The sequence below is a fragment of the Clytia hemisphaerica genome, unplaced genomic scaffold (genome assembly GCF_902728285.1).
Source record: "Clytia hemisphaerica strain Z4C2 unplaced genomic scaffold, Clytia hemisphaerica genome assembly, whole genome shotgun sequence".
Taxonomy (NCBI): domain Eukaryota; kingdom Metazoa; phylum Cnidaria; class Hydrozoa; order Leptothecata; family Clytiidae; genus Clytia; species Clytia hemisphaerica.
In genome coordinates, this window is record NW_027104248.1 from 875,142 (window position 1) to 1,099,531 (window position 224,390).

Here is a 224,390-nt window from a genome sequence, read left to right on the forward strand (position 1 = left end):
GAGATCTCCGAATGATGCTCATCATTTTGGCTTAAATTGCATTTCGGGATCTTGAAATAAATAGACAAGCTGAGAAGTCTTTTTAAATCCAGTGCAGTTTTTCTTAGATGAAATAACACGGAAACACAAGAGTTAGAAATCAGCAATGTTAGGCCATTCCAACATTGGGAGAGGGGGGTAGACGAACTTAGGTAGGCGGATAATCCGAAGAAGTATTTTCAGGGGAACTAAGGAAATTTTTTTTATTTTTCAAGGGGGCTGAAAAATAATCTAAAACTTCCGGGCGGTAAAAGACTGGTTTTAGTTGGCCCACTCTCACTTTAAGGTATGAAGTAGTAGGGGTTTTCTTGCAAATTTTTCCATTTTCCAGGGTGTCAACATATTTTCAAGAATCATTTTTTGGCTTGAAAAGATTCGTCCGCCCCCCCCCTGTATAGATTTTAAATGGATCATCCCATTGGACTTACAGTTTTGGCGACAGGCATGGATTCACCAGTGATGAGAGATTCGTCAGCCATGGAGAATCCATCCACAATTCGCCCGTCCACTGGTACCTTACTCCCTGGAACAACCTGAAGTGAACGAAGAAAAAACCTGAATTCAATACCTTGGAAAAAGAAAAGATACATGTTTTTAAAAGAACGTCAAAACAATTTGAAGCCTTATCGGATGTTCTTAACTTTTTAGTTGCAAGCCTAAACACGTTCTTACTTTCACCAGTTTTTCTGCTATTTTCTAAGAAATTGAGCGTTTTAGATTCCGTAAAGCCTTAAAATGTTCTTAACTTGTTCTTGATATTTTGGCAGTCGAAGCCTTATGTTCTTATATAGTTTGTTCTTATAAAAAAACGTGCAAAAAAACAAATAGTCGATCTTCTATTTATAAAGATTCTGCACATATTTGTAATTTGTTCGAGCCATACCTGCAAAATATCCCCTCTTTGTACCAAATCAATATCGATAGGAGTTTGGCTAAAAACGAAGAAAAAATATTTAATAAACAATACTTTACTTATGCTTACTTACAACCTTGCTTTATTCAGTAACCCAAGAGAAATTTTTACACAGAGTATAACAAGTTGAGAAAAACAGAATTTCATCACGACTTGATAACAAATACTTTTTATTTATCATAATAAAGTCAATCTGTCCCTTAAACCCTTAGAGCATCTTCCTATTTGTTTACTAGGGGAAGCATCTTGGTTTACTAGGGGAAGAATCTTGGGTGGGGTCTCGAGCCCCCCTTAAAATCTCAAGATTGACAAGCGCTACGACCTTGGAATTTTTGCTAGTAAGGAAAAGTATACATAATTGGAGATGATTTGCTAAATTTTGGTTCGGCCACCTACTAGAGGTTGATATTTTGACACACATTTTTGATACAGACCAGAATGTAAATTTGGTTAAAAGTACATATTAACGGATTAACTCGTTCCAATTTGTTTAAGAAGGCTGGTTTGTCAGATGAAAGAGACTAGTAATAGAAAAAATTTGGACCCATGAGTATTTGGTATTTTTCAGACCGGTTTGTAAAATACATGTCTGTTGGCATTTTAGAAAACGGTGCGTTTTCTTACCTAAAGCGCTCACTTTCGCTCATCTGATTTTCCAGCTAAAGCTGGAATCATGGCTACAGGCTTGTATTATTAAAATCTAACACTGGTCAAGATTCCAAGTCAATGGCATCTTCCAATCCCAGTATCCTAGGGCTGATTTAGGCAAAAAGGGCAATTGTGGACCGGTCTGTAAAATACGAGACCAGCACGTGGCAAAAATTGATCATGTGCCACCAAAACAAATATCACGTGGAATTGCCTCTCATAATTTGAGCAAAAATAATCAAAGTGAGAAAAATTCAGGGAGGTCCTATTTTCAGGTATTTTCAAAAAAAGATTACGTCATCAAGAACCATCAGCAAAACCCTGATGCTCATACGGTTAAACAAGAAAAGGAGAAGAATTGTACATTAAGGGAAAAAATCCGCCAAAAATTAGTTCTCTCAAAAATTAAAAATATAGCCTCCTCACCAAAATAAGCTCACACAAAAATCGAGTTTTTAAAAGAAATTTAAATTTGACTAAAAAACGATGTAATACGTCCAAATTTCTCAATTCATTTTTGCCATTATTGTATCAGGCCGCGTCAGCTTGCAATCATTAGGATAGTGACAAGTTCATGTTTTGTGTTTTAAAAATATATTTCATGAAAAATAAAGAATGAGATTAATAGAAATAGCAAAAAATATACAAATTTAAATTGGGGGAATCATCTGGGTGCTCGTAAAAAGAGGTTTTCAGTTAGTTTGAACCGGTTGGATGCAGCATTGTATTCTGAGATTATTCGAAGTATTCATGATATGCACCATTACAATATCATCCACGGACCCAACAGATGATTGGTTGAAAGTGACGTATTGACTGATTCTACGTCACTTACAACCAATCAGTTGTTGGGTCCGTGATGTAAAGACATTGCAATGGTGCATATCATGGATATCTATTTTGCTGAACCGAACACTTCTCCTTACAAGCACCAAGACGGAGGGTCACATTTAATTGTTGAAGAGTCCGAAAACTCCATCTTTGAGGTCAGTGAAAGCTTGTTGGCAAACAGCGGTTGTTGATTCTAAATATCCTTGGACATCATACATGTCGAGGTATCCTTGGACATCATACATGTTGAGGTAGCTTTGGACATCTTGGATGTGGAAATAGGACACCAAGAGGATGATGGAGATGAGGACGAAGAAGAAATTCCACCACTTGTTGTCTGTGCTCTCATCCGTTGCATCAACCTTCCATTTGAGTTGTGCATCGTTTGTGCTGAAAGAAAAAGAAAGACACATAAAGGTTTTGTTTTTAAATAAGAGTGATACCGTTTGCTTACTCATCAATTTTAATTTACAAGCTTTTAGACATTGAATTGACACGGATGTGGAGCAAGATTGGTCGGAAAGATAAATAAAAAACCTAATAAAACCAATTTTTTGTTTATTCAGCACTTTATAACAATACCGTTCTGATATGAGATATGTGTCTGATATAAAACGGGAGCACTTATGTAAAAATAAAACCTTTAATATAAAATTTACCATATGATGGAAGTCCTGTTGGCTTTAGAGACTGACATATGATAAAATTTTCGCTTCTTCGCTCGCTTACTCTTTAATCTTCACTTAATCTTCACCCAATTTTCAACAAGCCTTCTAAAGAAATCATTCTACTGATTTAAAAACATTAAAACAACATACCTCAAGGGAACTTGTTTCTTTCCATTCTTCATTTTGGATTTTCGTTCCTTCTTTTCCTTCGAAACTTTTTTCTTGAGAACGTTTTTAACGTCTTGTGCTTTCTTTGCGCAAACTTTTTGTGAAGGCGTATCACGGGCGGCTTCAGAATCACCAATAATCTCCTTGTCATCGGCGGTGTTGGGAGCCGCCTTCAGTACTTCTCCTTTCACTTTATGAGCGTCTTTAGTTCGAACGCTGCCATCTTTCTCCGCGCCTTCAGTTGACAAAACCTCGTAAATATTAGATGTGGGAATTGCAACTCCCTCTTTCTTTGTCTTGGATGGCTCTTGTGATGAGCAAGTGACGTCATCATTGGACTTCTTCTTCTTATTTTTCTTCTTCGAGACATTCGTTTGTCCATCTTTTGAAACGAGGCTGGACATCTCATTTTTAACAGAATCTGCATACTTTTGGGTGGATTCTATCTTGGTTTTCAATTTAGAAATCTCTTCGTCCTTACGTTTGACCTGAATGAAAGTATAAACGTATTATTTGTATGTGAAAAATAATGTCTTACGCACTATGGCAAAATTTCCATTTTGACTTGACTAACCAAAGACTCAGGTCAAGGTTTCAAATACATAAAGACTCAACAAAAAGAAAGAAAAATGTCAAAACAATTTAACATACCTCAGCCCGAGACTCGTCGCGTTGTCTTGACAAGGTCTTATTTGTTGACCTCAAACGTTTCACATTCTCATTTTTAGATTCTAATTCGAGTTGTTGTTTTTGCACCGATGCAAGAAGCTTTTTTTCTTGCTTCATCATGGCCGCAATTTCCTCCACTCTCCGACGGATCTCGATTTCGCGCTGTCCAAGCTTCGAAGTCATGGTTTGAAGTTCCTTCTTCTTTTTATTGGAAGTCTGCTCAGCGCTGGAAAATTTTGATGTCAATTTTTGGATTTCATCTTTAAAGCCGTTAGCCATCGAGGCTTCGGAATCCAATTCGTTTTTCAAAAAGACATTTTTCTCTTTCTCGACTTGCAACAATCTTTCCATATCTCCGTATTTGCTTTCCGCGTTAGAAAGTCGTTGCTTGGTCAACTCGTGGTCTTCCGCCTGTTGTGCTAAACGCGAATTCAGCTCCTCTGCGAGATTGATCTTCTCGGCCTCTACTTCCACCAAACGTTTCTTAATCGCCTCGTTTTCACGAACCTCGGTTGACGACTTACGAGCGAGATCTTTCTTCAAGACTTCGACATTATTTTCAATGTCCACCTGCAGTTCTTGTATGTGTCGTTGCGCCACACAGCATTGCTCGTTCAACTTCGCAAGTTCTGCATCTTTGACACTGATCTCAGCTTTGTATTTGAGAGCTGACTCCTCGTTTGCATCTTTGAGAGATTGGATTTCAACCGCACACTCATTGTTTCGTTGATGGAGCTGGGCATACTCTTCAGCGGTCCGTTGAAGGGCGAACTTCAAACTTGTGATCTCGCCCTTGTACGTCGCATGCTCCTCATGAAGTTGCTCGTATTCGATCTTGATACAAACTTTTTCGTTTTCGGGTTCGGATTGAGATCCGTTGTCCGGAACAATTTGGGTGACCTAACAAAAAGAACCGTAGTGTAAAAGTATGTCTAAAAGGACAGCCAGATGTAGTAGAAAAACACTTCGCAGAGCTTAGGCCATTCCATTTTATATCCATACATAGAGGTGGGCGGTCATTTCAATTGGTGTCCCAATAGAATAAATTCCAGAAATAATAAAAGATAATAACAAGGTCCATTATATTCCAAGTGTTCGGAGAAAAGGTTGAAAGTTATCCTAAATCTCCAAAGGGTAAATAATTGATTTTAGTTCGTACACCATCACTTTACTGTATATAGAAAGATTTTTTTCCAATAGAATCTTTTTTTCTAGAGGGATTATGTATGCAAATTTTGCCATTTCTCCAAGAGTTATCGCACATTTTCAAGAGTTTATTTTGACTAAAAAAACTCGTTCACCCCCTGTATGGATATGAAACGGAATGGCCCTTTCGAACGAAAGACTAGATTTAAATATCACGGGGGGATAATCGAATGCCAAAATTGTCAGTGATTTTGATAGATGAATTTGGCTCACTAGCCTTTATACACTCCTGGCTCACAACCCTGCTGAAGCTTTTTCCCACAAGGGGGATAACATTTTCTATCGAAATCCCAATGATGATAAGAATTATATTGTTAGTAGAAAAATCCAGTGAGGATGGTTTTGGGGTGCAAGTGTTACATTGAATTTTGAATGGGGATGAAATCGAAAGTCAATTTCCCAGTGCGCCTAAAATTGGTGGATATTTTTCCCACCGGGGACGAAATTTTTCAGTGGGGCTGGGGCCCTAGTGGGTCTGTGACACAAGGGTGTCTCATAAAGCAAATCTGAGGATAATAATAACATTTCTTAGTACGCGCAGCAAACAAGAGTGATGTCAGTGCGGCAGAAATATGATATTGATATTTATTGTAAGTATCTTACAATACAAATACAAAATATAAAAATATTAAGGTTAGGGATATAGAGGAAAGGTGGAACATCAAGCATGGTTTGTTTGCTGAAAGCCTTGAACTGATGACAAAATATTAAAACTAATGACTGATTGAATGTACAGAGCATGATAAACAGTAAATTAAAGTGTAAAAGGTGCCATCAGCCTTCGTAGACCAGAACTAATGTAGTATGTAATCTCTAGAGGAAGGTATGCACTTTACACCCTACAATGTCCTGAGTATTGAGCTAAAGATATAGTAGAAGTTGATAAAAGATAAACTTGATCCTACTTCAGTTATGAAAAGTTTTAAAACAAGAAGGAATGAAAGGGCCAACAAACATGGTTAGTATGCCCCTTGTGTTAAAAAATATGTATCAGAATTCGATAAAAGATAAACTTGATCCTACTTCAGTTATGAAAAGTTTTAAAACAAGAATGAATGAAAGGACCAACACAAACATGGTTAGTATGCCCCTTGTGTTAAAAAATATGTATTAGAAGTCGATAAAAGATAAACTTGATCCTACTTCAGTTATGAAAAGTTTTAAAACAAGAAGGAATGAAAGGACCAACACAAACATGGTTAGTATGCCCCTTGTGTTAAAAAATATGTATTAGAATTCGATAACAGATCAACTTGATCCTACTTGAATTATGAAACGTTTAAACAAGAATGAATGAAAAGACCAGCACAAACCTGGTTAGTATGCCTTTATTGTGCTAAAAAATATGTATTAGAAGTCGATAACAGATAAACTTGATCCTACTTCAGTTATGAAACGTTTAAACAAGAAGGAATGAAAGGGCCAACACAAACCTGGTTGGTTTCAGTTATAAAAAGTTCAAACAAGAAAGAATAAAAGGAAAAGACATACCTGGTTGGTTTCAGATTCTTCAGAGGTCACCTTTTCAGTTTCCTCGACCAACTGAGCAGAAAGTTGCTTTAGTTTCCGTCGGCGAACTCTAGTTTGACACTTTAAAGCCTTATTCAAGTCACCGTCACTTAAGCTTGATTTGCCATGACTTGCAATGTCAAGTCTTCCCGATTTTTTCGAATCACGATTGAAATCGGGAACTGAGAGGAATTCATCCGTGCGGAGTTGGGAATTTCTGCGATGCAAACGTTCTTTAGATGCAGCATCGGTGACATTGCCACGATCCTCAACATCCTCTCTTGTTGTTGGTGTTTCGTCGTAACACTTCTTTGGGAGACGCGTCTTACTGCTCTTGGTGAGATCGTTTCTCATCATTTGATTTGCTCGCCACTTCATGATGCAACAAACAATGAAATTACCACAAAGAAGATAAACAAATTACTTGCAAAACGATTCCCAATAATTGCCAACAAAATACCAATTGATTTGCCAACAAAGTTGCTATTTACACGATATTTCTAGCCACAAAACCAAAAGCGTGCTGCTCTTTTGAAGATCTAGAAATATCTGAAGTGAAAATCTTTTTGACGTCGAAATATTAATTTAAAAATCTTTTTGACGTCAGAATTATTAATTTAAAACATTTGACGTCATTTTTTAAAATATTATCCTTTTATTAATAAAAAGCGATCCCATCCACCACAAAACAAAGTCGATACTTCGCCATCCATCCGGCTCATTTTCCTGATTTTCGTGCACATATACAGATTTTTTCACGCTACACACAGATCTAGAGAAAGGATACACTTCCTATTCAAACGCGCGTTCCGCATCCTTTAGCTAGATTCGCATAGGGGGGACGTAAATTTGTATATGTTCGAAAAAATTGACTTTGCTCTGAATTGAAGAATATCACTTGTTTAGTCAGCGAAAAGAAGCATTTACCTTGTAAATTTTATAAGTATTCCTTATGAAAAGATCGCCAGGCAAACGGAATTGACAGAACGTTACTTTGATATTTGTGATATTTTCCAACCCCAAAGCTCTAAATGGGCGGCTTAGCCAGAAAATATTTTGGTTGGACCCGACAATCTCCGAAAACGAAGACTGGGGTTCAGGCAGGTTTAGGCCTTCCACTGCAAAATCCTTGACCCGGTCTGGCAAAATTCCGTAATCAAAACCTTCAAGATGTTGAAAATTTTCCCGACCTTCAGAGCGTTAGCGTGTCGAATGAAATATTCTACATCGAGTGCCAGAGGTACCTGTACTGGACGACCATGGCTCATTTCTCGAAAACGTGATGAAAAGATTGAATAAAAACAGTGTGAAAATCAAAAAAAGTGTGATAAAAAAATCGCGTGTTGGAATAGGGATGGGGTAGTTTTGGAGGAGCTTTTTTCGAACTTGATTTCGTATGCTGTTCATCAAGCCTATTCACCAAACATTCTATTGATTCAGATACAAATGACAGCCCTGAATTGAGCGTGTAACAAAAAATTGGTCTTTTTGTGAAAATGAGATTTTTTCGAAGTAAAAAGGATTTTGTAAAAATAGCCAGTGTATTATTTGAGGATTATCATAGATAGAGAAAGCCACGCAAATCATCCCCAAAAAAGACTTTCTTACTTCAGATTAATGTATTGTTAGTAAACAACAATTTTCCATACCTTTCCACAGCCCCAGTGTTTTTGTTCAGTTTAATCAAGATGGCGTCTGCAGGTTGAAGTTGCAACAATTTAGAAAGAGCTTCAGACGTCTTACTTTTAGCCAGGTTTTCAAGCCACCGCCCCAGTGAAATGAACACTAAAAGCATGGGTGGTGTCTCAAAGAATGTCATCGGACTCTTCTGTGGTTGCTGAATAACCGCCAATAATAGCACCACAAACTATGAAAGATGCACAAAGATACATTTATAAAATCTTGAAACTAAAATATTGCTCCCTGTAAAGCAGAGCGTAGTGAACATATGAAGTGTTATAGTCTAGGAATATCAGATAACTTTTGTTACTTTCCCAGTGCCTCACTATTTCATTGGACAGAAAATTCCCGTTAAAAAAAAGCTAACATTGATTAAAAATGATTCACTTAGAAAAATAAATTAAATAAGTGTAGTTACAGTTAGACTAGAGTCTACTTTGCTTTTTGATAATTTTCTATTACACGTCCAGTAAAGTACTTAGTCGTCCCATCCAGTCTATAAAAAGATTTAAAAGATTTAAGCGGATCTTCGGCTGAGTTACAGTCCGCAAGGGGGTCAAAAAATCCCTGAGTCTATATAAAACAAATCTCTTACAACCCCTTTTTGCAACTTTAAGAACATCGCTACGCCCTCCCGCTTCAGAATCATAAAGGTAAATATTAGAAAATAGCTTACAGAGTAGATATAGGCGACAGTGGTTGCCATAACAATCAGGACATCCATGTTTGCGATACCATGTTTCAAAGATTTGTATGCCATGACGTAGAAATAACGTCCTCCAAAAAACTGGAGTATAAAGAAAAACAGCGTTAAAACCGGTAAAGTTCGAAATAATCTTTCAAAGAAAACGATGCCCAAAGCCAAAAATAACTTTCCGTAAAATAGTTCTAGCACCAGAAGATTTCGTTAAAAAATAAAACAGAAATAACTTTCCTTCAAAGTCTAAAAATGCATTTGGGAAATTCCACCATGTTTTATTTATCCCCTGAATAAAGAAATTAACCGAACCAAACCAACCTGCACTGGTGTACACAAGATGAACAGCAAGAAATTTTGTAAGGACAATCCAGGGCTGATGTAGAAACCAGTCTGTTCACCAATTACAGAGTAGGTGAGAACCACGCATAACACTGGAACACCAAAGATCAACGAAACCAAGAACGAGCCACGCCATCTATAAGAGGAAAGGGAAAAGTGTCGATTTTATGCAAATTCAATGTCCTCATTTTTTCGCAGACCTATATTTTTTACAAGTCAAAAACCTTAAAAAACGTCTATTAAACGTCGTTAAGTGTCTATCCAATAAGATAGCTCCATCGGGGAGATGACCGGTCGCGGAAACATCCGTCGGGGAATTGTCTGTCGGGGAAACGTCCGTCGGGGAATTGTCTGTCGGGGAAACGTCCGTCGGGGAATTGTCTGTCGGGGAAACGTCCATCGGGGAATTGTCTGTCGGGGGAAACGTCTGTCGGGGAAATGTCGGTCGGGGAAACGTCCGGTCGGGGAAATGTCCGTCGGGGAAATGTCCGTCGGGGAAACGTCCGGTAATCGTTTATGGTGTTCAGAAGATGTAAAAAGTGAACAATTTTCTTCGTCGTCCAACCATTGTGGATTATATTTTTTCCCCAAAAACTTTGATCTTTCTCGCTTCCAGTGGCTCACTAGGACCCATGCAATATCATGAAAGACTTCATTACACATTTCTACGTTACAAATTTTAATAAATTAAAGAGATCTATTGGCAATAATATAAAATACCTTTGGATAGTTTTGGCGTGTGAGAGTGCTTCCAATTTGTTGTCGTTATATTTGGAAATGCTGGCATTGAATCCCAAGTTGTTGATCTTCTCAATGATATCTCGTGTACCGAGAAGGTCAGGATTGAAGGTGAACTTTCCAGAACTGGTTGTCAAAGCAACTGATGCAGAAATCATACCGGGAAGTTTGAGCAAAGTCGACTCGATGGAACTGACACAACTTGCACATGTCATACCTTCTATCTGAATATTATACGAAAAGAATTTGAACAAAGAATATACTTCTGTGTCACAGACCTACTGGGAGCCTAGGCCCACTGGAAAGTTTGACAAAATTTTCGTCACCGATGGGAAAATACCTTAGAATTTCGGCCCCACTTGGAAATTTACTTTTATTTCATCCACATTCGAAATTCGATGCTTAAAAATTGCACTTCAAAAATATTGCTACTGAATTTTTCAACCTTGGAACAAAGGATTTTCTATCCCCATTGGGATTTCAATAGGAATTTTTATCCCCACTGAAAAAGAATGTTCCACCGGAGCTGTGCGACAGAAACAGTGGAAACAGAGAGGAAGGAACAGATAATTTTTCAGTCATAAGACCAATTTATATAAAACATTTTCTACTACATAAAGCGTTATAATTATGGATGGAAAAAAGTGATACACCAACCTGAAGATCGAGCGTGACGTCACTAGATGCACCATCTTCGATGATAGAGGCTTCAAAACCAAGTTGATTGATGGTGGATACAATAGAGTCAGCATCTGTCAACACCCTCTCGTATCTAATTTCACTCTTCTGTGCCAACAACGCTACAACACATGATCGAACGCCTGAAATAAACACAAATGGAAACTTGATCAAGGTAGGTGTTTGTAATATATCATCATTTTTTTTTTGCTTCTTACGCTATTTTTGTCGAGCGAGGGAAATTCAAAACCAACAAAATTCAAAGTTGGGGCTCATATAGAATTGTCCCCTTCTTGTGAAATAAAGATGTATATATCCCTTGGAAATAGAATGGTAGACAAAATCAAATTATCGTCGTCAGAATTTCCTCTAAATTATAGATTATAATACTGTCCACCATTAATTTTCTCCACAATCAGGGCTAATTATCCAAAAGGAAAAGAGCACCTTCTTTCTTGTTGAGATTTTTCTCGATGTTGGCGACACAAGACGCACATGTCATGCCGTTGATGCTGACGATCAATTTTGTGACGGACTCTTCGTCTTCATGTTGCGATGGAGAAGATTGGATTGCCGGTGTTGTGAGAGAGGACACTGAATGGCTTGATCTTCTAAGATCTGAAATAATAAGCCGTACAAACCATTTAAATGAGAATGAATGAAAGTCTCTTCCATAGAACCGGTCTCGGTAGCTAGGAAACTTATCCTCTAATTCGGTGTAATATTTAAAGGGATATTCAGGTGGTTTGGGATATTTGACTTGTGGAATTGTCCTGAGCTAAACCTCAAAATATTTTTGCTAGTATATATCCCAAAGTCAAGATAATTAAGTTACAAGTTTTTCACTTTTACTAAAAAACAAAAGAATTTCAACGTAAGAACCGTGATTTAGATTGTGATATTTCGACTTTAGAATATAGTTAGACAAAAATATTTGGCAATTTTACTCAAAAGCACAGAGGGTTTCTTCAGACAAAAATTCTCAAACCATCTGATTATCCCTTTAAGAAAAACTCATCAGTGATCATTACATCAAAAACAATGTTAAGAATGTTACATACCGACTGCTTTCAACGAGCATTGAAATCCAAGGTCATTAATAAAGATAATAATGTCATTAACATTTGTTTCCTCTAAAGAATGTTTGATGATCCCTAACTTGGAAGTCAAGCGAACTCGCACTGAAAACACTCCATCCAGTTTCTCCAGCGACTCCTTGATGTAAAATGCTTCTTTTTGAGTTTCCAAAGATTCAATATAAACATGAGTGACACTGCAATTACCAAGATCTTCCGTTACATTAGATGTATCCATATCTACAGTTGTCATTGGCACTTCAAAGCCAGCATCCTCAATCACTCTTATAATGTCTTTTTCATTTGCAATACTCTTGTCGTAAACAAACAATGCATTATGATTCGCTAAACTGACTTCAACTGATGAAACTCCTTTGTAATTCATAAAGAGATTCTCAATTGAGGTGACGCAGCTTTGGCAAGTCATTCCTTCAACATTCACCAACACTTCTGTCAAACCATTTTCACCAGCACCATCGTTAACAAGAAATGCATCAAATCCACATCCTTCCAAACATTGTATAATATTTTCAGAGGTCACCACATCAGGATTAATTTTGAATTTTCCATTATTGTTCTGTAAGGAGATCTCATACTCGATAATGCCAGGTTGTTCAGATAAAGCATTGGAGATGGACTGGACACATGATTGACAGGTCATCCCTTTGATGCTGATGATGAGCGGCTGGTGATTCTGTGTTTCTTCGTTGTTGTTCATATTGCATTATATTTTCTACAAAACCTAAAAAAAAATAAATGGAAAATGAAATATCTCGAATCAATCCAACTACACTTTTTCTAAAAACATCCCCAAAAAAGTCTGCTTATTTTTAAAAGCAAGTCTAGAGTAAGTCTTGCGATTTAGATTTAATCTAATATCAGTTTAACAAGATTATCTATAGCAGATTTTATGTTATTTTATTACAATTTAATTCAATAATAGATATAGGTTAAAGATAAAGTCTAGGTACTGCAAATCCAAATAAAACTCGTTAAAATATCAAAAAACTTGCCAAAACCTACTTTGAATATCTCCTTTACATATTTCAGTATAAAAAGTTATTCTTTTTAAAAACATTCAAATTTCAATTAAAATGTTGTTATAGACAAAAATTCTATAATCATAAAAGACCAACCAACATTCTTAGCAAGTTATTCTGTAGCAGAATTTGATATCACTTTTATGATTTTAATATTAATTCATTCATTGTTTTACATAATAAAGTGTTATGAACGTTATTATAAGAAACAGTTCTTTGAAGTTTGAATATCAACACAAAACACGTGATTATGCTTTGGAAACATATAGAGAGGTTTTTCACCGCAATAACTCCTTCACTAAACTGCAATACCAAAACGTTTTCAAAAATTAACATTACTGAACATTATCAAATTAAAAAAATTAAAGTCGATTTACATCTAATCATGGCCCCCGGCGTGCGCATCGAATTGAGGGGGCCAAAAAAATATGTCACCCACCATGGTTGGGCGACGAGAAAATTTTCGACTTTTTGCCCTTATTTCACCCCTCTAAACGGTATATATAAGATTTTTCAAAGTAAAAAAAAAAATACTTTGCAAAATATTGGGGGGGGGCCATGGCCCCCCTGGCCCCCGGGGTGACAGGGGGCATGCTAATGCTGACGGTTTTACATGTTTTAATTGTGGTTGTATTTAGAATTTCACATTAAAACTGTGTAACATATATTTTCATTTATTTCAAATAGATCTTATTGAAAATGTTAGATCTCATTAATAGAGCTAGAGAAATAAAGATTGATTCAAGTTCAAACACCCAGTATGAAACAATTTAAGCCATTCTTTTTTCGTCAACGTGTTAGCACTTTACAAATTGAAAGAAAAATATTGCAGTATGTTTGAAAATCTCTAGTTGCAAAGCAAAAACGGAAAATTCATCCTTTGAGTTAACCTTCTAAGTATATTGAATTACAAAAGAAAATGTGAAATCAGATTATATCATCAATTATAATTCACATGAGAATTCCCACTGTTAGAAGTTTTTAAAAACAACAAAAGTCTTGATAAACATTAGAGAGATTAATTATCTTTAAACAGAATTTTTGAGTAAATGGCTAAAGAGAGTTTATAAAGGAATTAAATAATAAAAGCTGTTTAAATGATATATCAGACAAATCTTTTCGGGTTTAATTTTTAAGTTCATTTTTTAAAGTGATAATCGCACGATGAGTTGACGCGCCTTCAAAGAGAGCAATTAATCGTTAATCGCACTCTTCAATGACGCGCCAATGTTTACGAAATTGATTTTAATGTTTTTTTCTTACATTTTTTTATTGAACGTTTAAATTGCATTCGAAATTCATTTTTTGAGAAAGAAAATCTCTAAGCAAACAATAGAAAAACATAAAGAGAAGAGAAAAATGAAAAACTTTCAATGTAATTTACTTTCATACCGGGGAAAAAGTAGTGAAACCCGTTGTGTGATTAGCTCGTAATCACATAATAACTCCCACAATTCGAAAATTGCACTCGTGATTACATATACTAATCAAAATCATTGTGAAAATTATAACGTAGTCATGGCGTTAATTAGTTGAATTATACTAAACAATCTGTTTATTTTATGTGTTCTATACCACTAATTAACTTATACGATGTTTAGATACCTACAATTTAAAATATGATTTTACCAAATATTTTTGGAGACTTATTAAATTAAGCAGGACTGTAAATCAAAAATCATCATTATGAGCAAACACGCTGTTTTTTATAAGAATACACTTTATAAGAATGTCCATGATGAAAATGACCAAAAAATTAAGAATACGCTAAGAATATCACCATCATATAGAATTATTTTTGGTACTCAAGCTAAGAATGCCATTTTTAGACCATTTTAAATTATAAATCGTCAATTAGGATCCTAACCTAAGAATGTTGTAAGAATATTTTAGGATGATTCTCCCAAAAAAGTTAAGAATATCCATGATGAAATGGATTTACACCATTCTTATAAAAAAAAGCGTGTATTTTAATAGAAAATTTAGAATTATATATTATCAATAAAATAAAATACCTTGTTTTGCTGTCATTTGTGCGTTTGTTGTAGATTGTCCATGTTTGTGCATATGATGTCTTGTCAGTTCGTCAGTAGTATGTGTGTGTACATTTTGTTGAAAGAAAGAAATTTAAAAAAAGGTAAAGAATTGCTCACAAAAACTTTCCCCGATAGCAGATTTCTTTAAGAGTTTCCATTGACCTTATTTAAAAAGCATTTCAAGCTTGAATAACTGTTACTTAATTCTTATCAATTCGATTTTAACCTATTCCCATCAAAGTTTTCAGCCATTTTTTGATGCAGATTGTTTTTATAAAATTTTTCTCATCGAAAAGTCTTGAAATAGATTAACAAAATTAATGCAATAATTATAAAGTGAATCAAAACTACGGTACACGTGAACATTCAATGTGATTCAAGATTTGTATATATTGAAGTAATTTATGATTTCTTGAGAGGGTTTTTAAACATGTTGCCATGACCAGGAACAATATGATGGCACAAATCCAAAATCACATTTCGATTCCTTGATTGCAATTCCACATTCTCACTGATTTCTTGCCAGACTCCATCATCTTCACTGTTCTCAAATAAATCACCACAAATCCCAACAACACCATGTTCAGAATTCAAACTATCATATACAATCAATGATACATCGTGGTGCATGTGACCAGGAGTTGGTAAAACCTCTAACTTGCCTTCTATCAAGGGATAAGAAAGACCAGATTTGAAATCATGATCTGTTTCATAATGATCACCAGTATTTATATCAAAACCAACAATTTGTTTTGCTTTTGGGAACAAGTTCAAATTACCAATATGATCAGAGTGGCCATGTGTGCCAATAACTACATCAATATCTTCACAATCTACACCAAATTTCAACAACCTTTCGATAATGTCTTTTCTTTCCCAAGCACCACCAGGATCAACAATAATCTTCATTTCATCATTGAGTACAAGTGTACACGTGGCACTTGCATGATATATACCTTTCTCGTCTTCGTTTCCATAGCCTGTCTTCAAGATGTGGATTTGACTCATTTTCTAGTCTTTCCTATAGAATGAAAGGAAAAAGAGCGAAAAAAGAAAGCTTGATAATTCAATTATCAATAAATTTAAAAAACTTAAATTCAAAACAGACAGCAATAAAACATTGAAGAAAAACGAATTTTAAAATAACATTAAAAAGATTTCAGCTTTACAAAAAAGTGCAGCAACTATTTTAAAGGATATCATTTGAGACATCTTCAACCTTTTGGTTGCACATCAGTCTATATAAATGAAAAAGAGCAATTTTCTCATCCTCCTCCCCCAAACGAGCACAAATTTGGAACAATTCTTCATAGTAGATTCTGTTAATTCCCATCTGCTAAAAAAATGAAAAATTTTTTTTTTAAGTACAACATTTTTCACTTCCCCTCATTACAAAACTCTAAAATATCTATTATATATCAAAAACTAAAGAGCACTAGAAAGAAAGCAAAACAAAGAGTTTATTTGAACGCTAGAGAGTTCAGTTTAACAAAAGTTTATCCCATCAGCAGTTTGACGATAATAACAAAAAAATTGACTCCAATCAATGGTATCCTCATGACTGTCCTAACTGATCGTATCAAATTTAATAATTGTTGTTTTGCACTTGGTTGTTCTCCATAAGCAGCCATTTGATCTGTTCCCCACCCAATCTTTGATAAAAATCTCTCTTCATTTAAAACTGCCATTGCATTGACAACCAGAAGGACTGCCTCTAACAAGCTATACAATCCAAATGCCATCTTCTAATTTTTTTCTTTTTGCTGGAAAATAATTCAAAAAAATTGGATGAGGAACTAAAACTCAATTAAAACACTAAAGCTGGATATTGAGTAGTGCATAAACTGAGCATAATGTACTGTTGGTTACAGTTGCCACTTTAACTCCAAGTTAAGAAAGTTACAGGAAATATTGGATAGCCAAATTTTAGTTTTTTAAATTGATAGTCAAATTGTTCATAGATTTTGTCATTTTCAGATAAGCCAAAGCATTCAGAATTGTCGTTGATAAACATGATGTAGGAAAACATGCAATGACAACATTTATAAGACGTTCAGAGTAGATGCAGGAGCCTGTAAATTAGTAGGCACAGATATATTTTGCCATTTAAGGCAACAAACTATGCAATCCCTGAAAAGGATTTGAGGTGTTGGTCGTTTTTTTTCAAACTAATGCAAGCATAATGAGAAGCAAAATAAAGAACCAATTTATTCAATTTGCTCGCTGTCCTCTTTTTTGCTTGCTTTTTAAAACTCAATGAAATGAATTGCCCCTTAAAGCAGACTTGATTTTCAACCTTTCTTGGTTGTACCGTGTCTAGCCAATCACTGGATTTCAACTTGATAATTTCAATATGGGTGGTGTTTGAGTGTAAAAGCCTAAACGTTGAATTCAACTGAAACTTATAGAAAATGGCAATGAACTGCAGTTGGCTGTTGAAGCACTGCTCAATAGCGGTGTAAATATTTGAGAGCGTTAGATCTACTTTTCCTTGAATACTTGTGATGATGAAGTGCCGACAAATTCAACACTGCAATTGCGTCTTTAAGGGTGCCACTTAAAAAAAACCTCTGATCAAAGATGACAGATGTAACTTTGCCTAGGGTTTATAAAGGTCTGTTGCTAATAGGCTTTTTTTAATTTGAAAACTGTCAATTTTTTCACCATTTTGGATCTGATCAGTGTAGCTCTAAAGATCTAAAAGAAAATCTATCAACATGAAAATCAGATTCTTCAATAGGAGTCATTCACAAACATCAATTTGTCAGATTAACAAAATTAATAACTTTACTGTCATCATTTGACAATCAAAGAAAAGACATTCTGTCAAGAACCTTGTAAACTCAAACAACAAAATCAAAATAATCTGCTCATCTGTGCTACCATTTTAAACATTACATTTTTAAAAACAACACGTGTGGCTCGAAGATTGAGCTGAGTTAAAAAAGCCACCCCAGAACATCTGTGAGTACTCACAGGTTACAAAATTTAAAAAAATTGTAAATAATTTTCTCAATACTGTAGCGAAGAGTACATGAAGTGATTATATCTTAACGATAATCATCATCATCAGTGTAGGTGGAACTTCCATATTCCAGGAATACAATTTTACCAACTTTTTAGTGATTTTTGCCTTGCTTACCCAAATACCCTAACCTCTTTGCCTTAAGGAAGATCAAAGTTGGAGTTTGTCAAAAAAAAATGTATTGCCAATTAAAAAGACAACAAAGCATCTTATATAGAAATATTATAATCATTAGAACAATATAAAAGATGGATTTTCTTAATCCAAAAAGAAATATTAACAGAACAACAAAAACCTTTGTTCTTAAAGGCATATTCTGTTTTCATGCCATTAAAAAAATCCACGAAGACGGAGTACACACATCAAACTTTCAAAACACACAAACTGAAAGCAGTAATTATGATGTCACACATTCTTTCCCGTGCTAGAAAATATCAAAACCCCTGTTTTGATATACAAGACCAAGCGCAACATGTTAATAAAAGCTGCTGTAAACCAGGGGGTTCAGATCATGTTTTGATTAGGCGGTTCTATTCCCAGGAGAATAATTTACTGTCAGCCGAATAAGGATTATTTTTGTATCCTTGCTGGAGATTTTTGTATCTTTGCTGGTGATTTTTCAGCTTTGTCTAATGTTATGGTTTTTTGAAGTGCTTGTTCTAAAAGATGAGCAAATAATATTATTATTATTTGATGTATATTTTCGTAATGATAATCGATAATGCACTATGTATAAAAGTTTTCCTTCTATTTATAATACATAAGGTACGCTTTTTAAAAGATATAAAACAAAAAACTATGCGAAATAAAAGCTTCAAATCACCCCTACTTGCCGAAGAATTTTTCTTTCCTCGTAGGGTAGAAAAATTTGTTGCTTTTCAGGATGTTCTGGAAACCGAAGAAATTTCGGATTGTATGACCTAGGACATGATTGTTTTGGTTTGATTTAGATTGAGATAGACCTAAAGATTGTGCAACAGAGATTTGTCAGGCTTGGCAAGGTTGTGTAAGATCTTAGGAAACAACTAAAACTAATTCGTAATATAATATAATGGAAAAAAATAAAAGTTAAAATCAAAGGTGTCGTATTTTGAAAATTGTTTAATCTTGATCGAGGTTGTAGAGTTTCTAATGGGTCAGCTTCAATTGCCAATAAATTTCCTTTCAGAAAATCTATTGCTTCCCAAAGTGTCCCATGTGAGAATTTAAACTCAAGTAAATTTAGATAGAAAATATAGAAACTAAAACATAATTCCAAAAGTTATTGACTATAGACTTAAATTTTCCAAAGACTTAAAGTTCCTAAGTTAAATTCTATTTGAGATATTTTTAATATGACAATAAACGTTATAATATATTAGTAGATATCATATTGTTAAATAGGCTTGTTAAAATTTGTCAAAAGATTTATGGGTCACCTTTACTTGCCAATAAATTTATGAATGCATCAAAAATTTACTGCTTTTCTAGGCATCCCTTAATGGAATTTACGTTAATATCAGGGCTGGAGAATTCAGGAATTTGAATTTAAAAATTATAGAATTTTATAGTGGTGGCAAAAGTTTATAAAATATTTCATCGTTAGATTAAGAATTTGACTAAGAACGATTTCAAAAGTCGGCCGAGAAAAAATGTCTAGAAATATTGGATGTTCCCAAGAGAACAATCTTTTGCATTTCATTAACATTGATTTTTAAGTCCATTTTTTGTTCAATAAGTCTTTAAAAGTTTTCATGGATCGACCCTAAAGCTCCAATGACGATTGGTATGGTGTTGACTTTCCGACCATTCCAAAGTTGTTTTACCTCTATGGACAAGTCTACATATTTCGTAACCTTTTCGTTTCGTTTTTGTGCGATGTTGGAATCAAGTGGTACCGCTATATCTATTAGTTGGATGTCTCGAGATTGTTTATTTAGGTATATGATATCGGGTTTGTTGCGGGTGATGCGTCTATCCGTTTGCACTGGGAAATTCCAGAGGATTTTAACGTCATCATTTTCGAGGATAGGTTCGGGATCATATTGGTACCATTTAGTGGTTGTTGGTTCGATGAATTGGTATTTTTCGGCTATAGGAGGTGAATGCAGCGGTAGACGTTGTCGTGTCGTTGGGTGTATTTGGTAGGTGCGAGGGTAGGGCATCCAGAGATGACGTGGTGGATGGTTTCAGGTTTGGTTTTACAGGCTTTGCAGGTATCGTCATTTGTTGTTTTGTGGATGTGTTTTTTGGTGTTTTTGGTTGTGATGTCGTTTTCTTGAATTGCGCAGATGGTGGATTCTGTTGCTCGTTTGAGTGTGGAAGATCGTAGCCATGAAAGGGATGCGGTTTTGTCGATGTGGGGTTGTTCTAGTGTGTTGAAGAATTGGCCGTGCATAGGTTTGGATTTGACGGTTTGGATTTTTTGATTGGTAGTACGGATGGTTTTGACGCGGGTTTTCAGTTGTTGTTTGTTGAGTTGTTGTGATTGTTCTTCGTCAATGTTGAGTTCTCTGAGGTATGTTTCGGCTTTTTGATGGATGGACTTTGCACCTTTGGATGTTTGTGACGTTGATACTAGCAGAATAAGACGTTCTGTGGAGTTCTTTAGATATCTGCTGTACTGGATGATCTGGTTCTTGTAAAGGTCTGTGATGTTGAGTAGACCTCTGCCTCCTTGTTTTCGACTGATGTATACTCTGTCAACGTCGCTGTTGAGGTGGAGCATATGATATTGACGTAAGGTGTTTCTCATTTCTCGGTCAACCTCTTCCAGTTTGGTAACTGACCAGTCAAGGACTTGGAATCCGTAAGACAATGCCGGTATTGCGTCGTATTTATGGCTTGAATAGTGTTTTTACTATTGAGGGATGATTTTAAGATCTTCTTCACCCATTGAAAGTATTCTGTTCGAAATTTATTTCTCATATTCTTTTTGTCAATTGTGTTCAATTGAAGCATACCAAGATACTTGTACTGTTTCCGGAGATCAAGAGCTTTGATGGTTTCCTTGGTGTGGAGGGTGATGTCATTCCCTTTTGTCAGCTTTCCTCCTCTTATCGACAATGTATTACATTTATCCAAACCGAAACTCATACAAATATCATTGCTGAACATGGATACAATTTCGAGAAGATGACTGACTACAGTACGGTTGTTTCTGGGGCCTATAGCGTAGCCGATCGACGATCTTTTGATGAGCCACGATAGAGGTAACAGGCTTATGACAAAGTTTAACCCAGAAGGACAATCACCTTGGAAGATATCGTTGTGGATGTTGATCGGATCGGAAGATACGGTAGTGTCTTGCGTTGGTATGTTGAGGGTGGTTTTCCATTTGGACATGTTGGTGGTGAAGAAGTTGATGAGTTTTTCAGGAAATTTGTGTATCTGGAGAGATCTTTTTAGCCAGCCATGCGGGACAGAATCAAAAGCTTTGCGATAATCAATCCAGGCTGTCGATAGGTTGTGTTTTGATTTTCTTGCATTCTCCAGGATCATGTTGTCAATTAAGAGTTGCCTGAGATCCCACCCTTTTGTTCTTCGGGAATTAAGTCGAATGTAGTTAGGTGGGTTTTCATACATTTCATGATGATGCTGGTCATAATTATTATTATTAGTTTTCATGAAAAGCAAATTTAATTTTTCTTCTACAAGATTACACTTTAATGTAATGCAAAAAATTATGCATGTAAGTTTTATATTAATACTTTCTTTTTGCATATTTTCAATGCAATCTTACCACGGCAATTTGGCCACCATAATTTTTGCATACAATTCAATATGGTGGATGGAAAGGCAAAAAGGTCTATTATGGTGCCAGAACAGACTGAAAGAGAAGAAGTGGACAGGGGGAATTCTGTGAATGAATCCTCTTGAGTCAAGCTTTGAAGAGAACCACCACATATTTTTCAAATTCAGTATGTGAAAAGAGCAGTGAAAAATACAACTTTTCTATTCTTCCCTTTCTTTTTTTGCAATTTTTTTTTCTTGTTTTCTAATTGTCTTTTTAATCTGCCATGAAGAGTTATAAAACTCCTTATAGAAAGACACATTCTCCTACGAAGAGGCTTCAAAAAAATGACGTTAAAAAGGTTGTTAAAAAGTATGTCATTTTATCTTAACAATTTTGTAAATTATGTCACAACCACTGAGCGCAATTCCATTGGTCGAAATTGACGTAACGAATATAAAAAGTTGAACTTTCTTCAACTTTTTTTTTTGTTTGCGCAAAACTTTTTGATGACGTATATAATCTTTTCTTCAGGCAAAAAAGGTTAAGAAAAAAACTGTCGCCCAATTCGCACGAAAGTGGAGACCAGCCTTAAATGTCTCTAGGTAACTGGTGTGAAGTAATTAGTTATTCAAAAGATCGTTGTGTTCGCCAAAACAACTATTGTTCTAATGATTATGATATTTCTTTATAAGATGCTTTTGATGTCTTTTTAATCTTTGTGTAAACTTGCATATATGTTTTGAATATTTTCCAACTAAATTCAACCACAGCTTTTAAGACCCTCCCGGTACTCCGGAAACGTCCTGAGTTTTCCGGAGCAGCTAAAAAACACTATTTTTCTCTCCGGAAAGTTCCAGAGCTCTTCCGGTGCTTCCAGAGCAATTGATTTTTAACACATTCTAAAAAACCGCTTAAACATGGTTGCAAAAAATATGCAGATGTTTTACTAAAATACCTAACAGTCTTTGAAGATGATGGTTCAGCCATTAATGAAATTGAATTTGTCACATTATATTTGAAAGCATCACTGGTCGAAATATTGAAGAAATTAAAAAATGTGAGGTTTTCGGCTGATTTTTTTAAAATACGCGCATGCGCAGTTAGTTTTCACATGATTAGCGCAGCGAGCGCTATCGTAATTATATCGCCGATATCTTGCTGCGCCGGGCAGAACACCGGAATGTTCCGGAGTTATTCCAGTGCAGATCAATCGCCAAAAATCGTGCTCTGGAACACCGGAAGTGTTCCAGAGAATCTTCCAATGTTCCGAAGCACAAAAAAAACGTCACAAGGTTTTCGGAGCGTCGGGAGAGTCCTTGGCTTTTTTCGCTCCTGTATTTTTGCATACAATTCAAGATGGTGGATGGAAAGTCAAAAAGAAGGTCTATTCAATCTGCCTAGCCAAGGCTCAGGCAAGGGGAATTTGATGTTCTGTTTAATGTTGCGTTGCAAAAAATATTTGATGCAACAAAATTTCATTAATCATTATTCATTATTCCTACCTGGTGTTTCCCATCTCCAATGAAGTTGAATTCCCCAACGTGAAATCGAGCTGCTTTCACTTTCGGAATCAAAATGACATGCACAAAAATTCTAACGTCTAAAACGCGAATTTGTAAAACGCCCTTGTAGCCGCCCACTGCTTAAAAAAATGCCTGCCCCATTCGCGGATGTGATTGGAACCATGTTTTTTACTCGTGGCGCACATTTTGTTATAGCGAAGATGTTATTTTGATTCACTTTGAGTGTTTTGGATAGGAAAAGGAAAAGAAGAAATAATGAGTTTTTAAGAAATAATGAACTTTTTTGTGTGCGGCTCAAGAGCATGCGGGCGGTCGACGGTAAACAGAACATCAAATTCCCCTTGCCTCAGTATACAGTGCTGATGATTCCAAATAAGGATGAATTGCATATGCTGCTCTGCCACCCAATCTACTGATAGAAGATAGTTTGGACAGAAATTCTATGAATTTCTTCACTTGTACGTATGTAAATTCCATAAACCATACTACCGTGAGAGTGGGTAACTTGCATAGCCCTAAAATGAATGACCTGACTGGTCATCAAAACAAACTATATTCAGCTCCGTTTGTAGCTCTACTCTACCATTTTTGTTTTGATTTAACTTTGTATTTTAATGACTAGACGGGTCATTCATTCAGTTAGTCACACTAGGAAATCTAGCTTTCAGAAAAAAAAACATCAGTCATCTACAGGATACATTTCAACAACAAGGATGAGAGTTACCTTAATCAAGTTCGCAAGACAATATTAATTAAAACTTGAAAGTTGGAAACAAAATAAAACGTGCAGCAGCCAAAATCAACCAACCAAAATTTGTCATTCAATTCCCGAGACAGCGCTTCGATTTTTAAGGCCTTGTTTATACGCTAAAGTAAAAACAATTACGGACATGTAAATGGGTCATTGTTTGAGGTCCGGCAAAATTTCCGGGAGATAGCCTATCCGGTAGTGCGCGGATCTAGGTGGGTTCCGCCTCCCCCGTAGATCTTTTTCTTGGTAAGTTGATCTTCAAATTAGTTTTCAAGGTTGGCTTGGCTCAAATTTTTTCATCTATGGCTCAAATTTTAGGCAATTTCTCAAAGTTTTTGAAAATGTTAATTTCATTAAAAAGCGCCGGGTTATTTTTTCATGAATCCCTTTAGAAGTTTTGCGGTGCATTTTTTTGCTTGAGAGTCAAGTAAACGATATAGCGCTTTCGCAGCATTAATCTTTGATACGTATTTTGGCGGGACGCTAGTGTGGCTAACTGTCATTTGTGAGGCCAATCACAAATATCTTTGTTTCGCGTCGCCCGACCGAACTCTCGAAAATTGAGTACAATTGAGTCGGTGAGTCGGTAAATTTGTCGGACTTTTTCTCTCCTTCGTTCAAAAATTTTTTTATTGCCGATTTTTTGCGAGTGATATCTAGCTTATTCGCGGCATTTTGACTTTGTTTATCATTACATGTGTCATTTTCGGTCGGAGGTCACAGTAATCAAAGGTCATAATTTGAAACCACCCATAACACGCGGTTGTTTTGGCTGCAGGCTGGCTGGCAGTTTCCTTCAAGAATACACTCCAAAAATGGATGATTGAGGTCAGAAAACCCGAAAGTTTTTACGACCGACCGACCGACAGACTCACTTTTTAGACCCAACGAGGACGCGAAATGAAGATATTTGTGATTGCCTCCATATGCAAGTTTACCCACTCTCACGGTATATCACTTAAAAAATACCGTCAACTGCTCTAACTTGGGACTATCTGACAAAACATGGGACGGCAATTCGGCCACCATTTCACCGAACCTCCAAAGTCATTTACTAGTCAGGTAACCAGATAGTGTCAATCGAACAACTTCGAACAAAAATTGCAATCGAACCAATCGAACGTAATCGAACGCGATCGAATAATTGTGATTCGATTGTCGAACGTAATTGAATCTCAATCTAACGGCCAATTCCTGGGTAATATTCGATTGTGCTCGATTGCGTTTGAGTAAGGTTAGATTGGTTCGATCGAGTTTGACTAATAGTTGACTATTCATTCATCAATATTACATTCGATTAATATTCGATTTCGTTCGATTACGATAACGTTCAATGAGTTTGATTGCGATTACATTAAATTCTAAGGTAATATTCGATTGCGATTCGATTGCGTTCGACAACGAATTGCAATTATTCGATTGTGTTCAATTGCGTTCAATTGATTCGGCATTCGAATCGTTCGATTGACACCGTCTGGAGGTAAGACAGTTGTTTTGGCAGTGTGGCAGGTGTGTGGCTGGTCAGAAGAAATTAAGGTGAGGGTGGAACGAGGGTAGAATAGGGAGAAAGATAGAAGACAAAAAAATCAGTTAAAACAATGCTGGTGATACCTCAATCTTCCCACTATCCCAGTCATCACAGAAATGCAGGATTCTATCATTAATTAAAACAGTCACAGTCAAACTTCTTGAACCAGGCAACAACCACACAGTCAAGTAGAATCCAGTGCGGACCCCGGCGGACGCGTCAGCTTTTGTTTATTGTTATGATTTCGTGTAACCTATCACGAAAGTCATTTCCCGCGCAAATAAAAATAACCGGATCCGGAAAATAGTTTAAAGCAGAAACCAAGGTGCCACGCCCACAGATATCTGTGGAGACACAAGGGCTAGATTTGCGGCTTTTATCAAAAAGTGAAGCTCATCTTTGGAAGGATTTCCTACCAGAGTCACGTGACTAAAATATGCAATTTCACCGGTTTGAGAGATGTGAAATAGCGTTTGCCGCCTACGTTTTTTGATCTCGCACTCCAAAAACAATTAAAATGCTAGATCCTATCCATCGGCACGAAATTTAAAAAGTCAAATTTTTGCTTCACTTTTTTTTGCTGGAGAAAGCTTAAAGTTGCAAATCTAGCCCTTCGGGCTTAGATATCTGTGGCCACGCCCCTGAAGAACTTAAAGGGGGAGGTGGGAGTGGGTAGTGGTTTACTCTTGACTCTTTCACCCGTTTTTTATGTATCTTATATACCTTGCCCATCATTGTCTGAGAAAAGCAATTTTTTTATTTTTTCGAGGGTAAAAATACGAGTTAGGAGTTTTCTTTCGTGTATTCGACGATTCGATCTAACTCGCCTTTTACGGTCGTGACGTCATCGGATCATAAGGATCCGAATGTCAATCAAATTATTCGATTGTATTATTATTGTTTTGAACAGTTCAGTCACGCCCGACTGATCACAAACTGGAGAAGACAAACAAGCTGGCGGATTCATGCATGATCAGTAGACCATAAGATTTTTAAAAAATGGAAATTTTCAAACATCATCGATCACTGTTTGAAATAGAAAGTGTTGATAAACATGTAGTTTCCACGAACTCGGAAGCAATTAGCTCGTCTACAGATCTTGATATCAGCCAAACTTTGCAGGATGAAGCTGCTGCATTGCAAAGTGAACCCAAAACAATCACAAAGAATGAAGATGGCAACACTCAAAGTTGCAGTCAAAAGTCAGGTATAAACTTTTCAGTCATGTTTAACTTATCATACTAAAAACCTTGCTGTATATCTTACCGTGAGATCGGGTAACTTGCATCAGTGGAGGCTAACATGCATAGCCCTCAAATGAAGGACTCGTCTGGTCATTTAAAAATACAAAGTTAAATCAAAACAAAAATCGTAGAGTAAAGCTGCGAGCGGAGCTGAATATAGTTTATTTTAATGACCAGCCAGGTCACTCATTTTAGGGCTATGCATGTTAGCGTCCACTGATGCAAGTTACCCACTCTCACGGTAGTATACTAAAGACATAATATTGTTATGATGGGGTACCCAGTGTGTCAGCGTGAGTCCAGGCGTAGTTAATCGATATAATCGATAATCTTGAGTAATCGATAAATAATCGATAAGTAATCGAATGGATTAGACAGTCAGGCACATCCTGGCAAATGAACGGGTATTTTTCACTTGCGACCATTGGCAAATGAACGGGGTCGAAAACGAAAGTGACGTAATAGCGCCGAATACCCAGTTTAATTGAACCGGGTTGGAAATATTTTGCTTCATTTCAAAGAACTGCATAGATGAAATTTTTTTTCCATGGGTCAATTTTGTCTTCGAAGATTGAAGAAACTTTTAACGAAAAAATAAAGTTCCCAGTTTTCTTCCTTTTTTCCCTTTTTCAGTTTGAAGTTCATTTTTATTCATTTTCACACTTTTAGCCTGAGACGTCCTATCTCATTTACACTGGGTGACGAATACCCCATGCAAATGCTCACCCCGTTCATTTGCCAGGATGTGCCTGACTGTTAGATATAGATTAACCAATAGAATCGATAGGTAATCAGACCTTCAAAAAATCTTGAGTATCGATCAGCGATCGATTATTTCCAAGTTATCGATTACTTATCGATCACATATCGACTACATACAACCTATTGATTACTTATCAATCATGTATCGATTGTTAACAATCATCAATTACTCATTGTTCATGCATTGATTACTTATCGACTTATCAATTATTTACTTATCTTCGATCACGTATCGTTATCGATTAAATATTATATCGATCGTGACCGACTATTGATTACATTACCGACCCTTTTTATGCCGACCCTAATTCCACCAACGAGCCCAAAAATAACGCTAGTAAGGTCCAGCGTAAAAAGGGCCAAGATAAGGTATTTAATGAAGTAAAGAAAATTTCTGGAATTCGCCAAATCTCATACCAATCGTATTACTTTGAATAAACGCCCGCTTTCGAATTGATAATGCTCCTCCAAAAAGGCAAACCATTCAATAACGCCCCTTCTCTAAATAAAACGGTAACTTTGTTTTTTTTTAACTTTTTTTTGTTCAGCCTTTCAGAGGGTTTGAGAATGCTTCAGCCGGAATTTACCGTATGCTTATAAAAAAAGTGAGTGTAGTTGCTTTTTGTAGGCCCTATGCTACCAGGGGATTGGATTCAATTCAAAAGTACATCCCAATTGAGATCAGCGAAAAATGTTGCTTTTAATTTCGCGAAAATGGCGAAAATTTGAGAAATCGAGAAATTTAATCTCGCGAAAATGGCGAAAGTTAATCCAATTAAAGTACCACTCCCTAAAATCTGAGAAATAATCAATCACGAATCGATAGTTGATCGATTAACTATTTGATCGATGATTAATCAATTTTTGATCGATATGTAATCGATCAAAAGCTGTGATCGATAGCCGATCAATTTTAAATCGATACTTAATTTAATTGAAGTATAATCGATCTATAATCGATAAACAATCGATGACAAAATTGATCGATAAATAATCAAGCTTTGAAAAAATCTTAAGTATCGATTACCTTTCGATTTTATCGGTTAATCGATATCTAATCCGGATCGATTACTTATCGATTATTTATCGATTACTCAAAATTATCGATTATATCGATTAACTACGCCTGGCTTAGTTTATAAAGATTCCTGTTTATTTATATCGACAGTTTATTTTGCTGGGATTTCTTTTTGCTAATAGTCCAGACGGTACTAATCGAACGTTCGATTGTGATCGAAGTAATCAATAATGATCAATAATAATTGAAGGTGATCAGTGACCACTTATCGATTCTATCGGTGATCGAATACTCACTCAACTCCAAATCATGGCATTTTCTTCGACCATTTTGATTTGTTCGATCGTTTTGATTACTGTTCAATTACTTTCAATCACTTTCAATCATATTGAATACTTCCGATCATATTGTGTCGGATATGTTTCCTGTAGCAAAGCGATGGAATCTGAAACCGAGTTTATCTTGTCCAATAAATTTTGAGACTGAGTTTATTTCCTCCAATAAAAAAACACGCAATTTACACGCGAAAACCACTTTTGCTTTCTCTGACCAATCAAAATGCGCGATATGGGTTATTTGAGGAAACCCAGGGCAAGCACACTCAAAAATGGCAGGGAAGTACTGAACAGTTACATCATTATGCCAAAACATTTTGTTCAACCACCTTCACTTCAAGATAGGCCACCATATAATGAACTTCTTTTTATAGGATGAACCATATTCATATGGCTTTCAGCCTTGCACTCCATCGCAAAGGCTTTCAATTTTAATGACTTTTTTGACTAATGACAAGTTAAAAATTTTCAATTTTTTTTATATTTAAGTATTAAAAAGGCATGCATTCAAATTATAAAGGTTTAAATTTTTTCTCTGGGCTATTTATTAAAATATATCAAATAGGCTCTGTGATGGAGTGTACACATGAATATGGTACATCCCTTAAAGGAAGTTCATTCTGTGATGGCCTCTCTTAGAGTGAGGATGGCTGAACAAAATGTTTTGGTCATATCAGGGGGGGGGCACGCAGTTACTACAAGACAGTATGACACTTACTACCGTGGTGGTACTGTATTCAGAAATTATGAAAACAGTTACTACACAATGTAGTAACTGCTTTTTGGGGGTGGTGCCAAACACTAAAACTAGTACTTTTGGTGTAGTAAGTGCTTATATTTAATTCTTTTTAAAGAACTTTCAAAAATTTTCACAAAAAATGAATTTTTTTGTGAAAAAATTCTTTGTTAAAAAAAATATTTTAAAATAAATGGACGAAAAAAAATTTGAAATTTTTCTCAGATCCAACTTTGAAATTATGCTTTCCCTAATTATCATTGAAATGCTCTCAACAGCTGTTAACCAAGCAAATTAAAAGAAAATCTAGCACAAAAATGGCTTTAGGTTGAAAAATAATCGTAATTTAGGGTAATTTCGAGCATGTTTTTGATGATATCACTCAAAAACAGGGGTGGTACCTGGTAATCTTTTCTGAAAACAGTTACTACCAAGGTGTAGTAACTGCAAAGGGTGGTGGTCCTGAAAAAAAAGTGTTGAAAAAGCACTTACTACACATCATGTCTTGTAGTAACTGCGTGCCCCCCTGGGTCATATTGATGTATATAACTGCTGAAGGTGATTCTTATGGCTTCTTTTTGTGGTTTGGTTTTAGGTCAATGTTTTTGGTTTTTCCAAGGTATCTAGATGTAATCAATCAACTGGTTATCGAAGTAATCAATTGGTTATCGAAAGTAATCAATAACAATCAAAGTACTCAAACGATTACCGAGTCTTCGAAGGGTTGTTAAGAAAGTGATCGAAGACTCATCACAATTTTTTTGAAATTTTGATACTTGAAATTTGATTATTAATCGATAAATGGTTGTTCGATTACTTCGATCATAATAATCGAATGTATCGATTAGTACCGTCTGGAATAGTCACTATCGAAGGGAGTACAAAACACTTATTTGATTTATTCTCTTTGATTTAGTGGCTTACTGGTCATGTGGCTTACCCTACCTAGAAATTTTGAAGGCTGAGTTCTCAATAATAGAAACAGTCAGAAATATACTTTCTTTTCAGCATTGCCAGCAAAGGGCTAATTTTTCATTAGATGCACTGATTTGTGGCTTAGAGTTTGTTAAGTGGGCAAAAATGTGGCTTACACAAGGGAAATATAGGTGAAAAGGTGAATTTAGGTGAATATGTAGGTGAAATATCTGGAAATAAAGGTGAAATTTTATGTCTCATATTTTCAGTGTTTTTTCCAAGCACCCAAATGCCCCCGTTAGACGGTGGCATTAAACTCAATTCAAATTGAGTTCATTGATAAATTCTATAATTTTAACCGTTTTAAAGTGCTAGTTAATGGTTAAGACAAAAATAGGCTCAGCTTTCTGTGAACCCCCCACCAGGGCTAGCCCTGGACCCACAGGGGGCTCAAGGCGCCCCCAGCCTCTGATATCGCGGCTTACGCCTTTGTTAAAAACTCAATTTGAAAGTACAAACGGAGGCATTGCTTGGTGCTTCATTAAAGTATAACACCAGTAGGTGTAAAAAATTACAAAAAATTTGTTGTAAAAGTACAATTTTGTGGCTTACAAAGTCACATTAAAAATTATCGAAAAGTAAGCCACAAAAAAACTACATTTTAAAACAGCTAGAAAGTATGTACATTTAACATCTTTTTAAAAATTCAACCTTTCCTCTGTCAAATTAAGAAAGTCCCATTCTAAGATGGCTTATCTAATTTGTGTGGCTTACATTACTAAAAAAGATACGAATTTTGAGTTGAAGCCACATTTTTAGCCCAATTAACAAAGAAAAAAACTTTATTCATAATGTCTTAGTATTTCCCACAACATTGTAAAATTTCAAGACTTATCGATTAAGACTTCATCAGCTATGACAAAAAGTTGTTTTTGGGCATTTTTCAAAATGTCACACTATTTTTGATTGGGATCAGCTATAGAAGACTTACGTCGCATTAGATTCCCAAACTTCTCAAAGGGATTTGAGCCAAGGCCCTCAGTTAGAGATTGTGTTATGCTTTTCTAGATCTCTAGACACAGGTGTCTTAGTCGAGCAAGATAATTCCTATGTGGAAAAGGTTAATTTTCAAATCTTGTATTTTGCTAACATAACATTAAAAAAACAATTGCACAGGAGTAGCCCTCTGCTCTTACTGCTACCTTAATAAGGTAATTAACTTTGGCTAGAACTAATTTTGGTCTGGAGCAAAAATCATAAAATTCATGAATTGAGGAACTTACTTTGGGAAGGGAGAATTTAACTTTTTTGCCCAAAAATGAGTGTTTTCATCGTTTTATCTCTAGGTCATGGAGGTGTCAATCAACTTGGTGGTGCCTTTGTCAACGGAAGACCTTTACCAGAGCGCATTCGGAAGAAGATAGTGGACCTTGCTCATCAAGGAGTTCGCCCTTGTGATATATCGAGACAATTACGCGTTTCTCATGGTTGTGTAAGTAAAATACTCGGACGTTATTACGAGACAGGTTCTATAAGACCTGGAGTTATTGGAGGAAGTAAACCCAAAGTTGCCACACCCTCAGTCGTTCAAAAGATATCAGAATATAAACTGAATAACCCTTCAATGTTTGCATGGGAAATTCGAGAAAAGTTATTGAGTGACCTGATATGTGACAATGAAACTGTTCCCAGTGTAAGCTCTATAAACCGTATAGTTCGAAACAGGCTTGCTTCAGGTAGTCTTTCCAAAGAACCAACAGAAGAGGAGATAGACACATCAACCAACGAAATCATCAAAGAAGAAGAACCCACTAATGAGAATCCTGTTTTTCAAGGTGCAATCCCGATTCCTATCGGAGCTTTACCGGCAAATCTGAACTCGTTGAATAAGTTACCACACACACCATACTCCGTGAATGGGATCCTCGGGATAGCTGTTCAACAACCAAACGGAACTGTCATTATGTGTCCACCTGAATATTTTGCAGCACACCAAGTTCAAGGGGCCACTGACTTGTCACCCACTGAACATACCAATGGAATGGCAATCCAAGTGGTGAACGAAGCTGAAGATTCTCACACTATGGCTGACACACCTAATTTAGCTGCTGCACAATGTGATTTTTTAGTTTAATTTTTCGATTTTTTCTCTTTCGAACCCCTTGAAAACTATCAAAAGGCAGCCTACCTAGATTACTATTGGAGAGCTCCATGGAAGTGTCAACCTCTACGGAATCTGTCTTTCTTTCATTACTTTTGATAGAAACATCCATTTAAAATTAAATTTGGTGACAAGTTTAGCACTTTATTCTGCCAAATGCCAAATATTTTTCTTGATGTTCAAAAATATTAAATATGAAAAAATGGTAAAAGACAAAACTGACGGATTTACCCAACAATATTGTGAGGGCATTGCTGTTAAAAATGGTTGTCTTTTGGTCATGAAGTTTAAAAATCGCACGTAAGGCCATAATTTTGGAAATTATAATGAACATGACATATCGACTCTTTATCTGTTGATCTTAAAGTAGACTGATTTTCTGTCAAATTCTTACATCATGATAGGAATTGTTCAAGAATAACTTCAGGGTTGTGTAAAACTTCTTGATTTTATCAGCCTTAATCTTCAAAATTTTCAGACTTAATACCGATCGGGTCAACGGAGGACAATCAGAACTTGGTGCAAATCAACTACCCTCCATCATTACCTTCTCTCGAAGCAGAAACTGTTGAGAAAGAACATCCCCTACCACAACCTCCGTCTTCACTTGTCGAAGACGTTTCCATTCCTCCAACCAAACTACACATCAATACAACCAGCATTGAGAATAAACTGAAGGAGAACATTGATAACAGTATCTCAGCCTCCAATAAAATCTTGATGAAGACAACACTGAACATCAACACAGACTCTCAAGAAGAGGAACCATTGCGTGTCCACCAATCACCTTCACCCACCACTAAATACATCTACACCAACCCATCACACCAAGAAGAGGAGAACTACGAAGCAAGACATCCACTGCAAATCCAACCAGCTTTCTTTCCCAACAGTCCTCAAACATCCCCGGTCTCTAAGCATTTCCTCGAACACGACCGCAAACCAGGTCGACGTTTAAGGACGTCTTTTTCCACCGAACAAAAACAAGCGTTAGAAGTGGCCTTCAAGAAAACACCGTACCCTGACGCCATCCAACGAGAACAACTGGCCACCAAAAATCAAATTCCGGAAGCCAGAGTACAGGTTGGTTAGGTTTTGTGTTTTTTAAGTGGAGTATCTCAATAAATATAGAAATAGTTTTGAAAATACGTTGAATGATTCGATCTTCTAATCAAAAGGATTGTAATCGAATGAAATTCCAAGCCTTTCAAACAAACAATCTTTCCTTAATCCTACAATAGAATAACAAATAAAATTATCTTCGTTTTTAAGGTTTGGTTTTCGAATAAAAGAGCCAAGCATCGGCGGCTGGACAAAAACTTCGACTTGCTGAAACCATCTAAGAGAAGAAATTCCAAAAGCATCGAATCTCCATTATCTCCACCATATCATCCACACATGACACCAACATACGTTCCTTTATCACAACAACATTCACAAATCTTTCATCCATCTCTTATCCCCATCATACCAGCAGCAGGCCAACAAATCGCTCTCATTTCGCCATCACATCTTTATAACAGTGTCCCTCCATCGTCGAAGGAATCTGTTGAAGAACATTCGAAGAAAACGAACGAGCCAACGCCAGTAGCAACAGCCAATGAACATTCCCCTAAAAATATAACATACATTACTGCACCTACATTGAATTCTGAACAGCCAACAATGATACCGATTGGGGCGGTTCACCACCGCACACACACGGAAGAAGCGATGGAAGAAATGCCGCAAAGTAAGCCACCACACAACCAACAGTTGGTATATTACGTCATCCAACCTGCACTCACTGAGAATCCGCCTCTTTACGGATCTCCTTACCATCGTCTCTGTCCTCCTTCTCCTTCCAACGAATATGAACATGAAAGTCGAACGTTCAAAGATGAGGAGGTTTCTGATGTTGTCCAAATAAGAGAACAAAAAACTTCTTATACTTCTCTTAGAGATCTCGTTGGCACTTAGATATATCACTAACATTGGTGCTTTTTCAATGAATCAGCTAAATTTCATAGAAGTCTAACGTCAGTCTATTCTGAGAGAAATTTCTTAGATTGAAAGTCTTAAATGTTCTTAGATTTTGGGCTTTTTGTTCGTCTTAGACTTTAGTGGGAAATAATTTTATGTCATAGTGTAAAAATGTTTTTCTGTTTAGTTAGCCAGTTTGAAAGTCATTCGAAGTAACATTTTGTTGGTTTTCTGCTCCTCAGGACCTGAACAGACTAATCTTGACACGACTGACGACTCACCATTGACAATAACAAATGCTAACTTACATTCTAACAACCTCACTAACAACACTGAAACTGAAGAATCCAAACATGTTCTTCCTTCCATGAAAGTTTTGACAAGATACAACGATCGTCACCATCCATCACTTTCTCATTCTTTCATCCCACCCGAACAATGGTTGAAAAATTCGGCTGCTATCGCTCTTGGCGGTCGAGCTTCATGGTAAGTAAACACCTTTTTACGAGCGATTCTTGCTTGCATTGAAGTATTCAAACATTTAGAAAAGAAATGAGATCGTACACAATACTTTACAGAAACTAATTCGGGAGGTTAGTTTTAACAACCAGCAAAAGTCCTACTTTAATCGGGTTAAATATTGCGAGATTAAATTTCGCGATCGAAAAAAATCGCAAAATTTTCTGGGTTTAATTTCACAGGTCAGAGTTTTGAAAAATTTCGCGTGGATTTAATTTCGCGAATAAGCCTGAAAACAGATGAAAAATGTTTCGCTTCAAATGGAGACTTTGAACTGGTTTCTCCGCCAAAATTGCGATTTTAAAAATTTTGCAGTAAAAAAAAATTCGCGACATCGCGAAATTTAATCTCGCGAAAGTTAATCCGATTAAAGTAGAAAATTTGACGAGTGATTTTGCCTTTGATGAATATTTGGCTAAATTCCCCAAAATCATTAAAATCAAATCACTTAATAATAAACAACCTCTGTCTGAAGGTGGGAGGGAAATATATGTTTGCGTCGTTTCTAAACCAGAAAAGCGCAAAAGCCTTGAGATATCTAACGTTTCGAAGGTTTTTGTTTTTTGGGGGTGTCAAGAAAGGGGAACAGACGTCTTTCTGCATTTCGAACTTATTGCTTGTACGATCAGAAACATCAGGTGATATGCGATAAATTGATTGGAGTTTTATTTTATTTTTTTCAGGACATCTCCCTTGACACCGTCACCTCCTCCGTTACATGTTGTCTCATCTTCTGGACAATGATGATGATTTTCTGGGAAACTTTGCTGTGCAAATATACCAATGCGGTGAAATCACCATCATTGTGACAATTAACGATTACTAACAACACAAATTAACTACTTTACAATAACATCATTTACATTTACATCTACTTGCTTGTTGGAATCTTTAAGAGTAGTAGGAGGTAACAGGGCACTTTTTAAAGTTCTGAAATGAGTCCACTCAGCAGGTTGTCAATGACGTGTCTAAGGATATTTTTGGCATAATAGGCTTTAGATATTAGATATTCGATTATATTTAGAGATTTTGGGAATTTTTACGATTGTGATCGTGACGAGAGTAAAATAATTTTTGTAGGCCCTGTTGGTACTTGTTCCCAAAGTGTACACAAGCATTTATTATCCGGCTTGGTATTCTGCCTGAAAAGGTACAAAAAGAAAGAGCTAGAGGGCTTTTTAGAAATAAGATCATAAATCTTTTTTGAAAATCAGAGATCCTCGAGCCTCCATAATAGTTAACTCCTTTGCGAACAAAGCTAGAGCATTATTTGTTTTTTGAAACAATGGAGGAGGGACAATTTTTTCTCTCCACCGGTCACTTTAGTCGGTTATCTAGTGTCTATAATAATTCCTTGGTGTATTTTTAGGAATATTTTGGTTCGTTTGTCTTTTGGGACTGGTGGACGGGTTCTTCACCAAAGTTAAGTGCTGAGCGCTGATTATCTTCAAAAGTATATTCAGCATTCCACATTTCAACTCTTGTATTATTAAACCTATGAACTTCTACAAAACCAAACGGTGTGACGTGACGACTGACGACTTTTCGTTATCGTCCCCTGAAATTAGTAGATTTCATGTTCAATGTCCTTTTCATCATACGCAGAGTACAGAATAGAATATTTTTTATTAATTTTTCTAGTTTTTTTTTTGGAATTGTAAAAAATTATCTATATGGATGTTAAAATTTCTTTTAGAGACGAGTTTTTATATATAAATAGTATAATTTCGTTATTTTTGGTATGGACTTTTTATCCATAATTTTTTGGAGCAAATTTTGGGAATATTTAAAATGGAATTAATCAATGAATTTATTCTTTCAATTTTCTTGTGATCTCACGCTAAACTTCCGATATGACTGTAGCAATACACCTCATCGGAAATTCCACCTCCTCGCGTTGTTGCTACGCAACACTTTTTGGGAAGTAAACAAAGCGCGATATTGCTGTTTTCAGGCAAAAAGCCTTACAAAACACCCAAAATATTGATGCCAAAAGGGCCTCCAAATCAACTGAAGAACCACCGAAGTTGTTGTTTTTCTCTTTCTTATAGCTTCTGCTAGCATCTTGAAAGCTTGTTTGTTTTTTTCAAATTCACTGAAATGAGGTGTACTTTTAGGAACATATAAGCAAGCCAGATATAAGCAAATGAGTTCTTGTTTTACGCGGGAACTTTTAGCGCTACTCGCGCTACCATTTATGTTTACCTCCCAATTTCAACGGATCCATTTTAGCGCGATTGTTTTTGTGGAATTTCCGATGAGGTGTATTAACTTATTTAGATGAATCTATTCTTGGTATAAATTCTTCCCTCCCAATATTATTTTCGACTATCCTAGTATTATTCAAATTTTAAAAGACTATTCGAAACCTTAAAATTTATTTTTGCCCTCAACACTAAAATTTTGAGCGTCAATTTTTGTCACTAAATCATTTGAAAAAAGTATTCCCATTGAGATACAATAAATTCAAAATCGGCAAAGCAAATGTGACAAGAATGCAACATTCGCATTTGTAATTTTACCAGGGTCTGAGACAGCCAATTTGTAAATAACCCTAAGTCCTACAGGGAGGTCGGTACTAAAATCTCGGATAGATGAGTACTAAAAGGATTTTCGAAAATTTCTTGCATATATACCACTACCCCATTTTAGAGAAGTGTTGTTTTAGTACCAATGTACTAATTTTTTTTAGGGACGTTTGGACGCAGAAACCACCCAATTTTTTTTTGTTTTTTTGGACAAATTTAGTCATTTCGGGATTATTTTTTCTCAACAGTGCTGATTATTGCAGTTTTTGAATTGAGCAAACATTAAAGACATTTGACCAAAATGCAAAAATAATTGAAGCAATTTTGATTTTGTTTTGAAAAATTGCAAAAATTCTGAAAAAGTCGCTAAATATTCTGTAAAAGATTCCTAAAATTATTAAAATCACTAATTTTAGTACCAATATACTAAAAAATTTTGGTCTGGATACCACCTTTTTGGTATTTTAGTACCCTGTGGTAAAAGAATTTTAAAAGACATCACGATGTCCTAGATTTAGTATCAATCCTCCCCCTGACTCCTATGAAGTCGGAAACTTCCAAAATAAACATTTTTTTCTGATACATTAGTTATGAATTACAGATAGCATTCAAAATCTCTACAATTTCAGTGATGCCTTATGGTAACAATGCGATTACCTTCTTAACTCTCACTTGATAGAATGTGCAATTCCGAATATCAAAATTCCTCTGCAATTTATTGAAAATGTTCCTTAAATAAAATAAGGCAAACCCAATTGGCTAAAAATGTCCGAGATAATGAAATAGTCAGTGGTGAAAGTGAAAAATTGTGTGCGTTGACCTGAACAAAAATTGTTTAGCAATGACCTGTGCAATAACGTGTAAGATCTTATCATTTTTTGAACCGACTAAAAATTCTTTCAATGGATTAAAACATAAAACCAGTCTGACCTCGTTCAATTTATTATGTAATTCTTCCGGACAAAATAATTAGTGAGAGATATTAAGACGATACAACAATCATTTGGGTAGATAAAATAATAAGATACTGTAATAATTCCAAAATATTTCTAAAGTTTATAAAATTTTACATTAAATTTATGATTCAAATATTTATACTAAAGTCCGCACGATTCCTGGTTGATTGAAGCTCAAGGGAAGAGCTAAGAGTAGAAACAAGAGACTCTTTTAGAATGTAAGAAAACTTTTTCGACTTATAAACTTTAGTCATTTTTGTTTAACACGATTCTACAATAAATAATGAAAGTTAGAGGCGTTGAAATTCTTTGACGCAAAATAAAGTTAAAAGTGTCACTCCCAGTGCAAGTAGATCAGGAAATTCATGATACAGGGGTGGTAATGTGATGGAACAGTTTTCAAGATTCACCAAAAGACCTCCTTTACGTGCTTTGTGATACAGGACGTGAACTTTATTGTGGTGGTCGTACAAACGCTGCCAAGTTGGATTGCGATCCGAAATATTCATAAACAAAACACCAGCTGGCGTGACTTCGTGTGATTTCATATCTTGAAAGACTTTAAGTAAACCCCATTCGTAATTTGTGCCACGTATAACGAACACCATCTCGTTGAGATCTCGAAGGATACAGCAATGTTCTGGCGCCCCAACTTGATCGGCAGTGGGGAGGGTTTCTTTGCCAACGGTGTAGGACGAAGCTACCATACGGTCTTCGAAATCCATCACCTCTACGGAGGAGAAATCACCGTGTCTCGATTGTAGAATTCGGCAACGGAAAGCCGGTTTCCCATGCGTGTCCTTCATGATGAGATTCATATAATCGGCAGGGCAGTCGTGAACTTTGGTTGCGTAGGGAACCATTACTAACGGGTTTTTGATGACGTCACAATAGTGATTAGTGGAAGCAAGATGGTGTTTATCTTTACCGAAAGTGTATTTGATGATACCGAGGCTTGGTTTCAAGGTTGCGAAACTGATCCATCCGTTGATCTCCGGTTTCAAAGCACGGTGTGTCTCACTATCCATGGGTAACCTGAAAGTGATTTTGAATTGCTCGCCTTCTTTGTACGCTTGACCATTCGGAAAACTGAACTGTGTAGAATAACAATTCCTTGTTTTGGGATGGATAGCACTTGAGCGGTCTGTTTCGTTCTCGATCAACGCAATCTGCAGGATGCCGTATTTTTCTTCATCAAATTGAAATCGAAAATCTTGATCCTCTTGCGTATTGTTGAAGGTTTTTAATAAAATGTTCCCTTTGCTTTTGATTTCGAAGCTCAGTAGATTGACATCTTGTCGCGACGTTGGAGTTTTTCCATTGATGATCAATCTGTATTGGCGATCGGGGTCAAGTTCTTGCAATTTGACAGCTATTACCGACATGTTGTATACATTGCTTCCCATGTCCACCATCTTCTGGAAACCTACTCGCGCTTGAAGGTCTGTTTGCTCACCACGATACATGGCCCCATAAACGATCTGACTCTGATTCGAATACATCGGTGGTAAAGGAAGACTCCCTCTCCTCTTTCGTCGAAAGGTCAAAGATTTTGATCGCATACTTTTGACAGACTTCACTGATTTGACAGAACCTCTCATCGCCAACGTGTTCATGTTGTGCGTCTCTTTCAAGAACTTCGAATCTCTGCGATAGTCAGACGGAAATAACTGGTGTGTCTTCCACATAAAAGAATTGTGATACGGGTATGCTGTTTTACGAAGGTCACCCGATAATGCACCTTCGATGTAAGTTTGAAGAGCTAATTCAAGGAATTTATCATCTTTGTAATGCGGTAATGACACCTGTCGGCAAAACTCTCGGTATTCTTTGACAGCGTTGATTAAATGACTGCTCAATTCTGATCGGTATGGTTTTGTGTCGCTTGGAATCCGATTGATATCAACGTAGAAGGGTTCGCCGTTCCGGTACATGTTGTTCCAGAGTTGTTCTGCTCGTTCATCACTGTCTCTTTCTTCTTTCGTCACAATCTCATGTCTGATCAACCGGTCTGTAAAAAATGAAAGTAATTCCTTGCTAATATAAGTAACACACCCCTGTGTCACAGACCCACTGGGACCCCAGCCCCACTGGAAAATTTGGCAAAAATTTCGTCCCCGGTGGGAAAATACCCTGAAGTTTCAGTCCCACCAGCAAATTGACTTTCAATTCATCCCCATTCGAAATTCAATGTTTAAAAATTGCACTCAAACCCCATCCCCACTGGACTTTTTAACCTTGGAACAATAGAATTTTATCCCCATTAGTATTTCAATAGGAGTTTTTATCCCCAGTGAGGAAAAAAGTTCCACAGGGGCTGTGAGTCAGTTAACAGTAGTTACAACAATTACAAACAATATTACAGGGTATTATTTTGGGCGAAAAAAAATACTCTGAAATTTGTGTAACGGTAATTATTCATTTTTCAACTGTGTGAAAAAACGGCCCCTGAGACAGGGCTGCGAAGATGCATCACTCAAAGCCAAAGCTCGGAAGAAATAATACTTACTGGCAATTGCAAAACAATCTCTTTCATAAGCCACTGGATTCAACATGTGAACAACCCAAATCAATTCAATATCCAGAGGTGCTATCAGAAACTCATTCTGGAAACTTCTGGCAAATGGGAGCCAGAACTGTTCATATCTGATGATAGATCTTTTAATGTTGTTCGGATGGTAGATACTTGGTGTGAAGTTCAACTGTTGGATGAACTCGTAGTGTTTTTTTGCTTCAGTGACCAGGTCGACTCCTGAGGGCGGTCCTGAACCCACGTTACCCATGACGCTTTATGTTGACACTAAAATAGAACAGGGGAAAGGAAAGTGTGTCATTTTGATTTGACCGTCTTTAAAACTTTCTCATGGATGTTAATGGAAGAAACCAGGACCAATCCTTGTTAAAATAATATCTGTGCTAAATACACCCCCTTCTCACAGAACCACTGGGACCCTTTCCTGCTGGAAAAATTGGCCTAAATATCGTCCCCAGTGGAAAATTTTACCACTGAAAATAATCAGATAAGTCAATCCCCACTGCAAAAAAATGCGCTATTTTTCCATGCCCACTGAATTTTCTGGCTCGAATACAATGAAATTCAAATCCCCAGCAATAAGAAACATGGGAATATCAATCCCCATCGAGTAAAAATGGTCCGTTATTTTATATTAAGGGCTGCCTTTGATGAATTACTCAAAATTCAAACGAACAGTACAAATTATCAGAATTCAAGTCAACATTTCAAAACACAGAACCATATTATGCCACAAACTACATCATCAACCTAACTAAAAAATATTTCATCACAGCACCTACATTTTACTAAAAAGAAAATAGACAGTGCCGTGTATAAAAAAAATGAATAAAAATCTTAGCAAGGCATGCAGCGACAAAAGATATGATACAAAAAGCCTCAGAGGATTATCCTGTTAAGCTGACCAACCCAGTAGAAAAATGTATGAATTCTGATATATCTTTGACCATAGAAAACAAAAATCTGGCTCAACATACACCACACAATCTCATCATCAACACGATGATAATAAACGCCTCCTCTTTCATATTTTGATGTGAAAGTTTTTTTTTTGACAAAAATTCAAGCATCAACACACTATTCCTTTCGCTTTTGTAAATGCTTTAAAAGTATGAATACTGAAAAGAATGCAAGGGTTATTAAGAAAATTAATAGATAAAGAAATTATATTCAGTAGAGAATGATAAGATAGGCACGCAAATAAGATTACATTAATAGCATTACTCATTTGAATAGCTTCTTTTGATTTTAGAATTGATGATTATGATCTCCTTGCTTTTTTCAATAGGGGGTTGAATTAATTTAGAAGCCTGGATTTCATATCCTACCGGAAAACTCGTTAGTCAGATATTCAGCAGACGCGAGGACGGTTGATGCTTTTTATAGACATAAGGAAATAGTTGTACTAAAAAAATTACTATACCTCATATAGGATAAAGATGACGCATTGTGTATAATCCTCGCCACATACCTCTCAGGTGCCTAATAAACGGGGGGATCTAATTGCCGGAAGTGAAAATTGCACCTCTAACTACTCCCTAAATAAGGTGATTATAGACTAAAACAGACTATTTAGAGCAAAATGAGGGACTCTTCCTCGCCACATTAGTCTAGTAAGCTAGACGACTAATTCAGACATAGTAGAAATATAGCAAAAAGTAATGAAGGGAAATGCTAAATCCCTTAGCAATAATCGTATTATGATATAGAACGCCTATACTACTGTATTACACGCATTATAAACGACTCCAATCTATCGCCATACACTCAGGCGCCTAATAAACGGGGGGACCTAATTGCTGGAAGAAGAAATTGAACACCTCTAACTACCCTAAATAAGGTAATCATAGACTAAAACAGACTATTTAGAGCAAAATAAGGGGCTCTTCTTTTGACAGCTTAAAAAATATTTTCGAAGATTGATAAATGGGCGGGGAGATCCGTTTTTGAGGCGCTTAAGACACCCCCTTCTCTACCCACTTGAAAAGTTGGCCAAAATGTCGTCCCCAGTAATAAATTATACTTTAATTTTTGTCCCGACCGAAAATAATCAGATAAGCAAATCCTCACTGTACAATATTGTTCTATTTTTTCCATCCCCACTTGAATTTTCTAGCTCAAAAACAATGGGATTCAAATCCCCAGCCATAGAAATCATGGGAATATCAATCCTTATTGAGTTTTGGTCCATTAATTTTACCCCCACTGGCTGAAAAAACCCTACCGGGTCTGTGAGATGGGATGTCTTAAGAGTGGATATTTTCTTGCCCTTTATCGCTAGTATGTGTTTATTCACATGTGCCGTGCTTTTCTTTGCACGGTAGGATTAAAGCGTTTAAATGAACAAATAGAGACTAATCTTAAAAAAGACACTGTATGTAACTTGAGTGATTCCGAGAATATTCAGACGACAAAAGACATTAAGTAACCTTTGGCTTCAAAAATTGAATCAAAAGATCTTCTCAATTTGGATTGAATGTGCGAACTTTTCACTTTTTCAGTAGCAAGGTAACTTTAGAAATTTCTTTTGAAATATTTATGCTTCTATAGTCCTTTATCAGGGTCCAATATTCTTAACGACTTCACACTTTTTGAAAACCAGATTTTTAGAAGCGACTCGAGAAATGCATTTGCTATATATTCTTTTTCGATATCGCATTGATATGCTAAAACTAAAAGAAACAACCAACACACTATATTTTCTGAACCAAGTTTTAGGCCTATTTCTCTGTACATAAATAAAGGTCTTAGTGGTATATTTTAAAGGGAAAATATGATTTCAAATGACATTTTTTACAAATCTTTATTTTATACATCGTGGATTCTAGCAATAGTTGGGGCAATTTGCAACACTATAGCGCTTTACTACATCACTCTCCGTAGGCGAAAACAGGCGCCCGACAAGAAGTTCAAATTTGATGAAATTATCTTATTGAGCTTATGCATGTCAAATCTGATGAACAGCTTTCTGACATCCGTTGATTGCGCCATTATGGTTATCGATAAAGGAGGGACACTGCCAGTTACGATTTATCAGATCACAGGATACGGCATTGCGTTCGCGTTACTGGTTTCTTTGACCAATGTTATTATCTTTGCTTTCGAAAGACTTGTCTCCTTTCGATACCCTTTCTTTCATAGAGACTTGAGACGTCGATATCTTATCATGTTGCTGTTCTTCTGCTGGTCTTTGTCCGTATTACCTACCATTCAACTGCACCACAGACGAAGTATCTATTTTTTGACATTATGCGGAGTAATGGTGTTTTCGAACATTTTTCTCATCCTTTCCTATCTTTACATCTTTATAGTGATGAAGAAAACCATCAAACACGGATTCGCACCATCCACTCCTAAACAGCGTAAAGGTAGCAACAAATCTGCACCATTTTTTACACGAGAGAGAAGTAAAATGCAAGTGAAAACAACAATTATGTGTTTGAGCATTGTTATCTCTTACTTCTTATGTACTGTTCCACCAGTTATCTGGATGATTGTCCACAAAGGAGCTGGCATCACTCACAGAGATGGTAATACTACTGTAATGTCTATGTACATGCTTCTCTTACTTCGGATGGTTTTTGACCCCCTTGTTTACATTCTACGCAACAAGATTTTCAATTTTTCCATGATTATGATGAGTAGATTGCGATTCATTTTCAAAGAAACTTCTTTTTCATCAAGGCGTGAGAGCATCAAAACCACCAAAGAAAACATTTCACCCTACGTCATCACAATAGATCATGCTGTGTCGCAGTTGTAGCATCGATTCCCTTTTACTTTTACAATAATGTTGAATTCTTAGAAGCCTAACTGGTGAGATCACTTGGATCTATTTGCTTTGAGAAATATTGTACAGTGGAACCTCTAATTAGCGGACACCATCGGGGAAAGGGTTAGTGTCCGCTAATTAGAAGTGTCCGCCTTTTAGAAACTTTTAATTTCGGAGCTCCAATTTTGAAATTAGGCCATCCCGGGGTGTCAAAAATACAAAATTGGGGTCTAAAGTACTTATTTGCAGACACTAGGCCATAGAAGAACAAGAGAAAGGTTATTAAAACGCAACAATTTAGTTTTTAACAAATAAAAGAAAATCAGTGATTTATGATTTCTTTGGCCCACCTAAATTCGTTGAATGGGTATTTTGAGAAATATTGTATTGCTGTTTATAATAGGACCTCAATATCCTTAGAAAGGTGACTCGATAACTGGTACCACGTGTGCCTTTTTATGCATATGCTCTGTACATAATTTATTAGGAAGAATATCAGATTAATGAATATCAATAGAAAAGTAAAATGAATTAGCTCTTTTTATTGTTTTCATCAACTTTGCATTCGGGTGATTGTCTAATATAGTTTTTTTGGTAGGGTTAGAGCATAGTATAAGAAAGCCGCGGCTGAAATGATAACATCTGAATTTCTGTTGTTCTATCTCTGTCGTATTTGATGACTATTTGTTGATCAAGAAATCTTTAATGGTAAATTTTATTGGTTTGTCACTAATACTCACTTCTCAGTGCGTTTTAGACATTAATGATATGCCCTTGATAACACTTTCATAATAAAATCATTGTAAAGAAAAGATTAACAATAAGAAATTTAAACAAGCACAAAATGACTGGGCTGAAAGAACTCAAAAATTAATAAAGTGCCTCGAATGCCTTCACAATAATTCAGTGAAATTATTTTAGAAATCAATGAAAAAGTACATCAAGATAATACTGTGAAAATTCCAAGCCAGCACCTTCAAAATTTATTATTCAAACTGACAGAAAAGTTGTCATCTTGAATTTAGTTCTTATAATTTCCATTTTGGCGAAAAATATTGTTTCCCCAAAATACCCCTAAAATATGTCCAAAATTAGTTCAAGTGTTCTATTGGATACAAATTCAAGAGATATCTAGCAAAAAAAAACTTTTTGTGAAGGAAAATAAGTGCAAAATTTCAAAAACTATCTACCAATAATAAAATGAGCATCTTGATATTCTTATAAAGCTCGGAGACAGAGATGGAACAGCAATTAACTGAAAAGACAATGCGATACACATTCCAGCCGCGGCTTTCTTATACTATGGTTAGAGTTTGCTAAAGAGGATTTGTGGTGAAGCAATTCATCATCAACACCAACCAACAAGAGTCATACGGACTGCAATGAAGTTTTGCGATAGTAACACCCCTGTGTCACAGACCTGCTGGGGCCCCAGCCCCACTGGAAAATTTCGCGAGAACTTCGTCGCCGGTGGGAAATACCCTAGAATTTCAGCTCCACTGGGAAATTGACTTTGATTTCATCCCCATTCAAAATTCAATGTTTAAAAATTGCACTCCAAAACCATCCCCGTTGGATTTTTTAACCTTGGAACAATATAATTTCTATCCCTATTGGGATTTGAATAGGAATTTTTATCCCCACTAAAGAAAAAAAATCCATCGGGGCTGTGAGACAGGGGTGTATATTAACATACACATGCAAGCCTCGGGGGTTGGGTATTTGGGCAAAAAGGGATACAGGAATGTGCCGCTGGTCACGGTACCTTTTTTCACCTCCAAAACACCAAAATAGAAAAATCAGTCCCTCGCAGGGTAACTTTTTGGGGTAATTTGGAAAAAATATGGAAAAGTTTTGAGAAAATTTTGGAATTTCAGTCCTATTTAGGGTCACTTGAAAAAAACGAGCCCCACGTAGGGTTCATTTTTCGAACTTTAGCGGCACACAGTTTTTTTCTAGTCTAGTCCTCAACCCAAAAATTGTATATCAATCATGACAAAAACTTTGAAACCTGTTCTGGTCTGTAAATTTAGATGCAATTAGGGGCTAAATTTTTGGTTATGAGATTTAAATCAGATTTTCACTTTTAATATACGTTTGTGTAAAGTTTTAAAATTGTGCGTCTTTGCGAACTGTTTTGATAGCAGCGGTGTAGTTTTTTTGGCACTTTGAGCCTCAAATTGAAACATTGTTTCTTATTAAAACTTTTCTAAAACACCATAAGTTTCGCACAAAAATGCCCACAAAATGACTAAAATATTATGACATAAAGCTAAAAAATTTTGGACGATGTTCTCATAAAAACAACGCTTGGTCAACGAAAAATTATCCTTTTGACAAACATACACATGTGGTTTAAAAAATTAAAATCGATATTCCATCAATACAACACGGGAATATTTTATACAAATTCTAGAAAAACTTTGAATCAACAGATGGGGATTAAATCAAAAGCACGCCATTCGGGTCCACGCCTTACATAAATAAATAAATAGATGGACTATATTCTGTTATCATTATTATTTTATACAAATTCTAATAGAGAAAGCTTTAAATCTACAGATTGGACTGAAAGACATCTCCTTCTTCAACGAATACATCGTCAGTAGCTAGCTTTCAACGAAGCTAAACTATAATAATATCTATAAACTATAATATTTCGGCATATAAGCAAGTCAGAAAACTATACGTCATAAGTAATACTCATTGAATAATGTCTACATTGAATTTCATTTGTTTTGGTGTGGTTTGGCTGGTATCGAGTACTTGGGGAGATACGAGGGTTTCACCTTGTTTACAAGTCAGGAATATAAACCTTGTTCCGATTATTCCAATCGATGATGTGCGTGTAGGAGGTTATTATGAAAAGATCTTTAACACTGATACTCAATTAGCATATTTGGTCAAGTCTTTGTTGAATAAACCTTGTTTTATATTTTGGGCATTTTCTCCAATACGAAGCCGCTTGATTCGTCTTAATGAAGAAAATTATAGAGTATTTTTCGAGACTGAATTCAACGGGCTCGCACGGACTGATGGTCACGAATTAATGAAGGTCTTGGAAAATATTCCCCATAATAACAGTATACTAACAAACAAATGATTTTCTTTTTGGTTGATGGGTACAGAGGTGATAGTTTAGATGAACATGGTTCTACAGTAATTAAGAAAGCTCAAAATATGCAGGAACGAAAGGAAAGTGATTTCGTGGTATTGTTGTTTGGTTTTATTTTTTATGATTTATTTCTTCCGTGGATGCCAAAAGAAAATGTTATTATGGAATTTGAAAATTTTAATAAATCGTCGATTGATATCGATCCACACTTTCATCAAATTCTGATGGATCTTATGTTGAATCCTCAGTACAACTGGTATGAAAGATATACACGTCATATCAAATTTCAATGCCCATCGTCCACAAATTATCACTTCTACTTCTGGGTAAAGTCTGTGGGTTACTATTACCCAAGCTTCTTGTTTTGGAACAATATTGTTCAGGATGTTTTCCCAAATGCAACGTTTCACAGAATCAGAGAGCTTACTGCAAAAAATGTAATCAGTACCACGGGTGGAAGTCTGATAACAAAAGATAAATTAATGAAGTATATGAAAGAAGAAGAAGACAACGGAGAAATAATTGCCATCCATTTACCATTTTTTTATGAAAAAGTAGATCATACCGATTTCCAACCAATGAAATTCAACGTTGAAAATACCATAAATATAATCATCAAAAGCAGTAATATTGAAGAATCCCCTGTACTTCAAAATGGAAATATTGTGGCACAAGGACACTATTATCGTGACCCCATGTTCATGAAGTTGGTGTTTGAGAAAATTAACTCTATTTTATGCAGAAAAAATTAGTCCCGGTTTTGAGATAGTAAATAAATCAGCTTTGCAAGAAGTTCATTACAAAAATTTTAGAGCAATGTACTTGTACCGTGAAAAGCACAGCTCAAAATCAATATTTACGCTGTGCCGACGAATCGAGATTCTATTCATCGCGCAATCAGCGAAGAAAAAAGTAACCATGACGACCATCCAAGATCTTGGATGAGCGTCATAGTCGATATTTTTATTCCCGTCGTTGAAAACACAACTTACAAAAAGTCATCAATGCTTTGTAAAAAGAGTCAGTGATAGAGAATCATAACATAAAGTCTGTCTATTATTTCGATTCAATTAAAGTGACATTTCCATAATTAAAAGTTTAGTAATTACTGTTATACATTTGGGGATCATGTAAACCACACTTGGAGGTTTCTGGGGAATTCGTAAATAGTAAACTGCATACTGATACAGTCTGCTAGACATTAATATGGTAATATTTGCTCTTCATCTTTGATTTTTTCTACGGTGATTAGATTGACACATGCGCGATAAAATTTCTATTATTTGTCTTCAGAGGTTACTATTTTCTTTGAAAACTTAACCTCTGATACTCAGGGTAATGTACTTGGTTTTACTTTGTTGGAGGGTATGTTGGACCTCCAAAAAAGGATCCTGGCCTGACCTGAGAGAGACTTATCTTTTTGCGAAAAAGTTACCCTTACAGAGACAATTTTCGAATATTTATCTAACCTTAGAGAGATTCTTTTGACATTTTCATTGTTATTGTACCCTTAAAGGACCCAAAACGGGAGAGCTTTTTTATAAGAACGGTGTGTTCACATTTTATCATGGCAGTGGATAATCAACTATACTTTTTGAGAAATATCAGTCCTTGTAATTGGCCACGGCATGTGGCGAATGTCGTAGTCTGAATCGCAGATCTCTATAGATATACTTCTTATCGTATTCTTATCTTTTTGCCAATTTCATCATAAATATTCTTATAAAGTATATTCTTATTAAAATATCTTATTTGTATATACATATGATTTATTTCGTGATTTTTTTTTGTTTTCGTGATTTGATTCCCCGAGAAAGGATGTACTATAGCCATAAAACAATTCGGCTTGCGTGATTGCGTGAATGCGTGAATATCAAATAAAGCTGCGTGAATTGGAAAACTTTGCGTAAACAAAAATTGCGTGAATTTGGAAAAATAATAGTGTAAACCGCGCGGAGGAGGTCCTCTTTAATCTATAAGGGGGCGGGATCGGGGTCAAAAATCCAGAACGTCGAGACCGTCGCTTAATTCGTAGAGGCCGTCGTTCAATTTGTGGAGGTCGTCGTTCGATTCGTAGAGGTCACCGTTCGATTCGTAGATGTCGTCGTTAGAAAATAGAGGTCGTCGTGTAATGTTAATGGAAATTAAATCTGGTCATTAATTTATATCAACTAGGCCAGTAAAGTGTTTAATAACAAAAATTTTATACTTGATTACAGAAAGGGTAAAGTCGAATAGCCGCAGTTCAACCATAGATGTCGTCATCCAACCATAGATGTCGTCGTCCAAACCATAGAGGTCGTCGTTCAGCCATAGAGGTCGTCTTTCAACATAGAGGTCGTTGCCCGGCGGTATTTTTTTATCCCTGGTTTCCCGGTTTCCTGGTCCGGTTATTCCAGAAAAATATGCAATAAAGCTAGACTTTTAAATCACAAACAAAATGGCGACCAAAGTAGATGTCAGGTACCGTGAAAAGCACAGGTCGAAATCATATATCGACGCTGTGCCGATGAATCGAGATTCTATTCAGCGCGCAATCAACGAAGTCAAAAGTAACCATGACGACCATCCAAGATCTTGGATGAAGTTCAAAGTTGATATTTTTATTCCCGTCGTTGAAAATACAACTAAAAAAAAGTCATCAATGCTTTTTAAAAAGAGTCAGCGATAGAGAATCGTAACATAAAGTCTGTCTAGTGATATTTCCATAATTAATAGTTTAGTATTTACTGTTATACATTTGGGGATCATGTAAAAGATTTCTTTCGAAAGAAACTCACAATTACACTTGGAGGTTTCTGGGGAATTCTTAAATAGTAAACTGCATACTGATACAGTCTGTTAGTCATTAATAAGGTAATATTTGCTCTTCATCTTTGATTCGTTATACAGTGATTAAATTGACACATGCGCGATAAAATTTCTATTATTGGTATTCAGAGGTTAATATATTCTTTGAAAACTTCACCTCTGATACTCAGGGTAGATGTCAGGATAAAAAAAACGATAGTCCTTCAAATTCGCGAAATTTTGTTATTTTTTTCAAACTCACTTATCAAAAATGATCAAACCCCCTTTTCTAATAAAGTTTTTTATATAGCAAGGGACTTTAACCACCATGGCTTTCAATCATCAAAAAAATCAAACAAACAAACAAATCAAACAAAACTCTCTACTTTATGAGAAAACCAGGAAAAGAATTTTACTCTATCCTCAAAGAAATATTTCATTAGGTCGAATTCGCGAAATTTCCTTGCCGCGAAAATATGCCAAAAATGCCCCTTTTTAAGGTTGCTTACTTAGTTTATGATAAATTTTAGTGCTAGACTGCTATGCCAAGTTGCTTAATTTTTGGTTATTTTCAGGGCTGATGAAACCTTAGCAACTCGGTTGCTTATAAAACATGTAGCATAAACTTAGTAACAAATGGTGATAAAAATAATAAAAATAGTGTCACATAAATTCATTTTCGAAAACGGTTGGACGACGACCTCTGTGGATGGACGACGACCTCTGTGGTTAAACGACGACCTCTGTGGTTGCACGACGCCCTCTACGGTTGAACGACGACGAGTATGGGTTATGGCAAATTGAACAACGATCTCTATCTAGTATGGTTGTACGACTACCGATATGATATGTGAGAACCGTGAGAAGTTCGTTTAATTTTAAATATTTCAATCTACTCAATTTATTAGTTTTTATTTTACAGACTTAATAATATTAAGGATGACCAGATCCCCAGATAAGTAAGTACAAAATTTGACAATGTTTAAAATCAAGGTTAAAATCACAAAGGCGAAAATCTATTGTTCATGCAAACTTTGTTCCATATTTTAATTTTTTTAAATTTTAAATTATTTACTATATAATAAATATTCGAGTGTCAAGTTGGATTTAATTAGTACTTGTAACTATTTTCCATTACCAACGTAAAATAGAGAACAAATAAATAAATAAAAAATAAATAACGACAACCCCCATACTTCAATGACGACCTCGACCCCGACCTCGACGTTTTCCACGACGATCTCTATGTTTTCAACCACAACCTATATGAAACACACCCGGGGGGGGATTTTTGTAACCCTTATAGAAGAGAGACTTTGAAAGGTGAAAAACCCGACCCTTACCGTCCGCACATACCCAGCACCTATTTTTTCCTAAGTACCCCCCCCCTGGGGAAACACATGACGACCTCTATGAAATTGAACGACGGCCTCGATGCTCTGCTCAGAAGAATTTACCTACTAGTCATAGCTTTAACTAAATGCCCCCAAGGAAAGATCATGTCAAATAAAAAAATAATAAAAAATAATAAAAATAATCACAAAGAATTGATTGATTTAATTATTGTTTGATTGGTTGCTTGATTGTTTTATTGATTGATTGAGGCATTTGCTTGAAAAAAAAATTATATTCCATTAACAAAATACATACTTGAAGAATTCACGCGGCAGATAACTTAATAGAATTTAAGGAAAAGCTGGAAAAGCCTCTCAAAAATATATTAAAAAAATTATGGTATCATTATCTTACTGATTTTCACATATCCTGTTTGATTGCTTTTTCTCCTAGTTTCTTTCTTATAACGATATATGCCATGATTATTATTCACTAAATAGACCTTTTTTGATAATGTCGCAGACATCTTAGATTGTAGGCAAAATATATAGACATAACAGTGAATAATTCCACAAGGTAACCAATCAGAAAAAGCTTGTTTTTTTTTATTGGCTGCTATATTTCAACATTTCTCTGTTGCTACTTTGCCTAATGAACAATAGTCAAGAGGATACTGCGTATAAAATTTATCAAAAAGTTCTGCGCCATCTTAAATTGGGTGAAATAGAAACCAATCCTAGTTAAGGCCCGGGCTCCACTTGCGTACGCTGTGATTGCACTTCTCAAGCAAAATCTTCTATGTTGTTTGTCAAAAGAAAAATAAAGGAATGCCATTGTGCTTCATTCAGACGTACAGTGGAGAAAAGTTAAAATGCCCCTAAATTTCTTCTCAAGTGCATAGTACTTTTTCATGATGCAATCTTTTCTCCAAGCTGAAAGGATTGAATCCATTAAGATGATTGCAGGACAGACAATGAAGAGACGTGCCTTCAGGAAGCTAGACTTTTTGTTTTGAGTTCATAGCTAGCTATATACTTTCACTTTATGGTGTTTCTGTATGACTGCCTGTGTACCTAGTCTAACCACTGTTAAATGTCTTCGGGAAGGTCTCTCCTAACTTGGAAAGCCAGAATTGGAGCTATTTCACCAAACCACTGGGGTGTAAGTTATTTAGACTATCACAACTGCATGAAAAAGTTGAATGTGCGCATGTAAAGTCAGTGTAGCTGGAACCTCGATATTCCAGGATTAGAAAAAGCTATACCTGTTATCTTTTTTCTTTAAAAAATCAACAAGCCATCAACATCGATAAATTACACACATTCCCTCAGAAACTTTTAAAATGATCTGCCATTATGACTTTCTTGAAGCCGTTCCGAAATTAACCAATCGGGTTAGGTATCGGAATTCCTATGGGAGTTCTTTTCCGAGATTTGTAAAATGGCTCAGTCAGCAAAAAAACTGTTCCCGGGGGTTTGAAGAATAAACAGAACTGTTATCATTCGTTTTTTATTTAACCGTATATTCAAATTTGCACTCAAAAATACTTAATAAATAAGTTAATAATATTCAAATATACTATTTGTATCTCTCAGAAAATAAACACTTACAGAACGACATAGTTTATCATTTAGACTACCCCCGTGTTTGGACCATTCTATCGTGGGCGCAAAATCAGGGTGGAAACTAAGTAGTACCCTCAGTGCAAGATTGCCGCCTCATCTTTATTCGCCCGCACGAAAACGAGCTAGTCATTTTTTTCTCGCGCGCTCAAGGGGAAAAGGAAAGTGATCGATATTCTTTGAAGAAAAAACGTCAGAAACAAACCCAAAGACCAAAAGATGTATTTTGTTGTTGAGAATCGATCCTGTGAAGATGAAAAAATTTCTGCTATGCGTTTTTTTCGGAACGCTGAAAAACTCTAAATTTCTATCTTCCTTAAGGTAAAGAGGTTGCGAGATTTGGGCTAGCGAGGCAAAAATTGCTAAAAAACTGGTAAAATCGTAATCCTCAAAAATCGAAGTTCCAGCCTCACTGAAAGTTAAACAAGTAAACAAACTTTTTTCAGGTTTTTGAAATAGATTTACCACACTGAAAAGACAGTAAAAACACTCTAAGTGAGGTAAATTATTTTGAAGACCAAAAGAAAAAGTTTGTTTACATTGATTGACATTCAACATTCATGCGTACACCATTCAACTTTATTGTACTTTGCCGGTATCTTGTTTTACTAAGTTAAGAAGGACTTTCTCGAGTTACGACCATATGATGGTTTTTAAAGCTCAAGAAGCTCTATAATAAACAATATAAGTAGCTATTAAAAAAATAACAGACAAAAATAAATTAGAGTTTGAACAAAAATATCAACTGTACATTTGAAATATCAACTGTACATTTGAAAACTTGAGCAAATTTCTTTAAAAAGATTCCGGAAAAATAATTCAAATCATTGCTGAAGTGAACTTCTGACTAAATTACAGTAGTTAGTATTCAGCTTCAAAGACAAGAAACTAAATTTGACATACCAAACAATTTTTCCAGTCAATGAATCAGCTCATCATTATAACCAGTCTGCCATTTTGTTTGTTTTGATTTGCACAAGTAATATTGTAATTTGTGTTATATCATACACCTGTTATAATTTGCATTTATAACACTCGCTTCAGCTTTTCAGTGTTTAATCAAAACTAATAACATGTAATATGTATACTAGCATATAATAACGTAATATGAAAATATTTATCCAACCGTCCCGGAAAAAAACCGAGCACTTTACGGAAGAGACTAACTACGGGGATGCTTGCGCGACAACAAACAACAAAATTTCGAGATTCCAGTCCAATATCTATGCGTGAAGCTATGAGTGCCTCCTCGTCGCTACGCTCCTGCGGGGGCAATTACCGAAAATTTGTTTTTCACCGCTATCGAGACATAGAGACTAACTGAATAGCGGTTCATCTTCTTGCTGTGATTTCTCTGTCCAGTCGGGTCCACCGAGAGCGTAGTAAACTGCAATATTATGATTTTTTTTAAATACAAAGATCGTTACAATCTTCGTAAACAATGTTATGATTACGCATCGATGTTTATAGCGGATGAACCCGACTAGAGAGAAGGTCAGGAAGCGAGAACATCAGAGAAGGTCAAGAAACGAGAACATCAGAAGACTCCTAGAAGTGCCAAGAATTTTACTTTGAGCTGATGTGGTTGGCAAGATGAGTTCACTCGTCATCCTTTCATCAGTGAGTTATTTTTTAGTTCTCCTTATATTTGGCCACTTTTTCCCTCTTTTTCCAAAACTTTTAGCTTTAATCCAGACGTCCGCGCTCTCGATAGGATCGATCATCGGAACGGCTCGATGACGGATCGATATGTGATCGATGGATTACTTAACGATCCGGATAGGAGATCGATGGAAGATTCAGCCATTAAAAAGTCTTGAGTATCGATCCTTCGTTGATCCATTATCGAGCTAGTATTCAATATCAAGTATAACGACCCTCGACATGGCCCGAGAATTCTCGGGCCAAAACTTTTATTGGAATGCGCATAAAGCCCGAGCATGGCCCGAACATGGCCCAAGTTTTCGGGCCGCGGGCGGGCCACACGCGCCACAACCAGTGTAGCTCTAAAGCTCTAAAACAGCATCTAATAACATGAAAACCAGAATATGATTCTTCAATGGGAATCAAAACTATAAAGTGTACTTACAAACATCAATTTGTTAGATATAAGTCCATATTCATTTGACAACGCAAAACGTCAAATTGACGTTATGAGGGGGTGGGGGGGGTTTCAAAAGTTAGGTTTGACGTTATAAGAAATCAAAGGTATACCTTTTTGTGAAAATCGCGGATATTTGTAACCACCAACCACACTATACTTTATAAGCTTTCGAAAACATATTCGTGTATGAAGTACATGAAAATTTGCTGCTTGCATAATCCCATTGGTTTGCGCTATGATATCATTACATCATATTTTCATTGTTTGCGCGATCGAGCGAACCACATCGCACAAGTGGGCAAAGAAGGTGGTACGCCTAAAGCACGGCACCGACCTAGCGCCAAGTGGAGCTTTTAATTTCTTTTTAAATAAAGGTCATTAGTTAAAAGAACACATACACGCACGGGTACAACCAAGTACAGTCTTTGCGACGGAACGGGTTAACTTTGATGAAAAATGGCTACAACTTTTGGTATACATCAGTACATCGCTTGACGTTATCTGTGGGGGGGTTCAGAGGATAACGTCAATTTGACGTTTTGCGTTGTCAAATGAATATGGACAGGTCCCCTAACAAAATTTATAACGGCACTGTCATCATTGACAATAAAACAAACAATATTCTGTCAAGAGCCTTGTAAACATTCCAACAACTTCCATCGAAATGATCTATCACAGTTCAGTCTACCATTGTAGCGCGGTCCGAGGATTGATCCGAGAACTCTCGCAGAGCGCCCGAGCTCCCGCGCGGCGCGCACCGCGGGGATGAAAAACTTCAATCTGTCAATCATTTTCTCAAGCGAAGAGTACGCGAAGCGATTCTAGCTTTACGATAGTGCCGCAGATCATCAATGGATAGTATTCAATTATCATTACCCTTTATTTTCATTACTAGAACTTTTGCAAAAAAAAGGAAAAATAGAAAAGTTGTATTTTTTACTGCTCTATTCACATACTGAATTTGAAAGAACTTCTATGTGGCATTTTTTTGCAAACTTCAAAAAAATGATTTTTGTCCCGCCTTTGCGGGATTTTGGCCCAAGTGCTTGAGTGCAGCATAGGGTACAAAGTCCAAATATGCGTTTCCCGTAATTTTTGTATGAAGAGTTAGGTCTACACTGACAACTTTTGAAATCATGATTTAAACCCGCGTGTAATTTCAGGACTGCATTTTTTCAATATTTTCTCTAGAAAAACTTGATTTCACTTAAATATTTGCTATTAAACTGGTCCTGGTTTTAAACTTTGAAGCGTGGTCCACGAGGAGTTTGTTAAGTTTATTTAGCAAGATGAACTAGATGAAACGCGACCGAAATAAATTAAAATTAACATTTTCACACATTTTCAACGTCATTTTCACGTTTTAATTTCATTATGACTGGACAAGCTGGATTAATCAATGGAATCTTCTGACACAGGCACAAAGGTATAGGTTGAACAGTTTACGTCTTAAGTCGTAGCCCGAACGTGGCCCGAATGATTCGGGTCAAGTTCGGGCCAAAAGAATTGATAGGGTCTCTCGGCCCGAACATGGCCCGAAGAGGCCCGAGAATTCTCGGGCCATGTTGAGGGTCGTTCGAGTATACCGATTCGTCATCGATCGTTAATCGATTCGTCATCGATCGTTAATCGATTTGTTATCGATCGTAAATCGAGTATGAGTCGATAGGGTCGATAAGATCGATAAAAGGTCGATGATAGATTGATAAATAATCGATAACTAATCATAAGCTTAAAAAAATCTTGAGTATCGATCCTCTATCGATCTTCTATCTAGATCGTTAAGTAATCCATCGATCACATATCGATCCGTCATCAAGCCGTTCCGATGATTGATCCTATCTAGCGCGGACGTCTGGTTTAATAGTTCTATTATTCTTGGAAAACCGTGGTGACCAGCCATTTTTTATAAAAGACGGTGGATAAACCTTTTCGCCTTTCCAAGTGGAAGTTCGCTAGATTTTGTAGAAAGAGACATTAGGGATGAAAGTCTGTACAGTCTAATCGTAAAGCTAGAATCGCTTCGCGTCTCTTCGCTAGAGAAGATGATTGACAGAGTAAAGTTTTTCATCCGCGCGAGAGCTCGCAGGCCTTCTGCGAGAGCGTTCTCGGCTCAATCCTTGGACCGCATTAAAAATGGTAGACTTGCTGTGACAGATCATTTCGATGTAAGTTGTTGGAATCTTTACAAGTTTTTATTGTCAATGATGACAGTGCCTTTATAAAACTTTTACAAATTGGAGCGCTCCCGCAATTTTGTCACGGTGGACTTGACAGCTTTGTCAAAACGTTTCATTTTTTTCAAAATGCTGGTGAACAAGCTTTGACCATTGATTTTAGTCAATTTGAGGGTGCTGATTTGGAATTTAAATGTTACCAATGTTTTTGCTCAGTTTAAAGAGCTCTATCATGTAGTGTAGACCCCTCAAAAATCATTTCCAGGGCTTACAATTTTGCCTAAAAACACAAAAAATCACAAATTACCCAAAAACTGTGGGTTTTTAAGCTTGGTAAACATTCAAAAAGACCTTTTCGCCTTTCCATCCGGCATCTTGAATTGTATGCAAAAATACAGGAACAAAAAGGCTGTGGTTGGATTTGGTTGGAAAATATGCAAAACATAATGCAAGTTTACACAAAGATTAAAAAGACAAAGCATTTTATAAAGAAATATTATAATCATTATCAGAACAATAAAAGATGGAATTTTTTAATCCAAAAAGAAATATTTACGGAACAACAATAAGCCTTTAAGAAATTTGTTCTTAAAGACATAGTATATTCTGTTTTCATGCCATTAAAAAATTCCACGAAGACGGAGTACACACATCAACTTTCAAAACACGCAAACTGAAAGCAGTAATTGTTCCCGCATTGAGTGCGAGTAGGCTTCCACTCTATGCGGGAGTATATGGTTCTCCTCCGTAACGTATTTTATATTTCTCAATGTTTCGTGCGCTTCTATTGTCTTGTTTTATGTATTGTCTTTGTCTTGTCTTGTCCCTTGTGAATTTGTATTGTGACGTCACTTAATTGGATTTTGTAGGCGTTTTAAAATGTTATTTCTCTGAATGTCGTTTATTGAACTGTTGTATGTTGTTGTGAGTGCTGTGAGGGTGAAGTGAAAGAACTTTAGTATTTTAGTAAGTATTTTCTATGTTTGTGTACATGCTTAGTTCTTTGTGGGGCTTGCGTCTTCTGTGTGTTTTCCAGTGCTTCGTTTTCAGTGTGCTTCGTCTAGGTTTTGTTTGGGGGTTTGCGTCTTTTCTGTTTGCCAGCCTTTCGTTTCTTTTGGGTCTAACTTAGGATATTATCAGTTTCTTGTAACTAGTTTATGGCAAGTTTTCTAACTTCTAATTTTGTGCATTTGTTTTAGCCCTGAAATATATGGTCAGAATATACTCATCGGGGTCAGTGATATATTCCTCGCTACTGCGTTAGCAGTAACAGTAATTATGAGGTCACATATTCCTTTCTTTGAAGAAAATATTAAAACCCCTGTTTTGATATACTCTTGGGTGCCTAATAAACATATACATGTATGTTTATTTTTTCGTGTCAAATTTCCCGCCTGTACGCAGCTTATTAGGACCTGTACGTTTATTTATTTTGAAGAATTTTCCCGCCTGTACGTTTATTCCCTCCTGTACGTTTATTTATTTTAACCCAACACTGTATTGCTTGATTCATTACTGGAAATATCTTTTTGTTCAAGTAAGACGTGTAGAAAGGCTGTTAATTACATTCGAACGTATTGTGGGAGATTTCGAATGTTACACGAGTAAATTCGAGCGTTCAATTTGAATTGAAACATTCAAATCAAAACAAAATTTTTCCCTGTACGTTTATTTTATCCTGTACGTTTATTATCTTAGCTCTATTTTCTCGCCTATACGTTTATTTCAGCCTGTATGTTTATTAATTCCAATTTTATTCCCACCCTGTACGTTTATTTTGGTCTGTACGTTTATTAGGCACCCGAGAGTACAAGGTTAAGCCCAACAGGTCAGTAAAAGCCGCTGTAAATCAGGGGGTTCAGTGGTTTGATCATTTGGTGGTTCTATCCCAGGAGAATAATTTACCGTCAGCCGAATAAGGATTATTTTTCTACCTTCGCTATTGATTTTTCAGCTTGAGTTTATGTCTAATGTTATGGTTTTTTGAAGTGCTTGTTACAAGAGATGAGCAAATTTAATTATCTTTAGTTTTCAAGAGAAGCAAATTTAATCTTTCATCTATATACCGTGAAGTTGGATAACTTGCATCAGTGTGGAGGGAAACTTGCATAGCCATCAAATGGCTGACCAATTAAGGGTTCGAACTCTCAAAAATGACACTCTCATTCTTGCCAGTTAACCGCTTTATCCACTCGGCCACTAGAGTTGATGGTCTTAGGTTAACAATAATTAATAATACCATATACTTTTATTTGCCATGACCTGTATAATTTTATTTACCCTGTCAAGGTATTAACTTTTTAAACAAATGATTTTAGATCATTTCAAACATGCAGGAGCCGATCACTCATCAAGATCTTTAGGACTCCAATTCTGTAAGGGGACTGCAACAAACGGGCTGTAAACCCTGCTAGTGCCTATGAAATGAGAATTTCCATCTGGGGGGTTAGGACACTCTGCTCTAATCTCCTTAAAGTCTCAAAAGACTGAAAAGAGAAGCTTTTTCTTGCATACAGTACCCATATACAGCAGACAGAATTCACAGAGCGTACACGCGCGGGCGTTTAAACAAGATCGCGCGGAATGCGGGTCAAAAAAATTCCCGTGAGCAATCTCGTTATTTATCAAAAAGTCTCACATCTCTAATCTACCATTTTTGTTTTGATTCAACTTTGTATTTTAATGACCAGCCAGGTCACACTCATTTGAGGGCTATGCATGTTAACCTCCACTGATGCAAGTTACTCGATCTCACGGTACAACCCGCCCCAAACAAGATTACACTTTAATATAGTGAACCATAAACAATAACAAACTTATCCCATGTGATTGCAGGGATAATCGAAGATAAATGACAAGAGCAGCCTCGCGGGCGTCGCCGTGCGCCTGCAATTATAAAAGTAAAGAAAACAACAAACTTTTGTAATTTGCAGAACAAACAGCCCGGGTTAACAGATAAAGCTATCAAATCATAATGGTAGCCTAGGAGTGCACTTTTTAAAAGCAAAACCAACTTCTTTGACTGGCTAGTTAGAGCTGTAGGTAAGGTGTCCGGAATTAGGCATTGTCCGCAATTGGGCAAGTGGTAAGGCATTAATTTTTTCTGATTTTTAGCATGAAAGTAGGATAATGATCATTGGTAAAAGATGGTTGAAGCAGATTTTCACAAAAAGATTTTTGCGGCTCAAAAAACGAATATCTATCTATAAGAATCGCTATTTATAAGCATAAATCAATGTTCTTAGCCAAATTATTATTTTTATTATTATTTTTTCTAAGCGAAGAAAATGTTTTGAGCAAATGAGACTTTTTTTCTCAAATTCCTTACGAATTTTATCTCATTTTGAGCCCTCAGCTCAGCTTCCCCATTTTTATGGTTGTTCCGCCTGGCCTGTAATTCATTAAAATCTTTTTCAATAGTGTTGATAGTTTCTCACAATAGATGTGCTTTTATTATATTTTTTTGTATTTTGACCAGTTATGTTTTATGTTTTTCATTGTTTCAATCTTCATTGATTAGTTTGATAACTAGGTAGGTCCATAAAAGTATCACTTGTTAACTTTTAATTGTGAAATTTTCAAAATAAAGTGTAAGCAAGCTTTCTCAGAATGTCAATTCTTAAATGAATATAGTAGTCCCTTTAAAATTGTTTAATCAGTTTAAGCTGAGTAGCATCCAATTCCAGAATCAAGAAAACTTTAGTACACACCTTTAATTATTATGCATCAGCGTGTTATTGAAATTTTTAGTTATTCAACTTGACATTATGATTACGAAAATGGTATGGTGATGGATTGATTTCAATGTCCAGACAAAATTTGTACAGTGTTTTTAAACAGGAATATCTCTTTTCACTAATGGTAGAACTTCTTATGAATATGAATATTTGAAATTTTGAAAAGAAAGTTTGAAAATACTGACATAAGCATTTTATTACAAAATTTCTGTAATTTCTGATTTTAATGTCATCAAATATTTTGAAATATTTTTCCTTGAGCATACTTCTTTTGAGATAAGCTATCATTGGTGAAAATTTCATTTAGTTTTGTTGACTAGTCTCTGAGATGTTCAATTTTTTTTTCATCACTTAAAATCAGTTATGATGTAAAAACCAGATGAGTAATTTTTTATGTTGGGAGGGATGGAACTGTTTCCTAAAATTACTGAAAATAAATTAGAGAGCTCTATGATCGATCCTGCAAAAGACTTTTCTTGAAATTGATATTCAAATGTCATAGCTGAAAAAGCTGGTTAATCATATTAGGATAATATTTTAAGGTGCAGCCACAAATTACATTTTCTATTTTTCTTAGGATGAAAATGAAATCAAAGACATCAACGAAAAGTTATCAGAAGATGGTTTTCATGATGACCTTTCTGAAGAACACAAATTACGTTACATTTGGAGGCTGTACAGAAGATCAGAGTGTAGTTTATCATCTTCTGTCGAGGACATCAACAAATTACGCAAACAGCAAGCTGATGATATGGTTCAGGTCATTATTTTTCACTTAACGACTTCATGTAGAAAACTACTTTGAGATTCGTCTAATCAATGAGATCTTTTGAAAGAAGTATTTGGTTTTTATTAGATCATTTCTGCATGAATATAGTACACTCGATTACATGTCACTGATAACAATAAGGAAATATATCAAATCATGTACCTAGAAAATGATACTTTCTAGACTAGCTATATTTTCTTAAAGGTTTGGCCTATTTATTTTCACAAAGTTTTGTTTGATCTTTTTAGGTTGAAGAATATATTTCCCACATCCAGCAATTATCTGACGAACAAAAGAAATTTCTGGCGGATTATGAGAAAGAGAATGACCACCTAAAACATGAAGCAGAATCTATCAAAAAGGTCCTTGAAGAATCTCTTGATCTCTTTGATGAGGAGAATCGTGAAAATTCAACATTGGAGAAAATTGAAAATCTTGTCAATAAACACAAAGTTCTGAATGAGAGCTTCGACCAGTTACGAATCGAGAAAGAAATTCTATCAGAGACACTTTCTGAACATTCTTCTTCTTTCAAAGAAGAAATCAAGTTAGTTGATTATCTTAATAAAGATACAGGAAGTTTTGATGATTTGAGTGACATGTTGAAAACTACTGAACCCCTCGAAAAAATGAAAATCCTGATGAACATTGCACAAAAACAAAATCAAGATTTAAAAAGCATGAACCACGATCGGAGGAAGCTTCAAGAGTATTTGTTGTTACATGATGAACATTTTTATATGGAGCAAATTATCGAAAATCTCAAAGCGAAAGATGAAAAACATCAATCTCTACAGGATGATCTGTTCGCTTTGAAAAAAACTTTAATCGATCCCCACCACAAGTCTTTGAACTTTTCCCTCCATGTTGATTCTGATGATGATGACGGTGATGTAGAAGATTCTGAAATCGAGGAAGAATTCAGCACTCAACATTTCATTGAAATCACTCAACGTTTTCAAATTATGAAACAAGAAATCAACGACCTGAACCAGCAAGTCACTTCCATCAATTCTGTAATAGATTCTGATGATCTTGATTTTCACCAAGGTGCCACTATCGAAGAAAAGATTTTGTTAGTGAAAAAATCGTTGGGCGAGCAATCAGATGTGATTCAGGAAAAAGATGAATCCATGTCTAAACTTGCTGTTATTCTAAACTGCAAGCCCTCTGAAGAAGTGCTGGTTACTTCAATTTCCAAAATGAAAAACACTTTCGAATTACAAGAGATAGAAATAAATAACATCAAACTAATATTTGACATCAAAAACATAGATGATGATCTAGTATCGGCTGTGGTAAGTTGTGTTGAGGTAATGACAGAGAAAATTGAATCCTTGGAAAGAGACCTGAACGCTGTTAAAGAGATGGTTGGTTGTTCATCAAATGTGAATGTTATTAAATCTCTAAAATTGTTGATAGATGGAAGAACGAATCTGAAGCAATTGGTAGAGGACTTTGCGGAGCTAACTGACACCAAATATTTGCAGGGTGAAGAGAGAACCGAAATTGTTTTAGATTCTTTGAATGATATCAAGACCAGATTGAAATATTATATGTCAGAGGAGGAAGAAATAAGAGAATTTGTTCATGCAAACTGTGAGAAAGCTACAGATGATGAAATGTCTTTGCGTGTTTTATTTGACGAGTTTACCAAGTTAAAGAAATCTGAAGAATTGTTGAAGAGGGAATACATATCGCTGGAAGAACGGATAAAAGAATTTTGCGTCGGACTTGTTGGACGTGAGCAAGCTACAGAAGACCACGATATTTGTCGCATTTTGCAAAAATATGAGGAAAATAAGAAAAGTGAAATGTTGGAATTGGTGAATTTGATACACGATTCGGGGTTGGTGGACATTGAAACAAATTATGAAGACATCAAAGAAAACCTGACATTGCTCATACAGTGTTGCAAAGATTCAATTTCTAACAAGAATGAAGAAATCTCAAGTGCAAAACAACTATTGTGCAATAACTTGCAATACAGTGAACTTCTAAAAGATGAGAAACTGGAAGATTCGATACGAGTTTTGATCGATGGTAAGAATCAGGCTCAAACTGTGATTGATGACTTTTTAAGAGAAAACGGATTCGAAAACGAAAGTCAAATACTTCCCTTCGAACGAAAAATTACATTTTTCTCAGATAAAGTAAGAGAAATGAAAAGTGATTTGAGCAAAGCAGAATCTGAAAAATTGAAATTCGAAGAAACAGAAACTCTATTAAAAGCCAAAATTGATGCTATAAAACTCCCTGGTCCATCCCTAAATGAAGACATTTTGTCCAAAATCGAACACGTTCAGGAGCACGTGGTGAATTTAGAATCGGCTGTGGATGATCATCAGTCATTTGTGAAGGAGATCGAAAGTTTGTCTTTCAATTTGATTGGTGATGGGAATGACAATATTGATGACATTAACAACAACATTGATACTCATCAGAGACTCCGATCTTTTTCTAAACGATACCAAAAATTGTGCGAGGAGGCATCAATTCTACACAAAATAGAACAGAGAATGGAGGCTTTATCAGCTATCGTCGATACTTCTAAAAGTACACTCGAAAATTTTGATCGTCTTGCAGAAGAACATGTACACATGCACCAAACCCTGACTGGAAAAAATGAACAATTAATTTCTCTGGAAAATGTGATAAAAGACTGCCATAAGGACTTGCAAGAGGTAGAAGATCAAACCACGTTTGGAATATATGCCTCCGGTGGAGATGATGCGAGCTTTGATGAAATAACTAACCAATTCAAAAAGAACCTTTGCAAGTTATGCAATGATTTACGGACGATAAAGCAATGCTTGTGTGACGGAGACTCGTCACAGCTTCCAACAATACAACAATGTGTACAAATAGCTCAGCGAATCGCTCAGGAGAAGCAACAAGTTTCAAGGACAATAGAAAACTTACAGTCTGCAACAACAACTATTAACGAGGAGCCAGCTTTAACTGACATTGGTAGTTTTGAGGATCTTTCTAATGCTTTCTTGGTTTTACTTAAAGTCTACGCTGAAATTAAATCACGTTTAGAAACTCTTCAGAATGAACACGGAGATTTGGAAACGCAAAACACCTCTATGAAGCAAAGCTTAGAACAACAGAATGGGGAAATTGAAACCTTGTTGTCAAATATTGAACGCTTAGAGATGAGTAAGCAGGAAAACGACCTTGAGATTCAGAAATTACAAAGAGAGAAAGAATCGCTCGAGAGACAGTTAGAAGATCAATCAAAGAGGATTGAAGGTTGTAATGAGGCTTACGAAAGTTTGCTTCTTGAAAATAATCAATGTAAAATTCACAACGAGTCGATATTAACTTTGGAAAACGAAAGAACTCAACTTCTTGAAGAAAACGACCTACAACGACAAGACATTGAACACCTCGAATCTGAACGTACGCGTTTGAGTGAGGAATTAAGACTTTTGAAAAGTGTTCATGGTCAGATTTCAGGAAAGGCAAAAAGTTTGGCGCAAGATCTCAAATCCTTGAAGCAAGAACACAAGGAGCGAGAGGAAAACCTTCGAATCAAAATTGAAGCACTGGAATTGACGCTTGAAGGTTTGTTCATTATTATTATTTTTGGACCTACCCCGGTGGGGTGGAGGTCCTATAAATTAACCTTTGTCCGTCTGTCCGTCCGTCTGTCCGTCCGTCCGTTAGTTACCAGCTTTTCTCGAGATTGGCTCATTAGTTTTTTCTAATTTTTTGCACAATGATGCAAAATGGCAATGCCCAAAATGTGACGGAGCCCGATTTTCGAAAAAAAATTTTTTCCGGCCGAAAATGGCGGAAATATGCCGGAAAAACTGGTTTTTCGGCATTTTCTCGAGATTTCATCATCAGTTTTTTCTGATTTTTTGCTCAAAGATGCGTATTAACAATGCCCAAAACATGACCTAGTCCGATTCTTGAGAAACAATTTTTTCCGGTCGAAAATGCCGAAAATATGCCGGAAATCGCCGTTTTTCTGGATTTTCATTGGACTTTTTCCATATAATTGGTTGTTTTTTTCATTCAAAAATATTATTAATGCCCACCATCAAGCATGTTTCAATTTTCAATAGAATTGATTTTTGAAGCCGGAACTATTTTAAAAGTCGCCTGAACAACCTATTTTCGCCGGAAAAACGCTATTTCTTGAATTTCTCGAGCTGTACTTTATATTTTTTAATGAAATTTTGCACACTGATGCAATATGACAATACCCAAAATGTGACGGAGCCCGATTTTCGAAAAACATTTTTTTTCCTGCCGAAAATGCCGGAAATATGTCGGAAAAATCGGTTTTTTGACATTTCCTCGAATTTTCATTTTTAGTTTTTTCTGATTTTTGCAGAAAGATGCGTATTCGCAATGCTCAAAAGATGGCCGAGTTCGATTTTTGAGAAAAAAAATTTTCCGTTTAAAAAATGCCGGAAATCGCCGTTTTTGCTGATTTTCATTGGATTTTTTCCTTATATTTCTATGTTTTTCACACAAAAACATTATTGATAACAATGCTCACCATCAAGCATGATTCAATTGTCAATAAAACTGATTTTTGCAACCAGAACTTCCTATTTATTTTTTCCCTACAACCCTTCCCTCTCCACCCATCAACAATCAATGATGAATTTATTGCGTTGTGTATTTTCGCTAAACGCTATATTTTCTGACTGATTTTTTTCATTTTTCTTTTCGCATTGCTATCTAACTTTCATTATCAGGTAGGTCCATTCAGCATCTAGCTTGTTTTTTGTGTAAAATGCCAGTAAATATAATACTTCATAAATTGATCAGATCTGAAGGCTTGTGAAACAGGCCCGGCGGAACAACCGTAAAAGTGGGTAGACTGAAGGTTCAAAATGAGATAAAATTTGCTAGGAATTCGAGAAAAAAGTGTAATTTGCTCAAAAGTGGGGAGGCACTTCCGCCGGGTCTGTGAAAGGCTTTTTACTAAATTTTCACTATCGTGTTTTTGTTTTTCAGATGAGAGAGTCGAGTTTGACCAACTGCAAACTGATTACGAGGAGAAAATCTCACTTGAACAACGTAGAAATGAGAAACTTACTGACGAAATGGAAGTATTACGTCATGACCTGACTTCAGTTGAAGAAGATAAAAACATCCTGCAAACACAGGTTGGTTTTTCTGGTCTTACTATTTGTTTCATTGCTCTTTTTAACTTTACATTCCAATCAACCAACAACCAACCTTTAAGCCTTCTTCCCCTATCACTTTCTTTTCCATATCGAACATTATATCAAATGTTTTACCGTCCTCACAGCAAAGACTTCAATTAAGTGTGCTGCAAATGACGTCATCGCACTCACTATATCTGGGCCGTCGTCAACGATATTTCAGCCCGCTGAAGATATTTTAGTAACATTAGTGCGGGTATTGGATACATTTCAATGCCACCCGCCCGCCGTTCAGATGAGATGGAGTTTTTATAAGATACTTTAACAAGAAGCCGAAGCGGCATGAAGGCCCAGCTGACGTGGCAATAACCAAATGTCGTTTGTATTGGGTATATACCTTAAGAGAACCAATGTTTGCGGAATCGTATTTTTGCAATTTTAGGGTTTGAAAGAAAACATCAAATCTTAGAATCCTAATGCACACATTTTCGGCAGAGATTGAAATACAGAACATTCAAAAAAATAAAACCCAGCTGCGCTAGAAGGTCAGTAATGATAAATGATACGCAATATATGTATATAATAGATTTACTTTATGTTTTTGTTACTAGTATGAAAGAAAAAATCGGTTTAAATAAATTCACAAACTTCAAATGTCAAATGTTGACCGTCAAAGTTCAGAAATATCGATTTAAAACGCGTAGCATCGTGAAAAACATTCCAAACTTATTCAAATTTACACTCACATGAGCTGCATTTTATTATCCTTAAATGAGTTACAACATAAGTTTACTACAGCAAAAGTTTACTTGAAAAAATTCTCTGTCAGGTTTGAAAAATCCAACCACCGACCGTTTAGAGCGATAGATCCAAAATTGACCATTTTCACGAGTAGCATCATGAAAAACATTCCAAACTTATTCAAATTTACACATGAGCTGCATTTTAGTATCCTTTAATAACTTACAACATAAGTTTACGTGGAAAAATTCTCTTTCAGGTTTGAAAAATCCAGCCACCGACCGTTTAGAGCGACAAATCCAAAATTGACCATCTTCACGGGCGAGTTCACGGGCGAGTTCACGGGTAGCATCATGAAAAACATTCCAAACTTATTCAAATTTACACATGAGCTGCATTTTAGTATCCTTAAATGAGTTACAGCATAAGTTTACTTGGGAAAATTCTCTGTCAGGTTTGAAAAATCCAGCCACCGACCGTTTAGAGCGATAAATCCAAAATTAACCATTTTCACGGCGTAGCATCATGAAAAACATTTCAAACTTATTCAAATTTACACATGAGATGCATTTTAGTATCCTTTAATGAGTTACAACATAAGTTTACTACAACAGCATAAGTTTACTTGAAAAAATTCTCTGTCAGGTTTGAAAAATCCAACCAACCGTGCATCGACCGTTTAGAAAAATTGACCATTTTCACGGGTAGCATCATGAAAAACATTCCAAACTTATTGAAATTTACACATGAGCTGCATTTTAGTATCCTTTAATAACATACAACATAAGTTTACGTGGAAAAGTTCTCTGTCAGGTTTAAAAAATCCAGCCAACGACCATTTAGAGCGATAAATCCAAAATTGACCATTTTCACGGGTAGCATCATGAAAAACATTCCAAACTTATTCAAATTTACACATGAGCTGCATTTTAGTATCCTTAAATGACTTACAACATAAGTTTACTTGAAAAAAGTCTCTGTCAAGCTTGAAATATAAAACTCCAACATCCAAATGCTCCCACTTGCTCCCTGACCTGACTCCATCCATCTTGAAAACCTTAAAAAATACTTTGTCATAAAGAGAATGAAATTTGACTTTACTACCAATTCAATCCAATACAAGAGTATGTCAAACATCGTGCGGGTAGGCGAGGCAAAAATTCTAAATCGGCCGCTGGTTTAGCCTGGACTACTGGACTTGTTAATTTATTGCGCGCACAGGCTCCGACAAAGCCAAAATCTTTTCGGTCAGTTGCTTTTTAAAGGCCCACTTGCGCTGCGCGGCTGGGCCAATAATTGGTCATTTAAACTAATGAAATTGTTTTATTACTGGTTAACGACCAATCAAATCAAATAAGAGCTTGTAAAAACTCCATCTCGTCACTCCGCCGTTTTGCAACTTTTCTTTCTTACTTCTCGACCGCTAATGAGTACAATAATATCTCCCATTGTTTCAGGTAGAGAGTTTGTTGAAGGAGACTTTATCCCATGATACGAAAATCAAAAATTTAGAAGAAGAACATTCGACCACCCTGGAAAGCATGGTTCATGAATTTCAACAAAGACTGGATAACAAGGAAGAGGAGATCGAGTTCCTTGGTAATGAGATGATGGCGAAGAATGATCAACTGATTGAAGCTCAGGTATCTAATCGCACGATGAGTTATTTTCTCTTCTTTGGCGCGCCTTCAAAGAGAGCAATTAATCGTTAATTGCATCCTGTAGAGAGCAATTAATCGTTAATCACACTGTTCAATGAGGCGCCAATGTTTACAAAATTGATTTTTATGTTTTTCTTACATTTTTTTATCGAACGTTTTAATTCTAATTGCATTCGAAATTCCTTTTGTGAGAAGGAAAATCTTTAAGCAAACAATAAAAGAAAAACATAAAGAGAAGAGAAAAATGTAAAATTTTCAGTGTAATTGAAGGCCAGGTATCTTATTACCCGATCAATGATATTCCCTAAAAAAACCGTAGCGACCATAGTGCAGTGGTATAGCATCCGGCTACTGTGCGCAAGGTTGTGGGTTCAACCCCCAGCCGGGTCCCCCAAAGATTCCTAAAATGGTACTTGATGCCTCTCTGCTCGGGGTTTAGCAATTAAGAGAATGATCAAGAGTAAGTGGAGCAATCCAGGGAGAAAGAGTGGCGCCCTCCCCTACCTTCGGGTAGATAGCTATGGAAAGAGGAGCCTTCTGGTCGCCTCCAACTGCGGTCGCAGACTTACTTACTTACTTAAAAATAACGAAAGAAAAAGCTGGTCTAGTATCTTATTTGAACAACCACTATAGTCTAAATATTCTTCGCTGTTTGAAAACGATAGCCTGTTATTCCGAACCTCGTGTTTTTCTGTTGGTCATTTCCAACTTTGAGATAATTAATAATTCTTCTACTGAAATCTGATTTCCTTTCATGTTGCCTTAGGCTTCGTTGAAAGAATTAAAATCTTTAGAGAAGGACTTCCCGGAGAAGAAAGCCTTGGAAGAAACCAATTTTCGCTTACGTCAACAACTCACGATGAAGGTACAGTCAGGAGTTCAAAAATGTTTGCATGGAAGAAGGGCTTTCAATAATAAACGAATTTTACAATCAACTTTCATACTTTTAAGTTTTATGTCAAAATTGTTTCATTGGCTTTTCCAGAAAAAAAATTACCCCCCCCCCCGGATAGCAGGTCGAACCCCCCGGACAATCATCAGTTGACCCCATGGACAATCAAGATTACCCTCAAACAGAGAAAAATTTCCCTCCGGACAAGGCAAATTTTGTAGATTTTTCACTACCTCTCGGACACTGTATCCTCAACCACCCAAGCACGGACATTTTCTGGAAGACCTCATTGCCACTTTATTTTTTTAGGATGATCAACTGGAGATGTCAAGGGCAGAAAATATCAAGTAATCCATTCATAATTTTTATTAGTGATAATTATCATTGGTAAAATAAAATTAAAATCATTGGTATTCATGATGTAATATTTGCGTGTAAAACAATAGAGAGGAATAATTACGAAAACTTTTGGCAGTGGCGAGTTTTTATTAGATGCTTTAAGACATTATTGAGACCTGGGGTTTAAGGTTTTAATTTTTGTTTCTCCTTTGTTGGCGTTCAAAAATACTTTGCAGGGTTTGTTCTTGGAAAACACCGTGCGCGCAAACTTCTTGCCACTAACAATGGCTGCCAGTTAACGATGTGGTAGCGATTAAGATGATGAATTCCTTCGTTTCCCTTGAAATAATTACTTTTAAAAAACAGCTCCCCTTGCTTTTCAGGTTTCAAAACAAAATTACTGAGCTGAAAGTCCATTTGAAATTCACTCAAGAAAAACTGGAGAAACACAGAACAGCTTTCGACACTTTGAAAAATAAGTTGAAGAAAAGAAGCATGGAGATCAAGATGAGGGAAGATTCGGAAACGAGTTACAGAAATCAGGTTCCTAGAAAATAACTTCCACTGATTTATCTAAGAAACATTTTCCACTCAAAACATTTTTATTCCAACCATAGCTATAAAATTTATCATTTCCCCTGGATTTTATTTTAGGCGAACAAACTTTCGCGAAAGTTTATGCTCGCAAAAAATATTTTTCCTCAAATTCGCGAAATTAAATGTCGGAAATTTCGCGATTTTCCGACCTCGCGAGAGTTTCTGCTCCCGAAAGTTTGTACGTCTAAAGTATTTCGTCTTGGTGAAATGGTTGCGAACATGTAGCACGACTAAAATATTTTAACCTCCACTCCCATGTATATTTAGATCACTCACCTGCAAGAAACGAATGAAATTCAGACGGAGCTGCTTAGTCAACTTAAATGGGAATTGCAAGAACTCAGAGACGAGAATGGCCACGTGAGTTTATTATTTATGAAGCTTATTGGACGATCGGATTTTATGTTCATGGGGGGCCCTTCAAAAATAAAAAGAATCTTAAGAGGAAGCAAAAATTTAAGCAGTTTCTGAAATTTTGGTGAGTAGGTATTTCAAAGTGGCCAATTAAACTGAAACTAGATTAGAAATCCAGGAAAGTTGTTATTCCGCTTCAACTTCTAGAAGTATTTTATTTCATCTCGTGATAGGTCAAGTATCAGTCAGAATCTTTGAAGAGGTTGGCAGATCGTGAATCAGGCCGCACCAAAGATGTTGTTGTAAAAGCTACCAAGGTGAAATCACAAAATAGCGAACTCAAAAATGTAAGTTTTTTATCCTTCCTCTTTACAAGTTTACTGGAAGATGGTACTGTTAATAGCATCAGGTTATTAATATGATTTTTTAAAGATCTACACGTTTTTTATAAGAACAAGCTATATGGGAACACAAGGCTTTGAGGGCCAAAATTTTAAGAACAAGTTAAGAAAATTTAAGGATTTGCGGACTTCAAAACACCCAGTTTCTTAGTAAATTGGACAGGTCAGCTCAGAAAATGGTGAAAATAAAGCTTAAAAAATTATGAACATCCGAAGACTTCAAAAATTTCGGATGTTCTCATAAAAAATCGTGTAGATCAATTTGGAAATTAAAATAATGTTTGAAAAAATACCAAAATACATATAATTTGATTTCAAAACCTAACATGGCCTCTAAATATTAGTGTTGGTGCTTTTCTAGAAAAAAGAAAACTAATTAGTTTGACGTTGTACATACAAGAAAATCAGTCATTATAGCTTACTCCCCACAACCATTTAGTTGCTCGCATTATTTCAATTTTCAGACCTTGAAAGAAGCAATTGAGGAATTACATCAACTATGATCGTTTGGTTACCAGGTCACACAAAATATTTCACTTTTTACTAATGGATAGAGCACTTCTAAAACTCTCTGCTCAATAAAGCACACTTGACATCGACGGGGCCCCCCAGCGGTTTGCGTGAATGCGTGAATGGGCTTTTTTGGTTGCGTGAATGCGTGAAAATCGAAAAAAAATTGCGTGAATGCGTGAATTGAAAAAACTTGCGTGAACGTGAAAATCCAAATTTCTATTGCGTGAATGCGTGAATCTGCCCTGTTTTTTGCGTGGACGCGTGAATTTTTCCTTTTCACAGTTTGTAGAAAACCCCAAGGTGCGCACCTATTCCAAATTCAAGGGATGCCAGGTGAAGGTGTACAAAAAAATCAGCAACTTTCAAATTCTCTATTTTATAAAACGATTCATGATTTAGATGCACTTTCTAGCAATCTAGACACCTTAAATTTCCAGATTTTTTCGCTCGGGCCAAACATTGGTATTGGCCCTCGAATCTTAAATAACTCTAATTTCCCCCCGTGTTTGTTTCAGATAAAACCATGGTTATGCATGATGAATGATCCAGGACCAGGGCCAGGGCCAGGGCCAGAGTCACTGGGGGCAGGAGGCGGCCATGACTTCACCACGATTTTGCAAATAAAAAGAAACTTATTTCAAAGAAATTTTTACCCATGATGTAGACTTTCGATAACCTGATTTTTTGGCAACATTAATCTGAAATGGAGTCGTATTTAAGCACATCAGAGGGTTAAAATAGAAATTTTCTCCTGTCGGCGCAAAACATGGTTGCGCCTCCTTAGTCACGATGTTTTCGGCCCCTCCACGTTAGGAAATTAATTCGCGAGCCCTGATTAAAACCTTTCTTTTTAATTTTTTTTGATCGCGTTGCTCGCAACAAATGTTCATTCTTTTACTTCATTTTACAAGCTATCAAGCGATCGTACCTTGCCTCTAACGAATTTAGACTACATTCTTTTTCAATGGTGTTAAAGAGAGCATTTTTAGCCGAACGCGAGTGACAAAAATGCAAACATTTCCTCTCTACGTAAACCATGGTTGCGTCTCCTTACCCCTGAGCTAAGCATCATGGTGTCATACCCGAGTTTGTTGACCTATTTTTGATAATGTTTAAGCTATTTTTTGTACAAAAATTTGCCTGCGGCGCATATCTTTTCACTTACTATCGCGATACGTTAACTGCAGAAGCTTCACCTTTTCCAAACGATCATGACAAGTTAGAATAATGAAATATTTTGCGTGATGGCATGCGATTAAAGTTGAAAAATTACGTAACGCTTTTTGGGGGCTTCTTATGACGCTACCAAACACGGTGTTTTATAGTCAGGTCTACAGGAAAAAATCACTACTGAGTTAAGTTTTTCTCAAGTGCATGACCAGATCCGGTCGAATAATATCTCGAGTACAGCCTTATCATACTTTTTTTATGCAAATCGAACGTTTTACTCCATAATGGCGGAAATTACGTAAATTACCTCTATTTTTGGCATTTTACCCGATTTGTTCCGAAAATTTCCCCGATTTCCCAAAAAATTGGGTTTGCGTGAATTTCGAGAAAAACTTGCGTGAATGCGTGAATTGCGAAAATTTTTTGCGTGAATGCGTGAAATTTGGGTCCGCTGGGGGGGGCCTCATCGACAAAGTGAACTCCGATATTTCCTGGTGGAAGAATTATTCATAAAATTCAACTTCTTTTTTTTTACTGCAAAATAAGGATTATGCACATATAAATTTAATTTTAAAATGTAAACACACGTAAATAGTGTATATTTATATTGAATTGATTACTTTTATACCTGTATTTTAGAATATTTAAATTTGAATTATTATTTAAACACAACATCACTTTATGGAAGCACTTACGCAGAGCAAAAGACTTTATTTAATTTATCCTCCATTTTGCTGTCGCATTTTCAGCATTTACATAAGAAGACATTGTAAGAAAGATGCGAAGCCAATACCAATTCCATTTTATATCCATACAGGGGGAGGTGGACGAATTTTTCCTGGAGGTAATCTGAAAAAGAATTACCAGATGGTCTTAGGAAAGTTTTTTATATTTTTCCAGGGGTTAAGAGTTATTCTAAAGTTTCCAGGGTGTAACAGACTGATTTTAGTTCGTCCACCCTCACTTTAAGGTATGAAAAAAAACTTTTTCCAAGGGTTTTTTTGCTAATTTTGAAATTATCCACACATTTTAACGAATTATATCTTTTGCTTGAAAAGGTTCGTCCACCCCTTTCCCATGTATGGGTTTTAAATGGAACAGCCCAATGTTAATTGAATAACAAGCTTGCGTTGTTTTGATTATATTCCATCCATTACCAAATGGTGAAAAATAGCGGTCATTGCTGTGTGGTTTAAGGGTTGCGTGACGGTGCCCGACTAAAGAATTGTAGCTTACTCGCGTGTTTTCATCAAGTGATAAAAATAAAAAAGTCAGCGTTCGTGCTCTCGTTTTCGGACTTTATTCAATTGCCATTGAAGTAAATGTCTTACTATAATATTTATATAAAAGCTAAATGAAAAAGGGATGAGTGATTTTTTTTCGGAAAAATAATTTTCATCAGCTCTAAACGTCAGATCTCCCATTAAAATTCATTATTATTTTTCAATCCAATATTTTTGAGATTTTTTTTTGCAGCTTTTTGCTTGAAAGAAAAGGAAGGCTTTTTATCACTGCGAATTACTTTATAAGAGATTTCTTCTGATATAATAAGTATGCTATTTTCTAATCATGAAATATTAAAGTGCTAATTGTTGTGAGGGCTCAAACCATTTTACAAATTGTTATTTTTCAATACCTCGAACTTTCGTTTTGTTGTATATCAAACAGTTGAAACGTTGTTTCTGTTGGGTGAAGTCTAGTTCCCATTCAGATAAACCAAGTATATGACGATTTGAGATTGTGAACATCCAGCATTCTTCAGATTTCATCTCAATCATGATCAAGAATCATTTCCCGAAGCGAAAGAACGGCTCATGTGATGGAGTGACGTCTATTTTACCGACATATTTCCAGCAAGAGTTGGATTTCATCCATCAACAACATGCTGATGAATTAAGTCACGTGACTAAACAACTGGCTGAGGCCGAAGATCGAGAGGCTGATCAGGTTTCTATTATTTCCTGACTTTGTAATTACGAACCTATACAGTTGAGGCTCTCTAATGCGATGCCCTTCTTTCTAATGGATATGCTCTAATTCTAATATTCAATAATACTGAAAGTCACCATCAACAAAACTCTACCATTCGTTACGCTTCCTCGATCAATGGAAATCCAGTCCCCCCTTGAAAATCAAATAAGAGAGCACCGACTGTAATGCTATTTGAAGAAAAAAAGAATATATTTGATATGATTCATTAATTATTTCGTTTTAAATAAACGTCCGACCCTAAAACCGAGGCATTTTCGGCATTATCTGGCAATATAATGTGTATCAATGGTATTCGAATGCTAAATTTGAGGTATTTTGGACATAAAATTCGATAAAAAGCCAAAATTTCAGTTTTGAAGGCTTTTTTGACTCAAAATCCATAAGCAACTTTTTGGCTGAAATCTGGAAAATATTTTGAGCCGAAAATCGGGGTTGTTTATAAAAAAGAATGTGTATTAAATATGTATTATTCTAGTAAGCTCACCTGAAAAATTTGTAGTACCTAAAGAATTTCGTTGAATGTCATCTTAGGTTGATCGGAATTGCACTTTGAAAGCAGAAATGGAGGAGTTGACCAAGAAGGCTTCAGGATTTGAAAAGGTTCTCCTTACTCAAGAAGAAAACATTCAAAATCTCACCAGACAGGTATCTTCAAATACTTGTAAAATACATTCTCTCTCGCGCTCGCTATAATAATGTTGTAAGGTAAGTTGTTTTTATTTGCTTATTGATTCTTTTTTTGTCTGACTATTTTCCAAAAGCAAGATATTCAGGTTACAAGTTTTTGACTTTTGAGAAGAGTTAGACAAAAAGTCTTGGAGGGTTCGCTCAGGACCATGGTAGGAGTGTACATGCTAAAGACCTCAAACCACCTAATTATCCCTTTAAACAAACACCATACCCGCTCATTTTGTTCAGGAAAGCATACTCTTACTTAGGTTTCAAATAAACGCCCCTCCCACCCGCTTGTTAATTTTTCGAAAATTTTCTAACCCCCGGACCTTATTAGGATCCCCCCCGTTCATTAATTTTTAAGAATATTTTCAGCTGTCGAAGAGAAGGCCCCTTATTTTGCATTAGCCATATTTTAGCCTATATTTACCTTATTTTTGGGTTTTCAGAAGTCCAACCACCCCCCCCCCGTTTATTACAATTTGAAAATTTCCACCCTCCCCCCCCCCCCCCCCCCCCGCCGTTTATTTGGAACCTAAGAGTAAATTTTTTTTGAAAACAGGTGCAGGAGCACGAGATGAAGAATATTACTTTGAACAAAACATTGACTGAATCTGAAGCACTCAATAAAGGTGAGTTGCCCAGCCTTCTTTCACATCGCAAAGGTAAAGCCTCAGTATACGCTTTTTTTATTAGAATAGTGAATTTTGGATGAGGGTCAAGCATTCTTAAGAAATTGCCAAAATTGAGGACGTGTAAACGTATTCTTGCTTTTTTAGACTTGACTTTTATACAAACAGGAGAAATTATTTGAGAGTTTAAAACATTTGTGTACACCTTGGTTTGCTAAAATTATATTTCTGCCTCAAAGTTTTAAATTAAGTCTAATAAAAGCCCAGTTTTTTTTTGTTAACCAAATACAAAATGACTGTGATTTTTATCAAAATCACAATAAATCATATCAAAAACCCATCCTACAGGATATTCTTAGGGTATTCTTACGATTTGGCCAATTTTCATCTTTTATTTTTACAGAAGATATTCTTATAAAAAAAGCGTGTATCTGAATGCATCCAGGAGAGGTTAGCTATCCTCAAATCCAACGATAGTAAGGAAACTTTATTATTAGAAAGTTTTAGGGAATTTTCAAAGCAATATTTGTGTAAAATATAATGCACGAGTTTACTTCCAGAAATGACAAGAAAGCTGCAACAATATTCTGACGAAAAGAAGCGACTGACTGAAGAAAAAGAAGTTTTGAGAGCGGAGAAGAGCAATTTGAACAATCGCTTTCTGATGGAAAAAGTATTCATATTCACTTTTGAGATTTCTTACATCATTTTAATATTTGTTATTTCCACCCTGAATTCACTTTCCGTTTGAAAACTGTTGGTTGAAATTGAAATTGAAATTTACTATAGTGGGATAAAATTTCGCGGGGATTAAATTTCGCTGAGTTCGCGGAGTTGGGTTTCATCCGCGAAATTAAGTCCCAATAGAAATTTGGAAAGGCCTTGTCCGCGAAATATTTTTAAAGAAAACGCAAATGTCAAATAAACTACTTTTAGAATGTTTACTGGCATCAAAGAAGCCCTAATAATGAGTGTTTCAACAAAAAACATTCACATTTGGCATTAAAAGGCACAAAGTCGTGAAAATATTGTCTTTCAATAGTGCCGTCCGCGAAATCTTAAAATCTCGTGGATGAGCTCAATGAAATTTAATCCCCACAAAAGTTTATTCCATTAAAATAATTTATAACCTCTTGTTTTTTCCGTTTCAATACAGAGTAAATATGAGTTGTTGAAGGAGAAGCAACAAAAAGACGAAGATGAATTGCAACAGAAAAATAATTCATCAATTAAAGATTTGGCAAAATTGAAAAGAGAAATGGGTTCTGATACATCCACAATGGTTTGTTCCCTTTTTCAAAATAGTGCAAAAAGAGACCCTATGACTACAGTTCTGGACATAACTATTTGTCACTCCCCCCATCTTCAGTGTTGATTTGGAGTAAGTGGAAGTTGCAAATTTCCTCCCTCAAATATTGAAAATGGGGGAAGGGGGGACTCAGCATGGGGAAATGAGTAGTCAGACAGTAGTTCTGTCCACGATTGTAGCACAGCTTTAATTCCCACTTTTATGAAGGTAACACTGTATTACATAAATAGGCATCGTGACTTGAAAGTTAAGAAGGAGGAAGTACAAAATACTCCATAGCTCATTTAAAGAAAATCTCATAAGAGAAATGAGAGAATGCTATAATTCATTTACAGGTCACGAGTACACATCCCAAGACAGGAGCCAATCATTCGCTAGTACCATTCTTCTTAAACAAAGAAGAGGACTTGCTACGACAACAACTGAAGGAGGAGAAAGAGAAGGGAAGACGTTTAGAAGATGAACTGAATCTCATGAGAATATCACAGCATCATTCTGGAAAGGTATTCATCCAACTTTTTGACAAATTACAAATTCTTTCATTTTTTTCTCAAATCTTAAACTGATTTAATTTAAATGGATGCTTATCATTGGAAATGCTGTCGAATCCTTTTAGCATTGAGTTTGAAGTCCCGAAGGGACTAGAGATGAATCTTCAACCTTTCTCAAACAAGAAAAAGTGAAGCCTTAAGTTTGCCCCGCATTTAGAAATTATGTTTGAAGAACACCCGGGTCACTTATTCTGGATGGAAAATAATTGGCTTCATTTCCTATCCTGGAGTTTCGGATCTAGTCCCTTCGGGACCTTGAATCAATGCATTTTAGAATTCTAGCCTGCAAGCACTTATGTCTTTGATTCACGACAGTGAAATGAAACTTTGAATGAAAATTTGTATATATTATATTTTTCCATAGAAATTATTGTCCAGTGGACAATCATTGGAGCAGTTGGAGACGATTCTCCACAAAAAGTCGGCAGAATGCAGCGCCTTATCCATCAAAATAAACACGATGCAACACAAAGTGACGTCACTTCAAGAAGAGGTTATTTCTATTTCTCTTTCATTTTCTTCGAGGTTCTAAGCTACAAAGGCCATAAATGGTTTTCTTATAACTCTTATTGGTATAGGGCGTCTACTAAACTTAGGCGATCCACCTCCGCCCTTCTTCTGAATTCTCATCTACTCTTACTCTAATCCTTCGATGCTAAATGCTAAGAAGACTCCAGAGTTTTTAACGTAAACAACATGTCAAGTAAATCTGACCAGGTCTTTCGCAGGTGTTTTCATAGTTCATAAATTTATTGAGTGATAGAAATCTTCCTTTTTATTATAATTTGAGCCTCTCTTGAGTTGGGCTTGTTTTCGCATATATCAATATTTTCTTGTTATGTTTAGAACACAGCACTTCAGGAGAGAATTTCGACCTATGAACGAGAAACACGAAATATAACGGATGAAATCGAAGCGCGGAAGAGATTGGAAAAAAACAACAGACGTTTAACTGAAGACATCATGACATCAAAAAACGAAGCCAATAGGATGTCGAAAATAAATGATGACAAGTAAGCCTTTCCTTTGATCGAATTTAATTTCGCGAGTCGTTATCTTTTAGATTTGCTTTTCGCAAATCAGAAGTTCGAAAAATTACGCATAGGTTTAATTTCGCAAATCAGCCAAAAATCAGTTGAAAGTGGTCTTTAAGAACCAAAATTACGGTATTTTACGTGTATTTTGATTTTTGAAGATTTCGCGTGGATTTAATGTTACGGAAATGACAATATTTGGGAGAACGCAACATTAATCCGATTAAAGTGTTTTCATTTTCATTCAAACCATCTTTTGAACCAATTTAGTCCCCCGGGGCGTACTTGATTTAAAATTTGTGAACATAAAATCAGGTTCTCTAAAATTTGGACCATTACCCTTATAAATATGTTTCTATTATATGACAAAATAATATTGGGCTTTCAAGTATTATGCCCGGAAAACCTCGTTTTTCTCACTTCTCATACTCTAGGTACTCTAACATTCGAAAATTGATGAAAAACATTGGGAGACGTTTATTCGGGACCTTTTAGAGTACCCTTTGAGTGCACCGTTTCTCCAAACCCTTGGGAAGCCTACAAACCATAATGACATTCTTTTTGTTATTTCAGTGAAAGATTAATTTCCAAACTAAAAGAAGAGATCCAAAAGCTGAAGCAAATCGTCTCTGTGAACAATTCGACTTCGCGCCAACAAGAAAAGCAAATTGACGAGCTGACGAAAGAAAATGCAAAATTGAGGGAAGATTATTCCGATATACACCGCAAGTTAATGAGTTTCGAATACGAGAAATCTGATGCAGCCAAAGTGGACCTTCAAAGAGCAAACACCAATTTGAAATTAGACATCACAAAGATGAAGCGTTATCTCTCTAATACTTTGGATCACGTTTATGAAGATCAGTTGGCGTGCAAACAAAAATACGACCAAATTATGTAAGAATATTTTCACATAGCCACCCAAGTCCGCAATGGACAATCAAATAAGCAGATCTTTTAACCTACACCAATAATGTTTATGTTTATGTTTCTTTTCATTTAAGTTGATGTATAATAGGTAGTACAATGTGTAATTAGTTCGGCTAATCAATATCAAAAGTTGCACCCGAAGCTTTCAATTCTGTCTCCATCCTCAAAATTTTCCTGGTCTCCTGTCGATTAAGCACTTGAAATTAGCAACTGTCAAACGTTCATATTTCAGAGGTGACATGCGATATGAGAAGAAAGATGTAGAAAACACAGCACAAAATCTTCGATCCACTTTAAAAATGATTCGTTTGAAGAACCAACACAATGAACAACTGACTGCAGCAAAACAAAACACGTGCAAGGGTCTACTGCGTCAGATAAGCGACTTAAAATCAAGGTAAAAGTTGTCGGATATTATCAGTTCTTCTAAACACCCCTAGTCTGAACACAGACTAAGGGACAAAATCAGCCTAATACACCCCCTTCTCACAGACCCAGTGGGATTTTTCAGCCATTTGGGGGTAAAAATAACAGACCAAAACTCGATGGGGATTGATGTTCCTATGTTTTTTAATGACTGGAGATTTGAATTCAATTGTTTTCGAGCCAGAAAATTCTGTGGGGGTGGAAAAAATAGCACAATATTTTGCAGTGAGGATTTTCTTTCTGATTATTTTCATTGGGGACAAAAATTGGAGTATAATTTTTCGCTGGGAACGATATTTTGGCCAGTTTCTTTAGTAGGAAGAGGTCCCAGTTGGTCTGTGAGAAGGGGGTGTTCCAATGAACGCTTACTGCTTTCACTCTTGAAACTCCCTCTATCAATGACTTGATCTTGATTTCGCTGAACGGAGAGGGCAGTCAATTGATTTTTACGTTATAAAAATGACATGTCAAGTACAGCAATAAATAACAACTTTTTTTTCACAGAATTTTGTGTTTGGAAGAAGAGATGATAGAAATGAAGCAAGAACTTCGCCAAAAAGATGATAGAATATTCTTCATGGAAAACGAAACGAAAGAATTGCACTCGAATATCGATCGATTAAACTCCAATTTCACGTTCTCTACGCACCGATCAAATGAGGTGATTACCAACTTCCCCTTCCCGGAAGGATTCATTTCCGTTCGGTCTGTGATGGTCTGCAAGTACCACTTACCTATAACAATCGGATATTGCTGCGGTAAAGCCAATTTTTTGCGATTGCGTAATTGTTAAGGGAGCGGTTTGATTGTTATGGGTTAGTACGGTCATGGAATTATTATAGACACTGAAAAACAACGAGCTGAATTTTGCCAATTTCTCATGTACAAGCCTTGTCCGCAGTAATGACATGATTGTTCACCCTCATTCCGCCATTAAATGATTTTTCGTAGCATTTTAATCGCACTTCTCATCAAAATACACTTATCCAATTCCCAAATGAGACTTTAAGTTCTCCTCCGAGATTCAAACTCATCTAGTTAATTACCAATTATGCGTCGTTATGACGTTTTAAATTTCGAGAAGAGATGTATAAGGAATTGAATTTTGACACCAGAAATTTTTAAATTTCAACCTCAAAAAAGCCACCGTGCCACCACGTGCCACAAAAAGATTTTCATACCACAGTGTAGCTATGAGACTCACGTCTAATATATATCAATCTCAGCTCTTCTCGGAGAAATTTTGGAAAGATATTCCCGCAATTCAAAATTTCGTGTTATTATAAGCATTTTGTTTGGTTTTACTCGTCTGATGATGTTTTTCTCACATCAGATTTCATAAATGTATTCTCTTGGTATTCTAGCATTTACTTTCAAACTTTTAACCAGCAAAAGTACGATCAGAAAAAGTTAGAGAACTTTTTAGAATTAAGAGTATTAATCATTTTTCAAAATCAGAGTCCTTCGAGCCGCCATGACAGTTGTCCTTTGCGGACAAAGCCTGTACATCGATTGTTTTCTGAAACAATGGAAATACAATTACAATACTTCGCTCTCAACCGTTTCATTCGATGTTTATCCAAAGTCTCTATAATAAATCCATGGTACGGTAAGACGGAGAAAATTCCCCGCGGCCGTCTTCTTGTTATATCCTTAATGAAATTCTCAAAAACGCGGTTTCTCTAATTAGCGGACAGTTTTTATTGCACGGAATGCTCAAAAACCTGATGTATCGTGCTCGTGGGTCAAATAACTAGAAAGTCATTAAAATAGTCATTAAAATACATAAAAGGAGTTTCATTCAACAAATAAATGCAACAACCATAAGTATTCCATTAATTTGTAAATTGCATAATTACTTTGTTTGATCATTTTTTCTGAAATGTTTGCCGATGAGTCAAAAGTCTCTAACAGGCGGACACTGGGCGCTAATAAGAGGGTTAAATGTATATCTTAATGATTTTGAAATCAAAAGGTATTACAAAACATTATCAAAAAATATTTATTTAAACTTTATAAATTTTGAATTTTAATGTCCATCGAATTTGGTTTATTTACATTTTAGATTTCAACGACATGGAAGCTAAACACGTACGAAGAATCATTTTACGACCCTAACAAGTTTTTCTCCATCAACCCGAAAAGTTTTCGGTTTCTTGGAAAGGCTGATAATTCAGATGAAATAAATTTTACAATTTGATTTTATTCGTTAAATTTTGTATATATTGACAATTTAAAAAATATTATACTACAATAAAAATGAAAAAGCTATTTTACATTAAAATTCTAATGGTGGTGCGAACTGCTTCGCTGTTGCGATGAACTTCGCTGTGAGGAACTTCGTGAACCTGGAAATAACCGACCCAAAAAATATTTCATAAGATACTATAATCGTAGAAATTTTAGCGAGACTAATTTTAGCGTATATTAGCGAGTCAGGAAAATCTTGATTTTTTTGGATTTATTTATTAATTTTAGCGAACACTCGTATCACATTATTGATTGAATTCGTTTTCTAGCATTTCTTTGCACTGAAACCCTTTCTATTGATAAAAATGTATCAAGGCAATACAACCAGAAATTTCGCGCGGATAAATTTTAGCGATCTGGCGATTCGGCGTGTTTTAGCGAGATTTATTTTAGCGAAGATAGGGAAAACTCGCTAAAATTAGTCTCGCTAAAATTTCTATGATTAAAGATATGCGCTCTACAAGCCACCTGACCTATTAAAAGAAATCTTCCCGCTTGCTAAATTGTTTTCATCGCAAATACTATCAGTATCCTTGTATGAGAGTTTGAGAACCAATTTTTGTTCGTTCAATCTTTTGGCCTTTTCGAAAAAATTTTATGCTTTCGAATGTAGAAAACCTATAAAACTTAAGGTTACAGGAAGAAAGAATGCAAGCAATTTAGCCAATAAAGTTACAGTGTCGCGAAAGGCAATAGATATATCATTAATGTCTCGATTTTTCGACCACGTACTTATGCTTGAAGTAAGTTTGAATTTAAAATCTAAGGACAAGACTTTGCGAATCAGCCTCTCTTTCACCAAATTCATTCAACTTGATCAACTCAAAATTTACTAGGGTATTTAATTTTCAGGAAGTGCATGCTCTTATCTCCCGAATAAACGCCCCCCACTAAATGTTATAAGAGAAATAACATCCACCCCCGCTAATTAAATTCGATTAATTCAATATTTCATTACAGTGTAGATAGACCTTACACAGGCTAAAATTTTCCTTTTTGTTAGTATTGGTTCTTATTTTACGTGTTCATTTGTTAAAGTTTCTTTTTTGCTGTTGAAATTGATACCAGTTAAAAAAATTCTGTCTTCAAATTAACCCTCTCTTATTCTACCCCCCCCCTGCTTTAAAAAATTTTCCTACCCCCTCCCCCCGTCTATTCGGGAGACAAGAGTAATTACTAAGAAGTCAAAAAAAAGGGAATAGACTCGCACTTTGAAACGTAATATAAAATATGTCTGGATTTTCACGCAATAAATAACACAAGTATGTACAATTCGAAAAAAACAACAAAACAACACAAGGATGTCTTCGGCTTAACTTCAAAGGGAGCGGTTTGCAGGATCTGGTCGTGTGTAGGTAAAACATGCTGAAAAATTTCGTCATTTCTATATCAGTCAGAATGTTATGAATATAAAATGCTCTACTTTTACTTGTCGAATATTATAAAGGGACAGTATGATGCATCGGTTTTTTAAAAGTACCGGAATATAATTTAGACAAACTTTTGTGAGCAGAAATTTTCACGAGGTCGAAAAATCGCGAAAAATACAACCTTTACTCTCGCTAACTTGAGGAAATTGTAATCTTTGCGAAAATTAACCTTCGTTAAAGAGTTTTTTGAGAGAACTCCGCTAATTGCCTTGTCAAGAAATTTAAAGAAATTAACTTTTGCATCAAATTAATGAGTGAAAATGGATAAAACTTACTCGACGACTTTCGTAATCCTAAAAAGATAAGAAAATTTATTCATTAATCTACAGTATTCAAATTTTACACTTTCTCAGTACTATTACTCTAATTCTAAGAACTTTGAAAGAAGCTGGTGATGAAAAAACCCTATTTTCAACAAAGAATACGAGCTGTAAGAGAAGACAGCAATATGAAGTATAAGTCCAAAGGGCTAGAATCGAATCTCCTTGGTAGGATTTGAAGCCTGCCAAATCCTACCAAAGTTGCGCGGCCTAGCGCGGTCCGCTGAGTTTTTACACAAATGACAGACTAAAACTAAAATTTAGATCTAAATTTCGAAAAAGATATGACTCTAAAGCAAAGGAATCGCTAGATTCAATCCGTCGTCAAAAACACGGCGCATATTTTAAGGCTTCAATTTTTCTTGCCTGAGAAATTTTAAAGATTCGATTCTAGCCCTTCGGGCTTATACTTCTTTGGATGATAGGTGTAGAACTTACCAGAGCCTTGCGTGATGGCAGCCAAGAGGATGTTGGTATCGTTTGCTGACGGCGCTAAGTCTGCTTGCTCCACCGAACTTTCCGTTTCCCAATCGCGACTGTTTTGTATCAAATCCAACATGGAGCCAATCAGATCGTTCAACGCTACTACTTGAGACTGAAATGGTAAGGGAAAACGAGTATAGATAAGTAACTTATTATGTAAGGAAAAGAAAGAAATCTACGAATTTAGCAAATAAAGAAAATAAAAAGGTAAAAAAAAAAAAATCAGAAACTTATTTTCGAGATTCAGTCACGACCTGTCTTGATCCCTTTGAAATAATTGCAAAAACGATCACGATCACGACCCTGAATCTGGTGCGTGAAAAATGAGGAAAAAAAGGCTATTTTTGTGATAATTAAATTTCACGTGGATTAATTTTCGCAATTTTCGCGAATTTGGGCCCTTTTCGCGAAATTTAGTCCTCACTAAAAATTAAAAATCCGAATTTCAGCCAAAAACCCTAGGAAAATGAAAGTAATTACAGTAGGTGAAAAAAAAGCTGATTCGCGTAATCCGCGCGAAATTTTTAGATTCTCAATTTGCAAAAGAAAAGTCCGCGCGAAAATTAATCCAATTAAAATACTTTTTTCAAAACATTGAAAATAGCACTTTCCCATCCATCATAAACGTTGTTTGTGAATTCTTACCCTAGCCATATCAACAGAGATGGAGTTGGATTGTAAAGTGAGTTCTTCCTCTACTTTCTCGACGTCCGGTTCGTATTTCGTTCGCAATGCATCCGGTACTAAAACGGAAAATTACGTTCGTTTCTAATCCATTTTAACGGAGACTCTCCCCTTTGATCCCGGGCGCCCTCAATTTTTAAGAACGTCTGTTCAAATATGACTCAAAGAACTTTCTTTATTAAAATCTGAAAAGCCCCGCACTAGAAATTTTGTCATATTAAAAAGTTAAACCTCAAGATCAAACTTACCCCAGGGGGGGGGGAGGGCACTCCAGGTAAGTGATCTACCGGACCTGCGGCCCTTAAGGGTAGGTTTTTGGACTTTGGAAAGTGCACTGTAAGGGTTGATTTGTGAGCAAGTGGGAAAAAGTGCACTGTAAGGATGTAAAATTTGAGAAAATACCAAATTTTGAGGTAAAATTTGAGAAATTTCCAATTTTTTTGAAAAATTGCACTGTAAGGGTCGATTTTCAGCCAAATTTTTCCTGCACTGTAAGGGTCCGATTTTGGAGACCTGATTTTTGCCGAACGTACGGTCGTTTTCAAAATCGAGTGCCCCCTCCCCCCCGGGACTTACCCACTTCATGAGTCACAACTGGTATGCGATTTTCTGTCATTTCCTGAGAGAAAAAAAAACATATACTTTCATCATTCGTTCAGTAAATGCAAGGCAACAAAACATTTTGGTTCCATGAGGACAAATATTTTTTAGTGTTGTATTATTTGTTCGTGTTACAATCATGGACAAGATATTTGAACCAAAGGGGATTTCCCTGCGAAATTTTAAACACTACAAATGATTTTAAGCGCGTTAAAACTACAGTTGGAAAATAGAGTTTTAACTCTGAGTTTTAACATGAGACTTAAAGACTTAGGCCATTAAGATCTCAGGATCTGTCAGGATTTTAAACCTAAAATTTGCTCCAATAAGGCTTGCAATATAGCCTAGAAACCAACGAACCCCTCCAAAATCGAAATATTCAATGAAAGAAAGTGGAAGTAGTAGGGTAAAATTTGTAAAATCGCTCGAATTTCTTAGTCAAAGCACTTGTTATACATTTTTGGAAAGCTAAGGGGTAGGGGAATCAAAATAACTTGGGTGCCAATTTTTTTTCGGACACTTTGGTGTGATTTTCGGACAAATACGACGGTCTCAGGCAAAAATCATAGGGTGAAAAATTAATGAAAATTTTAGCTTGAGAAAACGGAGACCTGTTGTATATTTTTGGAAAGCTCTCAAAAAATCAAGATTAATGATATATTGCGAGTATAGGCGATTTCAGTACCTAACTCGAGATATTGAGCTTCCGAAAGCGCAAAAACTGGACAAAACAGCTGTTTCTGGCTGAAAAACACAGAAAAATGTACTGTTTTTAAAGGATTAATATCTCGAGTTAGGTAAAGAAATCACCTATACTCGCAATATATCACTAATCTTAATTTTTTGAGAGCTTTTCAAAAATATACAACAGGTCCAGAGATCCCACTGGCATTTTTGAAAAAACATGCATAAAAAAATGCCAAAAAGAGCAGAAAAAAATGCTAAATAATGCTAATTTTAAATGGAAAACATGAAAAACATGCTAAAAAGTAGAGTTATTAATCAACGAAGTCCCCGTGTTTCCCGTACCTAAAACCATTGATGTAGACATGATGAGAAATCGATATATAATCTAATAAATAACACAAACATAAGTAGAAATCATTTCACTTGGAATTTATTAATCAATCAAAGGCTGCAATTCAAAATGTAGCCCACCATGGTTGGACAATAGGAAAAGTTTCTGATTTTCAAGATGCAAAAAAAGTCTCTTTTCAAGGGTGGAAAACTAAATAGAAAACAAGCAACATGCTGAATGGACCTGTACCTAATGATTAACATCAGATGAAAATAAGAAAAAAGTGACAATAATTGTACAAAAATTCAGAATGGAAAAATAAAGCTTGTGTGTTGAATAATGTAAAATGGTAAAAAGGAATTTCCCCAAATACGAAAATCATTTAAACCATTCAGGCCCAAAAAACCTTTTAAGCTGTTTTTGGCCCAAATTTGCTCAAAATAATTTTCCGTAAAAATCTGGCTCCGTCACATTTTGGGCATTGCCATTTTGCATCATTGTGCAAAAAATCAGAAAAAAATAATGAGTCAACTTTGAGAAAAGCTATATTTTCTTATTTGGTTAAAAGGAATTTCCCCAAAATACGAAAATCCGTTTTTTAAGGCGAATAAGAATTTTCCAGGAAAAACCACTTCAGCCATTCTTTAGAGAATCTTGCCCTCCATCTTTGTACAAAAAATCAGAAAATAGTAATGACAGGATTTTGCACAAAGTCCAAAAAACCCTATTTTTAGGCAGTTTTTGGCCCAAATTTGCCCAAATATATTTTTTTTTCGAAAATCGGGCTCTGACACATTTTAGGCATTGCCATTTTGCATCATTGTGCAAAAAAATCAGAAAAAAATAACGAGTCAACGTTGAGAAAAGGTATATTTTCTTATTTGGTTATAGGGAATTTCCCCAAAATACAAAAATCCGTTTTTTAAGGCGAATAAGAATTTTCCAGGAAAAATCACCTCAGCCATTCTTTAGAGAATCTTGCCCTCCATCTTTGTACAAAAAATCAGAAAAAAGTAATGACAGGATTTTGCACAAAGTCTAAAAAACCCTATTTTTAGGTAGTTTTTGGCCCAAATTTGCCCAAATAAATTTGTTCTCAAAAATCGGGCTCCGTCACGTTCTGGGCATTGCCATTTTGCATCATTGTGCAAAAAGTCAGAAAAAACTAATGAGCCAATTCTGAGAAAAGCTGGTAACAGACGGACGGACAGACGAACGAACGAACGGACATGGGTTAATTTATAGAACCTCCAATAAGGTAGGTCCAATAACTGATTGAAATGTAGGAACAATATAAGTAAGAATCAGAAAAATGTACATAAGGCAAATTTTAGCTTAGGGAGCCCTGTTCCTGAAAAAACCAAAGTTGGCCCCAAAGGAGAAATATTTAAAAATCATGTATATCCAGACACTAGAATACAAGCTATAATGCAAGAGACATTTTAAAAATTGGTTCTTTAAAAAAACCCTGTGTTTTGCCGAGGTCATGGACCTGTCTAAACCCTGGAAGAATAATGAGGTGGTTCAGTGACATGTAGTCTTGACAAAACTTCCAAATATTGGCTACTTGTTTTATAAAGTAGAGCTTGAACGGAGAAAAACATAGTGTGCAGAGTAATCTAAACCCCCTATTTTTATTTCATCCCCCTATATGTGTATCCCCCTATTAAAAAAAAAATTCGAGCCCGTGCTATTGACAGCAGCAGTCCACCAGTCATTCAAAACCGAAAACATTGAAATTTGTATAAAAAATTATATGAAAAAAAAGAGTTTAACATGGTGCCGCAGGCAAAGATTTAGCTATCTACACTTGTTTTTTAGTTGTCCCATACCAAATAACTAAATCAATATAAATATGATAGATATTTTGACCAAAAGTTGTTATCCCCCCTATTTTTACTTGACCCCCCCTCTAAAATCTTAAACCCCCTCATTTTTTTCGGGAAATCTCCCACCTCCCTATGAAGCATTGGAAAAGATGGATCCCCTGCCTGACACATCCTTGTTTTAACATTTCTGTCAATGGTATTTATTGAAAACTTAAGATAATATTTAACGTTGCCCACCATGGTTGGGCAAGTCAGAAAATTTTAGAATTTTTGGGGGCTGAAAGTGCTATTTTGAGCTATCTTTAATGAATCTGAATATCAGGACAGAGAAGAGACAATATAAACAAAATTCCCTAATGATTCTCTGAAAAACATGCCAAAATGATCCAAAACATGCTAAAAACCATGAAAAATGCCAAATTTGCAAAAATCATGAAAATCATGAAAAACATGCCGAGTGGGATCTCTGCAGGTCTTAAAATACTTTTGAAGTAAAGATAAACTTACCTCCATCTCAGTGTCACGTTCTTGACTGACCATCAGTGGCAAAATGCAAAGATTCCTCAACACTGGCATTCGATCGTTCTTCAGAAGTTTGTTCAATGTGCTGATTTGACCTACCGATAAAAATAATAACTGTAAAGAATCGCTTCAAATTTGACTGCCGTAAAATAAATTTAAAGATGATTACACCACACCTACATGGATTCTAATTAGATCGAAAATGTTGCTGACAAAAAACTATATACCTTAAAGGAAGAAATTTTGGCGGAAAGAAAACTTGGCTGATTTGGCTGATTTAGCCAATTTAAGTTCCCGCCAAAGTTTATTCTTTCCTCCATCCGCCAAACTAAATTCCTGCCAAATTTATTTTATTTAAAACGCATTCCCCAAATTGGTGCCATTTCAGGCCTTAAAACAGGTTTTTTTGCTTATTTGATAACGATTTTGGCCAAAACTATCCTGCAACCACCAAATTAAATTCCCACCAAAATTTCTTCCTTTAAGGTGTATTGATTACATATAACTCTTATTTTGTGAAAGCAATGATCGCAATAAAGCAAAATTAATGTTTTGTTAAATTGTGATCCCACTCAAAAAATTGTATAATATAAATTTTAATAAAGTAATTGTAGTAAAATACCCGATAACAAGGCGAAATTGTCCAACATCTGAGGCCTACAGAATTTTAATGATAAAAAAATAGTAAAGTCAATTCAACTGTTATTCTATTTCGTTAAGCACGCTTAGCATGGTAGTCACAATGAGCAAAAAAGAAGAAATTTATTGTAATGAAAAAAGACCCTTACCAAGAGAGAGTTTCATGTTCCAATTTAAACATGAAATTTTGGATGGACATCTTGATATCACTGACGCGACCAATCAAATTTTGCAGTGACGTTGCAATGACATTCTCTTCTTTTTCCTAAAATAACAGTGACGTATAGATTGTACTCTTTAAGAAATGTTTTTAAAGAAAATGAACTAAATGACACACGCTTTACAAATTAAAAACGCCTGCAAAGTAGGGATCCAAAGCACCGACTAGATTTTCTGAATCGTTTGGTTTAGTGAGGAGTTATTTGATCAAAATCATTCTTGTTTATCTCAATGGCCAGATTTTCCGTCTACATACCTGTACATTCCAAAAATTTGCAACACTGATATACCTTTTATTATCATTTAGAACTGTTTCAAAAATAATTTGTAACTACTTATAAAACAGATTTTTTTGGAAAATTGTACACACCTGCTGCATATTTTTTTTGGTAAAATGGCTTTTCTTTAATGGTTTTTATTATATGTTATGGATCTCCAAGTGTCCTTCCTTTAAAATATAAAAATCAAACCTGAAATAACAACAATAATAATGATGATAACGACCATGAACCCTTTTTTCCCTCATGCAAGTTACCCAAATTCACGGTAGATGTTGATGCGTCGAAAGTCTCGAAAGCCTTCAATAAAGTTGACCATGAAATTGTCCTACACAAGATAAAGCAACTAGGAATTGATGGAAAAATACTACAATGGCTCAATTCCTTTCTTACAGGAAGAAAGCAGTCAGTGCTCGTAAATGCTATGTAATCAAAATATGTCTTTTCAGGCGCAGTAGTGAAGTGGTCATCGATCCTGACTTCCGCGCTGGAGGTCAGGGTTCGATTCTTACTCGGTGCTGCGATTCACTTGGCAAGTGAATGTACCTTGGCCCGGGTCAACCCATACCATGTGAGGGGAATAGGGTACCATCACTCTGATATAAGAGTATGGGCAGATATGCTGGACATTGAATGTGGTGTGGTGATGGTACTCATATGTTCAGTACCTGCGAGAATGTAAGGTTCTCCCGTACTGTTCGAGTATCATCATCAATACAGTACGGCTCTGATGTGTCGCGAGCGCAGGGTACAATGTCTGGTAAGCGCTGTGATTTCCCTATCTAGGGGCAGGAAACTATCCCGGGATAGGGCCCGGTCCGATGATATCGGAGGGTCAGCTTCTCTTCTCTCTCTCTCTCTCTCTTTTCAGGAGTCCCTCAAGGAAGTGTCCTGGGTCCTTTGATCTTTCTTATACTCATTGGAGATACTGACAAAGATATCTTGAACATCTTTGTGAAGTCCTTTGCTGATGACACCCATGCAACAAAACAAGTCAAGACCATTGAAGATGTTGCCTTACTGTAATCTGACTTAGAGAAAATTTACAAATGGACAGACGACAATAATAAATATGAAACTTTTTTAAAGACATAAAATTTGAACTCTTGAGACAGGGGGGGTTGGTACTAAGTTGTGGGGGCCAGTGCCGGGTGGTGGTCTGATAAGGTAAGTAAAAAACAACTTAGTACATGGTACTAAGTCGTGGTCCTAATTGAAAAAAACATTTTTACAACTTTGTATCAAGGGACTAAATGGTGGTTTCAATACCAAATATGAGGCATCAAGTTAGTATCTGGTACTCAAAATCCTGCAAAATCACAAAAAATGTTCTTTAACTTTCTCTAGACTTATCCAATTTTTAAGAAAATGCAAGAAAATAAATTGAAGAGAATTTTAACCCAATAGTAAACTTCAGTAGCTTCAAATTATTTATAGGCCCAATTGTAGACATCCAGATATTTATTCATCTAAGGAACAAGTGTGTCCAAAATTTCAGCCAGATCCAGGCTGCCCCAAAGTTTTAGCCTCGTTTTGGCGAAAAACTCATCTCCAGGCCCCAAAAATCAAAATTTTTGAAAAATGAAAAAAAAAAAACATAATATATTCACCCAAGGAACATGTGTGCCAAATTTCAGCCAAATACGACAATTTTTTAAGTCTCCAGGCTGCCCCAAAGTGTTAGCCTCGTTTTGGCAAAAAACTCGTCCCCAGGCCCCAAAGATCAAAATTTGTGAAAAATGAAAAAACACCCCAGATATTCACTCAATGAACAAGTGTGCCAAATTTCAGCCAAATCCGACAATTTTTAAAGTCTCCAGGTTGCCCCGAAGTTTTATCTCCTAGCTATTCTTATTTCTCATTTTTTCGAGACTAGTTTATATTTAAAGGAGGTGTACCAGAAAGTACCATTACTAAGAATTAAAGGGTGGTATACCAATTTTGAGGGCGAAAATCAACTTAGTAGAGGGTACTTCATGGTGGTGTGTCATTTCTCAATGGTGATATCAAGATCTTTCCGGGTATTAAGGGGTGGTATACCTATTTAAAGGGGTAGATTCAACTTAGTATCAGGTACTAAGTGGTGGTGGTCTCAGATAAATTTCAAAAAACAAGAAAGTACAACTTTTCGGCACTGGTCCAGTACCACAACTTGGTACCCCCCCTGCTTGAGATATGGTCAAATCATCAAATCATCAAGGACGTGTCAAACAAACTATACATCACCATCAGGCAATACCGCTCTAACTGCTCTAACTTGGGACGATTGGTCGAAACATGGGACGTTTGTTGATATCTGGCCTGTATTTTCACTTACTGTTAGATCTTTTTGACAACAAACTGGTTTTGAAAACTCCACCAAGTTTATCAATCATACTTTCTGTCATAACATGCCACGATAACTTTCGCTGATAGCGCGCCCTTTTTAACTTTTTTGTTTTCATTCAAAATGACTGGACGCTGATTGGAGAATTAAGGAACGACCGCTGCCTAACCCCTATCGCCAAATTGGATTAACAAATAACGAGTGTGTAACTTGCCGTGCGAGTGATGTCAAACGCTCCATCGTTTTGCCACTAATTTGGTCTTTTTCGTTCCAAACACTTACGTGTGTTCCACTCCTGATTTTTTTTCATATTTTGACTTACAGTAAAAGCCTTCTTGGTGCGAAAGAGAAATAACTCAAATCAAATGATTTTGGAGGTTCGGTGAAATGGTGGTCAAATTGCCGTCCCATGTTTTGTCAGATAGTCCCAAGTTAGAGCAGTTGACGGTATCATTGAAAGCAAAAATGTTGTAAAAGATTTGGGAATCCTGATGAGTAAAGATTGCTTGTTTAAAGAACAAGTAATTTCAACCATTCAAAAAGCAAAAAATTTAACTTCATGGATACTGCGAAACTTTTCCTCGCGGTAATTTGAATGTACGACTACACTCTACAAATCGTTGGTGATATCAATTTTAGAATATTGCTCCGTTTTATGGAGTCCAAATACTGTTGGTCTCATTCAGAGACTTGAAGACATTCAAAAATCCTTTCTAAGAAGGATAAAAGGCACCTCAAACAATCATTGGGAGTGTCTCAAGCAATCCAAAATCTATTCCCTTCAAAGGAGAAGGGAACGCTTTCGCATCATCTATGTTTGGAAGATGTTAGAAGGGATATTACCTAACGTGAATAGCAGTATAAGAGCTTAAGAAAATCCCCGGCTCGGTCGGCTGTGCCCGCCAACTGTAGCAACTCCAGAAGATTTTTCAAATTTTAGTTTTTTTATCAAAACCTATCCTATCTTGTAGAGCTTTGAAAAAGAAAGAAAATGAGGGGTCATAGGCCTCCAGAGGATAATTGGTTGTAAAGATATTCAAATTTTAGTGTCGAAAATTTTACTAAAAATGTCAAAAAAAAGGGTTAGGAAAATAGCTTGGAATAATTCGAAAATGTGTCAAAAAAGAAAAAAGAAAAATTTTTCCAGTCATGCTTCTTTAATTTAGCATATCTCTTTTTCTAGTGTAGCTAGAGGGAGCTGGAGGGAGGATTCTTTGATGATGTTAGACTATAATTATATAAAAATACTTGTAAAATATTTAGTATATTTTATCAAAATAATGAAAGATATATCTTTTTTTTTTTAAAGAAGACATTGCATTGTTTTATTTTAGTTTTTGAAGAAAAGTAGCTTGGAAAAGGTTGAAATGAGTCAAAAAAGGAGGTAGGACCCTTTTTCAAGGGGCCTCTGGAAATGGAGGAACAAAAAGTTATAAGTAAAGAATACCGTGAGTGGTCCTAAATCCAATAGCCCTGCCTAAATCCGACAGCCCTGCCTAAATCTGATGGGGTCTTTCAAGGATACAAACTAAAATAAAAACAAATCTTTCGCTGTGACGCAATGAAGATACCAAAGTGTCAAATAAACTAAAGAGATTTGATACACTGATTTTACTAACTTAATCGTGCTTTGATTATGAGCTTTTTTTTGGAATTTTAATTTAATTTATTTTGAAATAAAGAACTCAAAACATTTTATTTTAATCATTTTTTACATTTATATTTTTTTGTTAATTTTTTAGTGTAGGGAGACTCGAAAACATGTATGTTTTGATTACTACAGTTACTTGATATATTAGATAGATAGAACTTTAGGTTTATCTGTCGACCGGCCCGCATGCCCTCGAGCTGCCGCTCAAAAAAGTTTCATAATCTTTTTCAAATTATTTTTTTTCCGATTAAAAATTTTTTTATTTGTGGTTTTTTTTCTTTTTTTCATTTGTGTTGTCTTTCTTTTTTGTGTTTTGCCTTATTATCAATTTTACTACTTTGATTTTGTATTTGATTTTTTGGAATTTTATCTTATTTTATTTTTACTTTAGTTTTTATTAGTTTTTGTTTTTCGAGCTGAGTTTTTATTCATAAAAGTTCATTATTTTGTTTTTTTTTCCAGAACTATTTCCAGTTCCAGTATCTACAATCACTTTTCACATTCACTTTTGGTTTTCAATCGACGATGATTCACAACCTGTCCATGTGGACAGAACAAAGTAGCCCGACTTTCTACTTTCCCGCAGACAAATTGTTGCGCCATGACATAATTTTTTTCCGAAGACCAATCAAAACATTTTTGCCCTGGGTTTCCTCAAGTAACTCATATCGTGCGTTCTGATTGGTCGGAGAAAACGAAAGTGGTTTTCCTTTGTGAATCATGCGTTTTTATTGGGTGAGATAAACTCAGTTCTAGTTTCCGACATGCTTCTAATTCTAAATTCAAGATGGCGGCGCACGAGGGAACATGACTTTGTGAAAATTTAAACACGAAGGAAATATGATTAGATTTAAAGGTTTAGAACTAGATTTAAAACTCTTTATTTTTCTCTTAGTTTGATAATCAAAAGATTCTACAATGTTTTGGGAGTCTAAATATCCAAAGGCTTTTTGTTTTCAATGTGAAAAGAGGATAACGTCAATTTGACGTTATGCGTTGTTGTCAAATGAATATGAACGGGTCCCCTTGCCTTAGAGATCGCACTCTTTAAGAAACTTAAAAACCCTTCAACTGAAAAATTTTGAAATGCCCTTGACACTCACTTAAACTCAATCCCGGGGATGATGAACCCCAAATTGCAAATTCATGGATATACTGGGTGGTGCAGGTGGTGGTGCTAATTCAAAATCAATACACTCTTGACAGTTACGTTACATCAATATGCCAAAAACATTTTGTTCAGCCACCTTCACTTCAAGATAGGCCACCATAGAATGAAATTCCTTTTATAGGATGAACCATATTCATGTGGCTTTCAGTCTTCCACTCTATCACAGCGCCTATTTGAGATATTTTACTAACTAGCCCAGAGAAAAATTTTAAACCTTTATTATTTGAATGCATGCCTTTTTAATACTCAAATATGAAAAAAATTAAAAATTTTAACTTGGTCATTAGTAAAAATTCTATGGTGGCCTATGTTGAAGTGAAGGTGGACGACCCACGGCATGGCCCGAACATGTTCGGGCCTCTTGATTAATACTTTTTAAAAATGGCCCGCGTGTGGCCCGCGCAGTTTCGGACCATATTCGGGCCAGATTTTCGAAAATCTGCTACGATTGCGCGTGTAATTTCAGGACCCCATATTTATATTTTAAATTCCTTATTTTAGCAAACAAATTTAAAAATCTTCATCTTTAGGCTGATGGAAATTAATGATATGTTTACCGTAATGACAATTTTCAGAATTCGATGCAGCCAAGTTTCATTATTCATTATTCATTATTTTCCCATAAACATTTATTTTTACCAGATTTTTCGTTTTTCCTTATAGATACACAATCTCCTCTTGTGTCTCCGGAACTCTCGTGTTTTTATTGATTCTTTTGGTTCCCGTTTGTACGAGCTTAAAGAGATAAATCTTTTTCTTCCCGCTAGAGAATTATATAATTTTATCTCCACAATATGACAAAATTAAATTCACACAGTAAAGACTACTAGAGGGCCGTTCGGGTTGTTAACAATCTAAAAAAACCACAGGCCGTTTGTTTTGACATCAACTTCGAAAATTTTCGTTCTCTGCTCAAGTGGGAGGAAAAATAATGACAACTTTTCGAGAAAATGGCAAATAATGACAACTTGATGCGGCAGGTTTTTGAACACGCGGGCGGCTTACGGTAAACATAACATTAAATTCCAGCGGCCTTATTCAAATATAATTATTGTTCAAATATAAAAGTGATAATCATCTATTTTCCAATTAAGTTAGGAAAATTATTAAAAAATAGGGAGGTCGGGCCTTACGCGTGCGGCAGTAACAAAACATAGATTTTCGAAAAAAAATATTCAAGCTTACATATCTCAAGGAAGGAAACCTCTTTTAACATAAGTATTTTTTCCAAAGTGTAGAGAATTTATTCAGCTTTCTTTTGCAGAAAAAATCAGCACATCATGTCTTCATGTTCCTTCAAAATTTGAAAATGAGTACTCGCGGGTGAGTTTATTCAAACTTCTTGTTCGCGGCACGGCAAAATTTTTTATCCGGGGGTTCTAAAATCCAAAGCGCTAGCCACCCGAAACAGCTATCGACCTGGAATTTTTTGCATCGTTCCCCGCAATAGTTCAGCTTTTGAGACGTACCACGTTCGTTGGTTGGAGCAACGTATATTTTTCAGGAAGTCAAATTATGTACTTAAAAAAAATGCGTTTTTTTCATTGAAAAAATCAATTTTTTTATCGAACGTGAATTTTTTAGAAAGAACAATGTTTTTTTCTTTCCAAATGTGAAAAAAGTAAGAATCAAGCTGTTTCCGGTGGCAAGCGCTAAGGGAAAGATTATGGTGTAATCACCCCCGTTTCAGCTACATCTACGGAAAATAAAACTCGCACCAAACCTCTCGCGCGGAATTTTTCATAAAACACTTTCGCTTTTGGTGCCGTAATGAAGGTACAAAATGGCTGGCGATGCGTGCACAAAAATTCTTGAAAAATTGGACTTCAAAATGTAATATCTTTGGAACTTTAAAGAATTGGAAGGTAAATGACCCCTCATTTTTCTTCTGATGGTTATGGCTTTCCATTAAACTTGGTTTGGTATTCTGCAAGTAAGTTTAAAATTTCCTCTGACCACCCTATTAAAGTGGGGGGCGTACGAGGTTTTGAATTACCGCCATCCCGGCCATTTTTTTTGAAAATTACCGTTATCCCGTCCAAAATTTACGAAAATACCGGTCCCGCTGTTTTTCCCATAAAATTCTAAAGACTAGAAGTCAAAAATTCGGCAAAATGGAATAGAATGTGTATGAGGTAGATCATTATTTTCGTATTTTGTTTCGATTGCAAAAATTTACAGAGATAAACTACCTTTCTAAAGAAAAAAATGTACCGGGTGTCCCATAAAAAAAGTCCGGACGTTTGATTATGTCAAGGTGGAAATGTTTAGAATAGAAAGACTTTTTTATTTCAATGTGGTTCTAAAACTTTGTCATTTTAAAGTTAAAGCACGCTTTTGAAAATGTTAAAAAATGTTCAAAAAATAGCACAGTTCCACGAAAGGAGATTCGAGTTTATCTTGATTGCTCTACCAAACCTAATTTTTTTTTGCTGGATAAAGGTTAAAACTGCAATCTACTTTAGGCGTACAAACTTTCGCGAGCAGAAACTTTCGCGAGGACGAAAAATCGCGAAATTCACGACATTTACTTTCGCGAATTTAACGGAAAATATTTTTCGCGAGCATAAACTTTCGCGAATCAAGACGTAAAATTGAGAATTTTCACATGAAAAAATGGCTTAGAGGGACAATACTTCTTGGATTGGCTTGAAACATTTGTCCTTTGACTTATTAGTCTTTTAGCAGGCTAAAAAGTACCATAAAAGTTACATTTTATTCAAAGTTTTAAGTTTTACAGATTTTCTATTTTGTCAAGAATTTTTTGAAGGGCGAATGGCCCTTCCTAGAATTTTTAAAGACATTTACTTTCGCAAAATGGACCAAAATTTGCGAAAATCGCGAAAGTTTCTGCTCGCGAAAGCTTGTACGCCTAAAGTAGCCCTTCCGGCTATGATAAATCATTGAAAAAACAAGCAAGGGATTCACCCAAGGAACAAGAACAAGCGTGCAAAGTTTCAGCCGAATTCGACCATTTTTGAAGACTCCAGCCTGCCCCAAAGTTTCCATGTGACAGACAGACATTCTAGCTCAACTTTACAAACCCAACGTTCTCCTCCCTGTATTAAAAAGCCTCAAAAATCCTCAAAATAAACCCATTCCTGGTGTAAGATCCTTTTTTTTGGGGGGAGTTTTTCACGTTTTTTTTACCTTTTTGCTGACTCCTGTGACAAGCTTTTTTTGTAGTCCGAAAATTTTATGTACCGTCTATATACGTATGACTTTTACCGAAATACCGTTGTTTTTTATAAGAATTACCTCATCCCGGACGAAAAATCAGGTGTTTTACCGTCACCATGGCTCTTGCAAAATACCGTTTCCCGAATACTTTTTATCGTTTTTACCGCTTCCCGGCCCTAAATTAGGCCTTATCCCGAGTACCGCCAGATCGTACGCCCCCCCCCATTAAAAAGAATGATTTGAATCTTACATAATATGGTCTTCATTTTATTCTTTATCCCGTTCCCTTTTCTCGTGGTCTTCTCCTCTTTTCTGGATCGTTTTTTGTACTGTTATACAACTTTGTGAATCAAACTGGTATTTGGAACTTTGAATTTGTCTAATGAAAATATTTAACAATGGATGATGATAAACCAGGAAAGGTAAATAAAATTAAATTCTACTATTCCTATGATGTTCCTTTAAAGACGTATCAATTGTAAATACATGGCCCGAACATGGTCCGAACAAAATGTTCGGGCCGATTCAATAATACTTTTTTGTTGCCCGAGCATGGTCCAAACAGGCCCAAACATGTTCGGCCCATGCCGTGGGTCGTGAAGGTGGTTGAACAAAATGTTTTTGGCATATTGATGTAACTGCTTGACATGAAAAATATACGCCGAGATGCTTTTTTCCCTCGACAGATTGATCAAACAGAGGCGTGGCACCAAGAATCTTACCTGGGCACTTTGCTCGAACACCTACACAAGTGGCGCAAGTAAGTAAGTATGCTGTTTTATAGAGCTTTAGTTTTTAGAGAGCTAGCCCTGACTGATCGTGATGCATCATGCAAGTTTTACCCAACTTCATGCGTTTGCGGTACTAATTAAAAAAAAAATCAAACCAAAGAATTGATTGGCTGGTTGAGAAACTGCCTCCCAGGGCTTTACAAATAGAAAATCTCACTGACTGACTGGACTGGAAAAATCAAAGATACCTTACTGACCTTACAACAAAATAAAAATCAAAAATACCAAATTTTAAGAACCACGCGACTAGGCTACCATTTTCGTTGTTTTCATTCGAGATTTAAAGCCAACCAAAGCCACGATATCGCTTTTTCGCACAGGCGCGCGGGTTGGGAGTTAGTTATCTGATATTCCGACGGCGTATTGGCGGCCGCCCACGCTAAAGCTCTAAAACTAAAGGTAGGAGCGGGCCAATATCTTGTCAATTTGAAAATTTTCCCGACCTTTAGAGCTTTAGCGTGTCGGAAGGAAATTTCTACATCGGGTGCCAGATTAGGGTTGGGGGGACGAGGCTGTCACTTGCGACTTGGCCGGCGACTTGGCTTGTTTCAAAAAGTCATGATATTTGAGAAAAAAAGGGAAATTCGCTATTTGACTAATTGGCCCAGCCGCGCAGCGCAAGTGGGCCTTTAAAAGCAACATACTGAAAAGATTTTGGCTTTGTCGGGGCCTGTGCGCGCAATAAATTAACAAGTCCAGTAGTCCAGGCTAAACCAGCGGCCGATTTAGAATTTTTGCTTCGCCTACCCGCCGCCGCACGATGTTTGACCTACTCTTATATTGGATTGAATTGGTAGTAAAGTCAAATTCAGCCCCGGCCGGTCACTCGTCCCGCCGGGGAAAAATCTCTGAAAAAATAAAAACAAAAAAAAATGAAAAATTGAAAAAAAATAAATTCGTTTTTCAATTCTCCATTTTTGTTTTTGAAAATCAAAAACAGAAAAATGAAAAATGGAGATTTTTCATTATTTTGTACTTGTGGGTGACATTCTGTCATCATGTTGCGTCACTCAGGTTCGACGGGGGTTTGATAAAGAGTGAAGTTCAGTCTAGTAGGGTGACGTAGTTCATACAGATTATCATATAACATCTTTATTACATCTTACAAGGTTTGAAATGTTGTATATGAGAATAGGGTACTAATAACATTGATAGAACAAGAGCCACAAAGATGGCTTAAATATTTCTTATTTCCTATCACCCGGAATGCTTGATTATTCTTTTCGTTACTTTTTTATACAGTCCAACTTCATTTTGATGGGAATCCAGTCTTTAAAATAAAGTTTTTTTTTGTCTCAAACTCGCTTTATCTGGAATTTATTTTTGATCCCCTGGAAGTTTGAGATAGAGCTTTGGAATCTTTTTGGAAGCTTGAATCTAAAGTTTATTCACGATAAGTGTGCACTAAATTTTGCGATTTACTTGTTATTTCTCAACCAATGCTTTAATCTTAAAAAGTTTGCTATCGTTGAGAAAGTAGGAAGGAGCTTTTTAATCTACTGATAGTTTTTTTCCGTGAAATTTGAAAATACATTATTGAAGAAAAAATGTCGGGGGAAAGTGACGAAATTTTCCCACGACGAAATTTTTCCCCGATATTTTATCACCCGACCAAAACTTTTACCCGATTTTTTTATCCCCGACCAAAACTTTTACCCAATTTTTTGAACCCCAACCAAAATTCAAATCTAAATTTTTTACACATTTATTAACCAAAATTAGTGCTTTAAACGTCGAATTACAAGATCTTTTTTTCGAGCTAGTGATGGAAACCATTTCATTTAGTTAGTTGGGTGAAAGCGACTAAATTGTAAATTTCGTCGGGGAAAAGTGAAGAATTTGAAATTTTGGTCGGGGGAAAGTGACGAAAATGCCTTTAGGTGACGAAATTTTTCCCCGACGAAAAAAAACCCCGACTAAATAAAACTCAACTTTTTATATTATAGATAGGTTGTATAAAGCGTTATTTTTACATCTTTGGAAAGCTTAAAGCTTGGCGATTTGAAAAATAGATACTTTTACTGGGAAATTTTGCAATATTCAACAGAATATAAAGTAAACCACTTTGTCACCCCCGGAATTTTACATTATGTAAGAAATTTCTTTTCAGAAAAATCAGTACTTGTATGTTACACTACTATTTTTTGCTGAAGTAGTTTTAAGCATAATCGTATGACTCAAGACTACCTTATCAGCCCTTTTTACACCGGCCCTTTTTACGCCGACCCTTATTACGTCACAGCTCAATGTTTTTTTATTTTTAGCCCGGTGTCACAGGAAAAAAGTACTCCCCGAAAAAAGTACTCCCCAGTACTTATTTCCCAGAAATAAGTACTCCCCGGTACTTTTTTCCTAGGACAAAGGTACTCCCGGGAGTACATTTCTCCCAGGAAATTTTCATCCCCTCCAGAAAAAAAGTACTCTCCATCGGAGACCCTTTCCTTGAGGGTAAAGTTTTAGCTTTAAAACAAGCCTCTAATTTTGTGTCTCAATTTTTTTTTCTAAAAGAAATCCTGCAAAACTTGTAATCGAAAGAGTCAATATTTTTTACGGGAATACGAATTTTGCTGCCCGAATAATGCAGTTTACGTTTTGCCGGACAAAGAAAACAACGGACTCAGAGTTGTTTATAATAAGGTAAGTTCTTCTAGGAGATATTTGTTTTATTGTTTTTGTCGATATTGAATTCAACAAATAATTCTTGATAGCTTCAAACTATACCCGGACCACTGCCCTACAGGAAAATTGGACTAAAATTTCATCCACTGGGGGGGGGGCATGATTTATATTTATATTTATAATATAATATAAAATATTATTATAATATAAAATTTATATTTATAATAATCGGCTCCAAAGGAGTCTAAGGTGTTTACACCTTTGTTGATTCATTTTTTGTGTTCTTCTCCTGTCAGTCTACCTGGAGTTTGTTGTCATCTTGTACAGGCTGCTGGGGTAATGTCGCCTGACTGTCTTAAATGACAGTCAGCCTGTCCCAAGCCAGGATAAAGACAGAGGGACCCAGAGAGGACTAATTACCCTTTCATTGTAAGGTTGTAACATCATCTCTCTAAGAGGAAAAAGAATTCGGCCACTCTTTGTTGTTTGTAGGTCTGACAGGAGAAAACATTTTATATTTTCATACTATATATTTATATTTGAATTTTAAAGAAAGAAATTGAATAAATGATAAATCTTTTTACATTTTACATTTTTGCCATGTGTTTTGGTCTGAATCGCAGACCTCTATCTAGATCGTATCTAGATATACTTCTTATATAAGATTTGATTCAAGAACATCTCAATACTTTGAAGAAAATAGCAAAAAACAAAAATAAAATGGCGAAAACAAGAACATGTTACGAACAATTTTAGGCTTAAAAATAGTTAAGAAGCAAAAGGGGGGGGGGGGTTCATGGTTGGCGGAGAAGCAAAATCGGCCCTGCTTTCGGATGGAGTTAGAACAACGGAAATTAGGTTCTCTGAAGGAGACAGAAAATTAGACAATTTTAGTGCGGAAAAAAACAGAATTTAGCAAAGAAATTTGGAGAAATTTGAAATTTGAGAAAAAAATTCAAAATTCGCGGAAATTTTGACAAAAATCTTGATTTTCAAAGGAATCGAGAGGAATTTTCGGTGTAGAATTTGCAGTTCATTTTTAGACGGTTTGATGGAAATTGGAGAAAAGATTGATGGCGGAATTGTGGAATCGGGTACCCCCTGAACGCCTCCCCCACCTCCAAAGGCTTCCAAACCTTTGGATGTAACACGCATTAAACAAGGGAGAAGCCAATTATTTAGGCATCTTGGAATAATATTTGGTAATTTCGCATAATCGTGCAGTGGGAATATAATAATCTCATACTAATTCTCGCCTAATTTGTGTTTTTCCCTTCTCAATTATTTTGCACAAAAAATGCACCATTGTTTTTTATATTGCCTTTATCTTTTTGGTTTTAACTATTTTTAAAACTTTATAATTGTCCTGTTAGTTTGTCCTCCCCCCAATAATTTACATCACAAATTATTTTGAAAACAAAGGGGCTTAAAACAAGGTGGTTACTCTTGACAACTGGAATTAATTAATACATCAATTGAGGCCGAGTCAAAAGTTTAGTATAAAAGGAGCAAAAACTTTCCCAGTGAATCATTCACAGAAGAAACAAGAATCAAAGAAACTTGCAACAAACAATCTCCAACCACTAAAACAATGGCTTCTGCAGGCGCACTTCTCTTAAATCAAGAAGTCCCATTCATCATGGAGCTAGACGCTGAAGTTAACGGAATCAGATTTGCAGTTCGTGGCAAGGGAACAGGGGACGCAACAACTGGCATCATCGACACCAAATTCGTATGTACCACTGGTGAATTGCCAGTACCGTGGGCTTCAATCTCAAGCACAATGGCATATGGAGCTTTGTAAGTATCTGATACTTTTAACGGAATAACTAGAAGACTACAACCAAAAGTTCTCAGTTCAAGTCCTCGTTCGATCCATAGATAGCAAACCCTGGTCATTGTAAACCTTGTGAAATCACGATCGCTATGATTCCCCTATCCTGGGTAGATCCATAACATTTGCATAGGGGGACCGTCCTTTCTTTGTAGTTCTATTAGCCTATTTCATAGGATTCGTGTTTTTAGTACATGATACTTTTCTCCATAACTACAGTAATCAACTTAAAAAAAATAGAATGTAACAAATGCTCGAATCCTTTGAAATAGGATATCACCAATCTCTTACTCAAAGTTCTGCCTTCTGTATCATTCTTATCAGTTTCTATATCATTCTTATCAAATTTCTTTCATTTTTAGATGTTTTGCCAAATATCCAGACAGTGTTAAAGATTTTTTCAAATCAACAATGCCAGATGGTTATATCCAAGAAAGGACCATCAACTTCGAAAATGATGGTACATACAAAGTTCGTGGTGTAGTTACTTACGAACATGGTTCTATTTACAATCGCGTCACACTTAAAGGAGAAGGATTAAAAAAAGACGGACTCATCCTTCAAAAACAATACGAATTTTGCTGTCCGAATAGTGCAGTTTACGTTTTGCCGGACAAAGAAAACAACGGACTCCGGGTTGTTTATAATACAGTAAGTTCTTCTTTTTACGAGATATTTTTTTTATTTTTTTTGTCGATATTGAATTCAAACAAATAATTCTTGATAGCTAGAAACTATACCCGGTAGGACCATTGCCCTATCGGAAAATTTGGCTAAAAGTTCATCCACGGGGGAAGACCCCACAACTTCAGTCCCACTTTCAATTTGATTTCATCCCTATTTGAAATTCAATTGAAGAAATTGTACTCCCAAAACCGTCTTCAACTTTTATCCCACCTGTGTGAAAAACGTTTATCGTGGCCATGAGATAGGTGTGTACGTACTTTAATCGTAGAAATTTTAGCGAGACTAATTTTAGCGTTTTAGCGAGTTTTCCCTATTTTCGCTAAAATAAATCTCGCTAAAACACGCCGAATCGAAAGATTGCTTGCTAAAATTTATCCGCTCGAAATTTCTGGTTATATTGCCTTGATACATTTTTATCAATATGAAGGATTTCAGTACAAAGAAATGCTAGAAAACGAATTCAGTCAATAATGTAATACAAGTCTTCGCTAAAATTTATCCATGCGAAATTATTTGAAACCGTGATTCGCTAAAATTGCTACGATTAAAGTATTCCAAAGACAAACGTTTTATAAATTCATTGTATGTAGAGGCTTTTTCTTCCATGTCCTAATGATGTTTTAGAGAATTCCAGCTTGCGCCAGATTTTTTCACTGGTGATCCTCTCCAAATGTTTATGTTTATTTCTGTCTTGCCTATTATTTTGAATCTTTATCTTTGTTCACAGATCTACAAATTGAAAGATGGAGGACATCATTTGGCTGCTCACGAACAAAAGAATACTCCACTCGGAGGAGGAGTTGTCGATATTCCAAATTATCATCATGTTCATGCTGGAAGCATCTTCTCGAAAGATCCCGAAGAAACACGAGACCACATGTGTTTGGTCGAAACTGTCAGAGCTGTAAATCTTGAAACATACAACTAAAGTATTTTATTATTTATTATGCTAATATAAGATTTATTTTGTTTCCTACAAATCTTTTTTATCTAAAAAGGTATAGTATTTGTAATTTTCGGTCTTTGATTTTTAAAGAAAGAAACTGAATAAAAGATAATCTTTTTTACATTTTTACCATGTGCTTTGGTTAATCTGAATCGCAGCAACTACCTGGATATACTTCCTATATAGGATCCGATCTACCAAGTATTAAGCAGCCTCTACAGTATAGCCTATTTTTTGGTCTGAATTGTCAAGTATTGAAATTTTCAATGTCAAGAGATTTAATTCCTACGTAGTGTGGACACCTAAAGAGCTGCTGAAGTCTTTCTTTTTCACTTTGGAACAAGGCCGCAATTATCTTGTTATTCTTAAATGTCTTATAACACAGTGTACGTTTCTTTTTAAGAACAAACAATACAAGAACTTAAGGGCTCTGACCATAGTCGGAAAATTGATTTTAGTATTTGAACATAAAAGTTATGTTTTAGGTTCTTTAACACATTCAACAAAGAATTACCTTTGTGAATTGCTTTTTAATCAAATCTCTTCAGAGTAATTAAGTATTTAATTGCAAAAATGATGTTATGAACTTTAAAAAGACGTTAATAATATGTTGCATCACCTTCTTTTATAAAAAGTGCTAAGTTTTAATGGGTGATTAACCTTTTTGTTTCAAAATTTCTTTACACTATCCGCAAAGAATTGAACTATTTCAAATTTTTGCGGAAAATTTTTGTAAATGCTTCTTTTTTGTCTCGAAATCTTCAAAATAGTGGTTTTTCATCAATTTTTGATCTGGATTTTGCTTAAAAAACAGTCATAACTTTTGACACATCTTTTTAGAAAATTTTCTACCATCTACTGCGAAAAAATTTTCAAAATGTTTTTTCTTCGCCGAAACTAAGCTCTTCAAAGTTGAAATACTCTTCCTCGCAAAAGTCTTCATTTTCTTCTTCATCAAATTTTTTCAATGCAATTTTTGAATTTTCAGATTCAGGAATAGTTTGTCTAACAGAAAATGTATAACATGCCATAGTTTTGTTGGTTACATCAGTCAGAAAACACATTTTAAACGCGGCAATTATGAAAAATTCACTATGGTCAGAGCCCTTAAGGCTTCGAAGGTCAAGGCTTCAAACTCAAAAAGTTAAGATCATCCAAAGGCTTCCAAAACTTTGGATATTCCTGTAAACATGAATGGGTTAATATGGCCTAATTTCTAAGGGGTTTAAAAAATTGTCCACATTTAGTCCTTGAAGAACTTGCAATCTAATTATTACGTTAATTTCATCTGAAGTTTTCTATTTTTTGCCACGGAAAGTCAGGTGACATCTTTTTCAACCAATAAGATTTTATAAAACAAAGGGTAAAACAAACACTATGGTTTAACTCACTAAAAGATTATGTTTACTGAAAACACTTAATTGGCCCAGCCGCGCAGCGCAAGTGGACCTTTAAAAAGCAACTGAACGAAAAGATTTTGGTTTTGTCGGGGCCTGTGCGTGCAATAGATTAACAAGTCCAGTAGTCCAGGCTAAAGCAGCGGCCGATTTAGAATTTTTGCCTCGCCTACCCGCACGATGTTTGACCTACTCTTATATTGGATAGAGTTGGTAGTAAAGTCAAATTTCATTCTCTTTATGGCATAAAGTATTTTTTAAGGTTTTCAAGATGGATGGAGTCAGGTCAGGGAGCATTTGGATGTTGGAGTTTTATATTTCAAGCTTGACTATTTTTCAAGTAAACTTATGTTGTAATTCATTAAATGATATTAAAATGCAGCTCATGTGTAAATTTGAATAAGTTTGGAATATTTTTCATGATGCTACCCGTGAAAAAGGTCAATTTTGGATTTATTACTCTAAACTAAAACGGTCGGTGGTTGGATTTTTCAAACCTGACAGAGAATTTTTTCAAGTAAACTTATGCTGTAACTCATTAAAGGATACTAAAATACAGCTCATGTGTAAATTTGAATAAGTTTGGAATGAGCTGTATTTTAGTATCCTTTAATGAATCACAACATAAGTTTACTTGAAAAAATTCTCTGTCAGGTTTGAAAATTGGCTGAATGAAAAAAAAGAAAAGAAACCAGCTGCGCTGGACCAGCGACATTTGGTTATTGCCACGTCAGCTGGGCCTTCACGCCGCTTCGGCTTCTTGTTTGACGCTAAGTTAACGCTAGACTTAAACCTTAACCTTACTTAAGTCCAAGAATTGTCCAATAGGGCTCAGAATATAGCCTGGAAGTCTATAAACCCCTCCCGAATTGAAATATTCGGATAAATTTATCAATTTGCCCAAAAGCGCCTTTTTCGACCGAACTTTAATTTGCTGAAACGAGGAATTAACCAAAATTTCTCAGCTTATCTGATATAATTTTTCATACGACAGACTAAAGCTAGCTCTGCCGAAGGTCGGAAAAGAGACCGCGTCAAGGATTTTTTAGTAGCGAGCACCTCACCAAAAACCGGGATTTTTCATTCCGTTTCTTAATAATGAGTTCCACTACTTTGACGATTTTTGAAAAAATAGAAGCCTTTCAAAGTGCTTTGATAGCCAGTACCTTCCCACGAACTAAATTTTTTTATTTGTTTAGTGGTCAGTTACACTTTGAAGCGTTCTTCGAAAGTTATTGCACTACGATGGAGGGTGACGTCGATTCCGTGCGGGAAAACACGGAACTCGAAAATAAATTTAGATTTATAAAGCCCGAAGGGCTAGATGGAGTGCTTTTTTAAGCTCTTCCAAGCAAAAAAAGTGAATATAGCAAAAACATATTGTTGCTATTGTGTTCGAAAACCCGCGAAGCTACTAATTGGTCAAGTGTTGAAATTCTATAGAAATGTCACGTGACTTAGGTAAGATTTCCTACCTAACCTCGGCACACTTTTCAGCAAAAGCACAATATCTAGCCCTTCGGGCTTTATAAATCTATGAACTGGAATAGACAATCGAATAGGATTTCTTCAAGGAGAAGCTGTGCGTCGATGGAAAGAACTATAGAAGCAAAAAAGTTTCCAAAATTCTTCAAGCAGCTCCAGTTAATGGTATTATCAAGAATCAACAGGCTTTTAATTTAATAAATAAGGTAGAAATAAATAATATAGAAATGTCACGTGACTTAGGTAAGATTTCCTACCTAACCTCGGCACACTTTTCAGCAAAAGCACAATATCTAGCCCTTCGGGCTTTATAAATCTATGAACTGGAATAGACAATCGAATAGGATTTCTTCAAGGAGAAGCTGTGCGTCGATGGAAAGAACTATAGAAGCAAAAAAGTTTCCAAAATTCTTCAAGCAGCTCCAGTTAATGGTATTATCAAGAATCAACAGGCTTTTAATTTAATTTCAAAAGGTTTTCTTCTTTTTCTACCCACTCATTATTTCATATTGTGAGAGACACTATAATAGAACCTTTTTTAAGATGGTATTGTTTCTATAGGCGTGTCCTAAGATTAGGCAAACTGAAAGCCTATTATATCAAAGGAACCATCAGTCCCCGACCAATCCTTTAGGGATACTTCTGTCGTTTTAACATTTTAATAAAATGGAATTTTTAAGCTCATTCGAAAGGAGAGCCTTACTTGCAACGTGCGAAACAACATATCTTATATGAGCTAAGAAAATAATATCATTGGTATTAGAATATGGTACGGATAATTGCCCGTAGTTGGGGACACGAGAAGTTTTTTCGCGTTGGTGCAATGCAACATGCTCCATCCCACCAACCTGAAATGCTTTCTCGTGTCTCCACCCCATTTTTCTTTTAATATCATTTGTGCTTCTCTCACTTTTGTCCCTGGGACAATGGAGCAAAATTGATTCGAATCAATCAAATGAAGATTGACTTTTCATCTAGCCAGAAAGGACTTTTGACAATCTAACTCTCGCATCAAATACACCGTAACTTGAAGAACACTGGATCCTATAGGTATAGCATCTAGTGAACTTGTGCTTACCCCTCTTTCTGTGAAACTCGTTGTGTATCCAGCAACGAAATTTATTGCACTACCTGACTCTCTAAGGAAAGTTTTTAGCCACTGTTACTGTTGCCAGGTTGCCAGTATTAAATTCTCGAAGGGTTAACACGTGACAGGGTTTAAGGAGGCAAACTTTCCCTTCAGTTACACAAGAGAAGTGGCAACAGAACGAGAAAACATCCTCAAAGATTATGGTCATTCGCTATGACATTGTTTGTTTTTGTCGTCAAAATACTAATGAGATATAAGCAGATTAACAAAGTTATATGAAACACTAGGATCAATATTTCACTGAAATCGGATTTGTGAAGTATCGAATTTTTTGTAAGCATTTATGGGTGAGACAAGTTTGTTAGTTTGAAGAGTACATACTAAAGCAATGTATTGGAAGTCACCCAAATCATAACTTGATTGTAGAATAATAAAAAATACACTCTTTACTAAGACCACAACAGCAACTAAAATATCATTTCATGTTTAAAAAAAATTGCCTTCTGATCATTGAGAATATAGGAAAACCTTTTTATTCTTACATACAAGCTTTTTTAAAGAGCTTACAACCAGACTTTAAATAAAAGCAAGTGGATAAACGGCTTGCGTAAACAGAAGAAGATGCCATAAGTAGCAACAAAAATATTTCAACTACATTCAAATCCCATAACAAAATGAAGCGGTATAATTCAACAAATCATTCTTTACAATTTCTTTTCAATTTGGAGTTAATTATTCAGAATTTTCGGCTTGTTTTTACAAAGATGAAAATAATGGTTGCTCATAATACTTTAATAAGAGCAACCGAAAGACACTGGTTTGATGAAAGATATAAGTGGTATAAGGCTCTGTGTTGTTATTTTGAAAGCGGTATAGAGTTGTTTGATGATCAAAAGTAGTTTGTTGGTAAACACGAGGAGAATTTTTTTATATCACCAAGTAAATCATATACAAAACATTATCAGCAGCAATATTTTTGGCAAAAAAAGAACAAAATGACTTTAGCAACGAATTCAACCAGCAGTTTTTCTGCATTGTTTGCTTCATTGAAATTTGGTATCAAAAGATCATCCAAGATCGAACTTTCGTCAGATTCAATAACAAACGTGGCAGTCGATTCACCATCAACGAAACTTCGACGTCAAGCTTTATCTTTAGATTTCAGCACTGCAGAACACTCAACGATTCTTGACGAGTTGCTTAAAATTCAACAAAATGAAGCCAACACAGACGTAAAGAAACGTCACGCTTTTTCAAAACGAAAAAGTTTCTCCAAAAAGCAATCCTCTATTTATAACGGTACAGAATCTTTACATAACGCCATCTTGAATGGAAATGTTGAGTTAACCAGACAAATTTTACTGCTAGAAAACGTGGACGTTAACGCTTTGTTACCCCCTGGTTGGAACGCATTACATCATGCATGTCGTCTAGGCAACCTTAACATTATCAAACTTTTACTGGAATTCGGAGCAGATGCTTCTATACAGAACGAAGATAGCTTGACGCCATTATTATTAGCGGTAACCAATGGTTACTTTGATGTTGCCGCTTACTTAATTAATGATGGTGGAGTAAGTTGTAAAGAGGTTCGGAATGGATTTCAAGCAGCAATTCCTTACAATAGAAAACCAACAGAACTGACTGTTTTCAACAGTAGATTTCGCAAGGCCAAAAGTTTCGATTTCGATTGTGAAAGATAATTAATCAATCTTGGTGATAGCAACTCTGGCTATCAAGATACTCTTTACTGTAAATAGATATTTATTTCAAAGTTAGTATGAAAAAGAAAAGAAATAATGAGGCCGTATTAAATTCGGAAATTGAAAGACGAGCAATACAGTCGAAGGTCAACACACTCCTTGGTACTTACTTGAAATGGGAGAATTGGGTGTAAAAAACTCGTTGATTAACTTGTGGCAGGATAAAAACGTTTTTGTGTTTTTCTTTCAAATCTAATAAACGAGGGGGGTCTAATTACCGGGGGGTGGGAAATGGACCTCTAAAAACCTAAACTTAGGCTTTTTAGAGTAAAAACAAGGAACTTTTCTTATAGTAGCTGGGATTCTTTTCGATACAATAAGGTCCGGGGAGTCAGAAGAAAATCAAAATATCAACAAGCGGGGGGGCGTCTATTCGGCACCTGAGAGTGATTGATGAATTGACGAGAAAGGGAAGACAAATATCACAAACGGCTGAATCAACATTCTGTCAAACCCAGTGGTTTATTTTCTAATTTTAGATTTCATTCATTGAATGAACACTCAATTTAATGTTATTGCGAGATGTAATATAGTAGGTGACTACCATGGTGAATGGTATTCATGCATTATTCATTCATTAAAATCTTTGAAAATTTCAGTTCTAAAAATTCCTCATTTCAAGGGTACTAAGTAAGAAAGTAGACAAACAAAATGGAGAAAATAAAGTTTTTCTTTATTTTTACAACAATACAGGTGTTTTCACCTTGCAATGGAATTTCTGACGGGCATTTCTCCACTTTCCAAAAAGTTGCCGAGAACAGTAAAATTGTGATACAAAATGGAACAGAGTCTTTCCTCAACGAAACGGTTGATGTCGAATTACAATGTCTGATGAAAAGATTTGACTCTGGTTATCTGGTGGAGGTGACAGAACTATCCGACGAAAGATTTCATTGCAGATTCTTTAAAAGAAACTTCGGGGATGTTGCAGTAGTGTCAAGCGCTGGCAGCTTAGTTTATAATCACGTCCTGCCAGAATTATGTCAAGATCTTGGGAAAGAGAAACCAGATGGAGACTATAGTATCAGGCCATACGATGGAGAAGAAATTGAAGTGCTTTGTGACATGACCCGACATGGTGGAGGGTGGACCACCATTCAAAGAAGATTCGATGGTTCCGTCAACTTTAATAAAGAGTGGGCGGATTACAAAGTAGGCTTTGGAGAGGCAGCTGGGGAATACTGGTTGGGATTGGAACACATTCATCGGATCACCACCAAATATTCAAACATGATGGTTCGAATGGAAGCCACAGCTTTTGATGGTGATCAAGCGTATGTGGTTTTCCAAAATTTCTTTGTAGAAGGAGAAGAAAATTTGTATAAATTGCACGCAGGCACCTTTCTTGAGGGTGATGCTTCAAACAAGATTGATTGGGAGGACCATGATGGCCAATACTTCTCCACAAAAGACAACCCAAACGACCAGAGCATTCATTACAATTGTGCAAATTACATAAAAGGCGGTGGCTGGTTAAACTCATGCGCTAGTTATAATTTCAATGGTCTCTACAAAAACAGCGCCATTGATAATGTAGATTCTATCTTCTGGAAATCATTGAAATATAGAACCAGCCTGAAGAGCGTTAGTATTTCTATTAAACGAAAAGAATGAATCAGATCAGTCTCTGGAGTTAGCTCTCTACCTTGGAAGTCTGACACTGGATGAAATAAATGAAAAAATTGATTTCAAAAATTTACAGGAAATATTTGACTTTGGTAATATTCACAAATCTCAGAAATATCATATTTCTTTGCGCCCATGTCATTGTTTCAAAGGAACAGTTAAAAGCCAACTCATCCGACGCCTTTGTTCTCGGAATTCAGACTTTCTTCTGATGCTGTTGCTCTCTTGAGAGAACGTTCGATCAACTCTGGATATTCTGTTGAAATGGTGAATAATATCCTCCAACAAGCGAGCATATTGGAAAGTAGTAAATCTTTTCTTGCAACATTGGGAATGGAAAGGAGGACTTCTCTATCCAGTACTTAGAGACTATTATCATTCTAGGGAGAAATATACTCTCTCTGAGAGAGGTTATTTGTCCCCCTATTTACTATTCAACAAATGTTTGCGGGGGCTTTTAAATATTAAAAAAAAAATTTTAAAGCTAGATATTTGACTGATTTCTGTATATATATGCACTATATACGACACAATGATATATGTTATATCTATGTTATATATATGTTATTTTATTCATTTTGGAACTAACTAACAGTCACTCTGACACTCCTTTCTCACAGACCCACTGAAAAAATTGGCCAAAATATTGTCACCGGTGGAAAACTCCAATTTTTGTGTCTCCACTGAAAATAATGAAATAAAACAATCCTCACTGCAAAATAACATGCTACATTTTTTCAAAGACTTATAACCAAAACTTGAAAACAAAAGAATTTAAATCCCCGGTTATAAAAAATATGCCCATCGAGTTAATTTTACCCCCACTGGTTGAAAACTTTTTACCGGGTCTGTGAGAAGGGAGTGTACCCTGATGATGATTTATTCGAAACTAGACTATGCTATAGTCTAAGACGAGTTTCATCTAAGAGGAACAAACGTGAAGACGGGAATTTTTTACGGGAGTGGCCGTTGTCTTAGACTATATCAATTCGGTAGAAAAGCGGAAATTTTGGATTTTGGTTAGCGGTGTGATCGGCCGGCCCGGTTCGAACAAATGTAAACAAACAGTCGGGTCTGGCTGGTAATTGCCGCCACCAATTCTTGCTGCTAATACATATGGACCCGACTGGAAAATGATTCCAAAACATAGCGACAGAAAGTTAATCTGTAGGTGTGGAAATTATTTGTGCAATTCTTTAGCATTTTTTGAGTCTAGCCTCCTATTAGTTAGTACCTTATTTTGTAACTTCTTTGCAACAAGGTGTTTTATGTAAATGGTTTGTTTTGAATTTATTTTTAACAAGCAGAACTCAGATTCAAGCAAGTATATATCATATTTTTTTCAAGAAAGGTAAAGCATTTTTCTCTTTTATTTTTATTTTGAAAGACTCATCTTTTCGTAATGCAAACTTGCATCTACCAGGTTTATCTACAGTGTATGTGGTATATGTTTTGTCTAATTGCTCTAGGAAAATTTTATGAAGAGTGTATTTTTCAAATCACAAACAGCTTTTTTACAAATTAATGCATTATTTTTCTTTATAAATTTTTTTTTAATTTTCATAAAAGGCATAATTGTTGGTTTTGATTTTTTGTCTACAGATATAGTTTAGGCAAGCCAATATAATTTGTCGTTTTTTTACAGACCGCAAGCTTTAGGTAAATTTTAGGTTCGGTCGTGGTGTGCCTGGAAAACAAAAAATCAAATTGGTCCCACCTTAAACCAAGTCCAACACAGGAAAATTCAATATAAATCATTGCATGACTTTTTAGTGAATTCACGGTCAAAAGCCGCAATTAATAATTCAAGATGAAAAGGTGAAATTTCACTGTGAATTGTCAAATTGCAGCTTTTCACTGTGAATTCACTAAAAAGTCAAGGTGAATTTTATTAATTTTTTTTCCTGTGCCAAGCTGTCATATACTGATATAATTTCGATAGCTATTAAAAATATGAAAGTTTCAAAATAATCTTGGTAGTTTTAAAGTAGTGAAAAATTATACAAGTAGGTGCTAAAACTTTTTATTTTTAGAAAGGTGTATATAAACCTTTCCAATGATGTTGACACCAACTTGAATTGTGGACAAAAAAGCAACCATTCCTAGCAAGATGGCCATTAAGAAAGACTTTTGTTTATTTATCTTCTTATGAACTGCTATATGTCTGTATGTTAATAGTTGCTATTTTGCCCTTCTGTATTCAATATGGGCATTACTGTATATAAAAGGCATTATTTACAATTATCATATAATTGAATCATATTGAATATTTTAAATTTTGTTTTTTTTATAAAGAAAGTAAAAAAGAAAGTCTTAGACACAATCCATATACCATGCAAAAATTCTCACTCTTTAAAAAAAAAATTGAAAGGAATTTTTCAAGGGCAGATTTGTCATGCCAAAATCAATGTATGAAATTTCTTTCATATTATTTTTTGGTTATCTTTTTTAAAATTTTGAATAAATCAATTTATTTTTACGTGGGATTTTATGGAATTGTCACTTGGATGATTTAAAAGGATATTTGAGTAAAGAAATTTAAAACGTGGTTTTATTTTGACTAGGTATTTTTTGCAAAACATCCGGTTCAGTCAAAAACGCCTTCTCGGCCTCAGGTCTAAAATTGAAAATTTGAACCACAGATTTTTTGGGGAATTTTTCCTTACAAATACATTTCAATCATCGCAGTGACCCTATATTTCAAATCTAAAGTAGTTTTGATCATTGGTTCAGGAATTATGATAAATTTTTAGTTTTTTACAAAATTCAAACAAAATTTGTGTTTTCGCAGGATATGGTTGTAAAATTTTAGATGAAATTTGTAAACTACTGTGAAATCGGGGTAACTTAATACATCAGTGGAGGCTAACATGCATAACCTTTAAATGAGTAACCTGGCTGGTCATTAAAATACAAAATTAAATCAAAATAAAAAATTGTAGAGTAGCAGGTGCGAGCGGAGCTGCGTAGTTCATTTGTTTTGAAATTTTGCTGCTTTGATTGGTCAGTCATTTGATGGCTATGCAAGTTACCAGACTTCACGGTATACAGTATCATAGGAAAAAATCAAAAAAAATTACCTTGACCTTTTAGATGAATTGGCGGTGAAAAACTGTTAATCTTTCAATAATGACATAGTGATTAGCTGAAATTTCACCGTAAATTTATAAAAAGATTGCAGGTTTTCACCTACCGTCAGGAGAAATTTTTATATCTTGCATTCTGTGTATATTCTGATTGGGTAGCCAATATAATTTTGCATTTCTCCAGAAGAATGTGGAAATTTGAAGTAAAAAAAGATTCTTTTCGATACAATTTTTTCTGATGATGTAATGTTAGAAATCTGTCCTAAAAAAATTTTGGTTCAAATTTTACATAGACCTCTGAAGGCTTAGAAAAGCTGTTTTTGAACGAACCAGCTGCTTGCTAAAAATATAGTCAAAAAGAAACTTTTTGTGCAGGTATTTGAAGATGCTTGAGTACTACTCTTGTATCATAGAAGGTGTTGTTGTTCAGATGTTGTGGAAAGTGTTGTTCAGATATCGTGGAGGGTTATTCCTTCAGTCATAATGGAAAGTGTTGATCAGCCACCGTGGAAAATGTTGTTTAGATATCGCAGAAAGTCTTGTTTAGACACGGTGGAAGGTGTCGGTCTGATATCGTGAAAGGTGTTGGTTGAATTTTGTAGAAATGCATTGGTTGAAATATGCTAGATAAACATGGTTTTTAAAATATTGCTGGTATATACCACTTCTTTCACTCAAGTGCCAAGCTGAAAAATTGACTATCAAAAAATATAAAAAGATAAACATCAAACTCAATCAAGCCCAACAAAAAAATAACAGGAAGTAAAACCTGTTAAAATTTAGACTATCTTAGAAAAAACTTTACAGAGATTGAAGATTTTTTGCGCGCACAAAATTAAATCATGTACTTGACAGAACTGGAAAAAGTCAATATTTCAGTCTCAACTGACACTGATTCCTGCTACCATAAAAACACGAAATCCAGTGAATATAAACCTTACCTTTAGATGCTACTTCAGGTGTCAGGGATCAAGTTGAATAAAATTTCCAAAAAATCAAAGTTAGAATTTGTTGGTGGGCCTTGAGGAATAAACAATCCCTTCTAACTAATATTGTCATAGAAGCTAAAGATGAATGCGTTTATGTAAGGTCTTATCTTCAGCCTCCAAATTATCCTACAAGAACATTCTTCTTCACCAGACCCAGAACCATCATGCTCAAAGAAAACAACCATTTTTTGGATAAAGTTCACTTCCTACTTGCATCCTTCCCTTCGATTTTGTGTTGTTTTGATTTTCTCTACCAAGTTCGTCTATAAATCTGCAGGGATTTTCCGCAAAATTCACCGACCCTTCTCCAAGGTCGGTAAGGGCAAAGATAAAATCAAGAAAAGCGCCAAATTGATATCGTCCGTAAACACAGACTCTATCCGCCGCGAAACATATTACGTTTTATAATATACAAATTATGTTATATCATAATAATATATTATACGGCCGATAGCATCGTCTAATTCGAAACATGTTTGAAAAGTAAAGCTTTGAATGCTTGGTCAAGTTCTTCGGCTATGTTTACACCACTGATCTATATTACAAAATTTCTAAATTTCTTTTTCAATTCTCAACACGAGCAGAATCTGGGATTGTCCATGAAGGTAATGGCCGTACCCTACAATCATGGGCGTAATATTTGAGAAAAAAGGGAAATTCCCACGGAATCTTATAGCCACAATCTATTGGAAGCGCTCTAACTTAGGTTGGAAGGGTAGAGTTTTAACGCTAGACTTAAGACTTGAGGATCTGAGGATCCAAAAGTCCAATAATGGTCCATTAAGGCACAAAATATAGCTTGGAAGTCTATAAACCCGTCCCTCCAAAAGCGACTTTCTCGCCCGAACTTTAAATTGCTAAAATCGACGAATTAACCAAAATTCTCAATATATTTTGGACCCAGATTGTAGGAAAATGAAGGCACTTCCATTATACAGCAATTGAAAGGTCAAAAGAAAAAGCATATAAATTTTCATGTGATGTAGATGAAGAAGAAAGCGCATCTTTTGTGGTTAACTAATGATGGTTACCTATATCTAAATCAACTTGCTAATAGCTGACAGAAATGATGTATTGCTGACCTCTAATAATGGCTATTAATGTCCTTTTCGGAAGATTGGTTACCCTTAATCACTATCATTTGCTGAATAGGAAACGAATCGTCTTTCCGTAAAACAACAGAAATCACCCTTACAGGCTTTTCATATACACAGGCTGTTGTTACTTTTCGAATTCTTTAAATTCCTATAATCTGAGAAATCCGGGCAGGCAGGGTGGATGAATATTTGCGATACAGGGACAGTTAATTTATTCCAGGTGTAATTGAAGGGGTGTTTGCGTGAACTCACGGTCAACTGTAGTTTCGCAAAGTTTAGGTTTCAAATATAATATACAACATGCTTCTGTTATTAAAATTTGGTGACCTTTGGTATCTTCCTCTTCTCTCTCTCTTCATCTTTTTGAGGAAGTTTGACTGCATGGCCCCCATAGTCAATATAATATGAGGTGGGAAGATCGATTACCAGTGGCGGCCTGGCAGGGGGTGCAGGGTGTGCAGTGCACCACCCAGAAAGACCTGAGAGGGGCGCCAAAAAAGCTTTTCAAGGGGGCGCCCAAATTTTTTTTGATGTTTGGTTGGGCGATTTGGCACCCTTTGACACGTTTTTAGCGCCTTCTATATAAAGTGTAATGTAAATTTTTTTTCACCTGCGGCGCTTCGTTTTATTTTACGAATTTTTTCAAAAGTACTATCAACATTGAATTGCGGAAAGTCTAAGCAAGAGAAGTGTTGTGTATCCACCAGGGGTTAAAAAGGATGCTCACCCCCAAAATGAGAGATTGGTCGAAACTGCTCGCTGTGGTTTTTGTGGTCAAATGCAGACTAACTGTAATTTTCTCCTTTTTAAAATATCTTTTAAGCTGTTTGACCTTTCTTACACCAAATTTTTTGCCTGCGGCGCCATAATTACAAAGAACCCTTATTCCTGCCAACTTTCGAATTTTTGGGGCCTCTTTCCACCATTGATCTTTAATGGAGAGTAAAGTAAGACCAGGAAATAACAAGGAAATAGATATCAAGTTATCATTACCACCACCTTCGTATAAATAAAAGTTTGTTAACTCAGATATTCCGGGCGTTACTTTCAACCAGTCACTGCTCTTACAGTTTAATATTTCACTTAATGCTGGAGGGCGCAAATAAGGACAAAAATACCAGGGGCGCCAATTTCATTGTTTGCACCACCAAGAAAATTAAGCCAGACCGCTACTGCCGATTACGATTAAAGGCTAAGAGAAGAGGATTTCCCTGAATCTTTCTTTCCTTCTTCCTTCAACCCTTTTAATTTCCCATCATGCCACAACACACGAATGACACAATTGGAAAGGGTGATTAAAACCAAGCAGGTTTAACACTACCCTTTTGATTATTCATGTTAAAGTTCAAGGGACAAATATATTTTTATAAAGAAAAGCTTTCCATCTGTCTCAAAAGCTGGTACCTGAAGGTGACTATTTTTCAGTTTAAACAACACGCCCTCACACGCCCTTCATGGTCAGTAATAAAAATTAAACTGTGACCACAGTGTGCCCGGTAAAAATAGAACATAACAATAAGGTGATAAAAAATCCATATAAGTTATGAGGACTTTTATTCATACTAACTTTGTACCGGTCCGTTTTAATAAAATAAAGCCTTCATTGTCTATCGTTTCCACCTTCTCCCGTTTGGATATTACACGCACTCATAAATTCTAAAAACGGGATTTACGCAAATTTAATGATCTGTAAAAAAAACCAAAATCATAAGATGACAAACCCATCATTTTTCGTAATGACATTAAATGCTATTTTGGAGATATTAATGAAACCCTAATTGAGATGCAATGATGCAATATGCCTTTCTAAGGAACCATTATGAAACCTAAACGAATTGTCGAAACATCAAATATGTAATTCTTCTTCCCCTGTTTCGGTAACGTTCAGTTGAAGTCTTATACACCCCCTTCTCACAGACCAACTGGGAACCCTTCCCACTAGAAAAATTGTCCAAAAGATCGTCTCCGGTGGAAAATTATCTTCCAATTTTTGTCCCCACTGAAAATATTGAAATAAATCAAACATCATTGCAAAATATTTACTATTTTTCCCATCCCCACTAAATTGTCTGACTTGAAAACAAAAGAATTATTCCTAGCAATAAAATTATGGGAATATCAATCCCCATTGAGTTTCGGGTCCGTCATTTTTACCCCCACTGGCTGAAAAAATTCTACCTGGTCTGTGAGAAGGGGGTGTTCTTATGTATACGTACGTGTATTTAGGGTTTTCATTGGAATTATTTATAAAGTGCAAAGCATTTTTTTTCGAGTTTTCTTCATTTATCCGATGGGGCTACCGATAAGTATTGGTATTGAAAAAGAAATACCATTTAAGGTAATATTTCGTTGAAAAGAAAATTCTAAGCGAATCAATATCTAACTATGTTATCTATAAATGTAACAATGTTTAAGTTTCAAAAAAGGAAAGAGAATAAATTATTTGTTCTTCTTTTTCAGTCTTTTAAAACCAATTTTAGAGAAACTGTAACTAGCACAAAATTTCAGATATTACGTCCAAAACATATAAGCAATTTTTCGTAGATAATAGATTTCTACCGATAGACACAGACTTTATTAGGGGGTCCTACCAATTTCAACCACCCATCTTTTGAATTGAGGAAAGAACAAATTTTCAATATTTCCAACCTAACAAAAGTGTGCAATGAATCAGTTTTTACCAGTATTTCCTTTAGCTTAATAAATCATCCTAATGAGCCAGTTAGTGAACTAATTATCTAGCAAAAAGCTTGAACAAAAACTTCTTTTGAAAGTTAGTTCTTGAGGGTTCTCACATCCTTCACTCCCCCACACGCATCATGCGTGTCCTTATTTAGACCAGGATTTCCTTATCTAAAAGTTAAATTCTTTTCAACATTTTCCTGACAAAGCATGAGAATGCATGAATAAAATTCACTTCAACTTCAATATATGTTTCTGATTTCTTGACTCGAATAAGTACCATAAAATTCAAAATCTTTGGTATAACTTTTGTTCTCTGTCATTGTTATCATTTGACTTGAATGTCTGCATTCTTGGAATAGAAACACGTTTCACCATATTCAGAATGTCTCATGAGCATAAAATCTAAGATTTGTCAGGTGTTCTCTTGATCGAGCTATGTTCACCACAATTTATCTTCTTCTATCCACTAAAAAGACGTGCTCACCCATCGACACTTCTGGCATTTTCAACGACGGTAACTTGTGTAACATTGGAAAAAGCGTCGTTTTCGTGCCCTTGAATTTCTCTAAATGACTTTGCTTCTTTTCTCCACTTCTTCTTTAGTTTCTTAGTTTTCCATATGGAGGTTGCCAAGGAGATAATGACCGTGATACTGGTCAAACTGATGATGATGTAACAGATAATCGAAATCTGAGAAATATAAAGTGAAAATATAGAAATTGTTTTTTGGTTCTTAAGCAAGTAAGAGTAGCGGAATTCTCTTTCAAATATTAACTCCTTCGAGACCCAAGTTAAAAATAAGACTTTAAAAAACTTCAACTTCCTTCGTTTATAGTATAAAATTTCATCTCCTTTCTTAAAATCAGGTCCATTTTCATTTCCAGGTTCTTCTGGGCTTCTTTCCGATGAAGGCTGGATATATGGGATTGAAAGTACCCGTCATCTTGTTAAAGGTTTTATTTTTACGTAAGTGTTCCCGTTTCATATCAGACACATATTTCATATCAGGACGGTTTTTCCCTATTGTTATGTTGTGCTGAATAAACAAAAAATTGTTTTTCTTTTACTCTTTCTGACCAATCTTTCTCCAAATCTGTGTCAATTCAATGTGAAAAAGCCTGTAAATTAAAATTGACGAGTAAGCAAACGATATCACTATTATTTAAAAACGAAATCTTTAACTTAGTATTCTACCCTTTGTACTCCATGTCATTGTGACATGGGTGTTCAACATAATGTATCTTATTTTAACCATTGCTTTTTACCAAACATTTGAAATTTTAAGATCGCATAATCATGTATGGAAACAGACAGGTCATTCATGAAAATTATGTGATATTTGTGATGAAACCAGACGTTGTTTCGTGGTTACACGGTCACAAAGTCAATATCAGGTTATAAAGCCTTGAAATTCATTTAAAATGTTGTGTAAATTTTGAACTCAACCCTCTTCGTCGGGGAAGCAAGTCAAGGAAAATTATGTGGAAAGCTATTAAAGATAATTACATGTTGGTTTCCTCACTGTAAAAATAGCTACTGTATTTTGCAATTTATATGACTTTTGTTCATTGTTAAGTTTATTTTTAACCGCCCACGTCAAATTGAGTGAATTTATTAGCTGCTGAAATGACGAGCTTTCAGCAGCACGTTGACAACAGCCCTTAGAAATGATGCATGTTGCTCGCTTTTCCACTTGGTCGAATAAAGCTCTTCAAATTTCCTCAAAAGTTTTGGCAAATGACACTAGAGTTCTTCGGGATTATGAAAATATTAAAAGGTTTAAGAAAAACGATTAATTACATAGGCTTTAGTTTTACATAAGTGTTCACGTTTCATATTAGACACATGTTTCATATCAGGACATTGTCTACCTAGTTTTATATTGTGCTGATGTAAGCGAAAAAAAAATTATTTTCCTCTTTCTGACCTATCTTGCTCCACATGGTATCAAAAAGCTTGTAAATTAAAATTGACGAGTAAACGGTAAACAAGACCAAAATATTTAAAAACAAAACTTTTTTATCTAGGCCAAAGATTACATTTTAAGGCCTGAATGACAAAATGAAGAAGAAAAAATTAAGAAGTTATTTCAGCAGTAGGATCAGATCAGATCGTCTCAAAAAAGCAAATACCTGTTTAACAGAGGAGCCAAGTTTATTTTTCTCATCTTCAAGTTGTAGAGGGTCGATTGTCATGGACGGTGTGACGTCACCAAGGCCAATGGTAGAGATAGTGATGAAACAAAAATAAATGGCTGTCTCAAAATTCCAATCGTTCGAAATCATAATGATTAAAGATGGTAGCAACCAGATGAAGATCAGGAAAATAGAAGTAGCGATACCGACTTGAATAGCGCGAACCATTTGGTAGACCTCTGTTCTCGTCTTGATCTCATCTTCTTCATCTACTCTCTTAAAACTGTTCTTATTTTCGATCCGTTTGATTTTCCGAATCTTCTTGATGGCCGATTCCGTTCGTTTGATCAGGTTTGCAAATAACGTGCACAAAATGGTTACCAAATACCCGGTGAATGGAATCCCAATCAAGGCGTAAATGATACAGAATGAACGCCCACCGCCCGTCATCGGATAACGATCACCGTATCCTAAATAAAAAAAATGGAAGAATTTATCATCGACTAAGATTCCAAAAATTACTGACTTTGGTGATAATTTGATTTCTTTTTTCAATCAAAGTTCTCGAATAAAGATGCTTTATTATCTATTTCAAAGTAAAAACAGTTCCTTTTAGCATATACGTAAAACACTATAAACCCTTTGGGTACAAGGAACGTGTGACAATTTTTTAACAATGTTCACTTACCAATAGTTGTGACAAGAGTTGCAGTAAAAAACAAACTACTTGTAAAGTCCCAACGACTCTCCAATTCCTGTGTCATTTTGTTCAATTTCATGGCGTCAACTTCCAACGCCCCATAGGCCGCTCGTAGAAACTCCCGAATCCTCTGATCATTCAAAGAAATGTTGTATTTCTTATAAACATTGAGGAGTTGCTGTCTTTTCTGGTTACGAAGTCTCTTGTCCCCTTCAGCCTCGATTCGAGTTATAATGATGGCCCCAATCACCAAAAAGATAACATAAATGGAAATGATTATTGGGATCCGACAAAAATCAAAAGCGTTGCAACATTTTTCTTTTTTCTTCATTCTCTAAACTCACTCACTGCTCAATACCTCAAAAAATGTCCAATAACTTCGACTATATCTTGTTTTATTATGAAAAAATTTTAGTGCTTTTTCCTAAAATAATCTTATCTTTACTTAGCTTTCTTGAATAGGAATCGTTGAATACTTGAAAAAATGAAATTAAATGGGAGTAAAATAATAAGTGATTAAAAATTCATGAGGTGTTAAATTATGCATCATGTTGTTACCATGGCATCGAATAAACGTAAAAATGAACACTAGGATGATTCGTAGAAACATACTTTACCAAACAACAAATACTGTGGTTGCCCCATAAAACCAGCCCAATCTTTATTCCATTGTGATTTATAGTACGCACGTCCCCTTGTCAATTTGTTGATTCTATAATTGATAATTAATATTCTTTTTATCAAAGCCACCAAAACTCATATAAAAACCCATGGGTAAAATTGGACCAAAACCATCCCCCATTAAGGAAATACACTACATATTCGTTTCCATTGAAAAACTGCACTCAACTCCAATTTAAGCAAAAAAAGAATAAATTTTTTGTGGTTATTCAACAATTCCTATTTGTATGACCCTAATGGTTAAAAATCTATTAGCAGGTGATTGAGACAGGGGAGGGATCACCATCCCTCCCTATCACAAATAAAGACACCCCTGTTTCACAAACCCGCTAGGGCCCCATCCCCACTGAAAAGATTTGCCAAAAATTTCATCCCCGGTGGGAAAAATACCCTAGAATTTTAGCCCCACTAGGAAATTGACTTTGATTTACCCCTATTCGAAATGCAATGATTAAAAATTTCACTTCAAAAACATTTTCACTGCTTTTTTTAATCTTGGAACAATAGAATTTACATCCCCATTGAGATTTCAATATAAATTTTTATCCACACTATGGATAAAAGGTTCACCAGGGTTGTGAGACAGGGGTGCATAAAGCCTCAAAATATTATTTGAAATTTCCAGAGTGAAATAAATAAAAAGTTCTCAGTCAAATACTATCAGTTGCTTTTGCTATACAATAAATCCCTCAACAAGATAATGTAACTGCCAAAAAGTTTATTATACTTCTAACAATCTTCCTAAGTTGCTTATATCTTCTTCAACAATTATCTGGCACCCAGATTGTGAAATTTTCTTCGACACGCTAAAGCTCTGAAGGTCGGGAAAATTTTAAACATCTGGAAGGTTTAGATTACGGAATTTTACAAGACCGCGTCAAGGATTTTGCAGCGGGGATTGGCGGGTCCAACCGAAATACGCGCAAGGGTAGTTGAACCCGACTAAGGATGCGGCACATCAAAGACCGACTATCATTCCTCTCCGATGGGAAATTGGCCCACTCCTTTAGAGCTTTAGCGTGGGCGGCTGCCAATCCGGCATCGGAATATCAGATAACTTCAACAAGAGAGAACTTGACCAAAAGGAAGCATTTTACACAATTGAAGTTGAGATTAAAATTGTTTGATACTCAAAAGTTTCACGCAATTTTTGGTTATGATCTTCAGTCAATATAATACAAGAAGCCGGAGCGGCCTGAAGGTCCAGCTGACGTGGTAATAACCGAATGTCGTTCGTACCGGGTTCCTTAAGTGACGCAAAAAAATTTCCTTCCTATCCTCCACTCTGAGCTTCTATTCTTTGACACTTTCTTTGTATTGCTAAGTTTTGAAAGTTTTTGATGCATTTTCCGCCAGCGCCTTAACCACTCGACCATCGAGTCACAACTGGATTAAGGAGTTCAAAGTTGCTTATAAAATGGTATTTACTCCAAACTCTACCCGGGGGGCTAAAACCCTAACCAGGGGTTAACTCCCATCCCCAACCCTAGCCCTAACCCTACCTGACCCTACCTGAAACAACCCTTTAATCTAACCGGGAAATTTGACTCTACTACCAATTCAATCCAAAACATAGGTCAAACATCGCGCGGGTAGGCGGGGCAAAAATTCTAGATCGGTGGTTGGTTTAGCCTGGACTTGTTAATTTATTGCGCGCACAGGCCCCGACAAAGACAAAATCTTTTTGATCAGTGGCTTTTTAAAGGTCCATTCTGCTGCGCGCTGGACCAATAAAAAATAGAATTTTTGACTGAAGATTGTAACGAAAAGTTGCGTGAAACTTTGAGTATAAAATAATTCTAATCTCAACTTCAATTTCTTTTGTATACTTCTAACAATAAACTTAATAAAATGATCAACCTAAACATTCTCCTTCAACTTTTGTCCGTTCTCCGAAACACCGGCTGATAAACAACTCAGTCAAACACAACACATTATAAATGTGTTGTATCAAAATAGTATCAAAATGAATAGAAAAGAGCCCATCGCATTTTGCGATTAAATCAAAGTGTAACAACCTCATTATGTGCCCATCACCTCATCCTTAATAAAACAGATATCATTGTAAAAATAGTATTCCGTCTTTTCATTTACGGTAATCAGATGTTTGGAATGGGTTGAGCGGAAAGGGTGTCTTTCATTTATTGGAGAATATTAAGCAAAGGTGAACAAAAGTTTCATGACAAGGTGGATTTCAACGGAAAGAAAATTCAGAAATTTTGGTATCGTCGTTAGAGTATTGCATTGAAGTAGTGAAACTAGATTCACAAACTAATGACACAGTGTTAGAATGCAGTAAAATTTTAGTGTAGAATAATAACTAAAATGCTTCGTCAGTTAAAGCGTTGACGTCATTGTTCATAGTTTCCAGGCGGAAAAATAATCAACTTAATTATTTTAAGCGAGGATATTATATTAACACTAATGGACTGCTTGTTAACCAATATTCACGTAGTTTTTCGATTATTAGGATACTGACGTGACGTGTTTTAAACTTACCTCTGTTTTTCCAAACGTCATTCAGAAACAAAATTGACCCAGAAAAGATAATGGAAGTAGCTCAATAAAAATAGTTGCCTATATATAGTTGTTATATCCTTCATTTAGCAAGAGGTCACCCGTCTGCCCAAAGTCAAAAGAAAGGTGAAAATATTCTGAAGTAATTAAAAACATGTTCATGCTAAAAATGTGGCCATGGCTTAGCTAGCTCTTTAAAGGAAAAGTTCCATTTTACAAACTACAGCGGCACGTCCCCGTCCGCCGTCAAGGTCAGTGCCCCCCTCCGGAACTTGCTTCTGTGAGAAAAATCGGAACAAATCTTGTAATAATGTAATAACAAATTTTGTAATTTTGATCAAGAATCAGTCTCTCACCAGCCATATCTTTACAGAAGAGCTTCTAATTAGCCGTGCACTACTGAGATGATTAGAAATAACATTTGGTTAAGTTCTTTTAATGAGCCTCCAGGTCCAGGACATGGAAAAACACAAAAAAGATACGTAGAAAGGTAGTTTTGTTTGCATTAGCTTTTTTTGCTAACATACTTTGGTATTTCTATTAGGCGAGGCCAATTTAATTTGTTGTTTTACGGGCCAAGCTACCCAAAAAAGAGGGTCAGTAAAAATGAAAGTAAAATTTCACCCATAAAAGCTACTACATCAACTACTAAATTTTGACAAATATGCGAAATAGAAAGTAAAAAGAGACAAAAAGGTGGATATCATAAATAAAATTAAAAATTGAAAATAAAATTTCAAAACCTTGAAAAAATTATCAAAATTTTGAAAGTTTGGGAATCTGTAAATCAATGAAAATAAAAGTGTACCGCCAAAATTTATTTTTATTCTTATTCCGATTTTAGAATTTCAGGGTTGGTCGGCCCCGTAAAACAACTAATCAAATTGGTCTCGTTTTAAGGTGAAATTTCTTAGTACTCTGGAGTATTGATCCCTTTAAAAATTTGAGCTGGGGGATTACTGAAGGTCAGTATTTGGGCATTGACCCTTATTTACCATTATATTTGCATTCGTCTAGTTGTTATTGTTAAGTTGAAAATTACTTAGATAGGGGATTTAAGATTGAAAAAGTGCTGAAGATTTTTCAAACTAGATTTCAGAAAGTAGGCTGTTAAGTATAGCAAAATAATTGTAATAAAATTTGAAATGAATTTCATGATTTATTTTTTAAAGAAAGAGAGGGCTCTAGCTCATTTCTGATCTCAATCGAGAGATTGCAGATTTTGAATTTTAAGAACATTTTATATAACTCTTAATTGATGACTCATAAAGCATCAGCAAAAAAACAAGCGATACTTTTATTCTTTTATGGACCTACCTGGTTATCAAACTAATCAGTGAACATTGAAACAATGAAACACATAAGACATAACTGGTCAAAATACAAAAAAATAAAGAAAATGAAAGCATATCTATTGAGAGAAACTATCAACACTATTGAAAAAGATTTTTGAAAAAGAAATAAAAAAGCTATTAAGCGCTTTTCTTTATAAAAACCACTATCAGAAAAATGCACAGCTTAATAAATAAGGTTTCCAGAAAACTCAAACCGTCGAACTCTACCGTGACATTTTCTTCTGTTAGAAAAAATAATAATAAAAAAACAATTTGGCTAATAACATTGATATATGCTCATAAATAGTGATTCTTATAGATAAAGATTCGTTTTTTCAGCCAAAAAAATAATAAGTGTTTACAGAAAACTCAAATCATTAGCCTCCACCGTGACATTTTCATCGTAAAAAAATTAATAAAAATAATAATAATAATATGGCTAAGAACATTGATGTATTCTTATTAAAAGTGGTTCTTATAGATAAAAATACGATTTTTGAGCCAAAAAAATTTTTTTGCGAAAATCTGCTTGAGCCATCCTTTAACTATGATTGTACCCTACTTTCATGCTAAAAATCAGAAAAAATTAATGATCCAATTTTTCACAAAGTCCAAAAAACCCGTTTTTAAGCCGTTTTTTGGCCCAAATTTGCCTAAAAAATTTTTTTTTAGAAAATCGGGCTCCGTCACATTCGAGTGTTTATGGTCATGCACCTTTGTGCCAAAAATCAGAAAAAACTAATGAGCCAATCTCGAGAAAAGCTGGTAACTAACACACTAACTAACGAACGAACGAACATGGGTTAATTTATAGGACCTCCACCCCACCGGGGTAGGTCCAAAAATTGAAGTCAATCAACTTCTACTAGTATGCCCTCTTAAAAATGTTGTAGGGCGTAAAGTTAAAGCGCGCTTCCTTGCCAAATTTCAACATAATTCTAATTAGAAAATTTTGCGTGGGATATTTGATTTCATTAACTTTTTGTTCTGTTTTTAATGATAGGTAATTAAACATTCCAATTCACAACCATTATAGACCACAAATTACAGGCTTAAAAATGATTAACTCGCAAATCTAAAAGTGACACCTGGTAATAGAAAGATCCAAACAAAAAATTCGAAAGCCAGACCCAAATATTTGAAATGATGATTTGGGAGAATAATAAAAACTAGCCGTCCGAGCGTCGTCCGAGACGATTCTTTAAAATAATAAGTAAGCTCGCTTCGCTCGCTGTCATTATTGAGAAATTAAATGTATTTCTTATTTATGAAAAATAGGTAAATGATTTCTTGTATTTTCTAAGGAAATATTTTCTTGTACATTGAATGGAGAACATTGATCTAAACATTGTCCTGTATTTTCCAAGGAAAATTAGATAAAACGCAATTTTTGTGATTGGCAAAGGAAACAATCTAAAGCAAATTCTTTTATTTTTCAAGGAAAATCGACCAATACATTTCTTGTATTTTCCAAGGAAAAAATTACATGAAACTTTTTTGATATATTTCACAAGCTGATTATTCAAGAAAGGTGAAAAATAGTAGAGTTATTTAGAAAGCAAATAGAAGCGATCTCCCAATTTTTTTTGTTTCAATATATGGCAAAGAAGGGGGCCCCAAAGAAGATCTTGCATTACTAAAATCTACTCCAATCAAGAGAATGCTTGTAAAACTATTCTTATGCTAGGAGTAAGTTCAGCCATCGGGGCTTACCATCGTAGGCGGGCATTCTAAGATTTTTTAAATTAGATATTTAAAAATGGAAAAGAAAAAGAGAATGACGAGTGTTCAAATTTCAAAGCGCTCTGGAAAATGTTCAAAAAAGAAGATAAGAAAACGGGGAAAATTACATGTTTTACAGCTTTCATGTTAAGGCTGAGAATTGATCAGTTGAAAGATCAATACAGAAAAGGCACGGAGAAGAATGGCCGGCTGCTTAACAATCACTAGCAAAAAAGCTTTATACGAGAATGAGAGAGATCCGATTTTAACTGATATTTTAAAAGATATTAAATTACCAGAAAGATTCTTGCATTTAGTATTTCGCTTGTGAATTTTATCCCACTGTGTCTCTTTCGCACCTTTTTGTTTTTAAATTCAAGTCTTTACGACTGGACCCATTATTCTCATTTACCAATATTCGCAATTCGTTGAAATTATTCCAGCCAGCCAAAGAAAATCATAAATTTAAGATTTCTCCCAATTCACTGTCACTGTTCTATCAGTAGACTTCAAGTTCTACTTAGTGCATTTAAGTCCTCGGATTCAAGAGCCTTGTAGCTCAATGGTAAACAAAATGCCCATGAATGGTATGGTTATGATTCTGAGTCTCACCGGATCCGTTAGCTTTCTGGTGGCTGGTCAGAAGACAACATGAGAGTGACTGTATTCACTTCATTGTAATACAAAGAGCAAAAGCCAAAGAAATCATAATAAATTAGAAACTTACTGGTTTAAAGTGCCTATATGTTTTGATTCTTGAACATTAAAGCTTGTTGTCCAATGGAAAAAATAAGTTCGTCGCGAATTTTTTTATTGTTTTTTCAGTGGAAACCCAGCTTAATTGCAGCACTGCAGTAAGCTTCTTTTTTTTTGGACTTGTAAAATGAAAATAGATCTATAATTGTCTCGACTTATAGTACCTTAACAGTGGCTTAGGCACCCATAGTAAACCCTTTTTGAAGATGAACTCGGGTAACTTAATGCATGTCCCAGAATTGCATTAATTTTTCCGCCCCAGTTCCAGTCCCTAAACCATAACAAACTATACATTTTTGGAAGCGTATTTGGATGTAGAATACCGTATTCGGTGTAACTTAAATTCTTTCTCAGTATAATTAGAGATATGTTAAAAAAACCTGATTATGACGTCATGATTGATGACGTCATAAATACAAAAAGTTAAATATCTCGAGAAATATAATTCTCGACTATTTTTCCTTTTCGAAATGAACAGAAAAATAGAAAACAATAAAGTTACTTTTTCATTGGTATTTGCTTGCATTAAACACTCGTGGTAAAAAAAAAATGTTTAACAAAATTAGTAGTAAATTACAAGTTGGATAAGCTCAGATAAAATACAACTGAATTTTTGTGACGAAGCGTGTAGCGTAAAACCCCCAGTGGCTGTTTATTCTGGAGGAAACACTATCTCCGAACCAATGGCATCCGTCACCCCGACCTTCGGAGGTTAAAGGTCTTCTCCCCTTTATGTACAAATATTTTACTAACGAAATTATTCCATCTGCAAGTGTTTGACCGTCAAATGTAAGAGATCATAAATTTAAATTATAATTATTATAATGGGTTTTTACGAGGTATGAGCTTCATAGCTTCAAAATGTTATCAATCTATTTGTAATTTTCGTTTAAGGAATACAAAATTCATCAACTTGATAAAACACATCCACGATTCCATGTTTGATAATAAGTTGTCGGTGGTGAATGTTGATAAGAGCGTCAATCTCCGATGACCGGCGTTTGTTTTGGTAATCGATCGTCTTTTAGTATATTCTATTGTATTCCTTGGTGGTTGATCGTCTGAGCCATTGATTGATCTTCTGTTTGAAGTCCAGGAAGAAGCGCTCGTCCGATTGTTCCAATGTTATTGATCTTTGGTTGTCCTTTCCGTGGCTAGGGTTTCCATTCCGATCTTTAGTTTGTATGTTGAATCGGTGTCTTTTCGATTGGTACGTTCGTCCGGATAAGTGTATGGATTGGTACGTTCGTCCGGATAAGTGCATCGGTTGGTACGTTGGTCCAGATAAGTGCATGAAATAGAAAACGAAATTGTTTGAATTTGCATGAGTTAACTTCTTTGAGTGAATGCAAGAGCGAGGATTTTCTCAATTTTTTGAACAGAATATAAAGGCTGAATAGCGCATGCATCTCATTATTACATAATGACGTGCATGCATAATTAAATGCATTTCCGTGCAAAACTGTCGAGAACCTGTTTTTCCAGCTTTTTTCAATCGCTGGAAACTTCGTATATAAACTTTATGAAATTTGGACCAGTGATATAGTACAATGAGATGTTTCAAAAACTTTTAAAAGTATTTCCCAAAATTAATGACGTCAGCAAAAATTGCAAGAATTCGAATTTTTGCGATAAAATGCTGACATCAGCTAATTTTAAAATTTCTTGAAAAAAATTCTCCTCCTCTTGATGAGTTCTAACATTGGTCCGAATTTCATAAAGTTTTGAGTATTAGTTCTTGAGATATTCAATTTTTAAAAATTATGACGTCATATATAATGACGTCATAATCTTAAAAAAACTCAAATTCTGCTGAGAAAGAATTTAAGTTACATCCAAATACGCTTCCAAAAATGTATAGTTTGTTATGGTTTAGGTACTGGAACTGGGGTGGAAAAATTAATGCAATTCTGGGACATGCATTAAGTTACCCGAGAAACCTCTCTGTTTTAATTTAGATTCTTTAGACAGCAGCTGTCTTTAAAGTTATTTTTTAACTCTGTTAAGATTCATAAAGAGTACTACTAAAATAATTAATTTATTTAAAAACAGCCCCCCCCCTAGCGCCAAATTTATATGCCTCATCACCGATTGTGAAAATTTGTTATCAGGCAAAAAATAGCAAAAAATAGTCAAAATTACGCATCACACCTCAAATTTTTGCCCTGACACGTCACGCTAAAATCCAAAAATTTGGAAATCACTCCAACACGTGAAAAAGGTGTTTTCTTATTTTCATCTTTCCTCACATTTTTTATTGGAAAATAGCCATAAACCACCTTTCTGAGGTTTTGAAATTCAAGGGATAGGGAGATTTTTCTGAAAGATCTTTTTTTCGTCGAAAATGAGGTTCTCAAAGTTTAAAAACAGTTGACTCTCGCTAATGGGCTTTTCCAGAAAAAATTACCCCCACTGTTGAGGATATTGATCATTTTGAAGTATCGAACCCCCTGGATATCCTACTTTATTAGTAAAGACCCCCTAGATATCCACTCTTAGAAATATGCCCACCCCCATCGACATCCTCTCTTATAAAGATGCTTACCACTGGATATCGTATTTTTACTTTACCTGGATATCCACTTTTAAACAAAAATCGTTAACCCCCCGATATCCGATATCCTCAACAGAGAGCATGGACTATTTCTAGAAAAGCCCAATAAGAATTTCTATATTCTAATTTTTCCATAATGTGAGCTGCTTGTCAAATCTCGTCAAGGGCGAACGCTCGCAAAATACTCTCTATAATTCTAATCTGTTTATCATTCCAATCTTTCTGTAATTCGAACAACTTCCCCCTTTGAGTTCGAATTAGAAAGAGTTAACTGTACTCATCTTTCTTAAGTCTTGAGCCTGATTGTACTCACATACCCAGAACCTTTTTTGTCTTTTTACCCCCCCCCCCCGAATCATGTTAAATACCATAATGGTAAAAAGAACATCCCAGGGCTATGTTTTTTCCTTTTTGGACATTAACTTTGGAAAGGTTAAGGCTTGGAAAAAATATGTACACCCCTGTGTCACAGATCCGCTGGGGCCAAGCCCCACTGGAAAATTTGGCAAAAATTCGACCCCACTGGGAAAAACACCCTAAAATTTCAGCCCCACTGGGAAAGTGACTTTGATTTCATCCCCATTCGAAATTCCATGTGTAAAAATTGCACTCTAAAATCATCCCCACTAGATTTTATAATAATCTTGGAACAATAGAATTTTCATCCCCATCATTTCCGGTATTTCAATAGAAATTTTTATCCACTGTGGGAGATTTCACCGGGCTGTGAGACAGGGGTGTATATGCATGCATGTTCCATTCAATCAATTTTTGACGACATTTTTCGTCAAAAAATGGAATTTTGATTGCAAATTTCAATTTTGGTTTTGTTGATTGCCAGAAAATGAATTGAAATTTCCAGATTTTTTAATATATAAACTTCTTGCATTGAAAATTAAAAAATAGCATTTTCAAATGCTAGAAATTGAGTGGTGAATTTCAAAAAAAACAAACATACTCTGGAATTAAAAACCCTTTGTCTTATTTCTGATGTGGCGAAAAAAATAAGCAATGAAAACGTTTTCTTTTTACATCGCTTATTATTTTTTCTCCTTAAGAGCTTAAAAAAACCTGTTAAACTTGATAGGAAAACAAGAGAAGGTTTCAAAATCGATGAGAAAGCTAGCAGAAGGTCATCGCAGGTTGCTACAAAGTGGTAATGACTTGTGAAAGGCGAATTGCATAGTGTTATTGCAGAACCAACTTGAAAATTTCGAAACTGAAATGTCTCCAGCAATGTTCCCGAGAATCCTGGTAAAGAAATCTTTCTGGTGTGCGAAAATTTACGTCCCCTTTTCGCGAATGGCGTAAATGTTTAGGTATCAATTCTGGTGTTTTAGCCAATAAAGTCTTTTGACATAAATGACAGTTGATATTTTGAGCTGATGCAACATTCCACACTTTTTTTTATAAGAATGGTGTTTTTTTTCATTTCATGATGGATGTTTGGGGAATAAAATTGTTGGGGAAAATTATCCTAAAATATTCTTACGGTATATTTTTAGATTAGGGCCAAATTCAGCCTAAATCTTGCTTGTAAAACATACCTCGAGCAAAGATTTGGAATTTTTGCAAAAGCTTTTAGTATTGAGTTGGGGGACAACTGGAAATTTACAGGTAAAATTCACTAAAAATTGGCTTTCTTAGGTTCAGTTGCCAAATTCCATGATGGTGATATTCTTAGCATATTCTTAATTGTTTGGCCAATTTAATTATGAATACACGTTTTTTTCTTTATTAGAGTTTATAAGAACATTTAGGCTGAAATTCGTCGAAAAATTAAGAACATCGTAAGAACATGCCCAGCCTCAGTTTGGAAAAAAAGACAAGAAACTACAATTTTTTCCTCTTTCAAGCAGTTTTAACCAAACTTAGGAATGGATTTTCTAAAATCGGGAGTCAAATATTGTCCAAACTTTACCAACTTTAAGTGCTCTTTATTTTGCATGATGTTGTCGATTTAAAGTAGTCCGAAAAATTAAGAACGCATTTAAGAACATTTTAGGCTGAAAATTGCTAAGAAAATAAGCACATCCAGGCTCAGCCAAATTTTAGGTGTTCTAATAAAAAAAAACGTGTATTCTTATAAAGTATATTCTTATAAAAAAAAGCGTGTATAACGTTATCGAAAAAGCAACATCGCAGCAATTATTTTCGTGTATCTAGCCAGCAATATTTTCCGATGATCAAACCGAGAATTCGGTTGCGGGTTTGGTCAAAATACGTATGGCAGATTATAGTACAAGTAACTCCACACAAGTTTTTATAAGAGCTAGCTCTATAAGAACATAACGCCCCCATTGCAAAAATATTAAAAAAGTTTAAATATCATTTTAAGGCTTTGTGCAGACTTCTAACACGATTTACTAGAAAATGACACGTAAATACACACAACATGGTGAAAATAGTTTATATAGATCTAGGCTTAAAATTCAAAATCTTAGAACCATCCGAAAACTTTTGGATGTTTTTATAAAACAAAATTGCCACAGAAAGTCATGTCAAGTGATCAAATTTTCAAACAATAAGATTTTATTACTTCCAGAAGAAAACAAGCACTACCATAATTCAACTCATTAAAAAATATTAATTTCAATAAATCTTTAGTGCTCGTCAGCCAGGCCTAGTTCAGACATCATGTTGTGCTAAAAAATAGGAGAGGACTAGATTTTCGTTTGAATTTGGATAAGAATCAGGCCTTGCGGAACAACCGTAAAAGTTGGAAGCTCAAGGCTCAAAATGAGATAAAATTCGCTAGGAATTGGAGAAAAAAATCTCATTTTCTCAAAGTTGGAGTCTCCTCGCTTCCGCCGGATCTGGGACTGTGAGTAAAACTGATCATTATATAAAGCAGAAGTTTGACAATGGATTCTAAGTAAACAATATGTCATTATTATACGTGAACAAAAAAGTAAAATCAACACAGTTTGTTTTTTACGATATTTCGTTCCATTTTCAGAACTTCATCAGGTATAATACTGCACAAGCGTTAACACATTTTTAAATGCTACAAAAATCAGTGATGCGTAAAAAAGGCGAGAAATAAAAAATTCTAATGAACAAAGGAAAAAATTCTATAGGGAATAAAACAAAGAAAATGTTAAAAAGATTTAATAAAAATAGGTGCGTAGCGATAATATTTACAACGTTAAAACAGTACAATAAAATTGATGAAAACAACCCCGTGGGGAATAATCGTCGAAAACAATAAAACTAAAAATTTAACAAAAAAGGTTTCGAATTAGCACAGTAAACGCAGTGGAAATTAAAACGGAAAATATGACATTATTATACTATATTAAGCATCAACTAATTGAAAGCTCACTATTTCAGAGTGTATTAAAAACGATTCCTGGCAATTTAATTTTGCTAATTGATACTCTTCTTCCTTAATAAATGAATCGGTTATACATTTAAAACAATTTATAACAAATTACGATTGGCTTTTTGAGAAGAGATGTCATAAATTAATATCAGAGAGAAAGAATGACATGACGATTGGTAAAGTAATTTTTAAAAAAGATTACTAAAGTTAAATGATCCGCCGCTAACGTTTGTAGTGAACTTCTGACAGGATATGTGGAAGGAGAAATATAATCATCCGTGTGAACAAAATATCTTTATTTTTAAAACAGCAACCATGAGAGCGCACGTATCGCTCTATTGTAAGAAAGAAACATATGAGCACCCTTTTTGACCACGCCTTTTTTTAAAGGTTGCGAGTAAGTTTTCATTTTAAGGAAAATGATATGAGAAACGGTCTCTTTTGAACCACTCCATTAAAATATTTCTTGGTTTTCTCAAATTTGTAGATTTTTCTCTTTTTTTGATTTGATTATCGTAATTAAAGTCTTAATTTGAATAATTAGTTTTAGATTGATTAATCAACATTTTCTTCAAAGCACTCGTCTTGATTTTTCTTCTTTACAAAAACGTAAACTTGTTAATTTGTGGGTTAATTAGGTGTACCGGTCATCATTTACACTGGATATAATCAAATACTGTGTTTAGAATACTCTTGGTTACGACCTATCACCCATCTATTTAAAGAGGCGCTTTCCCACCCTTTTATCTCCTTCACTTATCGCCACTGATAATAAAATGCCCACTTGGTCACCGAGACGTAGTGGTAACAGGGGAAACTTACTCTCGGGTATACCTAATAAGCGTCCGTTTTTGAAAGTTCCCTCTTTTTCCCTAAATTCCCACCCAGGACATTTTTATTCCAACCCTCCCACCCCCCCCCGCTTATTAAGTTTTGACAATTTTTTCAGCCACCCCACTTCTTCCAAACATCCCGTTTATCAGGTACCCGAGAGTATTCGAACTTATAAGAATTGAGACGGACGAAAAAAGAGGGTGAAAAACTTGAAAATTTGTCTTAAAGCCATAGCTTAAACCAAATACTTGAACATGAAAAATGGTTAATGTGGTTAAAGTGAGTAAAGGACGGCCGTCCAAGTTCCCATATAAATTAATGATGCTTAAATCACAAAAAATGAAATATGTCACCCCACTCTATTGTTGAAATGTTCTTCAAAAGATTTTAATATCTTTTGTTTATTATTATTTATTACTTTATTAATGGCAAGTGTCATGAATAAATTTTATATCCGGCAGAAAAGCTTCAGGTAAAATATTGTAATTAGCATTTTGTGGCAAATTAATGCTTTCTTCGCATCATTAAATTTAGCCATTAACAAATACCGCTTCATTTTGAACCAATAGGCATGCGCGAACTTATTTCCCAAACAAAAGAAACATTTTCTTGTTCCTTTTGCGCTAAAAATAAAAGTGTAGTTATTTCAAAATATTCTCATTTGACAATTGGCAAGCAGTCTTAAAGTAAGTAAGTGTGCATGTGAAGACAACTTCGATAGGGAAAATAAAATACTCATCTCGGACGCTGAAGTAACACATAGTGGGCGGACACGCCTCGCAAAAGATTATTAGTACAAGCATTGAAGGACAATAAAGAGCAGTACTCAATATGTATTCGACCACGCTGCAGAACACAACTAACGATATGAGTTCAACTGGAAAAGATTATGGATATTCACGACTGTTTCACCACCAGGGATTAACACATACCACGTCTCCCGCCATCTCCACCCAACAACCGCCACAACCCACTTCAAACAGCATTTCCGCCTACCAATATGCTAACTCAACATACGGCGCATCCAGAGAGCGTGTTTACTCAGCTTCAAACTCACTTCACTCGAAATTCCTTGAGCCCTCTCGATCACCTATCCTTCAACGAAGCTCTAGCCTACCGTCGCAGAACAGCCCGTCACCTCCTTACATAGGCTCAACCAACGCCAACAGCAATACCATGCAGTATGGTTCCCACTATGGTAGCTTGAAATCGACATCCTATCCTTCCAATAATCCAAGTTCTTGGTACAACAGCAGCATTAGCAGTGTCAGTGGAGGAGTGGGCACTACCTCCTTATATCATCCACCACAATCTTTAGAAAATCTTCAGGATTGGCAAAACAACGGCTACCCAAGCGGTGAAGGTAAGCTCCTCTTATCCTACCCATCTTATGTTCACTTTGGAGATTGAAATACGCGTTGAAAAGCATAGCAATGGTGCAAGTTTGAATAAGCCTTGGAGAGTTAAATTGGATAGATAATTTTTTGGTGCCTTAGTTGAAAATTTTTTTATGGTCAATTTCACAAGATTTAAAAAAGGGGAATTATACCTTTTCAAGTCAGAAAGTATACAATACAAAAAAAAGGGAGCATCATCAAATTGGGTAAGTAATTTTGAAGAGGGAGATACTGTAAGGAGAAGATAATGAATTATTAAGAGCTGAAGGATTTAATAAAAACCTCAAAAACTTAAAATTAGTTAAATTAGTAAGAATCTGTTATTTCAGCTTATTCCTAATGATGCTCCAGTCTCTTAAAATAACTTAAAACCACAAGCAAAGGGAATGGGTATATTCGACTTTCGAAAATAGAAATTAAACTACAATCATGGACGAAAATTTTGAGGTAAGAGTAGAATATAACCTTCAAGGCCCCATCCCTCCGGTGGCAATGTTGAAGGGCATCGGAAGAGTCGGCGGGAAGGCCGTTTGCACTAAACATTGCCATTGGGGGAAGAGGGGACCATTGTTTTTTCCAGCATTTTCCAATGTTTTTCTCGAACATTTAAGTCCATGAGTGTAGATCAAACAAACTTGTAATTCCTTAAAAAATCATTTCGTGACTTGACACTTGTTTAGAGTGTCAGCGAGAAGCGGTGAAAAGTTTGCTTGGATTTTCATTTGCCCTTGAAATCTCTATTGATAAAAAAAGCTATCTGTTAAAAAACATTTACTGTACAATAGGTAGGATATGGGTTAGGGAATAATTTTCTGAAGAGTGCATTAATCAAACTTAACGAACAACTTTTATTTGAAAATATTTTATTCCACTGAAGAAGCAATTTTAAGAAAATTTCAGAATATAGCTTTATTAACAAAATTGGGGAGTAATTTATTTCAAATGTGTCAAAACGCATTCAAAGTATTAATGAAGTCGTTAGTTGCCATTAACTTAGTTAACGAGCGAAAATTCATTTGCCACATATTATATATCTACATTCTCAAATAGTTTTTCTTCGATTCAAAGCTATATAAAATATCCCTTTTACTAAACTTCAAAACAAAACCTTGCAAAACTTCATCATTTGAATAAACTGAAGTAAGAAAGAATAAACTCCATGGTTTGAAAAATTGAAAATAAGTGAAAATGAAAATGTTCCTAATTGTGAGGCATCATAAAAAACTAATGAGGCTTAAAGTGTAATTGTCCGGTCATTATTTCTGATTATGGAGCAATTAGTAAGCAGATTCATCACCTTTTCCGCTCTAAACCTCATTAAGGACTATAATATCCTACAACGGCCTTCCCATCTCTACGTTATACAGAGGTCAACTTTGATAAAAAAGGAAAAATCATCCTTACCATACAGTGAATGCGCCAACTGGAGTCCATATAATGCGCATGCGTAATTTATCGTTCTTTAAACCGTTAGTGGTTAAACAGCGTAAAGTACAAAGAGTAATGAATATGTAGGCGTGGTACTCGTTGACAAGGTCAGGGTTTTGGATGGTTAAATATGTCGTTCTTAATTGTAGTTTTTTCTCGTTCTTTGTCGTTTTAATTCGTTTCTCGTTTTAGACTTCGTTCTTTCGTGGTCTTATTATAGTGGTCTCCTTTTGGAGCTTACACTCTCTCTTACGGTTGAACACTTATACATTTCTTCACATTTTAATCATCAAACGACGCTTTATTTTTCAGGGTACTTCCCATGGAACTGCTGTTTCACCGACGGAAAACGGAAACGAACTTCGTACACAAGACGACAAATTTACGACCTCGAGAAAGAATTTGCAAAGAATCGGTACATCACTCGGGAACGACGGATTGAAATGTCGCTACAACTGAATCTCACTGAACGTCAAATTAAAACATGGTTTCAAAACCGACGAATGAAAACAAAACGGGAGAAACCGACATCGACAAAAAACGAGAATCATCACGAACAAACTCATCAAACACATCAACCTCATCCAGTCCATCAAACTCATAACGTCCTACTTAGTGATACTACAGACATTAAAGCAGTTTTGAACAATATATAAAGTGAAATAAATCACAAACGTAAGCTGAAATAGAAGGAGGAGTAGAATCTTAGATTCATTGACGAAAAAACTGAAAAAGCAGACATCAATATTTAAAAATCTTAACATTTAATTTAGATTTCGATACATTTGCGTTGACCGCATTTGTATATCACACTTTGTATAAAATATAACAAAAATGTATAGTAAGATTTTTTAAGTTCAGATTCCATATATAAAAAAGTGCCAGGGGCGCTTTTTGGTTGATGCGATGGAAGATTTATATTGATTAAAAAGAAATATATTTAGAATTCTTAATTTGATAACGGTAGAATCTATATAGACTTTGTAAATAGTCATCTATGTGAAATAAAATGAAAATTTCAATGTTGGAAACACTGGTAAAACTTATTGGTCTCGACTGGTTTCGACATACTGAGTGAAAAGCTTTATAACTGACTAAGCTAGGATTCCGTTAGGGGCACTAGCCTGCTCAAACTGTTCTTATCATTGATAATTCTTGTCAATACGTACACGTTTTATTTTTATAAGAATGATTTTTTTCTTTTTTTCATTTATTCTAAAATTCTTAGGAGGCTTTCATGTCGCCCCTCCAAAATACAAAGCCACAGAAAATTTTTTACAGCTTCCACAAATAGTACCTTAAGGGAATACATTTTCGCTTGGATTATCTTTCGCGAAATATAATCTCTAATTTTCAAACTTTCGTCTCTCGCTAAATTTGCGAAATTTAATCCTCGCGAAAATTAAGTTTTTTACGCTCGAGTTATGGAGACTCTACTGTACACACAAAATCTCGTAATCAAACTAACAAAAAATGTGATAATCTGAGAAAATTCGCGAAATTAAATCCTGGCGAAAATTTAAAGTTGAAGTTAGTTGCGAAAATAAGTCCCGCGAAGATAAAATTATGAAAATTAGTTGCAGCGAAAATTAATTCCCTTAAGGTATGTTGAAAACCCCGACAAACTTGAAATTTTACTGTTAATGGCTTTAAATTATCAAAACTAAAATAAAATATTTTCGGCGGTAGTTATGTAGATGAAATGAAAGTTCAATATTTTTCCACAAAAACCCATAAAAAACAAATCAAAAAAATTATTTCAACGACATATTGAATGAACAATATAACTCCGTCAGATCCTCCTATTTCCACAGCGTAGATGAAAAAATCTTGATTTGAAGATTTCACCGTTCATCAAATCATTGGACCAACGGATTAGAATAGGTGGATTAAGAACTCATAGAAAACACTCCTCGTTAGGTTATCAAACTTTTTTACGAGTTTGCTAGCAATTAAAACTTGATAAGTTGTAAAAAAGTTGTAAAAAATCATTACTTTCAACATTTTCATTGGTCATTACGTATCACGTGGTACATTTTAAATAAGAAAATGCACTTTTTTAGCCCTTTCTATCCAATGCAGAAATTAGCCAAATAATTTGAAATTTATTTTCCTAATTCTAAATACAGTCTTCCTTCACCAGTATGCAACCCATTCGTGACCCATCGATAGTTTCTTAGTTATAGACCATACGTTAATTTTCACTTATCTGAAGATTGCCATTGACAAAAGATTAAAAATTTACATTAAAACTGGTCTAGCGTTTGTTGATGCTAAAACTTAAGTGCAGGATTTAAAATATTTGCAAAATCATCAAAATTGATCGAATCATAGGACAAATTCGTTTTCGAAACTGTATAAATTGGAAAATTGTTCTTATAAAAACAATGAAAAAACTAAACGAGGAGTGCGCAGAGTCATTTACAGATTTTTCTTGTAACAATGAGAAGACAATGGATCTCTCTTGGGAGCAACGAGAGAAGTTAATCCACCTATTCTAATCCGTTGATTGGACTAGGCTCGTATATTTTGAAGTTTTTTCAAAACCGTTTAAGCCTAGACTCTTGACGCATCTCTCTTAGTATACGTTTTTTTATTAGAAACCAGTTTATAAGAACATTCAGGCTGAAATTCGGGAAAATATAAGAATATCGTAGGAGCATCACCAGCCTGAAAATTGAAGAAATTAAGTAACCAAATTTGCTCAAAATTATCTTAATTTGTAATACCTTATTGGTATTATATTTCACGTGTTACAAAATTTCGCGGGTACTTAATTTCGCGATTTTTAAGCCAAATTTCGCGAAATTTAATGCCGTTTAAATTTTTCAAAAATACAAAATCGCAAAATTTAATAAATTTCCATTTAACTTTCCATTTGCCTATGGCCTAGATTAGGGGTAGAAACCAATCAAGTAGTCGGACGGCTCAGAAGTAAGCGTGAGTCGGTAGATATAAGTTTGGCATAAATTTATGGCTAATCCTCGAATAGTAAGTTTTGGGGAAAATTTGTCCCGATAAATACAATATTAGTATAAATAAGTGAGGATCGCCTACAACCATAACTGCAGGGAGGGAGGGAGGTAAAAATATTTCATCCTGTCAGCTTTCAGTTAGAGCGTCGACTTGAACAGGGAGATGCGATGGCCATTATAAACATGACGTCACGTGGCTATTAGCAAAGTAGACTCAGTTGGCGGAGGGCGGCCATCCAGCCATTCGAATATTGTATGTGGCGCTTATCAAATAAAAGTTAAACCGCGATTTAACCTGTGTTAAATCCAAATTTAACTTTCCATTTGCCTATGGCCTAGATTAGGGGTAGAAACCAATCAAGTAGTCGGACGGCTGAGAAGTAAGCGTGAGTCGGTAGATATAAGTTTGGCATAAATTTATGGCTAATCCTCGAATAGTAAGTTTTGGGGAAAATTTGTGAAATTTAGTAAACGCGAAAAAAGTTTCCTCGAAAAAAATTCGCGGTTAACACTCGAAATATAATACCAATAAGGTAAGCTTTCGTAGTTGAAGAATTTCTTTTACTTCTCAAATTTAAATTGGAGTAGATTTGTTCATCTTGAGGGCCATTTTTATGGCCCAAGCTAATCCTGTATATTTAAAAGAAGTAATTTCAAAACACCAAAAATAACATTTAGATGCTTAAAATTGCAAAAAATAAGCACATCCAGGTTAAGCTTGAATTAATAAGATAGTTCTAAAAAAAGGAAAGATGAAAGATCATCTGTATGACAATGGAATATGCTTTCTTTGTTGATAATTATGGGCCTAAAATGTTTTTATTGCTGCAATTAAATTTTTACCCCAGTTTCCAGTGAAGTAGGTTTTATTGCGTACAAACCATAAAAAGGGTTGTGTATTTATTTATTGAAGCGAAACATTATCTGGATCTTAAAAAACTTATAGCGAAAATATTTTTCAAAATACGATGGAAAATTTACACCATAGCTATACAATTAATTCGCGAAATTAGAGAATAAGCTAATATAATACAATATAGCAAAAAAAATATTGCTTCTATTTAATGAATAATCGTTAAGCCGCTAAACGACTTCCTTCCTCATAGGATCATTAAGCGGGCGAAAAAAGGAGTGGAAGCAGTCACAGCTTTTTAATTTAAATGACAAAGAAAATTACTAGATTTCGAAATCGCAGATTTTTCTTTCAATTTTTGCTTTTCACGCTCAATCGCGAAATTTAAAGTTGATAATTATTCTCACATATGAGCAGCCGAATCTGAGTGTTTAATGGCTATCAAAATAAGATTAGACGGCCGCCGAAGCTAGCTGTTCAGCTGTTTTATATGATTCTACCATTTTACATAAAACGCAAATTTGAAAGAAGTGCATTTTTGCTGCTGCTAGTGTATTAGGGACTTGGCGAAGCCACCATCCCCATTGGCTAAAAGATCCCCAGAGGAAAAAACCCTAAGATTTTAACCCTGTTGGGAAAATGCTCTATGATTCTATCCCCATTGGAAATTGAATGGAAAATTTTTGTACTCCGAAACCATCAAAATTGGCGTTCTTCAGTTAGAAAGAATAGATTTTCTATCCCGATCTCCATCCAGAGAAAAAGTTTAACACCGGGCACTGATAGGGGTCTTTAAATAAAAACTTTCTAATTCCATACCATATACTTCGATAAAACGTCCTGGGCGTTTATCATTTTTGTTGGATTTTATAAGGGGCGTTATTGAGGGGGCTTTCAAGAGAAGTGAGCGCTTATTAAATAATCTTTAACCAACGTGACCTTTTTTTGCCTTTTCGTTGTTCTTTCAGTTCAAAATATGTCATTTTAGACATGTTAAAATGGGTCAAACTAGTTTAACTCGATTTGATTCTCCCTTACAGCTACTTGTTTCAAATAAACACTCCTTCTAGAGGAAAGGCGTTTATTCGAAGAGGGCGTTTATTTGAGGGGGGCTTATTGAAAATTTTTCCTTAGTGAGTTTAGTAGAGGGGCGGTTTAAAAAAGGGGGCGTTCATTCGAAGTAATACGGTATTTCTAAAAAAATGCTATGTTATTGAAAAGTAAAGTTGATTCCGATATGTACAAAAAATAAAAGTCTAAAAGTACACTTCTCTCCCATGAACCTTGAATATATTGTTCAACAGAAGTTGTTAATGACATTAAAGTCATGACAACATTACAAATTTCTCTTTTCTCGTCTTCAAATTTCGATTTCCTTATAAACATTTCCATTTTCATCCATTTCCTTCAGATCTTTGACGTCTTCCAAAAGATCTTCGCCTTTCGTTTCCGGTAAAAATAACAAGGTGACTGCAGATACGATCGCTAGAGCTGACATTACCAGAAATGGTGAGCTTTGATGCAACACACGAAACCCTTTCACAACCCAAGGCGCGAGAGCAGCTCCTATTCGGCTCGTCACTTGACAAAAACCCAAACCTTCTGCGCGCAATTCTGTAGGATACAACTCGGCAGACCATGTGTAGATGGAGTTGAAGCTAGTCGTAATGAACATCTTCCCAATGAGAGCGAGGACAACTTTACCAAGATTCGATGCCACTAACCCCGATTCAAAGATAGGGATAGCTCCACAAACTAAGCCACCAATCAGCATCGGAATGGTGACTGTCCTTTTACGTCCGAAACGCTCACAAGAAGCGAGCGCCATGCAAATTCCTGGAAGTTCAACCAAGCTGACCAGGATGAAATTGAGATAGAGAGATCCTCCAAGCTGATCAGCCGATAAAGAAAATCCATAGAATATCATTCCACTGACCAACCAAGCATATCCTTGGATGAAAGACTTTTGTAGTAAATTTCCTCTACAGAAAAAAAATAGAGGTTTGGGGCGAGTCACGTGGACCTGAAACAAGTGATCATCCAATGATATATTCTTGTCAAGGCTGGTCCCATTCCAAGCTGCAATTCTTTCCAATGTGTTCAGGGCCTCCCTATATTTTCCATGCAGTCGAAGCCAACGGACCGATTCTGGAACGAATTTGTAGAAAGCGAAAATGAAAACATAAGGTACCGTGCACACTACAAACAACATCTTCCATTGTCGTATGAAGTAGGCCTTGATACCAAGCAAGCAGAATGAGACAGTGAGGAAGATCCAGAGAATGAGGCCGGCTTTCGGTCGATGCTTTCCACCAACCAACTCCGATATGATGATGAACATCTGGAGAGCAGTACCAGGGAGGAAGAGTCCAACAACAAACCGACAGCCGATGAAGATGAAAATGTTCGGTACGAAGGGTGATATAGCACCGATCAGCAGCGTGATGAACAGAGACGGGAAGAGGACTGTTTTGCGACCGTAGTTGTCCGCCAGCCAACCCAATATCATGGAACCTACCGACCAACCCAAAAATAAGATAGATGTCGAGAGATTAACGATCCACTCTGTATCGCAGTAAATATCATATTCAGTAACGATGGAGTAATCTTTGGGTTGAGTGAATTCCCATTCAGATCTTGGGATGCCACAACGGAATTCGTTCTCACTTGAAAAAGTACCATTGAGATTACAAATGGTACTGTTTGCCACGCATCTCCATTCTGGTTGCAGCGCTGCAAAGTACATGATGAGTGTTTGAAAGGTGGCTGGTAAAAGCATGATGCAAAATATACCATCCAATATCCATTGGAATCTACCGAATTCTCCGATTTGTTCAAGAATCTCATCTGTGGAAACTTTCTTCAGCAATTTCGTTTTCTCCATTTTACCTAAAAATGAAACATAACCAATAAAAACAACTAATATTAGGCTCACCATTTAAAAGTCCCTCGAAGAATTATTAAAAAAATCGAGAAAAGCTAAAGCTTGCAATGGAAATAAGCCAAATTCTATACTATAGAAATCATCTTCGTGTTTCTAATACAAGAGCAAGCAAATTGAAATTGTATAACGTACTAAAGCACTGGGCACAACTTTAGGGTGATGGGTACTCTGAATTAGACAACAAGGCTTGATTCTAAACCCAGAGTGATGGATATTCAAGACATAAGGTAAGGCTAAATTTCAAACACGAGTTGCAAACGCTACTTTGACGGACACTCAGGAAAGGATGGGAAGGCCCAATCGTAAAGTGATGGTGTTTCTAGAACAAAAGCAAGAGAATTTATGAAAATACTTACCTTGAATGCGTTTCTCGTTGGGCTATCTTCACCTGCACCAACTAACCAACCGTTTATTGAAAATGCGTTTCTCACCACACTCAATGTTTTAAGGTGAGAACTTTTTGATGCAAACTCCAAATAAATCGATTTCCAAGATATGAGTTGACTTAAATTCTCACATGATGACGTCATCAAAAGCTTGAGTCAGGTGATGTAGAAATACTTTGTAATGAGTTTCGCACATATTTCCCATGCATTACGCAATAAACGTAAACAAATGCTGGATAAAGGTAAAGCAACTTATTGTGACCTGAGCATTTCTTCAGATATTATTGGATAAAATCGTGTGACAAAAATAAACTCAATTAAGGTCATATCTAAATTTAGGTATTGTACAAGAGTTTCAAATTTACATTGAACACGTGAGCCCCTACCGTCACAACTAAGTTCTTTTTATCAAAATAGTATCGCCAATCAAAAAAACTAGGAAAAACCTTGTTAAATCTATCTGTTTCAAAATAACAAATTTGTATGTAATAAATAACAACTTGAACCAAAAGGCCCGGCAGAAGCAGGGAGGGTGGGGAGACGACTTCAGGCTCCTCACTTTTTGCAAAGATATGGCTTTTATTATGTTTTATTTTATTTACGTTTACTATGATATTTTTATGCAATATTCCTATAAATTTGATTCGATTTTAGACAGTCTAGAGGACCTAATTTTCTAGTCCATGGGCGCCATCCGATGGTGCCTCTTTAGAGACTAATATTCAGTCTCTCCACTTTCAAATTCGTCACACCGAGTCCGGCCAAAATTGGAAAATGGCAAACGAGTACGAAAAACATCAATTCTGTTCTACCATTTTCACAGGAGTAATACTTCACCAACAATGAATGGTACAGGCAGGGTGTTTTAATTATAAATTGAGCATGGAGATTGGAATTTTATGTTCGAAGTGTAATTTGAAACATCCCCTTCTCACAGACCTGCAGGAATTTTTTCAGCCAGTGAGGGCAAAAATAACAGATCAAAGACTCGATGGAGATTGATATCCCCATTGTTTCCCCATGGCTGGGGATTTGAATTCCATTGTTTTTCAGCCAGAAAATTCGTTGGGGGGGATAGCACAATATTTTTGCAATGAGGATTTGCTTATCTGATTATTTTCAACGGGGACAAAAAGTAGAGTATAATTTTCCACTGATTGCGATATTTTGCCAATTTTTCCAGTGGGAAGGGATCTCAGTGAGTGGGTCTGTAAGAAGAGCGGTTTTTAACCTGAAGAGGGCAACCAGCTATCTTTTATTTCTAGTATCTTAAAAATTGGTTAATTCGAAAAAAAATAGCTCGCTTACACTACATTTAAAAAAAAGTCGCAATTAAAAGTTTTACAGGACTTTTTTCAAAGGGATTCAATGTTAGGCCCCTTTTCTGTGACGTTCGGCATTTATTTCACTTTCGGCTTTTATTATAAGACTTTGTATCACATTGAAGAAAATTTGGTCGAAATTATTGTCTCGCTCTAAGTTGCTCGAAAGATAAAGAAATGATAATTTGATGGGTACAAACAACGACGACAAACACAAAACGTCATTGCCAGTAAAGATAGGAATTTGATTGGTCAAATCATTCACAATCAACGTTTTCCGTTCGACAACGTGACTATACCGGTTTATTTTATCTTACTTGTAAGCGAGTACGAGACACGGAGACTCGCATTACAAAGCCGGAAAATAAACATTAGGATATCTTTTTGAATCGAACTACAATGTTTATCGATCTTAGAATGAGATACAGATCAAGTTACAAGTGTACCTTCAATAATAAGGCTTACTACACAACACACACTACAATATCGAAACGATTTTCGTACATTGATAAGTAAATTGGAAAAGAAAACACTGCAAAAGAGGTGATAAAGAAGGCGTCTATAAAGTCACTACTTCAAAAATCATTTGGAAAAGGTAAAGAGCTAGTTTAATTCTTTCTCTTTGACATTATTTTGATTATATATATTCTTTTTATTCTTTATAATCTTTAATCAGCTTGAGAAATTAAAGAGGAAAGAAATATTTTAGGAGGCTCAACCTACAAATTCCTTCCTTCCCGTACATTAGCGGTTTTTGTAAAGCTGTATCTCTAACAACCTTCGCGTTACTCGATCAAACCTTCCTCTTTGGAGTTACCCTCTCCCTTGAATTAGACCCATACTCTAAAGTTTTCAAAATAATAGAATCTTAATGAACATCTATTCCAGGTTCATCACCAGAAAGATCATGGAGCTAGAGCAGAAGGAGCAAAAGGACGAATATCACAATGTGGATGGATTTCTTCGGATGGTCGGAGAATTTGGAAAGTTTCAAAAAATTCTGGATGCTATTTTCTGTTTCATTTTCATCCCATCATCATTCCAGAACCTCATCATGTACTTTGCTGCTTTCCAACCAGACTGGAGATGCGTGGCAAACAGCACCATTTGTAACCTCAATGGTACTTTTTCAAGTGAGAACGAATTCCGTTGTGGTATCCCAAGATCTGAATGGGAATTCACTCAACCCAAAGATTACTCCATCGTTACTGAGTATGATATTTACTGCGATACAGATTGGGCTGTCTACATGTCATTCTCTATCTTTTTCATCGGCTGGATATTCGGTAGCGTTGTTCTTGGATGGATATCCGACAATTACGGCCGAAAGAATGTTCTGTTCGTCTCCATTTTTTTCTTCCTGTTGTTTGGGTTAAGTGGAGCATTCATGCCGAATATCGGATGGTTCCTCTTCTCCCGTTTTGTTGTCGGTTTCTTCAAACCTGGCTTACAGTTGGGAATGTTTGTGTTGATGAACGAGATTGTGGGTGAACGATATCGACCAGGAGCTGGTATCGTCTTCTGGTTCTTCTTCACCATTGCGCTTTGCATCATGGGATTGACAGCATATTTCATTCGCAAGTGGAAAACTTTGATGATCATCAGCGCAGCACCTTATTTCGTAGTGCTGTTGTTTTATAAGTTTGTTCCTGAGTCAGTTCGTTGGTTGCGCTTGAAAGGGAGGTTCGATGAAGCGCTGGATATCTTCCAAAAAGTCGCTGATTGGAACGGTAAAACACTCGATCCGAATGCAAAAATCGCTCGTGTTTTAGTTGTGAAGAACCACGCTAGTCCAATCGACCTTTTTAAGACTAAAAAGCTTGCAAAGAAGACTTTATTACAAGGCTTTGCGTGGTTGGTGAACGGGATGGCATATTATGGGATTTCTTTAGCAGCCAATGATTTCGGAGGAGATTTGTATCGTGATTATGTTCTGGTCAGTATCATCGAATTCCCTGCTGCACTTCTTGCTATCTATCTGTGTAATAAAGTCGGTCGTAAGAAAACAACCACTTGTTCGCTCTTTGTTGCTGGTTTCCTTACTCTCATCGTTGGCTTCATTCCTATGAGTAGCGGTGGCAAAATAGCTCGTTTGTCGCTTGGCATGCTGGGAAAAATGTTCATTACCATCAGTTTCGATGCTATTTACACGTGGTCTGTGGAAATTCATTCTACAAATATTCGGACCGAGGGAATGGGATTCTTGCAAATCACAAGTCGCTTAGGAGCTGCAAGTGCACCATGGATTGCCAAAGCCGTGCGCAGTGTTTACGCCCCATTGCCGTTCCTTATCATGGGCGGATTGGGATTACTGGGCGGGATTAGTTGTTTGTTTTTACCGGAGACGAAGGGCGTTCAAACACAGGAGACAGAGGAAGAGACCACTAACATGGAATCCAACCTCAACAAACAACATTAAATTACTAAACCATGGACAGAAAATAGAGAGCAAATTAATCCACTGCTTTTCGTAATTAAATGCAACTGAGATAATCCACTCGAAATACAGCCTCCAGAAGCTGTGAAAGTACATTTTATTTCGACTGAAAAATTCGGAGAGACGTTAAATTTTCATTGAAATTCATGAATGGGCTCTTCCGGAAAATGTCCGTATACATGGGGGGGTGGAGGATATATTGTCCGGGGGTAGAAAAAATTCATCAAAATTTGCCTTGTCCTGGGGGTAATTTTGCTCTGTCCAGGGGGTCGACTGATGCTTGTCCAGGGGGTAAAACCCGTTGTCCGGGGGCCAAAAGTAACTTTGTCCGGAGGGTAAATCACTGAAAATTGTTATATCCTCCAACCCCCCACATTCAAATTTTTTCTGGAAAAGCCCAATGCACGTTTTACAGAACTTTTACAGTAATATTTTGAGCTTTTTAGAATATCTTTACGTATAATATAAGAAACACTCAGTATGAATAAATTATCAATACATTGTATACAAAAAAAATTACAGTTTTCATCAAAAGATTGTTACATTTTAAATGCTTACTGACGAAACTAGATTCAAATTCAATAGAATATCATTGGATTCTTTGTGAGTTTGAGTATGTTTTAAGCTTAACAAAATCAAGCACAAAATTTGTTGTTTTCAAATATGAAATTATCCCACCAGTAAACGTTGGCCTAAATTTAAGTCGAAAGTCATGTTGAAATGATTTTGAAGATGTTACTGACACATCTATTAAATATCATAGACTATGCTCTAATTTCAATTTCTTTTGAAGTTTAAATGTCATCTATGGGCTAAATCGATTGTTAATAATTTTACTAAAAAAGTGCAATTACTTTACAATATAACACTATTTCAATTAATGAAAAAAGGGTGTTAATCTTGAGTATATAGAAGTGTCTTGAAATGCCGGTCTCCTCTAACGTTACTTTACTACAAATAGTTTTTTACATAAAACTGGTAACAACTTCTATTTGCCTCGTAATCTTTTAATTTTTGCATGATCTCATATGTGCTAAGTCATTTTTTATGTTCATGATATTCAGGGTTTCTCCTGTTTTTGAAGTTCCTTCAATAGAGTCTGTCAACTTCTTTCGTGATAAATTTCAACACCTCTGCTACATAGTGAGAAACTTTATACACCAAATCTACCTTTTCCATTATAGAAGGAAAATATTTATTCAATTTTTCAACCTGTATCGATTTAAGTTTATGTGAAGCTGCATTACGAACTTCAAAAAAACCAATAAGAAAATCATACTTGGTGACATCGAGACGGTCTAATAGGAAAAGGGCGATTCCAGGACACCTTTGAGAGAAATCTTTCCACCGGTTTGTGGTGTAGTATTTTTCCAGCTGATCTTTCCTCCCATCTTCATCTTTATTTTGCATTGCAACTGCTCGAGGGTAATTAAAATTGGCTTTACCATCTTGTGAATAAAGTTTTTCTTTAATATACATCACTGAATGGTCCAAGATGATTTTACCCTCGTGAAGAACGCGAAAAATAGAACTATTTGATTGGTCGAATCCAGCTTTTCCCGTTCGGTACTTAAGTAAACTTTCACCAAAATGAATTACCGCTTCCTTTAATTCGTTGAGCTCTGAACCAGGCAATAAAATTTCCATTTCCATTCTTCTCACATAATTTTCCAAATCCCATTTGACAGCGCAATCATGTAATTTTTCAACTTTTTGATACAAGTTTCGCAAATTAACTTGGAGGACGAAATTCCGATCTTCTGAATCTTGCTTGTCTTTGATTCGTGACAATAGAAACTTCCACTTTAAAGAAGCTTCTTTTTCAAGTAAATCACCAGATACTTCATCGCCCAGAAGTAGGATTTGCTTCTCTAGATGAAGGATTGCTGCGTCATAATCCCTACTCTGTTCATAGACCCAAGATTGTTCAATTAAATCATTTTTCTCTTTAAAAATCACTAATAAACGATTTTTTGCATCTTTAAAATAGTTTAACTCTTGGAAATGATCAGTCTCACTTCCTTCGTTTGCTTTTAAAAGTGTTTGCTTCAAATATTGCTTTTCTTTCTCAAGATTTTTGAAATATTTATGAAATTTCGAAAGTTCGAAACAAGTCTCGGTGTCATTTCGCAGATCGTACCATTCTTTAACAAGCCGTTCCTCTGCAATTTTGAACCATTTTTTACACTTCTGCTCGTGAACTTCTGACTCGTTGCCATTCTCTTGTGAACTATAAAATACCACTGCATCAAGATGAACTTTTCCTATCTTGATTACATCAAAGGGTAGGGCATTTTCAGAATCATGGCTTACATTTTCAGAGAAATATTTGATTGCTTTCTGTAAATGATCATTAACTCTTGTAAATTTCCACTTTTCGTAGTACATATTTCCAAGTCTTCGCAATGTGGTAGGTGACTTTGGATTCAATCGGTAGCATTTTTCTAACATATTTAAGGCCCTCTGTTGTTCACCCAAGTTTTTAAACATGATAGCCATTTCTTCCATGAAGTTTATTTTATCTTTATTTTTACATATTTTGAGTTGATCAATAAGAGTGCGGGCTTCCTCATGTGCCTCTTTTTCATACCTTTTACCGGTCAAAAGCCTGGCCAGCTTCAACTTGATCATGTCGTAGGAGGGGTCCATATCCATAGCTTGCCGCAAAAGTATTTCAATCTCCTTTCGTTCTGCTATCGTATCTGTTCTTCCGCGTATACGACGCATTTTCACAAGCGCCAAGCCGAAAACCCATTCTGCTGTCTTGGTGATGGTTAGAGCCTTTTGATAGAAGTTTATAGACTCGGCGTGTGCATGGAAGAAGCTAGCTGTGAAACCCTTCATTGCTAAAACTTCTGCATTATTTTCCAGATTGATATGGTGAGAAAGCTTTCTATACTCTTTAACAAAGCTTGAAGCATCATTATTCTTGAGCTTTTCATTCAGATAAATTAAGTTGCCATAAATGACTGCTAGATATCCAGTGTTCCCATCGCTACATTCATTTAGAGCTTGCTGAAAGCAGTCTTCAGCATTTGTAAGAAGGTCTTCTCCAGCATCCTCGGCTCTCCGATACAGTTCAGAGTAAATAAATCCCAAAAGTGTATAATTTTGAGGAAGGTTTCGGTTTTGGAGAAAAGATTCATTATCAATTGATTTGATACGGTCTCTTAAGTAGAGAGATGCTTTCTTCTCCAGATTGACAAAGTCCCATTTGAAATGGGATTGAAATTCCAAGACGGACATTATTGACCATTTCCTAGAATAAAGGTAGTATAATTTTCATCAAAAATTCAAGATAAATGTTAAAATAATATATAAAGAAGAACAAAAACATCGACAAGAAACAAAAACAAGAAGAGAAAAAAAACATAAATGGAGTTAGAATATTGTAATATTTTTCAAGTTGATGACAAACCAGTTTTGACAATTTTACTGGTACCGTATAGCATATATTAATATATCTCGTTCAGAGTTTCATATTTCTACTAAATGGCTAAACATCTGAAAAAGCTCGAAAAATATATACCATATTGTATTCTGTACTGCGCCATATAGCTACGTATTGGTTCCGCTAATTCAATATTGTCAAACCAAGATCAGTCATTTTTTAGATTTATTTAAAATTTGAATATAATCTGAATACTTACTTTGAAGTGCAACCGACAGCATTCGGTATTTTAAAGCTTCAAGAATTAGGAGAGGTCATCCACTTCTATTCGAGAGAAGACTAATAAAAATTAACAACAGACGTAGCTCAGCTTAATTGTCCTAGTTGTTGTGAAAATTTATAATCTCACAGCAGGCTTAAAATGATCAATTATCTGGTTCAATCAACAGAAACCCAAAGCATGTATAATAAAGCTGCATAGCTTCTGTCTATTGACATTATGTTTGAAACAAGTTTGAAATCAACCCTTAGCTTGCATAAGATAGACTAAAGGAACTTTTATTCATACTCCGTAATGGAACAAGGGCTGAATGACGTCTTAAGTATGAATAAAGCTGTTGCATTGACAACTCTTCTCAAGCCAGATATCTAGAGGTTCGTAGCAACCGATTGGACAATATACTAATACCTTTTAATATCTTTAAATTAGTTTGAAAAATCTTTTTATCATTGACTTATTTAAGATCAAAAGTTTAATTTAAAAAATAAGAGGTTCAGAGGGATTTGATTTTTTTTTATAATACAAATTGATATTTAGGTCTACCTTGTTTTGAAATTTACTTCCAATATGTATCAGTCATTAAAATATCTGAAAACTGATCAAATAAATCTTCTTTAAAAAAAAATGTGCTCCTTCACTAAAAACAGGTAAAAGTGAAACCACAATGAATTTCAAAACAAGGTAGAAACAAAAATTTTGATTTCCCCAAGGCACTCACAGAAAATTATCTGAAGTGTACAATAAACCGTACTAAACAGTCCAAGGAAAGTGGTCTAGCATTAAATAATAGTTAGTCCCTATACAGTCCCAGTTTACACTTTTTCACAGTTTAACCTAACAGATTCTCAGGTAATTGACCAGTTTAAGATTGTCCTCCAAAAGTGACACAAAGTGTGTTGAAGTGAGTTAGAGCAAAAAACATCAAGGTGGATAGATATAAATTACATTTTCAAGGTACTTTTACAGTTTTTAGTGCGGAAAATTAGCTTTAAACAAGTGTTGGTCTAGCTCTAACAGACATTGCATGGTTTCCAATTTCTCTACTATTAGCTACTATTGATGATTTGTAAGTTTCGAATGTTTAATGATAAATCATTTCGGAAGACAAAACCCTTGCAAAGTTACTTTCGAAGCTCAATTGGTTGAAGAAGATTGTGCTAGCGCAATGGGATGTTTTTGATAAAAACAGCAAGTCTTATTCTTTTCAGCAAATATTGCAGAAAACCACAATTCTTTTATCAAATAAAACCCCGAATCAACAGAAAAGTAAATAAATGAAAATTGCTGTTATTGGAAATAATTGACATATTTCCTGTCTTTAAAAAAAAAATGATACAGCGGTCATTAAGTAAGTCATTAAAGGTTCAATCGACCGCATTGAAAGGTTTTGTGATCCAAATTGTCATACCCGCGCTAAGGAAACTAAAGCGCCAGGCTTCAGAGGGCTGAAATATCATTAACCGCCCGGGTATAGGGCAATAACGTCATTTGCAGCCTTTTTATTCGTAGGTTCACGATTAGTTTTGTTTTCAACTGGTTAATTAAGTCATTTGTAAACATTGGAAATGTTTTGTTAACTCCTACTGGCTCTATTTTGGCATCGAAAATCACAAAGGTCAAACAGCTTAAAAGACCTTTTAAAACGGAGAAAGTTAGTCAGTATAAGACCACAAAAACCACAGGGAGAATCAACAAGTTTTGATCATTTTGGCAATCTCTCATTTTGGGGGTGAGCATTTGTAACTAGGGGAAAGTGAGGAATAAATTTGAGTCGAATCGAGTTTGCTAAATAATGTTAAATTTCTCTTCTTGCAACAAAACTTAGATGTTGAATGAAACAACAGCCGCCATCTTGGATTTCCATCAAAACTGACTTTCGTATCCGTCAAACAAACATTTCTAGCGGGCCGTGGAAGAGCACTCTCGTATGCCCAATTCATAAGGGCGGCGACACATTCTCTTAAACCCCTGGTGGATACACAACACTTCTCTTACTTCTGATTCAGTATTGATAGAAGTTTAGAAAAAATTCAAGATAAAGGATGGAAGAGGGTAAAATAAAGCGCCGCAGGCGAAAAAAGTTAACCTTGTACTCATAGAAGGCGCTATAAACGTGCCGAAGGGCGCCAAATTGCCCAATTAAACATCAACAAAATTTTGGCGCCCCCTTGAAAAGCTCTTTTGGCGCCCCTCTCAGATTTTTCTGGGTGGTGCACTGCACCCCCCTGCACCCCCTGCCAGGCCGCCACTGTTGTGTACAAAGTCTGAATATACGTTTCCCATAAATTTTATATGAAGAGTTAAGGCTATACTGTCAAGTGGAAGAGTCTGTTTTTGCCAGCTAACTGGAGGGAAGGTTTTATGACAAATACATTAATTTCATTAACAGACAGTTCTAAAATCTACATCCTAATACGTTTCTTTTGACATATAAATAACCATGCAAAATGCCCCCAGTTTCTGTGCCTAACTTATGGTATGTCCTTTTTTGACATGCCAAAGCATAAGTTAAGTTTCTGAAGTTTACTGATTACACAACGAGTCCAAGAAATACTAAAATCGTTACAAGAACAGATCAAGTTTTTCTTGCCAGGTACTAATAGAACAGATCCAAATTCTTTCAATATAAAGATCTTCTTAGAACAGACAACATTATCCAGGTCACAAAACAGATAAACTATAAAAATAAAATCAAGCAGGTAGATAAAATAACCTTACTGCTTCATTTGATCTACAGTGCCTGTCATTGGTAATTTGTTGCATTTCCTGTCACAGTGTCCGCAGTGTGTTTGCCAGACTTGATAGAGTCACAGAGCCTCGTAGATGGTAGACTGGTAGAGTTTGAAAGAATGACTTTGGGGTATTCGATTTTCTTGCTCCACAACTCTTTTCCAACTTTCCCGCTATTAAAATCTACCATTTTTAAAACATAATCCGGGGGTTAATAAGTCTTATTTTAATAACGTTGATAGAACAAGTAATGTCAAGGATATAAATAATACAAAAATTTTAGTTTGCAGTATGTATACATTAAAAAATTAACAAAAAAGTAATATCTATATATAATTTTGAACAAAACTTAGCATAAAAAAGTCTTTCTTTAACCCCCTGATTAAAATGTTAAAATAAAGAAAATAGCGGGAAAAAGTTGGTAAAAATTCAGCTCGGACTGGACTGATATGGAAACCACAACCAACGAGGCTTGAGTCTTGTTTGGCTTAGGCATTAGGGCCTTAGCCTTAGCTATTCTGAAATGCAGAAATTATCTATTCATTCGGTAGGTACTTTTTATAAAATGTATGATGTGTTTTGCTAGACTTTTTTGTAGAAAAGTATATATACAATTTTTAAAGCCAGTTTTTAGAAAGTTTATTCAATTTCAATTTCAATTTGTTTATCTTTATGATAGTACGAACGTTAAATATATATTAATTTTTTCTTGATATTAAACTGTCTGATTTAAATCTTTGAAATAGATTAAATAAAGCTGAAGGGATGTTATCATTTAAATACTGATGGACAAGTTTACATGATTCCAATTTAAAGAGTTTATCAGCAGTTAGAGGGTTGAATTTATTGTTATCAATGGATGGACATACATGATCAATATATTTAATGCATTTAGAAAGGGTTTCATTAATGATATTTAAACCATTTGTATTAGCAGAGCCCCAGGAAGAAATAAAATAGATTAGGTGTGAATTAACAAGGTTGAAGTATAGAGATATATATAAGGTTCTCTCGTGGAAGGAACCATCCTACCTTTCGTAATATACCTGTATTTTGCTTGATTCTAGTATGTAGCCTTTTCAGATGTTCTTTCCAGTTCAACTTGTGATCAATAACAACACCCAGATATTTTGTTTCGTTAACCTTGTTTAGAGATTGACCTGAAATAGAGACATGAAAGTTAGCTGTTTTGTTTTCACCAAAGATGATATAGTTGGACTTGGAGATATTTAAAGTTAGTTGATTTGCAACAAGCCAGTCAGATACTTTTTTGAGTTCTGTATTTACGAGATTTTGAAGTATTTCAGGATCTGAATGACTCATGAACAGACATGTGTCATCAGCAAACAATGTTTGTGAGAAAGACGAACTTAGTGCTAAATCGTTGACATATATCAAGAACAGGAGGGGGCCTAAACAATCTTAGTTTTAACACTTTCAGTCCCCGGCCGGAGTTAGTTTGTATCACAGCTACTTTCCGGAACTAAAAATTGCATTGCATACCTCAGTCAAGCCTAGATAGCTTTTAAACCATAACTGCTATTTTTCTAAAATTTCCACCCTTTTTTTCTGGACAATGGATCACGTTGTTACTAAAAGTGGTAACACAGGGTAACACATGGTAACAGGGGGTAACACTAGGGTAACAGGGGGTAACACATGGGTAACACATGGGTAACAGGGGGTAACACTAGGGTAACAGGGGTAACACATGGTAACAGTTTGAAAATGGTGGCTCTGAGGGGTCGGAAATTTGAAAAATTGACTTAACCAATGTTGTTGGTGAATACAATGATAGAATGAATGATGCTGGTCAATGCAATGATGGAATCGATGTTGCTAGTGAATGCAATGATGGTGTTACTGGTGAATGCAATGATGGAATCAATGGTGCTGGTGAATGTAATGCTGGAATCAATGGTGCTGGTGAATTCAATGTTGGAATCAATGGTGCAGGTGACTGAAATGATGGAATCGATGTTGCTGGTGAATGCAATGATGGTGTTACTGGTGAATACAATGGTGGAATCAATGGTGCAGGTGACTGAAATGATGGAATCGATGTTACTGGTGAATGCAATGATGGTGTTACTGGTGAATGCAATGATGGAATCAATGGTGCTGGTGAATGTAATGCTGGAATCAATGGTGCTGGTGAATTCAATGTTGGAATCAATGGTGCAGGTGACTGAAATGATGGAATCGATGTTGCTGGTGAATGTAATGATTGTGTTACTGGTGAATGCAATGATGGAATCAATGGTGCTGGTGAATTTAATGCTGGAATCAATGGTGCTGGTGAATTCAATGGTGGAATCAATGGTTCAGGTGACTGAAATGATGGTGATGATTTCATATCCCGTAGAACAATTTCTTACTAAAATAGCCTAAATTATAGAATTATCATTTTCCTTGTTCTGAAAGATTTAAACTATTGAGACATATTTTTGATTACTTCGTTTGCATTTAGGGGGAATGTAAATTGCATTCACCAGGACCATTAATTCTACCATTGTATTCACCAGCACTATTGATTGCATCATTGCATTCACCAGCAACATCGATTCAATCACTGCATTCACTGGCAACATTGATTGCACCATTGCATTCAGCAGTAACATCATCATTGCATTCACCAGCAACATCGATTCCATTATTTAAGCCCTCTGCACCATTGATTCCACCATTGCATTCACCAGCACAATTGATTCCACCTACAGATACCAGCACTATTGATTCCATCATTGCATTCACCAGTAACCATCATTGCATTCACCAGTAACATCGATTCCATCATTTCAGTCACCTGCACTATTGATTCCACCATTGTATTCACCAGCACTATTGATTCCACCATTGCATTCACCAGCACCATTGATTCCATCATTGCATTCACCAGTAACACCATCATTGCATTCACCAGCAACATCGATTCCATCATTTCAGTCACCTGCACCATTGATTCCAACATTGAATTCACCAGCACCATTGATTCCAGCATTACATTCACCAGCACCATTGATTCCATCATTGCATTCACCAGTAACACCATCATTGCATTCACCAGCAACATCGATTCCATCATTGCATTGACCAGCATCATTCATTCTATCATTGTATTCACCAACAACATTGGTTAAGTCAATTTTCAAATTTCCGACCCCTCAGAGCCACCATTTTCAAACTGTTACCATGTGTTACCCCTGTTACCCTAGTGTTACCCCCTGTTACCCATGTGTTACCCATGTGTTACCCCCTGTTACCCTAGTGTTACCCCCTGTTACCATGTGTTACCCTGTGTTACCACTTTTAGTAACAACGATGGATCAGCACTTTGCAAAAAAAAAATTGAAAATAACGTTCGTCATAAGGCGGCAATCACAAATATCTTCGTTTCGCGTCACCCGACCGACTCTTGAAAATTGAGTAAAATTGAGTCGGAGAGTCGGTAAATTCTTCGGAATTTTTGTTTTGATGACGTTTCCTTTGCTCAAAAATTTTATTATTGCCGATTTTTGTGAACGATTTCTAGCACATTCGCAGCATTTTAACTTTGTTTATCATTACACGTGCCATTATGTGTCAAAGGTCACAGTGTTTAAACTTCATAATCTGAAACCACGCAAAACATACACGCGATTGGGCCTCCTGCCGCCTCAGTTAACGTCCTTTTACCTTTTACCGCCTCACAGACCAAAATTTTTACTACCGACCGACCGACTCACTTTTTAGATCCAACGAGGACGTGAAATGAAGATATTTGTGATTGTCGCCTAAGAAGCGTGTCACATGATCAAAAAACGAATAAAAAAGAAATTTGAAAACAACAAATTTTTTTGATACTCAATGAAAAACTTTTCTATGACAAAATGATCACAAACCTTTCATTTGTCTGATATATAATAAAACCAAAGTAATATCTTCCATACAGTAGCTGTCAACTCTCCCTGCATTGTCCATTGGCAACGAGCGAGAGACTCCCACTCCCCCGCGCCTGTCAACGATTTCTCCCGCGTGAAAGAAATTTAGCCAAATCTCCAGTATTTTCACCAGGAAATCAGAAAATAATATTCAGGTTTTGTGGAAAAACAAAATATGACAAATTTCCTGATTTTAAGATTTTGCTCCCGCGTGAAAGAAATTTAGCCAAATCTCCAGTATTTTCTGAAAATAATATTCAGGTTTTGTGGAAAAACGAAATATGACAAAATTTCCTGATTTTCAGATTTTTAAAATTTGGATTATCGTGGAAAATTTTCCAACTTGGAGCTCTCCGACATTTCGGTGAGGCGAATGTTGACAGCTCTCTCTGTCTGAGAGGACAAAAATGTTTTGAATAATTTGATTAGTCGAAATATCTTAGCTTTAATGGACAAAAAAGAAACCAACCTTAAGGAAACCAACCTTAAGGAAACCAAACTAAAGGAAACCAAACACAAAACAAAAAACAGAAATTGTAAAAGGAAAGACTACCGTCAACTGCTCTAACTTGGGACGATTGGTCGAAACATGGGACTGTTTGATATCTGGCCTGTATTTTCACTTACTGTTAAATCTTTTTGACAACAAATTTGTTTTGATAATTCTAACCGAGTTTATCAATCATACTTTCTGTCATAACATGTCACAATAACTTTTACTGATAGCGCGCCCTTTTTAACTTTTTTTGTTTTCATTCAAAATGACCGGACGTCATTGGAGAATTAGAGAAGACCTGTCGCCTAACCGCCTATCACCAATGGGATTAACAAATAACGAGTGTGTAACTTGCCGGTTACCACTAATTTGGTCTTCCTCGTTCCAGACATTCGCGTGTGTTCCACTACGGATTTTTTTCATATTTCGATTTAAAATTCTACTCGGCGCAAAAGATAGATTGTGTATTTTTTAATACGCCGTTCATTAACTCAAATCAAATGACTTTGGAGGTTCGGTGAAATGGTGGCCAAATTGCTGTCCCATTTTTTGTCAGATAGTCCCAAGTTAGAGAAGTTGATGGTAATTCTTGAACTTATAAACAAACGTTAAATGCCACAAAACCAAAAAACAAAAAGATATGATGATGATACAGTAAATTTAACTTTTGTAAAACACACCTTTCGCACACATGACACTTGCTCATGTCTCTCAGTGTTAAACTGATATCTTTGTTTAAACTTTACAGTTAATAAACATTTCCTAATTTCCCTAGCGGAATTACAACAAATGGCATATAAAACGCATTGGGAATGAAAAAGACACTCGATTTTGAAAGTGAGGCGGCTAACAAAAATATAGTGACTAAGGAGGCGCAACCATGGTTTGCGCCGACGGTTTGGAAAATTTTCTATTTTGACCTGCCTTATTTGGCTAAAACAGCTCACTTTTTGTTCTGATTTTCCGAAAGATAATACAAACCATGTCCCCTTTTAGAAAGGTTCTAATGGGCGATTTGCACTAAATCTGTACCGTCCCGTCCGAAATCATTTTTTGCATATATCTCATTAAGGTTAAGTGTTAATGATTTTTTTCTTTTTTCATCATATACAGCTTGGTAATGGTACACTTTCTGCAAAATTTCATGTTTTAACTATCTATCATTAGTCTGCAATCATAAATTTTGTGTCAATTTTTCCTCGTTTTAGCAATTTTTAGCAAAAAAGTGCTTCAGTTTTATTGTAGCACTTTCTTTCCAGGAAGGTATTTGACCTGGAATTTTGATTTTCCATATAGGCAATTTATTCATGTGTTTTTCTACAAAAAAAGTGTTTTGAAACCTTTTTTTCCATCTTGCTCTAGCAGTGATTTTCTGTTTTTTACGTCCACTTTGACACCGAAATGTGTCCCGTCCGAAATCATTGCACATTGCCCCTATTTTAAGAGTGTTTATTGAAGGTTTTTTAAGTTTGAGAGTAAGCTCAATCTGTATGTGTTTGAAAACCTGTCAAAAAGTATGATTTTATCATTAGGTTACCATTCTACAGGTCCCAGTGCATTGGTGATTGGAAGTGACACCAAAAAATGTCCCGTCCGAAATCACAATAAGATTGACAATATTTCTGAAATTCTGCAGGGTAGAAAGATTTGAATGGCTGAATATTGTAATCTAGGATAGAGCATATTTTAATTGAGTAAATCTAAGATTCAAAGCTCTTCAGATTTGATTCCAGGGGTACTAGAAAAAATGTCCTGTCCGAAATCATTTGTCCTGTCCGAAATCATAACTTTTCAAATATGTTTCAATTTGTAATAAAATGAATGTTTAACATTCAGGAAGTTATTAGCAAGACCTAATGGTAAGAAAAATGTTCAAACAGGCCAATTGAAGTAAGTTTTTATACCTTTATTTTAACCTTGAAAATAGGAATTGATTTCGGACGGGACAATTTTCTTGTAAAAATAGGTATTGTATTAAAACCACTACTGGAACAAAAAGAGTGGAAGATTCTCAAGTATTTTCTATTTGGAATAGTAGTATATTTACTTGTATACTTACTGATAATATGTAGAAAGAAAAAGTTTAGCAAAACTTGAAATAAAACAGATTTTTATGAAAATGATTTCGGACGGGACAGGAAAAATTTAGTGCAAATCACCCTAAAAAAAGATGAAAAAGGTGATACAGATTTTTAAGATCTATTCTTATTTGAGGAAGGCCTTTATACAAACAATTTCAGGCTGTTATACAGCTTCCTTACTTCCTCAATACGTTTTTCTGATGTATTCTAGCCTTTAGTTTTGCAAATTTTGTCCGTCCGAAATCATTTTCGATATCTACATGCCAATCAAAAGAATGCAACAAAAAAAGGATTTCACCTCAGTTTAGTGATACTTTTAAAAATATCACCTGTTACAACCCTTATAATATGTGATACTCTCTACAGTGCAGGTTAGTTTTGATTTTTTTTTTACCACAAATTTACCATTTCCATACGCTCTAACAGCTCCATGAGCCCCTATATCTTTATTATTAGGCCTTAAAAGGTGGTGTCAAGGTACATTTCCATGAAATATAGGCTATAGACTGTCATAGAAAAGTAGAGTTATGTTTAAAAAATGAACTTTATTTTTCATGATTTCGGACGTGACACGGTACAGATTTAGCGCAAATCGCCCTAATGTTTTTATTGGCACGCGCACAGAAAAGAAAAAAATAATTAGGTGAAAAGAATTTTTTTTTTTGCTTTGCAAAAAAGTGGGGGCTCTAAAAGAAAGGAAACACTAAACAAAAGAGGACTCAAGAGACATGAAAACTAAAAGACTCTACCACAGGGAATAGCAATTAAAACATAAAAAACATAAGCAGTCAGAAAAAATATTTATGCTAAAAAAACATTTCCTTCCTGGAAGTACGTAAGTTTTAAGATAAAAAAAACTGAGAAAGCCTGAAAAAATTTTTCATGCAATTTCATGCATCTTAGTCTAAAAATTTTAACTTGATTATGAAAAACAACCTTTATTTGAAATGTTTTGGAGGATTTTAATGGTGAATGGTGTTGATCCTTAATCTTAATTGATTTTTCCATCGAGTTTTTGTATCGTGAGTTCTCTACTTTGCGTTATTTAACTTTAACATTTTTTTGTCAAGAAATTGAGTTTGAAAACTCAATTTTAAATTATTTCTATGAATTTCTTGAATTGAAAGGTTACAGTCACTAGAAGGTAGCTAGTTAGAGTATAGAAGGGTCCTGTGTTTGCTCTAAGGCCTTTAACTTTGTATGGAATAGTTCTATATCAGAAATTATGGTATACTTTTTAAAATTACTCCAAATAAAAATCGATGACAAGACAAGAGCCATTTTAAAGACTGTGAAATTATTTTGAAATAGGGTATGTTTAACAAGTCACTTCTGGAAGAAATTTCCTAAATTTGAGACTTTCACCATATTTATCTGTACAACACAGAATTGCTTTGTAGATGGCTCTAAACCCTCCAAACTAAAAATAGATGCAATCTGAGAGGTGTAAAAATCATCCTCACTAATTAAAAAATTCCAAAGTCCATTTCCACGTAGCTTTGAGAAATTCTCCCAGAATTAAAAAATTGAATAATAGAAATAAAATAAATGATTTGATATTACTTTGTGATAGCACTATAGGGTTCTAAAAGGTGAATATCCAGACAAAATTTCGAGAAACTTTTTAGTACATTAGTTGATTTTTATATTTTTATCATTTTTGAATCTTCTGCACTATGTACTGAAAGGGTGGTGTAAAAATTCTACTGGGCAAGGAAAATTAGTACAGTGTATTAAAAAGGTTGGTACTGAAGCTCTGGCTATCGAAAAAAGTTAGTGCAGTACAGTATAAAAGGGTGATGGTCTTTTTTTGAAGAAAAAAATCAAAAAATCAAGTACACTGAGTTGGTACCCCCTCCTAGAAAAAGCCTGGATACTTTAAAAATGGCCTGAATTTTAAAGTGTTTTATTGGGGAAACCTGAGATAGGTGTTTTTTGATATTCAAAAAATCTTCAAAAGCTTGTAACTTGGTAAGTGTCCTTGGGTCCATTTTTTCAGGGTATGATTATTGTAGAATACAATATATATACAACTTGATATGAGGATTATTTTTTGCAATAATCAAACTTTATTGTAGAGATGAAATCGAATAAATTAATTAAATTCAAATAAATAAGAGGGTTCAGTTTCCTGAGTATAAAGTGACAATTTTATGATAATTTGTTTTGTCCCTGAAATTTCAGCGCAAGATTCATCACGATGAGCCAATCACACTTCATCAAATCCTACCAATCAAGCTGGAGTGATCTGTAAGTGTTTTTTATATCAGCCAATTTTAAAGGGGTTAAAAAATGATATTTCTTGTATTTTTCTAGTTTGGATTCGACTCCCCCTCTCAGGAAGAATAATGAAAATAAGGCTCTGAAATTGAATGAATACAATACAGTTGGGTGGTAAAAATATATTTGATCTGCTTTGGGGTGAGAAAATTCGTACATGTTGGCATAATCATGGGGTTCTAAATCTACAGGCCTAGCAAGCGTGAAGCGACTTTGATTTTGTAGGGATTCAACTTTTCGAAGTCGTTGTATTGACGCTAGTACAAAATGTACCACATTAGCAAGAATTTTAGTTTTAGATTTAGAACGCCATGTGCATAATCCATTCTTACACCGTAACAGGGATGTAGCGAGTTAGGAGAAAGGGGCTATTGAGGGGAAGCGTGGTCTTCTATCAAATTTCATTTTATTTCTGAGATGTAACATGGTTGAAGTAAAAGTGTTCCGCGTTATGAAAATGAGAAAGCTTCTCTAAAATCTAAAAGACTATAATCTAAATTTAAAGAAAGACAGGGTGCAGAATAGTTTGCACCGACGGGGAAATTCTGATCTTCAATTTCTTTCGTTTCTCGGGTAAAATAACTCTCTTTGTTTTCAAATCTTGACGAGGCAAATTTAATGATTTGTTGGTTTGACAATCAAACTGGGAAAAATCAGCTTGCACTATGTTCTCATTCCCACTGAAAAAGACAAATAGATTTTGGACTATTTCCTTCAACAATGCGCTCTCGATGTTCACGTTTATCATTCGTTATTGCACCCTGTGGAGTTGTTACAACTTTCTATGAAAAAGATATTTTGACAATATAGGCCGTTAGAATTAGGGTTTATTCTAAAAAAAATCGTATGGTGCTGAAATTTGGGAGAGAGGTTCCTTATGGGTCCAAGATCACCAAAAGAAAACCGCAGTTGACTCGAAAAGTTGTTGATCCTTTTTGGGGCATTATATGATAACGTCAATTTTCAACACAAAAGCTCCGCAGGAAACAAGACTTTTCAAAGACTTTTCAAATGTAAATTTCAACTGTTTTACTCGAAAGATAAAAATTAGAAAATGGAGTCATTTTAAACTACGCCAATGAAATCATGTTATGACGTCATAACTCGGTTTTCAAAGGCGTACCTTAATTTTCCGAGTTAATTATAACTTTTTGAGTTATATAACTCGTTTTTTTTAGGTACACCTGAATTTTTCGAGTTACATAACTCGGTCAATTTCACACATGTCCAGATTTGGTGAGGTTATTCTGTTCTTCGTGGGGGTTGTGTGTGTACTAGGGGGTAAAGCCAAATTGAAGCTAACTTTATTAAAGAGATAAAGAGATTATCTCTATATGCTTTGCCACGCACCCCTCTTCAATGATATATGAAATATGTTTCAAGTACATTTGATAAAGATAATACATTGAAAAACTCATTTCAAAATTATTCTAATTCTTAAAATATTTTTTATGCATTTTGCATGCATAAATTAAAAGATATTTTTTAAATATATTATGCATTTTTCATACATAAATTAAGCTAACAAAATTTGCCCCCACCACACACACACATACCCAAGATTCCGTTCTTGTCTTGTCTTGAATAGAACTATGTGGTGGTTTCATAACTCGGTTTTTGCTTGAAAATTTAATTTTTACTTCCCCCTTCTGTAACTAGGTATGATTAGTTTTTAAGAACTGTAATTTCATTCAAATTGAATAAATAATGAATTTGATCCCAATAAAATTCAAATGAAACGTTTTTATGATGAAACAGAAAATATAAATAGAAAACCCATAGTGCATTGAACTCTAAAATCATTTGATATAAAATGCCATCTCCAGGGTGACTCATATTGACTATTGTCCATAGAGAATAATTTGCGTATTTATTTGTCAATGTTTCTCATGGTGTTGCTTTGAACGTCTTTTCATTGTTGGTCAATTTTTTTCACTTTTTTCGATTTTCTCAATTCAACCATACAATTCAATGGTTGGGAATTTTTTCGAGAAAATGTACTTTTTATCACTTTTGAAATTTTTTGGATAATGTCTCAGATTACTTAAAAATTCTGGTATTTATTTTACCGGGTTTAAAAAAAATAGGGTCTATTTGTATTTTCTATTTTGTTTTGAAATTCTCAAGTCGCATTTTTTCTACAGTACAGTAGAGTAAGTGAGAATATGTAGAAAGAATTTAAACATTTAGACCATGTTTGTTGTTTCGACTGTGCATCTCTTTATTGTGTTACTGGACCCCTTACGTAATGGAGTCTTTGGAAACACAGACGAAATTGAATGGAAGAAAACGGTTCTTTGGAATAGAAAACCTGCTTATCCTGGTTACAGAAGGAACAATGATCAAGATGGTAAAATACCTCCATACACTTTTCCCAAATTTATCAATTTTTTTCGACCTCTGCAGTTTGAAACGAGAACTTTATACTTTTGAAGCTTTTGGTGAGGTCAAAATTTGAGATCAAAGGCTTTTTCCGTTCCTTTTTTATGGCTGTTTTAATTCCTTTGTTTTTACGGTCAAACCTCTCTTTAAAATATATTTTATCCTACCGGGCCTTCCTTATTTTCTTCTTTTCTCCTATTTCCGTCAGCAAATCCAGGTTCGAACTCCCCCTACCTCTATGTTTCGGTTCGTTCTTTTAGAGAAACGCTAAGCTGACGGTCTTGGAGTCCTTTAGAAACAATCAAAAACTAATCTAAATAAGTTTGAATTTATCGACCCAGTGATATTCATATTGGAAGTTTATCATGGCTTCGTTTCGAGAGATTCTTCTCCCATCATCGGGCAATGTGGAGGATGTTTTCTACGCTATTTGTATTAAGACCTCCTGATTAGCCATAATTATACTTCTATAGAGACTATATTTTAAGAAACTTTTCGTTGGAAGATGAACAGAAGGCCAATATTTCCTTACTTACTGTTCTTCCTACGTAAAATATCGACTTATTTTATCGCACTCTCATGCTGCAAACCTTGCCTGAGCAAGAAGGATTTCTAGGCACGACGCAACGGGTACGGCAGTTACGACGGCCACCGTACCAGATCTTCACAAAAAAAACCCGAAATTTTCCTCTTCGTCGGTAAAATCGCTATAAATGGCTTAAATTTCCTCATTACACCGATTTTCATTTGATCCTCCTTTTGATTGACAGAGGGAGAATGTTTGGAGCCGATGGGCATGTACAATGGAGCCATTTCAAAACACGATATCACGTGTGACCACGAAGATCACGTTGGCTCACCAACACACCCTAATTGTGCATCATGCAAGGACGCACGCTCTAAAGTAGATGTTAAACCTCACTCGCAGTACTGGTGTATTGATTTCACTCAAAGAGACAATGCGACTATTGAGTTTAGTTTCCCGTTCTCAACCTTCGTCTCCTACATGACAATTGACGTTCTTAACAGCGACCATACGTACGGCTATTTGACGTATGCAACGGCAAGAACGAAAGCACCAAATGAATACCATTATCGTATCAGAAACTCACAAATCGAAAAGGTAAATGAAATTTAGTCAGCTAAAAACCCTGTCACAATATAATCTGAAACAGGGACAAAAAAGACAGAACTTTTGTTAGAATTCCAACTGGATAAGGATTTTGTGCTTGCGTTGAAAATATATTCAGGAGTGGAATATTATCAAAAGAAAAAAAAGGAAATTAAAAAAGTTTATCTTTATGTAGAATTGAGCTATGATCACCATTTTCAAATCAAAAAATTATTCTTCAATCTTCACATCACTGTGAAAAAATTTTCGATTGAGTTAATAAGTTTGAGTTGATGAATTTTCACTAGGCATGATAATGTTCCAACTGAACGGTGGAATTATTGAGATCACCATAACTCAGCCATAACTTCTTTTTTTCAAGATCAATTATAATTGGCGCTTACCAAGGTTGACTATTGCAGGGAGAATCAATCATCTTCAAGTCACTTTCCACCTTGGTAATAAAGATATGGCGGCTCTCAGATTCGAATTCTACGGATGTCCTTTCTATACTTGTAAGTATATATTGTGAAGATCAGAGATCTGACCTCAAGAAAAAAGAAATAGTATAGTAAAAGTATAGAACCCCGCTATATTTTATCATTAATGAACTGGTATATAAATGAAGCTGTGACAATTAAATATTCTTTCTTTTTTGATTGGCAGTAGTATAGTTCTTTTGAATTGAAAACACAGGTTTTAGCAAGTCGAACGAAAGTCATTTTAAGAATTGCAATGCTTTGGATATGGAAATACAAGCTTGTCATCTTATATCCGTACTTACGTCATAAATTGTTTACTATTGCTGACAGCATGCTTTTTGTGATTGTGATGATAATGATTAACCTATTTCAATAGATTCGTACTTTTAGTATAATGATTTTTTAGTCCAAAGTTTCTCCGTATATTATAAATAGTTTAGTCCTTTATTTGTCTTCTCCCCCTAGACGCTCAACCGCTTGGCATGATGAACAAGCAATTTCAACCAGGACAATTTCTCGCCAATTATGGTGACCTTAATACCCTTGACAATCCTTGGGGTGCACGGCTCTTATCGGCTGAAGCCGGTTGGCGAATCCTCAATAGCGTCCCGAATACAGAGGCAAACCCGGACAATTTTTACTTCCGTTTGAACTTGAAGGAGAATTATAAAATAGTTTTCTTGGAGTACCAGATGTTGAAAACGGATGCGAATGTTGATCAAGACATGCTTTCTTTCTTCGTTAAATATGGTTTGGAGGAGAACGACCTTCGTTTTTACGCTGATCCTGATAATCCAAACCCAGAACAGGTATACCTTCTATTAGCCGGTACCACCCCGCCCACGGCCACGGGCGTTTTTTATATTTTGAAAAACTTGTCTGTTTCGGTTAGCGAGATTCTGTTCTCAGTTTGTTCCAGTATTCTGGGACAAAATCCGAGAAAACAAAATCGTAGGGGTGCTCTTTTTAAAAATGAAAGATGCTATTGCATTGATGCGTTAAATGTAATGTCACTTTAGTTGAGCTATATTGAATGCCAAAAATACCTACTCTCCACTGCAGAGAACATGGAATGTTGCCTAACCGTAACAAACCGAACTTTGCGTTATCTTTTTAGTCAGCGAAGAGGATACATGATCATACATGATCTTTTGTCGTGCCGAACATAACTAATTTTCTTTTTGTTTTATATATGATGTAATCCATCTTTTGAGTCCACGTTCACCACCAAATGAGTTATCATTATTTGAATGACGAAAATGGGACCCTCTCTAACCTTTTTTCACTCTCCATTTCATTTTTTTCAAACTTTGTGCGGTAACCCCCCCCCCCCCGACATACATTTTTATACAATCTTACATCCATAATTTTAGCAGAATCAGGCTAATGGTAATACTGAAAGTGAGCATTTTGGGTGAAATACATGTTGAATACCTGCCAGAACTCAGGAACTACTCGAGCCTTTGAGCAGAGGAAAGCATAGGAAATAGGAAGATGATCGAAGGTTTAAGAAATTATTCACCCGACTGTTATTATCGTATTATCATGTTTTTTTATTCGAAAGCTGATTTTATTATTACTGTTGCCATTAGTTTAAACAACTTCAGATACATATTGTTAATCTTTTCTTTTTCTTCCAGCGCACAATCACACCCATTGCACATCATATCGAAGGAGTTTTGTTGCGTGCTGTTTTCAAATATCCATTGCATACGCGCATATTTCAATTACATCCACTGAATTGTCACGTCAATTGTCGCAACATCAAATTCGAGTTGCATGGTGTCAAAGAAGAAGTGGGTAAGCATCGTTAATTGAAAAAGTTTCACTGCTATCTAATGTTATTATGACATTATTAAACAAGACGAAGTCTTCTCTTGGTCTGACTTGACATGACCTGAGGAATAAAAATTTGTGCAGCACATCTCCCCTTTATTTTGGATCAGTGGAATGAGAAAAGGCCGCTACCAAGGTGCAAGGCTCGGGCGCTTTGATCCAAAATAAAGGGGAGATGTGCTGCACATTTTTTCTTTTCTCTTTTGTTGAAATTCTTTTGCACACGGTACAAGAAAGTTTATCTCTTCTGATTCTGATTGGCTATTTAAAAAAGAACAATAGGGAAGCTGCACAGCTTAGCGAAAAAGGTTGAAAAGTTTCAACTCTTGTTGCGCTCAAAGCGACAGCCTTTGAAGGCTTGATTTATGTAATTTATGCAGTAATTAAGCCGCGCGCCTTGTTCGCCGACCATAAAATGCTGAGTGGGTAGCCTTTACCTCGGGGACGTCTTCCTCCCTCGGAAACGTCTTTCTAGCTTTCCCCTGATTATTTTTTTCATTTTTTTATCTTCGTAAACATACAGCGTTAAAAAAAATTGGACTTCAGGTTTCATTTTTATCGAATCGTCAGCTATCAAATGAAAAATGACAAATGCTATGATTTTATGTTGAAAAATTTAGATAGATCGTAAAAAAATGTATAATTAGAATGAATCCCTAGGGTCACAAATACAAATGATAATTCTCTATAGACGTTTTATATGCGTGAAGATCAATCTTTAGACTTATAATTTGCTAATAAAAATTTTGATGACGGCATTTATAAACCAGTTCTTTTTCGTAAACATAGAACAAAATAGAATAGAATAGAAACTTTCAGTTCTTATTGGAATATTCTCATTTTTGGACCTACCCCGGTGGGCTGTAGGTCCTATAAATTAACCTCTGTTCGTTCGTTCGTCCGTTCGTCCGTTCGTCCGTTCGTCCGTTCGTTACTAGCTTTTCTCGGGATTGGCTCATTAGTTTTTCCTAATTTTTGGCACAAAGATGCAAAATGGTAATGCCCAAAATGTGACGGAGCCCGATTTTCGAAAAAAATTCATTTCCGGCCGAAAATGCCGGAAATATGCCGGAAAAACCGGTTTTTTGGCATTTTCTCGAGATTTCATCATTAGTTTTTTCTGATTTTTTGCACAAAGATGCGTATTAGCAATGCCTAAAACATGGATTAGTCCGATTTTTGAGAAAAATTCTATTCCGGCTGAAAATGCCGGAAATATCCCGGAAATCGCCGTTTTTGCAGATTTTCATCGGACTTTTTCCTTATATTTCGTTGTTTTTTCACACAAAAACATTATTTGTAGCAATGCCCACCATCAAGCATGGTTTAATTGTCAATAAAAGTGATTTTTGAAGCCGGAACTTTCTAAAAATCGCCGGAACAGCCTATTTTCGCCGGAAAAACGGTATTTCTTGAATTTCTCGAGCTGTACTTTATATTTTTTCATGAAATTTTGCACACTGATGCAAAATGGCAATACCTAAAATATGACAGAGCCTGATTTTCAATTAACGTACTTTTCCGGCCGAAAATGCCGGAAATATGCCGGAAAACCGGTTTTTTGGCATTTTCTCGAGATTTCATCATTAGTTTTTTCTGATTTTTTGCTCAAAGATGCGTATTAACAATGTCTAAAACATGGCCTAGTCCGATTTTTGAGAAAAATTCTATTCCGGCTGAAAATGCCGGAAATATCCCGGAAATCGCCGTTTTTGCAGATTTTCATCGGACTTTTTCCTTATATTTCGTTGTTTTTTCACACAAAAACATTATTGATAGCAATGCCCACCATCAAGCATGGTTTAATTGTCAATAAAAGTGATTTTTGAAGCCGGAACTTTCTAAAAATCGCCGGAACAGCCTATTTTCGCCGGAAAAACGGTATTTCTTGAATTTCTCGAGCTGTACTTTATATTTTTTCATGAAATTTTGCACACTGATGCAAAATGACAATACCTAAAATGTGACGGAGCCCGATTTTCGAAAAATATTTTTTCCCGGCCGAAAATGCCAGAAATATGCCGGAAAACCGTTTTTTTTTTACATTTTCTCGAATTTTCATCTTTAGCTTTTTCTGATTTTTTGCAGAAAGATGCGTATTTGCAATGCTCAAAACATGGCCGAGTTCGATTTTTGAGAAAAAATTTTTTCCGGTTGAAAATGCCGGAAATCGCCGTCTTTGCAGATTTTCATTATATGTTTTCCTTGTATTTCTATGTTCTTCACACAAAAACATTATTGATAACAATGCTCACCATCAAGCATGATTCAATTGTCAATAAAACGTATTTTTGCGACCAGAACTTTCTATTAATTTTTCCCTACAACCCTTGCCTCTCCCCCCATCAACTATCAATGATGAATTTATTGCGTTATGCATTTTCGCTAAACGATATATTTTCTGACTGATTTTTTTCTCCTCGCATTGCTATCTAACTTTCATCATCAGGTAGGTCCATTCAGCATCTAGCTTGTTGTTCTTGTTTCCACTACAGCCGATCATGCGTGGAATTTCATGAGAGCTACTACTAAAGGATCTAGTGACTATGATTCACACATGTTCTCCATCCTACAATCGAAAAATTCAGCACGAGCCACAGCTAATAATTATGTGTTGACAACTGCTAAAGAGGGCTACTACGCAAAGCATGTACCTATCCTTGGAATGGACAGTTATAAAGATTGCCTTTTGAATCCAAATCTTTGTGAAGATGGTTTTTCCGTATCTTTCTGGTCAAAATGTAAGTTTCACGACTCGATTCTATGTTTTCAAAAACTGTAATCGTAGAAATTTTAGCGAGACTAATTTTAGCGTTTTAGCGAGTTTTCCCTATTTTCGCTAAAATAAATCTCGCTAAAAAACGCTGAATCGACAGATCGCTAAAATTTATCCAATCGAAATTTCTGGTTATATTGCCTTGATACATTTTTATCAATATGAAGGGTTTCAGTGCAAAGAAATGCTACAAAACGAATTCAGTCATTAATGTAATATGAGTATTCGCTAAAATTTATCCACGCACAATTTTTTTAAATCGTGATTCGTTAAAATAAATCCAAAAGTCGCTAACATAGGCTAAAATTAGTCTTGCTAAAATTAGTCTCGCTAAAATTTCTACGATCAAAGTACTTCCAATATCTTTAGTGGTTTTTAATAAAAAGTGCTTCTGACGGACCTTTATATGAATAAGTCGTATGTGTAGATTTTCGTCAAAAATTTGACTTCGAACAATGCACTACCCTCCCTCTTACCATTTTTATAATTAAGAACGTTCGACTCATCGAGAAGATTTAGGGCTACCAAACCATCGTGACTAGCTTTGTAGTTGTCAATTCTAATGTATGGTGTACCCTGTCATTTGTTGATATCCGTTGCTTTTTTAAGGATTTTTCACAAATTAGATTAAAATTTAATTAAATTTCGAGTGAAATAATTTTTGCGTTAGACATGAGCTAAGAAAGCAATAAGATTAGCTGGCGAGAAAATTTGTTCTCTTATCATATCAAGGATCGATTAGGTTCTTCGTATTTTAGACGAGTTTGATAATTCTCCTTATGGGAAAGGATATGGGCGATACACTAATATTACGCAAATGGTGAATGGAGAATGTCTTTCAATCGATGGTGCAAATGCAGAGGAGTACCAGAATACCGTCAAGTTCACTTACGACCAACCTTTCGGTGTACGATTCAAGAAAGAAGCGATCAGAGCATTCGTAAAAATTGACAGTGCAAGTATCCCCCTACACGGAACAAGTGGAAAACTCTTTTATCTTTTCGCAGAATACTATCTTAATCCACCTTCAAAGCTGATCAATGATTGCCAGTTTTTTAATACTGCATTGCAACCTGTTTATAAAGGCATACTACAAGCTAGACTTCAAGTTTATCCTAATAAACCTAGAGGGTTAGACATTTGGCACCATATGAAACATATAGTGAACATCCCTTTGTGGAGAGAATCAAATGAGCTTGCTATCATCTTCAGACCTCCACCCTCTGACCTCTTTGGACCAGCTGGTGAAGCGATCGATTTCTCTGCGAACACCGATTCGAAAGAAACAAAGCCTGGTATTAGTTACGCACCAAGAGGTAATCTTTTTTAATAGTCATGATTTCATTATTACCCTGAAAAAATGAAGCGAACAACAGCAGGAAATTTCCCATAAGCCGAAAATGGCCGAAAATGAATATTTAAATAATTATTATATTGTCTATTTCGGTTGATTTTTTTAGAGATATGTCTTTAACACCCCTCTCTCCCTCTAACTAAATTTTAAACTTATTTTAGTTTAATAGACTTTTGTGGATTCAGTTCAGGGGGTCATCAAACACTTATAAAACATTTAAAGGTTTGGTTTTTAAATAAGAGTGATATCTTTTGCTTACTCATCAATTTGAATTTACAAGCCTTTTCACATTGAATTCACATGGATGTAGATCAAGATTGGTAAGAAAGAAGAAAAGAAAAATATTTTGCTGTTTATTCAGCACAATATAACAATAGGGAGACACTGTCCTGATATGAATTATGTGTCTGATATGAAACGGGAAAAGTTATGTGATAATAATTAAGCTAACCAACAATCGAATCATTCTCTCGGTCAATAATTTCATGTATTTCATTTTGTTACAGTTTGCAGTTTCCACAAGGAAGACATCGTCAAAAATCTACCTGCAAGCAGTTTCAACGTTTCCTACCCCTGTTCAACACCAGCTGAAAATGTACGTTTTGGTGAAGTAGGCTTGGAAATTTGCGGTGAAGGTGAAGAGATATTGGTTAATAAAAAATGGATTTTCACTTACAATCTGACCATCGATCTGAAAGAATTTTATAGCATCACAATGATCAAGATATCAGACGCTGAAGATCCTGAACGCTTGGATCAATTGTCTTCTTTCAATCTTCTCTACTCAACGGATGGTATCCACTTTCAAGACCATCATGAGGTAAGAAAAAAAACCTCTCATAATGACTGCTTAAGGCTGGTCTCCACTTGCGCGCGCTTCGATCGCACTCTTTTTTGAGCAAAGCTTCCACGCTATTGGTCAAAAGAAAAATGAAACGAGTCCATTGGCGCGATCTGACGTAACGGTTGAAAAAAGTTGTAATGTGTTCTACCTTTTTTCAAGCGCGTGCTACATTTTCATGACGTAATCTTTTTTTTCCAAGCATAAAGGATTGAAGCCAAAAGATACGATCGCATTGCGAGCAAGTGGAGACTGACCTTTATTTGTGGCATAAAAACATTGAACAATGATGAACGATATTTTTTTGATACCCATTCTCTTTTATAAGTCACCGTAAATGAAATGAAATTACAACTTGCAGATACTGAAACAGGAGAATATGGACGCCCTCAAAGTTTCATGCGATATTCTGAAAGCTTTGACATTAGTAGTTTGGTAAATCCTATAATTTATTGAAAAAGTATAAACCCTCTTTAAAAGTTTCCAAGATGGGTAGATATGACAAAAGTGACATTTTCATTTCTTTCTTCTTGTGCAGAAAAAGGAATCTATACGTCGTTCAGACGGTCCACAAGGAAAGACGGAATATATAACGTTAGGTCATCCCATCCTTCGCGCTCGCTGGCTGAGGATTATTCCGGTTGGAAAGGCGTATATCGAAACTCCTACTCTACATTTTGACATCGTCACTTGTTTGGATGCGCCAGGTTAGTGATTGATTGATTGATTGATTGATTGATTGATTGATTGATTGATTGATTGATTGATTGATTGATTGATTGATTGATTGATTGATTGATTGATTGATTGATTGATTGATTGATTGATTGATTGATTGATTGATTGATTGATTGATTGATTGATTGATTGATTGATTGATTGATTGATTGATTGATTGATTGATTGATTGATTGATTGATTGATTGATTGATTGATTTCTTCAATTTCCGAAATAGACCTTTTGACGGTTGCTCGACAAGCCTTGTAAAGCCTTAGATATGACAATACCATATAAAGTTAAGAAAATATTTGTTAATTTTAGAAGAGTTACAAGGTCAGAAATAGCAAATAATCTTTTTCTTCTTTTAGACGAACGTGAGAGAGATTGGGTTTTCCTGGGCAACGTTACAATAGGTGCTACTGGTAAAACACCTGGAATGATTCATCTGACCGAACACAATGGTTTGGATATCTCACATTTCAAGTTGGTGCATCAAGATGGTATCTTCCATATAGGATTATCTGATCCCACAATATACAGCATTAGAGATAATGAGAACGGCATTATTGTGACAACCAATCTGTCAACACCTTTGGACGAAACCACTTTCTATGCACCATCCAATCTCAAACCTTCTTTACAGTCAGAAATATGGCCGTACCCAGGGTTGAGAGAGGATACCAAAGAAATTATGCTGAGGAACAAGCTACCATTTTTTGTGCGTCAATATGAACATATTTTTTTCTGGCACGGCGAAGACTTTTATGATCGTCATACACATGATAATACGGGCACTATTACTGTCGACGTTTACGCTCTTGGTAAGTGACAGCCAGAACAACTTTTTGTCAGTGCCGTAGGAAGCATTTACATATTGGAGGGGCCAACCGTGAGGGCCAACCATGGTTTGGCCCGAGGGGGGAATTTTGAAAATTTGAGCTCTAGATTGCTTGAAAATGCACTCAAAACAAAATGCTTTCGAGAAAAAACAATATAAAAATCAATCTTCAACATAAGATGTGTTTTGAAAAAATTATTGGGGGCATAGCCCTCCTGCACCCCCCCCCCACGCACGAATCCGTTAGTGGATGCCAACAGCTTAGATTCTTGATTGTTTATTTTTCAGCGAAGAGCGTTCCAGGATCTTACATCATGATTTTGGATGATGATAAACACCCTTGTCTCGGTATTGATGATTCAGATGGTAAGACTGTTGTGGCAAACGAGAAATGCAAAGACATGTTTTACTTCGATAACGCAGGTCACATGATACATCTTAATAGCGGGCGGTGTATCAAGAAGGATGGGGCGGGAGGATTGGTAGCGGATACTGATTCTTGCGATCAGAAATTCACGGGGGATGGAAAAGGTGAAATTGAGACTTCTTACCCAGACTCCAAATGCATCACTGCCACTAATCATGCACCAGTAGTGGTTTCTGGCGCCGCTTGTTCCACTTCAACCACTCAATATGAATTTTTAGTTTATAAAGACAAAGAATATGACTATAAAGGTTGGTTTTTCAAAATGCTTTTCTATTATTTCAATATCGAAATCTATTTTCTATCCTCTGATGCAACAGCTTCACTCTACCATTTTTCGCACGAAAAATTAATTTGTTACTTTTGTAGGTTTGTAGTATGCAAGCTTGTCCGGAATGGATTCTGGACGCCCCGGAGGGGGAGTTGATTAAAAATATTTTCTTTAGCGAGAGGCGTGCATTTGAAGGGGGTGTTTAAAAGAGGAGGGCATTTATTCGAATTAAAACGGTATTTAATTTTCCCCATCTATTTGCAAGAACATTAGCATACTTTTACATGGTCTTTCTTCCCCTTTATTTTCAGAGTTCGAACAGCGATTTTACAAATTGCCGGCTCAAAATCTCAAATACAAAGACGCGAAAGAAGAATGCAAGAAGTACGGGCTGGAGTTACCAATGTTGAAAACGCAATACGAACTGGACATGTGGAAAAAACTGGTCAGCGACCATTCCTTACAAACCTCTTATAACATGGGAACGCACAGAAAAGATTTTGTTGATCAATATGTTTGGGATGACGGTACGCCCAATGACATGGCTCCCACTTCAGGAAGTACTAGATGTCAGAAAGTTCTTTCAGGTGCATCTTTGGCCGATAAGAATTGTGGAAGCGCTGAAACAAACATCATCTGCCAAGGTTTGCCGTTACTGATGAATCTAGTGATTTCTTTGCTCACTCTATAAGATTTAAATTGAAATAGAACCAAAATTCGATCAAAATCTTTCAATCACTTTTTTGGTTTTAGCAGCTAGGTTTTAGAAATTTTATAAAATTAATATAAAACAATATACACAGTGTTCTATTAAAGTAGAATCTAAACAGCAATTATTCTTTGTGCTTCCTTGCAGTACCTGGACGTCGCTTCATGAACTATAGTGACATCATTTCATCAAACTTTCTCCGCCAACGAAGACTTTCTTTCGGCTCGAATGGTTTCAACATTGCAATGACCAATACGTCAGAATTCCACGCTTTATTCCAAGTCAACGTGGCTGGAAAGTACGGTCGCCTAACGCTGAACATTTCCAACCGTCTGATATGGAACCATCTAGGTTTTGTTTTTAACAAGAAGGAAAATGCCATACTAGCGCACGCAAATGGCAAAATAGCAGGAAAATCGTACTTGGCAGAAGCCCTCCTCCCTCGACCACGAAATTACAAATACAATCGAATCCTTTTGTTCGGTCAGTTGCAGTACATAAAAAGTTCTCTCAATCAACATTCGATGTCAGAGTTGCGGATGTGGAGATACCCTTTGCACGGTGATGTCTTCCAGCGCATGACGACCTCAGGTAATAGCTTCTTTTAATAGTTTTGACTCTTCATTGAAAATGAATATGTAAAATAAAGAAGAAACTACGTTTGATTCTAGAAACCTTCATTTTTGATGAGAGGTGCACTAAAGTTTCTTGATTTCAACTAACTATTTTTCTAAGAGAATTCTTGCAATGACTTTGGTCTTTTTCTTTGTCTTTCTTTTTCTTTTGTCTTTTGTCTTTTGTCTTTTGTCTTTGGTCATCGACTTGCATTTCTTTGCTGTTTTACCTTTTCGACAGTTCACCTTTTCGAGGAACTAACTTTCGGTGTTATCAGAGTTATAAAAAAAATAGCTTCAAAGTATCCCTATACCACAAGTCAGTAGCACCAAAGGTTAAAAAATCACTTTTATATAATTAATTTTCCATCTTTAATTTCGAAAAAAAATGGAATTATTTTTTCTCTTCAATTTCAATTGTCTTTTCGCCGGTATAGTTTGTTAAGATTGAATCATTCGTTGATAAATACAGCTTTCGAGCGCCTTTTAGACTTTCCAAGGTGGATACTCTGATCGTTCATTTGGGAATACAGGACCCACGCCATGAAATTGAAATTGAAATTGAGGGGGTCAATGAATATATAGTCTACCTGCCGGTTTTCTGGAAAACTGTATGACCATAAACTAAAAATTTTATGGTCAAGGAAGAAACAAATCGAAGAATTATCCGAATAATATCGACTGCGTCAATATCGAATCGAGCCCAATTGTATTTTGGTGCTTAACGACTTTCCCATATCGAAACACGTTGATTTCAAAAGGTAAATTAATTGGCGCAAAAAATCGTGACCACATATATATTATGCACTATAGAAATTCTGGGTATAAAATGGTTTTTAAACTTCATTTTTCTTTTACAGTTACGTACGACTTTTCGGAACTTCATTGGACCGCTATGGAGACTTTCAAATACAACTTCAGTAGCGTTTGTTCAGATCCCCAACAACTGACTGGTCCATGTAATGACATCTCTACCATCAACCTTCAACGTGATTTACGTAAGTCCTTTGAACAAGTTTCAGAAAAGTATTTCTTAAACATTTTTTAATTGATGAAGTGATTAGTTTTATCGCAATTCCCTAATATGACTGTTTTAAAATTTTGTGTAGATGCATCCACAATTGGAGTTGTTCCACGATGTGAGTGGTGGTCTGGTCGAGGTGAAGACATCATTGTTGATCATGGTAAATCTTTATCCAAGGAAGAATGTCTTCAAACGTGTTATGATGTCACAAGTAATTACTCACAAGCATCCTCTAAAGTCAACGGGGTATCTTTTGGCGTAACACCTACCAGACAAAGTACCTATGGGAAATGCTTGTGTATTTTTTCACACGGGGCGTTGGTAAATACGACGAATGATGACGCGTCTTACAAAACATGTGTATTTCCTCTACCAGGTAATTTTATTGATTACGTATAAAATTCTCTTTTCTCGAACCAATGTATACTAAAAGTACTATTTGTAAGATTGAAGTATATAGTAGAATTTGAAATAAAAAAAAGTTCACAAATTTGTCATTCTAAAAAGAGATCTTTTTTTTCCTTAACTTGACCTGGCAAATTTATCGAATTCAAATACTAAATTCTTCTCTTGTCTAGTTTATTATGGGTTGGTTACCAATGGTGGTACTGTATTACAAATTGCTTTCACCCCGAACAGAGAGTGGATATATGCTATCGGTTTGAACTTCAAGCTGCATTATCTGAATACGGTGACTTCCGTTTGGGAATCAAAACCCTATGATTGTCAGCAGGTGGAAGTCGATCCCTCTTACAAGAAATGGTTTCGTCACAACAACATTATCAAAGACGAGTCAGGCCTAGAATATTCGAGTGCCGATTGTGATTCTTTCGTTGTGGACGACCAGTTTTTAGGGTGTCGTAAAACAAGCAAAGAAGTATACATAAGAAGCAAGGTGTTCGAAAAATCAAGTAAGCTTTTTTAAGGGCCCTCACACGGATTTTGAATTTAACTTTTTTTAAGGAACTTTTATCTAAATATGAGGCTCAATTTAAGTTAAAACCCTTAATTTTTTAAGCACTTTTTTATGTGTCCGTATACCAGCCAAAATACTCAATCCAAGATAGAGTTTTTAAAAGTCAATCCATACTAGAAAAAAATGACAAATATTATCAAAATATTCAAAAAATATTCGGGAGCACCCACTATGGCTTGGATTTGGACCCCCTAAGTTTCATCAATGTAGAGCTTTGCTGAGCAAATGCTCTTTTAGGTATATCAGAAAAAAACATATTTGTGAAGAAGAAGAACAACAGGTTTTCAAGTGTTCCGATCTCCAAACCCGTACAAATTTTGAGAATACTTATTCAGGTAAAATTTTAAACAAATGTTTTCACAATTTTTTTGCCAAAAAAGGCATAAACAAGCATCAGGTCCACAGTAAACCAGAGTCTACTTCTGGCTGGAGTTCATCAAGTCTAAAAAACTGTGGCGTCCAGACTTGGTTCACAGTAACCTGATCAATAACTAGTTTAAATGTGCTTTTTTTCTGCGAATGAGACGTTAGGATCCTAATTGACTAAGGTAGACGGTTAATCAGCACTTTTACCGTCCTCGATTTTGTGGGTCAGAACTATGAGTTGTTCCGAATCGTTTCAGTCACGCCACTATCCTCAAAAGGGTATACGTAAACTTTTAAGGAGCGATAACCGAGTGGTCAAATGTTCGTATCCCCGCTATTTCCAATGTTCCGTTCAGTTTGTAGATAGCCGAGCCGGCCGGCCGTGGACCCCGTGAAAACAATCGACTGCCTAAAAGTTCTAGATTACTGGGCTATCCACGTAAAATATCGACTCTACACTAACTGGCTAATAGTAATAAATAAATTATGACAATAATTGACGTTGCACGTTTGTTTAGACTGGACACTTTTAACTGATGGAGCAACTCAGGTGCGAGTAGCAGTAGACGGTCGATGGTACATTTACGATGATAGCACTAAGGACATTGCGGAAGTGAAGAGGGCGACGGGTGAGAAACAGATCGTGGCCAACGCCCTTGCTGGAGGTTTCATAACCTTTTTTCAATCATTTGATGTGACGCCCAGCCAAAAAGTCGTCATAGCAACCAATATGGGTGTATTTCTTTACATTGGAAATAACGGATGGGTGGAAATTAATAATGATAAAGACACCTATTACGTCCGTGCTATTGATGATTATTATGCTTACGTCTTGGAAGATGGCGTTCCACGCCCAAAGCAAATACCCCTCGGAAGAAGTAAGATACTCCGTTCAATTCTTTGATTGATCATATCATAAGCCAAGGACTTTTTAAGCACTTTTTTATGTGTCCGTATACCAGCCAAAATACTCAATCCAAGATAGAGTTTTTAAAAGTCAATCCATACTAGAAAAAAATGACAAATATTATCGAAATATTCAAAAAATATTCGGGAACACCCGCTATGGCTTGGATTTGGACCCCCAAGTTTCATCAATGTAGAGCTTTGCTGAGCAAATGCTCTTTTAGGTATATCAGAAACTCAATCTTGAAGTTATAAAATGGCCTCAGCTCAAAGTGCTTAGAAAAATCCCTGCATAAGCTCAATATCAGCTCAACGAAAAAACGTCATAGCTTATCGCCACAATACCGCGATCTTTATTTACCGGTTAGTTTATACAGGGTATCTAGAAAAAGGTTCTGCGTCAGAAAATGATAAAAATACAATGCAACAATGAACATAATTAGAATATCAATTGTGTAATAAAACAGTATTTTGAAACTATAAAATCAATGAACGTACTGAAAAATCATACCCTAACGTAAATACTAACTTTTGTCTTTCTACATGTGGTCATGTTTTGACACAGGACTTTTTTTCGGGACACCTTGTAGAGAACTTTTGAATGAATACATATTTGAAAATGGATTAAATAGAAATCTTTACTTTATACGAATTTTATATGCTTTCTACAATTTTAATAATTTATTTCTCATTTTCAGTACAACTACCTGGCTACAGTTTGATCCCGCAGATTGAAGCGAATTACGAACTTGCGAGAGAAAGTTGCCAAGACCAGGGTGGTGACGTCATATCCAATTTCAACACCACACAAGATTTTGCTGCCGCTTACCACATGGTTGACAAAGCTGGCCAAGCATTTTTTTGGTTCGGTGCCAAAGATCCAAACACAGATTCGGATCGGAAATTTTACCAACTAAATGGTAACATGCTTATACACGCTCCTTGGGGCGTTCCCGTAGAGCTGGCTAATCCAGCTGAGCAATGCGTCATTTACAAGAAAGAATACTTTGGTGATGCTCCTTGTGAATTTACTGCTGGTACTGGAGCTTCAAGCCAATGTCAGGGTAAGCAAACGATGCTTTGACCTGTTCAATTTTGTACAGTGTTATGTGGGGAAATGGGTATTGAAATGTTTTGCATATTTGATTTTTTCAACTCTTTAGGACGGGTGCATTTTTCGTTACGCAAAGCATCTTGTTCGTACCTTTCGATCCTACGATTTGGTTTAAGATTGTTAGTTGTATTTTCTTCTTTTAGTGCCTGTCATTCCTTGGCTACGCACTGAACTTCCTGTGGAAGTTTCTTTAGTGAAGACGCCCACTTCTTGTCAAACAGTTAACGATGGGATTGTCGAGATACCCAAGGTGGACGGTACCAATGGAAACTCCGCCACTTTCATTTTCTCCAGGACCAACATCACTCAAGATATGACCATCAAAAATGCTTTCCTTAAATTCTATACGTCAGAAGATTCTGACGTCAATAGTGATGTCATTTCGTATCTGATTGGTCTATTATACAGACCTTACGATTCGATCGATTGTAATGACTTGGATGATATATCAAATCAAGAACTTATAATACCAATCCTGTGGAATGTGTCTGCTGAATGGCGTACGACCAAACCAGTCGTTTCTCCAGACATCTCCAAACTGATCAATTTTCTTGTTCGAAAGAAAACATGGAATAGTGAATCGACTTTCCAGATTCTTTTGACTCCTTTATCAACCAGTATCCAATCCACCAGAAAGATACTGATCAATCAAACAGAATTGGTCCTGAATTACGAGAACAACTTCCCTAGTAAGGAATCGCTTCAATACTTTAAAATATCTCATAATAAAGGCTCAGCGTATCTCATTTTTAAAACACAGGAGCTTTGTGCCTTATTGTCTTAGTTCTCGTTTATATAATGTATAACATAATATTGATTTACAGACTTCCAAGGCCACCGTGCAAGCACATGGGCCTCTATAAATCGCTTATACATTGATTTGGTTTATTACTGCAAACAGATATGCAACAATAGTGATAATTTCAATCATATTCAAACATTTTCTCTTTCCAAGCTAGACCAAGGTTTTTTTCAAACTCTTGTATTGAGGATGATTTGACTACGTTATCAGGCAGGCTATTCCACTGATGAATGCCCCGATAGACGATCGACTTTCTACCTTGCCTTTCCCTTTTTGTGATCAGCAAAAAGTTTTAATATTAGAGTCAATGTGATGTCTTCTCCAAGTTATTTTTTAAAGCATAAATTCGAAAACTACCTAATTTTTGTCGACTTGCCGCTAGCGAGTACCTCACCAAAAACCAGGATTTTTCATTCCGTTTTTTTTTGCGAGTTATACTTTGATGATATCCTGAAAAGAAAGCAGAAAGTCGGCCCTCGTTCTATTTATAAACAAAAACTTAGGTCCAAAATACACCGTCAGGTAAAGGCCTGGGGATGAATAAAAAAAGAATAAAAACAAACCATGGGTCAAAATGTTTGTGTTTTACATTTAGAACTTTTGTCGCTCAAGTCCATCACATAGATTTATAAAGCCCGACGGGCTAGATGTCGTGCTTTAAGCCATCGCAGACAAAAAAAATTGAATATCGGAAAAAATATTGTTGCTTTTGTTTTCGAAAACCCGCGAAGCTTCTGATTGGTCAAGCGCTGAAATTCTATGTAATATCACGTGACTCACACTTTTCAGGAAAAGTTTGACATCTAGCCCATCGGGCTTTATAAATCTATGGTCCACAACCACTCTTTTTACTTCCACGTGAAAAGCACTGTCAAAGGTTTTACTCTTTTTAAACGCTAACATGGTTTCCACATGCAAGGGAAGAAGAGTGCACGCTTAAAATAAATGAACTTTCGTTTATTAGCACTACAAACAAATTTCTTTCAGACCGTTACATGCTGAAGAAGTCCATCTTCTCACCAGTACCATCCATCGATACTGTCATCATTGGACCCTTCCACCCAAACATCCAAACTGTCTCCTTTTGGATACACATGAAAGGTAATCCACTTCTTTCAAACAATGCTTTACAATTCTTGACGATTTCAAATGGTTTCATGGAAAAAACTTTGACCTCACTTCATACTACACTCGTATAGTTAATGATTTTGTCTAAAGTTTTGACTTTTAATGAAAGTTAGAAGTGAACTACTACAATGAGTACTGGTGGTGCAAAGATCTCCTTGCCATACCTTGTTACATTTTAGAAATTATCTCAAATGTCCCTATTTCTGCCAGGACCTCGCTCAGCTAGTCTACAAATACAATATTTAAGTTTTGATCCTGGTTTTCTTTAGGTCCACATTGTGGGAATTTGTTTGTGTGGACAAACGGGAACTTGATGATGCAGCTCAGTGAGGAGCTTGCAGATGATTGGAAACATTTGTGGATAGATGTGCGTGGCAATAATGGCGAGCCTACCGAAGTATGTTACTACGCCTGCTATTTCTTCTTTCAATACCGAATGCCTTCCTTTTAACCAAATATATCATCAAATGGAAACCTTTTTTCATCAGATTGAAACATTTAAAAAAATTATCTTTTATTCTTTTCTAGATAATGTTCGTGTCTATCAATAACCAGGGATCAAAAGGCCATTTTGCATTCGACCACTTCGTCGGATATCCGCACGCTGATTTGGCGGTTCACGGTGACGAAGTTGCTACGTACGATTCTAAAAGTATGAACTGGATATATTTATTTCAGTTCCTCAATTTGAAATCGCCTCCTGTGTGGTATTGGCCTCGGTCACAGATATCTTATATAAAACACTAGATGGAGCTTTTACTACCCTATGTGAAGCAAAATAATTCGCCATCTTCAATAAAGTGACGTCACAATTTAGTTTGCGAGATCCTTAAAATTTTGAAGTCACTGCAATGTCAAAAAAGTTTCAACAGTGAAAACTAAAGTTTCTATTGTGACCACTGACCTTTATATATCCCTGGACCAAGCTATATTCTCCATCTTTGATCGAAGTTGGTACCCGCAAAAAAGCCATTGTAGTGTTTAAAACTTTGCCTAACGACAATCGGTGCTACATCATTAGTGAACAAGCGAAACTAGATCTAGCGCTCTCTCCGCGGGTACCAATTTCAAAAAAACTCCGATCATAGCTTGGCCGGCATTGGGTAACTTGGTCCAGGGATATAGAAAGGTCAGTGATTGTGACCTATGTGACCTACTATCAGCAAAGATGGCGGATTATTTTGCTTCACCTGCCGTTGCTTGGGAAATAGCTCTGTCTAGTGTTTTAGATAAGATATCTGTGACCTTGGTGCGTTGTGTGACACAGAGAGAGGGCCCTTTTTCGTATTGTAGTTGTTTTGTTTGCTTTTTGTTTGTTTTTTAATCTCCTATTTGCATTATTTTTCTTGTTTCATTTTGTTCAACAGACAAAACTTTTTACATTGGACTGCTAGAAGAATTTGGGATCCCCATCCCGAAAGTGATGTACCCTTTTCAAAAGGACGCTGGTGATCAGGACTTCGGTTTGTTCGGGTTGAATCTAGCTTGGCATAAAGCAAGACTCATCAATGAAGAGAAGTACTACGGAACGGATAAATACGATTTTTTGAGGCATATGTTCTATTATGGCGCGCAAACAGAAAGAGGGAAGCAACCGTGGGCGTATATTTATAATGAAGATATGACGCCTTTTACGAGTTTGGTAGATACCTCATCTTCATTTACGTTTGTCACTCATTTGAAGTACGATGATTTGCAGTTGGGTTTTGTACAAGATAAGATGCAATACGTCCGCGCCAATGGCACTATCTTCATGTTCCAAAATGAGAAAACTAAATTAACAGTTCGAGATTACCCAGAAGGCATAGCTGTGAGGTAAAGAAATCAATCAATATGTTTCAATACACACTATGTAGCAAATCCTGAATTTAATTTGCCTTGGCAACTATTACACGATCTTATACCAAAACTAACAAAATGCGAGTGTCCTTTCAAAACATTGGAACGAAGAGCTAAAATTTAACAAAAATTCAATATTGGTAAAAAATTATGTTTAAGTCCTGGCCGTCATATGAGTATTCCCGTACTTTCTGAAAGACAAGAAGTGACCATGACAATTACACTTCCAAGCAATTCTCTTTTTTTCATTTTAAAGGGTCTGGGTTGGTACTTCCGTTGAGTTGCAAGCCCGAAGGGCTAGAGACAAGACTCCTGGATGGGAAATGAAACCACTTATTTCCCATCCAGAACTCCCGCGCGTAATTTTTACACAACCGCCAGATTGAATATAAAATCTATCGCTAGATTTCAAAAAAAGTAGTCCTCCAAAACAAAGGAACCTCTAGAAACAATCCGTCGTCATAATTACAGTGCGTTCCATGCGTGTTTTAACAATTTTTTAACTTATTATGAACGATTTCTTTTGTAGAGTACATAATTCGAGCGGTCATCCAGTGGTTGAAAGGTTCATACCCATTCGCAAACACCACGTCTACTTTGCCATCTCTTACCAAAACGGATATGGTTCTGTTTATCTTGATGATGAGGTGAATTTCATTTTCTTCTTTTATCTTCGCCACCCGGGGGGGGGGGCACTCATATGATCTGGCCTACGTCATGTGCCGAGCTTAAGGGTGGGGTTTTTCAGCATCTCAAAATGCACTGTAAGGGTGTGTTTATGTGAGATTGCACTGCAAGGGTCGAATTTTAAAACAAATTTAAAATGATTGATAAAAAATAAAGGTTTTTACTTCTCGTTTGTTTGAAAAAGTTTCTATTGTCTGATAATTACAGCTGACAAGAATATTTTTATTCTCAGTTTTTCTTTAAAACAGAAAATTTCCCAAGCTTTTTCACGCAGATTTACAGCTGAGAAATATAATGCACTATAAGGGTTGGGTAAATGAAGAAAAAATGTACTGAAAGGGTACCGGGTTCAGCCATATTGAACTGCACTGTAAGGGTACGACACATACCATCGTTTCGAAATGGCGTGCCCCCCCCCGGGCTTCACCAATATCATACCTTTTAAACTGATTTACTTTGGCAACTTTAATTCACCTCGTAAGTTTTTGTCGAAGATTTTTTGAGCATCTTTCATGTGAGCAATATAACTTTTGATGTACATTTTAGCGAGTTTTAACCAGGATCGAGGACGCAAAGATCGCCTTTTTTCCCCGTACTAATAAACTAACGAGATAAAGTTGTCGGTAAAGCTGTCAAACTCATTCCATCACTTTTTATTTTTTCAAGTTGTTGATATCATCCTCCTGGTTACGCTCTCTTCTTTCTCTTAGTTACGTACCACGTTCCAAGTAGACCACGCTATATTGACGCCTTTCCCAAAGAAATTGATCTTCTTCTTTGATCCGGACGATGAATTTGAACTACCGATTACTGCTACCAAGGCAGACTCAGAAAAACAGCAACAAACGATTCGAAACGTCCGTTTTCGTGGTTCTATCTCCTGTTTTCAAGCTTTCGATCAAGCTTTAACTTTGCAACAGATTAAGCAAGTTGAATTTTGTCCAAACAGACAAGGTCAGTAATTAATATGAAATCACAATGAAGAATTTTGCAATAACTTTAAATGTCATCGAAATGGACAATGAGGGAAGAGAAAGTGCCTACCATCTAGAACCCCGACCGAAAGTGATTGTACCACCCCTATATATACGCATGCGTTTTTACTTTGTTTTGGAAATAAAACAATAGATGGGAAGTAGACACTTTCAGTATCTGCAATAGCATCATCCCTTCACAGTTCCCTGAGGGGTAGAAACTCCTTAATTTTTTTGGGAGTTTTACATTTCAAAAGGTGATAAGGAGGAGAGGCGCAAGCACGTTGAGTTTTCTTATGGTAAACTAATGGGGAAAGAGTATCTTTACCATTCTTCTTTTCAGGTCGTATCTATCATCGGAAGAGTTGTGAAGACGGTGGAGAAAAAATTATTTTTAATGCCAATTGTGTTTGCCAAGACTATAATAACCGATACATTACCAGGACTTGTCGATCAGGTCAGTGTTTGTCTCCCTTAGCAACCAGTTCACTACATCGGCTATTTGAGAGATATTTCATATTGTCGTTTCCTTTCTTTATTATCAAACTTATTGTCGAAATCTGTAGAGAAAATTTCGAAGTGGTCCACATAGCGTCACCCCCCCCTGCTATTTGGGGAGGGCTACACCCTCCAAAAAGACAAAGAAAGGGTGGGGACTAAAGATTTTTCAAATATTTGGGGGGACCTAATGTACTTGGGGGGGCTGAAATCTCATCATTTAACGTGGGGCTGAATACTTCATCTTTATGGTTGGATTCAATTGCTCAAATTAAAGCTCAGCTCGTGAAGCTGAAATGTGTTATTAACAAAATGTGTTATCTTAACCTTTGAAATACAACACTATTTACATTGAATAACCTTTTTTTGTGGAACAAATAGTCGAGGGTTGAAAGCCATGAGGGCTACCAAAAATGTCATGAAGCTTTGGGAGGACCTGAAACTCAGCGGAGACCTAATTTTTGTCTGGGGCTTAAACCCAGGATGACGCTATGGTCCATGCACTGAATCAGTCTACAAAATGTTCTCTGTTTCGCAATTTTCGAAAAAACCTTCTTTTATAGCATTAAAAGATACTGTTTATGAAAACGCTTTGGAATATCTACCTTTCGATATACCGAACAAAATTAAAGGTGTGAAAAATGTCATGGACCTTACAACCACTAACCCTCAAGTGCAATTCACTTCCGGTCCGGTCAATACTGGAATCTGCGTCAACGGTGATGTGGCTGTCCAAATTGGCACGATGTCCAGCAGTTGTTTGGAGACATTGACAGGGACTTGCGATTCTGGTTATGCAATTGCTGTATGGTTGTTCGTTGGTGAACACTATTTTGATGAAACGATCGAAGTTTTTAGATTCAACGAGTTTTCTGTGGAAGTCGTTTTTGAATCAGACGAAAGCAAAATAAATCAAACCTTCAATTTCAAGATGGCAGGATGTGGTACATTATCAAAAGTCATCGGCATCCGGACCGTGCACCAATATACTGTCATCATCGCCTCTGCTAAAGCAAACTACCAACTCTACATTGATGCTGAATATATTGGTGAAGAGAGTTGTACGGGTAGTGGACCATGGCCTGCGACGCAAACTTTGACGGTCGGTGGTGCCAGTCGAGTGTGCATTGATGATTTTGCGATCTCTACTTCAGCCACAATGAACTTCCCTGAAAACTTTTACACATCGCTCGTCAAAGGTAGATTCATTTGATCACTATTTCTGTAAATTTTGGCAATGTCGTGAAATAAAATCCATCTCAAAATAGTGCGATTACTTCTAAGGATGTTTCTTGAGTTTTATATTGTAAAATTCAGAATAAAACGTTTCCTTATTTTCTAATATTTTGTGTTTTTCTCCCAGGTACGTTTAGTTCCGATCCACAAGTGCTTGGGTTGAAGACACAGATCAGTATTCCAGAGATATTGGTGACAGGACCGACGTCAGATGATTATTTAGAAATGTTTCAAGACACATCATCAGAATCATCACAAATCCTCATCGAAACTATCAACGAAATTGTAAGAAAATTCTCTTGCTATCTAAACGACGTTTCTTTATTTACGCTCAACTATAAGATCTAGTCTGCCACCGCAGTCGGAGGCGACCCGAAGGCTCTTCGATAGCTATCTACCCGAAGGTAGGGGAGGGCGGCACTCTTTCTCCATGGATTTCTCCACTTACCTTTGATCTTTCTCTTAATTGCTAAACCCCGAGCAGAGAGGCATCGAGTACCATTTTGAGAATTTTTGTTATGACCCGGCTGGGGGTTGAACTTACAACCTTGTGAACCGTAGCCGGATGCTCTACCACTGCGCTACGGTCGCTTCTTTCCTGGTTAAGCTGTTATATGTGGCTTCGAAAATTTTATGTCCTAATTGATCTCTAAGTATTATTGTATTGCTGTTATTTGAAAATGATGTTTTTTTCCTCTTCGACATATCGTTACTCTTATCACTACGCCCTTACTGTTATCACTAGGCCCTTACTTATTTCCTTTCTTAGATAATGCAAAAAATCTCATATTTACTTCCGAACTTTTATTCCGTCCAAGTCAACAAGCTGAGGTAACTTATTCATCCTTTTTTTACTTGCGAGTTTCAATTTTTTATTTAATATGCATTGTTTGTTCACCTAGTCAGGCCGTGATTTTTACAATTTTGGTCCTAATAAGTGGAAGCCCAGATTTAGGGTTTGTTAAAGGTTATAACGAGACGATGAAGTATCATGGATAACATATCGAGTTTGATTCGTCTATTGACAGCTGGTTCCCTCTATTCTTTTCGAAACTATTTTACCTCTTCATGTGGAAACTATTCTCATGTAGAAACCACCACTTTAAAAGGGTGTGAGTATGAATGGCTGATTAAAAACATGCCAATTTTAAATACAGTTGACGCTCTCTAATTCGACGTTCTTCTATTCGATGCGATCCATTATTCGATAATATTGAAAGTCGCTGTCAACAAGAAATTCTCCTAAACGAGGCTCTTTTATTTGATAAGTTCCCTTATTCGATGAAACTCTAATACCCCTTGGAAATCGAAATAGAGAGCGTCAACTGTAGGCTTAATCGACTCAAAATCTTTATACTTCTTGCTCTAATCAGATTTACACAATTTATAATGCAAATTGATCCTCATTGGTTTGTTGATCTTTCTAGTTACGGGCGTGAAAATATGGTGAGGGCGGAAAATGTCTTGATCAACTTTCAAACGTTATCATTGGCTGAGCTACAAGTTTTCGAAGATTGTCCAATCAAACTTACTTACAACGGGAAGGACTTAGAGATTAATTGTGATGGAATGAAACCCGTCTACGGGCGTAAGTCATTCATCTCTTTCTTTCTGCTTCCCAACTGGCACATAACGTTGTTTTAACGTTCAAATAACGTTATTTGGACGTTATGAATGTCACATGGACGTTGTTTTGACGTTGTGTGCCGTCTGGGTTAGTTCAAATGGAAATTCATCTGGCTATCCTTTTGTAGCTTCATTTTAGATAAAATTACCTCATTAACATTACAACGATTCATTTCTTTCAGTGAGTCAAATCGAAGTTGAGGGCGTTGGCGTCACACAATACAAGGCGGAAGTAAGGGTGGTCAACCGCCTCCCAATCCACGACAGCTACCATCTTGGCTTTAAAATTCGTTTGGAAGCCATCACAGAGTACGGCAATGGAACGGTTCAGGAGGAAACCCATTACACGGGTGTGGGAACGTTTCCTTTTGATGTGGAGTTAGGGAAGCGATACAACGCAACAGTTTGGGCGATCACACACGAAGGCGTAGGCGTGGGGACGACACATGAATTCATATCACTGGGTGACTGTATGTATCTCTCATATTCAGTATTAATTGATATTCAGATGGCTAATTATGTCTTGTGGATCGGCTCTCAACAACAATAGACTGCGTGCTAACCTTTTCCAATTAAAGGGAGGTGGTCCCAGTTATTAGTCCTTTAAAAGAACCCTTGTGAAATCGAAAAACAATAAATGATAAAAAAACGAATAAATTTGATAATCGATTGTTAAACTCTGTTCAATAAGCATCACTATATTTTTATCCCTTACTTCTCAGATCCACATTACCCACCCAACGCCACAGCGTACAACACCTCACTGACCAGCCTCAATGTCAGCATCGATAACTTCCCAGAAGATTTATGGAATGACATCGAAATCTGGTACCTATTGTATTACAAAGAGTTTGACAATGATCCGGAAAAAGATAATAATATTACCGCATACACTGAAGTCCGTATTGATCGTGACCCGAACAGAGAGATGAATCATACTTATGCGATTGAAGGATTGGCAATATTCACCAATTACTCCATCTTGGTGAGAGTTGCCAACGTTAATGGTGAAGGGCCTCTCTTCAATTTGTCATGCTACACCAAGGAGAGCAGTAAGTACCGATTGAATATTTTCTAGGTAACCACGCCTCATTTTAAAGATTTTGGGCGATCAATCGTTAATCAGATGTTACACTTCTCCTTTGTTCTTGTGTGATAATCCATTATTATTTTATCTCTAGCACCTGAAGCACCGCCAGAATTGGCCGCCCTTACGCCCGTTGACAACCGCCTTGAGATTAAATGGAATTATACAGACGACATCCACATATGGAATGATTTCACACTTGAGAAATTTGGAATCACTCTGACGTCTGTTTTCCCTCAGAACACGAAGATTGATGGCCCTTTCACCTACTTTGTATCACCTGACACGTTCACGCAACTGTCAGATGAGCTGGATTACTTTAGAGTATACAGAATCACGTTAACCACACACACCAAGAGTGGCCCCGGTCCAACTGTTGATTTTTGTCAAGTTACTAATTCTTATTGTAAGTTTGTTGCTTGTATTTCACTTTTTGTTGATTTAAAACTAAAAAAAAATCACCTGAAGAAAAATCATCTAAACTTTTCTGATTTTATCTTTTGACAGAGAAACCACCCTCGTTTCGGACGATTATAAAAAAATAATTTTCTCAAAGTTTTTATCAAAGGGAAACTCGAGGGAAAACTGGACATTTGTTGATAATGTCGAAAAGAGGACCAAGGGATTAATGACGAGCTTTCCCTCTCTTAGATCCACAAGGTCGTCCACAAACAGTCGACATTCTTGGAGTCGATCGAACCTCCATGAATTTTTCGATCGGTCAAGTTGACGTGACCGAAGAAGGAGGGGTTATTATGAATTACACCATAACCTACACATCTGTTGATTGGCCAGATACTCTACACACAATCGTTACTGACAGCATCATCCACAGTGAAGCTAATTGGAACATTTGGAACAGCTATTCATCCTTCCCACCCACAGGGTGCGCTGATCTCCCTCCATCGTCGGTTCTCATGGGTTACAACCTACAAGACCTCACTCCAAATACTAACTACTCGTTCAGTGTGATCGCTTGCAACCAATACGGTTGTGGACAAACAGATAACGTCACCACTGTTGTTTACGGGCAAACATTACCTGATATTCCATCTTGTTTCCCAAACATCACGCTAGTCGCCAACACTTCTTCGGAAAGCATCAGAGTGGAATGGTCGCATTTGACTCATTTTTGTGGATATGGGAATCTGGTGCAGTATCATATCGGGGTTTTGGATGATGACCTTTATCAAGAATGGATTCAGAATAAATCTATGATCGACTTGGATTTAGCTCCAACAGTGACACAAACAACTGAAAACTTTACCGAATTTGATGGTTTGAAAAATTACTGGAAATATTCTGTGTTTGTGATATATGAAAATGTAGTCGGGAAAGGACCAATATCGGATTTGTTCTCGACTTTTACGGCGGAAGATGGTGAGACCTTTCTATCCATTCAATGTTTATCGTAAACACTTAGCCATAAAAGAAAACTCGGCTTCATCATTCTCCTTAGAAATATCCCGGGGCTTTCTCACTATTTGTTTCATTGAAAGCTGTGTCAACCGGCAGTGGAAATAGAAATCGAAGTCTTCACCTGGTCACTACCTTCGAAGTTTCTTTTTTTTTTAATCTCTTTTCGAACGAAGGACTTTTTAATTTTTTTTCAGTACCCACATCTGCACCATTTCTGGTCACCTCAGAAGCATTCAACTCCTCGGCTCTCTCCATTAACATAACTATTCCAATCCGAGAAAACCGAAACGGAATCATTATCGGTTATCAAGTAACCCTAGTCAACGAAATCGAGGAAACTTTCAAAAAGAATTACTCGGTAGCTCATTTGATTCAATGGAACAACACTGAACCATCTGGTGACGATATATTGACCAGTGTTTTGTTTGGTGATTTGAAAGCGTATTTCAACCACACAGTGACTGTCCAAGCCTTCACCAAAGTTGGATTGGGACCTTCTTCTGAACCGTTCATCTCGCGAACTGGTCAAAGTGGTAAATATTTTTAGTTTAGGTAGAAGAAAAAGTTCTTCAACAGTTGTCTGAATGCTTTAATTTGTTTCCTAACTCCAAACTTCAGAACTATGAAAAATATTTACCTTATCTTTGTTTCTTGTGTCTTTAGTACCAACCGCACCGCCTTCCAACATCAGTTACAGTCACGTGACTCCGAACAGCTCAGTGATTGGTTGGATGCATATTCCGTATTTGAACCGGCATGGTGTTCCTTCAAGTTTCATTCTCAATGCATCGGGTATCCTTGCCAATGGAACTCTCGATTCCCTGGGTCCTTTCAATGTTTCTGCTCATCCTGATACTCCGGAGTTTGATTTCATGATTGAGAACCTGTTTCCAAAGACTATTTATAACGTTACGCTGATCGGTTGCACGCGTATTGGTTGCGGCCCGCCAACTGGAATAACTTTTGAAACGCTTGAGATGGGTAAGTATTGTGTCTGTTTTTTGAAGACTGCTGCACTTTGCTTTTGGAAGATAAACACCCAACTTGAAACATGTGTATACACATATATGCTCTATATTTTGCTTTCACATTACTTTAGGCCTGAATAATCAGGAGTGTCAAAAAAAAAGACATAACTAAGGCGAGTCTAATTTAATTTGTTGTTTTACTGGCCTACTAGCTACTCAAAAAAGAGGGTCGGACGGTCGGTCGGCGAAAAAATAAAAGTAAAAGTAGAATTTCCTAAAATCTCCAGAAAAGGCAGCAAAAACTATTACAACTTGATAAAAATGCGAAATAGAAAGTAAAAAGACACAAAAAGCTCCAATTAATGGATAAAATGAAAAATTGAACATAAAATTAACAAAAGCTTGGAAAAACTACCAAAATTTGGCAGTCTTGCTTTACACAATGAAAATAAAAATGTACTAAAATGAATTTATTTTTATTCCGATTTTTGGAATTTCAGGGTCGGACCCAACCGTAAAACAACCAATCAAATTGGTTTCGCCTAATAAAGGTTTTTAGTTTACCGTTCCGTACATTTGAATTTCAGCGCCTTCTTCGTTCCCTCTTCAAATCACCAATGTCAACAACACGGAAATGGAGAAACTTCTCGTCCAATGGTCCGATATTTTATCCATGGACAAACGTGGTATTATCACTCATTACTACATTCAATTTACCAAAATCAACCACACATGGGATACCGTGGACTCACTACCTAAACTTCAAATTGTTAGATTATCTTCAAATGACAATGATAGCATGACCACATACGATAGAACAGAGATAGTTCCACTTGAAGGTCATTTTATCCTTGACGAAGAACTTTTTTATTCGACCTGGTTAACCGGTCTGGGAGATTTGGAGAATTACACAGATTACAAGATAAGCATCGCCGGAAAAACATCTGCTGGTGTTGGACCGTACAGCCCTGAATTTGTCTTCAGAACAGTGGAAAATGGTACGTTCTTTTAATTCCTGTACTTATTGTCTGCTTAAGCTTATGGATATACGAATGTGGATGAATGGATAAGCCTTTTCCTTTATTTTGAAATAAAAACCACGTTAAACCATTTTTTGTTTGTGTTTCAGTGCCAAGTTTCTATCCGGTCATCAACAGCACTGGGGAAGTTTCAGCTTTCGAGGTCTTCGTCAGATTTCCGAACCTAACTCGACCATACCACCAGGGTGTGTTGTTAGGGTATAAAGTGTATTACCAAGAGATTGATTTGATCCAAGATTGTATCGACGGAGGGTACCATTTCCCAACTAATTGTTCGCTGAGGATGTCATCGATCAACAAAACCATCATTGAGCTGGAGACACCAGAGATTGATCTCTTTGCACCTCCACCCATCCCTGGTGAAGAGGATGAGATTGATGAGAACCTCTACGAAATGATTTTGTTTGATCTGTTACCAGGAGTCAACTACACTGTCTGTTTGACTGCTTTTACGGTGGCAGGAGTTGGTCCTGAATATTGCACATGGGCACGGACGGAAGATGCTAGTGAGTGAAATATTGTTTTTCAGTACTTTAAATACTGATTTCTTTAGTCACTTTGAGAGTGAGCTTCAGGATTTTGATATTATATTTTGGCGTTTCGGAAATATCACACTCTCAATTCCCACCGTCCAATTTTAAATCGGTCTTGTTAAATGTCATTTGGAAGTTGATTCCGCAACCATTGTTTGTGGAAATAGGTCCAACGCTCTTCAATGTGATGAATATGGAATTTCCTTGAATCAGGTTATGAATAATTAAAATAAAAACTATTTCGAGATGTTTGTTTAAAATGAAAACAGTGATAAACAAATTCATAGCAGTTCCACTATTGAAAAATCCAAACAGTTAAGCAGTTAGACGAAGACACATGAAGCACCCATTACATAACTCTGAATTCAAGATTTTTCTTCGGTCTTGTTAACTGGCTTTCGGAAGTTTTTTGTTTGGAACCATCGTTTTTGAAAATAGGTCCCACACTCTTCAATGCAATGAATATGCGAGGTTATGAATAATTTACATAAAAACTATTTCGAGATGTTTGTTTCAAAGGAAAATAGTGGTAAACAAATTTTGAAAAGAAGTTCTAAGCTTATGATGTGAAAATGTCCAAACAAGGCAAGACACGTCAGGCGCTTATTATAAAATTCTGGATTCAAGATTTTTCTTTTTGAGCAGAAACATTTTCCTGCTAGCACGAATAACTTTTTCGATCGAAATGATTTGGATTGGTTTTTTAACATTTTTAACACTGACGTTCCCTTTGATCCAAACCTTTTCAGTACATGGCAATTGGACGGATTGGACGGACTGGGGCAATTGTGATCAGACGTGTGGTCAAGGTATTCAGATGAGATACAGGTGGTGTATCAACCCTGTACCAGACAACGGAGGTGATTATTGTGTTGGTGATGGCAATGAAACGAGATGGTGCAATGAAATCCCTTGTGACGGTGAGCTCCTTTTATTCCAAATCTAACATGATACGAATTCATCGAAAATGAGTTCTTTCGTTCGTTAGCAAAATTAAAATTTAATTCTATCTTTGTAACTTGAGTCACTGGTACCACTTTTCGATTTTACTGATGGACGCGATACAATTCTGTTATGAGAGTGCAAGGGACTTTGTTCGACTAATTTTCACAAACTAAATTTTCACAAGTTCACAAAAATTGTAATTTTACACCAAATTCGAATAATTTTCAAACGCGTACTTTATGACTCACATGGGATACCTTATTTTCTTTTTGCAGGATATTATCTCGCCAACTCTTATACAAACTGCAACCAAACATGCTCTAGTGTGTCAGAAGACTTTTTGTGTATCCCTACTTTCACCCCATTTACACGAGATCTTCACAATTTCCCTCGTGATCCGAACCATTACAACAGGACAATCGAGGTGACATGTGAACCGACCCATAACAATCACAGTCAATCGATCCACCCTTCCTTTGATATGACGGATAAATCATGCCAGGGTTTCGAGCATCCTCCAAAGATGATTGATTGTGCTTCAAAACCAGATTCGCCAACTGATCGAAGGTTGTGTTATTGTGGCGATGAAGGTACACACTATACAATATGTACAATCGTTTTTAATGATTTGATTTTGTCTGAGTCTTGTGTCTTCTGTCTATGTCTGAGATCGAAATATATTGTGTTTAGGAACAATATGATATCCTGACTCTAATTTTTGGTTTTTGTAACAGTTGTAGAGATGATGTTGTTCGAATAAGACACATGATAATTGTCTAAATAGTACAGAAATTTTTTTTGATTCCTTTCGACCTTAATTTGTTGGTTTGCTTTACTCTAATCTATATCTCTTATCTTTTTTTTGAACAGACGTAATGAACTTCTTGGAATGGGGTTTGTGGTCACCGTGCACAAAGTCATGTGCAATTGGAACACGCAAAAGAAGTCGTGAGTGTGCTGTAGACGATGAAGCCAGGTTTTGTCCGGAAGAAAAAATGTCCGATACTCAAGATTGTAACGCATTCCCTTGCCCAAGTAAGTCGTTTAAATTTACCAGCTTTCTTTCATATTCATAGCTTTAAAAGGCTGAAGTTTTGTTCTCCCCAAGCTTTACATTTGATATTTGTACTGTTGACGCTCTGCAATTCGATTTTCAAGGGAATCGGATTTTCATCGAATAAGGGAATGTATCGTTAACGGTGACTTTCAATATTATCCAATAATGGAGCGTATTGAATAGTAGAACGTCGAATTAGAGAGCGTCAACTGTATTTTCATTTATTTTTTTTCAGTCAATGGTCAATGGGGAAACTGGACCGACTTTGGGGCGTGCACAGTGGCGTGTGGTTTTGGGCGTCGCTACCGCCAACGTGAATGCAACAATCCGAAGCCAGCGTTAGGTGGTGAAGATTGTCCTTTTGGTGTGGTTGTTGATTTCTTGGAAGGATGCAATGCTTACCCTTGTCCCAGTAAGATATCTTTGTAACTTTAACACTACTTTTGATCATTTACCACATTCTGCTGTTTGAGCGTACTAATCCGTCATATTTTAACGTTAACTTTCCAGATGAATATTATATTATTTAAACCGTCATCTTCAGCCGATTGACTATATTAAATATACGAAAACTCGGATACTGTAAGATTTAACAACCGGAAATTGACCATAGACTCGTAATACCGCTTAATTTTGGCTCATAGAATAAAAAATAATGAATTTTGTTCTGCGTGAAGCTCTCTTTCTTGAAAACGAACACTTTGTTTGATCATAGTTCATGGCGGTTGGGGTGCGTGGTATGAGATTGAAGAGTGTACACAACCATGTGGTTTGGGAGGTGTCAAGAGACAGCGTCGTTATTGCAATTCTCCACTACCACAATATGACGGACGGCCCTGTAACGGTCCTAGTGAACGCTTCTACAAATGCAACGAACATATTGTCTGTGAAAGTAAGATTTTTTATGTTTTGAAGTTGTTTATTTAATTTGGTGATTGTTTCATTTCCATTGTGCGTACGACTGGCCTAAATAGGAAAGCGTACGACGCTGATTTCCGATCTAAATTTAAGTGTACATTACATTATTTTCTATAATAAAGAGTTGACACAATATCTAAGTTTCAAACTCAGAGTTTCATGGTGCTCAGGCACCAATCATCAGTGAAATAAGAATTATTTACATTATATTTACATTATTTTAAATATTCGACCAAAAATATTGCTGAGCAATTTAAGTACTGAATAACCCTCTGTATGTATGGTATCATCTTGTTTTTTTTTCATAGACGAGCTGGCGATCACCTATAAACTTCGTTTCATCAACGAAACATGGGATTACCGGCTAGTGTATGACAACACCAATGAATTCCGTGACTTCTCAACACGACTCACCGATAATGTATGTACTTTCACTTTTTATGAGCATCAATGTGTCATTGAAAGATCTGCTCTTACCTCAAAGCAACGTTCAAAACACAGTTCTCTTTTGTAAGAAAATAGTTATAGTCGCAAGAACGACTTCTGAAATTTTTCAAAACCTAAGAACGAATCTAAGAAAAATTTTGCCTCCATGCACCGATTTCAGAAATTCCTTAAAATTTAGAGAAATTTGATGATGAAAGAAATTTTCTTATTTTTTTCTTGCAGATAAATCTGCTGCATTCTAACAATTCGGACAAAATCAAGGATACCATATTGGATGTGACCTGTAATAAATTGGAGTAAGTCTTCACCTATTTCGGATCTATTTTGTTCTCAGAAGTTTATTTATTACAAAAGAAACTCTTTTTTTACACTCAAATACTCTTTTTATCTTTCAGACGTGGCAGTGTTATAGCAAACTTTACAATCCGTTATTGGGAGATCAGTTCGGCACAAATCGTTCTAATGCAACACGCGATCGAAGAGGACAAATTCATCAACGATATGCCTCTTCAAAAAATCAATATCTCTTCTGACCAAGGTGAATATTACTCGAGCATTTCTTTTTTTTTTAAGAAAGATTTCTTCGATAACATACCATAGTATAACAACAAATTCTACTACGTCAAGACACCTTAATATTTATTTTTTAGTCCCAAGCATGTTATTACACGCGACAGCCCAGTCCTACTCTCCCTTCTCCATCAATGTCACGTGGAGCGATCTGAATGTCAACACGAGCGAATTGTATCTCTATTATATCTTCTGGCGCCAACTGGCCGTTGAACCAGCCACATGGAGCGTCAAAGGTTTCAATAATACAGGACCGAACCAATTGATCGATTTATTGCCGGCCACGTGGTATGGGATCCGCATTTCGGCTTCCTTTCAATCTGGAAATGGAATCGCAACTGAAGAAATAAAAGTCATCACCCTTGAAGGAGGTAATAATTTTGCCATAGTGTGCCACACCCCCTCCAACCTCTACATGAAAAAAGCAGTCTCATATTTACACCGTTCCTTCCACTTGAAAAATCCAATCAAACCAACCCCCACCTGATTTCAAAAATTAAAAGATTTTGACCGCCTCGGAATCTAGGGGCTGCCAAATTTGTTTGAAAAATTCTATAATGAGAATCTCCAGACAGTTTCAACAAGTTCATTTTCATATAGAAACTTTCACGAATCCATTTCATCCTTTTCTTTCTTAGCTCCGTACATTGGTCCTCCGAATATGACGGCTGATATCAACGGTCAGACCTCTGTATTCATCAGCTGGTTACCAATCTCCTCATCCCAGGTCCCCGGGAACCTTCTCGGCTACCGGTTACGTTACAAGCTGTATCACGATTCACGAAACCAATCACAAGTCATTACTTTAGATGCGTTCACTCACAATCGAATGTTGACGGGCTTGAAAGCATTCTCTTACTATTGGATCGAGGTTGTCGGCTTCACCAACGCTGGCGAAGGACCACATTCACTGGTTGTCATCAAAACACCTCCAGGACGTGAGTGAATTAGATTTTCCACCTGTCATTTGGTAAAGTAATTAGTTGACTTGTGGAAAACTGAATCAAAAGTTTAAATTGGTTCATCGGCCAAGGCTCTATACTACTGTATAAAATGAATCAGGGGTTTTACATCGAACGAATTCAAAAAATCAGTATTAGTGAGACGTGTATTTTAAAGATATTCTATGAGATCAATCAGGTTTCAGTCACATTTTTCAATATTCCAGCTCCTGCTATTGCACCACCGAATGCCACTATGTCAGATAAATACCACATCAACGAGATCAAAGTTCAATGGGATGCTATTCCAAGAGAATTGGAGAACGGTCGAATTTCTGGATACAAAGTGACTTGGGAATTGCATCAGAAATTCGGACGAGATGTTCCCGTTAATGAAGAAACTGTACCCGAGGAAGCTTTCGACCGATTCACGTTAGGTTACACTATCAAAGGTCTTCACGCCAACTCTATTTACAAAGTCTCTTTGTTCGGTTATTCACCTCAAGGTGATGGCCCAAAACATGTGGAATATGTTTGTAAGTCATCAATATATATCTTAAATTTCAGAATAGTTGGACTTCTGAATATAACCAGAATCGACCCCTAAATTCTACGAATTTTAAAGTTAAGAAAAGCAATAGCTATGAAGAAATTTTTTGGATAAAAAAAAAGCTTTATTGAGAAGTGCGGGTGCTATGCCAGACATTATAGTTTCTGGTGTCACTCATCCCGCTCCGCGCCTACGACGAGCTATATGCTCTCCCGCGTAGTTCGAGTGTTGTCACTATGCATCATTGTATCTGTGTCTCACGTGCACAGAACCAGCGATGCCTGGACAGCGCTAATCATTCCGATTTGAAAAAGGATGAATTCCTACTTCGCAAGGAGTAGGACCCGTTCATCAACGGGGGAGGGCTCATATCATTTTATTATCCGTATTGCCCCTAGCCTATACTAGACGTCACCCTCGTTTTTTCTACGCAATTAACGTCTATTCCACTTTGCGACTTTTTCGAATGTTTTGAGCCCCGGTTTTCGGGCTCTAAACATTCGATTTTTTGACGTCACTTTTAACTTTCGAAGCTCCAACAGTAGCAAACAAATCGAATTTGCGTCAAAGCACTCGAAAGGCTTCTATTTTTTGAAAATCGTCAAAGTGGAACTCACCAAGAAACGAGATGAAAAATCCCGGTTTTTAGTGAGAAGTTCGCTATATCGCCCCCTGCAGTTCTCTTTTCAACACAGTGACCTACCAACTAACGCGTAAGAAGCAATAGAATAAAGAAATTCAATTTCCTTTTTTTGTTTTTTTTTCAGCCACGTGTAAATGCCCACCCATTATTTACAACAATTTCTTCAACTCTCAACCTTACATTGATTACAACAAAAAATTGATCGAGATGGCTGGATTGTTTCCGCATCTTTTGCAGATGATCATAACCAACGTCTGTACTGATACTTGCAACTCCTACAACCATTCCGTTATTTACTATGACCGCACTTCATCCGGTGATCCATCTTCAAAGAAAAACGAAGTCGGTGTCCGGAAAAAAATCGGACAGTCAGCTCATATGAATTTCCCGATTCAAGGGCTTGTTTCTATGAAAAAGTTCCAAGGCGACCATCCTTTCGTTAGCTTGGTACCTTTCCAAGGGACAGCTTTCGTTGTGTTTCACGAAGCTGTCAAATCGGTCGGCTTCATCGGTCTCTTTAAAGCTGTCTTCAACGCTTGGGCAGTTGTGGTGATCTCGTGTTTAATGGCTTGGCTTTGTGGTTGTGTTTATTGGTTCACCGTAAGTCATATTCTTCCCCCTGCTAGTGATTCCACGTGAATCTGATCTGTATACACGTTTTTTTTTTATAAGAACGTCAAAAATTTTCGAAGCCTTCGGATGTTCTTAGTTTTTTGGATTTGAAGCCTAAAAATGTTCTTAAAATGTTCCTATTTTCAACATTTTTTGAGCATTTTGATGTAATTTCTTAAGAAATTGCATGTTTATAAGTCTCCAAAGCCTTAGTATGTTCTTAGAATGTTCTTAAATTTTTGGGCTCGAAGCCTTATGTTCTTATATAGTTTGTTCTTATAAAAAAAAACGTGTATGTCGTGTATCCTCGTCAAAATGCCTGTTTTTCATTGTTGAGGAGATTAGCGCTGGATACTTCATTATTGCCTGTATTAGGCGATTTTCGGTAAAGATTAAGTAATGTTTGACGTTATTTTGATGTGATCAGTATCACAATATCATTGTCTGCTTGTCATTCTCGATACTGGTTATGGATATTGAGTGAGCAAAAACTACTTCAACTTTACTTTCAGGAACAAACTTCCGAAACAAGTGAGATCAACCTTCAAAGTGCGCTGATTGGCCAAATTCAAGGATTCTGGATCAGCTTTATTACTATGACAACTGTTGGGTAAATTGTAACTTTTTTCGGCTGCCATGATTTTTTGAGCTGAATACAATTAAAATTGTTTTGTCGTAAATAGTTTGATGATTTATAAAAAATCAGGGATATTACTTCAGTAGCGTAGTAATTATCTATTCATAATATAAAAAAGATAATTGATGTGTCATAAAAATCTGCTCTCCTATACAAATTTTGGGTACCCCCTTCCTTGTCTACGCTACTATACTTCACTATCCCAATGTTTGAGCGACATTCAGTTATTTTTTTGTTTACTTTTTTCAGATACGGTGATATCAACCCTTCGACCTTCCCTTCCAAAGTTCTTATGATTCTCTGGGCGCTAATTGGTTTGGTGGTGTTTGGGTTGACCATGGGTGTGATTGGATCAGGTTTGGTCGTCAACACACAACCTGCAACACTTAAGATATATGGCACTCCGGTAAGGCGTTTTGCTCTTTTATTTTGTTTTGATTTGATGATTGTCATTACCGTTAAAGAAGATGAGCATATCTTCTAAGTGCTAAGTGGGTATACAAACTATCAAAACTAGCCTGTAAAAGAGCCTTATTCATGATATGCACTGTTGCAATGTCTTCTGACATTCCATCATGGACCCGACAGCTGATTAGTTGTAAGTGACGTAAAATGAGTCAATACGTCACGTTCAACCATTCAGCTGTTGGGTCCGTGGAAGACATTACAATGGTGCATATCATGAATTCTATATTATATACGTCTATTATACAACACGGCTGACTCGTGAACGAAATACTTTCTTATCAAATTTTCCTGTCTATTTAAGACTGCTGTGATTGAGGGGACATTTGAGAATCGGTTGGCCATTTACCGCAACGCCGACTTGACGCACAACAAGACCTATGAAGACGTCCTCTCTGTGTTACAAGACGTTGCTGACAAGAAAATTGAACTTGCTCTCATTGATGCAAACTCTCTCGCAGGCTACGAAAACGAAATGAAGAGACTTAGTTTGGCTATTGGCAAAATTTACGTAACCGAGAGTTGTTTCGGGGTGGTTTTGACAGATGGCTTCGAAGCGATGGAAGATGACGTTCGTAGCTTTGTTATGTCACAGTCAGCCGAAATTAGTGCGTTCATTTCAAGCAAAGTTGCACAATTAGAGGTAAGAGTTGTTTTGGTCATTGCCTTATAATATTGATTTTAAGCTTTTGGAAATTTTAAGCAAATTTTAATTTGCTTTAAACTCATAAATTGAAATTTGTATTTTTCAGCCATACAGCTTGGAGGTGGAGGAGAAAATTCTCACCGACGAAGAGTTTAACAGTTTATTCGTTAATTGTGGTATTCTATTGATTGTGCTCTCCTTCTTTGGGATGCTTCATACTTTACGTCTGCATCTCAAAAGCAAATCGGAAGTTCACCCTGAAGGTACGGTTTCCCATTTTTATAATAGGACAGCTCCAATTTTGAAAACAGATGAATTATACTTCTTAACCTCATGAACAGTTTACTAGTCGATTAAGTTTGGATTTTTGGATTTTTTGCAGAAAAGTGCGCATCTAGAGAGTAGATGTAATGAAGGGTTTGTAGTCTAGCAAGCTAGACAACTAATTTAGACATAATAGAAATAAAGCAAAAAGTAATGGAGGGAAAAATTTTAGTCACACTACAAACTAAATCCCGTAACAATAATCGTATTATCATATAACGCCTATACTACTGTATTACACATGCATTATAAACGACTCCAGTTTAAGGGGTTTGTAGCAATAGATATTTTCATACTTTGTGGAATGGCTCATAAGGATACTGACAACGTGGATTTTCTTACGCATGCGCTTCAACATTGATTTTTTTTGCTCTAGATCACGAAGATTCAGAATTTATTCTAAGTGAGATTGAATCATTGGTCGATGACTTTAACGAATCATTTGAATCAAAAGTCGAGGGCCTGGAGAACCGGCACACAACAGAACTTCAACATCTGGCATCACTTCATCAGAACTATAAAAGACTTTTATTGAGAAAAGGTTTTGAAAAGGGAAAAGTTGTTCATGCTCTTGAGAACACCCACCAAAAAGCAGCTCATAAAATTGTCAAGGTCAAAACGAAAGAAAAATACGAGCGGATCCTGAAAAAACAGGAATATTTCAACATGAAAGAGCAAGAGGAAAAATGAAAGGTAAAACAGAAAGAAAAATAATTTTTTAGAAGATTTTTAAAGCATTTTGCATTTTTTATACATACGAATCTTATTTATAAAAACTCATTTACAAAAATTTAATTTATATGTGACTAAAATATATGTAGAATATTATATTCGATTTTTGTTGAGTTAAATCACATCATATCTCAACAGGTTCATCTACCATCACATGGTAAGCGCTTTTCTTCCATATGGCTTGAAAGTTCGATTTTAAAAGTGATGTCATTTGAAATTGAACAGAAAAGTATAATTATATTGTTCTAGTTTGCTTTTTTCAGCAAATGTTTCTAAATAAAGGACAGGGCAATATCAGTTTGCCAACATGACTTGCTTTTACATCACAATCGACTCGAGGAGGAGATTAATCATTATCATTCTAATTTTATTATTTTCGTCATTGGTTAAAATATTTTGTGAGCAAGATAAATTATGGTCCGTCGTATCTTCTCTGTATAGAGGACAATGCTTTCGACTCCCATGCAACAGTTCTACTTTTATGGCCTACCACCGCCAACTTTTACAGTTCCACTCCTCTTTCCTCTTGTTTTACCTTCAATCTTTGACGATGTTGAACTGGATGACTGTTTGAACCTTATCACCGAGCGGTGAAGAGGGCGGAGAAGCAGGCTCGGGCGTTATGGGTGAATTATTTTCTTCATCGTCACTTGACGCCCCTATGTAAATACCAGAGTCTAATTTCCTTAAGTTCTGTTTCTCTGTATTTATTGTTAAGGGAGATAAAGGATTTGAAGGTGATTCAAGAATGGTTTGGTTTACGGAGATAATATTCCCGTCTGCTTGAAGTGTGGTCATGTGTAAACTGGGTGGACTGTCCGATAACGAAACTTGTGTCGTCAACGTATTGTCCGACATTTGACGTGTATACTTCTCCGGCGTGAACGTCACCGGTTTCCGCATATATTCCAAAGTATATTTACCGGTTGGAGGTTCGTTCCCGTTGTTGATGGTGCCCGATGATATGTTGCGTTCCTCCGTTACAAACATTTTGCGTATCTAAAAACAAATCGGAAACAACATAAACAATTTATTAACACAAACATCGATACAAGATTTTTAACAATTTGATTTACGACATTCACTTGAATTAGACAATTAACAGTAATCCACAAATTCATTAGTGACGTCAACTTGACCACTGCATGCCGTAATAGGGTAGAGTGCCAGACCCATTCTAAGGCGTGAATCACCTCATTTTATTTCCCCTCATCTATCAAAATCTTTTTTCTTTCAACCTTTAAAATATTTCACTAATTACTTTTCCGCTGGCAATGGTGCATGCCAGAGAATTCGCCCCTTCATATCACATGCGCATGCCCAATTTGGCTCAAGAATTGTTAGTTTCCTTTGATTAACATCAAAACAGGAAATATTAATAGTTTTTGAATTTCTGTTTAAGGAAACTTTGACAAATTATTCCAATATTGAGTGTGTATTGTAATGGTCAATCTGAAATTGCTAACATTTCGTCCTCTGTGGTACGTCGCACTTGGGATGAGATACAGTTGACGCTCTCTAATTCGACGTTCTACTATTCGATATGCTCCCTTATTCGATGAAAATCCAATTCCCCTTGAAGATCGATTTAGAGAGTGTCAACTGTACTTTTAATACCTTTATTTTCAATCCCTGTTATCTTTTGACAACCCCCTAAACCATCCACCAGCCAACTTAATTATTTACAATATATGGCTCTTTCGTAAAAATTAATTGATTCCGATTATCTGTGTAGGCGAATAATTTTGGCAACAAATCTGGCGGTTTTTCACTTTTTGATTAGAAAATAAGCCGGTAATCTGGCTAAAACGCGATTTCGCAATAGCTAAGTGAATGTTCAATACAAATTGAAGAGGTCATTTTTATTTCTCTTTTTAAATTCTTAAGCTATATCAAATTTCAAATTAGAATGTGAGATAGAGCTTCGTCAACCTCATCTTCATTTTAGAGGAGTCTTCTGTGCTAAAAGTTAATAACATTATTCTAAAAATGTTCTTAATGTGTTCTTATTTTTACCGTTTTCTGAGCACTTTCAAATGAAATTAGCTGTCCGATAAGCCTTAAAATGTTCTTAACCTATTCTTAATATTTTGGCCATCGAAACATTATGTTCTTATATAGTTTGTTCTTATAAAAAAGCGTGTGAATTGTTGGAAAAGGTACTAACCCTGCTCATGAAGACCAGTAGTAGTGTAGTTGTTGTACTGATGACAATACAAACTGCAATGATTAAGAAAAGAGCTTGATGTTTCGTCGTGTTGGACAACACTGTCACACAAACCACACCTATCACTGAAACCGCCACAATGTTGTAAATAGCCATAGAAATCTCCTTCGAGTCGTTTTTCACTTTGATCTTGGCATGACGAGTTTGCCATGCTAGAAAGATACCAAATATGAGTTGCAATCCTTTGTAACAATAAATCCCGATGGTGAAATGTGTTTGTTTGTCACACGTGCAGCGGATGACTTGATGGATATTGATGACCTCAGCAAAATGTGACACTTTTGTTGTCACGTTGAAAATATCTTCAGTGAATGGTGATAGTTTGCTCCAGACCCCCAAGATGATGACGTCACCCATTATAAACACCCAGATGACCAAACACAAGATCCATTCTGGTACCACCTGTTTTTTGAAAGGGAAAATGGGAAAGAATGTTTTAAAACTGTTGGTACATTTTCCATCATTTGTTATTAGAGAAGTCCGTTTATTTTGTCCCTTTTTGGACACTAATCTGGCGCTTGCCACAAAGGGAATGGTTAATGGTCCATTTCCTTGGAGAGGAGACGAGTTGAAATTACCTGTTTCTGAAATGAATCATTTTTCTTATGTAGACCTCAAACTACATCAAAGAGAAGATTCGCCCACGTCATGTAATTATGCTGAGGAGGACCCCATCTCATTATGGATATTGTTTCTTATCGCTGTGCTTTTTATTTTGAACAATTTCTTTAATTAAACGAACTAATTATTGAAATTGAGCAAACATTTCAACATCTTTTAACTTGAATGCCAAACAATTCAAGTGATTCACTAAACATTTTTGGACCAAGAACCAAATATTTGAAATTGCATAAACGCGTTTCAGCATGTCCTTGTACTAAAAGTTTTTAGCTTTGTCATATTTTTCTCTTTGTTAAAATCCGACCTGTTGATAGGGATTAAAAACTCCAAAAAACTGTTCAACTCATTCAAAGAAAAGATTTAAAGGGCCTGTTTAAAAAAAGCCAATAGAAAAGAATCTCACCTTGCTGATGTTGTTATTTCGGTTGGTAGTATCCACAACTTTGATATCAGGTGTCATGTACTGTTTGTAAATCCGCCACGTCTTAGTGAACAGTCCACCATACGCCATCGTGAACCCGATTGATAAAATCCACACAAAAGTTGTACAAACATCTGGGATCTTTGCTCGTGACAGAAATCTAGTGTCGATACCGTAAATGATGACCGACAAATAACAAAGAACCGACCCTGCGATCATTATGAAGTCTATAGAAGGAGTATCTAATGTTTTGCCACGACAGCAGATGAGATATAGAAGAGCTGATGCAAATAAGATTGCTAAAATGATTCCAGCAAAAGCCAGAAGCCACATGACTGTCAGTATTGCTTTGTTGAAAACTTGGAATGAGATGTAATAAATAGCGCGATCCTTAGGTACTTCACTGTCACCGAACACCAAATTATTAGCTTGTGGAATCAACACAATGTTCTCATTTGAAGCGTCATATTCGGCGAATGATTTCGATTTCTGACCTCTATGGTTGATCCAGATGGCTTGTAGACCGATCCTTGAGGAACTGGTTAAACTGTTCTCATACTTCAAGCGGCCTGTGATGGCTTCGAAATTCACCATTTTGATTCGTTGAGCCATGGTTAACGAGAACTCATAATCTTCATGATGGTAGGTGGACAAGTTGTGCGTTCGTGCCATTTGTCGGCTCCCGAGTGCCAGTACCCAAATAGAGTCGTAAGCGTAGGCTACATTTTCATTACATCGAACACCAGGTTCTACATTTCGATGCAGTCGGTCAATGAAGTCTTTGGCGCTCATAGAACTGATGGTTTTTCGGTCATCGTGCCGAATACTTTTCTTTGTGATGGAGATATAACCATCAGCTGCATATAACAGTTCATATTCGGTACAAGATATCTCCCTTTGAAGTCCATCCGTTGTTTCGTAAGAATTGTATTTATCTGAAGCCCAGTCTTCGGGTAATGTTTCTAACAGAATCCAAATAACTTTCGGTCTGCTCATACGACGGTGGAATGCTTCACAGAAGATTTTTCGAGCTCCTCGCACACTTACCAACGCAATGATGATGCGAACTCCTTTTTCTTGCATTTCACCAAGCTCCTTCGAAACACTGTAATCGGCTGGGATGCTCCATATGCCTTGATGAACCAAAACTTCAATGTTAGAATCGCCAACTTTCGTATTTGAAACAATACTTCGAAGTTTGTCAAAGTTCTTTCGGTACCTTTTGTCAGAGTAATCATAAATTAGTCCAGTTCGTGTCCAGTTGAACGTTTTGAGGAGCTTAGCAGCAGTATAGAAACCTGAGGTAATGGAGGGTGGTGTTTGCTGATACATGACGAAATATCTCTCATAAGGTTCGTTCGCCTCGCTATACGAGATGTGTATGTTAGCATTTGCTGTGGTGTATTCGGTGCAATATTCCACCTGCTCCTTGTAGGGTGGTCCAATGGTGGCAAAGATGTTTGCCTTCTTGAAAGATGAATGAAGAACTTCGATGGCTTCACCAACAGAATTTGAGGTGTAAGTGTAATAAGGTTTAAGTTTGTAAACCTCACTTACATTGCTACCTGGTACATTGTGCACAATCAAATTATTAGCATTGTTGACGTCATCAATGGCCATTTTTATTGCTTCGTGAGTGCAACCGTTATCTACGTGGGCAAACGGTAACATAACAGCGATTGAAACATTCGCCTGCCGTTGCTCTCCTCTCACCACTGAGGTGAATCCAAGATTGAGTATCATGCTTAGTAGAGGGACTGAAGCGTTGAACAGCTTCATTTCCACCTACGCTTGTTGTTTTCTTTTCCACATTAAAATCTTTTAAAAAATAAAAGAATGAAATTTTAAAAACTGACCATCATTAGTGATTTTCAATTTTCAAAGACAAGCTGGATACTTATACAAAACAAAGAAGGTAACTTTTGATTAAAATGGAACCCAGATTTAAACCATATCCTGTCTAAGTTTCCTGTACTTAAAACATCCTAGGCCAGTGACCTTTGCCATTTCTAATCACCCAATGAAGCAAAAACACGGTTGTTCATCACTCTTCTAATAAAACTCGTTTATCAAAAAACTCGTTATATAATGCAAGATAAACTTTTTTTTTTCTCGTACACACCTTGATATCCAATCACACAGCTGGCTGATTGCGATCAGTGAGATAAGAGAATGGTCCCAGGAAGATTTCTCAAAGAGTTACATCACCAATCATAACAGCTGGTACCGATTAGGAGGAAAGATAACCTAATGATTGAGATACTTTTGATTGACAAAGAAAAAGAAAACAAGCTAGACTAGTCCTTCCCTAAAAGGGTTTCATCAACTAAACTATTTGGATACGTAGCCCTAAACTGAATTTTTCTACTAAAATTAAAATTTGAACTTTCGTTCAATTCGCCATCTGAAAATGTGCAGACAATATTTAACACCGATACACGAAAAATTCGATTTCCATCATCGTTACATATTATAAGAAGGACTTCTTCTCAAGAAAGTGAAACTCTTTCAATACAACAATGTTGTTGTTTCATTCTGATTATAAAGAGAAAAAAAATGTTCTAATTATCATTGTGTCATCCATCTATTCTAATTGTTTTCTTCTTGACAACAATGCCATTCGCTAATTACTTCCGGCCAGTGCTCTTTATTCATCAATGCATATTGAAATATTTTATTTGGCACGCTAAAGAATTTTTTAATCACCTCTTTTAAGATTTTTTAAAACAAAAACATTCCATCATTTTAAGTGACAGATTTAAACCCCCATACGCTGTAGCTGGGCTCTCACTCGGCTTCCAAAAGTTTTTATTAATTGTAGCCTGGAAGCACCAAAAATCATCGGAAAGCAAAGTCAGCAGTGTCTAGATTAGTTATAGCTAGTTTAACCTAAGGTGGGGTCAATCTAAAAATATCATAAACAGTGTGGTTAGATTTCTAAATAAATTTCGTAATGGTCATTCTATTGATAAAATTCTTTCGTCATCTTATAATAAGCCTTAGTTAGTGATTTTATCATTTTTTTTTTACTCAGGGTGTGCATGATAATTTGACATGTTTGATTGGTTACTTCCTGAAATTATTATCCAGTCACCTCATTTCAAAAGATTATAAATTACTCAAGTAGATATGTAGATTGATCACGTGGTTGTTCTACCAAAATCAGTGATTTAACTTAAAAAAACATACACCAAACCTAATTAGTAGGCAGTCGTCCCCATTTTAGGTGCGTAGTATAGTGTATGGGTTACTACTTATAACGTGTGTTATATCCTCCCATCATCAGTAGTTGTTCGAGTCTTCGTGATTCTCAACGATGTTTGGCATTTAACGTTCTTTATTCCTTATATCCTAAAGAGAAGTAATCCAACATGTGTGTACAGTAACATTTAAGCTTTCCCTTTAAAATATAAACGACGATGGCAGACTGTAAGTAATAGTTATCGGACAGTTGCGAGTACAATATGAGAAATATTTTACGAGTTCCGAGATTATTCCGTGCAATATTTTCCGAGCCTTTAGGTGAGAAAAATATACGGAAAATCCGGAACAAGTAAAATATTTCCATATTGTACGAGCAAATATCCGATAACTGGTTTATCGGTGACCCAAAAAATGTACTTTTTGTGTTAGAAATAAGCGCAGGGCACTTTTGTAGCAAAGTGACGTTAGATTGCTGCTACCACTGACCTTTATATAACCCTGGACCAAGCAATATCTGCCATCTTTGATTGGGTTTTTTTTAGAATTGGTACCCAAGGAGAAGCCATTGCAATGCTAAAAATTAACGTCTAACGCTGCTACATCATCAAAAGAATTTGAGAAAAAGTAGACCTAGCGCTCTCGATGCATTTACACCGCTATTGAGTAGTGCCGACATTAGGGTACCAATTTTCAAAAAACTCCGATCAAAGATTTTGCTTGGCTGGGATTGAGAAGCTTGGTCCAGGGTATATAAAGGTCAGTGGCTGCTACCCGCTACAATGCAACAACATCTTTTCGTCAATTTATATTTTTACATGTAAAATACAAGATATATTGTACTTTTTTTAACCAATAAGATTGCAGATATTTTTTGGATCGCCGATAAAATTTCATATTGTGAATCTGTATACAATTGCTATCCACAGAGTTACTAAGAGAATATGTTATCATTATTTCAGTTTGACGAAATGATAGTCATGAATAGCAAGGGCTTATTGTTGTGTATCCATCCGTGAGCAACACATTTTAACTTCTCTGAAATGTTAACCTGTGAGAGGATGTACTATTGGAATTTTATCGTAAGGAACTTTATGTCTAAAGAGCTCCATGAAGGCTCAAAGCTGTTTATGTTGAAAACATTCTAACGTTACTTTAAATTAAATCCATTCCTCTAGTATTGGTAATTAATAAAAAGATCTGCATCATGTTGGCTCGTGTTCTGAGGAGATGACACCCCGATGACACTCTTTCATAGAATTTGTTGCCTTTCTCACACTTGCAGTACTGCGATTACTCTTAGGTGCCAAATAAACGGGCCCCCCGCTTGTTAATTTTTCGATTTTTTTCCAACCCCCCGGACCTTGTTAGGACCCCCTCGTTTATTAATTTTTGAAAAAATTCCCAGCTACAAAAAGGAAAATTCCTCGTTTTACTCTAAAAAGCCTAAATTTAGTCTATTTTGACCCTTTTTAGGGTTTTTAAAGGTCCATTTTCCAACCCCCCGGTAATTAGCCCCCCCCCCGTTTATTTAATTTGAAAATTTTTCCCAAACCCCCCCCCCCCATTTATTCGAACCCCCTCGTTTATTTGGCACCTAAGAGTACACATCATGTAATAAAGATTTCCTTCTCCCGCCTTGTGTTTACTATACCATCTTATCATTTAGGCCGATTTTCCAACTTTTAACTACCTCTGTCAAACTTGGTTCATTGGAAAGCTCTATCTTTTCTCGTTTCCACGTAAGCAGTTATAGAAAAAAGTTATTGGATTTTTTGTAAAGCTAATTGGAGCAAAGATTAGCGGATTTTTACTGCAAGAGCAATCTAAAAAGTGGTCAAACGACAGCCATTTTTTAGTCAAAAAAGTTAATTTTGAGCAAGTTTTGGCTATAACCCAAGTTTAGGTGAACACCTATTTTCGATTTTTTTCTTTCAGGTGTTCTTTGGTCATCATACTACAGGTTGAAAAAATTTTTTTGATAAAATTTCACTTTTTCACAGAATTAATACCACAGGGAGGTAACGTAAAAAAAGAAAAAATCGCAATTAAAATTCAGGATTTCGATATTTAATGTCAATTTTGATTCATTTCGGTGCTGAAATATGGTCTTTCGTGATACTAATCGAAAAGATTTATAATTTTTTCAAAATGTTGGCCTAAATAATTAAGAAGTTTCAATTTTTGGCCATTTGATGACACCATAAAATAGTTTTTTGCAATAACTCTTGATATACTTTCATTACAAAGCTAAGATTTTGCACACTGGGTGGTATTGTGGTAAACAAGAGTTTGAATAAAAAGTTTTTGAAGCATTTTATTGCAAAAATTCGATTTTCCTGCTGACGTCAGCAGAAAAGATCCAAAATTTTGAAGACCCGTATATCTTTCAGTGGAAAATTTCATTGCCTAAAGTGGTTTCAGTCAGCAAATATTGAATTTTTTAGATTCGATGATGTCATAAATGGCTGATGACGTCATCAGAAAAAAATTTAATATGGGGGTGGGGGATATATAATAATATAACGTTTTTTTGGAAATTTACCCCCCCCCCTATGGACATTGTGAATTACGACCCCCGGACAACAGATGTTACTCCCGGACAAGCATCAGTTGACCCCGGACATTCAAAATTACTCCTAAACAGAGCAAATCTGCGCCCAAAAAAGGCAAATTTCCCATATTTTTCACTACCCCGGACAAAATAACCAATATATCCTCCACCCCCCCCCCGCCCATTTTAGTAGAGGTAAATTTCTAACTTTCTTAACTTTTCAGTCCTGCTGGAGACAAATACGACCATCAATGGGAAGCTTTAGCTGGATGGTTTCTCGGACCACGTGCAGAAAACCGAAACATCTTCAATGATTTGATGTTAAAAGCTATTTTTAACTATTTTTCCTTCTCTTACTTAAAGCCTCGTTGTAGGCCAAGCTCTGATTTCCAACATTTTCATTATTTTCTTCGATTTAATAACTACCGGTGAGGGGAAAGATTTATTGAGCAAACGGGACGTGCGGAAGTCTAAATTATTTAATTGCGTACTTTCAGGGTCACATGACATGGGACGTGACAATGCCGTCGTTTTTGGGATACGTTTCCGGATTACTTTGGAATCAAAACAACGTTGAATTAAGTGAATTTTCGCCATGTTAAGTTGTGAATGTAAAATATATTTGAAAAATTGAATAAAAAGCTTTTCGGCTTACGCCATCATCAGTTATCATGAACAAGTTATCAACGACGTTGATTCAACTGCTTCACCAGTCACCACTAAGTTTGAAGTGGAAGTTGGTCAACAACTTTACAAATTGATGCGATTTGACGACACCAAAGTCACACCATGGGGTCATTTGACAGGTTGTGGATCTGTCGCTAACATTGAATCGATGTGGGCTGCAAGAAACACCAAATTACATCCATTGGCTTTGAAGGATTCTTGCGCTGACCCTGATTTCCCCGAATTGATCGGTATGAAAATGTGAAATAAGCGTTTTTCTAATTCAACAATTGAGGCCAAAACAGCTAATTTGGGACAAGATATATCTTACATAAGACATTTCAAATCTTTGGAATAGTAGATTCCAATTTGGTTTTAGTTCATCACCGGTATTCTCAATTCAAAATTACATTTTAAGCATTCCTCCAATTCGAATCCCTATTATTCAGACGGTTTGGAGTGCAAGGTATTTGTACCCTGGTCAACAAAAAGAAAAGACGTTGAAAGAATGCACAGAATGGGAACTGTTGAATTTGAGAATCGATGATATTTGTTTTTTGACTGATGACGTCATCAAATGTATCGGAGAGAGAAATCCAGATTTCAAAATTGACGTCAAAGCAACCGTTGATAAAGCTTTGGAGGTAAATATTGTACTTTGAATTTTAATCCTCCTGCCTGAATGACGGAAAGGTGCCCACTTTGGGCTAAATTTGGAGGTGTTTGGATCACTCGTTGACCAAAAATGATCAAAAAACGGTCAAAATCTCAAAGTTGATTTTGTCAAATTTTAGCATTTTTTGACTTTTTGGCTAAAATCTCGCTGGAAGACTCACTTTTGATTTTTTTTTTTGCTTGAAGCTCAATCCAATTCCTACGAGTTAGACCAAAAATGACGATTTCTAAATCAAACTTGGCATTACAGGGGGATTCGCCTTCCTATACAACCCATGTCTGATATACACGACATTGGCACTTAAAGGGTTAAAGTAGACCCGAATTAAGTTCTGAGGTTTTGCAGGTTTTTCCCTTTGTTTGTTCGCAAAGCCTTGTCTCCAATGAAAAAATCAAACCTTCACTTTTTCATTTAGAAAAATTCACCAGTGCAACTTGGCTTAGCAGAATTTTTTTAACCGACGACACAAGATAGGTGAACAAAGCACAAAAGATGCAACAGTGAGGACATATCCACGAGTCTTTTCACCAGGAACCAACCATTATATTCATGGCCGAATAACATTACTCTAATAACATTCACATAAAAGTTGACAGCAAAGCTCGTCAAGATTTAGAGAGTAGGTGTTATTACATTTTAACATGGAAACAGTTAATTTTAAGAAGTCCATATCTACATATATACTGTCTAATTACTGTAGAATTTTAGTGACGTAAGATTTCTGTAATATTTTCTCTACCTCAAAGCTTCTGGGTATCATTTACTGTAAAAGATCTCAGATAGGGATTTTTTATTACACGCCTGTCTCACTGCCCCAGTGGAACTTTTTCCTCAGTGGGGATAAAAACTCCTATTAGAATCCCAATGGGTGGGTTTGGAGTGCAACTTTTAAACATTGAATTTCGAATGGGGATAAAATCAAAGTTCATTTCCCAGTGGGACTGAAATTTCAGGGTACTTTAGCACCGGGAACGAAATTTTTGCCAAATTTTCCCAGCGGGTCTTTGACGGGGTGTTTTATTTCACGCAACAAAACTAGTAAACCTTATTAAAGTAACTTTATCTTACCAACAGTCTGGTGAAGGAATTGGATTATGCATTGGAACACAAGATTGCAGTATTCATGGTTGTGGCAGTGATTGGTTCAACAGAAGAAAGTGCTGTGGATGATATCGCAAGAATCTTGGCTCTAAAACCAAAATATGAGGCTAAGGTAAAGCAAATTGAGTGATCCATTTATCATCATTGACAGCTGTGAAATTTTTTTTGGTTTTTAGATTTCTGTAATTCGATTATCTTTTATTTTTGAAACACCAATTTTAGAGACTGTTCATCTAACGTTTCCAAACCATCAAAAAAGACAAACGATAAATAACTACTAAAAAGCGACAAAGGACGACTAACCCTAACTATCACTACCTCTACAGATTCACTTCTTTTTGTTTGTCACGGGAATTAACTACATGTGGTTTAAAAAACGCAATACAGTGGAACCTCTAATTAGCGGACACCATCGGGGAAAGGGGTTAGTGTCCGCTAATTAGAAGTGTCCGCCTATTAGAAACTTTTGATCTCGGAGCTCCAATTTTGAAATTAGGCCATCCCAGGGTGTCGAAAATACAAAGTTGGGGTCTAAAGTACTTATCTGCAGACACTAGGCTATAGAAGAACAAGAAAAAGTTTATTAAAACGCAACAAATTAGTTTTAACAAATAAAAGGAAATCTAGAAATATAACACCAAAATTGAAAATACAATTCGTTGAATGGGTCAAGGGAAAACTGGAAATTTGTAGAAATAATTTGAATAATAAGACTAATAAGTGCTTGAAATAAAAATATCTAAAAATTTTTTTTTTTCGATTTTGGACGTCTGTGACCCGTTTGATATTCAATGTCCGCTAATTGGAGAGCTAAAATAGGGTTTTGGCCATTTCGTGCGAAAAAATTTGTCCGCTAATCAGAGGGTCCGCTAATTGAGTGTCCGCCTTTTAGAAACTTTTTTATGAGGATTTGACTAGGGAACGGCCGGGAAAAATTAAATTGTCCGCTAATCAGAGGTTTCCGCCTTTTAGAGTATCCGTTAATTAGAGGTTTTACTGTATTACGCATGCGTATAAGTCTCTATTTGGGTGAGCTGGAAACAGAAGATGAACTAACTCTTTATTCTGGCTAAACTTTACCAATAAGTTATCCACTTAATTTTTTCCAGGGTTTGACATTTTCGGTGCACGCAGATGCAGCATGGGGCGGATATTTAAATTGTATGACCCACGAAACTGGTGACAAAGAAAGCAATGTTTATTCCAATTGTCTTCCAACAAAAGCTCATGATTTCGTTCCTGCTATTCCACTTTCTGATTTTGTCAAGAGACAATATGTCAGTTTGCAATACGCTGATACAGGTGAGAAACTTTTTTGAATAACTTCATATTGTCAATGATACAAGATTAGCATGCGAACATTATTAATCAAGATCAGACAAATTGATGATTTCTGTAACGGATGATGATAAAAAAAACGAATAACACATTGATAACAACCAGTAAAAATTTAGACCATTTTTAAATTTTTCACGTAACGTTTTCATTTTTACATTACAGCAAAGGAGCCAGAACCAACATGCAAAGACAAATACAATTACGGAAATCTTAAAAAATACTGCAGTTACAGTCAATACAAAGATTACATGACAAACTATTGCCCGGCTACTTGTGGACTCTGTGGAGAGACACTAGCCTGTGGTGTTGCTGAAAGACGTGGATCAAAGGCTGATAATCCAATTGTTGGAGGAGAGGATGCAAAGAAGGGGCACTACCCATGGCAAGCGGCAATTTATTTCGATGGAAGTTTCTTATGCGGTGGTTCCCTTATCGATAATAAACATTTATTTTCTTATCTACGAAACGAAAATAAATTAATTTATTTCCTAATTCTTCTAAAATCTTGTCAAAGATCCAATGAAAATTGAAAACACGATGAAACAACAACCGAAATCTCGATTTCGAGACAGATTTAATGTATTCTAGTAGTAGTAGGAGCCGTACCAAATCCTGTGTCGTATTTATATCTGACAACATCTTATAAAATATGAAAAATATATTAATCCCTAGTTCTATTTTTAACTATAATTTTATTCCTAGTCCTAATCCTAATCAAAATCCTAGTCCTAATCCTATTCGTAGCCCTAAGAGTCTAAAATCCTCAAAAAACATTTAAAAATTAATACAGCTACTCTCGTTCCTTGACCCCCTCGGATGAAAACACTTTCTAGCCCCGGTTCGCCAATTTGGGTGCCCTGACTGTCTCTGAGAACTGGGCTGCTAGAAACAAAAACCGTGGAGGGTCGCAGTTCGAGCCCTAAAAACTCAATAAAACAACTTGAAACCATATATACTTGAAAACGTATGCCAATCGAAAAACATATTAAACTCGATAAGCTTATGTAACCTAAAAACGTATGCAACTTGAAAACGTATGCAACTTGAAAACGTATGTAACCGAAAACGTATACAACTTGAAAACGCATACAACCTGAAAACCGCTGTACCCCAACAACGCTGAAAACCACATCCACAAAACGCCCCCTCCTGAAAAACGCACCCCCTGAAAACGCACCCCACCTAAAAACGCACCCCACCTAAAAACGCACCCCACCTAAAAACCCACCCCACCTGAAAACTTATACAACTTGAAAACGCATACAAACCGAAACCGTATGTAGCCTGAAAACTTCGCCAGTTACAACTGAAACGAAAACGTATACAAAAAACGTATACAACCTGAAAACGTATGTGACCCGAAAACGTATACAACCCAAAAACCTATACAACCTGAAAACGTATGTGACCCGAAAACGTATACAACC

The 224,390-nt window shown here is 36.0% G+C and overlaps 17 protein-coding genes and 1 long non-coding RNA gene across 24 annotated transcripts in view; 9 read left to right on the plus strand and 9 right to left on the minus strand.

Moving 5' to 3' along the window:
- LOC136816488 (copper-transporting ATPase 1-like) overlaps positions 1-12,963 on the minus strand; it is a gene marked incomplete in the record, with an annotated part of 24,241 nt that extends 11,278 nt beyond the window's left edge. Inside the window, 10 exon segments of the mRNA XM_067072824.1 lie at positions 468-572; positions 923-971; positions 8,301-8,518; positions 9,008-9,118; positions 9,350-9,506; positions 10,091-10,332; positions 10,766-10,929; positions 11,234-11,404; positions 11,848-12,604; positions 12,886-12,963. Coding sequence (XP_066928925.1) covers positions 468-572; positions 923-971; positions 8,301-8,518; positions 9,008-9,118; positions 9,350-9,506; positions 10,091-10,332; positions 10,766-10,929; positions 11,234-11,404; positions 11,848-12,580 — 1,950 coding nt within the window.
- LOC136816485 (uncharacterized) lies at positions 2,510-7,658 on the minus strand. Its single transcript, XM_067072822.1, has 4 exons — positions 6,634-7,658; positions 3,919-4,836; positions 3,250-3,755; positions 2,510-2,821 (listed from the first exon to the last, which is right to left on the minus strand). Exons 1-4 carry the CDS (start codon positions 7,027-7,029, stop codon positions 2,551-2,553), a joined length of 2,091 nt encoding a protein of 696 aa, XP_066928923.1. The 5' UTR covers positions 7,030-7,658; the 3' UTR covers positions 2,510-2,550.
- Positions 12,964-15,334: 2,371 nt separating the features above from the next.
- On the minus strand, positions 15,335-16,284 carry LOC136816489 (metallo-beta-lactamase domain-containing protein 1-like). The gene has a single exon (XM_067072825.1). The coding sequence runs from the start codon at positions 15,944-15,946 to the stop codon at positions 15,341-15,343; it is 606 nt and encodes a 201-aa protein (XP_066928926.1). The 5' UTR covers positions 15,947-16,284; the 3' UTR covers positions 15,335-15,340.
- A 4,409-nt stretch (positions 16,285-20,693) lies between these two features.
- On the minus strand, positions 20,694-21,443 carry LOC136816520 (uncharacterized). Its single transcript, XM_067072862.1, has one exon. It carries the CDS (start codon positions 21,441-21,443, stop codon positions 20,694-20,696), a length of 750 nt encoding a protein of 249 aa, XP_066928963.1.
- Positions 21,444-26,394: 4,951 nt separating this feature from the next.
- LOC136816490 (paired box protein Pax-6-like) lies at positions 26,395-36,937 on the plus strand. Of its 2 annotated transcripts, XM_067072826.1 has the most exons (6): positions 26,395-26,687; positions 31,837-32,607; positions 33,130-33,734; positions 33,924-34,383; positions 34,856-35,099; positions 35,816-36,937. In XM_067072826.1, exons 1-6 carry the CDS (start codon positions 26,480-26,482, stop codon positions 35,874-35,876), a joined length of 2,349 nt encoding a protein of 782 aa, XP_066928927.1. In that variant the 5' UTR covers positions 26,395-26,479; the 3' UTR covers positions 35,877-36,937. The 2 variants fall into 2 exon arrangements, with proteins under 2 accessions (XP_066928927.1, XP_066928929.1); XM_067072828.1 differs by lacking the exon at positions 35,816-36,937 and having other exon boundaries at positions 33,924-34,538; positions 34,856-34,988.
- A 1,657-nt stretch (positions 36,938-38,594) lies between these two features.
- Positions 38,595-41,460, minus strand: LOC136816491 (uncharacterized). Its single transcript, XM_067072829.1, has 2 exons — positions 41,126-41,460; positions 38,595-40,627 (listed from the first exon to the last, which is right to left on the minus strand). The coding sequence occupies exons 1-2, from the start codon at positions 41,397-41,399 to the stop codon at positions 38,907-38,909; spliced, it is 1,995 nt and encodes a 664-aa protein (XP_066928930.1). The 5' UTR covers positions 41,400-41,460; the 3' UTR covers positions 38,595-38,906.
- A 2,681-nt stretch (positions 41,461-44,141) lies between these two features.
- On the plus strand, positions 44,142-44,912 carry LOC136816521 (lysophosphatidic acid receptor 3-like). Its single transcript, XM_067072863.1, has one exon. It carries the CDS (start codon positions 44,142-44,144, stop codon positions 44,910-44,912), a length of 771 nt encoding a protein of 256 aa, XP_066928964.1.
- A 10,338-nt stretch (positions 44,913-55,250) lies between these two features.
- On the plus strand, positions 55,251-73,205 carry LOC136816492 (uncharacterized). Its single transcript, XM_067072830.1, has 11 exons — positions 55,251-55,403; positions 62,379-62,561; positions 62,819-66,140; positions 67,551-67,702; positions 69,901-70,086; positions 70,871-70,969; positions 71,306-71,343; positions 71,719-71,878; positions 72,200-72,292; positions 72,520-72,633; positions 73,152-73,205. Exons 1-11 carry the CDS (start codon positions 55,377-55,379, stop codon positions 73,188-73,190), a joined length of 4,413 nt encoding a protein of 1,470 aa, XP_066928931.1. The 5' UTR covers positions 55,251-55,376; the 3' UTR covers positions 73,191-73,205.
- Positions 73,206-76,048: 2,843 nt separating this feature from the next.
- Positions 76,049-84,116, plus strand: LOC136816493 (girdin-like). The gene is made up of 12 exons (XM_067072831.1): positions 76,049-76,317; positions 76,894-77,007; positions 77,597-77,666; positions 78,227-78,339; positions 78,823-78,948; positions 79,311-79,478; positions 79,891-80,019; positions 80,373-80,539; positions 81,134-81,457; positions 81,723-81,887; positions 82,421-82,577; positions 83,982-84,116. The coding sequence occupies exons 1-12, from the start codon at positions 76,147-76,149 to the stop codon at positions 84,114-84,116; spliced, it is 1,839 nt and encodes a 612-aa protein (XP_066928932.1). The 5' UTR covers positions 76,049-76,146.
- Positions 84,100-101,077, minus strand: LOC136816494 (mediator of RNA polymerase II transcription subunit 8-A-like). Of its 4 annotated transcripts, none has more exons than XM_067072833.1 (10): positions 100,767-101,075; positions 92,281-92,358; positions 91,841-91,956; positions 91,675-91,709; positions 91,038-91,147; positions 87,660-87,702; positions 87,045-87,142; positions 86,355-86,511; positions 85,872-85,889; positions 84,100-84,264 (listed from the first exon to the last, which is right to left on the minus strand). In XM_067072833.1, the coding sequence occupies exons 2-10, from the start codon at positions 92,287-92,289 to the stop codon at positions 84,203-84,205; spliced, it is 648 nt and encodes a 215-aa protein (XP_066928934.1). In that variant the 5' UTR covers positions 92,290-92,358; positions 100,767-101,075; the 3' UTR covers positions 84,100-84,202. The 4 variants fall into 4 exon arrangements, with proteins under 4 accessions (XP_066928934.1, XP_066928933.1, XP_066928936.1 ...); XM_067072832.1 differs by having other exon boundaries at positions 92,281-92,380; XM_067072834.1 differs by lacking the exon at positions 84,100-84,264 and adding an exon at positions 85,386-85,531 and having other exon boundaries at positions 92,281-92,380; positions 100,767-101,077.
- A 4,356-nt stretch (positions 101,078-105,433) lies between these two features.
- On the plus strand, positions 105,434-107,505 carry LOC136816496 (green fluorescent protein-like). The gene is made up of 3 exons (XM_067072836.1): positions 105,434-105,726; positions 106,123-106,411; positions 107,175-107,505. The coding sequence occupies exons 1-3, from the start codon at positions 105,518-105,520 to the stop codon at positions 107,373-107,375; spliced, it is 699 nt and encodes a 232-aa protein (XP_066928937.1). The 5' UTR covers positions 105,434-105,517; the 3' UTR covers positions 107,376-107,505.
- A 15,351-nt stretch (positions 107,506-122,856) lies between these two features.
- LOC136816497 (potassium channel subfamily K member 1-like) lies at positions 122,857-156,631 on the minus strand. 2 transcript variants are annotated; one of them, XM_067072838.1, is made up of 4 exons: positions 156,562-156,631; positions 125,435-126,158; positions 124,744-125,216; positions 122,857-123,301 (listed from the first exon to the last, which is right to left on the minus strand). In XM_067072838.1, exons 2-4 carry the CDS (start codon positions 125,775-125,777, stop codon positions 123,092-123,094), a joined length of 1,026 nt encoding a protein of 341 aa, XP_066928939.1. In that variant the 5' UTR covers positions 125,778-126,158; positions 156,562-156,631; the 3' UTR covers positions 122,857-123,091. The 2 variants fall into 2 exon arrangements, with proteins under 2 accessions (XP_066928939.1, XP_066928938.1); XM_067072837.1 differs by lacking the exons at positions 122,857-123,301; positions 124,744-125,216; positions 125,435-126,158 and adding an exon at positions 153,548-156,170.
- On the plus strand, positions 139,829-142,947 carry LOC136816527 (homeobox protein Hox-A7-like). The gene is made up of 2 exons (XM_067072868.1): positions 139,829-140,532; positions 142,307-142,947. The coding sequence occupies exons 1-2, from the start codon at positions 140,001-140,003 to the stop codon at positions 142,648-142,650; spliced, it is 876 nt and encodes a 291-aa protein (XP_066928969.1). The 5' UTR covers positions 139,829-140,000; the 3' UTR covers positions 142,651-142,947.
- Positions 147,031-149,243, minus strand: LOC136816528 (organic cation transporter-like protein). The gene is made up of 2 exons (XM_067072869.1): positions 149,123-149,243; positions 147,031-148,711 (listed from the first exon to the last, which is right to left on the minus strand). The coding sequence occupies exon 2, from the start codon at positions 148,704-148,706 to the stop codon at positions 147,183-147,185; it is 1,524 nt and encodes a 507-aa protein (XP_066928970.1). The 5' UTR covers positions 148,707-148,711; positions 149,123-149,243; the 3' UTR covers positions 147,031-147,182.
- Positions 150,995-153,502, plus strand: LOC136816498 (organic cation transporter protein-like). Its single transcript, XM_067072840.1, has 2 exons — positions 150,995-151,069; positions 151,363-153,502. The coding sequence occupies exon 2, from the start codon at positions 151,382-151,384 to the stop codon at positions 152,891-152,893; it is 1,512 nt and encodes a 503-aa protein (XP_066928941.1). The 5' UTR covers positions 150,995-151,069; positions 151,363-151,381; the 3' UTR covers positions 152,894-153,502.
- Positions 156,632-159,769: 3,138 nt separating the features above from the next.
- LOC136816499 (uncharacterized) lies at positions 159,770-210,256 on the plus strand. 2 transcript variants are annotated; one of them, XM_067072842.1, is made up of 56 exons: positions 159,770-159,859; positions 167,994-168,059; positions 171,242-171,594; positions 171,965-172,097; positions 172,530-172,873; positions 173,705-173,864; positions 176,396-176,641; positions 177,435-177,992; positions 178,537-178,850; positions 179,410-179,578; positions 179,961-180,413; positions 180,719-181,105; positions 181,437-181,769; positions 181,982-182,425; positions 183,309-183,446; positions 183,558-183,848; positions 184,051-184,383; positions 185,333-185,692; positions 186,419-186,784; positions 186,978-187,523; positions 188,624-188,737; positions 189,034-189,161; positions 189,293-189,416; positions 190,132-190,579; positions 191,133-191,250; positions 192,001-192,244; positions 192,608-192,721; positions 193,326-193,961; positions 194,126-194,283; positions 194,768-194,829; positions 195,426-195,586; positions 195,807-196,094; positions 196,347-196,676; positions 196,806-197,117; positions 197,363-198,091; positions 198,325-198,663; positions 198,794-199,111; positions 199,686-200,096; positions 200,228-200,644; positions 201,421-201,591; positions 201,892-202,206; positions 202,487-202,651; positions 202,909-203,085; positions 203,389-203,565; positions 203,900-204,012; positions 204,261-204,334; positions 204,434-204,576; positions 204,689-204,979; positions 205,247-205,546; positions 205,777-206,085; positions 206,867-207,342; positions 207,867-207,964; positions 208,241-208,397; positions 208,761-209,099; positions 209,209-209,365; positions 209,803-210,256. In XM_067072842.1, exons 3-56 carry the CDS (start codon positions 171,262-171,264, stop codon positions 210,114-210,116), a joined length of 15,135 nt encoding a protein of 5,044 aa, XP_066928943.1. In that variant the 5' UTR covers positions 159,770-159,859; positions 167,994-168,059; positions 171,242-171,261; the 3' UTR covers positions 210,117-210,256. The 2 variants fall into 2 exon arrangements, with proteins under 2 accessions (XP_066928943.1, XP_066928942.1); XM_067072841.1 differs by lacking the exons at positions 159,770-159,859; positions 167,994-168,059 and adding an exon at positions 170,237-170,439.
- Positions 210,138-215,659, minus strand: LOC136816500 (gamma-aminobutyric acid type B receptor subunit 2-like). Its single transcript, XM_067072843.1, has 3 exons — positions 213,410-215,659; positions 212,326-212,787; positions 210,138-211,157 (listed from the first exon to the last, which is right to left on the minus strand). The coding sequence occupies exons 1-3, from the start codon at positions 215,204-215,206 to the stop codon at positions 210,696-210,698; spliced, it is 2,721 nt and encodes a 906-aa protein (XP_066928944.1). The 5' UTR covers positions 215,207-215,659; the 3' UTR covers positions 210,138-210,695.
- Positions 215,660-219,874: 4,215 nt separating this feature from the next.
- LOC136816501 (uncharacterized) lies at positions 219,875-221,063 on the plus strand. The gene is made up of 3 exons (XR_010847932.1): positions 219,875-220,099; positions 220,298-220,492; positions 220,940-221,063. It is a non-coding gene; the product is annotated as an uncharacterized lncRNA (long non-coding RNA).
- Positions 221,064-224,390: the final 3,327 nt, after the last annotated feature.

Bases quoted from the DNA above. Each gene is read 5' to 3' on its own strand.
- LOC136816485 (XM_067072822.1), bottom strand. From the start codon at position 7,029: ATGAAGTGGCGAGCAAATCAAATGATGAGAAACGATCTCACCAAGAGC. The intron at 4,837-6,633 runs GTATGTCTTTTC...TCTTTTTGTTAG, and splicing joins AAGAATCTGAAACCAACCAG to GTCACCCAAATTGTTCCGGA. The intron at 3,756-3,918 runs GTATGTTAAATT...ACTTTCATTCAG, and splicing joins GCGACGAGTCTCGGGCTGAG to GTCAAACGTAAGGACGAAGA.
- LOC136816489 (XM_067072825.1), bottom strand. From the start codon at position 15,946: ATGAGTCAAATCCACATCTTGAAGACAGGCTATGGAAACGAAGACGAG.
- LOC136816520 (XM_067072862.1), bottom strand. From the start codon at position 21,443: ATGATCCTGGAGAATGCAAGAAAATCAAAACACAACCTATCGACAGCC.
- LOC136816490 (XM_067072826.1), top strand. From the start codon at position 26,480: ATGGAAATTTTCAAACATCATCGATCACTGTTTGAAATAGAAAGTGTT. The intron at 26,688-31,836 runs GTATAAACTTTT...TTTTATCTCTAG, and splicing joins AAGTTGCAGTCAAAAGTCAG to GTCATGGAGGTGTCAATCAA. The intron at 35,100-35,815 runs GTAAGTAAACAC...TATTTTTTTCAG, and splicing joins CTTGGCGGTCGAGCTTCATG to GACATCTCCCTTGACACCGT.
- LOC136816491 (XM_067072829.1), bottom strand. From the start codon at position 41,399: ATGGGTAACGTGGGTTCAGGACCGCCCTCAGGAGTCGACCTGGTCACT. The intron at 40,628-41,125 runs GTAAGTATTATT...CATTTTTTACAG, and splicing joins AGATTGTTTTGCAATTGCCA to ACCGGTTGATCAGACATGAG.
- LOC136816521 (XM_067072863.1), top strand. From the start codon at position 44,142: ATGGTTATCGATAAAGGAGGGACACTGCCAGTTACGATTTATCAGATC.
- LOC136816492 (XM_067072830.1), top strand. From the start codon at position 55,377: ATGAGTTCACTCGTCATCCTTTCATCA. The intron at 66,141-67,550 runs GTTTGTTCATTA...TTTGTTTTTCAG, and splicing joins ACTGGAATTGACGCTTGAAG to ATGAGAGAGTCGAGTTTGAC. The intron at 70,087-70,870 runs GTATCTAATCGC...ATGTTGCCTTAG, and splicing joins ATCAACTGATTGAAGCTCAG to GCTTCGTTGAAAGAATTAAA.
- LOC136816493 (XM_067072831.1), top strand. From the start codon at position 76,147: ATGATCAAGAATCATTTCCCGAAGCGAAAGAACGGCTCATGTGATGGA. The intron at 77,008-77,596 runs GTATCTTCAAAT...TTTTGAAAACAG, and splicing joins TTCAAAATCTCACCAGACAG to GTGCAGGAGCACGAGATGAA. The intron at 78,949-79,310 runs GTTTGTTCCCTT...ATTCATTTACAG, and splicing joins GTTCTGATACATCCACAATG to GTCACGAGTACACATCCCAA.
- LOC136816494 (XM_067072833.1), bottom strand. The intron at 87,143-87,659 runs GTAAGTCCCGGG...TTTCCGTTTTAG, and splicing joins AGTTGTGACTCATGAAGTGG to TACCGGATGCATTGCGAACG. The intron at 86,512-87,044 runs GTAAGAATTCAC...TTACCATTTCAG, and splicing joins TCTCTGTTGATATGGCTAGG to TCTCAAGTAGTAGCGTTGAA.
- LOC136816496 (XM_067072836.1), top strand. From the start codon at position 105,518: ATGGCTTCTGCAGGCGCACTTCTCTTAAATCAAGAAGTCCCATTCATC. The intron at 105,727-106,122 runs GTAAGTATCTGA...TTTCATTTTTAG, and splicing joins ACAATGGCATATGGAGCTTT to ATGTTTTGCCAAATATCCAG. The intron at 106,412-107,174 runs GTAAGTTCTTCT...CTTTGTTCACAG, and splicing joins TCCGGGTTGTTTATAATACA to ATCTACAAATTGAAAGATGG.
- LOC136816527 (XM_067072868.1), top strand. From the start codon at position 140,001: ATGTATTCGACCACGCTGCAGAACACAACTAACGATATGAGTTCAACT. The intron at 140,533-142,306 runs GTAAGCTCCTCT...TTTATTTTTCAG, and splicing joins CGGCTACCCAAGCGGTGAAG to GGTACTTCCCATGGAACTGC.
- LOC136816528 (XM_067072869.1), bottom strand. From the start codon at position 148,706: ATGGAGAAAACGAAATTGCTGAAGAAAGTTTCCACAGATGAGATTCTT.
- LOC136816498 (XM_067072840.1), top strand. From the start codon at position 151,382: ATGGAGCTAGAGCAGAAGGAGCAAAAGGACGAATATCACAATGTGGAT.
- LOC136816497 (XM_067072837.1), bottom strand. From the start codon at position 156,157: ATGTCCGTCTTGGAATTTCAATCCCATTTCAAATGGGACTTTGTCAAT.
- LOC136816499 (XM_067072841.1), top strand. From the start codon at position 170,283: ATGTTTGTTGTTTCGACTGTGCATCTCTTTATTGTGTTACTGGACCCC. The intron at 192,722-193,325 runs GTCAGTGTTTGT...CTTCTTTTATAG, and splicing joins TACCAGGACTTGTCGATCAG to CATTAAAAGATACTGTTTAT. The intron at 203,566-203,899 runs GTAAGATTTTTT...TTTTTTTCATAG, and splicing joins CGAACATATTGTCTGTGAAA to ACGAGCTGGCGATCACCTAT.
- LOC136816500 (XM_067072843.1), bottom strand. From the start codon at position 215,206: ATGAAGCTGTTCAACGCTTCAGTCCCTCTACTAAGCATGATACTCAAT. The intron at 212,788-213,409 runs GTGAGATTCTTT...TTCAAAAAACAG, and splicing joins GAAATAACAACATCAGCAAG to GTGGTACCAGAATGGATCTT. The intron at 211,158-212,325 runs GTTAGTACCTTT...ATTTGTTTTTAG, and splicing joins TACTGGTCTTCATGAGCAGG to ATACGCAAAATGTTTGTAAC.